This window comes from Elephas maximus, chromosome 2 (genome assembly GCF_024166365.1).
Source record: "Elephas maximus indicus isolate mEleMax1 chromosome 2, mEleMax1 primary haplotype, whole genome shotgun sequence".
NCBI classification, from domain to species: domain Eukaryota; kingdom Metazoa; phylum Chordata; class Mammalia; order Proboscidea; family Elephantidae; genus Elephas; species Elephas maximus.
The window spans coordinates 148,963,776-149,252,133 of record NC_064820.1 but is presented as its reverse complement, the minus strand read 5'-3'; the positions used below and the strand labels follow the sequence as shown (position 1 = coordinate 149,252,133).

General features: G+C 41.7%; 2 protein-coding genes across 2 annotated transcripts; both read left to right on the top strand.

Moving 5' to 3' along the window:
* The first annotated feature begins 88,193 nt into the window (after window positions 1-88,193).
* On the top strand, window positions 88,194-272,698 carry TRPC7 (transient receptor potential cation channel subfamily C member 7). The gene is made up of 12 exons (XM_049868664.1): window positions 88,194-88,266; window positions 95,455-96,269; window positions 156,764-156,946; window positions 198,521-198,685; window positions 206,761-206,977; window positions 231,534-231,767; window positions 239,874-240,138; window positions 255,184-255,379; window positions 261,760-261,981; window positions 262,685-262,765; window positions 269,646-269,721; window positions 272,529-272,698. The coding sequence occupies exons 1-12, from the start codon at window positions 88,194-88,196 to the stop codon at window positions 272,696-272,698; spliced, it is 2,697 nt and encodes an 898-aa protein (XP_049724621.1).
* LOC126061590 (neugrin-like) lies at window positions 169,992-180,295 on the top strand. Its single transcript, XM_049858198.1, has 4 exons — window positions 169,992-170,125; window positions 173,313-173,422; window positions 178,845-179,025; window positions 179,409-180,295. Exons 1-4 carry the CDS (start codon window positions 169,992-169,994, stop codon window positions 180,142-180,144), a joined length of 1,161 nt encoding a protein of 386 aa, XP_049714155.1. The 3' UTR covers window positions 180,145-180,295.
* Window positions 272,699-288,358: the final 15,660 nt, after the last annotated feature.

The window sequence follows — 288,358 nt, the reverse complement described above, 5'->3', positions numbered from 1 at the left end:
TGAAAGCTTTGTGAGAACAGAGACCATGTGCCTTGTTCACATGATTTTTCTCCAATGACTACTGCTGTTGTTAGGTGCCAATGAGTCGATTTCAACTCATAGCAGCCCCATGTAGCAGAGTAGAACTACCCCACAGGGTTTTCTAGGCTGTAATCTCTCTAGAGGAGGGGATTGCCAGGTCTTTCTCCCTCAGAGCCCTGGGTGGGTTCGAAATGCCAACCTTTCAGTTAGCAAGCAAGCACCTAACTGTTACACCACCAGGGCTCCTTTAATGCACATTACTGCCTGGAAAATAATAGATGCTTAAAAATATTTGTTAACTGAATACATGAATTAATGAAAATGCACCCATGGCCTTTTGGAAGTTATTCTAAAGAAATAAACATAGATAAAATTAAAAAAAAAAATTTAGCTCTACAGATTCTCATCATGATGTTGTTAGTGACAGCCAAAAAAGGTGAAGAAAAAAACAAAAAAGATGAGGGGGATTGGTTAAATCATGGTACGTCCATGTAATAGAGTACTAAGAAGCTATTAAAATGGTACGAATATGTAAAAGTATCTAAGGACAGGGAAAGATGATAGTGACAGGCTGATAAATAAAAAAAGTGTATTACCAAGCTATAATAACTATGAAACCCCAAAACCAAACCCATTGCTGTCAGGTCGATTCCAACTCATAGCAACCCTATACGACAGAGTAGAACTGCCCCATAGGGTTTCCAAGGAGCAGCCGGTGGGTTTAAACTGCAAAACATTTTGGTTAGCAGCTGACCTCTTAACCTCTGCATTATCAAAAATGACTATAGCATTCATCACGGGGTCTTAAAATTGGAAATAATTTTATATCCTTATTTTTATTCTCTATTTTCCATCTTCAACGTCTATTATATTCTTAGTGATAAGACATTGCTAAAAATATGACAACAACCACCTCTCTATACCTCTCACCCGAAAACTACACAATGGTACCTGAGGTTCCCGACAAAACTGTAGTCTATATATTTATGTATTAAGCTGCACTGGAGGTCATTAGCAAACTCCTTGGTCATTATTAGTTTCTATTTAGTTTAATTTATACAAAAAATGCAAAGAAAGGAGAAAAATTCAAAGAAAGGCTCAGAGTGTTAAAAAGGTCCAAAGGGAAAGATGTTTTAATTTGCATGAAGAGATGGGGTATTTCCAAAGTGAATTCTAATTCTTTGTGCCATTGCAAAACATAGTAATCAACCACAGTTTAATCAAACACAGGAATGTTTGACTGTAGCACAGTACTCTGGGGAAGGGAAGAGACATCTTCTGTGTGTCATGTTCTGAGAACACCAGCAATGGTCTGCCAGGGTCTGAAGTCCCTGCTTACTGAGTCATACCTTTGGAGGGGAGACATGGCTCCAAAGACCCTCATTAAAATGCTGAGAGACTTTCTGGGAGGATTACTGTGCTCAAACCATTGAAACAGATGGGTCGGCACCAATGGCCGTTCTTTCTTTTCAGTTGGCACCAAGCTCACCCTTGCTTTCTACTAGTTGTTTCTAGCTATAGAGAAGACTTTCAGAAAAAGGGATGGATAAATGTTGATGGTGCAGAGAGAAACTGGACAATGTGCAGGGTGTGGAGCTGGTTGGTGTCCAGCAGAAGGACAGAGGCATGTGTTGGGAAGGAAGCCACTGACAGGATAAAGTAGGAAGAGGTAGCATTTACTGAAGACCTTCCATGTGCCAAGCACTGGTTTCTCCATTATGTGTTCTAAGCCTCACAAGATATCTATGTGCTGGAATTATGGTCTGTATTTTATCCATGAGAAAACAAAGACTCAGGAAAGTTCTTTTCATACAGTGGAGAAGTGGTAGAGTTAACTTTAGAACCCAGAGCTGGCTGGCTCCAAATCCAGTGCTCTTTCCACTTTACATGTTGATTCCATTATGTAAATTGCTGGAATTTAATTTCTATGACAGCGAGGCTCTTTGCTTGTTCACTGGTGTATCCCAGGCATCTAGAATAGTTCTATAGACACAGAAGGTTTTCAGTAAGTATTTGCTGAATGAATGAGGAAATGCATTTATCAAGACACAGTCACGGCGGCAAGGAAACTTCAAAAACCTACGCCTTCTTGCATGAGCTAAGTCTTCACAGACACTGAAGACTGAATCAATTAAAATTGGGTGGTCTGTGTCTTGGTTTGAGACAATAGAGACATGTCATTATTGTTCGCAAACAAAAACATAATTACTTATTAGTAGATGACATAGCTAGAGAAATATTCACTCTGGTTGGAGGGGTGATTCCTGGCTACAAGCAGCAAAAATGTGCCACCCCTGCAGGCTGTGTGTCTCCTGAGGCTGCCCATTCAGACCTTTACCTGTCCTCACTGCAGTTGCCCACTGGGACAGAAGAGCTACCAAGCAGAGTTGAGACCAGGGCAAACTGCCATTAGCTAATACAAGCAACCTGATGTCCTCCTCCTCTGCAGCTGGCTTTACACTTTTTATTTCAGCCCTGTCCTTATGTACAGTTCAGGTGAAGTGGTTTAACATTTTTGTCAGTCCCCAATTCAGCATATTCCCAATTCAATCTAAACTATGACAAACAGCATTTATAGTCATCTTGCATAGGCAGTTCCTATGAGCAACTTCGTTGGAAATCCAAGCCCATTCAACTTCTATTAGAGACTTTATTTCAAAACCCCACCCAAGGACTATAGAAAAGACCAGAGTTGACTGACCTCTGATTTAAAAAAAAGGAAGAAAAAACCAAACCCATTGCCATCGAGTCGATTAGTTCGTATACGTGCATGTCTAGGACAAACCTAGGCCTCTCGACCTGCATATATTTACTTCTGGTGCCTGGAACCAACACCAAAAGCAAATTTTCTTTACGCTGTGGTTGTAAAAATACAAACAGCTTTGAACAAGGCATTTGAACTCTGTAAGCTTGAATACTGTCTTCTGTAAACTGGGATGCACATAACTTTATAAAACTCTATGAGTATTAAATGAAGCAATGCAGTGTCTGGGCCTCTCTTGTTACAGAGGTGCTCGTCAAGAACCTGAAAGCCCAAGCGGTTTCCTCTAGTCACACAGCTAGTGAGTGGCATCTCTGGAATTAGTATCCATGTCTCCCAACTCTGTGTCCACCTGGTGTCCTGGCACATCTGCTGACACGTCCCAACTGTAGACAGGTATTAAGCACATATTTTACTATATTCTCACAATATCTTTCCAGTCTAAAAAGTCAACCCAGTGTTTTTAAAAAGAAAAAAATAATGTATAAATTATATTAAAAATATTTTTTTCTTTACTCTCAGGATGCTGAGGTACTTCATCTCCCACTTGCATCAGTTTATTAGTCATAATATGAACATGGAGTGTAATTATTCTTTGTGTTATTCATGGAATAGTACCTTGTCTTTAAAGCAAGATGTAGATATGCAGAACATTTTTATTTCCTACAGAAAAAAAAAGCTAGCTATGTTTTAGACTTTAATTAAATTTCAATTCAATGATTCCCAAACTTGATCCTGCAATAGAGTCAATTTGTAGTGCCAAATATTTTAGCAAGTATCAAGTTACCCAGCATTATTTCACCAGGAAAACGTGGAGAACACAGACACAGGATAAACATGAAGGTGGCTGCCAGGGTTGACTGTGGAGCTTGAGATCCCTGCCCCGCGCTCTGCAGACAGTGTAGAAGCCCTCTTAACCTGGTCTGTTAACCTAATCAGTGTCCTGTGGTTAAACAGGCCTGTATTCAAGCCTTGAGTATAGCATTTACTAACTGTGTAACTGTGTGACCTTGAGCAAATAAACATTTTCAATGTCAGTTTCCATACTTGTAACAGGAATAATGGTTGCTATGATGACTGGATGAGGTAATAAGGGGAACACATTGCTTAGCATGTGGTAAGTGCTCAATAGATGCCATATGTTTGTTTGCTTAAACAGTTGCTTAATGCCAGGTTGTTTACATCAGTTATCCAGCTGACATGTTCATGAAACACTACTGGGTTGGCATTCATATGGTCGGAACCAGGTGGTTGGACAAGATGAATTTCCTGCCTGAAGGTCTTATAAATGTTTCCTGACTTTATAGAGAGCCACCTCCAGCGTTTGAAAGTTACTGTGGCACCAACTAGGTTGACATTGTTGCTGCTAACTTATTAGCTCTAGACGTGGGTCATTAAACTCTCTGAACTTTAGATCTCCTCATCTGTAAAATGAAGAAAGTCTTTGAGAGCTGCTGTGAAGACTGAGATAATGCATTTTGAGAACTTAGAACAGTGATAATATGGTTAAATTTTATTGATCTCTTTTGTTAACTTTTGTTAGCATTGTGGTAAGAGCACACCTGCATTATTTCTTTAATTTTTCAGCCATCAAACTATTATACCCATTTTAAAGGGAAATGGAAGCTCAGGAAAGTTAACTTCCATGTCCAAGGTCATACAGCTAATAGGTGCCAAAACTAGGAAATGAACCTATCTGATTCCAAAGGCCAGTGTCCATTACCACATGACTATACCACTTCCCCTGGACCCTTAACCAATACTGTCACAGTTCAATTCAGTGTCTAAATAGTAGATTCACTAGGCATTTGACTAATTCTCTAAATGTATCCTCTATGAAATTTCTTCATCCTGATCCAGTATGACTCTTTGGACCATCAGTGCAGGGGATGTATCAGGACTTTCTCACTCTAAGCGTCATCACAATATTAACTGTAAAGGATATGTACCCCCTTTGAAGTTAACCATCACTGTTTTATAGATAGACTATTCTGGCCAGATGGGGAGGAGCTGTCAGAGTCTCAGTACTGCTTTCAAAATTAGGGTAGCACCAGGACTCATTCCTCCACAGTGGAAGGACCAGATCTGACTAATCCCATGGGAAATGGTGCCTTCCAGAAGCAGTGCAATCACTTGCAGAAGTCTAGAAATTGCTAAGCTCCTTCTACAAATTCTTTAGCATTTAGGAGAAATAACAAATTGAAGGATAATTAAAAGGAGTCATCTTCCTGCTACTGTGGGAAAATGCTGTTCTTTGTCATTGGTAAGGAATGAGAAGGCCTTATACCACATAAAAGGTATTCCCGTGTTGTGAACCTACTTCTATTTGGAGCCCAGAAGTGTCTGTTTTGACCAGAGAAATATCCCTCCCTCTGCTTTCCCTGCTAGTAGGAAGGAGATGAAGTTATTTGGAGAAATATTTTACTGATATTTTCTTGATGATCCCAAGCACAATGGAATAAAACGCTGCCCGATCCCATGCCATCCCCACGATAGGTTGTGCATCAGGCCTTTGTGATCCATAGGGTTTCCAAGGGCTGATATTTTACTTGATATTTTCAAAAAGATGACTCCTTTTAATTATCCTTCAATTTGTTATTTCTCCTAAATGCTAAAGAATTTGTAGAAGGAGCTTAGCAATTTCTAGACTTCTGCAAGTGATTGCACTGCTTCTGGAAGGCACCATTTCCCATGGGATTAGTCAGATCTGGTCCTTCCACTGTGGAGGAATGAGTCCTGGTGCTACCCTAATTTTGAAAGCAGTACTGAGACTCTGACAGCTCCTCCCCATCTGGCCAGAATAGTCTATCTATAAAACAGTGATGCCGAAATTATGCCGAAATGTCTTATTGAATCTTACAACTCCATACCTGAATTAAAGTGTGAGTACTGCCTGCTCACTACCCGATCCATCTTTATGGACAAGCACATTTTTCCTGGTCATTTCAAAAGACTGCTGTTTTGCCTTCAATCTAGTTTGGAAGCCGTGATTGCCAACAATCAGTAAGAATTGGGCCTTGTGGTTCTGGGTCCAGCTACACAGCCATAGCTCACTCTGACAGCTCAGCAGCTGTCAAATGGAAGGATGTGGAAGGGTGGCCACTAACCCCTATAGGGCTTGCTTTTCCATCAATTTTCAGTCCTGGCACTAAAGTCTTGGTTCAGGGTCTGGTATGCAACCAGCTGGCAAATATCAGACAAATCCCTGCAGGAGAGGCACACATTATGTCTACTAGTTAAATACACCATAAAGGTAGAACTGCAAATACTATACAATTAAACAAATACCTGACAACTGCCTACCAGCTCTGTTTTGCTACTTACTAGATATGTAAGCATTTGGAAAGTTACTTACTTTCCTAAGCCTCAGATTCCTCATCTGTATTGTTGTTAGCCCCCAACTCATGACGATCCCAAGCACAGTGGAATAAAACGCTGCCCGATCCCATGCCATCCCCATGATAGGTTGTGCATCAGGCCTTTGTGATCCATAGGGTTTCCACTGGCTGATTTTCGAAAGTAGATCACCAGGCCTTTTTCCCTAGTCCATCTGAGTCTGGAAGCTCTGCCAAAACCTGTTCAGCATCACCGCAACACACAAACCTCCACTGACAGACAGGTGGTGGCTGTGCATAAGGTACATTGGCTGAGAATCGAACCCAGGTCTCCCACATGATAGATGAGAAATCTACCATTAAATTACCACTGCCCCTTCCTCATCTATAAAATGAAGATAATAATAAAGCTTGCTATTTTTTTTTTAAGGTTCTCGTGTGGCTTAAATGAGATAATTCATGTACACGAATTAATACTTGCAAATGCTTAGAATAACGCTTGGCATGTTGTAAACATCACATAAATGCTTGATCATTAAATCAAACACTTAGCATAGTGCCTGGCATGTAGAAAACACTCAATAAACGCTTAATATTACTGCTAATACCATCATTATGTCAGGCACCATGCTAGGCATGTTGTTGTTGTTGTTAGGTGCCATGGAGTCAGTTCCCACTAATAGCCACCCTATGTACCATAGCATGAAACACTACTTGGTCCTATGCCATCCTCACAACTGTTGTTATGCTTGAGCCCATTGTTGCAGGCACTGTGTCAGTCCATCTCATTGAGGGTCTTCCTCTTTTTTGCTGACCATTTGCTTTACCAAGCATGATGTCCTTCTCCAGGGACTGGTTGCTCCTGTTAACATGTCCAAAGTATGTGAGACGAAGTTGCGTCATCCTTGCTTCTAAGGAGCATTTTGGTTGTACTTCTTCCAAGACAGATTTGTTCGTTCTTCTGGCAGTTCATGGCATATTTAATATTCTTCACAAATACCATAATTCAAAGGAATTAATTCTTCTTCAGCCTTCCTTCTTCATTGTCCAGCTTTTGCATGCATATGAAGCTACTGAAAAACCATGGCTTGGGTCAGGCACGCCTTAGTTCTCAAAGTGACATCTTCGCTTTTCAACACTTTAAAGAGGTCTGTTGCAGTAGATTTGCCCAAGGCAATGCATTGTTTGATTTCTTGACTGCTGCTTCCATGTGTGTTGATTGTGGATCCAAGTAAAATAAAATCCTTGACAACCTCCATATTTTCTCTGTTTATCATAATGTTGCTTATTGGTCCACTTGTGAAGATTTTTGTTTTCTTTATATTGAGGTGTAATCCATACTGAAGGCTGTAGTCTTTGATCTTCATCAGTAAGTGCTTCAAGTCCTCTTCACTTTCAGCAAGCAAAGCTGTGTCATCTGCATATCATAGATTGTTCATGAGTCTTCCTCCAATTCTAATGCTGTGTTCTTCTTCATATGCTAGACGTAATGATGGGAATAAAGACTAAAAATATATAGTCCTTCCTCTCAAGAAGCTTACCCTTAATGGGGGAGAGAAACATGTAGCATTCGGAAATAAATCCTGACGGTTACTGAACTTGAAAGTAGTACCAGAAACTCTGACAACCCCTCCCCAATCTTGTCATACCAAAAGACATGAGTCATTAGCTGTAATACAATGTTCCACAAGTCTTTGGCTGAGGACGGGGCTGTGATTGTGTAGAATGGTCGCTAAAGAAACGAGATCAGAACAAATAGAGGTCAAGCGGTGCTAGGAGACGTTGGAGATCCAGTCCAGTCTGAGGGATTAGAGCTAATTAATACCTCATTAACACCTCAGACATCCAGCTGAAACATCAGAAAGCCTGAGCCTGAGGACTATAGACCATCCCCTAAAATAAGACCTACTCTAGAGCTACCCTAAAAAGCCTAATTCTAAGTCCTGAAAAGATTGAGAAGGGAAGATAAAATTCTGAGGCTGAGTCCCACCGAGTTAGAGAGGCTAGAAAAACAGCTGAGGCTTTTTGCCAATCCATCCTTACTAAATAATAAAGCCAAGCCTACACATGTTCAAAGCAATTAGTAATTGAGCTGCCAAACAGAACAAAAATTAACAGTCTACTAAGGAAGATAACAGAATCCAGAGTGTCTTACATGTATCATTAACAATACCCAGTACACAAAAATCACTGAATATGCACATTAAAGAGAGAGAGAGAGGAAAAAATGGGGATATGTGATTTAAGAAAGACCAGTAAAAATGAACTCCAGGATGGTCTAGATGTTAGATTTAGCAGACAAAGATTTTAAAGCATTTATAATAAATATATTTAAAGATTTGATTGACAATACATTTAAATAATTAAAGGGATGTTGTCTTAATGCATAAGCAGATAGGAAATCTCTTTAGAAAAATAAACATCGTATTTAAGAAAAAAAATTTGATAGTCTAGAACTGAGAAGAACAATAATAAATTGACTATTATTTACTGAATGGACTTAACAGAAGATTGGTGCAAGAAAAAGATTCATTGAAAAAGGAAAAATATTGTATCATCCCACTTACATGAAATATCTAGAATAGGCAAATGCATTGAGACAAAAGGGACTCGATGGGGAGGGCAGTAGGTAATTGTTGCTGAAGCGGTAACTGTGTTCTGTTTGGGAATAGATAACTGCTGATGGTTGCACAACATGATGAATATAATTAATGTCATCAAACTGTACACTGAAAAATGGCAACATTTTGGTTATATATATTTCACCACAATATTATTTTAAAAAGAAAAATTTTCCATGAACTTAAAGACAGAGCAATAGAAATTATTAACTTTGAAGAACAAAGGGGAAAATATTGAATAAAAGTGAACATAGACTCAGGAATCTGTGGAATAATATGAACTGATCCAACTTATGGATAATAAGAGTCCCAAAGGAGAAGGGAGTAAAATATGTGGCAGAAAAAAAATATTTCAAGAAATAATGGCTGAAATATATCCAAATTTGATTTTAAAAATCAATTTACAGATCCAAGAAGCTCACCAAACCCCAAGAAGTTTAAAAAAAAAATCACATCTAGGCACATCATAGTCAAAATTCTGAAAATGAAATATAAAAGAAAAGCTTGAAAATAGCCCAAGGGGGAAAACAGACATTCCTAAAGGAAAACAACCAATTGAATGATCAGTGACTTTTCATCGAAAAGAAAAAAAAAAAAAAAGGAGTCCAAAAGTCAATGAGTAACATCTTTAAAGTCGTGAGAGAAAAATAAGGATCAATCCATAATTCTACATCCAGATAAGATAGCCTTCAAAGACAAGAGTATAATAAAGATTTTCAAGGAAGCTCAGAAGAACGAAATGATGCCCAGCTACTACCACTGAATAGTCTGATCAGGAACACAGTAGATATATCCTGATAAAATGGGAGAAAAACGTAGAACAGAACTTCAAATTCTTAAAGAATCCAGATTTACTGGAGCTACTAGGGCTGGTGGAATCCTTGAGTCTGTGGCCCTGAGCTGCCTTTCAAGACTTGAATTGAAACTATCCCCCCAAGTCACCTTTAAACTAAGTAATAGTTTAGCTCAAAAAATAAAGATTGTCACCCTTAAGTATTGTGTTTTAAAAAAAAAAAAATCTATATAAGACCAAAGGGTAAACAGCTATTTTAAAGCATAAATGAGAAGATTAGGGGGCAGGGAGATTAAGTGAATGGAACAACTTGAATAGAAATAATGAGGATGTTGGCATACTGTAAAGATGTAACCAATGTCATTGATCATTATGTCTAGAAACTGGAATTTTGCTGTGGGTTTTGCAGGCTTTGCTGTGTATATTTCCACCAAAAATAAATTAAAGGAAAAAGATTTTCAGGGAAATGGAAACTGAGAAAATTTAGCACCAGCAGACCTGCACTATAGAAAATGCCAAAAAATGTTCTTTAGGCTAAGGGGAAATGATACTAAATGGAAACTTAGGAGTACAGGAAGGAAAGAAACACTGGAATGGCAAATAAGTATGTAAAGATAAAAACCTATGATTGCTTCAATTCTCAAAATTTCCTTACAAGACAATTGTTTAAAGCAAAAACAATGACATTATAAGGTAAAGTTTATTACATATAGAAGTAAACCACATGACAATAGTAGCACAACGGAGAGGGGTATTGGTTAAATAAAATTATATTTTTGGTCCCTAAACCAAAAACAAAAAAACTAACCAACCTGTTGCTGTCGAGTCAATTCCAACTCATACCTACCATACAGGACATAGTAGAACTTCCCCACAGGGTTTTCAAGGAGTGGCTGGTGGATTCGAACTGCCAACCTTTTGGCTAGCAGCTGAGTTCTTAACCACTGAGCCATCAAGGGTCCTTAGGTGGTGCAAATCAGGAGCCCTGGTGGCACAATAGTTACGTATCTGACTGCTAACCAAAGCGTCAGTGGTTCGAGCCCACCAGGCACGCCACCAGAAAAAAGACCTGGCTATCTGCTCCTGTAAAGATTACAGCCTAGGAAACTTTATGGGGCAGTTCTACTCTGTCCAATAGGGTCACTATGAGTTGGAATTTACTTGATGTCACACAATAACAACAGGTGTTGCAAATGGTTAATGCGTACAGATGCTAAGCAAAAGACTAGAGGTTTGAGTCCACCCAGAGGCACCTTGGAAGAAAAGCGTGGAGATCTACTTCTAAAAACTCAGGCACTGAAAACCTATAGAGCACAGTTCTACTCACTGTTGAATCGACTCAACAGCAACTGATTTTAAGGTTATTACATTATTACATTTATGTAGTATAGACTTCATCAAAATCCAAAGCTTTTATGCTTCAAAGGGCACTATCAAGAAAGAGAAAAGACAAGCCACAGAATGGGAGAAAATATTTGCAAATCATTGATAAGGGTATAATATTCAGGTTGTATAGAGGATACTTACAACTCAACAATAAAAAGACAAATAACCTAATTTAAATATGGGCATAGGATATAAAAAATTCTCCAAAGAAGATAAACAAATGGCCAATAGGCACATGAAAAGATGCTCAACATCATTACTCATTAAAAAAAAACCAAACCCACTGCCGTTGAGTTGATTCCGACTCATAGCGACCCTAGAGGACAGAGTAGAACTGCCCCATAGAGTTTCCAAGGAGTGCCTGGTGGATGCGAACTGCCAACCTTTTGGTTAGCAGCCGTAGCACTTAACCACTAAGCCCCCAGGGTTTCCTCATTATTCATTAGAGAAACGTGAATCAAAATCACGAGATACCACTTCACACCCATTAGAATGGCTATAATTTTAAAAAAAGGAAAACAACAACAGTTGGCAAGGATGTTGTTATGGATTAAATTGTATCTCCCCAAAATGTGTGTCAACTTAGCTGGGCCATGATTCCCAGTATTGTGTGGTTATCCACTATTTTGTGGTCTTAAGTGATTTTCCTATGTGGTGTAAATCCTAACATTTATGATGTTAATGAGGTAGGATTAGAGGCAGTTATGTTAATGAGACAGGAATCAATCAACAGGATTAGGTTGTATCCTGCAGTACTGATGAAGTACTGATACAGGCTAAGACACTCTCTTTTGAGATATAAAAGAGAAAAGTGAGCAGAAAGGAGAAGGACCTTCTACTACCCAGAAAGAAGAGCCAAGAGCAGAGTGCATCCTTTGGACCCAAGGTCCCTGCGGTGAGAAGCTCCTAGACTAGGGGAAGACTGATGACAAGGACCTTTCCCCAGAGCTGACAGAGAAAGCCTTCCACTGCAGCTGACACCCTGAATTTGGACTTCTAGCCTCCTAAACTGTGAGAGAATAAATTTCTCTTTGTTAAAGCCATATACTTGTGGTATTTCTGTTATAGTAGCACTAGATAACTAAGCGATGTGGAACAATTAAAATACTCATACATTGCTGGCGGGAATGTAAAATGGTTCAGTGTTGTAGAAAACAGTTTAGCAGTTCCTCATAAAGTTACCAAATGACCCAGCAATTTCACTACAAGGTATACACCTAGGAGATTTGAAAACATATGTTCACACAAAAACTTATACATAAATGTTCATAGCAGCATTATACACAATAGTTAAATACAGAAATAATCCAAGTGTCCACCAGCTGATTAGTGAATAGTCAAAGGCATTACATCCACACAATGAAATATTTTGGGGGCATAAAAATAAATGAAGTACTGAGACATGCTACAATGATGATGAATCTTGAAAACATTATGCTATAAATGAAAGTTTGGCAGCTATGTAATGATATAATCTCTTCCATAATGAGATCTGATAAATGTAATCACCTCCATGATAAGATCTGTTATGAGCAGCCAAACAGTTGAAAGGGAGTGTCACGGATTGAATTGCATCCCTCCAAAACATCTGTCAACTTGGCTAGGTCATGATTCCCAGTATTGTATGATTGTCTACCATTCTGTCAACTGATGTGATTTCTCTGTGTGTTGTAAATCCTATCACTATGATGTTAATGAGATGGATTAGTGGTATTTATATTGATGAGATATACAAGATTAGATAGTGTCTTAAACCAATCTCTTTTGACATATAAAAGAGAGAAGCCAGCAGAGAGACAGGGGGACCTTATACCACCAAGAAAGAAGAGCAGAAGCATGCGTCCTTTGGACTCAGGGTCCCTGCACTGAGAAGCTCCTAGTCCAGGGGAGGACAGATGACAAGGACCTTCCTCCAGAGCCAGCAGAGAAAGTATCCCCCTGGAGCTGACACTCTGAATTTGGACTTCTAGGCTACTAGACTGTGAGAGAATAAACCTCTGTTTGTCAAAGCCATCCACTTGTGGTATTTCTGTTATAGCAGTACTAGATGACTAAGACAGGGATTTTCCTTGGGGGTTTGGCCTGAATCCAATATAGGTGGACTTGCTGGCAAAGGTCGCTGGCTTTTGCTTGCTCTGGATCCTGCAGCTGGCTCCCGTTCATCTGACCTCCGGTTCTGGGACTTGATCTAGCCCATCTTGGGATTCCTCAGCCTCAGCAGCCTGTGAGCCAGCAGCCTGTCATCTTACCTGCCAATCTTGGGATTTGTTGGTCTTCTTAGCCAGTGGCCTACTGTCTGACCTGCCGATCTTGGGTTTGTCAGCCCCTGCAGCTATATGAGTCAGGAGAAGCCTCCAGCCTGTCCCACAGACTTGGGACTTCCCAGCCTCTCCAAACACGTGAGCCATTCCCTTGATAACTGGAGGGGATGGGGAGAATTTGGAGGCACAAGGTTTCTTTTTGGGGTAATGGACATGTTTTGGATTAGGTAGTGCTGATGGTTGAACAGCATTTTTAATACACTAATAACCACTGAATTGTATACTTTAAAATGGCAACTTTTATACTGTGTGAATTATACCTCAATAAAAGAAAAGCCATGAAATACAATAAAAATTAATAACAAGAAGATATCTAGAAAATCCCAGTCATTTGGAAATTAGAGAACACACTTCCAAAAAATCCATGAATCAAGAAAAAAATCACGAGGAAAAATAGCAAATTTTTTTAAAATGAATGATAAACCAAACACAAAACACTTTACATAAAAATTTGTAGAACATATCTAAAGTAGTGCTTGTGGAAATTTTACAGTTTTAGATGCTTATATTGGAAAATAAAAAAGCTTTAAAAATGAATGATTTGATTTCCCTCTTAAGAAACTAGAAATAGAAGAGCAAATTAAACATGAAGAAAGAAATTATACAAATAAAAAATAGAAATCAATGGAATTGAAAAAGAACAAATAGAGAAATTTAATAGAAAAACTAAAGTTGAAAGTTGACTCTGAGAAGGTTAATAAAATTGATAAATACCTAGCAAGGCTAATTAAAGAAAAAAGAGACAAAAAAAAAAAATAGACTTTTGACAAGTGAAAGGGAACATAATAACAGATCCCAAACACAATAAAATGAAAGCAAGATTATTAGTAACTTTATGCCAATTAAAAAAAAAAGTTCATAATACCAAAAAGCAAACATTTATCTAGCTAGGGTTAAAAGAAAACTTCCTCAACCAATAAAAAGGGTTTACAAAAAACTTACAGCTAACATCACATTTAATGTTGAAAGCTTAAATGCTACCCTCTAAAACTGGGAGAAAGAATTGGATGTCTGTTCTCACTTCTTCAAATCAGTATTGTATTGGAGGTCCTAGTCACTGAAGTAAGGCAGAAAAATAAATAAAAGGAAAAATGATTAGAAGAGATAGAAGTATCTTTCTGCAAGTACCATGATTGTCTAGAGATAACATCCTAGGAACACACACACACACTTTCTCACACTACTAGAAAGTAGAGGCGAATTCAGTGAAGAGACAAGATACAAGGTAAATATTCAAAAAGAAATTAAGTTTCTATGTAGTAACAAACAACTGAAAATTGAAATTTAAGAATCAATACTGGTTTCAGCTCCAACAGGTAAAAAGCTGGGATGTCATCACTACTGTCCTTAAAACAAGAAAAAAAAAAAAAAATGGATAAACTGAAAACCAATTACTTTTCTTGAACTTACCAGAGAAATGAAATTTCAGGGAAAACCACTACTCCAATGTCTGGGGACTGTAGTCTTAAAGGGTGTCATGGATTGAATTGTGTCCCCCCAAAATATGTGTCAACTTGGTTAGGCCATGATTCCCCAGTATTGTGTGGTTGTTCTCCATTTTGGGTTCTGATGTAATTCTCCTATGTGTTGTAAATCCTAATCTCTGCCTGTGGTTAATGGCATAAGATTAGATTATGTTAAAGAGGATTAGCATGGGATGTAACATCCTTATTCAGGTCACATCCCTGATCCAATGTAAAGGGTGTGGTCTGCAGCACCTTTTATCTCACATGAGATAAAAGGAAAGGGAAGTGAGCTGAGTTGAGGACCTCATACCACCAAGAAAGCAGACCAGCAGCAGAGCACATCCTTTGGACCTGGGGTCTTTGTGCCTAAGAAGCTCCTAGACCAAAGGAAGATTGAGGACAAGAATGTTTCTCCAGAGCCAACAGACAGAGAAAGCCTTCCCCTGTAGCTGGCATCCTGAATTAGGACTTCTAGCCTCCTAGACTGTGAGAGAATAAATTTCTTTTTGTTAAAGCCATCCACTTGTGGTATTTCTGTTATAGCAGAACTAGATAACTAAGATGGGGGGCCCTACTCTTTCATGAGCTTTATCTCCAGGAACTCCACCAGGTTCTTATGGTAAATATCCAAGGAAGACCCCTCCAAGATCTGTGGAACAATTTACAAAGATGTAACATATGCATAATTGGGATAGCAGAAGGAGAAGAAAGAGATAATAAAGCAGAAGAAATAGTTGAAGTAATAAAGGCTGGAAATACAGCTAAAATATTTAGATATTCACATGGGGGAAAAAATGAACCTCAATCCCTACCTTATGTCATATACTAAAATTAAGGAGTCAAATACCTAAATTCAAAATGTAACACTATAAAAGATTTTAAAAAAGAAATCAAAGAACAAAATCTTCATGACCTTGAGGTGTTCAAAATTATTTTATATGGTACACAAAACATTAATAACAAGACAGACAATCCAAGAAAATATGAGCAAATGATTTAAAGAAGATATCACAAAAGAAGATATACAAATAGACAATTAACACATGAGAAGATTTTCAACAACATAAGGAAATCAAGCTAAAATCACAATGAGATACCAGTACCCATCCACTCGAATGACTACAATTAAAAAGACTGATAATATCAAGCATTGACAAAGGTGTGGAGCAACTGGAACTCTCATACATTGCTGTTGTGAATGTAAAATGGTACTATTTCTACAGGAAATGATCTGGCTACTTATTGGAAAGTTAAATATACATTTTCCATATGACCCAGCAATTCTACTCCTATGTACCTTACTTAAGAGACGTGAAAACATATATCCACAAAAAAGACTTGCACAATAATATTCATATTGGCTTTATTCATAATAGTTCCAAGCTGGAAACAACCCAAATGTCCATTGACAGGTAAGTGGATAAGCAAATGGCAGTATGTTTATGCAATGGAATATGAGTTAGCAATAAAAAGGAGAAAAGTACTAATACACACAACATAGATGAATCTCACAAACATGCTGAATGTAAAAAGACACACAAAAAGAGTACATGCTGTGTGATTTCATTTATATGAAGTCTAAGAACCGGCAAAACTAAACTTTTATGATAAATGACAGATCAGTTTTTGACTGATGAGGAGGGTGAGCAGCTGACTGCAAAGTGACCTGAGGGAACTTTCTGGCAAAAAATGTTCTATATCTTAATTGGTGTGTGGTTACATATACACTGTCAAATCTCATCTAACTCTACACTTAAAATTTATATACATTATGCATGTAACTTATGCCTCAAGAGTGAGTAAGCAAATGTTTAAAAAATACACTTGATGTTAGAAAAGGGATAGTGACGGTACACTAACAGATGGAGGGAAATGCATGGGGATAGATAAATGTTATCTCCTCCTATGTCCCATGTACTCTGCAAATGTCTGAGAATTCCGTGGCAGGAAATGAAACACAGTCCCTGCCCATTGACATCACTGCATAATGAAGTGAGCAAATAATTAAATGCACTGAGGAAAATGCTCTGTGAGCAGTTGCCTAGGTGTTATGGGAACAGAGAAGGGGTAACTAACTCTGTCAATAAGAGGGATTCACAGAGGAGACTACCAGAGTTTTGAAGAAAAAATTAGATATGCCAAATGAAGTAAGGATAAGTAGTGGTGAGGAAGAAAATTACTGGCAGAGGAAAAGGGGCAGAAAATAGCATAGCGTGTTTGGGGAACAGAAAAAAGTTCAAAATGGATGAAAGCTGAGGTGGGAATGGGAAGGGAAGTGAACAAGTACCACATGGGTAGGTGATTGGGAGGCACTAAGCTGAGGAGAACATGGTCAGGTTTTAGTTTTGGAAAGCTCACTCTGGCAAAACTGTACAGCATGTGTTAAATAAGGTGCAAGGTGAGAAACTAGAGGCCATAGGAGAGGGGGAAAGTGACCTCTGCAAAAGATGATAATTGGGAGCCATGAATTGGCAAGGAGGGGATGAATAGAGAAGGGACAGGTTTAGCACCTGCTCAAAACACCTGAAGTAGGTCACAAATTCAAGACCATTATCTCTTTCAAAATGAAATTTGTTCTAACATCTCAATCTTTTTTAGCTATTACAAAACTAATGTAGTGTATCCAGGTATAGAGCCATTAAGTAGCTCTGGAGCCTAGCTGTGATTAGAAAGGAAGGAATACATGCTCCAAGCATTAGTTCATTCAAATTCCCCTTTACTACCAACACACCTGGCAGGAGTTTCAAAATAATGACCACCCCATGTTACTGGGTACAGATTGCCTTTCTTTGACATGTTGGATGCTGGCGCTCTTATTTTTAGCCGTGCTGCTTGGTCTAGCTTCACACTGGGCTGAAATTCCTGTGGATATTGTAGTTATCCATGAATCTGGAGTTTACACCTAATCTTACCATTTGTTTCTCTTCCACATCCCTGAGACCAGGCTAATTCTCTTTACCCTAATGAAATCTAGATTGCAAAACCACATCACTCTATTTACTAGTTGGTGGCAGCTTGGACAAGAGGTTATCCCTCAGTGTCACAGCATGTTTAACTACTCAGACAGAAAGAGGAACAACAGACAGGGTGCTCACTCTCTAAATATTTAGTGGGCATGAAACTATTCCAAATCACCAGTTCTGACAATGAAGAAACAATCCAGCATTATTTTAGATGAGGAGTTTGGTAATGACTCCACCTCCAAGTTTCAAGTATTCATTCATCCAAGTAATAACTACTGAGCTTGCTAGGTGCTGGATCCTGTACTGTGTCCTGTGGGGCCACCAGAGGAGAGTAAAATGCCACCTTTGCTTTCAAGGGGCTCCTGGTAGGTCATTAGGGGACATTAGAAGGCCGTTCAACTAGATGGTACCCAGCTACCACTACCAACCATTCTAATCAGGCCCACAATAAATGGACCTTGATAGAACAAGAGAAAAAATGTAGAACAGAACTCAAATCTTAAAAAGTCCAAGCCTCTGGACCAGATGAGACTAAGGACTCCCTGAGACTATCATCCTGAGGTACTCTTTAAACCTTGAACCAAAACTATCCCCGGAAGTCACCTTTTAGAGAAGTAACGGATTGGCACACAAAATAAAGGATATTACCTGTGAGTACAGTGCTCCATTAAAAAACCATCTATATGGGACCAAAATGTCAACGATTGCTCTAAAGCAAAGATGAGAAAACTGGGGGGGGGGGGGGGGGGGGCGGGGAGAGGAAAACTAGAGTACTAGAAATGGAACCACCAGAACTCAATTATAGAGAATGTTGACACATTGTGAAAAATGAAACTAATGTCACTGAACCATTTGTGTAGAAATTGCCAAATGGGAACCTAATTTGCTGTGTAAACTTTCACCAAAAACACAATAAAATATTATTTAAAAAAATAATAAAGAAATCAGAAGAAGGCAGTTCATTGGCTCCCCTCAAAGCCCTCTGAAGGCACAGCAGGTGCTTCCCTACCTCTCGTGGAACGTGGGTCTGGCTGTGACCTGTGAGGCACAAAAGCGCAGAGAACTGAGAGATGCTCTGGCACTCAGGATGGGCAGAGATGCTCAGCTCAGAGACTCTGACGCCCCAGTATGTTGGTGTGGGGGAGCAAAAAGGCCTCCAGCTCTCCAGGAGCTGCTGAGGAGGTGAATCAGTGCACCCTAAGCCTCTGTTCTTCTGGACTCTGGGAGAAGGCCAACGGGAGTGGCATGTTGAGCGTGCAGTTCTCCCTCACCTGCAAATCTTCACCTGCATGAGCGCTCTTCTTCCTCCTAGAGAGTCTTCTTCCTCTCTTCTGTCAATTTATTTACCCAGACCCAACTCAGCACCTTCTCCGTGAAGCCTTCCCTGATTACCTAAACTGGACTTAGATACTCCTCCCTCTGTGCTTTCCCAGTTTGTTTATGTCATGGAGGAGGAGGTGGTGTGGGAGTTGGGCTTAAAGAATGAATGGGTAGGATTCCAGAAGAATTGTGCATACAAAAGATGTTAGAGTGTGCAGTCTTGAACCGGTGAATGCAGTCATTCACTTATTTACTCACTCATTCATTCAACATATATTTACGGAATGACTAGGAGCCAGGCCCTGTGCTTAATACTGAGATTTCATTTGGGACCCTGATAGGTGTGGTCCTTGCTGACCCAGGGTGGTCTAGGAGTAGGTGCTGGTCTCTCTCACATGAACACACTCACTTTCAGAAAAAAGCCATAGACTGCATTGGAAAACTGCAGGTTCTCTGTTATCATGACCTGCTTGGTTCAGTCTCAGGAAAAGAGTTAGGAATTTATAGCCAATTAATGGCAAAATCCTATAGGGATTTGCATAAAGCAGAGAGAACCACAAATAAGGCTTTTTCCTTTCTGTTCTTGCTATAGGCTGGATAAGAATCTTAGAAATTTTATATTTTTAGAGCTAATAGTAGTATGTATTTTTCCAAATTTTTTTTTTTTTTTATTTATTTCCCCACAGAAAGAAACACTGGTTTCTAAAAGAAAAGAAAATCTCCTGATCAGTTATGTTTCCTCTGGCAGTACAGATGAGCTGGATTATTTTGGCCAAGTTGAATGCCACAGTATTTATCATAGTGAAAGAAGTAAGATTGTTTGGGTAACATATACCTTTGAAAACTAGTCAGAAAATTTGGAAAAGGATTTTCAATATTCATGTCATTTCCTCGGGCTGTGGCCCCCAAGTTTGGAAGGTTTTGAGACCTCACCTTGATTTTGCTATAGCCGTTCTCAGCCTCCTGTTCAGCCAGTTGTGTGGCTTATTAATCTTCAAATAAATTAAATGTAATTTTCTTTGAAGGAATGCACGATGCTTTTTGAAACAATGGGCAGCTCCCTGAGGGGTCAGAGAATGGTCAAGAGGGTCAGAGGCTGTGGGTCCATGAACCCAGAATCCTGACCTTGCCAACACTGCTGAAGGCGGAGGTAGGAGAGTTAGATCTCAGCAACCACTACCAGACACCACGCCAAGATCCAGTTGTAGAGGGAACCAAGAGGGGACTCTCATCCTTTATGCATCTGACAAATATGTTCTGAGTGGTCCTAGAGGCCTTTGGCCCCAAAAGGGCACAAGCAAGTACCCTGACCAGTTCAGGAGACAGACAAGGACCTGGAGGAACTCCACTGTCCGAAGGTCATGAGAGAAATGAGCACAGGGTGCCAGGAGCACTATAGGAGAGAACCTCCTCCAGGTTCAGGGAGGAAGGAGAGGTGAGGTAAAAGGAACATGGAAGAAGTGACACTTGAACTAAACCTCAAAGGGCAAATGGAAGTGAGGCAGGTGAGCAGGGGTACAAGACATTCCAGAGAGAAGAAACAGAGTGTACAAAAAGGTGGGGTGTGAACGAGTCACAAATGCCAACTGTAGGTTGCTCCGCTTGGCTGGAGTAGCAGCGGCATGAGGCCTGCAGGGAGGGAAGAGGCCTGACTCTTCTGCTGGGACCTGTCAGACACAATGTTTAACACTTATCAGGACCCAACCAACAACCAACCCTGGAATCTTTTTGTGTAAGCCATGGCAATTTACTTCACCTCCCTGAGCCCCAGTTCCCTCGTCCATAAAATGGAGATAATAGTAGTGCCTATCTCACAGAGTTGTGAACTCAGTGATAATGAACGTGATACACGCAGTCCTGCCCTCCTAGACTTTTTTTATCTCACAGAGTTGTGAACTCAGTGATAATGAACGTGATACACGCAGTCCTGCCCTCCTAGACTTTACGTTCTAGGAAATAATATATGTAAAATGCTTGGCCCAATGGCTAGTTTAGTGTAAGTCCTCAAAATATTATCGCTGCTCTCTTCTATTTTTGTCACCATCATCATTATTACTCTTTTGTTTCTAACAAAAGAGAATGCTGGATTATTCTGACCAAGTTAAATGCCTCCATATTTATCACAGTGAGAAAAATAAGCTTGTTTGGATAACATTTATCTTTGAGATCTAGTCAGAAAATTTGGAAAAGGGATTTTCAATATTCATGTCATTTTCCAAAGCTGTGCATTTTCTTGGGACTCAAAAAACAACCTCCTGTAAAAGCCAATCAGATTATTCTAGCTTTGCTAATTCATGCCTCAGTGAGAAGGTATGGCCTTATGTGACTATTTCATTGATAATCAGAAAGCACATTTATTTCCCTTATAATTGGTCCATTTAAAGGCATCCCAAGGGGAGGAACTAGGACAACCTAAGGAGTAAAACTATTTGTACAAGGAAACTGGCCCTTATAAATTAACAAGGAGATTAAATGAACTGAAAAGGACTTCTTATGTTCCCCTGTGTTTTAAGGACATAGTCTATCCATCTGATACTAACCAAAGTCATAAATAAAATATTAGCAAATTAAATCCAGCACTGTGTTTAAAGAATGAAAATTAATAGCCAAGGATGTTATTCCAACAGTGCCAAGATAGTTCCATATTAGGGACTGTATTAATGTAATTCATCAGATCAGTGTATCAAGGGACAAAAAAGCAGTGACTGTTTTGAATACGCCTGAGCAGTTTCTGGTGAGTGGTTGAGACAGAAACTCTGCAGTGGGTTCAAGCAGGGACAGATTACCAAATAAGCAAGGTGTGGTGAAATCCATGTGAAATTGTACAGTAAAGATTAGTAAGTAAACACAATTAAGCTCGTGTGTACCTTGCTTACTGTAAGCCCATGCGCACCTTGCTTACTTGTTAATTCGCCCCCGGATCCAAGAGTGAATTAGGTAAGGACGTGGAGACAGCAGCTCTAGGAGAGTCTTTGGAGGCTTGGTACAAATAAATGTAGGGAATACACAAGATGGTAGCTTGAGACCAAGGCATAGGGACAAAGGAAGAGGGTGTGTGTGTGTGTCTTAAGGTGTTAAATATCAGAGCACATTTACAGCCTACAAAAAAATGAGCCAATACAGAGGGAAAGTGTAAATAATAGGAAAGGAGAGGAAAGGAGGTAAACTATCCACCTATCAATAAGTCACATAGTGATTAAGAGCACAGACTCTGGGGCCAAACTGTCTGGGTTTAATTCCTGTCTTCATCACTAACTAGTTGTATAACCTCAAACAAGTTACCTAACCTCTCTGTACCTTATATCCTCACCTGTAAAATAAAAATAATAATGATGCCTTCCTCAAAGAATTACTATAAGGATTAAGTGAGTTAATATTTGCAATGTGCTTAGAACAGTGCCTGGTAGTGCCTGGTAGTGTATGCTAAATAAAATAACCCAACCCAGTGCCGTCGAGTCGATCTCTCCTCATAAGTACAGCTATATTGAAGAAGAATAGATACCATTTCTTTCTGACTGGGTATGTAGACAAGGATGGAAACAAGGAATTGAGAGTATTCTAAACAATTAGAGGAAGAGTTGAGATCAGGAAAGACCAGTTAGGGCTGATGTTACCTACAATCATCATTGAAAAGTGGGTTCCACAGTATGTTGAAGATGAGTAAGCTAGAAATCCAGAAATTCCATTTCCCTGGGAGATAAAGGCCTTTCCCACTATAACAGGATAAGGAAGAAGCATGAAGGAAGGCAGAAGCACAGCAAACTGAAGAGGGAACTAGGGGTGAGAAGACAGAGCCCAGGAGGAGAGTAGGGTTTAAGAGGGATCTTCGTATTTTGTTCTACAGATTTCAGCATTACTTGCATCTATGACAATGAAAATGTATTACTTAAGTAGTCAAAAAATAATAGACACAAAAAGACAAATATTATATGACCTCACTTAGATAAAAGGCAAGAACAGACAAATGTATAGAGACTAAAGTTTACCAGTGGTTACCAGGAGTGAGAGGGAGGGGGAAAGAGGAAGTTTTTGCTTATGGAACACTGAGTTTCAGTTTAAGCTGATGGAAAATCCTCATTGATTAAGGGTAACGGTTGCACAGCTGATAAACGTAATTGATGTCAGTAAGTTGTATACTTATAAAAAGTTAAATTGGCAAATGTTGTATGATATACATTTTTACCACAAAAAGAGCAGCTGCTGACCCTGCTTATGTACAACCAAACACTTCACTGGATTTTGTTTCTTGGTTTGGATGTTTACGGTCATGGTTTCATGGGACATTCGGGTAATTGGACTAATATAATTTTTAGTGCTTTTGTTCTACCTCCTAGTTTGTTGCACCGTGCCTGGGGTCTTAAAGGCTTATAAGCAGACATTCAAGCTACAACAATTGGTCTCTATTCACCTGAAGCAGCAGAGGAAGAGGGAAAGTCAGGAATAGAAGGAGGAGATGGAAGACATAGCTAATTGCCTCCAAGAATAAATGCCTCCTTTGCAATGAGAACAGAACTGGATGGTAACTGGCTACCATAACTGAATGTTTTGATTAAAGATTCCATAGAAGGATCCTGATCAAAAGGGATAAAATGTAGAATAGAACTTAAATTCTACTGAATCCATACTTTCTGGAGCCATTGAGGCTGGAAGAACCCCTGAAACTGTTGCTCTGAGATCATCCTCAAACCTTACCCCAAAAATATCCCCTGAAGTCTTCTTTAAGCCAGTCAATAGGTTAGCTTAATTTGTAACAAATGTTTTCCTTGAGCATTGTGCTCTTTTGAAAAACTATATGGGAGGAAATTGACAACAGAAAACCAAAAGTTAAGATACAACGCTTAGGAGACAGTGAGTTTATGTTAATGGGAGAGAAACAATTCAGAAAAAGAGGGTGAGAATGGTTGCACAATTTGAAGAATATAATCAATGCCACTGAATTGTACAGGTAGAAATGAGTGAATTGTATATATTTTCAACAATAATACAAAAAAATAAAGTTCAAGCTATCATGACAGGGGACATTAAGTAAAGGGTACACAGGATTCTCTCTGTATTATTTCTCACAATTGTGTGTAAACCTGCAATTACCTCAATAGAAATTTTAATTTAAAAATAATAATAAAAACAAGGATGCTTGAAAGCAAACCACGCATTGTCCATTGTCTTCAACACTGTGATTCCAGCCACCATTGCAGGCAGGGACAGATGAGCATATATTTTATAAGTAGAAATTAAAATTATAATAAAAGTATATTTCTATTTACTTGTGCTTACTTACTAATCTGTAGCACACAATTTCACCTGTTTTTCATCACAAGATGTGGTGAAATTGCACAGTACAATTAATAAGTAAACACAGTTAAGCCCACGTGTACTGTGCTTACTGTAAGCCCATGAACACTATTTATTTCTATTTACTGATGCACAGGAGGAAAGGCTAACAAACAGTCCCCCAACTGCCTGTCAGGGTGGTCTTTGCTTTCATCCATGATCTTTTCTTGGTTTTGCAGCTCAGAGCCCTGATGTTGTCAGTGCACCAAGAACTCACCCAGTGCACAGAGCTGGAGACATAGGAGCCAATTCCAATACTGATGAACGAACCCGAGATGTCAAGACAGCTTGGGAGCTAAGAACAATAGTTTGACTAAAAGGCAGCCTTGGGTTCAAAACCTTCTGCTGTCTCATACTAGCCGTGTGACTTTGAGTAATTTCTAAACCTCTCTGGACCTCTGTTTTCTCATCTATAATAATTAGATTAGAATAGGACCACCTTATCTGGAAAATGAAATGTCATGGAGACTTCAAAATAAGCACAGTGGATTGAACAGTCCATTGATCTCTACTTCCTCCCAAAACTTTATTAAGTAAGTTAAGGAATAAAAGAAGTATGATATGCGAGGCCAAAGACAGCACAGAGTACACAAAAGGAGAGAGACACTGGCAGTATTTTTAGAAGATAGAAAACTGTTGAAGGAAAGTAACAGACTGGACTCAACAGAGGAAGCTGAAATCTAAAAGAATATGCCTAGTCTTCCCTGAAAAATCAAAGCATAAAAGAACTATAAGTAATTTTAGCAACTCAGTGTTCTCTTTTTAATATATAGAATTAAGGCCCAAAGAAAGATAACAACTTGTCCAAGGAGGCATGGCATTTAGCAGCAGAGCTGGGACTAGCCCCACTTTCTAACTCAAATCCTCTGCCACTGGCATGTCTTCTTCCTTGACTTTGATATCTAGGTGGCGTTTCCAGTGTGCTTACCAAAGTCAGCCTTTTCTATTTTTCTGAGTCTGGGGCTCTAGGGACTGAAGAAAAAAAATGAGGAATACTGAGATGGGAAAGCAAAAAGGGGGCCTAGAAACAGGAGGAGCACTGGGTACCTTCTATGCCTAAACAGAGTCTTGGCAGTCTAACTGCTTGATTTTTCCAGAAAGCATCTGCAAAGGCAGAAAAGCACTGCAGAAGGCAGTGTCATGAAGGAGTCCGCTCTTGACGTTTTGAAACTAGTGGAGGTTCAGAATTAATTTGCTGCTTCTCTGGTCCCAGGTGACAGCGCTGCTGGAAGCCTGAATGAAGTTCAGCAAATTAATCTTGCATATTTTATGGGTCCTGAATGCCGTACACACAGCATTCCTGATGTTGATTACTGTCTCAGCCAGTGCAGGAGGGATTTGTTTTATGATGATTTCAATTACTGATAACTATTATACCTGGAATCACACATCAGCTGCTTGTAAACCAGAAGGTGATATGAACACAGGCTGTCGAGGGCCAAGGGCTGCCTGGAACATACTTTTAATTTAAAGCTGATGAGAAAGTAGTTCTGTTCCTCCCATGTTTTGTGTGCCTTCCCACTGCCCCATCCCTCCTTTGGATTCAGAATCAAACAGCAATGGAGTATGACAGCATAGCTGTTTTATGCTCCTTTCTGCTTTTCTACTGGAAATAATCAGCATTTTAATATTACTATTTGGTATCCAAACTTGGGCAGAGGGAAATAACCCAGGAACCCTGACACCCTCAAGATGAATTCCCTGTATACAATAGGTTCGTGGCATCCCTGACTGACCCAGGATGCTAATCAGCGTGTAAGTGCAATGTCCAGAAACACCAGGGGGCGCTGCAGAGAGAAAACCATCAGGCAGTACAGGCTGCCTGTGTAATGAAGGCCTTCTCACTTTGTTATTCATGAGCACCTGGAAGCCAGCCTTCCTTCACTTAAGCCCAGTACACAGCCAATGGCAGTCCTCTGAACATCTCAATTTGAAAGAGTCCAGGCCTTGGACAAGGAGTTGTCCCATGCAGGAGGCCTACAGCATCACAGCTGGGAAGGACTAGGTGTTAGCTAAGCCTCAACTCCCATTCCACTGAGGGAAACTAAGGTCCAGAGAAGGGTAGGGCCCTTCTCAAGGTCACAGAGCATTGGTTCTCACCTTGGACTAGAATCAGACCTCAGCATACTAAATTAAGTGGTTAAGTTTGGACACCCATTATTTCTGTTTTCTTACTGGTTCTTCACATCAGAGTCCCTGAAAAGGCAAAATGCTTATGACATTGGCCTTACACTCACATTTTCCATCTCTTAGGCTTTCCACAAAACCCCATCTTGAAGAATACCACACCGTTGGGTTCTCTTTTCTGTTTTAAAAACCTGGCCATTAGCACCGCATTAGCCTCTCTCCCTCATGAACAGCAGTTTGCAGTGAAGCAGCATGGCAGAGAGCCAGCTTATCACCCTCCAGAAGGTCTAAGTTTTGGGAACAAACCTGTTTCCCCTCATCCACACCCACCTGGGTCTGACCCTGCGCACATCAGTCCCAACCCGTCTCAGCCTTTGTCTTTCTTGTTCAAAGATGGCTCCCCTGTGCTTCCTATTCCAGAACCCTGGCATGAGTCCTGCACATACTAATATAATTTTAATTTTGATTTTTATGAACAGAAACTACTGTTGAAATGTATCGGACTCCCCACGAAAACCACAATCCCCATCCTTACCAGCCTGTGACTCCAAAAAAAAGTTACCATTTTTTTATACCAAATTATTAAAACTGACAAAGATCACTCAAAATTTTAAAGCGCTTGGTATTACTGAAGGGTCTGACAAAGGAGCAGGCTAACACTCCATTTTATTTCTGTTACCCTTTTATTCTTTGTTTAAAGTTAACCTCTATACCAGTTTCATAAGTAACAGAAGGAGGTTAGCAAGAATATAATTATGTTTAAGCCAAGAGAAAATGTTCCAGGAAATACATGACAAAATATGCTTGGCTTACAATTGTGTTTGTTCTTAAAAAGTACATGATAAAATCATGTTTCTCTTGTAATTGTTTCGTTCTCAGAAAGTACATACAGAAGACCATGCTTTAGTTAAGATTATTGATGCTGAGACCACCCCCAGAAAGAGGTATTCACCTAGGAAGTGTGTTCCTGTGAGTAATCACGTACAGAGGTTTTATGACCAAGACTCGTCATCATTACAACATTAATGATACCCTGTAATTGCTTTTTTAATTTCAACCAATCTGTATAAAAGACGTTATACAAATCCCATCCTTTGGTAGCACTTAACTTTGCGTAGTGTTTTCCCGGCTATGGCTGCTGTTTATCCTCAATAAAAACTCTCTTGTTTTTAATTTTAAATAAACTTTGTGATTTTTAGCTCTTTGAAATATTTAGTGTCAGAAGTTGTGATTTTGAGCTCTACTACAAAGTATAATCACCACTTACATAAGTCCGTCCTTCAGTGGTACAGTTTATACCCTCGGCTGCTAACCGAAAGGTGCCTTGGAAGAAAGCCCTGGGATCTACTTCCGAAAAGTCAGCCGCTGAAAACTCTCCGGAGCACGTTTCTCCTCTGACCCACGTGGCCATGGATTAGAACTGGTTCCACGGCAACTGGGAATTGGGAGCATCTGCCCCAGTCCCGTCTCCAAGCTCTTTCTCTTGGCCCTCCATGTCTGACCAGATGCAGCTGCCTCTTCCTCCTGGTCTCTGCTGGTGATCGCCACATCACCCCAACTTTGGGAAAGGAGTGCTTTCCTATTTCCCACAGCACAGCTGAGAATAGGTTGGGATGTTAACAAGTTTCACAGGTTCAAAGAAGCCTAACTTCCTAAATATAGTCTAACTATAACCAAGAACCAAAGCCATTGCCATCGAGTCAATTCCAACTCATAGTGGCCCTGTAGGACAGAGCAAAACTGCCCCAAAGGGTTTCCAAGGCTGTAATCTCTATGGAAGCAGACCGCCACATATTTCTCCCATGGAGAGGCTGGCGATTTCAAACCACCAACCTTTCAGTTAATAGTTAAGTGCTTAACCACTGCACCACCAGGGATCCTTAGCCTAACTATAACCAAAAAAAGGCAAACCCATTGCCACTGAGTCAATTCTGACTCATAGTGACCCTACAGGACAGAGCAGAACTGCCCCATAGGGTTTCCAAGGATTAGCTGGTGGATTTGAACTACAGACTTGGTTTAACAGCTGAATGCTTAACCACTGCGCCACCTGGGCTCCAGCCTAACTACACTGTATATACTGTATGTTAAAAAAAAAATCACAGGAAATACACGAACAGTCTGGTCCAATCTGCCTCTTCTAAGCCTGATTCAGGTCTTCTTCATTATCTTCTCCAGAAAGAGATACCTTGAGGCTGTGGCCCTCCTGCTTTGGTCTGGTCCTGGCTCCCTTACTTCTGTAGGCAGATGCCAGAGCAAGAAAACTCAAGTGTTTTCCAAGAACAGGCATGGGCAGGTGTAAGAGCAAAACTAAAGAAAACAGGTCTCTAACTCTGAGGGGACACAAACTGCCAGCGCTGCCTGCTGACTTTTCAGAATACAACATGTAAAATCGAAGCCTAAAGTGCTTCCATTTTGTTTTTTTAGCACATTTAGGACTTCCTCAAGAAAAACGAGGGGATTATTAATTGCTCTAAAGCTGCATGACTTCAAGGGTGCCCATCAAAAGTTTATGAGATTGTATTCCAAAGGTAAATTACGATGTTTGTCTGGAAATGCTGGAATTGCCTTCAACAACTCAAATGGCAGAATTTCTAGCCTCTAAAAAATTTTAGTCTCTGCTCGACTTCTTGCTACATTCAGATGACACCCTGACTACTGTTCACATGAAGATACCAAAGTGGAAGTTTTAGGCACTTTAATCCACAAGGGGTTGCTGAAATGCAGCTTTTATGTTAAAATTAAAAAAAAAAAAAATGAGGTCACAAGACTGCAGGGACACAGCATAACCAGTTAGTAAAGTGCAGTTTTTGGTAAATTGAAGCCTTTAAGGGAAAATGGTATAATAAACATGATGGCCCAATTTGGCATATAAGTTCCTTGAAAATGCTTCAATTTTTTCACCCCAAACAAAGAAGTAAACTTCTGGAACTAAATTAGCAAGAGATAAGAAACTAGTATTCTACATTTACATGGACAGCCAAAGAAAGGGGGAGATGGGGATTCAACAGTGCTGCAGATATCAGGAAGACACTCAGTTTAAAGGCACAGGACAGATGTCGTTCACCATGTGGCCTGCACAACCCTGTGATTTGGGCCAAGAGGCATCCTGTGAGTGTCACTCCTATTTCCCTCGGGGACCGCTATTCCCCTTGAGAACTGTCACCTTTGCTGGACACACCTGTGATCTCTGAGGGTCCCACTTACTCATCAAGGCCCTGCTGACATTTCTAAGTGCATGCTGCCTTCTCAGAGGTCCCTGGGGTTCTCAAACTTCCCCCAAAACCAAACTCATTGCTGTCAAGTCGATTTAAAATGGCACCAAAAATCAGCTGCCATCAAGTCGACTGGAACTCATGGCTACCTCATGTGTGTCAGAGTAGAACTCTCCTCCACAGAGTTTTCAATGGCTGATTTTTCAGAAGTAGGTAGCCAGGCCTTTCTTCTGAGGTGCTTCTGGCTGGACTTGAACCTCCAGCCTTTTGGTCAGCAGCCAAGCACAGCAACCATTTGCACCACCCAGGGACTCCCCAAAATGACATAGGGGTTATGAAATTGATAAAATTGCATTCTAACCCTTTGTGTTACATTCTCTCAGAGGGGTCTGGAAATGGTGATCCTGGGTCACCTCCTTTAGGCCCACCTCCAGCTCCCTGTTCATCACAGAATTTAGTCACACATCAAATGGAGGCCTGAGCCAAGAGAGAAACACAGGAAGAAGCCTCTCACTGTATGACAACCCACATTGCTCTCTCATGTCTGGGTCAAGTTTATTCTACCTGGTTCCTTCTTCCTTTAGGATGAGCTCTCTCCTAAAGCCCCTCACAAAGAGAGAATTTTGGCCCGTTCGCCTCCTGATCTAACTGACTTGCTGAGACAAGTTTGGTGCCCAGCCGACATTAAAGCTCCCCACCTCCCACAGACGCATCTTATATATGACACCAGTGTAGAAGCTGGAACTGCTGTTTGCCCCTTGTTTTCATCAAAATGTTCCCGTGCTCATTGGCCTCCCACTGTCAACTTTGTGCTCATTTCTACCTCAGGACGTCACACATGCTGGCTGAATGGATTGCTCTTTAACAGAGAAGAGAAGGCCAGAACTGTACACCCAGGACAGTGAGGAACAGGGATGACTGGCGCTGGCACGTCTCTTTTGTCTGGGGTTGGTATTACTTTCCTCAGGATCCTGCAGAGGTGGGATAGAAACATGCCCTACTTCCCTTCCTCTTTTCCACTGATTCCCTGGTGGCTGCCTCAGGAAGGGATACATGAAATACTAGAAGTAAGAAACTCAGCACAGTGCTAGCACATAATAAGCCTTGACCCAAACATGTCTATGCTCCAATATGTCCACTCATTCAGGTATCTCTTGCATTTCTTAAGACCCCACAAGGTGCTATATCATACACACAGTCCCAGCCTGAGGGAACTTAGAATACTAGGAAGACTACAGAGAAGCCTTACAAGCACATATAAACATACACAGACATCAAGAGACGCAAATTCCAGTGCAGAGTGTTCTCCTTGGCACCAGAAGTGGCCACTGTCCTGGCCATGTGCTTCCAGGCCCAGCTTCACCCATTTCATTGGTAAACTTAATGCTGGCCTTTTGCTGATGGAGTCTGGGTCCCCTTCAGCTCCTGCCTGGGTTGACAAGGAAGTAAGCTGATGGGTTATAATCTTCTAATAAAGAAAGTACATATGAAAACATATGTTGGGTTTGTAAGTCAACAATCTCCATTGTTGACCGTTAAATGACTATTTCCTATTTTTCCTCAAATGCTCCACGGGGGATCTGCCACCAGGAGTGATGATGGGTGGGGGTGAAAATCACAGCTTAGGCAAAGCAAACATTCTCTTGCCAACCTTTGCCTCTCTTGCCAATGTCACTAAATTTATTGATTGCAAAATTGGAAGATTTGGCTTTGAGCCAGTATTGCCTTTTGAATGGGGAGGGGTATAAAATTTTAATTGGCCCATCTGTAGGTCTGGGGCCATGTGCCCCATACTCCTAAGCCACGTCAATCATTACAGCCTCTAGTCCTACCTGACTCGCAGTAAGAGGAATAATAAAAGCTTACCTTCCCCAGGTACCCAAGGCTCTTGACTTCACAATCAATGTTTAAAATATGGGCTCTGGAAACTCCATTTTGTGAGAATGAAACTAAGGGCCCCTCCATTTCTGAGAGTGCAAAATGGAGCAGTGACCAGAACCACTAAGCCAACAGTTCCACAAGGGTAAAGACGTTTATCACTGCTGAACCCCTAGCCCACTGCACAGCATCCGGCACAGAGTAGAAGCACAATAAATATTCATGGTACCACCTCTCTGTTTTCTTTAATTCTCCCCTTTCTACTCCCAGTGACACATAAAGGAAAACACAGACACACAGAGGCTCACCCAGACACTCAACAACACACACATATAGTAGATATACACACACACAAATAGACACAGACACGTGCATACATACATACTCATACACAACATGCACACGCGCACACACACACACACACCTTTACGTTAATAACAAGGCTTAAAACCAAAAAAAACAAACCTGTTGCCATTGAGTTGATTCTAATTCATAGCAAGGCTTAGGACAAGAATTATCATTACTACTTTCATCACTTTGACATTCCACTTTGCTAGTGAAAATGAGTGATTTATCCCAGTGGGGCTCCATTTTGTTTCATTAATTTCCCAGTTGCATTGCAAGAGTCATCAGTTTTCCTATGCTGATCTCTTTGTTTTAAGGATGGGAAAACTGAGGCCCAGCTGGAGAAGGGAATTAGAGATGGTCAGGAATGAATCCTGTTCTTGGTTTCCTAAGTTAAATGGTCCCAAGTTTCTTTTGGTGATGAAGTTCAGCCTCTCCACCTCCCCCCCACCCCGCCTCCTTCGTTAACTTGATAATAAAAGAGACTGCCATGTGTTGAGGGTCCCTCCTTGCCAGGCATATGACTAGAACCTTGACACAGATTATGGCAATACATCTACTCCTTACTTACAGACTATCTCATTATCTGACATTTCATATTTTTGACAATAGCAAAAAAAATCTACTATTCGACTATTTTGCGCATTAACGATGTACGTCTGGCAGTAAAGAACGTTTGAGTGTGGGGAAGAGTAATGCTGACTGTGACGGTTAAAGTTACATGTCAACTTGGCTGGGCCATGATTCTCAGTGGTTTGGCAATTATGTAATTTGGCAGTTATGTAATGATATAATTTAGCAGTTGTAATGATGTAATTTGGCAGTTATGTAATTATGTAGTCATCCTCCATTTTGTGATCTGATGTGGCCATCCTCAATTTTCACACAATGCTGATTTTTGCATAAGAACTTGGTCTTTGGAACCTAACCATGTAGATAAGTGAGGGGTGGGTGTACTATAAGGTACTTACTATCATCTACATCTTAGCGCAGAAGAAATCAAGGTGCAGGGAGACAAAATATTATATATGGAACTACATGAAACTGACAATATTTAATCATTTTTGTCTTACAAAAATAGCAAATAATCATTTGCCCCAGGCCTCAGAGAAGGTAAGTTGTGCCTCCAGAGCCCTTTCCTTTCAGTTGCAGTCTCCCTAAATATACAGCCTGGGCCTCTCAGCTCCTCTGCCCCTCGTGCCAGCCTATTCCCTCACCATACCTGATTCTCTCTGCCTTTTTTCACTATTTCAACTAACCTAGGAGCCTCTGCCCACCACTCTGCACACTGAATCTCCATCCCAGCTGTCTTCTGTCTTTGCTCATCTCAGCTCTCTTTTGCTTTGTAACTTTTCTCTCTCATAGGCTCTCTGACCATCCCTTTGACTCTTCTTTCATCCACAAAGACTCCTGGCACCCACATGGAGCCCCCTCTGTCCACGCTAGTCAAAGACTTCTCTCCTCTCCTGGGCCGTCTGTTCTTTTCCTCATGTGGAGCCTCCTAAGCACTTGCTCCTCACATTTTTGCAATTTTCTTTAAGCATGGGCACTGTCTTGGCTTCAGAAATATGTCTACAAATTCTTTGATGCTCTTACATTCAAGAGGTGAAGCTTAACTCCCCTCATCCTGAGTGTGGGCTGGTCCAAGTGACTCACTTCTAACAAAGAGAATATAGTAGAAGTGGTCATATGACACTTCCAAGATTAGGCTATAAAAAAGACAGCAGCTTCCAATTGGATTCTCTCTCACTCATTCTATCTCTTATAGAACCTCACTGGGATAAATTGATCTCTCTCTCTCTCTTTCTTTAGTGGATCACTTGATCTGAGTGAAACCATGTCAACCACAGTCCTATAGAGGGGACCACATAGTGAGGAACTAGATTCCTGCCAATAGCCACATGGATGAGCTTGGAAGCAGAACCTCCAACCCCAGCCGAGTCACAGAGACTACAGCACTGGGCAACAACTTCACTGCAACTTCATGAGAGACTCCAAGTCAGAATCACCCTGCCAAGTTGTTCCTGGATTCCTGACTCACAAAAACTGTGCAATAATAAATGTTTACTGTTTTAAGCTGCGTAAGTTTGGGTTAATTAATAACTAATACAAACACCTTTGACCATAATTGGCAGAAAGAGGCTGCCCCCATATTGACACTCACATACTGCAGATGGGCTTTCTTATGTATTTTCCCTAATTATCCTCCACGCTAGCACCTTGATTGAAAACTAACATATACTAGCTCCCATCCCAGAGTCCTTCCTTGCCAGGTGTCTATTGCTTCCAAGATCTAACCTAATGAGGGTTTTCAAATTAACCTTTATTTTGTTCCATTTAGTTAAAAAAGCAAACAAACTAATGAAAAGTGAAACAAACAATAACACCTCCAAAGATACGATGTACCTGCTGAGGTATAAGCTGCTGTGAAATGATTGACAAAGCTACACCACCACCCAACGAAACATCCCATTGCCATGTTCTCGGTCTCTGATTTTGAGCTGCGAGATGAAAATTTTCCAGTCTACTGAAAGCATGCTGACATTAAAAACCTGTCAGAGTGGTGACAGAGACAAAAGACTTGACTGGCTGAAAATTGAGTCCAATTCTCAGGAGTGTGCACCTTGCCCTGTGTGGGCAATTATTTGGAGCATTTAGGCAGAGATAAAATCCCACAACTGTGAACACTTAAAGTGCCCCCAGGTTATTTGGTACCCATGGAATTCTACTTTAGGCAGAGATAAAATCCCACAACTGTGAACACTTAAAGTGCCCCCAGGTTATTTGGTACCCATGGAATAGAAGTTGATTTAATGTAAGTGGACTTAGAAATCCTGTTGGGAATTCAGAGGTTTTTTACCACAGGAGTGCTACTGTGATAAGACAGTGTGTGCTCTCTTCATACCACTTAGGCAGATGCACATGGTATTTTCTCTCTCATTCCCTTTGCTCCTCTTGTCTCATCCCTGTCTCATACTCCCTTGTCTGGGTGTTAAGCCACTTTAGTCTTTTCAGAAGAGTTGGGGACAAGTTCCATTAATTATGGCAGGTCTATCACCACAAAACCCAAGACATTATCCTTTCCTTCTTTGTGGTATGCTTATGAAGTCTTTAAATTGACTTGGAACAGTATCATTTCTAACCTTTGGGAAATGGGCAAGAAAATCAAATTTCACTTTCTAGTTATATAGCAAATAACTCATAGCAAGTAGCTTTGGTTGTGGGTATCATGACTCCTCATTTCTGCTCAATTTCTTTCCCAGCTCTGCCTGTCTCTGAGCGAACAGCTAATAGTTGTGTGCATCTTCAGGAATCCAGGACTCTGGGTGGTAACTGACATTAAAGATATGCCCATTCTTGGAACTCCCAGGCCTAAACCTCTTCTCATGATAAGTGCACACTGAGAACATTACCTGGCTCCAAAGTTAAGCATCTGTAGCTTGGCAGAACCCAGGTCCATGGCTACCAAGATGGATGGTCGTCCTCTAAAGGAGGTGTCATCATCCAAAGTAAGACATGGCTAAAGAAGGTCATGTGAATTGGATAAAAGCAAATCTTAATTAGAAACAAAAATAATGCTGTTGGATTTGTTTTTGGAATTACAGATAAGGAAATTTCAAAATACACCGTGTATGGGCTCCTTCCACTCACCATTGCCACTGACTAAATGGATTTCTGAAGCAGTCAACTGGAAATGTAATCTGTATTTCAAGAAAGCAAAATCAGCTTTCATCACTCACATTTGGTGATTTAGTGTCTCCACACATGCTACAGCACGAAAAAGAGTAAAACAATTTGAGATCAAAACCGAAAAACCTGCAGGTGGATTAAAGAAAAAGCAACTGGTCAGTATCAGCAATGCCCTTTATTGTCCTATCAACAAACTCTGAGATCTAGCTGTGGGACTTCAGGTTTGTTACCTAACCTCTCTGTGCCTTGGTTTCATCATCTCTAAAATGGGGGTATTAATATAATCTTCTTCATAAGGTTACTGTGAGGATTAAGTAAGATCATACATTAGAACAGTTCCTAGCACATAGGAAGCACTCAATAAATATTAGCTACTGTTATTATGTTACCTATACCATCATCCCATTCTGTCTCTGTAGGCAAATCCACATGGAAGAGCCCCACCATAATCAAGATATTGCTTGGTGGGTGTGGTGTGGTTAATTGCTTTTAGATGGTCTTTCTCACCGTGGTCTTACGACTCCTACAAAATGGCTGGGTGGGACTATGCAAACAAGGTGCTTGTGGCCCACATAGGGAATTGGACATCTTACTATTAATACAAATAAGGTACTTGCCACTCTTGTGGGGGTGGGACCATGCAAATAAGGAGTATGGAACCCTACCAAGAGGACTGGTCGCTAGGCTTAAAATGAACCATCCCACAGCCAGAAGAGGGGGAACCTCACTACCACCAAGAAGAGCCAGGAGTGGAGCATGTCCTTTGGACCCAAGGTCCCTGCACTAAGAACTTCGTAGACCCAGGAGACACAGAGAGAGAAAGAAAGACAGAGAGCTGTAACACCAGAGACAGTGCAAGATGGAAAGGTAGCAGCATAGAAACAGCAGCAGCAGAACCAGGAGACTGGCACAAGATGGCCTGTGGGTTTCCCCGACCACAGAGCAAGGCAGCTACCGTGGGTGTGCTGACCCATGGAGCAAGAGAGCTGAGTGCCTTCAGATAGGGGGCTTCCTGGCAAAGTGAGGTGTCTCCAGGCACTTATTGGCAGAGCTAATGAGCTTTGTAACACTTGCACGAGCAGAACAGAGGCCAGGCTGGGAGCCAAGGGGTCAAGCGGCCAAGACAAGTCTGCCTGCGGGGATGGCTGAGAAACTATCCTGACCAAAGAACGGTATCCTGAGTCATTCCTGATCCTGAATTGTAACCTTTTACATCCCTAATAAACTCCATAACTGTGAGTATGGTCTGTGAGATCTGTGCGGCCACTGAAATGAATTATTGAACCCAGCAGAGTAGAGAGTGCTGTGAGAGGGGTGACTTGTGTTAGAATTGGTAAAAAAGTTGGGAAGGTGGAGGTATGTTTGACCTCCACCTCATACGAATCAGCCTTGGGCTGATGCTGATGATTCTCCTGCCTCACGATCAGACGCTAAGCTCGCATTTTTACAGTGAGCATGCGGTCTGCATTAGCCAAGTCAGCCTGGTGTCCTCATCTCTTTACAGGGAAGGTTTTATCAGAGGGACCGGAATATTCTAAGTTCATTGATGAAGGATTCTTAGAATGAGCACTACTTATGCACCCTTCCACAGCTCTCCTCTGTCTTTCCTTCTTTATTTCTTGTTAACAAACGGAACAAACTCTAGACAACCTTTCAGGATTGAGAGCCACAGCATCTCCTCCAGATCCCTTATCCTATCTCTTTTATGACCAGCATGCCTTAATCATAATAGTTACCTCTCAATAGACTCTTACTTCCTTCACTTCCTAGTTCTTGGTGGTCACTGTAGACCCCATGAATTTACTATCTTTCTTACTGACAAATTTTTTGCTCAAGAAAGTTTGTTGGAAATCTGTAGAATTATCCAAAGAATTCAATCTAGATATACTTCAAGAGTTCTTAGAACTATGATAGAATATTCTCTTTTTGAGTTTGTCGAAGGCAATTTTCACTGAAGTTTTTAGTACTGTTTATCTCTACTTAAAATGGAGTGGGGAAGAAATCAACCACAATGACTTATTTCTAAGGTGACTTGAAAATATGGTCTTTATTATATGAAATCTTGTGAGAGTTTGGGTTTGCCCAGGCTGATCTTGAGGTGTTACAGCATAACTAACTGCCCAAGAGACCACATTTGAAGTTAACCAAAGCAATTGAGAAACACAGTATTAACAGTTTTCATTATTTTTCTAATGATATTTTTTAATTTTTGTAAACAGGTGATCCAGGTTAATTACATCCGAGGAGTATTTCAAGCCAAATAATTAATTAGGCCTCCCTTGGAAATTATAGACAACAAATCTCCTTTTTCTGAAATGTCAATCTAACGTTAAATATAGATGAGCAAGAAAAAGGTGCATGGCGAACACTGGGAGAGATCTCTCCAAGTGCAAAATGCTTTATAGGTACTGCCTCATTAAGTTTTCACAACAAATTTTTGAGGTAAGTATTATGCTAAGGCACAGACAGGTGCACTAACTTACCCAACGCCCAGAACTAGTAACAGAGAGTACTGGGATTTTTTGGAGTCACAATTCAAACTGAAAAGCAGAAGCCACTCTAGGTATTTCAAGTAAAGAAGAATTTAATACAGAGAATTACGTTTAAAAATTATTGAGAAGCCTGGAGGACCAAAAGTGGGGGGGGGGGTGTTACAGTGTGACCTAAATATGAAGAACTACAGGGAGTTATGCTCCTCCAACCTCAGAGTCTGCACTTTCCTGATCCATGCCCCTGGGCCCCTTGCAGCTACTACATCTGCTGCGGAAGTTTACAGACCTCTGCTGCTGCCTCCCGGGGCTGCAGCTGCCCGATGCACCACTGCTGCCAGGGCTAGATGATGAAGTCCATTTCGCTCTGCCTCCACCTGATTTCTCAACTTTTCTTTCAGTGGAAGAACCTAAACGGGACCCCTGATAAAAAGGGAGTTTGAAAAACATAGCTTATAGACTCCATGGTACAGAGGACCAAGGAGCCTTTGGATGGAATTCAGGGGGCTCATGAAATTGGATGAGAAAAATAATTACATTGCCACTTCCTCCAACCTCTTAATGACATTTAGCATGTCTTTCAATTATGAGTAAGAATTAATAGACTTTTTACCAGTAGAAATGACCGATTTTCCTATTATGTTGCAGTTGATATATCTCAAGAACTTATCCCTACGTCAAAATTACCATGGTTATTAGATTCATCATTTATCAACTATCTCGTTATCTGATGTTTCGAATTTATGACAATAGTGAAAAATTTACTATCCAACAATTTTACTATCCAAAATACATTAATGATATATGTCTGGTGGTAAAAAATGCTAAAGTGCAAGGTGAGAGTAATGTTCACTGTCATGGTTAAGGTTATGTGTCAACTTGGCTGGGCCATGAGTCTCTGTGGTTTACCAGTTTTGTAATGATGTAATTTGGCAACTATGTAATGATATAGTCATGTTCCATTTTGGGATCTGATGTGGTCATCCTCCATTTTTGCATAATGCTGATTTTCATATAATGACCTCATCTTTGGAACCCAGCTATATATACATGTAGCCAGTTTGCCATCAAGTTGATTCACCCCATATGTGTCAAGAGTAGAACTGTGCTCACAGGATTTTCAGTGGCTGGTTTTTCAGAAGTATATTGCCAGTCTTTTCTCTCAAGGAACATCCGGATGAACTCAAACTGCCACCCTTTTGGTTTGCAGCCGAGCACATTAACCATTTGTACCACCAAGGGATTCCCATGAATTTTTAAATATATTTTCATAGCCAATATAATTGGTTTCCTATGAAACCTTACATATTCTATTTTAGGCATTTGTTAAGGATTGAGTTGTGTCCCTTAAAAATGTGTGTCAACTTGGCTAGTCCATGATTCCCAGTATTGTGTGACTGCCCACCATTTTGTCATCTGATGTGATTTTTCTGTGTTGTAAATCCTACCTCTATGACGTTAATGAGGCAGGATTAGTGGCAGTTATGTTAATGAGGCAGGACTCAATCTATAGGATTAGATGTATCTTGAGTCAATCTCTTTTGAGATAAAAAAAGACAGAAGCAAGCAGAGAGACAAGGAGACCTCATTACCATTAAGCAAGGAGAGCCAGGAACATGCACAATCCTTTGGATCCAGGGTCCCTGTGCTGAGAAGCTCCTAGACCAGGGGAAGATTGATGACAAGGACCTTCCCCCAGGGCAGACAGAGCGAGAAAGCCTTTCCCTGGAGCTGGCGCCCTGAATTCAGACTTCTAGCCTCCTGAACTCTAAGAGAATAAATTTTTGTTTCTTAAAGCCATCTACTTGTGGCATTTCTGGTATAGCAGCACTAGATAACTAAGACAGCATTTAAAAGCATTATTCTAAAAGGGTCTGTGGCTCAGAAATGTTAATTACCATTGGCCTAGAAGGATAGAGCTGATTCTGAGAACCAACCCACAGAAACCAAGACCTGAACCCCTCTCTGTCAGACTCCAGAATCTGTGCTTTAATCATTATATTCTACTGGGCTTTGAGGAATCCTTTCAGGTTTTTTGGATGCCATCAAAAAGCTGAGTTCTCCAGCCTGCTTGGCATTCATGCAGCCTCAGGGATTCCCAGTGAACACCGAAGAAGCAGTTTTTTCATCAAAAAGAAGTGTCCTTCAGAGGAAGGGGTATCATCTTTGAAAAATTTATCTCTATTTCCTCACACATTGCTTTTTCATTTGCAAGGTGCCTATCCCAGTGACTTCACTATGATGTCTCAGAACTACATTGCTGACTCCTTTTTTCGTCAGGCAGAGTAACAATAAGTGCAAAGATTAAATGTTGGATGTGTTTAGAGGAAGAAATAAAGGTGTTATTCTAAGCCTTTATCCATAAAACATCCAACTCAAAATGCATGTGTGTAGTATTTCTCTCCTGACAGGGTTTCCATCTATACGTATGGCTACAAAGATGGAGAATATTTGTTTGTCCTCATACACCCAAGAAAAAGACATCAGCCTCAAAAGTGACCTCATTTAACAGATAAAGAAATTAAGAGAAATATCGTGTGGTGGTGAGCAGTCTCAGCTATAGAGTCCAATGGAGTTGGATTTGAATCCTGACTTTTCATATACTACTTCTGTGGCCACAGATTTGAAAGTCACTTAATCTCTCCAAACCTTAGGTTCGTTGCCTATAAAACGGGGAGAATTTAATTCTCAAGATACTTCCTTTTTTTTGCATATTAATTTTTTTCTTTTTATTGTACTTTATCAAGATATTTTCTTTTCTAATAATAAATGAGATAAAGAATGTGAAATGAATAGCACACACAATGAATACTGTTAGCACAGAGATAAGATTACTCAGAGTTATAGGATGGTGTGGCTACTGAGCCAGCTGTAAGACCCAGGCCTTCTGGCTTATTCTGCAGTGCTTTTTTCTGCACAAAGACCTATGTGATTGCTTTCTTTCCTTTGGGACTTTGCTGGGCATCTGATAACGGCACTCCCGACTGGCCCCTGTCTAACCTGTGCTTAGAGAAGGAAAGGTGTACAAATAGCATGTTTATGTAACAAGCAGAGGCTCTATAAGCAAAGCTTGCTTCTTCCATCACTACAAAATAAAAGAATAATAGTGGATCAGCCAAAGACAGACGTCAAGGGAGCTTTTAATCTTGTACCTGTTAGTAACATGATTTCTGGACTCTAAGCTCCCTCTGATAAATTGGCTGTTCTCTTCTTGCATCTCCATCATCCATTTGTAGCATATGTTCAGTCAAGTCTTCTGTTCAAATCACAATAATCTTTGGCAAACTCATTTCCAGGTAATTCAACAGATTTCTCATAGATGGCATATTCGAAAGTTGTCCTGACATTCATACAGTGCTCACTATACCACCCATCTGGCTGATCTGATTCACAGGAGAGCATCTCAGGCACAGTCTAGGGGATCTTGACTTTTTTCCTGAGAGAAAGGGGACACCACTAACAGGTTTTAAGCAGAGATAATGCCAACCTTAAGAGGAGTAGATAATGGGGAAGAAAGGGCTTAAAACTTGGGTTGTTGAAGACCAATCTAACAAAGAGCTTTGCACATTTTTTATAGAGTCAGTTTGGAAGGGAAAATGCCCCATCTGTCTCTCCTCCCACTTAGCTCTCAGGCCTCTTCCTCCTTCTATGGGCCCCAGTGGTTTCAAATGGTCACTCAACGTCCTCAGCACTTCAGCTCTCACCTTCCTTAGCATCTTCAAGGCTCGATGTTACCTGTCAAATTTCTTTGCCTGCTCGACATATGAGGCCTTCATCCACCTAGTCCAAACTACTTTTTGAGCCACTCTTTGGTTCGTGAATACTGTGCTCTCACTGAGCTGAGTTCCTGCTATTTCCTATCTCCATGACTTTCTCCCTATACTTCCTTCTGCCTAGAATAACCTCCCATCCAATGCTCCAAATCACCTAGGCCATTCCTACCCATCTTTCAAGGCCAGCTCAGTGACCCATCCTCCATGAAACATAATCTATCCTTCTCTAAAGCCTCGTTAGCATTAATACGAATCTCTCCTGTAGCACTGAACATCTTTGTCTTGTATGATATTTATAGTCAGCCCTCCACATCCGCAGGTTTTGCAGCCACAGATTCAACCAACTGGGGATTGAAAAAAATTTGGAAAAAAAAGTTCTAGAAAGCAGAACTGGAATTTGCCGCATGCCAAGCACTCCGCTGAATCCACGTGAAGGAAGTGATATGTAGGTATTCCCTGCTGTAGCCTTCCACGATTTCACAGACCCTCAATCTTTCTCCAGCACTCACCATTTGAACATTGTTGTCTAGCATCTTGTCATTATTCCATAAAAAATACAGTACTATATACCAGCTATTTACTTAGCATTTTCATTGTATTAGGTTTTATAACTAATCTAGAGATGATCAAAAGTATATGTGAGGATGTGCATAGGTTAGGTACAAATACTACACCATTTTATATAAGGGACTTGAGCATCTGCAGATTTTGGTATCTTCTTTTTTTTTTTTTTTTTCAGGGGGGTCCTGCAACCAATCCCCTCAAATACTGAGGGACGACTGTATTAATATTCTGGTTTTCTGTTCCCTGGTAAATGGTTAGCTCTTTAAAGCAAGGGCCATGTCTTTTGGATCCAGGGCCATATTTAGTTCCTCCTCAAGACCATTCATAGAGTCAAATGCTTAATATGGATGAAACCCCAAATGGGGATGTAAATTCTGTGAGGTTCTGGACCTGGTGGGCATTCAATAAACATCTTGGATTAAGATAACTTTTTTTCCCTTAACACCCTGATCCCAAAAATAGGCTGTTTTATGTTTCAGTGAGATGAAGCCCTGGAGCCCTGGTGGTACAGTGGTTAAGAGCTATGGCTGCTAACCAAAAGGTGGGCAGTTCAAATTCACCAGCTACTCCTTGGAAACCCTATGGGGAAGTTCTGCTCTGTCCTATAGGGTCACTACAAGTTGGAATTGACTTGATGGCAAGGGGTTTAGTTTTGGGTTTGAAATGAAGCCAGGTTTTTTTTAAAAGTGGAGGAACCATCCATGTAGATTCAGGCTCACAGACGAGAACAAAATGATGAGCACCCAACAACTGTTGGGGTCTGTATGAAACATAGTAAGGGCCTTACAAAATACCCACAGGCCTGGGCCTGGTAGCTGGAATAGCTTCACATTTATCACACAAGGAGAATGAGTCATGTGGGAAAAAAGACAGCATTCACACTGGTGGTGCCACCAATAGACTCCCTGCTGGGCAGTTTGGCCAGAGGTGGGACTTAGTTTCCACTGAGCTATCCAATTAACCTCTCTCAACCTATTAATAGCTAAGAGCAAGGAAGTGAGTCAGGATTAGAGCTTGGTTTATGTCTGTTTGGCCTAGGATGACCATTTTCCTTCCCAAACATAGTCTGCCTAGGAATCAGGGCTTTCTGGAACATGGTACTTTAAGGACTAATGTGGAGAACTAGTTTAGCCCAACATAAATGCATCTGCTCTGAGCTGGGCCCCAGGCTAGACACCGAGAGCACGGAGATGAATACGGCACAGCTCCTGACCTCGAGAATTTCACAATCTAACAGAAAAGGTAAACATGTAACCAAAATAAATCCCTGGTCTCCAGGTAGCCCTGTCTTGATTAAATAATAGATTCAAAGAAATAAGTTCAACAACTACTTGGATATGGATAATGGTGATGGCTGAACAATGTGATGAACATAGCTGATGTTACTGAATTAATTTTATGCGTGAAGAATACTGAAATGACAAACATTTTGTTACATATATAATTACCACAATTTAAAAAAGTAATTAAAATGCAGTTCTAGTATCTATTTGTCTCTCAAAGAATATTAAAGCAGATCGTGTTCATAACCCAGATTATTCTGTTTTAAAAAAAATCCCCTTTCCTCTCATCACATCTCCAAATCTCTCTGTCCTGCAGTGCATCTGAGCCTCTGGGATTGTCCTCGCCCTCAGCTCCCTCTCTGAAGTTTCCCTGGCACCCTACTTACAAGGGATCACCTTCCTTCTCTCTTCCCTGAAAATGCGTAACTATTTTCCTACATAAAGTGGCTTCCGGGACCAAGCCTCCTCCCTTCCATTCCAGGAAGCCTGGGGGAACCTGCAACTCCACAGCCCCCATTTCCTTCCCTTCCCAGAGAGGAGCCCCTGGGAAGTGAAGTTCTTTTCTCGCTATGGCTGCTTTTCTTGCAAGAAATTCTCCACCTCATTTCACTCATATGAGCAGATCATTTCAAACTGATCTGCTAAGTGCTGTGATGAGGATAATGTCTGCACAGGGAGGTGTATGGCCACAGAGGTGGGCACTTAGCTCAAGAACAAAACACACTCTTGGTCCCTGGCACCAAAGCAGGCTCTATTTTATAGGTTTGGGTTTCCAGACGCAGAGGAGCTCTAACTGTTATGGAGGACTTTAAGGCCGCATCCACCCAACTCACAAACAAATGATCTTGAAAACAAAGTAAAATGTATAAATCAAGCCCACAGTGCTCTGTTTTCTGAACCACTCAAGAAAAACAGCTTTTTAAAGGGGAATCAGAAGCTGGGATTGCTAGCTCTGCAAGGAATCTTTGCTAACTAAAAATGTGATTAATTCTGCACATAAGGAACACAGGATCTCACTACAGTAAGTTCTAGAATCACATTGGTGGTGGGAGGGACCCTTTACATTATAGTTAATATTTATATCATCAGGGCCCTTTGCCATTGTCCTTTATGGGATGGGACATCATTATGGTCATGAAGCTGTTTAGACTGCTATTTAAGAGCCTGGATTCTGAAGCCAGACTTCCTGGTATGAATCCTTCAACTAGTTGTGGGATCTTGAGCAAATTATTTCACCTCTCTGTGCCTCAGTTTCTAATTTGAAAAATAGAGACTATAATATTGTCTACCTCATAAGGTTGCTAAGAGAATTAAATGAGATAATAGCATGAAGATCTTAGAATAGTACCTGATACATAGTAAGCATCACATAAGGGTTTGTTTAATGATTTTATCATAACCAGTACCATTTAATTTGTGCTTATTTTGTGCCAAGCACTATGCTCACAGCAGTTCCAAAAGGCAGGCAGTTTAAAATTACCTCTGGTTTCCAATCAGGGAAATTGAATCTTGGAGAGAAAAATTACTCATTCAAGGTCACATGGTTGATAGATTGTCTAACTTTGAAGCTCTTGCTCTTGGCTCCTTTGCCATCCTGACTTCCCAAACCAAGGTTTGGAGAACTATCCCTCGGAGACTTTGTCTAAGGCCCTCACTTAAGTAACTACCTCCCTCAGAAGTCCCCCAGAAATCCAGGACTGTGTCTTCATAAGAACCTCTGCAAATGCAATCTGTCTGGAGAGAGTTATAGCCTCCACCTGGGTCCCTTAGGGTGGGCTCTCAAGTCAGACCATGTTGCCTAATAATCAGTATAGGCCTGAGTGCTCATATGGGAGCCAATAATGTCATTTCTGCTAAAACAATCTGCTCGCTTCCAGCCACCCTGGTAATTACTCATAAGAGTGTTCCCTGGGAAAGCACTCTCCATCCTCATTGCCAAGTGACCGAGAGAACCTTAGGTGGCCAGGGCCCATTTCCCAGCTGGCCAGCCCTCACTCCCCAGGGGAGGAGAGCCACCTTTGACTCAGGTCGGAACAGAGAACAAGATGATTCCCCAACCAAACACCATAACTTGTCTGAGGATCAGCAATAAGAACAGTAAATATAATAACAAATGTAATGTTATTACACATAGAAGTAGTAACCAACATAAACTGACGCATGTCCGTGTGCAGAGTGCTATTTCTGAGCAGTTTACACATACATTCATATACTCCTCACAATCACCATGTTGTTGTTATTGGGTGCCATTGAATTGATCCCAACTCACAGTGACCCCATGTAATAGGGAAGAACTGTCCCATAGAATTTTCTTGGCTTTATGGAAGCAGATCTCCATGTCTCTCTCCTGTAAAGCCGCTGAGTCGGGCAGAACCACCAACCTTTGAGTTAGCAGTTAAGCACTAAATCATTATGTGACCAGGACTTCTTTTACAACAACCCTAAACATTATTAATAACCCTATTTGACAAATGTGGAAACTCAAAACCATAAAGGGAACTTACTTGACAAAGGTCCAGCGGCTAGTGAGTAACAGAGCAGGGTAAAGGCCAGGGTCTGACTGCAGAGTCTGCAAGTCTCTTTCTTCTTTTCAGGAGACCTGGACAGACATACCCACAAGTCTGTTTCTCTCTTAGCTCTGCAGATTCAACTTCTAAGAAATGTGTTTTGTTTCTCTGTCCCACCTCCATTCCCATCTCCCACCCCATGTCTTCATGGCCAAGTTGAAACTACCCAAGAATTCTTTGGAGCACATCTGAGTAAAGCATGGAGTCTCCAATGCAAATAATATTTCAGAGACCATTTGCATAAATAAATGAGTCTGTTCCAAGGCTAGAGACTATATTAAAGCTTCCCCTGGGGAACATTAGCTCAGCTTTGCAAGCTCAGCAATCAGGTATAATCCTGCTGCCTGCCTCTCTTCTTCATAAGTGATTTTGGCTATTACTCAAGTGTGCCTCATCAGGGTTTCTGCACCTTGTGTGGACCCAAGACTGAGAGGCATGTCACTAATAAGCTTACACCTTCTGCTTTCTCAGTGCACAGCCTTGGCTTATGTTGTAGACTCTTCATCCCTTCTTTAAGCTGCTCCATAGGGAAAGAGTTCTGCCCAGGGCTTTCCTGGGAGTACTAAGGCAGGATCCAGCATGTGTATCCATGGTATGGCCCCCTCTGCATGGTATGTTTGGAATTGGATGGTCTAGTTCGGTTCCACAATCCATCTTGTGAATGGCGGCTGTGTGCAGTTGTTTATGATAGGCCAGATCTTTCCTCTGGAACAAGGAGTTGACTAGTAGATGGAAATAAGTCTTCCCAGCTTTTTGAAGATGGAACCATGGCTGGGCTACAGGTTTAGCCTCCTCCTCTCCCTTGGAGCTAACATCTCCTCTCCTTGCTGCCTTTCCCTGAATGCCCTGGGGTTGGGTAGTATAGGGTTAAGAGTATGGGTTTTGAAACTAGACAAAGTCAGGTTCTAATTCCAGTAGGCTATGTACTAGTTGTGTGACCTCAAACAAGTTGCTTAGTCCCTCTAAGCTTTGGTTTCTTCATCTGTAAAAGAGAAATAATATTATTACCTATCTCCCAGAGCTGTTGTAGTGGTTAAATGATTTAATGTACACAAAAAACTTAGCACAATGCTGGAACACAAAACTAGTAACAGTTCATCACATGTTAGTTGGTAACTGTGCAAGGTACATGTAGGCTGATGACTTACAAGTGAGGGATACAGATACCTCAGTCTCAAACATCCAAAACAGAACCCTCCTCCTCTCCCTAAACGAGTTCTTCCTCCTCAGCATAACACACAAGACCTTTGACGATATGGTGCATTCTCTGTCCCTGCCATATATAGGTTTAGCTCTTACTCTGCAGGACTAGCTGCACTTTCCCAAACAACCGGTACTGTTTTGTGCCTCTGTACCTTTCATTGGCTCTTTCTTCTCTCTGGAATACCCTTGCACAGCTTTTTGGGCTAACTCACTTCTATTTCTTTCTTTCTTTTCTTTTTCTGTTCAAGCATCACTTTGTCTGAAACCTCCCCCTGACACTTCCTCCCACCCCAGACTGGATCAGGTGACCTCTTATGAGCTTCCACAGCACCCTATCTTTCTCCCATCATTGCTTTATTACACAGAATTGGATGGCCTGTGTAACAGTCACTCAGTCTACAATCTAAATTATGCACACACACACAATGTCCTCAGTTCCTCAATAACTGAATATAATTTCCATTTTGAACTTCCAAATCATAATCTCAATCACTCCAAGTAATCTGTTAAATTTAAGCCTTTCTTAGCCAATTTGACCCCCACTCCAATCTTCATACCTTCTCCATCTTGGGCTAAGAGGGCCTCTTACAATGTTGTAGCATTGGTGGATGGGAAGGGAGATAGATGAGGCACCTGCTTCTCAGTTGTCGTCTTTAACCCATGCTGGCATTGGCTGAGATATAGTCCACCCCCTGATCCTCTGTTAACATTAAGCCTCTCCAAGTCCAGCATTAACCTGGTTATCTCTATGCCTCTTTGGGCACAGAGGAGTCATTTACCTCTGTTCCATGCAATGCTGAGCTCTGAGAGACTGACTGAAGGCTATTTGCCCTAGACACCCCGTATACCTATCTCCATTGCCCCTAACATTGTCAGAATAAACAAAGGACAACTCAATGGGGTCTTTCCATCTCCCAAGGTTCCACCCAGAAAAGTAAAGTGCAGATACCCTCTGCTCTTGGTTGCCCCCAAACCAAAGTGGATATTCTATTAACCCCATTACCCATCATCCCTAAACTCACCCCTGAGAGTCATGGGGCCTTTTCTAAGGGAATGGTAAACCCATTGCAGAACTGATTCTGATTCATAGAGACCCTATTGGACAGAAGAATTGCCCCATAGGGTTTCCAAGGCAGTAATCTTTACAGAAACAAGCTGCCACATCTTTTCTCCCATGGAGCAGCTGGTGGTATCTTTGACTGTCAACCTTTTGGTTAGCAGTCAACTGCTTAACTATTGCACCACCAGGGCTCCTTAAGGTACAGTATCAGTGTTTTTTTTTCCATTGCTTTCCCCCCATTCAAGTATGTGAAGCCACCAGAATTTGTTTTCAAATTGCAGTTTGTGTTACCAGGACGTGAATGTTCCCTACACAGTTTCTGAAGGAGAAAACAATGTAGAGTTATTCCCATTCAAGCACACAATGGCAGAGGTGTTTTAGGTTTTCCAAGTAAACCTTGGGTTACAAGGACCTGAAGGTTCCCAATTCACTGTGTGAAAGAGAAACCAATATACAATTTTTCGTCTTCAATTAGATTAAGTCAGAAAGCTCCACCTCTCTTCCCTCAGTTCAGAGAATGTTTATCTTTTATGGAGCAGAGGGGAGGGGGAACCTCTGATTGATTTGATTTTCCCTAAACCCTAAATCTCCTCAAAGCTAGGACTTTGGGAACCCCAAACGCATAAGCTTTTCGAATCCATAAGTCTTTTCTTTCCAACTATTGTCTCGGCTATCAGTTTTCAAAATGTATTTTGAAACTCAAAAGCCAAAACCTGATTTTGTTTGTCTATCTTCCGGTGTTAACAACCCTTCTCTGAGGCAAAGAATGCCTCAAATCTATTGCTTTCAATACCAAAAAAAGGAGAAGATTAGTAGGAATCTAAACACAGTAGTAAATACATCAAAATAGTATACTACTACTTTTGTCTAGTGGGCTCTGGAGCCCTGGTGGCACAATGGTTAAGAGCTTAGCTGCTAACCAAAAGGTCAGCAGTTGGAATCCACTGTGAGCCTGAACAGACTCAAAGGCAGTGGGTTTTTTTTGTTTGTTCTGGTGGTGCAGAGGTTAAGCACTCAGTTGCTAACCAAAAGTTCGGCAGTTTGAAAGCACCAGCCGCTCCATGGGAGAAAGATATGGCAGTCTGCTTCTGGAAAGATTACAGCCTTGGAAACCCCATGGGGCAGTTCTACTGTCATATAGGGTTATTATGAGTCAGAATCGACTCAATGGCAATGGGTTTTATTTTTGCTTACTTGACTGATTCTCCACCAGACTGAGTCTTGGAAAGCAATTATTTAATTTCCTTCACTAATGCTTACTACGTGTTCAATAAATGTTAGTTGGAGGAATAAATGAATGAAACATGATTGATTTCTGCTCCATTATTTGTAATTTCAAGAAATAAACAAAATAATGGACTATTAAATGGACTTTGAATGAATAATACAAAGGAGCAAAGCTCCTGGAAAATGTATTAGAATGGAGAACCAGCAGAATGGCTATTCTTGGTTTTTTTGCATGACTTTTTTCCCCCCAGCATTAACTAAGCAATTACTATGGGTCACACACATTTAGATGTTTGGCATTGTTGCTGTTGTTAGGTGCATTCGAGTCAGTCCTGACTCACAGCAACCTTCCGTACAACAAAATGAAACACTGCCCGGTCCTGCCCCATCCTCACAATCTTTACTATGCTTGAACTCATTGTTGCAGCCACTGTGTCAATCTATGTCATTGAGGGTCTTTCTCTTCTTCACTGACCCTCTACTTTACCAAGCATGATGTCCTTCTCTAGAGACTGATCCCTCCTGATAACATCTCCAAAGTATGGGAGACAAAGTCTCATCATTCTTGCTTCCAAGAAGCATTCTGGCTGTACTTCTTCCAAGACAGATTTGTTCATTCTTCTGGCAAAACTAATTGCCATCAAGTCTCTTCAGGCTCACAGTAACCCTACAGGACAGAGTAGAACTGCCCCATAGGGTTTCCATGGAGCAGCTGGTGGATTCAAACTGCTGACCTTTTGGTTAGCAGCTGAATGCTTCATCCTTCTGGCAGTCCATGGTATACTCAATATTCTTCATCAGCACTGTAATTCAAAGGCATCAGTTCTTCCTTATTCATTGTTCACCTTTCAAATACATATGAAACAATTAAAACACCAAGGCTTGGGTCCAAATAAACAAACAAACAAAAAAAAACATTGCCATCGAGTCAATTCCAACTCATAGTGACCCTATATAGGACAGAGTAGAACTGCCCCACAGAGTTTCCAAGGAGTGCCTGATAGATCTGAACTGTCGACCTTCTGGTTAGCAGCTGTAACGCTTAACCACTAAACCACCAGGGTCAGGCATACCTTAGTCCTTAAAGTGACATCTTTGCTTTTTAACACTTAAAAGGGGTCTTTTGCAGAAGATTTGCCCAATCCAATACATTGTTTGATTTCTTGACTGCTGCTTCCATGGGCATTGATTGTGGATCCAAGTAAAACGAAATCCTTGACAACTTCAATTATTTCTCCATTTATCATGATGTTATTTATTGGTCTAGTTGTGAGGATTTTTGTTTTATATTGAGGTGTAATCCATACTGAAGGGTGCAGTCTTTGATCTTCATCAGTAAGTGCTTCCAGTCCTCTTCACTTTCAGCAAGCAAAATTGTGTCATCTGTGTATCACAGGTTGTTAATTCTTCTAATCCTGATACCCTGTTCTTCTTCATTTAGTCCAGTTTCTCAGATTATTTGTTTAGCATAGAGTAAATAAGTATGGTGAAAGAATTCAACCTTGACCCACGCCTTTCTTGACTTTAAACCACTCAGTATCCTCTTGTTCTGTTCAAACAACTGCTTCTTCGTCTATGTACAGGTTCCTAATGACCACAATTAAGTGTTCCGGAATTCCCATTCCTCCCAATGTTATCCATGATTTGTTATGATCCACACAATCGAATGCCTTTGCATAGTCAATAAAACACAGGCAAACATCTTTCTGGGTTTTTCTACTTTCAGCCAAGATCCATCTGACATCAGCAATGATGTCCCTTGTTCCACATCCTCTTCTGAATCTGGCTTGAATTTCTGGCAGTTCCCTGTTGATGTACCGCTGCAACTGCTTTTGAATGACCTTCAGAAAAATTTTATTTGCATGTGATATTAATGATATTGTTCAATAATTTCCACATTCCATTGGATCACCTTTTTTTTTGGAATGGGCACAAATACGGATCTCTTCCAGTTGTTTGGCCAGGTAATAATCTTTGAAATTACTTGGCATAGATGAGTGAGCACCTCCAGCGCTGCATCCGTTTGCTGAAACAACTCAATTAGTTGTTCCTGGAGCATTGTTTTTGTCAATGCCTTCAGTTCAGCTTGGACTTCTTCCTTCAATATCATGGGTTCTTGATCATATGCTACCTCCTGAAATGGTTAAATGCCAGCCAATTGTTTTTGATACAGTAATTCCTTGTATTCTTTCCATCTTATTTTGATGCTTCCTACATTGTTAAATATTTTCTTCTTAGAATCCTTCAATATTGCAACATGAGGGTTGCATTTTTTTCTTCAGCTCTTACAGCTTGAGAAATGCTGAGAATGTTCTCCCCTTTTGGTTTTCTAACTCCAGGTCTTGGCACATGTCATGATAATACTTTACTTTTCTTAAGCCACACTTTGAAATCTTCTGTTCAGCTCTTTTACTTCATCATTTCTTCCTTTCGCTTTAGCTATTCTATGTTCAAGAGCAGTTTCAGAGTCTCTTCTGACATCCATTTTGGTCTTTTCTTTCTTTCCTGTCTTTTTAATGACTTCTTGATTTCTTCATGTATGAAGTCCTTGATGTCATTCCACAACTCATCTGGTCTTCGGACATTAGTGTTCAATGCATCAAATCTATTCTTGAGATGCTGTCTAAATTCAGATGGGATATATTCAAGGTTGTACTTTGGCTCTCATGGACTTGTTCTAATTTTCTTCAGCTTCAATTTGAACTTGCATATGAGCAGTTGATGGTCTGTTCCACAGTTGGCCCCTGGCCTTGAGCTTTTCCAACCTCTCTTTCCACAGATGTAGTTGACTTGGTTCCTGTGTATTCCATCTGGTCAGCTCCATGTGTATAGTTGCCATCTATGTTGTTGAGAAAAGGTATTGCAATAAAGTCGTTGGTCCTGCAAAATTCTACCATATGCTCTGTGGCATCATTTCTGTCACCAAGGCCATATTTTCCAACTACTCTTCCTTCTTTGTTTCCAACTTTTGCATTGCAATTGCCAGTAATTATCAATGCATCTTGACTGCATGTTTGATCAATTTCAGACTGCAAAGGCTGGTAAAAATCTTCAATTTCTTCATCCTTGGCCATAGTGGTTAGTGGGTAAATTTGAATAATGGTCATATTAACTGGTTGTATTTGTGGGTGTATGAATTTTTTTTATGACTGACAGAGTTGTACTTCAGGATAGATCTTGAAATGTTCTTTTTGACAATGAATACAAGGCCATTCCTCTTCAAGTTGTCATTCTCGGTATAATAGACCATATGATTGTCCAATTTTAAATGGCCAATACCAGTCCATTTCAGTTCACTAATGCATAGGATATCAATGCTCATGCATTCCATTTTACTTTTGATGATTTCAAATTTTTCTATATTCATATTTCGTATATTCCATGTTCCTATTATTAATGGATGTGTGCAGCTTTTTCTTCTTATTTTGCATACATTACCTCATTTAATTCCACTGAGTCAGTTCTGACTTACGGTGACCCCACGTATGTTGGAGTAGAACTGTGCTCCACTGGGCTTTCAATGGCTGATTTTTTGAAAGTAGATTGCCAGGCCTTTCTTTCAAGTTGCCTCTGGGTGAACAAGAACCTCTAACTTTTCAGTTAGTATCTGAGTGTGTTAACCATTTGCACCGTCTACCTTAAAAACCATTGCTGTCAAGTTAATCTCAATTCATAGCAACCCTACAGGACAGAGTAGAACTGCCCCTTAGAGTTTCCAAGGAGTGGCTGGTGAATTTGAACTGCAGACCTTCTGGATAGCAGCCAAGCTCTTAACCACTATGCCAGCAGGTCTCTGCCATCCAAGGACTCTTTAATTCCCATCTTAAAGATTTAGGGCACAAGACTCCTAGTGTTTGGGGATCAGTTTTCTCACTAAAAAGCAGGACAACTCCTTCCCCATAGAATGGCCACCAACTTCAAAAGTATATCAGTTCAGGTGCAGTGGGTCAAGGGACATGGGATATTATAGAAACTGAATATATTTTCTGGCATCTGTGGCACTACCCACATTATATCTGCAAATGAAAAACCTGGGAGCATATTTGTTATTTCATTTCATGTTTTGCATTACAAACTTTTGCACTGAAATAAATTTATGGAAGTTAATATGGGGAAACTGGTAATAATTTCAGGGAGGCTCTTGGAAACCTCACTGTGCATTTTCCCTGAGGCTCATAATTTGACTTTCCATCAGCACAGCTGAAATACATGTCATGAAAATTTTATAGCAAAATGAAAATGTGTATGCCAGGAGGTAAACTCATTTATGAGTTAACTATTTACTTTTAAAAGGAAAATACTATTGTGATGATTAAGGTTATGCATCTATTTGGCTAGGCCATGATTCTCAGCGGTTTGGAAGATATTATATAATCATTCTTCATTTTGTTATCTGATGTAAGCAGCCAACCAGTAGAAAAGGAAGCTTCCTTGGGGGCGTGGCCTGCATCCAATATATATGGATGTTCTGTCAAAACTTTTCCTGTCTCAATCCTCCATCTGAATTGTCATCTCTGACTTTCAGTTCTTGGGACATGAGCCAACTGCCTGCCCTCTGACCTACCAATTTTGTGTTCATCAGCCCCTGCAACTACACGAGTCAGGAGAAGCCTCCAACCTGACATGTGACCCATGGATTTGGGACTTGCCAGCCTCCACAACTGTGCGAGCCATTTCCTTGAAATAAATCTCTGTGTGTGTGTATATATATATATGGCCTTGGTGGTGCAGTGGTTAAGAGCTGAGGCTGCTAACCAAAAGGTCAGCAGTTCAAATCCACCAGATGTTCCTTGGAAACCCTATGGGGCAGTTCTACTTTGTCCTATAGGGTCGTTATGAGTCGGAATAGACTCTATGGCAGATTTTTTGGTATAGATAAATATACTTCACTGGTTGTGTTCCTCTAGAGAACCCAGCCTTAGACAAGTTATCACATAAATCACAGGTGCACTGTTCCTCAGCTTCTAGTTGGAGTGCTGAGGTGACGGTGTTCTTCAAAATCAAGTGTAGTCATTTATTCAGGCTGTCTAGCTACATTATAAACAAAGGAGAAGGCAATTTGGTACAAGGAAATGAATGCTTAGTCAAGACTCTAGCTCAAGCCAGGGCTCATCGTACTTCATGGAATTTGTTATGGGTTGATTTATGTCTGCTAAAAAGATGCTGAGGTTCTAACCCCAGGTAGCTGTGAATGTGACTTTATTTGCAGATATAATTAGCTAAATCAGCATAAAGTCATGCTGGTGTAAGCCGGGCCTAAATCCATGATAGCTGGTGTCCTTATAAAAAGTGAAGAGACGCAAAGAAGGTAAACACACAGGGAAGATGGCTGTGTGACAACAGAGGCAGAGATAGGAGTTATGCTGCCACCAGCCAAGGAACGCCTGGGGCTACCAGAAACCATTAGAGACAAAGAAGAATTTCCCCTAGAGCCTTTAGAGAGAGCATGGTACTGCTGACATACCAAAGTAGTGATGCCGTTTGAATTCGGACTTCTAGCCCCCAGAACTGTGAGACAAAAGATTCCTGTTGTTTTAAGCCATCCAGTTTGTGGTAATTGGCTACAGCAGCCCTAGGAAGCTAATCTAGGGCTGTATTGAGCAGTGGATTATCTTCCTGGGGCTGCTGGAACCAATTCCCACAAACTCAGTGGCTTAAAACAACAGAAATGTATTCTCTCACAGTTCTAGGGGTTAGAAGTCCAAATTCAAAGATCACTATTCCAGGGCTGTAATGAGGAGTGGGAGCTCTGATGGTGTAGTGGTTAAGCATTCGACTATTAACCAAAAGGGTGGCAGTTTGAATCTACCAGCCGCTCCTTGGAAACCTTATGAGGCAGTTCTACTCTGTCCTTTAAGGTCACTATGAGTCTGAAATCAACTTGACAGCAACTGGTTTGGTTTTTGGTTTTTTGGAATGAGGAGTGAGAACGTTTACATGTGTGTGAGGCACTTTAAAAAAAGCCTGGCCCATGGTCTATGCTTGGTAAATGCTCTGTTTTTTCTACTGCCATGTGCAGTTTGGCAATTGTACATTGCACAAAGTTGCTGAGTTGCTCCGAGCCAGGTTCCCATGGAGGTGTGTCTCGCCAAGGGGCGCCACTTCGTAATTCCCCAAAACCATTGTATAGGCTAGCAGACCTCTGATTACCTCCTAAGGCTTTGTAAAAATGAATTGAGATTATGAATATTGTTTCTTAACCCAATGCTTGATAAGGATTATGTGTTTAATAAATATTCAATTATTGCCTTATTGTTGTTAATGATGTTTGATCTCCTGGGTCCAGAGGAGATACTATTCTCCCGGCTCTTGTTTCTTGGTGGCATCATGTACCCCTGTCTCTCTGCTAACTTCTTTCTTTTATATTTCAAAACAGATTATCTCAAGATCCAACCTAATCTTGTAGATTGAGTCCTGCCACATTAACGTAACTGCCTCTAATCCTGTCTCATTAACATCATAGAGGTAGGATTTACGAAACATAGGAAAATCAGATCAGATGACAAAATGGTGGACAAACACACAATACTGGGAATCATGGCCTAATCAAGTTGACACATTTTGGGGGACACAATTCAATCCATAACAGACCCATAACACTCAATTTCAAAATATACCCTCATAAGGGCAGTCACATTGACTGACTGCATCATTATAAATGAATGGTATAAATATAAGGAAAAACCTGTTGCCAACAAGTCAGTTTCAACTCATAGTAAGTCAATCCATATTAATAAAAGTCTAACTTTCTTATCCATTTTAAAATGTAGATCTTGTTTGAACATGGGTCCTACTGTTGAAAACAAAACAAAATCCCACAAGTTTGAAAGGAATTGTTTCATATCACACATCTAGTAATTAACCCTTAATGAATATGTGGTGGTATTATACCATTACTACTCAAAATCTAATGACCAATGGTTTTATCAATTGTAGTAGATTTTTTTTATGTTCTGAAAATTGGGTTCAATTCTAAAAGCAGCAGGGAATTGAACCTATGGGTTTTGTCATTCTGAGAGAGGAGTTCCCACTCTCCTAGCCTTTCTCTAATTTCAGGGTTGGAACTGTTCACTTCTGAGGAGGGTGGGTAGAAGGAAGGAAAGGTGTTGACATCATTTTCAAAGCTTTTACAGAGATGATGCCCAACAGCTCTGTTGCCCTAATCCACCCTGACACTGATAAAATTAGTATTTCCAAGAGTCACCGATGCTTCACCTCCTCTTGCTGAAATACCCAAAAACCAAACGCATTGCCGTCTAGTTGATTCAGACTCATAGCAAATGTAAAGAACAGAGTAGAACTGCCCCCATACGGTTTCCAAGGCTGTAGTCTTTATGGAAGCAGACCACCACATCTTTCTCCCATGGATGGGCTGGTGGGTTCAAATCGCTGACCTTTTGGTTAACAGCCAAGTACTTAACCACCGTACCACCAGGGCTCGGACAGCTCTTCTTAATCAAGCTGCTGTTACAGAACTCTTCTTCCTAAGAAGCCTGCAGTATTCTCCTTGGCTTGTGGAGTCCCATTTGAGAATTGTTGGGGGCCGTGGGCCATTCAGAGTTCTTTCCATGGTAGATATTAAGGACCATGGGTTGTCAGGATCTATTGTCAGGTGTGTTTCAAATAATTTGATACCAGAAATAGTTTGGGTAAGCTAAAATGCTAAAAGGCAATTTAGCATAGAGGATAAACACATGGATTCTGGAATTAGACTAATTTTTATTCCCAGCTTCTCCACTGACTTGCTGTGTGACCTTGGGGAAGTGACTTAAACTATTTGAACCTCTGTATCCTCATTAAAAAAAAAAAAAAAAGATAATATTAATACCTACCTCTTAGGGTGTTTTGAAGATTAAACTGAAAAAAATATATGTAAACCATTAAGAGAATGTCTGGCACTCAATAAATGTCAGCTTTTACTTTTAATGAGAGAAGTTTATAAATTATTTGCTTTTATAAAGTTAAATTAATAAGGCTTCACTCTCACTGACCCGCATCCTAATATGCTTTCTGGAATGATGGAGAAAGGGTGGAATTGTAGTTAGCCTGTGGGAAATTGCTCACAATCTCAGGAATACTAAACACGGTGTGTTGCATACAGAAACGTCATTCATATTGTATTGGGGGTGTGGGGAAGGAACTAAAACCTGCTCCTCTGAGTAAACCAAAAAGCCAGAGGAATTCCCTCCAGGGTAGAATTCTTAAGGCTCAGTGGTGATTTTTGTTTCTTTGTTTTAATTATAAGAACTCGGAGATCATGTCTAGAGCCCAAAGATGTCGACATGCTCAGCAGCAAGAAGACACAAGCTTTGGAATCAGACAGATCTGAGTTCAGAGCCCAGCTTAATCACAAATGTGAACACAGGCAAATTACTGACATTTCGTAAGTCTCATTTTTCTCTTCTGTAAGAGGGGACAAGCAATACATGCCTTTGTGAATTGTTATAAGGATTAAATCAAAATATGTAAAGTACTTACGCTGGGTTTTTTTCTGTGTGATAATAAGCAAATTAACCTCTGAACATCAATTTCCTGATCAATATAAGGAGGATTAAAATTAATCTCTGAGGCTTTTTTTTTCTTTTACACCTTCATTGAGGCATAATTGACATACAATAAACTGCATATATATTTGAAGTGCACAATTTGATAAGTTTGGACATATGTGTACAACCATGAAACCAACTCCACAATAAAGATTATAAACTCATCCATCTCCCTCAAAAGTTTCCTAATGTGTCTTTGTAATCTTTCTCTCCTGCTCTTCCCACCCAACTCCCATCTATGAATTTGGGTGACCATTGATCTGATTTCTGTTACTTTACATTAAGTTGAATTTTAGTTTTAGATAAATGGAATCATACAGTATGTGTTCTATTTTTGTCTGACTTTTTGACAATCAACGTAATTGTTTTGAGAGTCATTCATATTGTAGTAAGTATCTGGTTTATTTTTATTGCTGAGTAGTATTCCATTGAATGGCTATAGCACAGTTTATTTATTCACCTGTTCTTTCCAGTTTGAAGCTATTACAAATAAAGTTACTTTGAACATTTATATACAGCTTTTTATATGGGCATATGCTTTCATTCCTCTTAGGTACATTCCACTACTAAGAGCAGAATGGCTGTATCATGTGCGATAGATAATTCTAACTTTTGAAGAAACTTCTAAAGTATCTTCTCAGGCTACTGTACCAGTTTCCATTCCTACCAGCAGTGTATGAGAGTTCCAGTTCCTCCACATCATCACCAACACTTGGTCTGGTCAGTCTTTTTAATTTTAGCCATTATAATAGGAATGTAGTAGTATTTTCTTGTGGTTTCTATTTGTATTTCCCTAATTAATCATGTTGATCGGCTTTTCAGGTACTTGTTTACCATCCATATACCTTCAAGTGTATAATCAAATCTTTTGGAGTGTATGATCAAATCATTTGCCCATGTTTTTATTGAGTTCTTTGTTCTCTTATTTTTCAGTTTTGAGAATTTTTCATATATTCTGGACACAAGCCCTTTGTTGGATATGTTTTTCACATATAGTTTCTCAGACTGCGGCTTATCTTTTCATTCTCCTACAGTGTTTTCAAAGAATCCAAACCAAACCCATTGCAGTCGAGTCAATTCCAACTCAGAGCGACCCTATAGGACAGAGCAGAACTGCTCCATAGGGTTTCCAAGGCTGTTATCTTTACGGAAGCAACTGCCACATCTTTCTCCCTCAGAGTGGCTAGTGGGTTCGAACTGCCAACCTTTCGGTTAGCAAACAAGTGCTTACCCATTGCACCACCTGGGCTCCTCTTTCAAAGAAGAGAATTTTTAATTTTGATGAAGTTCAAATTTATCTTTTTTTTTTTCCTTTTCTTTTATGGTCGTACTTTTGGTGTTGTATCTAAGAAATGTTTGCTTAATTCAATGCTTCAAAACTTTTTCCTATATTTTTTTCCTCTACAAGTACTAAAGAGTTACGTTTGTATTTAGGTCTACGATCCTTTTTTGAGTTAATTTTTGCATATGTAAAGGTAAGATCAAAATCCGTTGTTTTTTTTTTGAACATGAATGTCCATTGTTCCAGCACCATTTCTGAAAAGACAATTGTTTCTCTACTGATTGCCTTTGCACTTTTGTCAAAAATCAGTTTTCCATATTATGTGTCGGTCTATTTCTGGATTGTCTATTCTTTTTCATTTTTCTATGTCTGTCTTTGCACTACCACACTGTTAAATACAGCAGCTTTATAATTAAGTCTTGAAATCAGCTAGTGTTCAACTTTGTTCTTCTTTTTTCAAAGTTGTTTTGGATACTTCAGGGTCTTTACATTTCCATCCAAATTTTGGAATCAGTTTGTCAATATTACAAAAAAGAAAAGGCTGCTAGGATTTTAATTGACTTTGCCGTGAATCTGTAGATTTGGGAGAATTGTCATCTTAAGAACAATATCTGATGACCAATAGTATTATCTTAACAACATTGAATATCCCAACCCATGAATATAGTTTATCTCTCCATTCATTTGCCTTCTTTAACTTCTCCCAGTGTACAGATATCTCACATCTTTTTTTCAGACTTCTCCCTAAGTTTTTATACTTCACAATGCTATTGTGAAGTGTTTTCTTCCTCAATTCCCAACAGTCTGTTGCTAGTATATACAAGTACAATTGATTTTTATATATTGATCTTGTATCTGTAATCTTGTTAAACTCCTTTATATACTCCCTTGGATTTTCTACAATAATAATGTTATCTGAAATAAAGATAGTTTTACTTATTTTCAAATATGGATAGCTTTTTTTTTTTTTTTTTCTGTTTTCACCGTCCAGGACATTCAGTACAACATTGAAAAGATGTGGTATGAGGGGACATCCTTGTCTGGTTCCTGATGCTAGGGGAAAGTTTTCAGTCTTTCACCATTAAGTGTTGTCTTAGCTATCTAGTGCTGCTATAACAGAAATACCACAAGTAGATGACTTGAATAAACAGAAAATTATTCTCTCAAAATCTAGGAGGCTAGTAGTCCGAATCCAGGGTGCCTGCTCCAGGGGAAGGTTTTCTCTCTGTGTCAGTTCTAGGGGAAGGTCCTTGTCATCAATCTTCCCCTGGTCTAGAAGCTCCTCAGTGCTGGGACCCCAGGTCCAAAGGATGCACTCCACTTCTGGTGCTTCTTTCTTGGTGGCATGAGGTCCCATATCCCTCTGATCACTTCTCTCTCCTTTTATCTCTTGTAAGATAAAAGGTGATGCAGGAAAGGGCCACATAAACCAGAGAGTCCATTAGCCCAAGACCAGAAAAACTAGATGGTGCCCATTTACCACTGATGACTACCCTGACAGGGAACACAACAGAGAATCCCTGATAGAGCAGGAGAACAGTGGGATGCAGACCTCAAATTCTCATAAAAAGACCAGACTTAATGGTCTGACCGAGACTGAAGGTACCCCAGAGGTCATGGCCCCTGGACCCTCTGTTAGCCCGACTGGAACCATTCCCAAAGCCAACTCTTCAGATAGGGATTGGACTGGACTATAAGACAGAAAATGATACGGGCGAGAAGTGAGCTTCTTGGCTCAAGTAGATACATGAGACTATGTGGGCATCTCCTGCCTGGAGGCAAGATGAGAAGGCAGAGGAGGGCAGGAGCTGGTTGAATGGACATGGGGAGTATAGGGTGGAGAAGAGAAGTGTGCTGTCACATTAGGCGGAGAGCAGCTAGGGTTACATAGCAAGGTGCGTATAAGTTTTTTATGAGAGACTGACTTGAATTGTAAACTTTCACTTAAAACACAATTTAAAAAAAAAAAGTGTGATGCAGACCACACCCTGGGGAAACTCCCCTTACATCAGATCAGGGCTGTAACCTGAATAAGGGTATTGCATTCCACCCTAATCCTCTTTAACATAACCTAATCCTTTTTTTTTTTTTAAACCACAGGAAGAGATGAGGATTTACAACACATAGGAAAATTACATCAGATCACAAAATGGAGGACACCCACACAATACTGGGAATCCTGGCCAAGACAAGTTGACACATATTTTGGGGGGAACACAATTCAATCCATGACAAGTGTTTTGTTGGTTGTAGGTATTTTTGTAGTTACCTTTTCAGGATGAAATCGTGTTCTAATTCTACTTTGCGAAAAGTTTTTATCAGGAGTGGATTTTTGATTTTGTCAAATGCTTTTTCTCACCTTTTGAAATCATCATATTGTTTTTCTGTTTTAGTTTGTTAATATGAATTATATTGTTTGATTTTTTAATGTTAAACCAATCTTGAATTCCTGACATAAAGCCTACTTATTCATGATTTATTATTACTGTTTTTATATATTGCTGCATTAAACTTGCTAAAATTTTGTTTAAAGTGTTGGTATCTTTGTTTATATTATTAGTAGTAGTTTTATCTTTTTGTAATGACAGTCTCTGGCTTTGCTATAAGATTAATGCTGACCCCACAGAATGAGATGGGAAGTGTTCCCTTCTCTTCAGTTTTCTGAAATTTGTTTGAGTTTGTATAAAATTCATACGATTTCTTCCTTAAATGTTTGGTAGAATTCACCAAGAAAGCCATCTGAACATTGACTTTTCTTTATGGGAAATTTTTTAACTACAAATTAAATATTTTGAGGGGGGCTATTCAAGTTATCTATTTCTTCTCAAGTTAATTTTAGTAATTTGAGTCTTTTAAGAAGTTTGTCCATTTCTTCTAAATTGTTAAACTTAAAGGCATAAAGTTGTTGATAATATTCACTTATTATTCTTCTAGCAGCTGTGGAATCTGTAGTGATGTCACTTCTCTCATTCCTGATATTGTTAATTTGTATCTTCTTTTTTCCCGTGATCAGTCTGTTTAGGGGTTTAATTTTTTTTATATTCTCAGAGAACCAGCTTTTGATTTCACTCTACGTATTGTCTGTTTTGTATTTCAGTGATTTCTGCTTTGATCTTTATTATTTTCTTTCATCTCCTTAGTTTGGTTTAATTTGCTCTCCTTTTTCAACTTTTTTAAGGTGGAAACTGAGGTCACTGACTTATGAGAATGATATAAAATGAGACTGACACAGAACATAATTAAGAAGAAAATTAAGATCCTGCCCACATGCACACTTATAATTATTTTTTATAGTGGCAAAATATAGACAACATAAAATTGGTCATTTTCAAGTGTGCAATCCAGTGACATTAATCATACTCACAATGTTGTGTAGCCACCACCACTACTTATTTCCCCAATTTTTCATCACCTCAAACAGAAACTCTGTACCCATTAAGCAGTAACTCTCCATTTTCCTCTACCCCCAGCCTAGGGTAATCACTAATCTATTTTGTGTCACCATGCATTTGCCTATTCTAGATATTTCATATAAGTGGGATCATAGAAGATTTCTCCTTTTGCATCGGGCTTATTTTACTCAGCATAATATTTCAAGGTTCACCCATGTCATAGCATGTATCAGAAATTCATTTCTCTTTATGACTGAATAATAGTCCATTGTACATACGAATACTTGTTGATGATCACTTGGGTTGTTTCCAGTTTTTGACTACTGTGAATAATTCCTCAATGAATATTAGTATACAAATATAATTCCTATTTTATCATTTGATTCCAATCTTTTCCACATATCATAAAATCTTTGAAGACATAATATTTACCAGCAAAATTCTATTTTATTACATGAATATGTACATCACTTTTTAACCATTCTTTCATTGTGACATCTGTTTTGAGGCTTCTGTATTTTGCATCTGCTGTGACTCTTTGGCATCATTGCCAGATGTGCCTAGAAAAGTCCTACGGCGAATTCAATGATCCATGCCTATCTTCCAAGTTCCCCGGGCCCTCTCTCTTTTCTACAACTTCTAGTAATTTGGTTTTATGCAACACTTCCCACATCTTCTTAAACTTTGTTCCAATAAAACATCGCTTTCCGTCTTTCCTTTTCCCTTTACAAGAAAAGTGAAGGGAGCTCAAATGCACACTTTGGGGCTGTGCAGGCCAGAGGGGAAGAAGAGAAGCTGAAGACCTCAAATGGTGCATACAAATGTTATTTTACGATCTGTTTGCTCTTCGATAATGCTCAACATTTCGCTGGAAAAGAGGAGCTTGCTTTTAAATTATTTCATTAAGGTCACAAAGTGACTAAATAAGACATGAAAGAATTTGGAACCCATATCACTTTGTTGCTACTTCATCAGCATTCCATATCCACAGCTCTACAGTCATCCACAAAGGACTTCAAAGAAGAAATGACAAGGACAATAGACAAAAAAATCATCAATCCATCTGTTTGGTAAAAGGTGGTCAAACTTAAATGACCTCTTTGGATGTTTTAAATAAGGAAATAGGAAAGGGAGTCTCCTTGGGGCCCATGTACACCCAGAGAAACAAACTGTGAGACTACAGAAGCTAGTTACATTGCTTGGCCTCTTCTGCTGTAATGTCTTGTTTGGGCCTATGTCAATGATTCAGATTTGAAAAGGGGTACCTTGTGCCAGAATAGAAAGCCTAAGAGAAATTCCCTTTGTGATGCTGAGAAGAAAATATTAATATAACAACAGCATTAGATTTTTCTGTGTGGCTTACTGTATGTTAAGTGCTATACGTTATTATGTGTCATTAAATCTGCACACAGCTTTATGAGAAAGGCACTTTCCACTTTAAGTGTGAGGAAATTGTCTCAGAGAAGATGTGTCACTTGCATAACGTACCACCAATGGTAAATAATGGGGCTGGAATCCCCACAGGGTCTGCTTGACTCTAAGGCCTTCATTGTTAAGTCTTTTTCCTTTATTCTTATGGCTATAGGCTGGGGCTCTTTCAAGAGCTGGCAAGCTGTGAAAAATCTTGTGAGAACTGAATGTATGGACTTTCAAAAGCTGTCTTTTTGTTATTGATTTTTAATTTTATTGTCTTGTAGCTAGAGAATTCAATGTTTGGTATTGATTGCTTGGTTGAGGCTTCTTTTATGGCTTAGAACATGGTCAATTTTTGTGAATTATCCATATGTGCTTGAAAAGAATGTGTTTATTCATAGGATATGTCCTCTAGATCAATACTGTTTATTTTGTTGTTGAAATCTTTTATCGACTTAATTTTTTGCCCTCTTCATCTATCAGTTTCTGAGAGAGATGTGTCAAAATATCCCATGTTGATTGTTTGGTCAATTTCTCCTCTCGATTCTATTTAGTTTTGCATATAATTTTGAGACTGTATGATTGCATTTATACTGGTCCAGGATTGTTGTATCTACCTGGTGAGTTGTTTTCTTTTTTTTTTTTATCATTATGTAAAACCTAATTTATCCCTAATGAAGCATTTGCCTTAGTATAATTCAACTTATATTATTAATATTATCATATCACTTTTCTTTTTGCTAATTTTTTTGCTTTAAATTTCTTTACTAAATTAAAAAAAATAATATGAAAAACAGGTCTGTGTGTGTGTTTATGTATGTGTAAGTTGTGTGTTTGTTTGGTTTTGGATACTGAGTTATTTCTAAAATTTATGCACGACAGCAAAGGCCAATCATAGCTAAAGTTTCCCTGAAAGAAAAAATATGGTGGAGGGGATTGGCCTAGAAGCTATTAATATTTCTTTTAAAGCTATAATAAGTAATTCAGCAAGGTGTTGGATAGAAAAAATAGGGCAATAAGTGTGAATAGAAAACCCAGAAATAGACTCTACATACATGGAAGCTTATTTCAGATAAAACTAGCATTGCAGATTTGTGGGGGGAGAGTAAATTTTTCCATAAATGGTACTAGGACCATTTACATATGAAAAAATATATAACTGGATGCGTTCCTAAAATCTGACAAGAAATTAAGGTGAAAGTCCAAACCATGAAACTTTAAGAGTCAATATAGGGAAACATACTATGGAGTATGTTGGTACCTTGGGGTATGAAAAGATTTCTTAAAATGGCAGCAAAAATCCTAAACCATAAAGGCAATATTGTTACATTTGACTACAGTAAAATTAAGAACTCATGTTCATCAAAAACCACTAAAACCAAACCCAACCCATTGCTGTCAAGTCAATTCCAACTCATAGTGGCCCTATAGGGCAGAGTAGAACTGTCCCGTAGGGTTTCCAAGGCTGTTATCTTTACAGAAGCAGACTGTCACATCTTTCTCCTGAAGAACAGCTGGTGAGTTTGAACTGCCAACCTTTCAGCTGGCAACCAAGGGCTTAACCATGTGCAAGCAGGGCCTTCCTTTTTTTTTTTTTTTTTCCAAAAACCACTATAAAGATACACTGAGAAATTGAGAAAAGATATTTGCAACACATACCATTGACAAAGGGTTAGTATTCAGAATATATAAGTAACTCCTTTCAAAAACTCAATAGAAAAATGGACAAAACATAAATTGGTAAATCACAGACAGGAACCCCAAATGGCCAGTAAACATGAAATGATGATCAATCTCATTAGTAATCAAACAATTGCAAATTCAAAACCATAAAATACTATTTTATATCTGTCAGTGAATAGAAACTAAAACATCTGAAACTATTACATTTTGTAATCAACCTGTAATATCTATGACCCAGTATTCCACTCCTAGATATAAACCCTAAAGAATTGCTTGTTTTTGTGCACGAGGCAAATTGTATAAGACTTTTCATAGCAGTAATGTCTATAGTAACAAAAAACAGAAATAACTGAAATATTTATTAGCTGGAAAATAGACAAATGCATTTTGTGATGGATGTGTCCTATGTGATCCTAGGGTCTTGTGCAGGTCTTAAAACCCCAACTTCCAGCCCCTAGAGCCTACATCTGGTCATATACTTCCTTGATCTACCATAGCAGTAGCTTCCCCCTGCTTCTCTTCCTAGTCATGTCTAGCATTTAGGGATTTCCTTTTCTTTGTCACATTTAGCTTTAAATTTTACATTTGTGAAGAATATTTTATCAAGCATTTCTATAAGTATGTAGCAGGAAGAGGTCTATCTGTATTAACAGTGTCACGGAAAGCCACTGCCTCTCATCTGTATTGATTCACCCCATTCCAAGATTCAGTGCTTTGCCAAAATCATGTTGCTTTGCCCAAGTCCAGCTGCTGTCTCTGCCAGCATATAGGAATGTCTTTATTCATGCAATCTTTTTAGATTTATCTTTTATTTATAAGTTGGTTCCTTTTGCTCAGAAAGGGCATAGAAAAATCCTACAATTTAGAAACGTAATTATTTCCCTCCTCTTTCATACGTTGCTCTGTTATTTCCACACCAGTCTTCATGGTGACTTATCAGGACAAAAGTATTTTTAAGTCTTTTCTTACATCAGCTATGCTGATGGGTCTGAGTAATAATTTTTGGCTATTCTAAAGGAGTGAATGTAGACTTGTGAAAGGAGAACAAGAATGATAGCAGAAGTATTCTTAAGTTAAATGTGCAAAACCAAGATTTTAGAACATAGCCATAGGCCTGATCTTGTGGGCTCTTTTTTTTTTTTTTTTGGCTTTAAGATCATTTAGTTCACTCTAAATCTCTTAAAAAGGGGTGGGACACTGAACACATCCACCCGGGAATTATGTAAATTTAGCCAGTATGGGGAAACAATTTTTAGACACCTTAGACAATATAAGCGCCATCTGGTGTGCCAAATTGCTGAAACACCCCCATTTCCCTACTCCCAGTCTCTATCTTTTACTCCAACCTATCTTTTTTCAGGGAACAAAAGAATCTGCCTGAAATATCTCCCATTAATAGAAATCCTTATGGTATTTGAATGACAGAAGCTAAAGGTTTGAGATACATATGCACAAGGTCCATTTGCCTGGTACCATCTTTGATTCTAGTCTTTGGCACACTAGGGCTAAAAAGGAAAATTTTCAAGATTGGCTGTTGATAAGTTACAAGCTGCCTTATTTTTAATATCTTCTGAGTCACGCAGACTTTTTTTTTTTTTTTTTTCATTTTTAACTCCAGGTTAAGTATTCCTCATGAGATAACCACAGATCCAAGAAGTTCAATGAATGGGAATCCTAAGAAATGTAAATAAAATCACATCAAGGAACATACCAATCAAATTTCTGAAAACATTAATAAAAAGAAAAACTTAAAAGCCGAGAAAAAATGAGACATTTTGTACAGAGAAATAAAGATAAGGATGACAGCAAATTTTCCATCAGAAACAATTTAGGTGAGAAGAGAGTGGACCAGCATCTCTAAAGTACTAAAAGAAAAATACCATCAGCCTAGAATTCTATACTCAGTAAAACTATCATTCAAAAATGAAAAAGAATTAAGATGTTTTTGGGGACGTGAAAGCTGAAAGAATTCATCACCAGCAGATGTGCACTACAAGGAATGTGAAAAGAAGTCCTTCAGACAGAAAAAAAATGATATCAAATGGAAATTTTAACCTACACTCAGGAATAAGGAATACCACAAATGGAAATTACATGAGTAAATATATAAGACCTTTTAATTATTTAAATCCATTTAAAAGATTATCAATTGTTTAAAAAAAACAGTAATAATATGCTGGGAAGTTTATACATACATATATACATATGACAATAACAGTATAAAAACTGAAAGGTGAGAAAGTATGCTGTTGTAAAGTTTTTATACTCTGTGTGAGGTGGTATACCATTTGAAGGTAAACTGTGTAAAATTGAAGATGTATACTATAAACCCTGAAGTAATCACTAAAGTAACAAAGCAAGTGTAATAGCTAACAAGCCAATGAAGGAGACATAATGGAATTGTAAAAATTACTCAACCCAAAAGAAGACAGAAAAAGAAAAAAAAGAGAGCAAAGAACATAGGACGACAAACAGAAAACAAATGGTAAGATGAAAAACAAACCTAATATATCAACGATTAAATTAAACATAAATGCCCCAATTAAAAAGCAGAAATCATGAGATTGGATTAAAAAGCAAAACAACAATATGCTGCTTATAAGAAATGTAAACATACAAGTAAGTTAAAAGTAAAAGAAAATGAAAATACATACCTTGGTAAAACCAATCAAAACCGGAGCGGCAATATTAATATCAGACAAAATATATTTCAGAGAAAAGAATATTACTGGAGACAAAGAAGGTAATTTCATAATGATAAAGAGGTCAGTACATCAAGAAGACATAGCTGTCTTAAACATTTATCTACCTAATAACACAGCTTCAATATACATGAAGCAAAAACTGATAGAATGCAAAAAGAAATAAACAAAAGCATAATTATAGTCAGAGATTTTAATCCTCTCTCTCAAAAAAAAAAAAAACAAGTAGGCAGAAAAAAAGGATATAGTGGGCTTGAACAATATTATCAACCAACTTGACGATTGACATTTACAGAACACTTTCTTTTACCAAACATCAATAAAGTACACATTTTTTCAAGTGCACACAGAATATTTGCCAATATAGACTATATACTGGGTCATAAAGCAAGTCTTAATAAATTTAAAAAGATTCCTGTACATCCTCTGCTCACAGTGGAATTAAATTAGAAATCAATAACAGAAAGATCTCCGGAAAATCCCCAAACATTTGAGAACTAAATAACACAATTTTAAATAACACATAAATCAAAGAAGAAAGCACAAGGAATATGAGAAACTATTTTAACTGAATTAAAATGAAAACACCACATATTAGAATTTGTGGGATGCTGTTAAAGTAGCATCTGTACTCACAATACTTTCCACCACAAACATGTAGAGTTGTAAGCTCTACGCTATGCAAGGCCATGAATGCCAAGCTTAAACACTGGAGCGGCTTGTGGTTCAATCTCCACAGGGACTTGAACTCACTGAGGAAAGAAATTGTGCCTAATATGCCTTTTTCTCCCAAGTGCCTAGGACAGGATCTGGACGGGGGGTTGCTCACAGAATGTCTGTCCAAGAGAATGAATGACTACAGAAACACATGAATGAAGGCAGGAGTGAAGAGAAATTTGGATTTTGTGGGCAATAAGGCATCATCCTTGGTTGGTTCATAAGCAAGAGAGTAGTGTTGTAGGAATGTAGACAATACCTTAGACAAGCAGGAATGGTGGAATGTGATCTAAAAACATGCTATTTTTTTCTACCACTGACTAATTTTTTTCTTTTTCCTTTTTTACAGCTTTATTGAAAGTATAATTGACATACAACAAACTGCAAATATTTAAATCGTATGATTTGACAAATTTTGACAGGCTACATCCCCATTTAACCTTCACCACCATCAAGATAATGAACATACCCATCACCCCCAAGTTTCCTCTTTGCGTCCCTTTAATAGATGTTGAGATGGAGATTAGTAGGCAGGTTTAACCTGAATGCTCTCAGGAACACCACCTGTGAGAGAGTTGCAGGACAAGGGAAAGGGAGGAGTTGAAGTTGAACTGTGATGCAGATACAACAGAGGCCTCAGCCCAGTCAACCCCATGGGGAGCTCTGGAGCCTACTTTGCTCTTCAGAGTTCCTCTACATTGAGACAAGGGATCCAGGCCTTTGTACATCCACATCCACTAGTTATTGGATATGGGCTTCCCCAAAGGAGGGGTATAATTTTGGAAGCTTCCTTTGGGTCAAGGCCATTTCTGAGGAAGGACTCTGCCGTGAGCCTCAGTGGGCAACACTCCCAGCAGCTGCAGAAGTAAGTATCTGTGAAGTCCGTCAGGAAGAGGATGTGAAATGGGAGAAGCAAGGGATTAAACTGGGTGGGGCACCACAGCATTCATCTTAAATGGTCAAGTAAGGGGATGTATTGGTAAGCAGGCCTGTTATCTGCCCTCACGGAGTGAGAAAATCAACAGTTTATACTTTACAAAGGGAGAATCCCAGTGCAACCAAACCCAAGCTTCTGCTTCCATTATGCCAGGCACTACTCCAAGCACTTGACATACATTACCTCATCACCACAACAATCTTACTGTAACTCTGTTACGGCAGATGAGGAAATTGAAGCACAGAGAGGTCAAGTACTCCCCCTAGATCACATAATTAGCAAGTTCAGGGCTAACACTCAAAACACCAGGCAGCAAGCTCTACATTTCTAACCACGATATTCTGCTGCCTCTCTGAGCTTGCATTCCTACTTACATTTTGTATTATATTTTATATTGCATATATTACCTTCTAAAAGGTACTATTTTTGCATGTTATGTTCAAAATGTGAAAATTGGCAGTTTGGCACATGGTGATTCTATAAATCACTCAATGCCTGTATTAGAAAGTACCAAAGTAACGTTTGCAAAGCTATGTTGTATTTTGTCACCACATTAGGAAAGGCTATCATTATAGCTTTTAATCATCGTGAAATCGAGTGAAAACACCATCCTACAATTAGTGTGACTCAAAGGAGTTAGAAATAGGGGGAAAAAATATGTACATATATACGTGTGTGTGTGTGTGTGTGTGGGTGTATGTATGTGTGTGTGCTCCACTAGGAAGAATTCAAAGGCCCAGGCACAGGGCCTCATTTCTTATTCTCTGGGAAATGATCAGTTTTTACTAGAATTATCCTAATAACTGGGAGATGTCAGACTTAAGCTATCCAGGTACTCTGATCAAACTTATTACCTATTGTATCTGTCAGGGTTTGATCAGAGAACAAAATCACTAAGAGGATAGATATATTGAGATACAGGAATTTGGGATCCCTGGTTGATGCAAACAGTTAAAACGCTCAGCTACTAACTGAAAAGTTGCAATTCCATTCCTTTTAGAGGTGCCTTGGAAGAAAGACCTACTTGGCAATCTACTTCCAAAAAAATCAACCACTGAAAACCCTATGGAGCACGGGTTCTACTCTAACACATACGGCGCCGCCATGAGTCAAAATCTGCTCCATGGCAACTGGTTGTTATAGGGATTTGATCTTATACAACTGGTGAAGATGCTTAATAGTCCTATTTCTGGTATTAGAGCTTGCAGTCCACAGGTAAGGCCACCGGGAAGAGAAGGTGGTTGTGAAATAGGAGAAGCAAGGGAAAACTGGGACCCGCGAGGATGAGCTAGAAAGGACTGGTACCCACTGCAGTCTGTTACTGCCTCCAAGCCTTCTACCTGGGTGATGGAGGTATCCTGCAGGGGAAGCTGGCACCCTTTATCACAGAGATAAAAACATCCACCTGCTCCAAGAACCAGAGAAGCTGAAGGCAGAAGTGCTTTAGGAGCTGGGGTTGAGACAGCAGATTACTTACAGGTGACAACAGGTTGTAGCGTGCAGCGGCACCTCGTTAAAAAAAGATAAAAGAAAATGGCTGCTGCATCATTTCCACCTTCCACATCTCCTGCAGAATGCCTCTTGTGGCCCAATTGACGGAATTATGCAAGAAAAGGAATCTGAGAAACGTAGTTCCTATTTTGCTAAGTTGACACAAAACAAATCCTCCATGCCTATTCTTCAGAGCAGATCTAGCAGGAGAGGGAAGTGATCAGATGTTCTGTCTGAGAAAATGTCATCTTTGATCTGCTCAAGGGGTCCTGGGTGGTGCAAATTGTTAAGCACTCAACTACTAGCCAAAAAGTTGGGGGTTCGAACATACCCAGAGGTACCTCGGAAGACAGGGCTGGCAATCTGCTTCAGAAAGGTCACAGCCTTAAAAACCCTGTAGAACAGTTCTACTCCACACACATGGGGTCACTGTGAGTCAGAACTGACTTGATGGCAACTGACAGCAAGAAGATCTGCTCAAAGCAACTGTTTGAGTTATGTAGGCAAAGAGTTTTTTCAAAGAAATACTGATCAGTTACAAAATGCCTGGCACTGTGTTAACTGCTTCACATCCGTTGCCTTACTTAATTCTTAAGATTAGTACGATCTTTATTATCACTACTTTGCAAACAAATACATTGAAGCTTAGAAAAGCTAAATGGTTTACTCAGTCACACAGTAAATTGCAATCTTACACCCAGGTCTCTCTGATTCTGTAACTCCTGCCCTTCATCAATTTACTCTCCTGCTCCTGTGGCACTGACTACAGGAAATATGATTACAGAAATAGGAGATAAGCAGGACTCTTGGTTACACTGGTATAGTCACACTTTTTCCTGGATGAGCCTGGGAGAGAGTCCAAGACCCACAGGGAGTTACAACTGGAAGGGAGCTGAGAGAGGTTCCACCCCCACAAACAAGGAAGGAGTGGAGAAGAGAAGAGGATAAACAGTCCAGGAAGAAAATCAGAGAGGAGAATCATAGGTCTGTAAGAGGGATACTCAAGACAACTAAGGTGGGAAGACAAAAGGCACGGGACCACACAAAGGAATGAACACACGCATTTTCAAAAAGAAAATAAGTTTTTTTTCGGTCTAGAGTCATAAACAGACCAAGGACAGGTCAGGAATTTTAGTGGTGGGTGGGGAGTTGCATGTCACTCAGTCAGTACTCTGTAAAACTGCATTTGTCATAAGCCCAATATGGAATGGGCAGAAGTGTAACTGGCCTACCTGTGGGAAGGGAGTCCTTGGTGGTGCCAACAATTAACACTTGGCTGCTAACTGAAAGCTTGGCAGATTCGGTCCACTCAGAGGCACCTCAGAAGAAAGACCTAGCAATATACTTCCAAAAATTAAATCAGCACTGAAAACCCTATGAAACACAGTTCTACCTGGGATTGGGGTAGCCATGAATCAGAATCAACTCTATGGCAACTGGACCGTTACCTATGGAGAAAACGTTTATCATGCAAAGAAAGATAACACCAACCAGAAAATGAGAAACTCAAGCACATAGGGGGCCAAACTAAGAGACAGACAGCAAAAAGATTTAGAACACAGGCTTTGGAGTTAGGCAAAAACCAGAGTTTAATCCCTAAATGCACCTGTTACTACTGATGTGACTGGGAAAATTACTTAACCTTATTTTTCTCCACAGCATAGCAACATAGACATGATAATAACAGTGCCGGTTGTTTTGAGAATGAAATGAGTACACCTGACATTTGTACAAATAGGGTTTAAATAGTAATGAAGAAATTAGCCTAATTATTTATACAGAGGAGGTTTTTTCTCCCAAATTTTTATTTTAAAGTATTTCAAGCCTAAATAAAAGTTCTTTACCAGAGATATCATTACTGATGTCAGATGGATCTTGGCTGAAAGCAAAGAATACCAGAAAGATGTTTACCTGTGTTTTATTGACTATGCAAAAGGCATTCGAATGTGTGGATCATAACACATTATGGATAACACTGCAAAGAATGGAAATTCCAGAACACTTAATTGTGCTCATGAGGAACCTATACATAGACCAAAAGGCAGTTGTTCCAACAGAACAAGGGCTACTGCATGCTTTAAAATCAGGAAAGGTGTGTGTCAGGGTTACATCCTTGAACCATACTTATTCAATCTGTATGCTGAGCAAATAATCCAAGAAGCTGGACTATATGAAGAAGAATAAAGCATCAGGATTGGAGGAAGACTCATTAAGAGCCTGTAATATGCAAATGACACAATCTTGCTTGCTGAAAGGGAAAAGGACTTGAAGCACTTACTGATGAAGATCAAAGACCACAGCCTTCGGTATGGATTGCACCTCAACACAAAGAAAATAAAAATCCTCATAACTGGACCATTAAGCAACATCATGATAAAGGGAGAAAAGGCTGAAACTGTCAAGGATTTTATTTAACTTGGATCCATAATCAACACCCACAGAAGCAACAGTCAAGAAATCAAAGGACATATTTGGGCAAATCTGCTGCAAAAGACCTCTTTAAAGTGTTAAAAAACAAAGATGTCACTTTGAGGACTAAGATGTGCCTGATTCAAGCCATGGTATTTTCAGTCCCCTCATATACATGTGAAAGCTGGAAAACAAATAAAGAAGACAGAAGAATTGATGCTTTTGAACTATGGTGTTGATAAAGAATATTGAATATACCATGGATTGCCAGAAAAAGGGACAAATCTGTCTTGGAAGAAGTACAACCAGAATGCAACTTAGAAGCAAGGATGGCAAGACTTGTCTCACAGACTTTGGACATGATATCAGGAGGGATCAGTCCCTGGAGAAGGGCATCATGCTTGGTAAAGTAGAGAATCAGTGAAAAAGAGGAAGACCTTCAATGAAATGAATTGACAAAGTGGCTGCAACAATGGGCTCAAGCATAACAACGATTGTGAGGATGGTGCAGGACTGGGCAGTGTTTCATTCTGTTGTACACAGGGTCGCTATGAGTCGGAACCAACTTGATGGCACCTAACAACAAAGAAGAATGAATAACCACATTCCCTTTACATAGATGCACCAACTACTTATGCTTTGCCTCATTCTCTGCTTCCTGTCTTCCTTGTCTCATCACTATAAACTCACGAAATCATTTTTTAACTCAACATGTTCTGATTAATTGTCTTTTTTTTAACTCAATGTATTCTAATTAATTATCATCATTCTTTTTGATGGTTAACTTGACCCAAGTCAGCTTTTTTGAGTTGTTTTTTTTTTTAATGAACCTATTATCTTTGATTTTCCCTTGCTGTAGACCTGGGTATCTTTATGAGTCAGAATCAACTTGGCGCCAATGGTTTTGGTTTGGTTTAGGCCTAGGTATAGTCATTTCTCTAAGTAGCTTTTTAGTGGTGATTGGTATTTAGAAATCCAGATCTAGATACCAACTGTGCTCATTGCTACTGTATTGGCATTGCTTATAAGCCTTTCAGTAGACAGAGCCAGGAAGTATGCATGTAGATCTGTGTTATCCATCTGTCTATACATGATGAACACATCCTGATACCTCTGACTGACACCCGGCTCTACAGAGTTTGTCTTCACCTATGAAAGTAAAAACTCTGCTTCCCCAAAACATCGATATATTTACTCATTTGCTCTGTTCTATCATACACAACATAGATTCAAAATTATATCACCAATATCGCTACCAGGAACAAATGCTAAGTAAATGTCAATAGTTCTTTGCAGTTCTCTTTTGAGTTTATAAAATATATTCTATTTAGGATGTATACAATCAAAGCCTCATGTTCAAAAGTTGCTTGACTTAATTCTTTTCTCTGATATGCAGCTGAAATTTTTTTCTGTTTATATTCAAATTTAAATTCTGTCTCTTTCATCTTTTTATTTTAAATATTTACACAATTAAAATTGTATAAAAACAGGTTACTAAGAGAAATCCCAAATGTATCCCTATACCCTCCAAACCATCGATACGCACTTGATAAGTAAAAATTTTCATTTGTTTCTACTTTATCTTTTTATGTTTTGTTTTGCAAAAATGAGAAATTTCCTCTTCTTACACAGTAAAAGCCCCCAAAACCAAACTCACTGCCAGCGAGTCGATTCTGACTCATAGCAACCCTACAGGACGGTATGACTGCCTCGTACAGTTTCCAAGGAACAGCTGGTGGATTCGAACTGCCAACCTTTTGGTTAGCACCCTGAGCTCTTAACCACTGTGCCAATACAGCTATATGCACTTCATTGCAACTTGCTTTGTTTCATTACACAATATATCATGGATTAATAGAGATCTTCATTATTCTTCCTCTTTGACTGCAACATACTCCATTGTGTGGGGTACTATATTTAATTCAATCATTCACATTTGGGTGACCACTTAGACTGATTGAAAATTTTTTTTATTGCCAATAATTTCTTAATGAATAACCTTCCATTTATTCTGTTTCATATTTGTAGAGTTGTATCTTCAGGATAAATTTCTAGAAATGGGATTGCCAGGTTAAAAGGTATATAATTTTGTTGGATACTGACAAATCCCCTCCATAGGGATTGCATTATTTTGCATTCACATCAAAAATGTATGAAAGTATCTCAATTTCCACATCCTTCACAAGAAAATGTGTTATCTACATCTTAAAGCTTTCATCAATCTAAAAAAAAAAAAATCTAGTAGGTGAAAAAATGGTCTATCCAAAAACTTCTAATTTGAATTTCATTATGAGTAAAGTTGAATACCTTTTATTGTGTTTAAGGGCCATTTTATCTTTTTCTGTGTGTGTGGGAGCTATTTGGGTTTTTTTTTTTTCCTTTTGCCCCTTTTTATATCATATTTTTGGGGTTTTCTCTTGATTCTTAAGAACTTCACCATTTGAGGAAGGGAAAGTCAAAAGGGGAAACAAGTCAGCACAGGGAAAAGTTGGGTACACAAGAGGATGAAATAAATAACAATAGCAATTATGTAGGCACCATTAGTCATCGTGGTTCTGCATGCTCCATCTTCAATAAAATCATCTTAACCAAACACCTTTGGATCATTGGTTTCAATGACTAATACATACCCAATGATCCAGAGCCTAAGGAGTGTGGCTAACAAAAAATAAACCAGCTTAGGGTAATGTGATAGATTGTAATTCCATTTGAAATAAATGTGACAAATGGCGGTAAGGCATCTAGTTAACCATGCAGCACAATTATAACTGTTAAGGTTGCTCATTTCATTACACAGTGTCCTTTCTCAGAAAAAAAAAAATTTTTCTGCTCTTAGGGTGAGGAACCTTCACCTGGTTACATGGTTTCCACTAGTCACTTGGCTTGGTTTTGTTTCACTGTGGCTTCTAGAAAACCTAGAGCCTGACTGCAGCCTGTGGATAAGACTCAGAGACATATTCCATGTTAACTTAAACCAAGCAGTTTTATGTCCTAACTCTTATTATTTCCCTACTCTCTTTCATCTATTCATAACTTATTTTGTATTTTATATATCCCTAAAAGCCATCCGTTGCAGGTTGAGTTCTCTAGAAACTGGTGCAGAGATAAGAGTTTGAGGCGCAAGATATTTATTTGTAATCAACACTGGCAACAAAAAGAGGGAGGAAGCAGGTTTGAGAAGATGAAGAATGAGGGCCTGATAAAGCCTTGCCTATATGGCAGGGAGCTCTGAAGTGAGTTTTGCCCGTTGAGATTGTTTTGTGTCAAGAAGAAAATATTATTTGATGGTTATGAGGGTGGGGAGGGAGGGAGGGGGTATTCACTAATTAGATAGTAGACAAGAACTATTTTAGGTGAAGGGAAAGACCACACACAATACAGAAGAGGTCAGCCCAACTGGACTAAACCAAAAGCAAAGAAGGTTCCTGAATACAACTGAACACTTCGAAGGCCAGAGTAACAGGGATGGGGGTCCAGCGACCCTGGTTTCAGGAGACATCTAGGTCAATTGGCATAACAAAATGTATTAAGAAAACATTCTGCATCCCACTTTGGGGAATGGCATCTGGGGTCTTAAACGCTAACAAACAGCCATCTAGGACACATCAATTGGTCTCAACCCACCTGGAGCAAAGGATAATAAAGAGCACCAAAGACACAAGGTAAATATGAGCCCAAGAGACAGAAAGGAGAACATAAACCAGAAACTACAACAGCCCGAGGCCAGAAGAACTAGATGGTGCCCAGCTACCACCAATGACTGCCATGACAGGGAACACAACAGAGAATCCCTGATGGAGCAGGAGAACAGTGGGATGCAGACCCCAAATTCTCATAAAAAGACCAGACTTAATGGTCTGACTGAGGTTAGAAGGACCCTGGAAGTCATGGCCCCCAGATCTTCTGTTAGCCCAAGGCTGGAGCCATTCCCAAAGCCAACTCTTCAGACAGGCATTGGACTGGAGTATAAGACAGAAAATGATACTGGTGAGGAGTGAGATTCTTGGCTCAAGTAGGCACATGAGACTATGTGGGCAGCTCCTGTCTGGAGGTGATATGAGAAGGCAGAGGCAGACAGGACCTGGATGAATGGACACAGGGAATACAGGGTGGAGAGGAGAAGCGTGCTATCTCATTAGGGGAGAGCAACTAGGAGTACATAGCAAGGTATATATAAGTTTTTTATGAGAGACTGACTTGATTCGTAAACTTTCACTTAAAGAATAATAAATTAAAAAAGAGAGAGAGAATGTTCTGTGTCAAGCTCAAATGGCTGGTATACCCTCATCTTGTTCAGTCCCCAGACACAGGCTGTCTGAGTTCATATATATTTAACTTCAGGTTAGTTCCTTTTCCATGCAAAGGGATAGCCAGGTTCACCAATCCTCTGCTCACTGTCTTTCAAGGCCATTCCTGAATAAGATTATAATGTAGCTGCCATACACTTCTGACTTGTACCCAAATACTAAACTAACCCATCTGTACACCTAACTCAGGCTTTTTCCTCTTCCTTCAACTAGTTGAATTAAATCCTTCATATAACCATAACCATAGTATGAGCTGAGAGACAATGATGCCATAATGGTGGAAGCACTGGGGATTGCTTGTGCTCTCTGGTCCTTTTGTTCTTGTTGCTGTGTGTTCTATGAGACAGAATAGAGCTTCCTCATAGGGTTTCCTAGGCCGTAATCTTTACAAGAGCAGATCACCAGGTCTTTTCTCCCATGCAGTGGCTGGAGGATTTGAACCACTGACTTTTTGGTTAGCAACTGAGTGTTTAACCATTGCACCACCAGGGCTCCTTTCTCTGGTCCTACTAGTACTCAGTCCTGGATGCACCACCTCCATTTGGCAATTAATTGTTCTCAGGTCTGTATGACCTTATGACTTGGTAGATCTGACAGGATCAAGCTCATGACAGACAGTTCTGATACGCAGTGACATGGTTTCCCATGGTCAGATAGTCCATCTCTACCAGAGCCTAGTAACATGCCAGAAGTTGTTTTTCAAAGGTATGGACAGTAAAGGTATTGTAGCTGGCATAGCCTTGCTCCAGAACCCCATAGATCCACATTGTGATTCTCTCATTGGGGCTTGACACAGGTTACACATGACATCTTTTCCCACCACTGATAACCTCTAATATCATTTGACCTGCCAGACTGTGTGGCCCAACCAGCAGGCTGCTTACCTGGCAACCTGGACCTGCTGGAGGTACTTTTCCTGCTCTGGGCTCCACTCAAAGCCTTTCATTCTCCCTGGTCTATGGTCTGAAGCAGGATTCAAGTGTAGAATATGCTGCCTCTAGAACCCAAAGAGATCCACCAGTCAACGTGCTTCTTTCTTCATTGGGAGATGCAAAACCCAATGATTTGTTTTTAACTTTGGAGGGGATGTCCCAGCTTGGCCCTGATTCCTAGAGCTCTAAAAATTTTACAGATATGGGAAACTCTAAATATTCACAGGTTTTATCTCCCATCCACTGGAGTACCAAGACCTCCAGCATGCCAACCACTTCTTGCTCATCTGGCTCAATCAACATAAAATCATCAATGTGATAAAGCAGTATGATGCTCTGCAGTATGCTCAGGCAGTCCAGGTCTACTGGTACTATATTATGACAAAGGGCAAGATGGTTAACATAAGCCCTGAAGCAAAACTCTAAATGTATATTGTCCATTCCATGCAAAAGTGAACAACATCTGGTCCTATTTCACAATTTGGGACAGAAAATAACATATTTTCCAAAACAATGGTAATATACCTGAACCTATTAATCTACCCCGAGAAAGATATACCACATCTAGCACAGTACCTCTAATCGGAGCTACTATTTGGTTGAACTTGCAGTAATCTACAGTTATCACCCTGGAGCCATTGGCTTCTGCAGGTGCCAGACTAGCCAATTAAATGGAGATATCTTTGAAGACTACCACCCTGTGTCCTTTAAATCCTCAAGGGTGCCACTGATCTCCAGAACTTTCCTTCTCCAGGATGCTATATTGGTTTTTACTTTATGGTCTTGGCTGGGGGTAGGATAGTTTTAGAGCCTTCCACTTGGATTTCCCTGCTTTGATGGCTCTTACTCCACGTAACTAGGACCCAATTTGGAGCTTGCACCAACTGCCAAGTATGCCAACCCACTTATGCATTCTGGGTCCAGGGAAATGACCATCAAGTGGGCCCATGGGCTCAGTGGACCCACTGTAAGCTTGACTATGGCCAAACTCCATTTATTACCTGGTCACGATATGTTCTCACTCTAAGGGGGTGGGGGGAGGGCATGTTGAGGCTTTGGGTCTCTGAATGTTAATGCAGTTCAGACCCTGTGTCCAATGGACCTCAAAATATCTGGGCATTTCCCTCTCTCCTTTCTCCAGTGCAGTTATTCTCCACAGGAAACCTTTGGGAAAGGACTAGGGTAATCATAATGGTTGTGATGTTGCCGAATTTTTTGTCCTGGGAACTGACCCACCTCTTTACTCAATGTGTTCCAGGTCTGAAAACTGGATCAGGTCCTGAAATTGGGTAAGAGATCATGCCTTTTTATTGGAGTAACCACTCTCAGCCTACCAGTCATCATTTATTTTTCTGCAGGCACAAGCTGAACAGTACCCTAATCCGCTACCCGTCTATTTTGTCCCTAGGGACACCATGTTCTGTTAACCATTTCCGTAAAACTCTGCCTGTTATGCTGCCTTGACTACCACTCCAATCTTGCTGATCACTGCAATAATTGTAACTGCCTAGTTTGTAGTAGTTAAGTGCTACACCTGGCCTGTTCCAAGGCTCTATCATTCTCATTGCTATCAGTGAGCCAAGTTTTGTAACAGACTGCCCTGCTGTCGGCCCTGGCCTACTGAGAAGAACTATGGCTGAAAGTTTCAAGTCATGTTGGTACTCCTCTAACCAGTGCATGTCTTATAGCCTTGGCAAAAGATATGTTCTCTAGGCCCCATGAACATTATCACCTCAAGGGACTTCTGGCTGAACATAATATATTCATTCCAGCATGCCCAGTTCCATAAGCTTTTTACTCCTTTCCCCTTGATCAAGCATTTTCAGAATCGAGTCCTGATTGGATTTTTCTATTGCATACTTCTGTAGCTCCTCCAGTACATGTTGGCTAGTTCTTGCAGCTCCTTCAGGATACAATCCATTTTCTGCCTTATCAAGCTCAGCACAACCTCTGCTGTATTATGCTCTGACTTAATCATATTTATAGGCCTTATGGACAGGATTGGAGGTGGTGTAGGTCCTGGGGAGAGGCCCATATAATGTCTTCCAGTGGGAAGGGGTGGGTGCTAGCTCTTAATGGGGTGAGTGAGCCAAGTCTGCAGGCTCAGAGGGTTCAGAAGTGTATGGGAAATAAAAACCTTCAGAGACACCCACCCAAATATCTTTATCCTATGTGTCAGAGTCTCAGATTTTTCCAACTAGAGTGCTAACCTTGGCATGACAGACCTAGTTCGATTGGACATTTAATCATCCATGAAATTCATTACTCTGAATATTAATTCCCAGGCTTAGACCTTGACTTTCTCTACCTTCCCACTAGAGGAGATGAGAGCTTCTTTGTATGCAACCAAAGAGGTTCTCTGGCTTTTAGGCCTGGCTTTCAAATCCCTGTTACTCCCCCTCAGCTACGCATTATCTGTCTATTGAACATTAGCGGCACTTAGCAATAGCCATTCAGTCCCACTGTAGGTTTCAAATGCATGATACATTACATCTGCCTATGCATTCTCTTCCCAAAGTACCCCTTCCCAATTCACCACGGATGAAAGTTTAACAACTACACTACCACCTGTCGCAGGGGCTGTCTGTACTCCACTTATAATCAATAATGGGTTCCTCACTGCCAGCTGGATAGTTGTGATCCGGCTCCAGCATCTTATTAGCTACTTTATCAAACCACTCCTGGTACCAGTTAAAGTAGGTTGGGTTCTCTGGAAGCAGACATTGCAATGGAGATTGAGGTAAAAGATATTTTTTAGGGATCAACACTTATGAAGGAAAAGGAGAAGAACCAGGATTGAACAGAGGAAGAAATCAAACTGATAGAGTTTGGGCAACATGGCAGAGAATTCTGGAATGTGTATGGTCCATAAGAGTATTCCTGAAATGGCCTGTATATTTCCCCCTTGCTCAGTCATTGGATATGGTCTTCCCCAGGAAAGGTGTGGAGTCACTCGGTGGTGCAAATGGTTAAGCTCTCAGCTACTAGCCAAAAGTGTGGTAGTTCAACCCCCCCAGACGCATCTCAGAAGAAAGTCCTGGTGATCTGCTTCCAAAAGGCCTTGGCTTTGAAGACTCAGAGGAAGCATTCTGCTCCGCACACATGAGGTCACCACAAGTCAGAACCAACTCAACATCAACTAACAACACCAAAAAGACTGTGACTTCAGGAAAGGCCGCTCTTTGCAGCTGAGATAAACCCTGAAGGAGATGACAGCTGGGGGCTGCAGGTGATTATTATCCCCATAATCGGAGAGAAAGACATTCCTCAAATCTCTTTCCAAGGCCCATACCATTGCCGTCGAGTCAATACCAATTCATAGTGACCCTATAGGACAGGGCGAAACTGCCCCACAGGGTTTCCAAGGCTGTAAGTCTTTACAGAAGCAGGCTGCCACATCTTCCTCCCAGAGAGCAGCTGAGGGGTTTGAACCACCGACCTTTCAGTTAGCAGCCGAGCACTTAACCACTGCATCAACAGGACTTTTCAAGGCAAAGCATGAATAAAAATGATTTCATATTAGTTTCTGTTTGCTTTTTTAAAAAAAAAAAAAAAACCTTAAATAGGTTAAAACCTAATTAGAGGTTGTATGAAAACAACCATTGAAATTCACAAAATAACAGCCCAAACTAGATCAATATTTTTCTATAAAATGCATAAATATCAATACTATTGCTAGCATTATTCTTATCATCACTTGAGACACAGTGCCATTTCCAGTCATTCCCCCACCTGTTTGTGAATAAAAATAGCATTATTCATGACTTGAGAGCAGTCCAGAGCACAGATTTCTACCAGATTTTGTTCTTGCTCTGGAGGAGTTTTACAGTGATGTTTCCATCGACCAAGACGAGGGAGACACCCCTATTCTTTCTAAAAATGGGCTTGACATAGTGGCTTCTACTAATTTCAATCAGAATTCTTTTCCTCCTAAGGGAACTGATTTATACCACATCCTTAATTAAAAAGCGTAAGAAGCCTGCCCAGTGTATTGCTGTTTCTATCTAGGAGAAAGAAACTGTTCTGTCCAGTAACTAAACAGAAAACATACACTATTAAGGAATATTCTGAGATGAAGGGGAAAAAACAGAGAGAGAATGAGTATCCCAAATAAAGTCAGCCATTGGAAAGAGACTTTCATACTTATGATTACAGTTTCTAAAAGAACTTAATCTTCCAGTAGACAAGAGCAATGTTTTTTCAAATGTGATTTATGAACCACCTGCAACAGAATCACCTGAGGCTCTTGGGGGAAAAAATGAAAACCTCCAAGAAATGGGCATCATTTTTATATTTTTTGTATTTTTATATTTTTAATGGGCTGGTTAGGTGATGATGAAGCACATAAAGTCTGAGAACCACAGATCAATAGCATACTACTGCTCAGTCATAGAGTAAGTTGTTAAGCAGTAATGAAAGTTGACATATACTGACTTTGGCTACATGTCAGGCACTGCTCTGAATGCTTTACACGGATTGTCTCATTTTATCCTCACTATAACTCTTTAAGGGAGGAACTGTTACTACTTTCATTTTACATATGATAAAACTGAGGACACACTTGGGCAATGGAATATTTGGAATTCAAACACAAGAAGTTTGACTAGAAGCCATATGTACTCTTAAGGACTAAGCTCCCTGAGCTTTGGCAGAAAGTAAAGCTCAGGACCTCAGGCAGGGACCTTAGACATCTTCTAGTCCAAGGATCAAGAATCTTCTGATCTTTAATTGTTGATAGTGAGTGCCTAATGACTTCAGTGTTTTATATATTGAAAACGACATTTTGATATGGACATAACATTTTTCAGATCACAAGTGTTTTCCTGTTGAACCAAATGGTTGCACATGATATCCTCTAGAAGTGATAAAGCACCCTAATAATGAGGGCCCTGGAGGCTGGATCCTTCACAAAATGTCAGCTTATCCTACCACTGTTGAATAGCTGTCAGGCCTAATTCTGACCTGTATTCAGTTAACATTATCTATAAAAAGAATTAATTTCCTCTGTATGTGATTAACTGGCACACTTTTTTTTTTAACTTTTATTGAGCTTCAAGTGAATGTTTGCAAATCAAGTCAGACTGTCACATATAAGTTTATATACACCTTACTCCATACTCCCACTTGCTCTCCCCCTAATGAGTCAGCCCTTCCAGTCTCTCCTTTTGTGACAATTTTGCCAGCTTCCAACTCTCTCTACCCTTCCATCCCCCCTCCAGACAGGAGATGCCAACACAGTCTCAAGTGTCCATCTGATACAAATAGCTCAGTCTTCATCAGCATCTCTCTCCTACCCACTGTCCAGTCCCTTCCATGTCTGATGAGTTGTCTTCGGGAATGGTTCCTGTCCTGGGCCAACAGAAGGTTTGGGGACCATGACTGCCAGCATTCCTCTAGTCTCAGTCAGACCATTAAGTCTGGTCTTTTTATGAGAATTTGGGGTCTGCATCCCACTATTCTCCCACTCCCTCAGGGGTTCTCTGTTGGCATACTTTTTAAAGATAGTTTTTTTGTTTGTTTTTTAAATGAGCTCATCATAAGTGAAACAAGAGTATAGTTCATGTCAGGATTTCATGAAAACATGTTCTTTGTTATTTATTAAAAACAGAATATAATGAGACTTCATCCCCATCATTATCAACTAAAAGCTATATGACTCAATATTCTTAAGGAAGTATTTTACATTTAAGAGTATTTTATTCTATACTGTTACACTGTTTCACTAATCATGTTGATGAGGAGCCCAACCAAAAAGATATTATCAGTGTCAGAGCTAATCTTCTAACTTTGTGGTTGTGTAAGACACTTTTGTTGGCTTCACATATTATATTTTATTCTGCATTTTGATGTAATATTAAAGAGCTCTTAATTCATTAGCATTTTATTCAAATGAGTTAGGCCTACTTGTCTCTGGTTCTCATGAAAAATAGAATTCCTTTGTCCTTCAAGATTGTAACTTTTTTAAAGAAAAAGTCTTATTTTTAAGAAAATTTCTTTCTGAAAAGGTATTTTATTCAATAAAGCACAATAATCAATATTGGAAAGCTGTGTGAAGGTTTATACTAATAAAACTAATTTGTAACCAGTCTTTTTAGAGAGTTTTAACTAGAGAACTATCTTAAGTTCTGTTGAACAAGGAGAGGAGGAAGAACACTCATACTTATTATGTAATCCTTAAATGCCGACTGTGCTGGGTGCTTTGTATATGTTATTTCAATTAATTCTCACCACAACCATTGGAAGGAGGCATAACTACCCACAAGACTACCCCCATTTCATACATGAAACTGAGATTCAATGAGGTTAAGTATTATGTCCGAGGTCACACAGTTCACAAGTGAATCCAAATCCTACGGTGTCTCCCCATATTCCATGTTGTCTCAAGCGAAAATGCTAGTAGCATACTAAGGACCCAGCGCAATCTGATTTGCATATAAACCTACAATGGCAGGTTGCAAAATACATTATAAGTCATCTCTTAATCATAAGCATTGCATTTGCACACAGAGGCAGTCTTTACAGAGTATCAGTTATTAATACATGGGTTTGTTTAAAAAAATAAGCACTTTGATTTATTGTAGATTCTGGGAACAACCCTGGTTTTTCTTACTCAGGCAATATTTCAGTTAAGGCTGTTTCTCTCCAATGAGGCCATCAAAATACCTTAGTGTTTGAGATTCATATATAATTTAGTAACATAAAAACTGGTCAGGGTAAGGGCCATGGGGGGAATGGATTTTAGCACTGGGAATTTCCTTTTACAAAGAGGGAACGTTACAAATCAAAACTAATCCTGTTACTTACATCAGACTTGATCTACACCAATGACCTCATCCTGATCCTAGACAATACTAACAGGTCACTAAACAAGAAGGTAAAGTTAGAAAATGCATCTGTATAGGAGACAAAGTAGGGTCTTAAGGATTATTAAGGGAAACTACTTTTCTCACTCTTCAAGATCCTCTGGTTTTAATTTTTTCCTTAACCCCCTCCCAACTGTAAACAGACACAACAGGTAGGAAACCAGCTCATTCCTCATTTTTCATCTGTTTAAACCAAAGAATATTCTGCCTCAGGAGCCAGGAACCTGCTTGCTGCCTTATATAACTGAGGAGTGTGTGTGTGTGTCTGTGTGTGTGTCTGTGTGTGTGTGTTATGCGCTGTTCTGGGGCAGAGGAGGGGCCAGGTAGAAATTCTGAGGGGTTATGGTAAGAAGGCAGAGTTGCTACCTCCTTTTCAAAGCTACTGTCTGGGAGAGGGGGTGGGGACTACACCAACTCATCACCACTCCGCATACCAGTCTCACACAAGGATGTTTCTCCGTCATATTCCCTGGGAAATTTCCCCTAAATTAGGAAAGGAGCGATAACGCGGGTCTGCCTCGGAAAGCGAGTCTTTACCATTGCAACACAAAGGACAGCGGAGCAGGCTTCCAAAGCCTCGCAACTCCACTCACTCGACCAGCTCTTTACTTCAGCACCACGGAGAGCAGCACCTCCTTGCCCACCACCCATGGGGAGCCAGAACCCCGCGACTCTACACCGGATTCCGGTCATCTAGAGGAGGGGCAAGCCTACGTATTTTACCCTCGATGTAAGCTATGGTGGTTCTTTCATATTGATTTTTCTGGTAGAGATTTCTTTCTTCCTGAAATATGGAATTAAACTTTTCTTTATTCGCCCTTTCCTTTTAATGCATTGCTCCAATTTTTAGATGTAAATCTAGCCCTGAAATCTTTTATTTGTTGGATTAGTAGGAGGATTTGTTTTTTGTTTTGGGGGGTTGTTTTTGTTTTTTACTTTTTATTGAAAGTCCAAGTTTGCAAAGCGATTTAGAAATAGACAACTCATCCTGGTAGCCCAGTCCTTTCGTGATGAAGTGTAGTTTTATTCCTAGGAGAGTATGTGCATTGTCTCTTCCCCTACTTCACTACTGACAGCTTTTTAATTTGGAGTTTTTTGTTGCGGTGGTGGGAGGAAGAAGAGGGCTATATTCTAAATAAGTAGCCACCATTAAGGAACTACAGGTAGGAGGAAGAAAGAGATGGTTCTTTTCTTTGTTGAAAGTATGGTCTGAGCTATATGTCTCTTTCAGACATTCATTTCAAAATAATGAATATGCTACTAATAAAAGAGATGTAATATGGGCAGGGCTTTTACACAAGCTTTGCAACTCCGGAGCATACAATCTCCCGTTACAGTTTGAAGTTATAAATTCATCTGTGTATGGCTGAGTAGACACAATCAGGATGCTATTGCCATGGATTGTAATTTAAAGGCTTAATGGATTCAGGATAGATTTGAAAGAGGCAATAATGACCGACCCTGTCGGGTGGCACCCAGTGAATTTTTGCCTCGGAATGCCACCTGCTGGCAGGTCCTATTTCAGAAGAATTTGGGCACACAGATTTATGAATGAACTCATATTAAGTCCAGAATATTCATTACGAATATAATTCAAAACCTACACTCTAAGGTCTTTTTAACAATGACATTGTTTCAATGATTTAGCCGCTTATCAAGGTCCTATGTCGCAATCATCATTTCGTAAACACTTATTTCCCAAATCACTTGCCCCTAAGCTTAGGAGCATGTAGACGAGCTAACTCCTTCAGGCAGCGATTAACCCAGAAGAATCAGAACTATGCGGAGCCTCACTGAGGCTGACTGCAGAATGCACGTGGTACCTGGACGAGAGCTTCCGGGGCTCCCGCTTGGTAAGAGCAATCAACATCCCCCACAGATAAATATTCAGCATGGGATTTTCCCCAGTATTATCATTTCATGATTTTAGGGTCTCTCTTGCTTTCCTGGCAGTAGAGGTTCATTTCAGCCTCTTTTGACACAGAGGTCAAGGAAACCATAAAAAGGCTACACATTTCTGTTTTTACCAAGAAAAATCTTTCGGGAAAAAAAAATCATGTTAACTATTACAACTTGTTGTTCCAGCTCTATCTGGAGCTACAAGCAATGAGATATGGACACCCAGTTTCATTCCCCAATTCCAAATAGACAAATAAGGATGTAAAAAGTTAGAAGAATTAAAGAAGACCCCACAAAGCACTAGTTATATTTGGATGGCTAATACATAGGGTAAAATGAAAATACTGAGGATAACTTCTTGTCCAAATGATGTTATTTGGTGAAAAAAAGATAAATCATTATAGAATCATTTATTAGCTTTGGGAAACACCAGACAGTATTTTTCAATCCAAGGTGCAATGGGAAAAATACCCCACATTAGCAGAATTGGTTGGAAATAATATCTTACCATAATGAATTGTAATAAACAGCAAAGGAATACTTTGAGTGTTACCTATAGGACTTGTCTAGGAAGGTGTGTGAACTCATGTACGTCATGGGATGAATAAGTGGATATTTTTTCCTTTTATTCAAAATATTTATGTTGTACAAGCAAATATTGTCACTATCTTAGGTAACCTGAATGCAGAATCACTGTAATCGAAATGGATTAAAACAGAGTTAAAAATATCCAATGTTAATAGAACACATACTATATTCTAGGCACTAATAAGAAATTTATATGTACTATCTCACCTCAAATTCAGTACAATAAGGAAGGTGAAACTTAGAAATAAATTGAGTGCCTTTGGAAATATGTAATATTATTCAGGAGGATTATGAAGGATTAGGAATGTCTGAATTTTCTGCCATCACCCAAAAGACTTATTATATCTTCTGATATTAGCTGTCTTATCTAACAACTTTTGGGCCATCATTTGTAGGGGAGCTAATTGGAAACTGATATTGCTTTGCAACTCATGCCTTATTTAAAAAGTTGTCAGAGTTAGAAACAGGAAATAGTAGTTACAGGGTAATACGGCTCTTGCATTTGTAAGGACAGAGACACTGGTAAACATTAACATCTCTATTTTATTGGTCTTCTTTAATGACCAAGCCAGACCAAGTATTTAAGAACTGGTTCAGTTATTTGACCATGCACTACCTACCAGCCAGCAATGGTGTTGAGCCCCAGGCTCATATGCCACATAAACAAGTAATACACTGGCCCTCAAAGATTCTTTACTCCAATGGAAAAACTTACAGTGTACAGAAACTTCAAAAAAATGCAGGGGGGAAGATGAAGGGCAATGACAGGCAAGCCAGAAACACTGTTTTTGAAATCAGATAGACTGAACTCCTAGCAATGGCTCCACCACAACCAAGTCGTGTAGCCTTGGTAAAAGTGGTTACTTTGTCTGAGCCTCAATTTATCATCTGTTAAATGGCAATGATTATAGCACCGGTATCACATTTGTAAGACTTAAAATGATAAGCCATGTAAAGCACTCAGCATGGTGCCTGGCACGTGGTTAATGTGCAATAAATGTTAATCATTATGATTAAATAGTCATTTAGGAAAATGACTAAGCTCATCATATGATGATTTGTGTGAATTTAAATTAACACATACAAAGCACTTAGCAGTGTCTGGCACATGGTAAATATATAATATAGTTTATTATTATAGAGTCATTTAGAACAATAATCTAAATATATGAATTGAGTAAAATGTGAGCCAATTTTAATATTCATTTATTTAAGTGTATTGATATGTTAAGGTTTTGATCATTATCGTCATGCAGATTTGAAGAAGGCTTTATAGTATACAGGGCATTCGGTACACCTCATTTAAATCTTCGCTGTGGTCCTGAGAAGCATGGGGGCTATATCATTCCCTTTATATCGTGAGAGAAAAGTAGGTACAGGAGAAGACTCCAAATCACTTGACTGTGTCATCCCTGTTGCCCTGGACTAGAATTCAGAATATGCGCACTTGGGAGATAATGTACAGACCCAAGCTGGTTTTTCCAAGGTGACTGATCCTGATAAATTTTATTTGGTTCTATGTCCAGTTATCCATTACAGACTCAACTGGTTTCAGGCTTGGATAATTTCCACAAGGACCTCTTGTGCATGTGTCAATTCTAGAAAAAATATAATATCTCTAAAAAGACATTTTGATTAAGTGGCCTTTTCTTCATCTGTAATTAACCACAATCCCTGTCTCCAAATGGCTTTGTGGACATGCTCATTTGCAGCTGGACATAGGGTGCAGAATCCATACTTTTCATGAATCATTGACATCTGGCTTCCCTGAGACTGGCTGATGCATCTGAAAAAGCAGCTCGATAAAAATAGCACCCAAGGGATCAAGAGGAAGTTTAATAATCAGCCCTCCTCTCAAATACGGTTTTGTTTCCACTAGAACTCTTCTTCTCAATGACATCAAATGTCAATGTATGCATTTCTGGATAATGAAATGCACAGTGTCTTAGCTGAGGTGTTTGATGAGTTTGATCACTCGTTATCTTGAAAATATATGCAAATAAAAATGCATCTGCATTTTTAAGAAAAAATATTAAAATAAAATATTAAAAATATTAAAGTACAGGCAATCAAGTGCCAACTGCATTTTATGGGGAATAATCTTGCTCCTTATTGGCCCGAAAACTGTGACAAGATCACCTGAGCCCAGCAGGGCAACATGTCCGATAAGTCATGAGTACGGGTTTTGGTCACCAGCTGTTGTGGACCTAATGGCTTTATCTCTCTGACACATCATCTTTTGGGGATTCTTTCCAACCCATCTGATACATATGGCTAAAGCATGAATATCTATGATATTAATATTAAATGGCAAGGACATGGTGGTTAAATATATTCGTGGATGTATAAATGTTTTTAAAAGCATCATTACAACATAATCAGAGTAAGAGGGTGTCAGAATGAAACAGATGCCCACAGTGAGGTTAAAGGGCTTCCAGCAAAGCTGGAATCAATTCATGTGGCTCCAGGGTCTGTTATCAAACCCCTTATATTGAAAGCAATCTCCCTTAGCAGCATTTCCCACTATATGCTGCTATGCATACATGACTGGTAGGCCCCGAAGGTTTCATCAATGCCAGGTTCTCTAGGCAAGAAAAAGAAATGACAATTTAGTGAGCATCCAAATGAGTGTCCCAAAGTTGAGGTTTCAAAGGCTAGGAAAAGGGGACATGTTTACTTCTTACTACATCTGGGTGATTGCTCTCAAGGTCATACAGAAAAGAAACAAAAGCATGTCAAATATAAGGATATTTTAACTTCTGTGAAGTTCTAGCTATATACATATTTTTCTTTGATAAAGAAAACTTTTTTCTTTGATATCACATCACGATCTTTATGATACCCTTGCACAGAAATTATTTGCCCTGCAATTTAGTCTTTTTGCTTCACCTACCTCAGTTTCTTCACCAAAAATTTGAGAAGGTGACTATCTTGCTTTTCATGTTTTTTATTTTTAAATATAAATGAGGAGAATTAAGAAATGATGCCTGAACATCCTTTAAGTTTGCAGACTGCAGGTTCTATGATATTCAGATGGACTTTGAATTTAGATTGGGTTCTTACATGGTCCTTGTAAAACAGTTCTCTGCTCTCAGCTGGTTCAGTAGTGATTACATTTCCTTTGAATTAATATCTCCATGGTTTGTTGTTGTGTAATAGTTATGTATCCTTGACCTTGTAGTCTGGCCTATTCTCCCTCTTGTGCAGACTTCTAATGGAAAAGTGATGTGGAATTGAGCTATAGGGCCTGCTCCTTCCAGGACAGCTGCCATTTCATCTCTGACACATTGTTCAGAACCTCTTGAGTGGAAACTGCTGTTTCTCAGGTTGAGTCATGATGGCTAAGCCCAGAGAGTTGCTCCTGACAGGAATAGAAGCCTTATCATAGGCCAGGCCAAGTAATTCCATGAGAAAGATTATCAGTCTTTTGTGGGCTCAACTCCCACCTTAGTGTTTGTGCTCAGATGACAGGCCTTGAAACTGAGTTTATCACATCCCCTCAAACAAGGTCTTTGGGGGATACAAATGCTGTGAATGCTTAGCTTTCGACTCAGTCACCTCCTTTCCTTCTGAAAACCTATAATAAAAAATGCCTGCCTCCCATTTGTGAGTCCCTCTCTCCTGTCAAGGCCTCCACTGTACTCTCAATGTGCAGTCCGTCTTCAGCATCAATGAGCAGCCCCTCTCCCTGGGATGACGGCATTGTTGAAAGAAATGGACTCAGGAGCTCATGAACTTGAATCCTGAGAATCCTTCCCAAAGAAATCTCTCATCAAAGCACACTTTAGAAAAGCACGGGGCAGTTCAGATGCAGTTCCTAAAGGAGTTCAGAGCTCTCTACTAGGATTTATCACCCACAATCATCTTTTGAGGGAGTTGCCCACAATTATTCCTTTTATTTTCTGCAGATGAAGAAGCTGCTTTACTGAATAGTTTAGCAGCTTTTTTCCCAAGGAAGTGTGACTCAGCTACAGGAGGATTAGAGTCCAAGCTCTGATCTCCAGTCTTTGCTTCATACTAGAGATAGGGTCCCCCAAAGGAGCTAAAACCAAAGGGGTTCCAACAGGTCAAAAGGTAAAACAAGCAGAAAACTAAATAGAGCTCAAATTTCAAATAGACACAAGACTACCACTACTTTTTTTAATCTCAAAATACTCAGTTTAATTTTAAAAGCCTTCCTCTATGATTACTTTTATTTAACAAAATGCCTTAAGTTAAATGCTGAGTATTCTTTATATATGGAGACATGAACAATAACAAAAAGACAATTCTTTGGAACATGGAAAATAACTCATACAAATTGCCAAGTAGTCACTCTTCAGAACAAATACTCTCTTGTTAAAATGTATTCCATTCCAATATTATCTGAATAATGTATGTGGGGGTGGACTAGAAAAGAATAGAAATTTTCAGATAGGGCCAATTGGAGAATCAAAGACATTTAACATGTTGGAGTTAGTAGAGTTTTAGGGAACATCTGGTCTAGCCCTTCATTTTATGGTTAAGGTACCTTAGGACCTAGAGGCTGGGGACCTGCTCAAGGTTGAAAGGCTATCTGGAGAGGGAGTACCCTGACTCAAACTCCAATTACACTATAGTTGTTATTCTCTCTTGTTTCTAAAAATCCATTGCAAAATTTTGGCAAGCTAAAGATTAGGTAACTTGTCAAAAGTCACAAGGCTGGTAAATAGTGGAGCCAGGATTCCTACTCTAGATGTTCTGACTTCAAAGCCTGTCTCTTGTTGTTGCTGTTAGGTGCCGTCAAGTCAGTTTGAACTCATAGAGAACCTATGTACAACAGAATGAAACACTGCCTGGTCCTAGGCCATCCTCACAATCGTTGCTGTGTTTGAGCCCACTGTTGCAGCCACTGTGTCAATCCATCCTCCTTTTTGCTGACCCCCTACTTTACCAAGCATGATGTCCTTCTCCAGGGACTGGTCCCTCCTGACAACAAGTCCAAAACTCGTGAGATGAAGTCTCACCATCTTCACTTCTAAAGAGCATTTTGGCTGTACTTCTTCCAACACAGATTTGTTTGTTCTGGCAGTCCATGGTATGGTCAATATTCTTCACCAACACCATAATTCAAAGATTATCATTTCTTCTTCAGTCTTCTTTATTCATTATCCAACTTTTGCACACACATTAGTTGACTGAAAATACCAAGGCTTGGGTCAGGTCTACCTGAGTCCTCAAAGTGACATCTTTGCTTTTTAACACTTTAAAGAGGTCTTTTGCAGCAGATTTACCCAATGCAGTATGTCATTTGATTTCTTGACTGCTGTTTCCATAGGCGTTGATTGTGGATTCAAGTAAAATGAAATCCTTGACAATTTCAATCTTTTCTCCATTTATTATGATGTTTATTGGTCCAGTTGTTAGGATTTTTGTTTTATGTTGACGTGTAATCCCTACTGAAGGCTGTAGTCTTTGATCTTCATCTGAGATGAATAATAGCACCTACCTCATACAGTTGTTGCAAGAATTATGCATTAATATATGTAAAGCTCTTTGTATAGTGTCTGGCATATGATAGGTGCTCAATAAATGTTAACTGCTATTTTTAGTGGTATTAGAATTAGTATTAATCACTATGCTATTCCACAAAGGGAAAGGATAACAAGTTAGATGTGAACCTGGCATAAAAATTGACCTTTTTTTTTTCCCCCTTCCATATAAAAATCCAGGTTCAATCTTAGAGGCTCTGGCTGAATTCCCTCAGGGGGAGCTGCTTTAATAGCCACCAGTAAGTGGCAACAATTTAAGACCTGCTCCTTGCTGCTGCATCTTGCTCTTTAGTAGGTGCTTAAACTCCATGGGACCAGAAAACACAGTCCCCATAGAGAACAGCAGTGAATGTAGAAACAGATATGTGTGCCCATGTTTGCATTTTGTTGTAGTTTTTTCATAGCATGGAAGGTCACTGGGGGTGATACACCTGAACCAAAGAGAGCCAGTTTCCATCATGCTCTGCTCTGTGGCACAGCATTTGGAGCACTGAGCATAACAAGAGGTGAGAGGAAACAGAATAAAACTAACATTGGCTGAGTACCTTCTATGCCCAAGTTACCTCACTGAATCCTCCTGTGGACCCTGTGGCCTACAGAATGTCATCCATGTTGTACAAGTGCACAAAAGAAATCTAAAGTTCTGAGAGGTTAAGCAACTTGCTACATTTACACAAATGGAAATAAATAGGAATAAAACCGATGGCTGTCTGCCTGTTTTAGCCACAGCTGTACCCCCCACTGTCTACCTCCATCTTCATTACATTTCACCTAAACCCATGGTTCAGCTCTACTGCCAACCTCCACCCAACAGAGGCCGAATAAACTAAGTCAGCATTCTTCCATTTGAAAAAGATTAGTTCAGGTAATCCAATTTGTTTTCATCTCAGTGATTTAAGACAATGATTTCTAATAAGATTTCATAATTTCTCATAAGCTTCCAATCACGATATTCTTTTTTTATCTTGAATATGTTCTCGACAATTTTTGTGTGCCTTGCGCCCGCTGAATCTGCAAGCAACCCCCCACTCCCACCCCTCCCAGAAAGTAATGATGTTATCTCTGCCTTGTTGCCCCACAGGTTGGGAAGCAGCACCTTCAAGAACATGCAGCGCCGGCACACAACCTTGAGAGAGAAAGGCCGCCGCCAGGCCATCCGGGGTCCCGCCTACATGTTCAACGAGAAGGGCACCAGCCTGACACCTGAGGAGGAGCGCTTCCTGGACTCTGCCGAGTATGGCAACATCCCCGTGGTCAGGAAGATGCTGGAGGAGTCCAAGACCCTCAACTTCAACTGCGTGGACTACATGGGGCAGAACGCGCTGCAGCTGGCGGTAGGCAATGAGCACCTGGAAGTCACGGAGTTACTGCTCAAGAAGGAGAACTTAGCGCGTGTGGGGGACGCGCTCCTGCTGGCCATCAGCAAGGGCTACGTGCGCATCGTGGAGGCCATCTTGAACCACCCGGCCTTCGCGCAGGGCCAACGCCTGACGCTCAGCCCGCTGGAGCAGGAGCTGCGGGACGATGACTTCTATGCCTATGACGAGGATGGCACGCGCTTCTCCCACGACATCACTCCCATCATCCTGGCGGCGCACTGCCAGGAGTATGAGATCGTGCACATCCTGCTGCTCAAGGGCGCCCGCATCGAGCGGCCCCACGATTACTTTTGCAAGTGCACCGAGTGCACCGAGAAGCAGCGGAAAGACTCCTTCAGTCACTCACGCTCCCGTATGAATGCCTACAAGGGACTGGCAAGCGCAGCCTACTTGTCTCTGTCCAGTGAAGACCCTGTCCTCACCGCGCTGGAGCTAAGCAACGAGTTAGCCAGACTAGCCAACATTGAGACTGAATTCAAGGTAACTCCCACTCACCTTCCCATATATAGATGGTCCAGTAGGCTCTCCCATGTGTGTCCAGTAGTAAAATGGATTGTTTTCAGGTCTCAGAAGGGGTGAAAGCCCCAGGGTCTTGCAGTTCAGGCTCACATGAAGAAAGAGAACTTCCTCAATCTGTGTCAGATGTAGGCCTGAGAAAAATGCAGCCCATTGGGTGGAATATTTTAAACCACATAAATGCAGTAAAGAGGTTACTTAAGCACAAATCTATACAGAAAAGACAAGCAACCTATAGGCTTGATTATATTGTGGTTCTGGTATAAATGCCCAACCTCTGCTCCTGGTTGCTCAGGAGTGCCTAGGATACCTGGTGGTTCTTTCCTAGCTCTTAGATTTCTTGACTGTTTCACCTGCATGGTTTTACTCTGTCTTTTTCACATCTCTACCACATCTGGACCATGCCGGTCTTAGTTCCAGTCTTACAGTCTAATGCTGGAAAGACTTGGCTGCAGCCTTTCTCAAACCTAGAAAGCTAATGCTACTGCCCTTGTCACAGGGCCGAGAAGCAAGGAAATGGGAATGGAAATAAAATCATCTCTGTAGAGTTGAGCTTATCACCCCAATAGAGGTGGCCAGGGCGAAGCTCTGTAATTTATCTACCCTGAGACACCAGGACCTACCAGGCTAGCCCAGAAGGCTGGAGGCCCATCCCCCAAATACACTATTCAACTGTGGTTCAGGGTTTCTGTTGTCAACTGACTCCCCCTGAAAGAGGAGACTGGGATCTAATGCAGGGGGAGGGGGGAGGGAATACTTTTCACACAGTATGTAATAATAATAATGGCAAACATTTAGTGACACTTATTATGTGACAGGCACTAATTGCTTTGTGATTTTATTTAATTGCCTCAATAACCATATGACATGGATACTATTATCCCCATTTAATATGAGGGCAGAGGTAGAGAAAGTAGAACAACTTGCTCAGTAACAGCTAATAAATAGCAAAACCATTGTTCTAATCCAGACTTTCTGACCCCAGTGACTCTTAGCCACTCTAGGAAACTGCGAGTCAGAGGCCTTGTTCATCCGCATATTGAGCCTCTCAGAGTTTAACCTATTTTTATCTGAATGATGAAGGGATTCCTCACTTTGACAGTGTGGCAGGAAGAGTAGGAGCCGCAAGTCAGCTCAGAATTTCTCACCTGACAGAGCCTACTATGTGCTAGTGCCATAGGGCACGTAAAGGTATCACACTCGATCGATCTGGGACAGCATGTCACTGGCGAGTGAAAGGTTTATTATCTAAACAAGATGTCAGTACAAGAGCTGTCCCTGCCTAAACACAGGTGGCCAATGCTGAGTATCAACTCACAGCAAGGGAGGCCTCCATGGGCCATGGTGTTCAGGAAGGCCTCAAAGACGAGGGGAATTGGGCTGGGCCTCACTGAACAGGAGGAGTTGATCACTGGGAATAGAGAAATTGCCACCTGGAGGAGGCAAGTGAAGGTAAGGCCCAGCATGGCCCAGGGCAGGGAGGGGACCAAAGAGAAGCTCCATGTGATTAGAACACAGACTTCCTATAGGGGGTACACAAGAGGAATGCTGGAGAGATGAGTTGGGGCAGATCTCAGGGGGTCTTGTGTGGCAGGTTGAGCACTTTGGATATTATCCTGAAGGAAATGGAGAGCCACTAGACGATTCTGATTAGGGGACTAAATGAAAACTACAGATTTACTTAACTGTGGTTGGTAAATTGGATTGGAGAGTTTGGAGTAGGAGGCAGTGGGATTTTAGTTCTGCATGCATGGGGCCATGGAAGTCTCTCTCTAGGAATGGGATCACCCACAAGCCAGAAACCAAAGGACCAGGCTTGCAGGAAACAGTAGGGTACTCAAATTGTGCATATATGAAAAAAAAATAATAATCTTATAATTAAACAAATTTTGTTCTATTCTGTTCCCCCATCTCAGACCATTCCAGTTTGTGTATTGCTCCTGGCCTCATTTAGGAAAAAAAAAAAAAAAAAGGTAAATGTATATATAGAGATTACTCAAAGAAGTTCCCAAGAAAGGTAATTATGTCTTTCCTTGTTTCTGTACAGTAAACCTCATCTGCCAGTATTAAGGCCAAGTATGTCCCAAAGACGCTTGGTAGAACTTTGCTTTGTTCCCTGGTTTTCAGATTGAGTCTTCACAGGCATTATGAAAGGAATGACCAACCCAATTAACTCAGATACTTCTGGCCAGGAAAAAAAAAAGACAATTCAAGCAAAAAAAAAAATTTTGGATCAGATTATCTGGATAATTGCACAATTCTCTACTTATCTGGGAGCATGCCAGGCTTACTAAATAAAACAATGCTAGACTAACATTCAGAAATATATCTGAGCCATTTGTTTCCTTTACTAAAACTCAAAGTCTAGCATATTTTAGTATATATAATATCTAAAACTGGAAGTTTGTTGAAAGCATCTACTATGATATTTTGATTTTAAAAGTAAATTATGAAAATTGTGGAGAATTAAGAACACTACTAGCATGATAACAAATCCTTTCTACAATGCAGTGATTTATTCAGAGTAAGAGTTAGCATAAATACATTCACTGGCTAGTAACATCCCCCTAGTTACCTGTGTTTGACATAACATCTCTCAAATTGTCGACAAATGGTGCATTATAAATTAACATAAGTGTTCCTTGAGAACTTTATTATTTATTCATCTATCCTTGTACGTGCATTCCTGACATTATAAATTTTCTCAGAGAGCAGCTTAGCAGGAGAAAAGTCAAATTGTAATAAAAGAATAAAGAGCAAGTATATGTGGTCTAAAATGCACTCTTTATAAGTCTGTTCTGCTTTAAAGGAGCCATGAATTGCAGCCTGTAAGCTATACGTTATGAAGATGACCCAATATTATAAATTGTGTAACAAGATATCAGATTCTCATCGTAAATGTCATATGTCATCCTCTAGAAGACTCATTCTAGGAGTGATTCTTCTTGACTAGGAAACATCATCCATGAAAACCTGGATTCAGTTGACCAGCAGTTGTTTCACAGTCATTTTAATTTATCACCAGAATAGAGTCTAGTCATTAACAAACATACAGCCAGTGTCAGGGTCACCAGTAAATTGTGGCTGGTGTCAGATGCCTGCTATCAAGTCATTATTTTTGGTGTGGAAATTATGCAGCTCTTCAAGGATTCTCTTATGTCTCTTTAATCTTCCTGGGTCTAAAACTTGCCGTGGTCACTGGGGCGGGCCTTCCCAGTGCTTTGAATGGTGTTCAGTAACCTAGTAAGCATTCCATAAATATTTGGTGAAGGGAATGAAAGAAATTCTAAAAGGATAATCATTTCAACTCAGGAAGCAAGTGATTAATCTCTGGTTTCAATTCTTCCTAAACATGGATTTAATAGAGGTATTGGATGGAGATAATGAAATGGAGATGCTCTAAAGAGGGTTAAAAGTTGGTTGAGAATCTAAAGCCAACACACACTGAACAACTGACGATCAATCACACACTGAACTGTCTAGTGCCAATGACCACTAAGCTCCTGGAGAGCAGAGTATATTTTCTTGGTTTTGCCTCTAATATCTAACACAGGGTTTGGGAGCACAGTCCACAAATGACATTTTGGTTGATTGGTTTATCTGTGCAACAGGAGCCAGAGAAGGGGAAGATCACCGTGGGCTGGACTATTGAGTGGGCTTCATCTTGATGGACCTGGCTTTCTCTGTGTAGAGGCAGCTGGAGTAGCATGGAAACAAAAAAATTGCTTAATTCACTGAGATTAGAACTCCTGCTACAATGAGATCTCTGCATCTTTTCTTAGTCTGCTTGGTTTTCTTCACTGATCATCCTTCTGATAAAATTGCTCCCCTTTATTTTACTGATGTCTTCCCAGTCAAACTCCTGGACATGCCATCTATGTGTTGCTTACCTGTAGAGCTGTTCACTGTTTCAAAGGATTACAGGAGTTAAACTTCCTTCCAACTCAGAGTCACCGTAGCAGTACCTGGAGTGAGGTGGAATAGGGTAGGGAATGTAGCAGAATATAGTGAAGTTTAGGGCTTTGGAAAGACAGAGAAAGCAGGATGAGGATGGAGGTATCTCCTGTGCTTTCATCTTTTGTTTAAATTTAAAAGCATCCAATGTCCCCAAGTCAGAGAACTGTGGAAGCTCAATAAACACTTTATTTTATTTTTTTAAGATTCAGTCATTCTTAAGAACAGCAAAGCTACAACTGACAAGGCTTTGCTGTTGACAAAATGTCAGCACAGAGGATGCTAACTGAACTTCAGTCTCTAGTACTTTATTCTTGTAGACCACAAAAGGGAAGAGCAGGGACAACAAAGCTGAAGTTGTAACTTCATCCTGCTTAAAATGTTAATGATTTTTATGTTTACCAATGAATTGTTAACCACATGTATTATGAAAAACAGATGATGAATTATGTATCAGTGTTTGTGCTGCCATTTTAAGACCCATAAAAAAACTCTCTGGACCTAAAATACCACAAATTAAAAATGCAAATAGTGATAAATCAGACCATTTTGCCACCTGCTATGATATCTAGTGAGATCCCATTGTGGAAGGTAAAGATGTTGAGATGACCGTTTGTAATCTGCTTGCAAACTTATCAAAATGGAAGAGGAGAGAGGAGGGGAGAAGAAGGAAGAATGGGGTTTTATTGTGGTGCTGAGAGCTCAGAACACATACAAACTCTGGCTGTCTGGATCCTGGGAGACAGGAAGCTTCTATCGAGACCTACCCTGGGCCTGGGAGAGTACCAACATTTGAATGAGCCTGTTGGAAACCCTGGTGGAGTAGTGGTTAAGAGCTATCTATGGCTGTTAACCAAAAGGTCAGCAGTTTGAATCGACCAGGTGCTGCTTGGAAACCCTGTTGAGGCAGTTCTGCTCTGTCCTATAGGGTTGCTATGAGTTGGAATTGACTCAATGCCAGTGGGTTTATGGGTGTCCCCCTGGCCTCGAGTGGAATCTGTGTTTGTACCAGTTTCCCACGTTTTGCCTATTTTTAGGATTTTTAAATTTTACAGACCAACACACTGAGAAAACACACTTCCCTGAAGTTTGAAAGCCTGGCTGGTAGTATAAACAAATGTCTGCTTAACATGCAGGAAATGACTTGAAAATTGTTTCCTTTTCCATTGGGAAAATATATTTTAAGCTGTGGAGGCTACAGATTTTAAAAGCAAGGTAAGAGAATCTGGCAGAAAACTCCTCAAAGGCACTCACTTACATATCATCCCCAATATCCTCAGGGATTGGACCGTGCACCCAATGCTCTCTGCTCTAACATCTGATGATACAGCATGCAGGTAGATACTAGAAAGATCGCAGATGACAGGTGATGAACTGTGATGTGACAGCACCTCACTAAGCAGGCGCAGGGGGTGTGTCGTCAGAGCACGTGTGTCTGTCGACATGTCCACACTGAGGCCAGGGTCACAGGCCTCAGTACCTGAAAGGGAAGCAGCCAGGGAGGGACTAGTTATCACAGGAAAAAAGACATAAGCAATGTCTGCCCACATTAGCTTTGTCTTTTTTTCCCCACCCAAGTGTCTGAGGGAACACTTTTGCCAGGGCATTCATTAACGAGGCACCACAGGAAAATGAGCTAGCTGATGTGTCCTTCAATGACAATTTTTCATTGGGTCACAACCAGTGCTTAAAGTTAGATGTACCTTTTCTAGGGTTTCAGGCAAGAGTATCAACCTCTAAAATACAGGGACACAGTGTGTGTTGGTGACAGGTATTCAGGTGGAATAAAGAAGGCCACTTTGCTAAAAGAGGACAAGGGTAGGGGACAGACTCTGGTGGGTAGCCAGTGCAGCCATGCTTCATTTCCTTGAGGCATGTAGCAGAGAACACAGAACTTGGCTCTGGAATTACACTGGTTTTCAGTCCCAGCTCCATCTCTTACCAACCATGTAATCTTGGATATCTGTGGAAGTTAGTTTATTAGAAGGATGGGAAAAATAGTAGGCACTTCAGTTGTAACATGTCAAAAATGAAATGCTCATTTTCCCAACCACAAAACTTGACACCACTCAGTTGCTAATAGCTTTCTATGCTTCATCCCATCTAACCTCCAGAAGGTCCTGACACATATTAGGTACTCAATAAATATTAGCTTAGAAGTAAATAAATGAGTTAGTGAATGAATTAATGAATAATAGCCTCCCAGGGTGTTACCAAAAAACCAAACCCATTGCCGTCAAGTCGAATCCAACTCATGGTGACCCTACAGGTGTTAAAAAAAATACAGGTGTTAGTGAGGATTAAATGAGATGAAGAATATAAAACTCTTTACATAGAACCTGACATATGATCAGCACTATTATTTCCCAGACAGCTCAGTAGATATAACATTTTATTCCACCAAAGCCCACTGTATTGTCAGCACTGCAATCTTTTATCCCAGTAAACACAGCCTAAGTTTCAGACCAACACCTCCTCTATGCTGGGTTCTTCTTCCTTTCTGATAAGATCCTCAGTCCCTCAGCAGATCTTTCCAGAACAAGAAAAAGACTAAGATGTGCTTCTGAGCTCCATGCTTAAATACAGTCCAAGGGAAATATTTTCCAACTGGAAAAATGCAGACCACTATAACTGAGTAAACCTATAAACAAACCTATAGTGCTGCTAAAATACTGCTGTGAAAAGAAGTGATGTGGGCTGGAAAGATACAGGAGCAAAGGAGAAGGAGGGAGGAAATGGGCAGGCAGAGCTCCTGCCAAATACAGAGATTCTTTTTTGAAAAGCAACTCCACGGAAAAGATTCATCACTACACACACAAAAAATGGGGAGAAAATCATTTCCTATACAAGTGCAGCTATCAGTCTGAAATATCAGAGATAGGGAGACAACGGAGACAGGTCTTAGAAAATATTAGCCAATAAATACTAACAAATAAAATAGAAATTCAAGGATTTTTCTTTGAAAAAAATTACAATACTATATAAATTAATCATAATAGGGTAGCAGTAATCAAATATGCTGTACACACCATCAACTTGAAGGCATGTGTATTATTAGCAGTAAATTTACATTCAGATTAAATGGCTGAAATACATGGCAGAATGGTAGGGTGGCAGTATGATCTGGACTCCGACTACCAAAACTGGATGGACCCTAGTTATAGCTGTTGTTGTTGTTAGGTGCCAATGAGTTGATTCCAACTTATAGAGATTGTATGTACAACAGAATGAAACACTGCCCAAACCTGAGCCATCCTCACAATCTTTGTTATGCTTGAGACCAGCGTTGCAGTCACTGTGTCATCTATCTTGTTGAAGGTCTTTCTCTTTTTCACTGATCCTCTACTTTACTAAGCATGATGTCCTTCTCCAGGGACTGATCACTCCTGATAACCTGTCCAAATATTTGAGACACAGTATCACCATCCTTGCTTCTAAGGAGCATTCTGTCTGTATTTCTTCCAAGACAGATTTGTTTGTTCTTCTGGCAGTCCATGGTATATACAATATTCTTTGCCAACACCATAACTCAAAGGCATCAATTCTTCTTTGGTCGTCCTTATTCACTGTACAGCTTTCACGTGCATATGAGGCAATTGAAAACACCACGGCTTGAGTCAGGTGCACCTTAGTACTCAAGCTGATATCTTTGCCTTTTGACACTTTTAAGAGGTCTTTTGCAGAAGATTTGCTCAATGCAGTGAGTTGTTTGATTTCTTGACTGCTGCATCCATGTGCATTGATTGTGGATCCAAGTAAAATGAAATCCTTGACAACTTCAATCTTTTCTCCCTTTATCGTGATGTTGCTTATTGGTCCAGTTGTGAGGATTTTTGTTTTCTTTATGTTGAGGTGTAATCCATACTGACAGCTGTGGTCTTTGATCTTCACCAGTAAGTGCTTCAAGTCCTCTTCACTTTCAGCTAGCAAGGTTGTGTCATCTGCATAATGCAGGTTGTTAATGGGTCTTCTTCTAATCCTGATGCCCTGTTCTTCTTCAAATAGTCCAACTTCTCTGTTTGCTCAGCATACACACTGAATAAGTATGGTGAAAGGGTACAACCCTGACGCACACCTTTCCTGATTTTAAATCACGCAGTATACCCATGTTCTGTTCTAATTATTGCCTCTTGATCTATATACAGGTTCCTCATGAGCACAATCAAGTGTTCTAGAATTCCCATTCTCCACAATGTTATCCATAATTTGTTATGATCCACACAGTCAAATGCCTTTGCATAGTCAATAAAACACAGGTAAACCTCCTTCTGGAATTCTCTGCTTTCAGCCAGGATCCCTCTGACATCAGCAATGATATCGCTGGTTCCAGCTCCTCTTCTGAATATGGCCTGAATTTCTGGAAGTTCCCTGTCAATGTACTGCTGCAACCGCTTTGAATGATCTTCAGCAAAATTTTACTTGTGTGTAATATAAATGATAATGTTCAATAATTTCCACATTCTGCTGGATCACCTTTCTTTGGAATGGCATAAATATGGATCTCTTCCAGTTAGTTGCCAAATTTTTTGGCAGAGATAAGGGAGCACTTGCAGCATTGCATCCATTTGTTGAAACATCTCAACTGACATTCTATCAACTCCTGGAGCCTTGTTTTTCACCAATGACTTCAGTACAGTTTGGACTTCTTCCTTCAGTACCATCAGTTCTTGATCTTATGGTACCTCCTGAAATGGCTGAATGTCAACCAATTCTTTTTGGTGCAGTGACTCTCTATATTCATTCCATCTTCTTTTGATGCTTCAATATTTTCCCCTTAGACTCCTTCAGTACTGCAACTCAAGGCTTGAATTTTTTCTTCGGATCTTTCAGCTTGAAAAATGCTGAGCGTGTTCTTCCCTTTTGGTTTTCCATCTCCAGGTCTTTGCACATTTCATTACATTTTACTTTGTCTTCTCGAGTTGCCCTTTGAATCTTCAGTTCTTTTACTTCATCATTTCTTCCTTTTGCTTTAGCTATTGTATGTTCAAGAGCAAGTTTCAGAGTCTCTTCCGGTATCTACTTTGGTCTTTTCTTTATTTCCTGACTTTTTAATGACCTCTTGATTTCTTCATGTATTAGAGAGAATGAAAAAGTCAGCATTAATGCCACCATCTAGGAATAATTAACACTTTGGTATGTATAATTCCTCCTTGTGCTCCCCTCCACTGCCCTACTTCAAGGTGCAAAAACTTGAATTAATATTATGACACAGTTAATGGAACAGTATCATCATATTTTTATTTCCTTTCATGCTTTATTCTCATTCCCATTCTCTCCCCTCCTCCCCCAAAAGCACCCACTCCAATGCATTTAATGTATTTAGACATATAGGTATGAAAGTATGTATCATTCATTCAAGAAATATTTCTTTTGCACCTACTATGTACAAAGTTCTAGAGGCTGAGAATATATAGGAGCCATCAAAACCCTGTAAATCCCTGCCTTCATATAGCTTACATTCTAATGGAGACTCTGAAAAATTTATAGTTGATTTGTGTGTGTAAAAAAAAAAAATTCTTTTTTTTTTTTATATTTACAATTTTCGTAAAAGGGATTGTGGTAAATATATATATATATATATGTTCTTTCTTACTTCTTTATACTCAACATCATGTTTTCATGGTCTCTTCATGGTGCTGTATGCACCATGAAACCTAGTTCATTGCTTCTGTCTGCTGCCTGGTATTCCATTTTCTGCATCTACAGCCTTTCACTTATTCAGTCCCATAGTGATAGACACCTAAATTGCCTGTAACTTCTTGTTACTACAAATGATCCTATTTAAAGGTTCTTGAGTTACAAACCCAGGAAGGAATGCCCATGGTTAATTTCACTAAGCATCTCAGATTGCTCCCCGGTAGGCCTGCCCTATCTGCACTCCCTCGTGGGCTTTGCTTTTCCGTGCACTGCCAGCTCTAGGTATTATCCTACTTTCTAGTGAGGGATATGAAGTTATCTTAATTTGCATTTCTGTAATTGCTATCAAGGCTGAGTGCTTCATATACTTTTTAGCCATGTGGGCTTCTCCTTTTTGTGAATTGCATCTCCTTATCCTTTGCCTGGAGCCCTGGTGGCACGATGTTGAAGAGGTTGGCTGCTAACCAAAAGGTCAGCAGGTCGAATCCACCAGTTGCTCCTTGAGAAACCCTATGGGGAAGTTCAACTCTGTCCTGTATGGTTGCTGTGAGTCAGAATCAACTTGATGGCAACAGGTTTGGTTTAGTTTTTGTCATTTGCCTGAAGTCCATGGAAGGGTGCAAATGGTTAATGCTTAGCTACTTAACCAAAATGTTGGGAGATTCATGTCTACCCAGAGGTGCCTTGGTAGAAAGGTCTGGTGATATACTTCTGAATAATCAGCCGTTGAAAACCCTATGGCACATGGGTCACCATGAGTCGGGGTCAACTTAATGGCAACTGGTTACTGGTGGCACGGTGGTTAAGCGTTTGGCTGCTAACCAAAAGCCTGGCAGTTTGAATCCACCAGCTGTGCCTTAGAAACCCTCTGACAGTTCTACTGTCCCATAGGGTTGGTATGAGTCAAAATCGACTCAATAGCAATGGGTTTGGTTACTGGTCATCCTTTGCCCACTTTTAAACTAGATTTCCATTTTGGCATATGTCATGGATTGAATTGTGTCCCCCAAAAATATCTGTCAACTTAGCTAGGTCATGATTCCCTTGTATGATTGTATGATTGTCTCCCATTTTATCTTCTGATGTGATTTCCCTATGTGTTGTAAATCCTATCACTATGATGTAATAAGATAGATTAGTGGCAGTTATACTGATGAGGTCTCCAAGATAAGGTAGTGTCTTTAATCAATCTCTTTTGAGATATAAAAGAGAGAAGCGACCAGAGAGACATGGGGACCTCACACCACCAAGAAAGTAGTGCTGGGAGCAGAGCGGGTCCTTTGGACCTGAGGTTCCTGTGCTGAGATCCTCCCAGACCAAGGGAAGACAAATCACAAGGACCTTCCTCCAGAGCCAACAGAGAAGGAAAGCTTTCTCCTGGAGCTGGCACCCTGAATTCAGACTTGTAGCCTACTAGACTGTGAGAGAATAAATTTCTCTTTATTAAAGCCATCCACTTGTGGTATTTCTGTTACAGCACTAGATGACTAAAACATCATATTTTTAAGCTGACTTCTAGGAGTTCCTTATATATTCTAAATACTAGTTCTTTGTCTATTTTAGACATTGCAAGTAACTTCTCCCAGTCTGTCACTCATGTTGTATTTATCTATGGCATCCTTCGTTGAACAGAAATCCTAATTTTTGAAGTAGTCAAATTCATTAGTGTTTCCCCTTATAGTTTGTGCACTTAGTCTTATGAAATCCTTCCCTATGAAGATCACGAAGATAGTCTCATAATCTGTTTTTTCTTCTATTACCTTCATAGGTTTGCCACTGATTTCAAGTCTCTAGTCCAATCGTAGTTTGTTTTATGTGTGTGTATTTATTTTGTATATAGGATGAGTTTATATCAGATTTTGTTTTTCTCCACATGGTGAGTTAGTTTCCCAACATCATCTATTAAATAATCTAACAAGACTGTATATGCAATTTGGAATCCTGGTTTTCTCACTGAATATTGTGATATTGGTATTTCTCTCATGTTATGGCAACTCCTCATAAATACGTTACTGGAAAATTTTAGTGTCACAATATAAATATCTGACAGTTTAGTGAGTTCTCACCATAGAGCAACTTCTATAGCCCAGTTTAAGGTGAAGGTGGGCCCCAGGACTGAGGAAACGGTCAAGTCTACAGCTGCGGGTGGGAAAAGGGTGTTCTGGACGCTGGCCAGGGAGAGACAGATAGGAGGGCTACTGGATGATATCTGGAATGAGACTTGGTTTCCACAGTGTCACCTTCAACCCCTCTCTCCAAAACAGGACCCACCACTCCCAAGGGCTGGTGACAATCCATTTAAAAAGGAGAAGGGTGTTCTCATTTTTCAAAAGGCTCTTTCTCTCACAAACCCAAAAGTTGGCAGCTTGGAGCAGAATTAGAAGATGATTTCTGGGACCCTTGATAATCTGCTGACCTCCCTGTAGAACAGTCTTGGTGTGCAGAAGGAGGCATGTGAGACCACCACATCTACTCACCAGCCCAGTTCAGCCATGGGTAGACCAGGCAGGACAGAGGCATGTCCAGCTTCAATGCCAGCTCTCCCCAGATAGAACTGTTACCATTCTTTGTTGAGGTTATTTTTTTAAAGACTCTTAGAGGACCCCAGGAAATCATACAGTATAGTTGAGGAAGTGGTAGATTTGGAGGTGGAGAAGCTAACAGAATAGCTGACAGGCTATCAGGAAAGAATGGTGAAAGCCATTTTTTCTATATCCTGAGGATCAAAAAGAGGGAGCTGGAGTTAAAATAATGATAAGAGGGCTAAGATCAGAGATTTGATTTTAAAATGGCTTCAGCAACATGACCTAGATACACTTAATCTATTTCACTTGAATTAAACAATAATATGGACAACTAAACCTTGATAATAATCTGTAGTCCCACTGAGCTGGTGGATCTATAATTGGTTGAAGAGTTCCATGTCAAATGCAGGAGGTAAACCTGGAGCAATGAAGACTTTGGTTCTTCCTTGAGGGTTTCCCCCTTATAATGAATGGTGTGCAGGAATAAGGACAAAGAAGGAAATCACCCATCTTCTTTTCAAATGTGTTAATCAAAGGTCTACATGATGCAAAAAATAATTCAGACAGGACCCAACAATATATAGTGAAAGAGACTGGGCCAAACAAAAGTATTAAGGAAGGGAGACCTTATTAATAACTTATTTCATGTCTGGGCATAAAATTTTTATATATAGATAGGCATATATATGTATATGTATGTGTGCATTGGTGCAAACAGTCAACACACTTAGCTGCTAACCAAAAGACTGAAGGTTCATGTCTGCCCAGAGGCACAACTCCAAAGAAAGATCTGATGATCTACGTCTGAAATATCAACCACTGGAAACCATTCTACTGTCACACACATGGGGTCCCCATGAGTCAGAATCAACTTAATAGCAACTGGTATTTTAGATATTATATATGTATACATACATACACACAGACACAGACATACCCTCACACACATAACTACTTTCTTTGCTTTAAATGTAGCAAAACTTACTCTACATTCAGTTCTGCAACTTGATTTTTCACCTATTAAAAGATAGCAGAAACATCTTTCCTTATCAGTATCTATAAGTCTAATACTTTTTCCCCAACAGTTTTGGAGTGTTCCACAGCATATACGAACTATAATTTATGTAACATTCCCTTATGGATAAACATTTAGGTTAGTGCAATTTTTTGTTTTAATACACAGTTGTGCATTGAACATCCTTATACATAAAACTTTTTGCACTTCTGTGAGCACATCTATAGGCTAAACTCAAAACGGAATTGCTGGATAAAAGAGCACATGTCTTTTCAGTTATGGTTTCTAGATGTCACATCACGCTTAGAAAGATCTTCCCTAATCAAAGATTATTTTTTTTTAATGCACCTATGTTTTCTTCTAGTACTTCTATGATTTCATTTTTGTGTCTTCAACTCTTTAGTCCACCTGGAATTTATGTTGGCAGAAGGAGAAAAACCTCCCACCTTCTTAACAGCAACATTCCTCTGCTCCTTTCATTCAGTGGCCAAGATTGATTCATTTGCATATTCAAAGACTTACATCTCTGAAAATATCAATCAAGGGAACTTAGTGTAATTAAGCAGAATGAAGGTGGCTGCCAGCAAAAGTGATTACCCATTTGCCCATCAAACCCCAGATACACTTATTTCAGCCATAACGTTTAAAAAGAAACAGCTAGAAGTCACATTCAGTTGATTTTTTTTATTTAAAAAAGGCCTTTTTCAGGTTTTGGATTATTTTAGTTTTGGTTTTTAGGCTGGATAATGGTAAAAAAAAAAAAAAAAAAAAAAGCCATTGCTTTTTTCTTTTTGTTTTCCTCTTCTCCCATTAGCCCATGAATTCTAAGAAGCTGGCAAATGCCATCACATTCCCTGAATCCAGGGCTTCAAACCAGTTAGAACCAGTTTTGTCATGGCCAATAAAGCAAAACCAGAACAAATGTGAATTTGACAATTTGGGTGATCTGGAATGATAACCAAAACAGGAAAAATTATGGGTTGAAGCTCTGGAATGGGAGACTTGGAAGAAGCATAGTAGGCCCTTTCAGGAACCTGATCTGTGAGACTGAATTATTGGCAGGACTGTGGAGACCAACACACACTCAAAGTGGTGCAGTCAGCCACCATCCACGATCTTTGAGTGGGGCACTGCTGTGCTCAAAATCCCAGGGGCAAGAGATTTGTTTGCTATGTAACACATATGCTGCCCTTGTTTTCTAAGTGGGAGATCAGGTTTCTAGCAGAGCTTCGACTTATAATTTTTCCCATTCCAGTTATCATTCTGGTTTGCTCAGATTTTAAAAATTCAGGTCTATTCCAGTTTCCCTTCCTTGACCATAACTGAACCAGGAAGAACCAGTTTGAAGCCCTGCCTGGATCAAAGACAGAGTTCCATTTAATGCCAATTGAGAAAATTGAGAGAACTGCATTTGATTGCAAAGTGAAAAAAATCTCTATCACCAGATATAACGAGCCTGAAATCTCACTTGGCATTGATAAACTAAATGTTTCTTTCTTCTTTTCCATTTAAAAACTATGTAAACATTATTTCATAACATGGAGGAACCTGGAAGGTATTATGCTGAGTGAAATCAGTCAGAGGCAAAAGGACAAATATTGTATAAGACCACTATTATAAGATCTTGAGAAATAGTATAAACTGAGAAGAACACATACTTTTGTGGTTACGAGGGGGGGAGGGAGGGAGGGAGGGTGGGAGAGGGTTATTTACCAATTAGTTAGTAGATAAGAACTACTTTAGGTGAAGGGAAGGACAATACTCAATACACGGAAGGTCAGCTCAACTGGACTGGACCAAAAGCAAAGAAGTTTCCAGGATAAACTGAATGCTTCAAAGGTCAGTGGAGCAAGGGCGGGGGTTTGGGGACTACGGCTTAAGGGGACTTCTAAGTCAACTGGCAAAATAATTCTATTATGAAAACATTCTGCATCCCACTTTGAAATGTGGCGTCTGGGGTCTTAAATGCTAACAAGTGGCCATCTAAGATGCATCAATTCGTCTCAACCCACCTGGATCAAAGGAGAATGAAGAACAGCAAGGTCACACAACAACTATGAGCCCAAGAGACAGAAAGGGCCACATGAACCAGAGACTTACATCATCCTGAGACCAGAAGAACTAGATGGTGCCTGGCCACAACCGATGACTGCCCTGACAGGGAGCACAACAGAGAACCCCTGAGGGAGCAGGAGATCAGTGGGATGCACACCCCAAATTCTTGTAAAAAGACCAGACTTAATGGTCTGACCGAGACTAGAGGAATCCCAGCGGTCATGGTCCCCAAACCTTCTGTTGGCCCAGGACAGGAACCATTCCCGAAGACAACTCATCAGACATGGAAGGGACTGGACGATGGGTTGGAAAGAGATGCTGACGAAGAGTGAGCTACTTGTATCAGGTGGACACTTGAGACTGTGTTGGCGTCTCCTGTCTGGAGGGGAGATAGGAGGGTAGAGAGGGTTAGAAACTGGCAAAATTGTCATGAAAGGAGAGACTGAAAGGAGGGAGCAGGCTGACTCATTAGGGGGAGAGTAAGTGGGAGTATGGAGTAAGGTGTATATGAGCTTATATGTGACAGACTGACTTGATTTGTAAACTTTCACTTAAAGCACAATAAAAATTATTTAAAAAAAAAAAAACTATGTGAACATTGTAAGTAATCCTGCAATAAATGTTCTTTGAGTGTCCTGGTACGAGCTTTCTTTCATACTGCATACTCCCGGAGCAATAGAAAGCCACATACTTTTCCATCTGCTCTCAATAAAATGGTATAATTGGTATGATCCATCTACACTCTTTTGCCAACCCTTACACAGCCACAGGAAACCCTGGTGGCATACTAGTTAAGAGCTATGTCTCCTAACCAAAAGGTCGGCAGTTTGAATCCACAAGGCGCCCCTTGGAAACTCTATGGGGCAGTTCTACTCTGTCCTATAGGGTTGCTATGAGCTGGAATCGACTACATGGTGATGGGTTTGGTTTGGTTTGGTTTACACAGCCACAAGCCTGGAGGAGTAGAGGGTATATAGGCTCTGGTTACAGTAGAGGTAGTATCATATAAGATCCAGGAAAACTAAAAAAACTAAAATTGTATATCTATTATTTGAATTACAGTGATGGAAGATGATTGAGGTAAAATTTTCTAAAATTAATTCTCAAACATAAAAGAGCTCCCCAAATACTTAGTAGCATGATCATCTCTCACATTACTATGATCTCTCAGTGGTCTATACCTGCCTTGTGAAATTAGTAATATTGGCTTGTTTTTCTGGGCTCCAGAGCAGGCATACTAATTACTGATGGACAAATACCTTGATAACTCACAATGAAATGCTAAGCTTTTCTGCTCTCTTTATCAGGTCTCAGAAATACAGCACACTTACTTATAGCACATGGCTTGGACCTGGGAGGTCAGAACATTGCTGGGCGCTGTAGTGCACAGTCGCTGGGCTTCTACATAATGAGGACCAGGGCTTTGCTGTTGAGCTAACAGCTCTCCCCAGCTTCTCCGACATATTCACCTTTGAAGACAGTGGTTTGGGCATTTTTCATCTCACTTAGGGATGCTATGCCAAGAGGCTTTCAGATGACAATTTCTCTTCTCATGTGGTTATTAATTTTGCTTGAAGTTCATACTCCAAAGAATTCACCCAGTAATTTTCCACAGCACATCAGAAACTTGGTATTTTGTCTGCTTCAAACAGACACTTCAACATAAGCATGGAGATAAGCTCTAGGGAATGTGCAGGAAGAAGAAAAAAGTATTTTAATTAGACAGAAAAAATCAGGAGCAAGAGTTTATTTCTTTAAGTGATATCTCCTTTAGATTGTAAGTTCAAAAATCAGATTCTAAATACAGAGATGGTTCTATTCTTTACCCAAAGCAATACTTGAGGTGTCCTTTCATGGTAGTCAGAGTTGGGAGATTACTTGAGGGAGCCAAATAGCTTGGAGCCAGGTGGTCACACTCCCCCTGAGTGAGGCTATGGGTACCACAGGTGATATGGTATCTAAAAGAAGGACCTTTGGAGCAATACTAAGGTGGGGCCTTCACAGGTGAAGCTCCAGAAGCAGAGAGATGGAAGAGAAAGGCACTGAGTCAGAAGACCAGGCTCTACCATTTACTGCTGTGTGACCTTGGCTTAGTCATTATACCATCTTGCCCCTCATTTTCCTTATTCATAAAGCCAGTTGCTTGGACTAAATTCCCTGAATGATTCTTCTCACTGCTTTGGTCCTTTCTGCTTCTCATATCTAAAGAGCATTTGACATTTTTTTAATTGAGATTTAAGAAGAGATTATTATTCCCACTTTACAGATGAGGAAACAGGCTGAGAGTGGTTAAGTGATTTATCAGCAAATGTGAGCCAGACACTGTACTAGGTACTATTGCTACAAGTGTGAACAAGATCCTGTCTCTGTCCGTTAAACAATGGGAGAGGATGGACTGTAAAAAAAAAAAAAAAATAGTCACAATGTAATGGGGTATCTGCTAAATAGTTATATGAGCAAAGTGCTGGGAGAACCCAGAAAGGAGAGCAACAAATGGCCTGGTGATGTGAGAAAAGGTTTCCCAGAAAAGATATTTTGAAGTGGGTCTTGAAGGATAAGCAGGAGTTTGACAAATGGAGAAGAGAAAGGCACAGAGACAGAGGAATGAGCATGTGCAGAGGCATGAACAAGCTCAGTGTACATGGTAGACAGGTGTAGATAGAGGGGAGTTGGGTTGATGGGAAGGGGGCAGAGCTGATGCTTGTGAGGAGTTATGCTGAGGTATGATAATAAAGATGCTTGGAATTTACCCCATAGCTTTTTAGCCAAAGGAATGATGGTTTGGCATCTGGGTGGAAGAAGGAATTGTTAGTAAAATGACACATTAGGAGGCTAGTGCAAAAATTCTTCACAATAAATGATGAGGATTTGAATTAAGACCATGAATGTGGGTATGGAAAGTAGGGGTCAGACAGAGACACTTTGGATTGGAATCCATAGGTCTTGGTAATTGGCAGGGACAAAGATGAACCCACGGCTTCTAGCTCAAGAGGCTGAGTAGATGGGTACTCGATTTTCTGAATCAGAAAGCAGAAGATCAAGTTTGGGTGTTGGATGGAAGACCCACATGTTCAGTTTGGGACATGAAAAGTTTGAAGTCTCTGAAGGTCTTACCAGTACAGATGACCTCTTGGCAGTTGAATATTTAACTCTGCTCCTTAGAATGCAGGTTGGCTTGAAGGTAAAAGCCTGGGAATCATCAGCACAGAGGTGACAGTTGAAGCTACGGAGGTGAATGAAATCATGCCAAAGCCTCAGGCTTTTCCTTTACTTAATAGATAGAATAAGTCCTACTTCAAGTGGTATTCAATCAATCATTCAATAAGTCAATTTGAAGCAAAAAACTGGAATCTGATTTTCCTCATTAGAAATGAACTTATTTAAGTTCAGTCACTTATCATTTACTCATGTCTTCTGAGGCCTTCTAGAAAAATCACTGCAATTACCTAGGCACAAAATAATGGGCCTTCAACCTTTGGCTCTGGCTTCAGGATCATCTCTCAGAGCCAGATTTGCCCCCCTCACTGCTCCTAGATCAAATCCCTGGTGGCTACCACCAGCACTTACTTGCTCCCCAGCTTCTAATAAATATGATTCTTGAATTAAAGTATATATATTAAGTCATTTATGCCACATTCATCAGTCCTACAACATGGCATACCCTGCCACGGGAGCCTCAGGCCATATACAGATGAAAGAAGTTGATTACTAAGTATCAAAAGTACAGAAAGCACTTTGACAGGGCTATTACACCCTAAGAATAAAAGGAGTGGGATCCCGGAGCATGAAATCGTGGATTTTCCCAGGTACATCAGGAAAGCCATCCTGGAGTGACATGTGAGCTGGTCTTGAGAGGAGGAGGGTTCCTAGAGGTCTTAAAGAGAAGAGTCAGTCCTGGCTCAGAAATGGCACAGATTGAGGCACCAAAGTGAAAAGCATGCAGTGTGCTCTTGGAACAGAGAAATCACAAGTACTGACTTGCCTAACTTGGTTTTTGTTTTTTAATTAGCAGTGCTCAACATTTTTTTTTATAATTTTTATTGGGCTTTAAGTTTACAAATCAAGTCAGTCTCTCATACAAAAACCCATATACACCTTGCTACACGTTCCCAATTACTCTCCCCCTAATAAGACAGCCCCCTCTCTCCCTCCACTCTCTCTTTTCGTGTCTATTTCGCCAGCTTCTAACCCCCTCCACCCTCTCGTCTCCCCTCCAGGCGGGAGATTCCAACATAGTCTCAAGTGTCCACCTAATCCAAGAAGCTCACTCCTCACCAGCATCCCTCTCCAACCCATTGTCCAGTCCAATCCCTGTCTGCAGAGTTGGCTTCAGGAATGGTTCCTGTCCTGAGCCAACAGAAGGTCTGGGGGCCATGACCACTGGGGTCCTTCTAGTCTCAGTCAGACCATTAAGTCTGGTCTTATGAGAATTTGAGGTCTGCATCCCACAGTTCTTCTGCTCCCTCAGGGGTTCTCTGTTGTGTTCCCTGTCAGGGCAGTCATCAGTTGTAGTCGGGCACCATCTAGTTCTTCTGGTCTCAGGATGATGTAGTCTCTGGTTCATTTGCCCCTTTCTGTCTCTTGGGCTCATAATCGCTTTGTGTCCTTGGTGTTCTTCTTCTCCTTTGATCCAGGTGGGTTGAGACGAATTGATGCATCTTAGATGGCTGCTTACTAGCGTTTAAGGCCCCAGATGCCACTCTTCAAAGTGGGATGCAGAGTGTTTTCTTAATAGATTTTATTATGCCAATTGACTTAGATGTCTCCTGAAGCCATGGTCCCCAGACCCCTGCCCCTGCTACGCTGGCCTCCGAAATGTTCAGTTTATTCAGGAAACTTCTTTGTTTTTTACATTTTTTTTAAACTGTGATTTAGGTGAAAGTTTACAGCTCAAGTCAGTTTCTCATACAAAAACTTATACACACATTGTTATGTGACTCTAGTTGCTCTCCCTACAATGTGACGGCACACTCCTCCTCTCCACCCTGTATTTCCCATGTCCATTCAACCACCTCCTGTCTCATTCTGCCTTCTCATATCATCTCTGGACAGGAGGTGCCCGTTTAGTCTCATGTATCTACTTGAGCGAAGAAGCACACTCTTCACCAGTATCATTTTATGTCTTATACTCCAGTCTAATCTTTGTCTGAAGAGTTGGCTTCAGGAATGGTTTTAGTTCTGAACTAACAGAGAGTCCGGGTGCCATGTCTTCTGGGGTTCCTCTAGTATCAGTCAGACCATCAAGTCTGGTCTTTTTAGTTACAATTTGAGTTCTGCACCCCACTATTCTCTCATTCCATCAGGGACTCTCTGTTGTGTTCCCTGCCAGAGCAGTCATTGGTGATAGCCAGGCACCATCTAGTTCTTCTGGTCTCTGGTTGATGGAGTCTCTGGTTTATGTGGCCCTTTCTGTCTCTCGGGCTCATATTTTCCTTATGTCTTTGCTCCAGATGTGTTGGGACCAATTAATGCATCTTAGATGGCCACTTGTTATCTTTTAAGACCCCAGGTGCCACTCACCAAAGTGAGATGCAGAACATTTTCTTAATAAACTTTGTTATGCCAATTGACCTAGATGTCCCCTAAAACCGTGGTCCTCAGACCTCCACCCCTGCTACTCTGTCCCTTGTATTCAGGGAACTTCTTAGCTTTTGGTTTAGTCCAGTTGTGCTGACTTCCCCTGTTTTGTGTGTTGTCCTTCCCTTCACCTAAAATAATTCTTTTCTATTACCTAGTTACTGAATACCACTCTCCCTCTCTCCCCCTGCCACCCTCTTAACCATCAAAGAAATGTTTTCTTCTGTGTTTAAACCTTTTCTTGAGTTCTTATAATCATGATCTCATACAATATTTGTCCTTCTGCGGCTGACTAATTTCACTAAGCATAATACCTTCCAGATTCACCCATGTTGTGAGATGTTTCACAGATTCATCATTGTTCTTTATCATTGCGTAGTATTCCACTGTGAGAATATACCATAATTTGTTTATCCATTCATCTGTTCATGGGTACCTAGGTTGTTTCCATCTTTTTGCTATTGTGAACAGTGCTGCAGTGAACATGGCTGTGCATAGATGTATTCGTGTGATAGCTCTTATTTCTCTAGGGTATATTCCAAGGAGTGGGATTGCTGGATCATAGGGTACTTCTATTTCTAGCTTTTTAAGTAAGTGCCAAATCAACTTCCAAAGCAGTTGTACCATTTTACATTCCCACCAGCAATGTATAAGTGTTCTAGTCTCTCCACAACCTCTCCAACATTTATTGTTTTGTGTTTTTTGGATTAATGTTAGCCTTGTTGGGGAGAGACGCTATCTCATTGTAGTTCTGATCTGCATTTCTCTAATGGATAATGCCTATAGGGTCGCTATGAGTCTGAATCGACTCAACGGCAGTGGGTTAATGGCTAATGATCGTATTTTCTCATATATCTGTTAGCCACCTGAATGTCCTCTTTGGTGAAGTGCCTGTTCACATCCTTTGCCCAGTTTTTAATTGGGTTGTCTTTTGTTGTTGAGGTTTTGCAGTATTTTGTAGATTTTAGAGATGAGACGCTGATTGGATTTGTCATAGCCAAAATTTTTTCCCAGTCTGTAGGTTGTCTTTTTCCTCTTTTGGTAAAGTCTTTGAATGAGCATAAGTGTTTGATTTTTAGGACCTCTCAGTTATCTAGTTTCTCTTCTGGTGTTTGTATATTCTTAGTGATATTTTGTATTGTTTATGCCATGTATTAGGGCTACTAGCGTTGTCCCTATTTTTTCTTCCCTGATCTTTATCATTTTGGATTTTATATTTAGGCTTTGATCCAATTTTAGTTTTTGTGCATGCTGTGAGGTATGGGTCTTGTTTCATTTGCAGATGGATATCCAGTTATGCAAGCACCATTTGTTACAGAGACTGTCTTTTCCACAATTGGCAGACTTTGGCCTTTGTCAAGTATCAGCTGCTCATAGGTACATGAACTTATGTCTGGATTCTCAATTCTGTTCCATTGGTCTATGTGTCTGTTCTTGTACCAGTTCCAGGCTGTTTTGACAACTGTGGCACTATAATATGTTCTAAAATTAGGTAGTGTGAGGCCTCCCACTTTGTTCTTCTTTTTCAGTAATGCTTTACTTATCCAGGGCCTCTTCCCTTTCCATATGAAGTTGGTAATTTGTTTCTCCGTCTCATTAAAAAATGCCACTGGAATTTGGGCTGGGATTGCATTATATCTGTAGATCACTTTGGGTACAGTAGACATTTTCAAAATGTTGAGTCTTCCTAACCATGAGCAAGGTATGTTTTTCCACTTATGTAGGTCTCTTTTGGTTTCTTGCAGTAGTGCCCTGTAGTTTTCTTTGTATAGGTCTTTTAAATCTCTGGTTAGATTTATTCCTAAGTATTTCATCTTCTTAGGGGCCACTGTAAATGGTATTGATTTGGTGATTTCCTCTTCGATGTTCTCTTTGTTAGTGTAGAGAAATTCAACTGATTTTTGTGTGTTTATCTTGTATCCTGATACTCTGCCGAACTCTTCAATTAGTTTCCATAGTTTTCTTGAGGATCCTTTAGGGTTTTCTGTGTATAAGATCATGTAATCTGCAAAGAGATACTTTTACCCCTTCCTTACCAGTCTGGATGCCCTTTATTTCTTTATCTAGCCTATTGCTCTTGCTAGGACCTCCAGCACAATGTTGAATAAGAGCGGTGATAAAGGACATCCTTGTGTGGTTCCCATTCTCAAGCAGAATGCTTTCAGACTCTCTCCATTTAGGATGATGTTGGCTGTTGGCTTTGTATAAATGCTTTTTATTATATTGAGGAATTTCCTTTCTATTCGTATTTTGCTGAGAGTTTTTTTAATCAGGACTGGGAGTTGGATTCTGTCAAATGCCTTTTCTGCATCAATTGATAAGATCATGTGGTTCTTATCTTTTGTTTTACTTACGTGATGGATTACACTGATTGTTTTCTAATCTTAAGCCATTCCTGCATAACTGGTATGAATCTCAATTGGTTATGGTGAATTATTTTTTTGATATGTTGTTGAATTCTACTGGCTAGAATTTTGTTGAGTATTTTTGCATGTAAGTTCATGAGGGATATAGGTCAGTAATTTCCTTTTTTTTTTTTTTTTTTTGTGGTGTCCTTACCTGTTTTTGGTTATCAGGGTAATGCTGGCTTCATAGAATGCGTTTGGGAATATTCCATCCTTCCCTATGCTCTGAAATACCTTTAGTAGTAGTGGTGGTAACTCTTCTTTGAAAGTTTGGTAGAATTCTCCAGTGAAGCTGTCAGGGCCAGGGCTTTTTTGTTGTTGTTGTTGGGAGTTTTTTAATTACCTTTTTAATCTCTTCTTTTGTTATAGGTTTATTTAGTTGTTCTACTTCTGTTTGTGTTAGTTTAGGTAAGTAGTGTGTTTCTAGAAATTTGTCCACTTCCTCAGATTTTCAAATTTGTTACACTACACTTTTTCATAGTATTCCGTTATGATTCGTTTAATTTTAGTTGGATCTGTTGTGATATCACCCATCTCATTTCTTATTCAGGTTATCTGCTTCCTCTTCTGTTTTTCTTTTGTCAGTTTGGCCAATGGTTTATTGATTTTGTTGATCTTTTTAAAGAACCAGCTTTTGGTCTTGGTAACTCTTTCAATTGCTCTTCTATTCTCTATTTCATTTAATTCTGCTCTAATTTTTATAATTTGCTTTCTTCTGATGCATGAGGGCTTCTTTTGCTGTTCTCTATTTTTTTCGAGTTATCGGGTTAATGCTTTGAACTTGGCCTTCTTTTTGGAAGTGTGCATTTATTGCTATAAATTGACCTGTGAGCACTGCTTTTGCTGTGTTCCAAAGGTTCTGGTAGGATATATTTTCATTCTCATTTGATTCTGTGGATTTCTTTATTCTATTCTTAATTTCTTCTATAACTTGGTAGATTTTGAGCAAGATGTTGTTCACTTTCCATGTGTTTGATTTTTTTTTCCTTTTTCTGTTATTGATTTCTACTTTTATGGCTTTATGGTCAGAAAAGATGCTTTGTAATATTTTGATGCTTTGGATTCTGTTAAGGCTTGCTTTATGGCCTTAACATGTGGCCATATTCTGGAGAATATTCCATGTGATTTGGAAAAGAATGTATACTTGGCTGCTGCTGGGTGGGGTGTTCTGTATATGTCTATGAGGTGAGGTTGGTTGATCGTGGCATTTAGATATTCCGTGTCTTTATTGAGCTTCTTTCTGGATGTTCTGCCCTTCACCAAAAGTGGTGTGGTGAAGACTCCTACAACTATTATGGAACTGTCTATCTCACTTTTCAATGCTGTTAGAGTTTGTTTTATGTATTTTGAAGCCCTGCCATAGGATACATAAAGATTTTTTATGGTTATGTCCCCCTGGTGTACTGATAGTGTCCTTCCGTATCATTTGTGGTGGATTTAACTTTAAAGTCTATTTTGTCAGAAATTAATATTGCCATTCCTGCTCTTTTATATTGTTGTTTGCTTGATATACTTTTTTTCCACCCTTTGAGTTTTAGTTTGTGTCTTGAAGTCTAAGGTGTGTCTCTTATAGGCAGCATATAGACGGATCATGTTTTTTATCCATTCTCCCACTCTGTCTCTTTATTGGTGTATTTCATCCATTTAGATTCAGTGTAATTATTGACAGGTTTGAGTTTAGTGCTGTCATTTTGATGTCTTTTTTGTGTGTTGTTGACAGTTTCTTTGTTCCACTTAATTTTCTGTGGAGTCATTTTTCTTTATGTATTTTCTTTTCATCTTTTGCACTATTGTTGATTTTGTACTTGCTGAGTCTTTATGTTTTTCTTGTTTTTTATTTTAATGTGTAGGATTATTTGTTTCCTTTTTGGTTACTTTAATGTTTACCCCTATTTTTCTAAGTTTAAACCAATCTTTTCTCTATATCATCTTATTTTCTCTCCATATGAAAGATCTACGACTACACTTTTTAGTCCCTCTTTTTTGTTTTAATGTTGTCATCTTTAACACAGTGATGTCTCTGTTTTCCTATTTTCAGTGTTTTAGTGTTATTTTTGTAATTTCTCTATCTGGGTTGAGATCTGGTTGCTTTTTCCTGTGTTCTAGTCCTGGGTTGTTATCTGATGTTATTGATTTTCTAACCAGAGGGCTCCCTTTAATATTTCTTATAATTTTGGTTTGGTCTTTGCAAATTCCCTAAACTTCTGTTTAACTGGGAATGTCATAATTTTGCCATCATTTTGAGAGACAGTTTTGCTGGATATATAATTCTTGGCTGGCATTTTTTTTCCTTCGTGGCTTTATAGATGTCATCCTATTGCCTTCTTGCCCGCATGGTTTCTGCTGAATAGTCCGAGCTTAGTCTTATTGATTCTCCTTTATAGATGACTTTTCGTTTATTCCTAGCCACTCCTAAAATTTTCTCTTTATCTTTAGTTTTGGCAAGTTTGATTATAATATGTCTTGGTGACTTGCTTTTGCGATCTGCCTTGTACAAGGTTCAATGACCATCTTGGATAGCTATCTCTTCATCTTTCGTGATATCAGGGAAGTTTTCTGCCGACAAATCTTCAACAATTCTGTATTTTCTGTTATTCCCCTCTCCCCTCCCCCATTACGATACTCCAATAAGTTGTAGGTTATTCCTCTTGATACAGTTCCACACAATTCTTACGGTTTCTTCAGTTTTTTTTTTTAATTCTTTTATCTGATTTTTCCACAAATGTGTTGGTGTCAGGTGCTTTATCTTCAGTCTAACTAATTCTGACTTCCAGTTCCTCAATTCTGCTCCTATGACTTCCTACTGAGTTGTCCAATTCTGAAATTCCATTGTTAATCTTCTGGATTTGTTTGCTGTCTCTCAGTGGATTCTTGTAGCCTGTTAAATTTGTCATTATGCTCTTCTCTGATCTTAAGTTCCTCTATTGCTTTGTCTGTGTGCTTTTTGGCTTGCTCTGCATTTTGTCTGATCTCCTTCCTGATCTTATGAAGAGTTCTATATATTAGTCTTTTGTATGCTACATCTGGTAATTCCAGGAAGTTCTCTTCATCTGGAAGATTTCTTGATTCTCTGTTTTGGGAGCCTGCTGAAGTCATCATGGTCTGCCACTTTATGTTACTTGATATTGACTGTTGTCTCTGAGCCATCAATAAGTTACAGTATTTGTTTTGTTTGCTTACTGTGTCCTAGCTTCTTGTTTTGTTTTGATATGCTCAAATAGGCTGCTCATGTTTGATTATTGGCATCTTTGAAACTCTAATGCCCCATCACCAGGTGGTTAAAGCTATTACTATGTATGTGAGCCCAGGGGTCTGTTTACTTTTCTTGTATGGATTCAGCTTAGGTGTCCAGGCAGTCGGTCACCAAGTGTGTGGTGCACACTCTCACCTATAGTGCTAGACAGGCAGGGGTGTGTGTGCAGGCACAGGTATCTGGCTGCAGTAGAGGGTTGTATGCTGAGCAAGGCAGGGGGCTGATAGCCGCCCCTGAGTGTCTGTGAGGAAAGCGTGTCTCTGTTCCCTAAAGCATGTAGGTGGGTGGGTTTTTCAGCCAGACTATGGGCACCCAATGCTGTTGGCTGTAAGGGCTGGGAGGCACAACTTATTCTCGGACCCCATTCAAGGGTGGCTAGGTGACGTGGGTGGAGCCACTAGTCCTCAGGCCCCCGATGTCCACAGGTAAGGACCCTGTTTAATAGGCAGAGCAGTGTTAACTATCACAAACCTGCCTCTCCACCATATAGCTGATACTGTGCTGTTGTAATGGCCTCACACTGGTCAATGCAGGGGTAAAAGACATTCAAAGTCCTTGGGCCCCTTATGCCTGTGCCTAGGCAAAGGAGCTGTTTCTGCCCTGTGTTCCTGGCTTAGGGGAGCCAGGAGATTATTTTTTCCCCTGTTTGTTAATTTGTTCCCTCTCCAAGGCCAGGAGAATGTTCAGGGCTTGTGACAGGTCCTACTTCCAGCCCAGGGGATGCAGCAGTCTCTAAAGGCAGCTTGGACACAGTGCAGAGCAGGAATGGGGCAGGTAAATGGGAGAGAGGTTTTCCCAAAGGGATATTTTTTGACCCACATGGTAGGTCACATGCATATACTTATCTTTTGCAGACCGACCACCGCTTTTCACTGACTTTGTAGGCGTGAGTGGATTCTCTGCTGCTCAGTCTCTCCTTATGTGGAAAACATGTCCCAAACACCACTGCTTGTCTTACCGCACCCATGCCAGTAGATCTGGCCTGCAGGATGCTGGGTCTTACCAGGTCAGGTCTGGCAACTCTTTGCTGCTTCTGAACCATCTCTCCCTCCCCCTGCCACTCAGTCCCATTCCTCAACTTTCCCTTTGATGTTCAGGGCTGCTAGATTGTCATATATAATCAATTCACTTGTTTTTTCAGGTCTTTGTTGTAAGAGAGACCACAGGAAGCATCTGACTACTCCGCCATCTAGGCCCTGCCTCACCATCTAAATTTTTTTAATTGGCAATTTGTTATCTTGCAATTCGCCTTCTTAATCAGTAGCTTTTTCAGCAATCACCAGCAAATTTTAAAGAATTACTTCTATATATACACTGCACTTTAATTACTTTTGACAACAGGTCTCATGCACATTTACTATTCTGAATCCATAATCAGATGAGTCATGACATAATCCTCTGGAAATATATTATCTGGTAATACCAATTAGAAATTAATGTTTATAAAATGTTTTGACAAAATACAGTTAGTACAAATAAGATGCATATATCACATTTGCTCTGAACCTCTTTTTGGATCTTCATTTAGTTTGTCACTAAAAAAAAGAAAAATTGTCAGAGATGAAGTAGAAAAGATGACAAGACTACACAAGAGAGCAATAAGGGTGGACACCTCTTTCCAACATTGAAATTTTAAGGTTTAGCAAACTCGGTACAAATAAAGCAGGCAGATTTAAATACCACAAAATACTAAAAAATAAATTCTGCTTATATTGGTAATGCATGATTAATGTAGAAAAATAAATTCACATAGAAGAAAGAAAAAATCATTTATCATCCCAGGTCAATAAATTTTCTTCCAGTGTTAGATATCCCAAGCATGCTACATACTGAGCACTCTTTCTCTCTGTACCTTAAGTCCTGCATATATAAAAACTTTAATGTTTCTCTAATCCACTCCCAACCCTCCATACTGACCACGAGGCCCTGGTGGTACAGTGGTTAAGAGCCATGGTATGCTACGGCTATGAACTAAAAAGGTTGGCAGCTCAAATCCACCAGCCACTCCTTGGAAACCCTATAGGGCAATTCTACTCTGTCCTACAGGGTCACTATGAGTCAGAATTGATTCCACGGCAGTGGGTTTATACTTACCACACTACAGTAGACCAGATAATTACAATAGATTCCTGCCTGGATCTTTCTGCTCCCAGGCCACAACACCCCACACAGATACAACACTGTCCACCACACAGGGCCAGGAGGATCCCTCTTAGGTGCAAGTCAGACCATGGCACTCTCCCACTTAAAAAGACTTCAGTGAAGGGCAGAGCCAAGATGGTGGAATAGACAAATGGTTCTGGCGACCCCTCTTTACAACAAAGAGCAGAAAAAACAAGTGAAACACGTATATTTATGACAATCTAGGAGCCCTGAGGAAACCTGGTGGCGTAGTGGTTAAGTGCTACGGCTGCTAACCAAAAGGTCGGCAGTTCAAATCCACCAGGCGCTCCTTGGAAACTCTACGGGGCAGTTCTACTCTGTCCTGTAGGGTGGCTACGAGTCGGAGTCGACTCGACGGCAGTGGGTTTGGTTTTTTTTTTTTTTTTTTTTGGTTTAGAAGCCCTGAGCATCAAACGCAAGCTTAGAAAACTAATGGGGTGGGGGAGGGGGAGGAAGAGATGGTTCAGAAGTGGAGAGGAGTTACCAGACCTGAATCACAGGCAGCCCTTGGGCACTATTCCCAAGTGGCGGCTGCGAGCTGGTACTAGCATTCAGCCACAGTGTCCTCAGAATGAAGCAGCCAGCCACGCAGCCTACTCACATCTCCAGAACCAGAGAAGAACAGCACTCTCAGCAAAAGCTAAGTACTTGCGTATATTTTACTGCACTCCTCCACCCCGAAGCCAGCTTCAGCAGCTGAATTCCCTGGGCCTGAGGTGGGCACTGTTCAGCACCTAGAGCCATCCTCCTGGCCTTGGAGAAGGAAAAAATTTACATTTGGGGGAAAAGATAATTTGCCAGCTCCACTAATTTCTTTTCTTTTTTTTTTTTTTTACTAACTGGGGGAGCTCAGAACAGAAGCAGCTCCTGTCAGGCATAAATGGTCTGTAGATTTTCAGCACCTTTCCCCTCTGCATGGACCTGTGTGGGCCTATTTCAGGAGAATATGCCCTTGTTGGCAGACTCCAACCATTGCAGCTATGCAGTAGAGAGGTGGGTGTTTGATGTTTGACATTGCTTTGCCTATTAAACAGGGTCCTCTCCTACCCACATCAGGGGCCGAAGGACTGGTACCTCCACTCAGGTAACCCAGCCACCCGCGACAGGGGTCCAAGGATGACTGGTACCTCCCAGTCCTTACAATCAAAAACACTGGGTACCCATGGTCCATATGCAGAACCCACCCACATGCATGCTTTAAGGAACAGGGGTGCACTTTCCTCAGAGACACTGGGAGGTCGGTTCTCAACCCCCTGCCTTGTTCAGAGTGTGACCCGCTGCTGCAACCAGATACTGGTACCTACACCAATCACCCTTGCCCCTCTAAGACTGTAGGACAGAGCCTGTACCACATACTTGATGATCAGCTACCTGGACACTTGAGCTGAATTCATACAAGGGAAGTGAATGGACTCCTAGACTGATATACCTGATAACAACTCTAGCCATCTGGGGACAGGACGTCAGAGCTCCAAAGGTGAAAACAATCAAGCTAGCTTACTCAAGCAACCCATTTGGGCATGTCAAAACAAAACAAAGCAAGAAACTATGACACAGTAAGTAAACAAACTAATACAATAACTTACAGATGGCTCAGAGACAACGGTCAATATCAAGTCACATAAAGAAACAGACCATGATCACCTCACCAGGCTCTCAAAACAAAGAATCCAGGGATCCTCTAGATGCAAGTGCATTCCTGGAATTACCAGAGGCAGAATACAAAAGTTTAATATACAGAACCCTTCAAGATATCAGGAAGGAAATGAGGCAATACGCAGAACAAGCCAAGGAACACAGAGATAAAGCAATTGAAGAAATCAGAAAGATTATTCAGGAACATAATGAAAAATGTAATAAGCTGAAAAAATCCATACAGAGACAGCAATCAGAAATTCAGAAGATGAACAAAATTACAGAAGTAGACAACTCAACAGAAAGTCAGAGGAGCAGAACTGAGCAAGTAGAAGCCAGAATTTCTGAACTTGAAGATAAACCACTTGGCACTAATATATTTGAAGAAAAATCAGATAAAAGAATTTTTAAAAATGAAGAAACCTTAAGAATCATGTGGGACTCTATCAAGAGAAATAACCTACGAGTGATTGGAGTACCAGAACAGGAAGGGAAAACAGAAAATACAGAGAGAATCGTTGAAGATTTGTTGGCAGAAAACTTCCCTGATATTGTGAAAGATGAGAAGATATCTATCCAAGATGCTCACCAAACTCCACATAAGGCAGATCTTAAAAGAAAGTCACCAAGACATATTATAATCAAACTTGCCAAAACCAAAGATAAAGAGAATTTTAAGAGCATCTAGGGATAAACAAATAGTCACCTAAAAGGAGAGCCAATAATAATAAACTCAGACTACTCGGCAGAAACCATGCAGGCAAGAAGGCAATGGGATGACTTATTTAAGAAACTGAAGGAAAAAAATTGCCAACCAAGAATCATATATGCAGGTGAAATTAGGTGAAGGTGAAATTAGGACATTTCCACATAAACGGAAGTTTAGGAAATTTGTAAAAACCAAACCAAAACTACAAGAAATACTAAAGGGAGTTCTTTGATTAGAAAATCAATAATATCAGGTATCAACCCAAGACTAGAACACTGGGCAGAGCAATCAGAAGTCAACCTAGACAGGGAAATGAAAAAAAACAAAGATAAAAACAACAAAAAAAGGCTTACAACAGAATAGCAGTGATGTTATTATATAAAAAAGACAACATTAAAACTAAATAAAGAGGGACTAAGAAATGTAATCATACACCTTCCATATGGAGAGGAAGATACAGCAATACAAAGAAATAAAAGTTAGGTTTAAATTTAGAAAAATAGGAGTAAATAATAAGGTAACCACAAAGGAGACAAACTATCCTACTCATCAAAATAAAATACAAGAAAAAAACAGAGACTTAGCAGGAACAAAATCAACAGCAACGAATATGAGGAAAGGAAAATATATCATCTACTCAGCACATAAAATTAAGTGGGAAAAAGAAACTGTCAATGACACACAAAAAAAGACATCAAAATGATAGCACTAAATTCATACTTATCCATGTATCCATTTACCCTGAATGTAAATGGACTAAATGCACCAATAAAGAGACAGAGAATGGCAGAATGGATTAAAAAACACAATCCATCTATATGCTGCCTACAAGAGACACACCTTAGACTTACAGACACAAACAAACTAAAACTCAAAGGATGGAAAAAAATATATCAAGCAAACAACCATCAAAAAAGAGCAGGAGTGGCAATATTAATTTCTGACAAAACAGACTTTAAAGTTAAATCCATCATAAAGGATAAGGAAGGATACTATATAATGATTAAAGGGATAATATACCAAGAAGACATAACCATAGTAAATATTTATGCACCTAGTGACAGGGCTGCAAGATACATAAAACAAACTCTATCAGCATTGAAAACTGAGATAGACAGCTCCACAATAATAGTAGGAGACTTCAACACTTTTTTTTTTCAACACACCACTTTTGGTGAAGGACAGGACATCCAGAAAGAAGCTCAATAAAGACACACGGAATATCTAAATGCCACAATCACCAACTTGACCTCATAGACATATACAGAACACTCCACCCAACAGCAATCTAGTGCATATGGAACATTCTCTAGAATAGACCACATATTAGGTCATAAAGCAAACCTTAGCAGAATCCAAAACATTGAAATATTACAAAGCATCTTCTCTGACCATAGGGCCATAAAAGTGGAAATCAATAACAGAAAAAGCAGGGAAAAGAAATCAAACACTTGGAAACTGAACAATACCCTGCTCAAAAAAGACTGGGTTATAGAAGACATTAAGGATGGAATAAAGAAATTCAGAGAATCCAATGAGAATGAAAACAGTTCCTATCAGAACCTTTGGGACACAGCAAAAGCAGTGTGCAGGGGTCAATTTATATCAATAAATGCACACATCCAAAAAGAAGAAAGGGCCAAAATCAAAGAATTATCCCTACAGCTTGAACAAATAGAAAGAGAGCAACAAAAGAAACCCTCAGGCACCAGAAGAAAACAAATAATAAAAATTAGAGGAGAACTAAATGAAATACAAAACAGAAAAAACGACTGAAAGAATTAACAGGACAAAAAGCTGGTTCTTTGAAAAAATCAACAAAATAGATAAACCACTGGCCAAACTGACAAAAGAAAAACAGGAGAAGAAGCAAGTAATCCAAATACGAAACGAGATGGGCAATATTACAACAGACCCAACTGAAATTAGAAGAATCATATCAGATTACTATGAAAAACTGTACTCTAACAAATTTGAAAACCTAGAAGAAATTGATTATTTCCTAGAAACACACTACCTACCTAAACTAACACAAACAGAGATAGAACAACTAAATAGACCCATAAGAAAAGAAGAGATTGAAAACTTAATAAAAAAAAAAACTCCCAACCAAAAAAAGCCCTGGCTCGGACGGCTTCACTGCAGAGTTCTACCAAACTTTAAGAGAAGAGTTAACACCACTACTACAAAAGGTATAGCAGAGCATAGAAAAGGACGGAATACTACCAAACTCATTCTATGAAGCCAGCATATTCCTGATACCAAATCCGGGTAAAGACACCACAAAAAAAGAAAATTACAGACCTATATCCCTCATGAACTTAGATGCAACAATCCTCAACAAAATTCTAGCCAATAGAATTCAACAATGTATCAAAAAAACAATTCACCATGGCCAAGTGGGATTCATACCAGGTATGCAGGGGTGGTTCAACATTAGAAAAACAATTAATGTAATCCATCACACAAATAAAACAAAAGACAAGAATCGATTGATGCAGAAAAGGCATTTGACAAAGTTGAACACCAATTCATGATAAAAAGTCTCAGCAAAATAGGAATAGAAGGAAAATTCCTCAACATAATAAAGGGCATTTATACAAAGCCAACAGCCAACATCATCCTAAATGGAGAGAGCCTGAAAGCATTCCCCTAGAGATCAGGAACCAGACAAGGATGCCCTTTATCACCGCTCTTATTCAACACTGTGCTGGAGGTCCTAGCCAGAGCAATTAGGCTAGACAAAGAAATAAAGGGCATCCAGACTGGCAAGGAAGAACTAAAAGTATCTCTATTTGCAGACGACATGCTCTTATACACAGAAAACCCTAAAGAATCCTCAAGAAACTACTGAAACTAACAGAAGAGTTCAGCAGAGTATTGGGATTCAAGATAAACATACAAAAATCATTTGGATTCCTCTGCACCAACAAAAAGAACATCGAAGAGGAAATCACCAAATCAATACCATTCACAGTAGCCCCCAAGAAGATAAAATACTTAGGAATAAATCTTACCAGAGATGCAGAAGTCTTATACAAAGAAAATTACAATACACTTCTGCAAGAAACCAAAAGAGACCTACATAAGTGGAAAAACATAACTTGCTCATGGATAGGAAGAATTAACATTATAAAAATGTCTGTGCTACCAAAAGCAATCTATAGATTTAATGAAATTCCAATCCAAATCCCAATGACATTCTTTAACAAGATGGAGAAAGAAATCACCAACTTCATATGGAAGGGAAAGAGGCCCTGGATAAGTAAAGCATTACTGAAAAAGAAGAACAAAGTGGGAGGCCTTATTCTACCTGATTTTAGAACCTATTATACAGCCACAGTAGTCAAAACAGCCTGGTACTGGTACAACAACAGATACATAGACCAATGGAACAGAATTCAGAATCCAGACATAAATCCATCCACATATGAGCAGTTGATATTTGACAAAGGCCCCAAAACACTTAAATGAGGAAAAGACAGTCTTTGTAACAAATGGTGCTGGCACAACTGGATATCCATCTGCAAAAACATGAAAGAAGACCCATACCTCACTCCATGCACAAAAACGAGCTCAAAATGGATTAAAGACCTAAATATAAAATCTAAAACAATAAAGATCATGAAAGAGAAAATAGGGACAATTTTAGGAGCCCAAATACATGGCATAAACAGTATACAAAACATTACTAACAATGCAGAAGAAAAACTAGATAACTGGGAGCTCCTAAAAATCAAACACCTAAGCTTATCCAAAGACATCACCAAAAGGGTAAAAAGATTACCTACAGACTGGGAAAAAGTTTTTAGCTATGACATTTCCAATCAGCGCCTGATCTCTAAAATCTACATGATACTGCAAAAAGACAAATAACCCAATTAAAAAATGGGCAAAAGATATGAACAGACACTTCACTAAAGAAGACATCCAGATAGCTAACAGATACACAAGGAAATGCTCACAATCATTAGCCATTAAAGAAATGCAAATCGAAACTACAATGAGATTCCAACTCACTCCAACAAGGCTGGCATTAATCCAAAAAACACAAAACAATAAATGTTGGAGAGGTTGTGGAGAGATTGGAACACTTATACACTGCTGGTGGGAACGTAAAATGGTACAACCACTTTGGAAATCGATTTGGCGCTTCCTTAAAAAGCTAGAAATAGAACTACCATATGATCCATCAATCCCACTCCTTGGAATATATCCTAAAGAAATAAGAGCCTTTACAGGAACAGATATATGCACACCCATGTTCATTGCAGCACTGTTAACAACAGCAAAAAGATGGAAGCAACCAAGATGCCCATCAATGGATGAATGGATAAATTATGGTATATTCACACAATGGAATACTACACGTCCATAAAGAATAGTGATGAATCTGTAAAACATTTCATAACATGGAGGAACCTGGAAGGCATTATGTGAGTGAAATTAGTCAGTTGCAAAAGGACAAATATTGTATAAGACCACTATTGTAAGAACTCAAGAAATAGTTTAAACAGAGAAGAAAATATTCTTTGATGGTTACAAGAGGGGGGAGGGAGGAAGGGTGGGGGAAGGGTATTCACTAATTAGGTAATAGACAAGAACTACTTTAGGTAACGAGAAAGACAACACACAATACAGGAGAGGTCAGCACAAGTGGACTAAACCAAAAGCAAAGAAGTTTCCGGAGTAAACTGAATGCTTTGAAGCCCAGCGTAGCAGGGGAGGGGGTTTGGGGACCATGGTTTCAGGGGACATCTAAGTCAACTGGCATAATAAAATCTATTAAGAAAACATTCTGTATCCCACCTTGGAGAGAGGTGTTTGGGGTCTTAAACACTAGGAAGTGGGCATCTAAAATGCATCAACTGGTCTCAACCTACCTGGATCAAAGGAGAATGAAGAACACCAAGGACACAAGCTAATTACGAGCCCAAGAGACAGAAAGGGCCACATAAACCAGAGACTACATCAGCCTGAGACCAGAATAACTAGTTGATGCCTGGCTACAACCGATGACTGCCCTGATAGGGAACACAACAGAGAACCCCTGAGGGTGCAGGATAGCAGTGAGATGCAGACCCCAAATTCTCGTAAAAAGACCAGACTTAATGGTCTGACTGAGACTAGAAGGACCCTGGTGGTCATGGCCCCCAGACCTTCTGTTGGCCCAGGACAGGAACCATTCCCAAAGCCAACTCTTCAGACAGGGATTGGACTGGACAATGGGTTGGAGAGAGATGCTGGTGAGGAGTGAGCTTCTTGGATCAGGTGGACACTTGAGACTATGTTGGCATCTCCTGCCTGTAGGGGAGATGAGAGGGTAGAGGGCGTTAGAAGCTGGCGAAATGGACATGAAGGCAGAGAGTGGAGGGAGGGAGCAGACTGTCTCATTAGGGGGACAGCAATTGGGAGTATGTAGCAAGGTGTATGTAAGTTTTTGTGTGAGAGGCTGACTTGATTTGTAAACTTTCAAAAAGGCTTCAGTGGTTCCCCACCACATATGGAATAAAGTCCATATTCCTTGTCAGGGAATTCAAAATCCTTCACAATCTGGCTCCATCTCCCTCTTCTGCCACCCTCGGCCTCTACTTGCACAGTTCCTTACATTTTCATACAGCATGTGTTTTGTGCCTCCATGCCTTTGCTTATGCTATGTCTTCAGCTGTGAATGCCCTTCCTCCACTTCTTGAAGTAGGTTAACTCTTGTTTAGCCTTCAAGACTCAGCTATGACTTCTCTACTCAGGGAACTTCCCTGAATATCCAGACATAGATAAGAGCCTATGTTTGATGTTGATGTCTCAAAGCACTGAGCCTACCTCTATCCCTATATCAGTCAGTGATTGCCACAATAATGCTGTATAATAAATCACCCCAAAGCTCAACAGTTTATACAATGAACATTTATCGTCGTGCTCACAAGTCAGTGGCATCCAGGTTGGAGGGGTAGTGACTTCCTGGGGGACATTCTTCTCATGGTTGAGGTCAGAAGCTCCCAGAAGGCCACGTAAAAATGCACAATGACTCTTACGGTCTAGGTTTAGAACTCAACACTCTGTCATTTCTGCCCATGTCATTGGCCAAACAAATTCTTTGACAAAATCCAGTATCAATGAGGCAGGAAGTGTCCTCTTCTCATGGAGATGGAGTGAGATGGAGAAAATATCTGCTCAACAATTATCTAATCTACCATAAAAAAAAAAAAAAAAAAACTTGTTGCCATCAAGTTGATTCTGACTCACAGTGACCTTGGAGGACAGAGTAGAACTACCCCTTTCCAAGGAGCACCTGGTAGATTCGAACTGCCAACCTTTAGGTTAGCAGCTATAGCCCTTAACGACTATGCCACCAGGGTTTCCAATCTACCACAGTGCCTGTCTTATAAACAGCAAGTCTATCCTTCTGGTTGCTCAGGCCTAAAACCTCAGAGTCATCTTTGTCTCTTCTCTTTTTTTTTCTTACTTCATATCCATCCCATCATCAAGTCCTCTTGGCTCTATCTTTAAAAGGCATCCAGAATTCAGCACTTCTCATGCTCTTAACTATTACCTTTCTGATCCAAGCCATCTTCATGTCCCCTGAGTAACTGCAATAGCATAACTGGTCTTCCTGCTTTCACTTTGTTCAGCCCCCCTTACAATTAACCCAAAGCCAAAGTGATCCTCTTAAAACATAAATCAGACCATGTCCTCTTGAAGCCCTCCAATGACTCCCCACCTCACTAGAGTAAAAGCCACAGTCCTGACAAGTATCTATCAGGGTATTTACTGTATGTCCCCTGCTTCTTCTCATCTCCTCCTTTTCTACTCCTCACTCTGCTCCAGTGACCGGTCTTCTGGCTCTTCCTCAAAAAACACCAGAAAGCTCTTCTTCAAAAACACCAGACACTCTTTTCTGGTTTTTTCACTGGCTAACCCTCTACTCAGAACACCCTTTCCTCATGGAACTATCTCCCTAACCTCCTTCAAGTCTCCTTCAAAATCACCTCCTTAGAGAGTCCCTGCTTGACCATCAGTATAACATACCAATTCCCCTTCCAGGGCGCTTGTTCCCCAGTAATGTATAAGCTCCATGAGGGTAGGAACTTTATTTTGTTTATGACTATCTCAAAGAGTTAGAACAGCATCTAGCACAGAGTGGGTACTCAATGAACATCTGTCCAATGAATGATTAGCACTCACCACATATCATTAAAATCATTGGCTTGTGTGTTGTCTCCCAGATGGTCAACAGTGGCCATATCTCACGGGCTGGGCACAGCTTCTCGCATACAGAGTCCCAATAGTATATATTGAACTGGGTGGAACATCTTTGTAAGGATGAATTGCTGAAAATCACTCATGCTTTTGAGCTAACAGTCTCATACTGTTTCTGCAGCTCACCAGTTGTGTTTATTTGGTAGGAAATATTTTCCCAGGAATTACAAGGCTGAATGCAAAGAAATTCATATACAATTTGCATGAAATGGAGAGATTCTCATCACACGTCACTGCAGGATCTTCACTGTCTATCTTTTCCTCTAGTCTGTCATCTCCGCCGGGGCAGAGATGACTCATACCTTATCCTCCACTGTATCTCCAAGGCTAACACAGTGCTCAGCACATGGTAGATGTTCCATTCATTTTTGTTGATTAAGTGAATAAATTAATGAATAAATGAGGTCTTCCATAAGCCAATCCATGGGCCAAAATGCCTTAGCTGTGTTTTGTGGATGAAAGCTTTGGAAGGACCCAGGAAGAAGGAGTTTTTTAATTCGGCACCACTCTGCAGCTATATCATTTACTTTGGCTCAAACAGGGCAAACAGACCCAAAAAGCACATCTGCTAAAAGCCAGTGCTCTGTGAACAGTAGTAATTGTGCTGCCCCTTTGGAATTCAGCTGGTACAAGCAATGCTGCCTCATCCTGCCATGCTCTGTTTCTCTCTGTATCTGAGGAATGAGCTGCAAGGTCCCCCCAGCCACTGCTGTGGAGAAACTGTATCTCCTTCCTTTTCGCACCCATTCTCATAACTTCTCACCATGAAGACAGGAATCCTGGGTAAGGCTGTGGGACCTTTTACAGAATAGAAGTGACAACCACCCGGTGGGAGTCATGAGACCAAAAAGGAGGTAGAGGAGTAAACAGACTAGTATTTTGATAAGGAGCCTAGGGCCTTCAGAAGCAATAACCAAAACCAAACCCATTGCCCTCAAGTCAATTCTGACTCATAGCGACCCTACAGGTCAGAGTAGATCTGCCCCATAGAGCTTCCAAGGAGCGCCTGGTGGGTCTGAACTACCGACCTTTTGGTTAGTAGCCATAGCACTTAACCACTATGCCACCAGGGTTTCCAATATTAGGAGTGGCTTACCCATTAGTTGTACCAGAAAGTTCTGACTTTCTGATTGTCAACACACCTGCTGGTAACTTAGAGTGTAGGGTAAACTCAGTTCAGTCAGTCTCACCTTCCTGACCTTCCCCTGGGTGCAGAAACACAGGTTATTGCTTTATTCTGTTTCAGCGCCTTCGTCTCTTACCAAAAGACCGTCATCTTTCTCTTCTTTTTAACCAGCAAGGACCTTGAACATCCTCACACACCTGTTTCTTCAGGAATTGTGCTCAGGGTTTTAGAACAAGTGCAGGGCAGCTGGCATTTGTATCAAATGAATACTTCCCACTGCCTAAGATCATGGGCTTTGGAGTCAGTCATACCTGAGTTCAAATTCCAGCTGCCACGATGTCTCCAGGCCTTAGTTCCCTTGTCTATAAAGAAAGAACAATGACAGTATCTTCCTAGGGAAGAGAGAGAGCTGGCAAAGGCCCCAGAACCTCCCAGGAAGGCCAGGAGGTGATGAGGTGGGGCCGAGGTTCACAGAGGCAGACATGCCTCCCAGTCTCAGCTGACTGCAGTTTCAGCAGGAAAAGCAGAAAGCTGAGCAGAGGCTCTTCTGGGAGCTAAACAAAAAAGAACCAAATAGCATCTTTAATCTGAACAAGGGTGTACAGAGAGTATACATGAATTCCCCTCTGGATACATAAGTATATGCATGTTTATTTAATTATGAAAAATTATGTAAAACATTGAATAATATGCAAAACATATGCACATAGCCATGTTATGGTTAAGTCAACTAATACCCATCACCATCCAAACACTGGTGAATGTTCTCTCACCTGTGGGCCTTTGCACTTGCCAGTCCCTTTTTCTGAATGTCCCTGCCCTGTTATCTCTTCTCCCCACCATCACCTCAACATCTGCACCTCCTCCCCGCCCCAGCTAGCTGCTACTCATCCTCTTAGAAGCTCCCTGGTATCTGTAACTGAGGGGGCATGCCCCAAATCTGCCCCAAGGCACACCATACTGTGGTCCTCATCTGGTTACTTGTCATTCTCTCTAGCAAGACCCTAAGTTCCTCAAGGGCAATGGCTGTATTTTATTCAGCCATTCAAAGGTCTGTATTCCCAGTACCTGACACACAGTGGGTGCTCAAATATATTTGCTGAGTTAATTAACACAATCCTTGAGTTACTAATGTTCTTTGAAAGACAGACCCTGTCCTCTTCAGGCAAGCCTCTGAATCCATCAAAAGGGAGCTGTTAACAAATCAACAAGCAAAGAAATCCATTACTTCTGGGACTTCACAGATGTCATGTTGATGTGCTAAGAGCCCCTCACAATGTTAGTAGCTGCCAATTAAAAAAATACAATTTTTTTTTTTTAAGTAAACCAAAAATCAGGTTGGAAACCCAGGTGGCAACCGAGGTGCTCCCAACAACACCTGGCTAAGGGAGCGACACACAGTCACCTGCAGATTCTGTCCTGCTGCTTGCACCTCCTACCTGAGGACTCACACAGGGCGAAGCTGGGGAACTTAATCCTTTGAGGGGATCTGTCAGCTTGTTAGACGACGCCCTGGAAGATCAACCCGCAAATAGTCAAGTTAACCATGTTTATGCTCTCTGATAACCTACAAAGCACAGGTTATCATAATGCTAGTTGATACTTGTTAAACAATATAACCTATATTTTTTTATAAATAATATATAGGTTATATTATTTAATTTACTCCTTGCAACAACTCTAAAAGAGAGAATATTATCACCCCATTATACAATGTAATTAAAGCACAGAGGTGATTAAGTTATACCCTCAAAATCACACAGCCAGTATCAGCAGAGCTGGAATTCCAACCCAGGCACTCAGATTTTACAGCCCAAGTGTTAAATCACTCCGTCATCCTTCCCATGCAAAAACTCATCAGGCCTGTGATCAAAAATTCTAAAAGCACCAATGACACCCCAAAAATCTTCTCTCCCAAATCCTGAAACTTACGACACAGAGACTCCTTTGGCAAACACAAGGAGTAAGTTTGGGATGAATAAAGGAAGACCTCCTGTAGAGAGCAGATAAAAACTCAGGGAGGCAGTGGGTACCACTGGCAGAGTTAGGGAGTTGGCTCTTTAAGAGGGTCAGTGGGCAGGAAGCCACCCCGGTCCCATCCCATTCAAACCTGAGGGCAAAATCCTGGGCTTTGAGGACCAAGGGGCTGTCTGAATTGCCTTGGGAAAGCTGAGGAGAGAAATGGTGGCTTTCTGTCTCATGTACTGGACTTGAGCCACCTTCCTTGGATCTGAGTTCCTAAGCGGAGGTTAAATGCTGAAGGACACCTGCTTCTTTTGATCCTTTGGAGCATAAGCTTATCGATACAGTGAAGGTTAATGAAACAATTAATTGTATGCATGAAAACTAAGGCATGGATTGAAGCTTTTCAATTTTCGTCTGCAATAATGAGCACCAGGCTCAGGCTCTTGCCCAGCATTTCACAGCCATTAATTATTTCAGTGATGCCAGTTACAATTAATAAGAATGCAGGCATGTATGTTAAATCTTAACATTTAGAGTTTTCTCCTCCATCATCTGAGTAGAGGGATGTGCAGCAAGGAATGGAGTAGGGCAAGATGCAACTCTGAGGTCCATGCTTAGCTGGAAGTACTGACCAGGACCTGTGTGCTCAGCACTGTGCTGTATGGCCCGCCTGCGTGCCCCATGGAATCACCACAACATAATATGTCAGTCCTATAGGAAGCCACTATCTCTCACATCATCCCTGAGAGCTCACACTCAAATCCCTGCAAGGCTCCTCGTATCCCCCAACTCTATCCTCATTCTCCCCTTTCTTCATCTTCAGACACTTTCCACTTCACCCTCTTGAATTCAAGTCCTTCAGCAAAATCTCCCATGTCCTTGACCCTTTCTTGCTTCACTTTCTTGCTCTGACTAAAGATGGGCTCTTCCTTAGACACAGCAGCCCCTGCAGCCTTCTCAAGTGGGGCTGGCTCTTCTCCCTTCACCCTCATACCACTGGGCCTGGAGATGCGATGGTGTCCCCTTGCTGTTCCTCACCATTTGAGGAACTTTCTCCGTCTCTCCTCCCTAAGAATGTCCGGCTTTGAATCATATTAATCAGATTGTATCACCCACTACCCCTCATTGTTGCAGTCTGTATCAATTGGTCACTCTCTGTCATTTCCCCATGATTTCTGTTCCTGAGGTTTAAAATTTTGATACTTTAATATGTATCATGTATTTTATCCTTCCAGCACCATGGCTCAGTTACATGGACTCCCCTCCTTAGTGAACTTATCCTCCATCCCACCTTAGCCATCCATTCCCACAAGCCTACCTGAGCCTATACTAATCACAACCAGTAAATGCAACCCCTCCATAATCTAAATTTCACACATCCCACTCTCTGACCACCAGCTCCAACATTTTTTCATCTTCCTCCAATACCCTCAAACTCTGACAATCTTTCATCTCCCCCCAGGACCTCCAACTCACTCATCTAACCATCTTTTCACTTTCCCTCACCCCTTGGATGTCCTCTCTTCCCTTCATACCAGCTTTAATTCCATGTACAATCATTATAACCACTGCCTTGTATACACCTTCAACTCCTCTGCCTCTCTTCATTTTTGTACTCACTTGGCAAAAACACAACCCTGGTAAAATCTAACTCTCTACCTATTATTCCATGTAAGTTCTCAGAGAGGTGAATGTGGGAGAGAAAAACATTTTAGATTTATGACTGTGGACCTCAGGTGGGTTCTTATTACTCTCCATCAATCATATCCTGTCTCTCTAATCCATTCATCCTTATATTCTCCTAAAAAACTATTTGAAACTTCCTTTCCTCAAACTTTTATCACCTCCTCCCCTATTTTTACCCTCACCTGATAATTTTTATTCCTGTTTACTGAAAAAAGTTGAAGCAATAGGAAGAAAATGTCTACAGATCTCTACCTCTAATGCATCCACCTACTAGAATCCTCACCCACATACTCAACTTTCCCTCCTGTTACTATAGACAAACAATATGTGATGCTATCTAAACTCATTTATCCTCTTCTACAGTAGATCCAATCCCTGCTCACGTATACTGGTTAACTACTGGACTAATATAATGATCTACTGATATTATATACAGTGATAAACATAATTATCTACTGGAAAATTTGTCAGCACACAACACGTTATGGTTTGCCCCAACAAGAAAGAAAACAGGGAGGAAAGAAACGAGACAGGGAGAGAGGGAACAAGATAAGGAAGTTTCTCTTGACCCTACTTCTAGCATCATCTACTGACCCAATTCTCTGCTCTCCTTCGCAGTAAACCTCCTCAAAAAAATTGTGTGTATCACTGTCTCCAATTTATCTCCTCTCATTCTCTCTAAACCCTCTCTATTCTCATCCTCCACTCTTCCAAAGCTGATCCAGTGAAGGTGATCAATAACCGCCAAGCTGCTAAATCCAATGGTTAATTCTCAGTGCTCCACTTACTTGGGGATAATAATACTATCAGCTTTATAGGATAGTTGTGACCTTTTACTGAGATAATAAAATGCTTAGAACACTTTTATTCTAAGTATATTTGTAATTATTTCTTAAACAAACTCAGCCTAAATGTCAAAAATATAAATACTTCCCTAGTTTATAGCATGCACTAGTCTGTTGATTTATTCTTGTTTGTATTTCATTTGGAGCTTTTGATAAACATTCCTCCCCCATAACTGAGTCCCTGAAGAGAGGGGAGGGGGAAGTGGGTTTGATGCCCACACTCTTTTTTAATCTAATTTATAAGGTCTCCATTGAGGAATGAGTGTTAATTATCCTGTATTCTGTGGGTGACTCAACAGCATCAGTCTGAGAAATTCATTTAACTTTTGACCGACCAGGGTAATAAGCTTCTCTCTCTTCTGATTGAAGTTTGTCAGTAGCTTTGATAAAGCTGGAGTTTTCAACCAAAGTGAAGTGAAGTAATAATTTCTTGAAATTGATGCTTCTGTACCATCAACGTATCACGTTCGATGGGGTGGGCTTGTCTTCTGTGTTGGAGCCAGAGAAACATCTCAAAAAATAAATGACTTTGTAAGATGTAGGGACAAAAAAGAAAGAGGAGAAACTCTGGGCCAGTTGAGAACCAAAGAATCTCTGTTAATATATGTGTTGAGCAGAGTACAGGAAATAAATGGTGGGTGAATATTCTAAAAACTGCCCAATATATTGATCAAATAAAAAGTTCTGAGTTTGTAAAGAACACACACGGATGGCAGATAAGCACATGAAAAAATGTTCAATATTATTAGCTGTTAAAACCCATTACCATTGAGTCAATTCTGACTGGTAGCAACCATATATGACAGAGTGGAACTGTCCCATAGGGTTTTCAAGGAGCGGCTAATGGATTCAAACTGCTGACCTTTCAATTAGCATTTGAGCTCTTAACCACTTCACCAGTAGGGCTCCTCATTAGCTATTAGGGAACGCAAATTAAAACCACAATGTGAAAGCCAGCAAAAAGTTTGTTGGCAACAGCTTTTCTTAGAATAATGCTTTTTAAATCTTCAAAGCAATGTTGTTGAGCATTGTATCAGCCATCTTAATAAATGTATCTCATTAGATGTTCATCAACAATCCCTATTTGCAGAAGACATGATGGTCTATGTAGAAAAGCCCCAGGAAATCTACAAAAGACCAATAAGTGAGTTTAGCAAGGTCACAAGATACAAGGTCAACATACAAAAGTCAATCATATTTCAATATAATATTATTGAACAATTAAAACTAAAATGTTTTTAAAATATCATTTGCAATTGCTCAGAAAAAAAAATTTAAGTATAAGTCTAAAAAAATGCAGGATCTTTATGCTGAAAACTATAAAATACTAATGAAAGAAATCAAATACCTAAATAAATGGAGAAATATACCATGCTCATGAATTGGAAGACTCAACATAATTAAGAGGTCAGTTTTATTTAGCATCATTTCAATAAAAATTCCAGCAGGATTTTTTTTTTTTTTTTTTGGATATGACTAGGCTGATTCTAAAATCTATATAAAAAGGAAAGGAATGAGAATAAGCAAAGTAATTTGAAAAAGGACAAAGTTAGAGAACTCACAATACTTAAGACTTAATATAAAGCTACAAAAACTGAGACAGTGGGTATTAGTAAAAATGATAGACATGCAGAACAAGGAAACAGAATACAGAGTCCAGAAACAGACCCATAAAATATGGTCAATGATTTTTGACAAGAGTGAAAAAGCAATTCAATGGAGAAAGGATAATCTTTTTTAAAATGGAACTAGAACAAATAAATATTATACCTTATACAAAAATTAACACAAAATGGTTCACAGAGCTAATGTAAAACCTAAACTATAAAATTACTAGAAGAAAACATAGGAGCAAACATTTGTGACCTTGGATTAGGAAAAGATTCCTTAGCTATGCCGCCAAAAGTGTGACCATAAAAGAAAAAAATGATAAATTGGACTGATTAAAATTAAAAACTTTTGCTCTTTGAAAGACGCTGCTAAAAGAATGGAAAGATAAGGCACAGACTGAGAAAATATATGCAAACCCTATATCTTGTAACAGAACTGTATCCAGAATATATAAAGAACTCTCAAAACTAAATAATAAGAAAATAAACAACCCAACTTTTAGAAGAAAATTGGCAAAGAATTTAAATAGATATTTTATCAAAGAACATACACAGATGGCAAATAAGCACATGAAATAAATGCTCAACATCATTAGCCATTAAAAAAAAAATTGCCATCGAGTCAATTCCGACTCAAAGAGACCCTATACGACAAGAGTAGAACCGCCCCTTTCAGTTTCCAGGGAGTGCCTAGTAGATTCGAACTACTGACCTTTTGGTCAGCAGCCATAGCTCCTAAAGCTCTTAACCACTATGCCACCAGGGTTTCCCATAAGCCATTAGGGAATGCAAATTATAACCACAATGCGATACCACTACACAGAAAATAAACTGACAGTACGAAATGCTGACAAAGATGTGGAGCACCTGGAACCCTCATAATTTGATGGTATGAGTATAAAATGGTATAACCACTGCAGAAACAGACTGGCAGTTTCTTACAAAGCAATCCCATTTTGAGGTATTAAAGAAATAAAAACTTATTTTCACACAAAAAGTTGTATGTGAATGTTTGTAGGAGCTTTATTTATAATTGCCCAAAACTGGGAACAACCAAATGTCCTTCAATGAGTTAATGGATAAACAAACCATGGTACCATACAATGGATGTGAAATCAGAAGAAATGAACTATTGATGCATGCAAGAACACAGATGAATCTCACAGGCATTATGCTGAAAGAAGTCAATCTCAAAAAGTTTCATACTACCGATCCCATTTATATGACATTCTGTAAAAGACAAAACTCTAAGGTCTTTTCTTTCCATGCCCAGCATGTGCCTCATGGTCCCAAGAAGCATCGGAAGTATATAGCAGCTCCAAAGTATGTTTTGACTGATGTGTTTGCTCCTCATCTACCTACAGGCCCCATAAGATGAAATAATGATGCCACCTCATCATTTTCTTAAGGAACAGACTTGAATATGCTCTGAAAGAAGATGAAGTAAAGAAGACCTGAATGCAGCAGTTCATTAAGATGGAGAGCAAGGTCTGCACTAATATGACCTACTCTGCTGAATTCATGGATATCATCAACATTAAAAAGACCAGAGAGCACTTCTGTCTAATCTATGATACCAAGGGTTACTTTGCTGTTTATCATATTATACCCGAGGAGGCCAAGTATAAGTTGTACCAAATGAGAAAGATCTTTGTGCACACAAAAGCAATCTCTCATGTGGTGAGTCATGATGTTTACACCATTGATTGATCCCTTGATCAAATTGAACAACACCATTCCGATTGATTTGGAGACGGGCAAGATCACCAATTCCAACAAGTTCAACACTGGTAACTGGTGTCTGGTAACTGGAGGTCCTAACACGGGAATGATTTGGCTTTTTCCATTTTTTTCACATGGTTCATACAAAAGATGCCAATGGCAACAGCTCTGCCATCTGGTTTTCCAACATTTTCATTGTTGGCAAAGGCAGCAAACCTTAGATTTCTCTTCCCTGAGGAAAAGGCATCTGTCTCACACTTGCTAAAGGGAGGAAAGAAACTGGAAACCAAATACAGCAATGGGTGAAATGACATATAGGCAACACAAATGGAGAGCAATCTCTGACTAAAGATTACATACAATAAAAAAAAAAAAACACTCTAGGGACTGAGAACAGATCAGTGGTTGCCAGGGTTAAGTGTGGGGGTAGGATTTAATTTCAAAAGAACACTATGAATCTATACATGTGTTAAAAATCATAGAAATGTTCACAAAAAATGTTAATGTATGTAAATTAAAAAGTTTAAAAAAGAGAAAAGGGTAAAAAAAAAGTCAACAAGCTTTCTCAGAGACATGGTACAGTTGTGTTGGCTAAGCTACTTTACCCTTGAGCTCCAGTTTTCTCATCTGTAAAATGGAGTCAATAATAAGTCCATATGAAGATTAAAAAAGATCATGCATGCAAAGTGCTTGGCACGGTGGCTGACATATAGTGAGCACTCAAGGAAATGTTAGTTTTTATTATTTGTTCTAAAGCATCTCACATATGTTAAGTTGCGCCAACTACACAGGTGCAAAAGGAGAGATTTCTGGCCTCTAGATATTTATGATCTAGTTGAGGAGAGTCAAATTTACAACTTATTTAAGAGTTTGGAGTTGTTGTAGCATAGAATGAGAGACTTTTAGCTGGACAGCATTTTATCTTGATGACTACTATCTTCATTTATAGAACATTGAAGCAGATATTTGTATGGTATGCCCAACATAGAGTTTTGTCTTCTGTTATACTGGTGGTAGACCCTTTCCTGTCCTCCCCTTTAGGCTGGAAGTTCCCTGAAGACAGAAAACATATCCTACTAATTACTATGTCCCTCACAGTAACTAGAACTAAGGTTTAAATATAAAATGAAAAAAGGGCAGGAGGATGGTAAGGAGAAAAGGAATAAGAAAATGAGATCGTTTCATGCTTGTCAATTCACGAAGGATGTGGGACTGATTCCTCCCTAAGTCTATCTATATGCATTATTTACCAAACCACCCTCTAGTTTTCATATTGGCTTGTCTCAGTCAGATCCTCCATTGAGAGCTGTTAACAAACCATCTTTCTCTACCCTTAACTAAGTATGCAGAAAAGATAAATAAATCGATAAAAACAGAACAAGGACTGACATAGATGTTAGAATTGGCATACAAGGACATTAAGACAGTTGTCATGGCTGTATTCCATATATAAAATTGTTAAGTAGCAGTTCCAGTCACCATGGCACCTTAGATACACACACCACAAAAACCCTCTGACAATAATGACTCAAGAAGCTAATTAGACACAAAAAAACAACCTCGGATCCCAGAGCATCAAACAGAGAGTTGAAGAAACAGACTGAGTACCAACTGGAATGAGAGACAGAACGAGGTATAGTCATTTTCCGACAGCATTGAACAACAACCCAGAAAAGCAACCACACAGAGAAGACATCTGCTGGCATAGATTCTGTGCACACAACTCTAGAAAGAAATGACAAGATGGGCAGGATGTGCCCAGGGACCAGGCACACCTGAGGGGGAAGCACAGGAGTGGTATAGCTTTGAAACCAGGGAACTACTGGGAAGTGCCCCTAAAATGTCTGAGATGAAAAATACACTGGATGGAAATAACAGAGGTTTAGCAATTGTAAAAGAAATAATTAGTGAAATTGAAGCATAGGAATAGAAATTATCCAAAATGAAACACAGAAAGAAACGTTAATAAAAAGAACAGCATCAGTGAGCTGCAGGACAATTTCAAGCAGCCTAACACGCATGTAATTAAAAACGCGTGTAATTAGAGACCACGAAAAAGAGGAAGTGGGAACACACATACACAAAATACTCAAAAAAATAATGGCTAAATTTTTTTCTAATATTGATGGAAACTATAAACCCAGAGTTTCAGGAAGCTCAATGAGCCCCGAGCACACACGCTTCATCAAAGAATACATACAGATGCAAACACATGAAAAGATGCTCAACATCATTAGCCACTGTTGTTGTTGTTAGGTGCCGACGAGTTGGTTCCGACTCAAAGCGACCCTATGTACAACAGAACAAAACACTGCCTGGTCCTGCACCATCTTCACAGTCGTTGTTATGCTTGAGCCCATTGTGGCAGCCATTGTGTCAATCTATTTCGTTGAGGGTCTTCCTCTTTTTCGCTGACCCTCTATTTTGCCAAGCACAATGTCCCTCTCCAGAGACTTATCCCTCCTAATAACGTGTCTGAAGTATGTAAGATGAAGTCTTGCCATCCTTGTTTCTAAGGAATATTCTTGCTGTATTTCTTCCAAGACAGATTTGTTGGTTCTTTTGGCAGCCCATGGTATATTCAATATTCTTCGCTAACACCATAATTCAAAGGCATCAATTCTTCAGTCTTCCTTATTCATTGCTCAGCTTTCAAATGCATATGAGGAGATTGAAAATACCATAGCTTGGGTCAGGTGTATGTCATTTCTTTCCAGAGCTGTTCACACAGAATCTATGCCACCAGCTATGCTCTCTGTGTGGTTGCTTTCCTGGGTTGTTAGTCTTCAAGGTGACATCTTTGCTTTTTAATACTTTAAAGAGGTCTTCTGCAGCAGATTTGTCCAACGTAATGCATTGCTTGACTTAATGAGTGCTGCTTCCATGGGTGTTGATTGTGGATCCATGTAAAGTGAAATCCTTGACAGCTTCAATCTTTTCTCCATTTATCATGATGTTGCTTATTGGTCCAGGTATGAGGATTTTTCTTTTCTTTAGATTGAGATATAATCCATACTGAAGGCTCTGGTCTTTGATTTTCATCAGTAAGTGGTTCAAGTCCTCTTTACTTTCAGCAAGCAAGGTTGTATCATCTGCATATCACAGGTTGTTAGTGAGCCTTCCACCAATCATGATGCTTTGTTCTTCTTCATATAGTCCAGCTTTTTAAATTATTTGCTCAGCATACAGTTCAAGTAAGTATGATGAAATGATGCAACCCTGAGGCACGCAGGGTTTAAACCACGCAGTATCTTCTTGTTCTGTTTGAACAACTGCCACTTGATCTACGCACAGGTTTCTCATGAGCACAATTAAGTGTTCTGGAATTCCCATTCTTCTCAATGTTACCCATCATTTGTTACAATCCACACAGTGAAATGCTTTGCATAATCAATAAAATACTTGTAAACATCTTGCTGGTATTGTCTGCTTTCAGCCAAGATCCACCTGGTATCAGCAATGATATTCCTCGTTCCATGTCCTCTTCTGAATCTGGCTTGAAATTCTGGCAGTTCCCTGTCGATGTGCTGCTGCAACTGCTTTTGAATGATCTTTGGCAAAAGTTTACTTGTGTCTGATACTAATGATATTGTTCAATAATTTCTGCCTTTGACTGGGTCACCTCCCTTTGGAATAGGCATAAATATGGATTTCTTCCAGTCAGTTGACCAGGTAGCTGTCTTCCAAATTTCTTTGCATAGACAAGTGAGCGTTTCCAGCATTGCACTCATTTGTTGAAACACCTCAATTGGTATTCCATCAATTCCTGGAGCCTTGTTTTCCCTAGTATCTTCAGTGAAGCTTGGACTTCTTCCTTCAATATCACTGGTTCTTGATCATATGCTACCTCCTGAAGTTACTGAACGTCGACCAGTTCTTTTTGGTACAGTGACTTTGTATATTCCTTCCATCTTCTTTTGATGCTTCCTACGTCGTTCAGTATTTTGCTGACAGAATTCTTCAATATCGCAACTGAAGGCTTGAATTTTTTCTTCAGTTCTTTCAGCTTGAGAAATGCATGTTCTTCCCTCTTGGTTTTCTAAATCCAGGTATTTACACATGTTATTATAAAACTTTACTTTGTCTCCTTAAGCCACCCTTTGAAATCTGTTCAGCTCTTTTACTTCATCATCTCTTCTGTTCGCTTTAGCTACTCAGTGTTCAAAAGCTGGTTTCAGAGTCTCTTCTGACATCCATTTTGGTCTTTTCTTTCTTTCCTGTCTTTTTAATGACCTCTTGCTTTCTTCATGTATGATGTGCATGAGCCACTAGAGAAATGCAAATTAAAACTGTAAGAACATACTGCTACATACCCGTTAGAAAAACCAAGCCAAGCCCAGTGCTGTGCAGTTGATTCCAACTCATAGTGACCCTACAGAACAGAACAGAACAGAACAGAACAGAACAGAACAGAACAGAACAGAACAGAACAGAACAGAACTGCTCCATAAGGTTTCCGAGGAGTGGCTAGTAGATTCAAACTGCTGACCTTTTGGTTAGAATCCAAGCTCTTAACCACTGCACCACTAGGGCTCCACATACCCATTAGGACAGCTAAAATTAAAATAGTGATCATATCAAGTTTGGCGAGGATGTGAGGAACTGGAGTTCTCATATATTGTTGGCAGGAATGCAAAATGGTACAGTCACTTTGGAAAAGTTTGGCAGTTTCTTAAAAAGTTGACCACTCATGGATAAGAAGACTCAACATTTTGAAAATGTCAATTCTACCCAAAGCGATGTACAGATACAATGTAATCCCAATCCAGATTCCAATGACATTTTTTAAAGAGATGGAGAAACAAATCACCAACTTCATATGGAAAGGGAAGAGGCCCCAGATAAGTAAAGCATTACTGAAGAAGAAGAAGGACAAAGTGGGAGGCTCACACTACCTGGTTTTAGAACCTATTATACTACCACGGTAGTCAAAACAGCCTGGTACTGGTACAACAACAGATACACAGACCAATGGAACAGAACTGAGAATCCAAACGTAAATTCATCCACCTATGAGCAGCTGATATTTGACAAAGTCCAATAAATGCAGAAAAGACTGTCTCTTTAACAAATTTAACAGTTTAACAAATTTGTTCATTCTTTTGGCAGTCCATGTTATATTCAACATTCTTCACCAACACCATAACTCAAAGGCATCAATTCTTCTTTGGTCTTCCTTATTCACTACCCAGCTTTCCCATGCATATGAAGCGATTGAAAACACCACGGCTTGGGTCAGGTGTACCCTAGTCCTTAAAGTGACATCTTTGCTTTTTAACACCTTAAGGAGGTCTTTTTGCAGCAGATTTGTGCAATGCAATGCATTGTTTGATTTCTTCACTGCTGTTTCCATGGGTGTTGATTGTGGATCTGAGTAAAATGAAATCCTTAACAACTTCAACCTTTTTCTCTGTTTATCATAATTTTGCTTATTTGTCCAGTTGTGTTCATAGCAGCTTTATTTGTAATAGCTCCAAACTGGGAACATCTCAAATGTGATATGTTCATACAAAGCAATAGTAGTCAGCAATAAAAAGCAATGAACTACTGATATATAACAACATGGGTGAATCTCAAAACAATTATGCTGAGTGAAAAAAGCTAGGGGAAAAAGAATACACGGTGTGTGATTTCACTGATTTAAAACTCTAGAAAATACAAACTAATTTTTGCAAAAAAAAGATCAGTTGGTGGGGGGATACAGGGAAGAGCAGAAGAGGGTTTCAAAAGAGCATAAGGAAACTTTTGGGATGATGGATAGATTCATCACCTTCACTTCTGTGATGGTTTCAGAAATATATACATATTATCAAATTGCATACTTTCAATATGTGCAGCTAATTGCATGTCAAGTATACTTCAATGCTGTTGTTGTTAGGTGCCATCTAGTTGATTCCAACTCGTGTGACAGAGTAGAACTGCCCCCATAGAATTTCCTGGGCTGTAATCTTTATGGGAGCATATCACCAGGTCTCCTATAGAGCCACTGATGGCCTTTCAGTTAGCAGCCCAGTGCTTAACTGTTGTACCACCAAGGCTCCTTATACTTCAATAAAGCTGTTAAAAAATGCACTCCAGCTATGAAGTAGAGATTGGACTACAGTGTAGCCTCAGAGTGGAAGCAGGTCTACCAGCTAAGATATAATGAGAGAATGGTGGCTTAGACTGGGCTGGTGGTGGCACAGATGAAGAGAAGTGAACAGATTCAGGATGTATTTTTGATATATGGATTAGATCTAGAGTGTGTGAAAAATAAAAATAAAAATTTCTCCTGTATTTACTGGATTTCTCCAGTATTTTCTGTTCTCCTCTTACTCATAGACCAGTCCTATTTCCACTCTATTAATTAAAAATCAAAAAGACAAGAGATCAGGAGTTTAAAATCAAAATGAGGCTGTATAACAATTACAAAAATAGCTAGCTAGTTATTGGTTTTATCTTTATTATCAATTATTACTATGATCTAGGTTTTGATTTATTTGCAGTATTTATTATTCACTAAACTAAGCATTGGAAACCCTGGTGGCGTAGTGGTTAAGTGCTACGGCTGGTAACCAAAGGGTCGGCAGTTCGAATCCACCAGGCGCTCCTTGGAAACTCTATGGGGCAGTTCTGCTCTGTCCTATAGGGTCACTATGAGTCAGAATCAACTCGACGGCACTGGGTTTTTTTTTTTTTAACTAAGCATTTTACATTATTTTGGTATAGAATTCTCCCAATGATTCCGTGATGTGTATATTATTACAGAAGTGAAACTGAAATGCAGAAAAGTTCAAATGGTTTGCTCAATTTCCCATAACTGGCAAGTAGTAAAATAGGAGTTCAAACCACAGGTCCTTCTAATTGCAAAACCTGTGTGCTTACATATTATACTCTAGAGTCTTCTGAAGTTTCAAATATCCATATCCCTGCCAATCTTTATTTCCCCAGTTAATTGAGAGTCAGCTCAAGTGAGCCTTTAGGTTTTAGCGTGTGTTAAACAGAAGGGAATATGCTGCTCACCAAGAGGCAAAATTGTGTGAGAGAAGAGAACAGAATTTGAGTCAGACCAACCTGTTTTGAATCTTGGCTCTAGCACTTAGTAATGTCATCTTAGACAGGTTCACTGTCCTGATTGGCTTAAAAAGTATTTATTGAGCACCTATCATGTTCTAGGAGATGTTCTAGGGTCTAGGGATACATCTGTGAACAAAATAGAAAAAAAAAATCCCTGCCCTCAGGAAGCTTACATTCTAGTGGGAGATGTGGACAATAAATAAATAAGTAAAAAATATACTACATCAGATGGTCATAAGTATTAGGAAGAAAACAAAAATATCAAGGAAGAGTGATTGGGAACAGAGGAGGTTACAATTTTTTTTTAAAGACAGTCAGGGAAGGCTTCACTGAGAAAATTATGTTTGAGCAAAGACCTGAAGGAATTGAGAGAGTTGTCCATGCAGATATCTGGGGAAACTGCATTCCAAGGAAAGGCAACAGTCATACAGAAGTCCAGTTCATGCCAAGTGTGTCTGAAGAATGGCAGGGAAGCCACTGTGGCTGCAGTAGACTGAGTGAGGGGGAGAGTCACAGGGAATAAATTGAGGAAAAAATGGGAAGGCTAGATAATGTATGTTCTTGTAGGCCAGTATAATGTCTTGGCTTTTATTTGAGTGGATGAGGAACAAGTGGAGGGTTTGAGCAGAGCAGTGCTATGATCTGATTAACTTTTTCAAAGTATCCCACTGACTACTGTGTAGAGAATAGACTATAGGGATCAAGGGGAGAATCAAGGAGACCAGTTAGAATGATCCCAAGAGTACACCATACCATTCTCCACCATCTGCACTCACTCCTAATCTAAAAGTTGGTGGTTGGAACACACCCAGTAGTACTGCAGAAGAAAAGGCCTGTCAATCTGCTTCCATTAAAATTACAGCCAAGAAAATCCTATGGAGTAGTTCTACTCTGAAACACATGGGATTGCCAATAGTTGGAATTGACTTGAACATGAAGTCATTTTATACCTGCCGAAGCATTTGAAAACTCAAATACTCCAGGTCAGCCATGTCAATGCCTTTCATTCATTGCTCAGACCTCTACTGAGTCTCTCCTATAGCTCAAGCACTGTGTCTGATGCTGAGTAGTCTAAAATGGATGGGACATAATCTCTGTCTTCTGATCTCACAGTCTGGAGTAGAGACAGACAGCTAAGGTGTGCTGGACTGTGGCCAGCCAAAGACATGGCCAAAGAGTCATTTCTGAGGTCAATTTGGCCAAATATAGGAAATATGCTTCCCAGGATAACATTCCCTAACTTGTTTTGGGTTATAGTTTGCCAAAAGAAACACTTATATACAACTGGGCTTTCAGAAATGAAGAATTCATTATTCTCAAAAGGTCATCACCATCAACTATGGTGATGAGCTGACGCCAAGGTGTCTATTGGGCTCCATCTTGTTCTCTTCTCCACTCCTGACCCAGTTTCTCTTCTATTCCTCATCCAGGTGCTTAGCTAGGGACTCACAGATGCTGCAGGCAAATTCTTCTCCAGAGGGGACAGCTTCCATAGACTTCTCCATGAGCTCTCTTTGTGGTCCCACTTTGATAGCTTTTTGGATTTCCTTTCAAGCTCCCATTGGTCCACCCACACCCTGGCTGCAGAGGTCCTAGATAGTGACTATTTCTTTGGTACTCCAAATCAATCCCCCTTCCAGATCTTTTCCTCAGCTCCTCCCTTATTTGTGTAAGGTCTAACTCCTACAATAAATCTCTTATTACCATTAAAAAAAAAAAAAAAAAAACTCTTGGGCTAGTCCAAGCAAGAAATGATGATGGTTTGGACCAAAGTAAAACAGTGAATTGGTGAGAAGAGGTCAGATTATGGATACATTTGGATATCAGAGCTTTCGGGATTTGCTACTGAATTATATGTGGGGTTTGAGAAGAGGAGAAGATTCAGGGATAAATTCAAGATTTTTTTAACCTGAGTAACCAAAAGGATAGGGATAAATAAAGAACACTAGATCCAGAGTTCATTTTTAAAGACTGAAATGCTTATTATACATACAAGTAGAGATATCAAGTCAGCAAGTGGATATATGAATCTCAAGGTCAAGGGAGAAGCCTGAACTATAAATATAAATTTTGGAGTCATCAGCATATGGATCATATTGAAAGCCACTACACCAGAAAAGATCACTAAGGGAAGAAGTGTAAGTAGATAAAAGGAGAATTCCAAGGACTGGGCATGTCTTTGGAATATTCGAACATTAATAAGAGGTCAGAGAATGAATCAACAAAGAATTCAAAACAGTAGTCATTCAGGAATAAAAAACACAGTACACTGCTGGAAGCCAAGTGAAGAATGTGTATTAAGGAGGAGTGAATGATCAGCTACAGTCAAAGCACTTGACAGGTCATATATGATGAGGGCTGAGAACCAACCACTGAATTTAGCAACATGAAAGTCATTTGTGACCTTGACAAGAACAGTCTCAATGGAGTCAGTGGGTGTGAAAGCCTTATTGAATGGGACAAAAAGGCAATTGGGAACAATAAGTGTAGATAACTCTATTGAAGAGTTTTGCTGTAAAATGAAACAAAAAACTGGACTAACAGTTGGAGGGGGAAGTAGGGTCAAGAGAAATTTCATTTTAAGACAACAGAAATAACAGCATGTTTGTATGCTGAGCCTGTAGAGAAAGGGGGGAACTGACAATGCAGGAGAAAGAAAGGGAGATTGCAGGAGCCATGTCCTTGAGTAGACCTAAGGGGATGATATCCAGGGTACAAGTGGAGAAGCTGGCCTTAGATAGGAGCAGGGGCAGTTCCTGCAAAGTAGCAAGAGGGAAACAGAGTACATGAGCACAAATGCATGAAGGCAAATATATATGATGATGTGAGAATGTACAGTTTCTCTTCTGATGGCTTCTATTTTCTCAATAAAATGAGATACAAGGTCCTCATCTGAAAATGAGGAGAGGAGAAGGTATTGAAACATTTGTTTGAGAAAGCAGGAGAGGAAATTTCCCAGGAGCACTAAGGACCACTTAAGGTTGGTGCTAATGAGTTTAGAGCACGGCCAATCAGTGCAGTTGTGAAGTCTCTACCCACATTTACTGTGCAGCGGCAGAAGAGCAGTGGAGAGTTAGACTCAACCAAGTACGGCTTTTATCCAGTAAGGAGAGTGAAATAAGAGCAAGGGAGTTGATGATATGTGCAGAAATTATTATAATGATTGACCATGGAATTTAAGCTTTTTTTTTTTTTTAAGGAGGCAGGCAGGGATCTAAGGGAGATGAAAACTAGTGAAAAGGTGGCATATTCAATGGCTTGTAGGCCTGGTGGAATCAAAAGATTGCTGGAGGAAGTGAGCTAGACATATAGGAGGTGTTGCTCAGAGGGAAACTTGAATTTGGGGTTATGGAGGAGCTTCAGTTATTGGGAATAACTAAGAAAGTGATGGATAAAAGCCATTGGAAGAGAAGCAGTCAAGGAAGCAAGAGGGCAGAAATAACGGGAAGGTCATTTTCCTGGTTACTTAAACTACCAAGAATAACAGCAGCAGTAATGTTGGTGAGGGTGACAGTGAGCCAGGAGCTAAAACCTTCAAGGAATGTGGGAGAGTGACCCAAAGATCAGTTAAGTAACTAAAATGAGGAAGAGAAGTAGATTTAATTCATTAGTTAATTTCTCTGAGTCTCAGTTTCCTTATCTATAAATTGGAAAAGTAACAGATCCTCCATCAAGGAGTTTTTATAAGGACTGAGTGAGGTGGCGCAGTTAAAGCACCTGTCTAGCCATCACACCCACTGGGGCTGGCAGACCTCAGTGTGTAGGAATATTTTTTACGAAAAAAAAAAAAAAGCATAACTCAAGTCTTAGGTGTGTGTCTCATCTACCTTCGACTACAGCTGAGGAACCAGAGTGTGCCTTGGGAGGTTCACTGACCTCTGGGTTGACCCAATAAATAATAATCATCATAATTCACCGAAGATGCTCACCTGTGGCACTCTCTGGTAAGCATGGGCCTGGCCCTGGCCCACCCATCTGCAGCCACATCCATGTCATCTCCTTATCTCTGCAGGGCCAGCTTGTCTGTCTCTGCCAGCCATCTGCAGACACCAGAAGGCTTGCTGCCTTCCAGCCTGAGTGTCTCATGCAGAAGGCAAAAAGTAAATTCCCTGCTTTGGTTATACTGGTATGTCTGCCCTTTTTATGGCCAGGCTGGCTGAAAAAGCCCAGGGAAGTGAAAGTCTGTAGTGAAATGGGAACATTCTCTTCTGAACTGCACTGAGCCCATAAATGTGCAGAGGCTCTGAGGCAGTACAATCTAACTAGCTCCTGGCATCAGGAGATTGGGCCAAGGGCTGGCTCCAGCCCTTTCCACTTCTCTCCCTGAACCCATCCATTCATTCAGCTCTAGACAGGCATTTCCACAAAGAGATGAGGTCTGGTCTAGTCAACAGGGCAGTATCCATTTTACCAGGAACAGGGGACTTCTTATTGTCTGGAAACAGACAATCAAGTTGATGGGACAGAGGGCAGAGACTCAGGGAACCTGAGTTGCAACAATGGGGCTGCTAGAGTTGAACCAGCCCACGTGGTGGGGCAACCCACTTGTCCATTTTGTGAGCACAGTGTCCCTTGAATCTCCCAACTGGATTCTCAGCTCTACAGAGCATCTTAGCCTGGACAAGCTCTGAGCAAGTTTTACTTAGCATTCCTCATGCCCAGGCAGGGTCCCTAGTCTTCTCCACCCCAACACTACTCAAAGACCATATTTGCCTTGTTCACTGCTAATTTTTAATTGCCTGTTACCAAGTGGGCCCTCAAGGATGGATGGATGGGTGGATGGTGGATGGTGGATGGGTGGATAGATACAGGTGGAGGTTAGGGGTGGAGGAAGCATACAGCATAACTCTTCATGTCATGACCCAGCACTGAGCTAGGTGCCAAGACCTAGAAGGTTCCTAACAATCCTACCTGAATTTTTTTCCACGATAATCTGTCTGAGCTGATTTTTCTATCCAGAATTTCTTGAAAACCCCTTCTTCCTAAACTGTATACCAAATTTAGGGGTAGCCACTCACATCTGAAAACATTTTCTTGATCCTTTTCCTAGCAAACACATTTAGTTACCCCTTTCTCTAAAGTATCATTTTGACCCAACAGCCCTGGAAGAAGACAAGAATCACTGCTAATTCACAAAAATGGCTGAGCTTCTGTAGCTTGCCAGGCTCCTGGCTATTTGCTGAGGAATCCAGCAAAACTGCACTCCGTTTTGCCAACTACTGTTTAACACTGAAAGTGACATTTGGCTTTTGCGTAGTTTCTGATCATCTTATTTCACCTAAGAAACCAGCAAGGAAACATTTAGGGGAAAATGTTTTGGGGGAGTGGTGGTATGAGGGTGACAGAGACATTCTTTTGTCCAACATTTTGGATCATTATCTGGAATTTAAGCAGTCTATTTGGAGAGAGAGATGTTGGCATGTCACTAGAAAAGGAAGTCAGCCTCTTAAAGATAATTCAGAAAGATATGTGTATAGAGGGGAAGAGAGAAATCCAGGGACAACTTGTTTAAAATAAATAAATAAAAAGGTCAAGGTCTAAAAATGTTTACTCAGCAGACAGATAAATTATTCATTTGTTGTACAAAAAGGACTCGTGGCGAGAAAAGATCTTGTTAGGTTCAAATTATGTTTGATTTTTAAATTTGTAATTTTTAAGTAGATTTTGAAACATAAAAGGAAAGCACACCTGTGTACATTTGTTATTTTATTTAGCATATTAGGCATATTTTTCCAAACTTCCTGTGTGAAACAGTCACCGTTTTAGGTTGGTGGTAAGCAAGTGAAGTGCTATTTCCACCAGTCTTAGAAGTTCATGTTCTTATTACTCCTCCATCCCATGGCTCAGATTTAGGCCCAGAGAATGGCTGCTTTGAAAGAGCCCAGGAGAGGCTTTGGCAGGCATCAGAATCACCTTGAGAGCAAAGTTAAAAGGCAGATTCCTGGCCCCACTCCCAGGAATTCTGATTCAATAAGCTTGGTGTAAGGCCTGGGAATCTGCAATTTTAGCACGTACCCAAGGCGACTTTAATGTAGGTAGCCCATGGACACACCTTGACAAACACTGGCCTAGAGAAGAAGGTCCTCTAGATTGTTTTGTGAAGAGAAAGTGTCTTGCCTTCTGAATTCAGCACATCCTGTTGGTTCCAACGCACTCAGTAAGCTCACACTTGGTGGACAGTTGATGATCAACACTGCTGTGCTGGACAAGCCAATCTGTGGGACTCGGTGTGACACACCCCTGATTTCTCTTTATTCTGTTAGAACGATTACAGGAAGTTATCTATGCAATGCAAGGATTTTGTGGTGGGCGTGCTGGACCTGTGCCGAGACACAGAAGAGGTGGAAGCGATTTTAAATGGTGATGTGAACTTCCAAGTCTGGTCCGACCACCACCGTCCGAGTCTGAGCAGGATCAAACTCGCCATTAAATACGAAGTCAAGAAGGTAAGCTTCCCCACCTCTCCTGGCCTTCCTGCTGCACTGAGCTGCTGGCCTCGCTTTATGCTCATCCATATTTTATGTCCCCACAAAGTGACTGTGATGACACCAATTACCCTACTTCTCTCTAGGCAGGGAACTGCCAGCTTTACAGGACTGCTTAGAACCCCTCTCACCACCCCTTCCCAGCCTCCATCCCCAGCTCAGCAGGAGAGAGAGAGAGGAACAATAGTTATTCCTGACTAGGTCCTAAGCCTGGAGAACAGAAGAGACTTTCTAGTCTCCAAATCACTGGCAGGGACCATGTCACAGAGTGCCCCCATCACCTGGCAAACCAGTTCCCAAGTGTTCATGAGACACACAGCACTCAGGTTTTTCAACAGCATTTATTGAGCTTTTTTTCTGTGCCTAGGAACTATTTGGGCAGAAAATGGTTTAGTGTAGAGGTTTTGTGGGACCCATGGACCTGGGAGGCTTAGAGAAATTTTACTCCAAAGGCATATAAAATCCTTGGTAGAAAGCTCAAGTAGACCTTCTCGAGAGTGAGTTCATCCCACCTTCTCCATCAATATCAAGATGTCTTTAATGGCCTTGCTGCTCAGTAGCCCTCAGACACACAGTGGCTGGTCAGGTTGAAGTCTAAGGAGTAAAATTCAATTATGTTTCCACTTTGGATCTACTCTGGAGTCTTCAGAATCTGCTCTAATATTAGATGATATCATTTGTCCTTCTAAATACTGGAAAGCTCCAAAGATCCATGTCTTTAAATATCAATGTGTTTTCCATATAAGCAAGATGGCTGATCAATCTTTGAGGGCTTTTTGTTTTTTCTCCCTCAGCTATTTCACACAGTCAAAATGGAATGATATTTTTAATGCCCCCAAATAAGCCTCTGAGCTATTCCTGCCTTCCCTGATTATCTTACTTTGGGTGGGGTAAACCAACTACCAATGAACAACATATATCTGTGGAATTCATCTAGAGAGAGATTCCAAGTTTGAGAAAATATTCCTACCCTTTTAATTTTAATAATAATCACAAATTTCAAGAAAAATAGCTTTTTTCTAAGACTCTGAGTACCAAAGATAAAATAGATAAAACACTGAAAAGGTAACCTCAGAGGTTAATATTAGAAAGCATAGAGTTGTTGGGGTGGGGAACCAGGATGCAATTACAAGCATGTTTTCTTAAGTCTGGAAAAATCATTTTTCAGCCTAACCCAAGAGCTCCCTGAGGTTTTTCTCCAAAACACAGCAATCACTTCCTGAAGCTGCTGAGATATCCATGGCCATGCAGTTCCAATGAACCCTGCTCTAAGAGGCCAGCAATGGTAAAAATGAGCCTGAGTTCCAAGAATCACAAGCATTTCTATCCCTCCCCAATCCAGAGTATCCTCCTACTTCCCAGCAGGAGTGAAAGATGAAGATGTCTTTGAAAACCCAAAGAACAAGAGATGTTTAATTAGCATTTGCAGATTTTACATTCACAGTTTTGGCTATTCATTGAGCAGTTTCAAAGGTCAGTCCATAACATGTAGGCATTCGTCATTTTTCTGAAACATAACTTCAAATCTCCTAGCAAAACTGTCATTGAGGGTAAAGTCACTCAACTAGTCTGGCTGCCACCCCACAGCTACATGTTCCCTCTCATTGTCAATTACCAAGTACACAACAGCCCTGGTAATGAATGAGAAGAAAAAGTGGAGCACTCCATGAACATGACGGGTTGGGCCAGAATAAAAACATTTTATGAGGGAAATTATTTGCTCTAGTGGTATTTGCCAATTAAAGGTGTCATAAAGGTCTCAGGAAATATTCATCATGAATGTCAAGTGTCTGCTGCAATCCATAGGTAGAAAGATAAAAAACGATCTGCATAAAATGTCAGCCTGGCTATTAAGTTCTCTCAAAATGGGTATACTATCATGCAACAGCAGACATACTGATAGTTTTCTTTGACATTTATCATAAATCACTAGTGAAAATACCTAATATTAAGAAGATTTATTATTTATAATAGACTTCTACTTTTAATCTATAAGCATAAGCATGCTTACATGGGTCCAATCTAACCCCAGGTCTTCGAGTAGTGAAATGACTAGCACCAAGTCCTATTAACAGATATATTGCCTCTTAGACCTCATGTATTTATACATGAGTCTTAAGATGGCAACATCAAACCATAAAAAAATCCCTATGGCTCTGCCCACATGATGTCAAATCAACCCATTAACTCAGAGACTAAAGCAAACTAGTTGTTTTTGGCAGTTCCACCAGCTATTAATAGGTGTTCAAATAAAAGGACTTTGTGTTCAAATAAATTTGGAGACCTCAAGTTAAGTGGAGTCAAATAGACATCTTTGCTGAAAGACATATTAGAGCCTTTAACACGTGTTGATACTCTGAAAGCAAAAGGGTACCATATGTATTACTTGACCACAAAGCTATTATCCTCATGGAACATCTAGTGAAACTAATTTTCCAAGTATCATTCTTTGGGAAATTCTAATGTAGAATTGGCCTATATGTCCATGAAATGAACAGATCTAAATAAAGTGGCAGCTCTATGTCCAGTCCAGCACCCTGAATCATGCCCTTCATTGGAATGTTTGCCTCTCTTCAGGCACTGCCCTAATGTCTGGTCCTCTGCCTGGCTCAGTCATGACACCGCCTACATTAGGTAAAGACGATTATCCCAGAAGGGCAAAAGGGACCACCTGGTAAAGGGAAACCAATCCTGGACTGGGTGTCAGGAGACCAGACTTCTGGTCTGATTCTTACACACTTAGTAGCCATATGATCTTGGGCAAGTCATTGAAGCTCTCTGGGCCCCATTCCCTGTCTGTAAAATGGGCATATAAGCTTTTGCTTACAGTTTTTTGTAAACTTTCCCAAATGAAATGATAGAAAATATGCTTGGGAAACTGTAAGGTTCTGTGCAGCTCAAAGGGTTAACATTATTGCTGTCATTCAATGATTTCTTCCTTCGTTGAGACTATGGGAATCTTTCTAGACCCATAGATATTACTTAGCTTGTCCTTCTTTGTTATCTCTCCAACCAATGCTAGAACTGTCCCCCTGAGTAAGGACATGGCCCAAAATTCCTCCCTGAAAGTCCAAAGTGTGAGGGTATGGTTTTTCTCCATGACCTCTGCTTTAAGAACACAGGTGGATGTGTTAGTTGAAATCTTAACCATGATGGTTGAAGTGCTGAAGATGTAGCTAAGAAAATTCTGAGTTTCAACCATGTCTCCATCACTTATTCATGGGGTCACTTGAGCAAGTCACTTAGTATCTCTGTGTTCCCTCTCTCCCTCTCTCCCTCCCCACAACCCCTGGGAATCATGCCTAAATATCCTTCTCAAAGGTGTTTTCTCCCCCTCACATCAATGCTAAATAAATGCTCCCAGGTCTTCCAGCCCCACCAACTGCGACAACCCAACCAGTCTCTGAATCCCAATTTAGACTCAGCTGGGCCTCCAGATGCACCTAAAAAAGGGAACCCAGTGTCTGGCACATGGTCAGTGCTTGGTGACCAGTAACAGAGACCCAAACAGAGTCCCCAACCCTTAGGGCTGCAGTTACCTTATCTAACAGAAGACACACTTCTCAGCTTTTCAGTCTCACCTCTTTCTCTCTCTCCTCTTTGTCCCCTCTTCATCCTTGGACTTACAGGGGTAATCTTTTCCTTTATTTCTCCTACATCATCTCTTCCTTCTTCCTGACTCTAGGTCTGCCTTAATGAGGATCAGGTGAATCTTGTATTCTCTGGAAGAGAACTTAACATGAGTCCTCCAGGCTCAATTACCAAAGAAGAATGGGGCAAAGATACCTAGAAAATCTCATTTTGCATGATAGAGGGCTTAACTCCACCTGTAAGGCAGATGGACCCCCTTGGACATAATTAAGCAAAGGTCTGGTACTAAAAAAAGCAAAGAGAAAAACACATTAATTTTTTTCCAAAGTATACTACCCTCATTCCAGAAAGTATGTCTGTGATCACACAGTATCATCAACAAGGGCCGTTAGTTTCAGCTGACAAACTGTTTTAACCACCAATTAGGAGCACCAATTATGACATGGAGCTCAGCCTGCTGGGGACCCAGAGAAGAATAAGCTGTGGTAGTGAATAAGCTGGGGGCAGGTGTACACGACTGTAACAGAGGTGGCCTCTGTACAAAGGAGTCTTTTAAGTACTTCACTAGCTGAGCAAAGGAGACTTCTTCATAGCAGTTACCCTCTTTCAGACTTTCAGGAGGTCCCATCTTGGGATATGGTTTGAGTCTCTGTTGCTCTTTTCACCCCATTCTTGATTTGGGAGATTCTACTGATGATTTTTTTTTTTTACTGATGAAACCCCCACTCTCTCCTCAGGAAGCAGCTCCACTCCCCTAGCCTTCTGGACCCTAGAACTTCCGAATTGCCTTTACTTGGCTCTGCCAAGCTCCCTGGGTTACTCCTAACTATGAAAACTAGTCTCACATGAAATAAAGACCTAGAATAGGACCATAGAGAGGGAAAAGAGTATGGTGTGATGAGGGCAACCATCACTAGCCCTGTCTCAGTAATATAATTCTCTTTTTCTTCATACTATTGTATTAAGGAAGTGATACCATCTGTGATTTTCATTCATTTATACATTCATCATTTAACAAACATTCACTGATCTCCCACATCACTGCCTCTGTGCTGAGCACCAGGGATACTGACTGAGAAGACCAAGACTCAGATCCAGGCCCTGCTCTGAGGGGCTCATGTAGCAATGGAGAAAGATGTGTGAAAAAAGGGTTATGCTGCTGTCTAAGCATGGCACACAAGAGTGGAGAGGGGCAGCACGGAGGGGAAAGAAGCACTGACCAGCTCTGTCTGCGACCTCAGGAGAAGTTCCCAGAAGTAGAAATGCTTGTGACAGGGCTTAAAGGATGAGACAGCGCTAAATGGGATGACAGCTAAGGCAGAGAAAAAGGTGAGGGCAGACAACTTAGGCAGAGAGATGAAAGTGAAAAGTCACAGACACCTGAGGAAGAGTAGCATATTCAGTGAATATATTTAGAGTGTTATGAATATTTCCCTTTTGCTGTATCATTGTAGAGGAAGAAACAAGCCGGAAAGGTTGTCAAGAACCAGGCCCTCACAGTGTTACATGTAATGAATAGGCACTTGGACTCTATACTACCAGCTCTATCCAGTAGAACTTTCCAGTAGAACTTTCTGTGATGATAGAAATGTTCTATTCTCTGTTGTCCAACATGGTAACCACTAGCCACATGGGATTAATTATCACGTGAAATGTAGCTAGTGTGACTAAAGAACTGAATTTTTAATTTGTAAAAAATCTTTAATTGATTTAAATTTCAATAAATAAAATTCATATTGGATGGTGGTTATATACCTTCATTATGCATTCAACAAGCTTTCACTGAGTGACTATAAAGTATGCTGTGCTAATCACTGGGAACATGGTGGTGAATGAATATGACATGACCTCATCTCTCATAGGAGTTTTTAAGTCTAAGGGGGAAGACAGACATTGATCAAAACATCACAAAAATAAACAGTACTGTTGCAATGTATTGAGTGTTATAAAGGAGAGAAACATGATAGTATAAGAACTTCTAAAGGTAGATGTGAACAAATCAGAGAGATCAGGGAAGCTTCTCTGAGGATCTGATGCTTGTTCTGAGCGCAAAAGAGTAAACAAAAAAAAGTTAACCAGAGGTGGAAGGGCATTTCTGGCAGCCAGAACAGTGTGTTCAAAGGCTGTAGTGAGAAGAAACATGGCTTAAAAGGAGAACTGAAACAATCAGGTCCACAATACATGGATCCTGACAGAATGGAAGAAAAGTGGAACAGAATGTCAAATTCCTAAAAAAAAAAAAAAAAAAAGACCTACTGGACCAGTTGAGACTGGAAGACTCCCCAAGACTACTGCCCTAATATACTCTTCAAATCTTGAACTGAAACTAACCCCTGAGGTCATCTTGTAGCTAAATAACAAACTGGTTCAAAAAATAATGAATATCACCCATAAGTTCTATGCTCTTTTAAAAAATTACCTCTATGAGACCAAACAGCCAACAATTACTTTAAAACAAAGATGAGAATGTAAGAGGGCAGGGAAACTAGATTAATGGAAATGGAAAAATCAGAACAGAAATAATTAGAATTGTTTGTCCATGCATTGTGAAGTATGTAACCCATGTCACTGAACAACTTGTGTAGAAATTTTTGAATGGGAACTTTCACCAAAAACACACTAAAATATTACTTTAAAAAAAAAACAAAAGAAGAACTATAATAAGGTAAATGTGATGAAGTCAGAGGACATGAAGGTATTGGAATATGGGACGAGGCTAAAGAAGCAGACAGGGGCCAGACCATGCAGAGTCTCGTGACCACGCGAAAAGATATTGTTATCTTTCTTCTTTTAAGTGCAACAGGAAGCCACTGGAGGACTTTAATCAGGAGTATATGTAAAGATTAGGACTGTTGGAGGGACAGCTTTTTCTTTGAGAAAGGCTAGAAGGCAAAAATTACAGGTACGGATGCAACATATCTGCTTGGCAAAGGGACAGATTATTAGTCAAGATAGGCTAAATTATGCTGTGTTGACAAGCAAAACCAAAGTCTTAGTGACTTGTAATAACAATAACCAAGTAACATAATGAATACCACAGAAGAAAAGTTGAGGAAGTTCATACTGATAGCCTCAATCTCTCTGTGTAAAGCAGCAGCAAAATCACCCTCTGAAGTATAAGGCAGCCTGAAGAAAGCAAAAAAACAGATGAGAGAGGGAGCTGAAGAGTAGAAGCAATAATTCAGCCAAGATTGGGGAGCATAAATTCTTTGACATTAGCCTGTGTTAATGAAAAAAGTCAATCTACACAAAGGTTGGTACCACACACCAAGCCAGTGTCCTCCATGAGCCTCAATTCCCTTGTGTCAACTTCTTTTCAAGACTGTTTCTTAGACATGGGGCCCAGAGACACATATGTTGTGCCCACAAGACACAGCACAGCAGAGGCTTCCCCTCAGAGAAGAGGGCCCACCCCCAGGAGGAAGGGGCCAGCTTAGAAGGTGGGCAGAGGGAAGGATCATTTCCACCCATACCACCACTCTGCCTAATGCCGGGCCAAGGCTGGTAACCCTATCAGAAGTCCTTTGGCTTCTTTTTTCCAGAACTGACCATCTCATGCACGTTTTTACATTCATGCAATATATGAGCCTATTTTTCTGCCTGGAAAAACTCCCAAGAGAAGAAATAGAACCCTTTGGTAAACAGCACAGTGTTATGCCTGGAGTCTGACTGTCCCAGTCCTTCACTTAACTAGATATGTGGCTTTAGACAAGTTACTTAATGTGCTGGCTTGTTGGGGCTGCACAGGTAAGGTGCACACTGCTCTAACCCTCAAAAGCCTCCTGGCCTGAATGTGTGCTAAGAATGCTCTAACCTCAAAAGCCTCCTGGCCTGAATGTGTACCAAGGAAGAGAATGATGCCAAGCAGTGGGTGCGCAATTTTGCTGCAATCCCTCTCCCTAGTGCCGTTACTGGTTTTGGGTAGTGCCGTTACTGGAGCCCTGGTGGCACAGTGGTTAAGAGCTTGGCTGCTAACCAAAAGGCTGGCAGTTTGGATCCACCAGCCACTCCTTGGAAACCCTGTGGGGCAATTCTACTCTGTCCTATAGGGTCACTCTGAGTCGGAATCGACTCAACGGCAACGGGTTTGGCTTTAGTGTCATGACCATGGGTTAGGGACCCTAGAGAGAAGGCAGACGACCTCTGCTGGGGTTCTGTTTCATTTCCTCTGTCTGCACAAGGCATAGGCCCACCAGTGAGCAAAAGGGACCTGGGGACATCAAGGCTTTCTAGAGGACATCTGAGAGGTCGATCAGTCACTCACATGCTCTGAGCAGACATTTGCCCACCGTGCTTTCCTGCTGACACATGGTTTTAACAGATGTTCAGAGTTAAGAAGATCAGAGTTGTCACAAACACAGCCTGGCTGGACAGGCACTTTCCCAAACTGAGCTGCATAATGCCCGTTAACTGCCAAACGCTGTTAGAATCCACTGGTGTCAAAAGCATCAATCATCATCCTCTTTGGGGATTCTTCAAAGCACTTCCATGGCTCTAGACTGGTCACAGGGTCCAAAAGTCATCAATGTTCACTAATCTCAGAAGGGCTACCTTTTGCATGAGGAAGTTTTGTTTTTCACAAGCAGCATATCTTAAGAAGAGAAGGAATAATCCAGCTAGTAAATATGAATCATGATCCCTTTTCTGCTTGGAAAAACTCTCAGGAGAAGAAACACAGAACTTGTTCAGTAACCATATAGTATTGTGGCCAGGAGCCTAACTGCCCATGTTCAAGTCCCAAATTCCCGACTTACTAGCTATGCGGCTGTAGACAAGCTGACCTCTGGACCTCAGTTTTCTCCTCTGTATAATAGAGATAAATAATAGCAGTGGTTAAGAGCTTGGCAGCTAGCCAAAAAGTCAGCAGTTCAAATCCACCAGCCGCTCCTTGGAAACCCTATGGGGCAGTTCTACTCTGTCCTATAGGGTCGTTATGAGTCAGAATCTACCCAACAGTGGTGAGTTTGGTTTCATTTGGACCCCAAATAGCCAATGGTCATTAATACATGTAATATACCTGGAACACAGTAAGTGCTCAATAAATATTAACTAATAGAAGCTATCTGTCATGTTGGTTTTATAAGCAGAACTAACATTAAGGTTAACCAGGGTTTCTCAATCTCAACACTGTTGACATTTGGGCCAGATAATTCTCTGTTGTTGGGAATGTTCTCTGCATTATGTTTGCAACATCTCTGGCCCCTACTCCCTAGATGCCAGTAGCAACCCCTCCCTTGTGACAAACAAAATGTCTCCAGACATTGCCTGATGTCCTTTGGAGAGGAGGGGCAAAATCACACCCTGGTGAGAACTACTGGACTAGTTTCCAGATCTAGGCCATAACCTCTAAACTATAAGCCCCTGAGAACAGTGATTGTAGTTACCTATGGATATACTATATCTCTCTAGAGATAACTTTCTCTAAAATTTAGCTCCATAATGGAATCACCTGCGAGCTTTGTAAAAAAAAAAAAAAAAAAAAACACCCACAGAGTTTCTAATCCAATGAGTCTGTGTGGGAGGCCAGGGATTGGTGTGTTTAAAGACTGAGCTCCTGGAAGGCAGGCCTTCTCCTCATTCACCTTGGTCTCTGAGGGCCGAGCACAGCAATCACCCTGCACATTGCTGAGTACATGAAAAAACATGTGTTCAGTGGGAAGCAATAGGCATTAATACTTCTTCAAATGTCAGTTTAATTCCCACCTTGTGATTAAAAATCCATGTCACAGAATTCACATGATGTTCCAGCCTGTTCCCCGACTGAGGGGCCATCATCTCAATTCTCTCCATTGCTGGCCCTGTGTCCCTTTGGGGTTGGTAACTCCAGAAAAGAGCTCTTACTATACAGGGAAGCCCTGACACTGTACACTGGTTCTGGCCTGCCAGTCTTAGGGATGGAGATGAGTAGCTCCCAGAGTGGCCCTACAGAGTCAGGCAGAGACAATGGGGCCTTTGTCCTCCAGAAGGGAGCAAAGATCACTGAGTGCTCCACAGTGGGTCTCAGGAGTGCTCTCTCCACTCACTAGCCCAAATTGCTTCCCTGCCCCCACCTGGCTCAGCTTCAAGAGAGAAAAACAAAATACCTGGTGTCCCCTCTCGGTCTGTCCTCAGGCATGCTGTGAATCATCACACAGTACTTTCTCTGAAACACAAACATTACTGCATATTTACAAAAGAGATTTCAGACCCTCAAAGGAAAGGCTGTCATAACAGGGCAGAAAACTACTGTCTTTTTAGTTATTTTGCTGACTTTCATTCAGCTCTTTCAATACATAAATATTTGTGTGAAAAGATAATCCTTTAAAGCATTTTTCTTCTTGGTTATCATGTCTGCTAAGATACACAGTCTTAGTCTGTGTAGCTATCGTAATCATCATGTGTTGCATATGTTAAGACAGAGGCTGATTGTTCTTACATCCTGATTTCGGGTTTAACAAGAAGAGAGGAAGTTGAGGAGCAGCCAACGGAAGAAAATAAACCCCAATACCTCCAAAAAGCTAAACCCATTGCCGTCGAGTCGATTCCAACTCATAGCAACCCTATAGGACAGAGTAGAACTGCTCCATGGGGTTTCCAAGGAGCAGCTGGTAAATTCGAACTGAGGACCTTTTGGTTAACAGCCGTAGCTCGCTGTAGCTCTTAACTACTGTACCACCAAGGCTCCAATACCTCTAAAATATAGATGCTAATCACATGCATTTTCTAGCCCAAAGTGGAAAGAACAAGAGTCATTTTCAAATCTTGTCACTTTTCTCCCAGAGGCAAACAGATCTTAGAAATCACAGTGCCCCCGAGGATCTGTGACCAACTCTAGTAATTAAGCAAAAGACCAACTTTGCATTTCTATCTCATTACTTCTGTACTAAATGCCCATATATGGATTCAGAGTTTAATGAGCATTTGATCTTTCATATATTCCTCCCATTATATACCATGATGCATTATTCTTTTATTAACATTCATCTGTCTAAGGTCACTTGCAAATTTTCCTGATGGAAGGGGAGTTTTATAAGTATAATTATGGATGGCAATCTTGCCTTAATAAAAAAAAAATATATATATATATTTTTTTTTTATTAAGGGGATGCTTTAATTTATGTAATCGAAGCTACTGTCGTCTCCTGCCTGGATGATTACAGTAGCCTCTAACTGATCCACCTACCTCTGCCCAAGTCCCTCCACCCCCAAGCCCTACACATGCAGCAGCCAGAGTAATTTTTTTTTAAGTAATCAGATCATTCCCCTACTTAAACCTTCCAACTAAGAGTGAACAAGACAGGCACGGTTCCTACCTGAGGGAGCTTGTAGTCTAGTAACCATCACTACTACAAACAGAGCCCAAGACAAGGGTTCTTGTGCAAGTGATTTATTAAAGGAGTGATCTTAGAAGAAACCTGCAATGAAATGGTAGAAGCAGGATGGAGCAGGAGAGGAAGCTGAGAAAGTTGTGCTTCCCTGAAGCCTAACCTCAGCCTGATCTCATTGGGAGCTCAGGAGTGTGACTGACACAATCCTGCCTTCAGGCCAGGAGGCTGACCTTTCTTTCATACACCTGTACCACCCATGAGTTTCAGGCTACTTCTAAGGGGAGAACAAAACCTCACATGCATTTCTGGGTGAGGTGGCTCCCATTAGCTGAGGGGAATTTACTGAGATGGGCGTCTGTGAACCCTTAGCAGCCAACAGCTCCAGCAGCAGGGTATGGGTGCATCTTCCTAGTAACGGGAATCTTGGCAGGGTACCACCAACATCTTCCATGCCCCTGATGCACTTAAAATCCAAACCTCTAACTGTGGCTACAAGGCACTATGTGACCTGGCCCCTGCATTCCTCACCAAACTCATCTCGTACCAAGCTCCCTCCTGCTCACTGATCTCTAGCCACGCTTCCTGCCTCTCTGTTCCTCAGATACTCTACACTGTTCTCACTCCAGGGAAATTGCTGGTCCTTAGCCTCAGATCTCTGCTTAGCTGGATACTTCTCAATGGTGAAGACTCTGATATATTGTCTCCTTCTCAGAGAAGCCTTCCTCACCACCCTATCTGAAGTCTGTCACCATTTTGCCCCCTCCCTCACCAGCCACCCTCTATCCCAGGGCCCTCTTTTGTAACAATTATCATTTGTTTACAGGCAGTCCCGAATAACGAATGAGTTCCATTCCTAAATCTGTCCTTAAGTAAAATTTGTACATGAGTCAGAACAGTTAGGTGTGATTCATATCTAACATCAGTTAGTCAAATGTTTTTCTTAGTATACAGTATATACAAGACCAAAAACCAAACCCATTGCCATCAAGTCAATTTCTACTCATAGCAACCCTATAGGATAGAGAAGAACTGTCCCATAGGGTTTCCAAGGAGTGCCTGGTGGATTCGAACTGCCAAACTTTTGGTTAGCAGCCGTAGCTCTTAACCACTACACCACCAGGGTTTCCATATAGTAGAAACACTTCTAGATACATGCACTAAAACATCTTTAACAGAATAATACAGTAATAACAATAATAATGTTTTGCAAAGTAGTGCCCATTTGTTACTGTGAACCATTTTATGTACCTCGAATTTTTATTATAATAGGCTGTACAGGGATTGGTTCACAACTACAAGTTGTACATAAATCAGATGTAACCCGGGGACTGCCTTATTTGTTTATTGTCTGTTTTCCCCAACATGGTAAACTCGATGGTAAGGGTTTTACCACTGTACTCCAAGTCTAGAGCAGCCCCAAGCAAAGTAGAAGATTCTCAAAAATATTTGTTGAAAAAAAATGATAGAATAAGTGAATGAGTGATTGAATATATCTACTGTTTAATCCCATACCCAGTTTCCTCCAGCACAAAAATCAAACAAAATCCCAAATTCAAGGTGAAATGCATTCCTAAAAGCTATCGATGAAATTCACAGGGTTTTCTTGAGGATCAAAATGAGATAATAAATATGAAAGTAGTCCATAATGAGCTACTAGATATTAGGTATTATTTTTCACACTCTTGAACTCCTACAACTACTGTAACCGAGTCCATAGAAACTCAGATCAAGACTGATGACCTTATTCTTATTTAAAAACAACAAAAAAGGAAACCTATTTAGACACAAAATACTGTCATTTAATAACAGTTTTGATAATTTGGTCACTAAATTACATCTTGATGAAATTACAAATTAATGAACGTCATTAATTATTATTCCATAATGAGCCCATCTGATACATCACCATCTGACTGCTTTACCTGCTCCTCCTCTGGAATGTGTTAGCTCTTCCTCAACAGCAGACTCAGGCTAAATGTGTAGGTAATAAAAAGGTACTTCCAAGACCCAGCTGCTGCCTTCAGCAGCTTATATCCTAAAGGGTGACACAGATCTGAAGGCAGCCCTTTATCAAGTAAGTAAAAAAAAAAAGAAAAGAAAAGGCAAAAATGACCTGGGAAACCATCATAGAGGAAGTAGTTTCTGAATCAGCCCTCGAAAGGTGGATCAAAGCTCAGCAGAAAAGAGGGAATGGGAATAAGAACATTGTAGACAGAGGAATCAGTGAGAGGAAAGCGCAAAGGTATGCTAATGTTTGGGGCATTGCAGATGGTCTGGGTGTGGATAGACTGGAAAAAAGGAGCCTGGGGAGCAGAAGACAAAATGAGGTAGGAGATCTGGAGCCTGGGGTAGGAGGAAATAGGACTGGCTGGGGAAGCTGGGCCAGCTGTGATGGGCTGTGAAGATGTGCTCAAGAGTAGGGCCTTCATTCCACAACAGAAAGGGAATCTTTCAGGTTGTCTTTGCAGTTTGTATTTACAATTTCACTTACTTATTGCACAAACAACTCTAAAACCATAGGAAAATATTTAAAAGAAAACAATAGTCTACAATCATATGTCTGATATGTCAATCATTTACATTGAATTCTTCTAATTCTTTCCTATATGTGGACATGTATTTATATACTTACAATTATAGGGTAAATAACTTTGTGATCTGATTCCCCTAGCATTACAATGTAAACATTTTTCTATGTTTTCTGTAATTATTATTTTTTGCTACCAAAAGATTGATATGCCATTGTTTATTTTCTCTACTATTGAACATTCACTTTTTTAATATATATTTTTCCTATTATCTCCATACATACAGCTTTCTTTTCTTCTTTTCTGTTAGTTCCTTAAATTGAATTTCTGAGAGTGAGGTTACTGGGTAAAAGGACATAAATATTTACTATTGCTCTTGAAACACACTGTAAAATTATTTCCTCAAAGGGCTACACTATTTTTAATGCCACCAGAGTTATCTAACTGAGCCAGTTTCATGAGTACTTTTCAAGCACTGGGTATTATTAGGAAATTTCCCTAATTGGTATAAAACACTATCTTGTGCATATTTTAAAATGGATTCCTGATTCCTAGGCAGATAAGCATTTTCCCACGTGAATCCGCCCCACCACTACCAACACACTATGTCACACGGGAGAATGGAACTAGCTAAGATGCCAGTGGAGGGGTCCAGTGGGAAGTGATGAGGGCCTAAAGTAAGGCAATGGCTGTGTTTACAGAAGGGAAGGGGGTATGTACAACTGCTATTTTGAAGGTTGAAAACAGGATTTTATAAACCATGGGACAAATCCAGCATAATAGCTTCTGTGAGAGTTTGGCCTCCCAACCATTCACCATAGGATAAATTACTTAAAAAAAAAAAAAAATTAGCTTCCTAAATTACCCTAACAGAGACTGACTTTAGGTAAGAAAGGAAATTGAGGCTATTTTGGATCCTGGAGGGCTTTGTGGTAGGATAGGGTAGCAGAGAGCTGTGAACAGCCAGGGGAGGCCCAGGGCCCACAGTGATGGGTGGGGAGAGGCAAGGAGCGAGGATCAGGGCTTGAGAGAAATGCTCAGAAAGAAAGGAGTATACAGTAGCACTCCTTGTTGAGTGCCGGTCATGTCCCCCGTTCTTCACATTAGCCACATTATGTTTTCTCCATTTTACTGATGAAGGAGCAGAGGTCAGAGAGGGAGAGCAAGTCATCTAAAATTGCGCAGCTGGTAAGAAGCAGAGCAGGGACTCGAACCCACATAATTTCAAAGTCTCTGCTCTTAATGCTCACACTCTGCTGGAGCCAAAAGGCACTAAGACAAGCTCCCTTGTCAGAGAAATCCTCAAGGGTGGCGGTGAACTCCCAGATTAGGTGCTCTTATTGCATCTGCAAGCCTTGCCGATGAGGCAGAGCAGTGCGAGGAAGGAGGAGGGCTCTGGCTGTGTGAACTAAGGCAGCCCAGGATCCTCAGAGACACTGCATCTCTCTCCAGATCCTGAGCTACCTCTTCTTACCCAGTTTCTCTGGATTCTTTTAAGTGGAAGCAAAATAGTACTTGTTTTCCTAATAAGGACCTTCATTCACAGGGCAAAAAAGAAGTTAACGTGTTAGCTAATATGGAAGCTGCTTTCAGTGACTATCAGGCTGAGATTTAGACCCATTATGAGGGTTTATAAAGACAAAGTTCCAACCACCAAGTTCATTAGCACCAATTACTGATTTTTAGTTGATAACAGACCACTGCCCAGACAAATATGACTTTGTACTATTGGGGGAGGAGGGAGAGAATATGTTGTTGTTGTGTGCCATCAAGTCGATTCTGACCCATAGGGACCCTACAGGACAGAGTAGAACTGCCCCATAAGGTTTCCAAGGCTGTAATCTTTACAGAAGCAGACTGCCAGATCTTTTCTCCTACAGAACTGTTGGTGGCTCCAAGCCACCAACCTTTTGGTTAGCAGCCAAACACTTAACCATTGCACCACCAGAGTCTTCTATTATCACCATGTTTACAAACGTGCACAAATATCCTGAAGGCTCCTTATATGGTTGTTACAGATGTCTTTCTGAAGTAATTTACTCCCTCCTGGACATGTTTCTGCTAAAAAAAAAAATAGACCTTTCAACATGATGTGGAAATAAGAGGCTGTATGGAGTAATGGTTAAAATCATAAGCTCTGGAATGAGACAGCTTGGGGTCAATTTAGACCAATTCCTTAACCTTACTTTTCCCTCATCTGTAAAGTGGGGATAACAACACTTGCCTTATAAAGTTCTGGTGCATAGTATGTATAGGATAAATGTAGGCTGCTAGTACATTACAAATGGTATATTTCAGTAACTGCTCTGGTCCATAGTTGGTAGTAGTTATGGGGACCAACTCTATATAATCTGGGTGGCAGGCCAGGCACACCCTACTCCAAGTTGTTATACTCTCTTACTAGAAAAAAAAAAAAATCTCTATTCCTAAACTTAATCTATGCTGTAAGAATTATTATTTTATAAATACATAAAATATCTGATGTCATATGTGTATGTGTATACAATATTAAATATATAATCAGTGGAGAAACAGGTATAACCAGCATGCATTTGCTTCATGGCTCTCAGGGTAAAATATCTCATATCTTAACTGCTACTTTTATAAAGTAGGCTCTGGAGCCAGAGAACCTGTGTTCACATCCCGGCTGTGTTACTTAACCACTCTGTGCCTCAGTTTCCTTGCCTATAAAAAAAAAGCTAATAATTGTGCCTATGTCATAGAATTGTTGGGAGGATTAAGTAATACCTAAAAATCATTTAAAACACTGTCTGATACATCATAAATGCTCAATAAATGTTGATTTTTCTAGATCATATGAAATCTGGCTTACATTCTCATGCCCAGGTTATGAGGCGATCTTGTCTCAGTCACTCTGGGGGCATCTTCTCCCTGCTCTAGGTCACACCACAGCCCTGGAGATTCACCTATATACCTCAAGAAAGGCTCTTGGTCTGTGCCAGTCTCCTTGAGGATACCAGATGCCACTGACAAGGGCTGCTCCCCATCAGGTATCCCAAGTATTGCTCCATCTTACTCATTCAACACGTTTTTGAGCACCTACTGTGTTCTAGGTACTGTGCTAGGTGCTGGAATAGAACAGTAAAAAACAAAACAGTCAAGATTTTCTATCCTCATAGTGCTTCAAATGAAGCAAGTTCTCTGGACCAGACTGGTGTGGGGAACCTCTCCTGAACTCCCACAAAGAAGACGCTTGGCACTGATCAGTTCCTCAGCACTCTGAAATAACCTCCACTGGGGGATCCTTCTATCACCAGGGCAAAGAGTTCAAGTGGGACCTGGTGTCTAACACCCCACAGAAGACTCGCCAATCCCGTTCCCCTCTCCCAATCTCAGGAAGCCATCCCTCTTTCCAGCACCAAGCACTATCCTCCAGCCCCTACCCTCACTAGGCCTCAATACTCCCAACAAAGGCCTTTATGTGGTCTTCAAAACAAGTTCTAAAACCCCCAGGAGCTAGTGACTTCCTCTTGAGCCAGGACCACCAGAGCATAGAGCCCTGCCCTTCTGCAAGAGGTGGAAGGCAAAATGCCATTCATTCTCCCATGATGAGCCCTCAGTCAAGAAAACAAGACAGGTTCATCTCTCAGGCAGCTTATTCAGCCTCCCAGTAACCCAGATGGGGTCAAGGGAGGAGGGCGTGTATGGCTAATGGGGTGGTAGGCTGCATCAGGACTGCAGAGCTGTCAGAGGGAATGATGACACAGAACTTACTCCTAGATCTGACCAGAGGGAAATTAATGAGATTTTGAGACAGCGTTTTCAGCAGAGTTCAGTAGTCAGATTTCAGATGGTAGGGAGGCCAAAGGGAGGACCAAGAACACAGGTGGAGAGCTAGCTGTGATTACGCGGAGGGATGTTTCTTCCTCCGAGAAGGGAGTGGAGGAAAGGATGAACATCAAGGCAGACATCAGAGGAGGACAGAGGAAGGAGCTCTTTCCAAACAGCCCCACAGAGAAAGAGCCAACATTGAGTCTCAGACCTGGAAACTGAAAAGAGCTTTTCAACTCATCTTTTGGTACATAAAACTTAGTGGGCTTAAAAAAAAATCATTTTATTTGCTCATAACTCTGTGGGTCAGGAAATCAGGCAGGGCTCAGCTGGAATCATTTGCTCAACTGTATTCAACTGGTGGCTGGTCTGGGAAGGAAGATGCAAGAAAGCTTCACTCACGTACTGGGAACCTCAGTGTTCCTTCCTATGGTCTCTCTCCCTCCACATAGCTATCTTGGGCTTCCTCAGAGCACAGTGATCTCAAGGGAATTGGATTCTCACAGAGCTGCTACTTTCCAAGAGGGAGCTTTCCTAGAGATGAAGGCAGATGCTGCAGATCTCTAAGGCTCAGTCTTGGAAAGTTTCGCAGTGTCGCCTCTGCCATATCCTAGTCATCAAAATGGTCACTGAGAGCTAACCTAGATTCAAGAGACATGGGAATAGATTCCACCTCTTGATGGGAGATTTTCAAGGCCATACTGCAGAGCATGTGAGATGGGAAAGATTGTTGCCACCATCTTTGGAAATGTAGTCTACCCTAAAAGAGAGAAAAGATTATAGTCCCTACATATACAGGTGCACTGTGGAGTCAAGCAGATGAGCCAGGGGATTCATTCATGAATTCATTCATTCAACAAATATTTACTGAGAACCTATATGTACTGGGGAAACCCTGGTGGTGTAGTGGTTAAGTGTTACAGCTGCTAACCAAAAGGTCGGCAGTTCGAATCCGCCAGGCGCTCCCTGGAAACTCTACCAGGCAGTTCTAGTCTGTCCTGTAGGGTCACTATGAGTCAGAATCGACTCAACCGCAGTGGGTTTGGTTGGGTTTTAATATGTACTGGACTGTATTCTAGGTAGTAAGAATACAATGCAGTGAAAAAAGTCCTTGCCCTTATGGAGCTTGCATTCTAGCACAGCAACAGATAATACATACATAAAATCTAAGGGTTGCTAAGTGATATAAAGATAAACAAGCAGGATAATAGAACAGCAAGGCACAGAATAAGGGGCAGAAGGAATGCTTTTATTTTGGACAAAGGGGTCAGGGAAGGCCCTGATGTTGAGTTTCAGGAATAGTGAGGAGTCTGGTGGGGATGGATCACAGTGAGCAAAGAGAAGAGTGATGAGATGTGAAGTAGGCAAGAAGTAGGTCATCAAAAGCCCTATAGACGTGGAAAGAAGTGTGGATTTTTTTTTTTTCTAAGCAGAGTGGGAAGCCATTGAAGAATTTTGAGTAGGAAAATGACGTGACAAACTTGAGTCTGGAGGCTGCCTTGGATGCACATCTGCCAACAGGCTCTTCATGGAGCTGGTGCTGCACAGGCACAGAGGGTGGGCAGTAAGGGTGAGCCAAAAAAGGGGAAGAGTGCGACAGGAGGGCCTGACCTCTTGTCCAGCTGAATGCAACTCAGTTCTTAGCAGAAACCCATCCTCGCTAGCCAGCTAATGCCCCTTCTTGCCCTTAAAGAGGTGGGGGGAAAGGAGATCACTGAATCCACCACCATCCTTATACCCTCTGGCCCATCCTCAGGTCACTAGGCTTCCCTTCTGGATTCTCAGCACTTTGGGGTAGTATCTTTACTATAGATTTAACAGTATAGTGATCATAAGCCATCCAAATTTGGTCTGGAAAAAAAAAATTTCTTTAAGAAGTCTGCCTAACTCCAGATGGCTTTATAAATTAAGTTAAATCTACAACTGGCCCAGGAACTTTCCCTGTGGTAATTACATTAGTGATCATTAACATTTAAAGAGGTTGCAAGCAGAATCCTGGACTTTGCAATAAATTATCATTGTCCACTGGGCAGACTCCATGATTCAGGTGCCTCTGGAACCTTTTGAGATTGTCTGATGCTGTAACGTCAATGGAGGATGTTGTTCCGCTCTTTAGTAAATGTGGAGACAGTGGCAGGGGGACAAGTGTATGTGCACATACAAACTACACTATGAATATCTGCCCATGTATCTAAAAATAAATGTCAATAACAACTCCCCCTAGCTCCCAAAACACTCTGCTTTTCAGGGTCATGTTCCTTCACCTTACAAGACCCTTCAGGGCCTGTGTCTCCAGCCCCATCTCCAAGTACTCACTCCCCCATGGTCCAGCCACACTGAGCTACCTATACCTCTTCTGACACACCAGGCTCTGATGTGTCCATAATAATAACAATTTAAAAAAAAATTTTACTAAGCGCTTAATCCCCACGTTATAGACAAAATAGATTAGGCTCAGAAGTGAAGTAACTTGCAGAGTTAAGATTCAAACCAAGATCTGTCTGACTCTTAAGCCAATGCTCTTATCGCTTTGCAGCTCCTCTTCAACATGTCCTTCCTGACTCTTTCAGTGGCTCAATTATAGCCTCCACGGCTCAGGTCAAGAATCCATCCTCTGGGAAGCCCTCCTTTACTGTCCCCCCATGTCCCAGCTGGGGCTGGGTACCCCTCCTCTGCAGTAACCTGAGCTAACCCCTGTTATAGCATTGATTGGATTTGTCTATTTACTTATTTGTCTCCCTAACTAGATTCTAAGGGCCATGGGAGCCAGAATTACTATTATCAGTCTTTCTGGTCCTGGTCTCTGGCCAAGTAGGCATTTGATGAATGAAGGAATGAATAAATAGATAAATGGTGAGTGGATGGGTGAGTAGGTGGGTGGGTAGATAGACAGTAATGTGTAGGTAGATTGACTTTACTATATCACAATGTCTTATGGAAATCAGTTTCTACTTTTAAAGAATATACATATTCATATGAGAGATCTTATTTCCCATAGGTTGATAAAAACCAGCATTCAAAGTATGACCATATTGATCCAGCCCATCGAGAAATTATATACACATGTGTGTTTGTGTGTGTGTGTGTGTGTGTGTGTGTGTGTGTGTGTATCATGGCTTGGAGGATGGCCCCTGAATGACAAAGGGCTACTTCCTCTTCAAATAGCAAACACAGGTGTCAAGGGACCTTCATACTGGTTGCTGAATATTTATATCCCTCATTTGACATCTAAGAACAGGGAGCGAGCAGTCACCTGCATGCCCAAAATTTGGCCTCTCCAGAAATAAGTGCTGGTTTTTCCCTGTGTTTTCAGTGTGTTGAATTTTTACATTTCCTAAACAAGTGAAAAAAGCAGACTAAGGATGACCAGACTAGTAGACTTGGGTGGCAAAGTGGGCACAGATACCACCAAGAGAAAAGAAACCAATGTTTACTGAGTATCTGGCTTAGGTATATGCCAGGCTCATTGTCTAAGTAATAGTATCCTTAAAGTAACAGAGGGCAGAAATGGGCAGTGTGACATGGAATTAGGAACACCTTTTAAAGGTTCTCTGTGGCCTCCTGATGAGAAGGATAATGGTGGTTGCTGGGGTGGGATGTGGGTGGTCACCAATAGGCACACCCTATTCTTTTACATAGGACCCAGAACCACAGAGAAAAGAACTTAATGTCTACTTCATCCTGGGCTCCAGCAACTCTGTTGGGCATACTGCCCTTTAGAAAAATAAAATAGGCACAAGAAGAGATCGGTGTTCTTTCACCTGTCAGGGAGAGGGTTAAATAGATGGAGACTGGGAGACAGGAAAAATGAAGAGCAGATGGCCACACCTGCAGAGAAAGTAGACATCTCTCAGGCCAAGGAAGTATTTAAGAGCAGAGGAATTTAGCACCCGCCACCACATGGGGCTCTGCGTGGCATTATAATATAGATTAGTAGGAGATATAATTTTAAATTTATTAAAAAAATAATACTTAAAAATAAAAAACAAAGTGTGATTTTAAATAAATAAAGGGTACAAATACATCATTGCTGAGTTGCACATTTCTGTGCAAATTTTTCAGCTGCTGGAAATAACTCTTTTGGACTAGTTTATTCATCGATATCATGAAGAAAGAGTTATATATAAACTTTACATACTTTCCTCTAATTCCTTCATCTGCAACTGATCTAATCTTTTATTTCATCATTTGAGGAGCTCTTTTTTTTTTTGTTTACATACTTTCCTCTAATTCCTTCATCTGCAACTGATCTAATCTTTTATTTCATCATTTGAGGAGCTCTTTTTGAAAAATGTATCCTACCCACCCTACCATCAGCCCCAACCTAGGACTACAATTTTTGTATTGGTTGAAAGCTGTGATTTATATTTCAAGGAAGCATTTCCAGCTTGTCTGTCTTCTTTTCTTTAATTAAATATAGGTGCAGATTTCCCTTATCAATATCAATACACTTGGGTTTATATTTGCCTGTTGACAAAGTCTTTAGGGTAAGAATGATTCTTGCAAGAAAAAAATTGCTTTTAACGATCTCCAAGTTTCTATCTCCACTTAAGGGCCACCAAAGTATGGAATAACACTCTATACATAAACTCATCTTTGTTTCATTAAAAATCTTAATGCAGGCTGCGTTTCGCTGAGCAGAAGCTGATTTCGTCGTCACGGCAGTTGCTCTGAGCGTCTTTCTGGAAGGGCGTGTCCGCGCCGTTGTTGCTCGCTGTGGGTTGGCGACCCGGGGGGTGACGGGCCTGAGCCCTGTCGGCCGCGAGCCGGACCCTGATTCCGACTGGGAGCCGGAGGCGCGGGAGCTGCAGGAGGTGGAGAGGTACCGGCTCCTTCCCGGGACCTCAGCCTGAAGCAGGGCCTAGCTCCGGGCGCCCTGCCGCTGCATCCGCAGCGGCCCTTGTTTCTTCTCACTTGTTGTTTGGGGCGCAGCGGCAGGTGGTCAGCTACTTTGGAACCACGTTTTCCTTTACTAGTGACGTATTTCATCACCCATTTAGAGTTCGGCATGCTTCCGGGGCTGCTATTGTTCTAGGTGTTAGATTTCTGGGGCTTTACACAGAGCAGGTCTGAGCCGGCAGACAGGATTCGGTCACCCTTCCTTACAAAGAGAAAAGGGCTGGCCGCTTCGTGATTTAGCCTGAGGCTCTCCAACCCCCTGTGTTGCTTCCACGCATGGCCTCTGCTATTGGTTCTCTCCCTCAGCGCCCTGAAACGACAGAAAAAAGCAATCCGATTCCAGAAAATTCGAAGGCAAATGGAGGGGCCAGGTGCCCCGCCCAGGACCCTGACGCGGGAAGCCATGGAGCAAATCCAGTATTTACAGAAGGAATTTGCAGAGTCCTGGTCAGTTCCCAGGTTGGCTGAAGGCTTTGATGTCAGCAGCGATGTGATCCGAAGGGTTTTAAAAAGCAAATTTGAACCCACATTGGAGCAGAAGCTGAAGCAGGATGAAAAAGTTCTTAAGAAAGCTGGGTTTGCCCACTCGTTCCAGCAGACTCAGGCCTCTGGGAATACCACAAAGCCACTCTCTGCTGGCCACCCTGTACCAGGCCGTTTGCCGATGCCAGGGGGTGAAGCCTTATCCAAAGGCCAGCGTCGCAGCACGGCTTTGAAAGTGATAGAGTCCAACACTCGTAGTACAAATACACCAAGGAGACAGAAAGAAAGGAATGAAGGAATCCAGAGCCTGGAAGGAATAAAGGAGAGCATTGTGCCCGTCGCTGCAGCCCTGGGTCGTCAGAGGGACTTGCAGAAGTACTACACCAGTGATCGTGAGGGCACTGAAGGAACTGCCAGTTATGGATTGCCAAATGATGAGAAGCTGGAAGAGTTGAAGACAGGGGAGCCATGTGACCAGAACTTGAACTTCGGCAGCAAAGTAGTGCAGAGGGGGCGGGAGTTCTTCGATAGCAATGGGAACTTCCTATATATAATTTGAGTTGGGGCCTATCTTGTGGAGATGTGTGAAACAGCTGGGGAAATGTATTGGGAGCTGCCTGGATTTCGGCTTATGGGTTAGCCACCTTAGAGTAGGAGGAAGTGATGGGCCTGGAATAGAAGCGGGAGGAGCTGCTTGGATTTGAATCTGACAAAGGGCAATGAACATCAGGGCCAGCGTGTAAAGGGCCAGGGTGAGTTGGGCTGGATAGATTCAGGCTTCCTGGAGCAGTGCTTCAGGTCTGACCCCTGTGGATCATCACCACGCACCCTTCTTGCTCAGACTCTCTGTATATTGAAAAGCAGCCCATGTTGCATGTGTTGTGAGTTTCTGTGATACTTGCAGTATGTTTTTGGGAGGAAATGAAAAATTTGCTTTCTGACCCCATTTCCTTCTTGATTAATGAATACTAGTAGTTCTGGAACTGCTTAATCAATTAGTTGTTTTCCTTACGTGTAAAATACAGCAAAAAAAAAAATCTTAATGCGTGGTACAACTCTCTGGACAGGACTTAAGATTTACAGTTTTGATTTTTATCACAGAAATAAAATATTATACTGACAAAGATATGAGTTATTTTGTCCTTAAAAACTGTACCATAAACTAAAAACTAGAACTAAAGCCTTGAACCCTCCTTTGAGTTAGTTATGATTATTATCATTTTTAGATAAGAAAGTTAGTCACTCATCAGCGGTGGAGCCAGGACTGGAACCCAGACAGGCTGACCCCAGAGTCCACATGTGTTCTATGACCCCCATGAATCTTTGCAGTCAAGCAACAGCACATCCCACCAGGGAAAGTCTGCAGAGTCATGAAACCAGCTTGGGAACAAACCCAGTCAGTCCTCAGGCTCCGGAAACTGTCTGGAACTGCACCTCTTCCTAGTAAGATGTCAGTGTCAGATGGAATTTGGCAAGGGGTCTGAAATCCTAATTAGGTCCTTCAGCAAAGTAGTTTCTTGACTGAAGTCAGCACTTTTCAAGGCTGTAAATCTGGGCATAGGTGCAGAGACTTATCTATGGAAAATAGCTCTTATGGCATGCACTGACATTGCACCCCTGTTCAAACATCTGACACCCATCTTTTAGGTAACCATAATACTACAGTATCAGCTCAAAAATACAAGTCAAGCTCATTAATCTTTTACTTAACAGATTATGGCATCACATGAAATTTACAACTGCACCTTCCTTGCTTTCACTGATTAAAGTTGGTCTATGATGTGATCAAAGTCATTTTTTTTTTTTTTCAGTTTCTTTGTACATTCAGTAGAGCAAGATCGCACAGTCTGCCTTGAGCCATGGAGGCCCTCAAATTCAAAAATACTAGTTTTAGGAACTGTGGGGACAGACCATACCTGCCATACCTTAGATATGACTCTGCATAGGTGGCCTCTACATTAACCTGTTTCTTGGCAAAGTGGTGAAAAATTGAACCATCATGGAATCAGGCTGCTGCTACTCTTGTTTGGTCGCAGGAGTGAGAGCTTAGGATTTCATCCTTAGCATGATGACTCACTCTTTTTTTAGGAAGATCAAGTTGTTGAGGAAACTGTCTTCCAGCCCTTCCCCTTGTGTATTCCTGAATTTTATCTCCACTGGGACTTGGCTGACCAACAGCGAGAAGCACAGAGAGAGGAAGATGAGCCTTCTAACAGCATCTTGAATGGTGAGGTCCCCTGGCTTTTGTGGGCTTGGAGAACTCACCACACCACAGTCCCCTGACTTTGCTATGCCTGCCTGATTTAAATCTACTTTGTGGAAATATAGAATAATAGTTTAAAACATTACCTTTGAAATCAGACTGACCTGGGTTCAAGTCCAGCCCTTGTCACTAATCACCTAGGTGATTGTAGGCAAATTAATCTCTCTAGGTCTCATGCCCCCATATTTAAAATAGGGGCTTAAGAATACCCACCTCAAAGAGCTGATGTGAGCGTTAAATAAGGTAATGACTGTTAAGCATAGGGACTGACAAAGAATAGGTGCTCAATAAGCACTGCTGTTGTGGTATGCTATCAAGTCTATTTCGACCCATAAGGACTCTATGGGACAGACTAGAACTGCCCCACAGGGTTTCCAAGGTTGTAATCTTTACAGAAGCAGCCTGCCACATCTTTCTTCTGCAGAGTGGCTGGTGGGCTTGAACCGTTAACCTTTTGGTTAGCAGCCAAGTGCTTAACTGCTCCATCACCAGGGCTCCTTTAATAAACATTAGTTAATCCTTACTAGTGTAATTATTATTATTATGTATAAATAGTTTCCAGATTGATGTCAGTTTGCAGTGCGACATGGCTGGCAAGACGTATACATAGAAATGAAATTATAAGATAATCCTCAAAACCCATATTTCAATCTTCTCCTGTCCAAGAATACAAGAGCCTAGTTTAGTTTTCAGCACCTCTCCTTGTCTGCCTTTTGATAAGGACGTGAAAATGGCTAAGTGCTCATCAGACCCTAAGTAACAGGGGATTTTTTATACTTAGAAATTATTCTGGGATGATGAGTCACAGAAAAAATCAAAGCAAATTTAAAAGGATTTGGAAGAGCACTCAATTCATCAATCACTCAACAGATGTTGACTGAGTGCCTACTATGTGCAAAACATAAGGCTGCACACTTCTGAGGATACAAAGACATTTGGTACCCTCAAGGAGCTTGAAAATAGCAGAAGGAATAAAACATAAAAAGAAGAGTACAGTTATTCACAACCTGACCCATGAGCCTTGATTAATAACAAGTGAGTGGCTACAGAACAAGACCCGCAGGAGTCCAAGACATCTCAGGGAGCTGAAGAACTTGGTAGGACTTGAAGGTCAAGAGAAAGTTGGGTCTTGAATGCTAGTTATTAATTGAACCAGAGAGGAGCTGGATGGGCCTTTCTTGAACACAGGCAGGGAGCTGAGTGTACATGCCATGTTGAGAAGAGTACGTAGGGCAGCTTGGTTAGAGGGGAAGACTCAGGAAGAGGAGTAGTTGAAGATTATGCAAGAAGATTTACTAGAAGTAACTTCCACTTCTCTGGTTTCAGGCTAGGCCATAGCCCTGAGGTGAGGTGAGGTGGGATGGGGTTGGGTAGGGAGAGTCATTGCCCAGGTATAGAAAGTGATTCTTTGTGATACTGGGAAAGAGCAGAGACAGTCATCTAGAGCCAGCAAGAAGTTCACTCTGAGCCCTCAGTGGAACTCTGGCCATGACAACTTAGCCAGACTGAAAACCAAGTCACCTTCTCAGCACTCTCTGAGCTGACTGCTGTGGGAAGGATACCTGGTGAGCGCTGGAAAATCACAGCACTTAGCATTCACCTCCAGGAAGGCCAGCTAAGGTCTCCTGCCATTGCATCTGCAGCCAGGACATGGCTCACCCATAGCTCTGGGAGAAGTCCAACACCATTTCTTTGATCCCTACACCCCAGAGCCTAAGGCACAGGCTGGTTCAGGAACAACTGTTTTCATCAGAAGATCACCCCTTCTCTAATAAAAGGGATGCTGCTGAGTCAAAAGGACTGCCCTCAGAGCAACCCACCAACTTGGGACACTGTATAAGTAATACCTGTCAGTCCAGAAAATTGGAGGTTTGCTTAAGGAGAAGTGGGAAACATTTTTTCACATCCTGCTGTCCCTGGGGAATAGGAACAGAGAATTGTCTTTGAGAACAGTGAAACAAGCCACTCAAATGAACACATGGCATCAAATCTCTGTAGATGTGAAGGGCCTTCAAAAATGCCCATCTCTTCTTGTTGGCTGGTAGACTTCCAGAATAGCCCAACGAGCAGGTACCTGGCAAGACCCTCAGCTGTGGAAATAACCAAGAACCATGTCATGGTTGGTTGGGGTCAGGGATGCTTAAGTAGAAGAGGCAGGGGAAGCTGGAATTGAATGAGACATGTATGTGTACAGGCATCCAAACTGAATCTCCCAGCAATGAAGGGGGCATCTGACAGATACTCAGATGGTCAAAAAATGGACAATTTTAAAGGTGGTGCTGCTAAAAAGTGTGAGGTAGGGGGAGATGTGGAAGCTTGTGTGTATAAAATAAAGAACCTTAAGTTGTAACCAAAAATCCTCTTGAGTTGAGCTCCAATCTCTGTCCCCTTCCTTGGCTCATTTCTTGGGACACGCCCCCTCCCCCAAATGATATATGAATTTTTTTGTGGTATGATCTTCAAACTTGTTGCTCAATTGCCTTTGGGGATTAAGATAGGTTTTTTTGTTTGTTTGGTTTTGTTTCTCAATCTCCATTCAGTGGAGATACAAGTTCAAGCATTTATACGTTCATCATGTCTCCTAAAAAGCAAACTGGCAGTCTTACATACATGTGCTTCTTCCAGGTGGTGTGACATAGCCAGAAGTACTGATAATCTGTCACAGGGAAGATGTGTAAGAAAAGCTACCCTGACCCTGTAGATGGCACCAGGTTTTCAGTCTGAAGGCAGAGAACTTCTAGCTGTGTTATTTATCATTCTAATAGCACTGCCTGAGCACCATTCTAACAACCACAGGAGCCCACAAAGAGAAGTTTGTGATCTTCAGTGGAGGATCATGCAAGCACATAACTATGATAAAGCGAGAGACTAAGAGCTGTGTGAGAGGAGAGAGAGAGATTCTCATGTCGGGGGTAGAGTAAGGTATCATGGAAGAGGCAGTTATTCAGCTCAGCAGGACTTGGATGAGTGGAGGTGAGAGGGAAGGCTTTCCAGTTAGCAGAAATACCTTAAGCAGGAGCTCAGAAATGGTAAAGTATTGAAGACTCTGAGAATAGCTTTGCTACAGTTTGTCTAGAGGATAAGGATTGAAAGGAAAAGAGCAGAGCCACATTGGAAAAGCAGCTTGAGATCAAGTTTTTACCCCTATCTCCTACTATGCTTACTCTGTTCTCTTTTTTCCTTCTTTTCCTTCCTTTCACTTGCTTCCTTCCTCCCCAACTAAAATCCCCTTCCATGTATACATCCATCTTTCCATCTAACCCAAACAGTGCAAATGGAGTAGATGTAGGATTAGCATAGCAACTTCTACTACCCTGGAGAAGGAAGTCAGAGATCAATTGTCCTTCCCAAGAGGACACAGCCCACCGTCACAGGGTAAAGGGAGGCAACCCAAACTCTGGCTGCAAAACTACATAAGCGTCTCTGTGGTACATCTGAAATCTGCAGACTCATACAGATGCCCTCCTGGTTGGCAGGCAGAATGAGACAGTAACAGGACCCAGAAGAGACACAGGAACCTTTGGTTGAGAAAGGAAGTAGTTAAGAACATACACTCTGGAGTCAAATCTGAATTTGAATCCTTGCTCTACCACCTAGTAACTCACAGAGCCATGAGCTTTAAAATGGGCATAATAATAGTTCCCACCTCATGGTGTAATGAGGATCAAATGATATAATGTTCATAGTGTGTTCAGCACAGGGTCTGCTCCACAGTGAGTGCTCAATGAATGTTTGCTTTTTGATGTTTTATTTATAACAAGGAACTAAGACCAGGAAGAGTTAAAGTCAAAGCCAATCAAATCAAAAGAATGTAAGCAGGAACTTAGTGGATTACAAAGAGCTCAGTCTTTGGAGTCAGACAGACCAAAGTTGGACTCCCTGATTGCATCAATCACTAGCTATGGGGCCATAGGAAATTTGATCTGACCCAGCCTCATTTTCCTCAACTGCTAAATGGGGATAAGAAAACATTTTTGGAGGGCTATTGTGAAGATTATAGATAATGTAAGTAAAGTTCCTTCATATGGTAGGTCCTCAAATAACAGCAGAAACACAAAACCTTTTGTTTTGCCTGGTGTCCATATTTAGAGGCTCCTTGAAAGAAGCATGATTTTATGAGCTTCCCACCTAAAGCTCCAAGCCCTACAGCTCTTTCTTCCCACTCACCATCACCACCCTCCCAGGACTATCGTGAATTATCCTCTTACAGTGGCTACTCAGGAGCTGCATGGCTGAATAAATTGGTGAGGATGACCATGGTGACAGTGTTGGTCCCATACCAGAATGCCCCACTGATTTAAAATTTAATAAAACAATGGTAATTTGTTTTCTTTTTTATTGAAACAAGCACACTAAGTTCTCCAGGAATGTCTAACTCTACAAACAGCATGGCCACCCAACACTCTCTGCTCAGCAAAGGGAAGAGGAAAAAGAACTAGGTAGACAGCCTATCAACCCTAAAGTGGGGCTAGAAGAAGTGGTAATAGGAACAGCAGCAGCAGTAATGCCAATGCCCACCTTAAATACTAAATACAAGGTCATGTACAGAGCACCCAACACATATGTTCCTCTCGCATGGATCATGAAGCTCAGAGCAATGAAGTGACTCTCCCAGGGGTTACATAGGTAGGAAATGGCAGATCTAGGATTTGAACCTGGGTTGTCCAACCTCAGAGCCTGTCCTAAGTGCTAACTCTGCTATCTGCTAGCACAGAGACGAATGGTTTAAATGGTAGATTATCAACGGAGGCAAAGCAACTGGCTGCCCGAGGGATGTACAGCGGATAATAGTAGGTCTCGCAGATAAAGAAGGACCCAGGAGAGAGCTGATGGTCCACATTCAATAAGCATTCAGTGTTCATTCATTCATGCATCATGGAGGTCCAGCTCAGGAATTGGGAGGGTGTTCCTGTTAAGCCCCACTCCACTTCCAGAGTCAAAAAGCTGAGAGCTCCAGTAGACAAGGACTGTAACTGCTCTCTGTATCCTCACTGCTGAGCAGAGCCTGGTGAGAGGGAGCACTGAGGAAAGGTTTGTGAGTGAATGAATGAACAAACCAACAAACTAAACTAGTATACAAACTGACCTTTATATTTCTCTGTTTTCCTCCCCTTTCATAACCTGAGAGCTTTGCCAAGATTAAATGGAAGGGAAGAGCATTAGCACCACTGAACCCAATCCTATAAAATGCCCCAGATAGGAAATAATACCACACAATTATTCTAATTCAGGATCAAATGCCTACACTGAGTGTAGCCACTTGATGATTGCTGCCATGTCTGTCTCCCCTTGCCTATGTAGACAGAGACAAGAAGAAAAGACTTCTGTAAGCAAATGGTGGCAATGAGCTAAGTGGAAAATCTTGACCACTGTCACATCGGACATCAGTGAGGCCTTTGATGGTTTATCTGTAGAAAGGAAAGTCATTTTCTCTATAAGCATTGGATTTTATGAAATTTCTCTTCAGCTAAGTTATTCTTAAGCTTATCAAATCATTCATTGCCACATCTCATTACTGTGTAAATGAGGCCTAGAGTTAGAAAAATCTGTTTACGGAAAATGGAAATCACATAGCCTCAAAACCTCTGAGCTCAAATATAACCCTCTTCCCCTTTCCCTAAAAAGGGAAAAATGCAGGACTTAACAGCTTTTAAGATGGGAGACTGGAAGGACATTAAGGGAAGCAAAAGCACTTTCTGCAGATTCAGTAGCCCACACTGCTTCTGCCTGATGGAGGACTACATGACTGGTAGAGAGGTGAATACTGATGCGTATTTTGAGTAGACTTGATGGTGACCATGACTATCCTAGCCCATTTTGAGCTAACTGCCTGGATAAATTAAGCTGCACCTTTAGTGGAGGATAAAGAGGAAGGGGTTGGATAAAGAAGGGGTGGCCTAACCCAGCTGGTGGGTGAGTGTGGCTATGTGGACCTTTCCAAAGGTACCAGCACTTCAGGAAAATGTCTGCTGAAACAATGAGGAGGTCAGCAATAAAGAAGGGGGAGGGGAGGGTGGAGCTGAAGGGACTGGGATGAAGAGAGAAATAGGTGGAAGGGGTAGAATGGGATAGGAAAGGGTAGGTGTGGACTTATCTTTATTTATCCAATATGTTATATAGTGCTCGCTATTTGACAGGTACTGTTCTAAGCCCTTTGTAAATATTAACTTACTTAACCCTCACTACTAGCCTTATTTTACAGAAGAGGAAAGCCAAGCATGGAAGAGTCAAACACTGACCTCATGTATAGGGCCAAAAAGTGGCAAGGCCGGTACTGGAATCTAGCGATCTTGCCCCAGTCCACACGCTTAACCATCCACCATCAGAAAAGTATTACACCTTGCTATAATAAGAGCATCTGGCTCATGGGTGTTAGCATCTCATAAAACGGCCCTAAAAATACTCAAGAATTAGGTTTGTTTGTTTGTTTAATGTTTATAGATCTCCAACAATTATCTATTCTGAAAACTTCAGCCTTTTCCTTATGGATGAATATAAAGCAGGGGAAAGAGTGAAGGAGATGGCTCTCCTGTGAGCTATAATAAAAAAAAAAAAAGTAGCTCACTAAATGAGTAATTTCTTTTGTAAGGATCAGCACAAAGCTCGTTTCTATGAGGCAGAGGTTAAAGATGTCCCAAATGTCCAACTTTTCCAAGCTACTATACCACTCCATCATCTCTAACATTAGCTAATCCCTCCCCGCTTTGTACTCTCCCTCCCATCTTTAGGTTCCCTAATTCACTGCAGCGTCTCAGAGAACTCATAAACTTTATAAAGGAAATGGCTCAAGCAGTTGCGGAAGCTGGCAAGTCCCAAATTCGTGGGTCAGGCATAAACGTCTCTCTGGCCCTCAGTCTCTGCCCAGAGGCACTCGCTTTCTCGCTCCGTGGGCCAGGCAGCCCACTGCACCTTTTCCTGTGGGCCTCTCCTGCTGATCTCTCCTTCCTTGGTGGTGGTAGGTTCTTTTCACTGCTCTGGAATTTGCTCTCTTTTGAGGCAAAACTCACCAATCCCCTTGGTGGGCCACAACTTCTCATTTGCACAGTCCGACCAAATCACCTGGGTGGGAGTTACAAGATCATGGTGGAAAAAGGCCATATTATGTAATTCATTGCAATGCAGGCCACCTCCTCGCTTTTCTAGCCATGGTTCTTTCATATTTGGAGGATAACTTCCCCCTCCCAATCATTTTAACAGACCAAAACAATCATTAACAATTAGTTCTTCAATAAGGCAAAGAGTCCAAAGGGTGAGCTTACTCAGGTACCAGACATTCAGGTCTGCTGCCGGTTTCCATCTGATCTGGTCAGGTTCTCCAAAAGTCATCTTGTCTTCTGGCTTTCTGACCTCTCAAAATTCAACTGAGAGAGGATTCCCTTGCTCTGAGTCTCTCTTGAGGTATCAGCATAGTGGCAAGTTTCTCCTGTTGCATAACCCATTTATTCATTCATTTACCTTTGCCTATTATTTCTCGTTCTTTCCATTTGTCATTTATTTTTTCCCAAAGTTTTCCACCTTGGGAAGGAACATAAGGTTCAGCTGGCTGTGCTAGTCCAGATTGCTGGTAGCAAGACCAGTCTAGCAACTGCTTCCCGCTCAGTCCACTCCCATTCATGCTGGGGAGGGTTACGTAGGTACAACACTAGTGGGCTATCTCGCCCACTAGGCAATTCCCCAGTATTCACTGTCCACCCCAATTTTGCCAGAGAGGGAAAGGTACAATGCATTCCATCAGGCCCTGGGGAATTCTGGCATACGTGTTCAAGGCTATAGTTGCAGTATCTTGCTTAAGGATTACCCCTGCTTCTGGTACCCACAGCAGAATCCCTGGTCCTGGCAGTAGCCAGCAGGAAAAAAGCAATTTTAGGTGATGTGGGGAAGAACTATACAGTGACACCAGCATCCCCCCCACCCCCTCTTCCCCAGATCCCACAGAGAAGCGTAGGAATCTGTCCAGTGGTGATCCTCCCCTTGTACCCCTCATGTTGTGTGAGCACACACCCATGAAGGCCTATGAGCCAGCCCTTCATGCCTTTATCTCCCCGCATTTTAGATAACAAATATTTCAATTGCCCATTCCAGTTCTCTTATCAAACTATTACTCTAAGGGTGGTATTCAGCAAGGTATGTCCATTTAATATGTTTCTTGGCCCACTGCTGCACCCTGTGGGCTGTAAAGTGTGTTCCTTGGTAGCCCAAATTGGTACAGTATCTTTTGTTCAAATTCCTTAATGGTATTTTTGGCATTTGCATCTGACATGGGATATGCAAAGCCCAGTCCAGAGTAGGTATCTATTCCTGTGAATTGTAGCCACCTGGTGCCACCAGCACCTTTGGTCCCATATAATCAACTTGCCAGCTATGTTCAGGGCCTTCCCCCTGGGGAATCTGGCCCCATAGCCATCTACAACCTCTGTCTTTCTTGCTGGCAGACAGAGTAGTCCTTATTGGCGTTTAGTGCCTCAGAAGGTGCAAGGGGAATGTATCTAGATTCAGCCCACCTCTGGATTTCTGCAGCACCCCCACGTCTGCTTATTTCATAGACCCAATTGGCCACCTCAAGTGAGTGTACCAACAGGTCCACTTGCTGACTCCAATGGCCTTCTGATCCAGGAAGAGGGTTTTTCTCATGGGCACTGACATGTCCTATTCTGATGTGCCCTCTAAGTTTCCAAAGTGCTTACCATAGGTCCATGCCTCATACAGGTGTCCCCTTCCTTGGTGTCCCCTTAATAGTCCAATTTTCCATCACCCACTTGCCTGACCACATAGCCAGGCTGTTAGCCATCGCTCATGAATCTGCAAAAATCCAAATATACGGGCTCTCACCATTGTGCAATTCTTCCATCACAGCTAGGAAGACAGCACGGAGTTCAACCCATTGAGCTGACCTGTTCTTACCTTCTACAACCAGAGTCTTTCCATCTGCTGGTCTTAATGCGGCAGCTTTCCATATCACATGTTGTCCATGTACCCTGGAACTGCCCTCCGTGAACCAAGCAGCTTCTGCTGCTCTGCAAAAAATTCTTCATAGGGTACTTTTCATGTAGCAATGGGCTCTGGCAGCTTCTCAAGTGGTTCCAGGGTAGGACCTATGGGAAAAGAGGCTACCTGCTCATGGATAAGGTGGGTGCCTCCCTGCATTCCTTCAGTAGCTTGTTCTTGTATGAACCATTTCCATCTTATTATTGAAATATTTTGGGCACCACCTTCCTTATTAGAGTGTTTTTCTGACATCACCCAAGATATTACAGGTATTTCAGGTCTCATGATGATTTTATGTCTTTCTATCACTCAGGCAGTCTCAGTCAATGCCCAACAGAAGGCAAGTAATTGCCTTTTAAATGACATGTATTGTGCTACAGCATCTGGAAACTTTCTAGTCCAGAATCCCAGTGGTCGCCGTAGGGCTGCATTCTCTGGTTTTTGCCATAAGCTCCAGTCTGCATAAGCACAGGAGGCAGACACCTCCAAAATCATATCCGACTGTGGATCATAAAAGTGAAACTGCTTCTCATAATTTAGACATTACTTGCTGTTGCTCTGGCCCTGTCTTAGTCATCTAGTACGGCTATAACAGAAATACCACAAGTGGATGCCTTTAACAAAGAGAAATTTATTCTCTCACAGTCTAGTAGGCTACAAGTCCAAATTCAGGGTGTCAGCTCCAGGGAAAGGCTTTCTCTGTCGGCTCTGGAGGAAGGTCCATGTCATCAACCCTTCCTTGGCCTAGGAGCTTCTCTGTGCAGGAACCCCAAGTCCAAAGGGTGCGCTTTGCTCCTGGTGCTTCTTTCTTGGTGGTATGAAGTTCCCATGTCTCTCTGCTTGCTTCTCTCTTTTATATCTCAAAAGAAACTGGCTTAAGACACCATCTAATCTTGTAGATCTCATCAATATAACTGCCCCTAATCCATCTCATTACATGATAGTGGTAGGATTTACAACACATAGGGAAATCACATCAGATGACAAAATGGTGGACAATCATGTAATACAGGGAATCATGACCTACCCAAGTTGACAGATATTTTGGGGGGACATAATTCAATCCATGACACCCCCATTCAAATGCAGTTTTCTTCCAAGTGGTTTTATGTATGGGGGCCAGCAATATTCCCATAAGTGGAATATACATTCTCCAAAATCTAAATAAACCAACCAAATATTAGGCCTCCTGCTTAGTCCTGGGGGTAGGTAGTGACAACAACTTATTCTTAGTTGCCTGCAGAATGTCGCTAGTGGCTCCTGCCAAGTTATTTCCAAGAATTTCACTGTTTGGGAAGCGCCTTGGATTTTTCCTGGATTTATTAACCAGCTTCTGTTGGTCCTGTGGGCCACCACTGTACTCAAATCCACCTAGCTTGTTCTTCAGTGTTTGATATTAACATAATATCATCAATGTAATGTATCATTACACTTGAGATCTGCACCAAGTCCAAGTATCTTCTAACCAAGCCATGACAGTAAGTTGGCAAATTCAGGTAACCCTGTGGCAATGTATTCATGGTAAGTTTAGATCCTTCCCATGTGAAAACGAACTGTGGCTGGCTCTTTTCCAAGACTGCTATGGAGAAAAAAGCATTTGCAAGATCACTCAGTCTCCTTTAGCTTGCTGTATTTTCTGTACCGTTGATACCATGTCTGGAACAGCTGAAGCCACAGGTGACACTACTTTATTTAGGCCTCAGTAGTCTACTGTCAGCTTCCATGAGCCATCTGCCTTTTTCACAGGCCATATAGGGTCGCTATGAGTCAGTATTGCCTTGAGGGCAATGGGTTTGGTTTTTGTTTTCTGGTTTTTTGACAGGGCTATTATACAGAGAATTTGTTTGGCAACAATACTCAGGCCTTTAACATGTCTTTAACCAAGGCAGTGATCTCTTCTTTTCCATCAGGTATCCTATACTATTTCAAATTAAAAACTGAGTGGTTTTGGGCAATTCTAATGGTTCCCATTTAGCACGTCTGATCAACACTGGCCTAAAGGCAGACTCACACGCCTTCAGTTTTACAATATCAGGTAGAGGGAGTGTTCCCCAATTAGACATAATATCCATACCAATAATACATTCAGGTAATGGAGATGCAACTACTTCATCATACAAGATTTGTTTAAATCTTCCAACTTCTCATCCAAACTTTTGCCTTAGTCCTATCAACCACTGCATCCCCATACCCCTGCTCAGTCTAACCTTAGCCCCTTCAAGACATCATTGACAGGTTTCGGGATTACAGTACATTGAACTCCTGTGTCCAAGAGCCCCAGGAAGGTCTTTTCCATTCTGCAGCATTCAGAACTAAAGACACTGCTCCTATATTAGTCACTCTCACAATCCATTTTAGTAATGGTTTCTTGAGAAGCTGATGATACCGATCTACAAATTGAAATAACTCCTTTACACTATTCCCCCCCGGTTTCTACAGTTTCTTGGTTTTGCCCATTTCCTTCCCAGACTTTCTTCATGACCAACATTCATAGAGGAGCTTCCTGTTTTTCCAAACTGATTTTTCCTTTCTGGGTCAGCCCTGAGACTAGTGGTCTTCGCTCTGACTGCAATGGATCTGGGCTTGGGTTCAGTGCTAAACTCAGCCCCTACATTCTTTTCCCCTGCCATTGTAGCTATTATGGATAACAGAAAACAAGGAATTTTTATGTCTGGCAATTTCCTTATCATTCTGTATTTCCATATACATCTAATTAGGTAATTCCTAAATCCCATGAATAGCTTTTGCCTTGGGTAACTGACTGCAACATAACTGCTGCTGCAATCCACAGGTGTTTTTTTTATCCCATCCAGATACCAAAGGTTTCTCATTCTCCCATTTATCCCCTTTTTTCCAAAACCAGTGAGTGTGGGCTGTTGCAGCAAAACCCGCCATTCTGACACCAACTAAACAATTTCTTTTACAAGGATCAGCACAAAGCTGGTTTCTATGAGGTGAAGGTTAAAGATGTCCCAAATATCCAACTTTTCCAAGCTGCTGTACCACTCCACCATCTCGAACATCAACTACTCCCTCTCCTCTAAGTACTCTCCTCCCATCTTTGGGTTTCCTAATTAACTGCAATGTCTCACAGAACTCACGAACCTTATAAAGGAAATGGCTCACACAGTTGTAGAGACTGGCAAGACCCAAATCCATGGGTCAGACATAGAATTCTCCCTGGCTCTCAGTCTCCGCCCAAAAGCACTCAGCTTTCTCACTCCGTGGCCAGGAAGCCCACTGTACCATCTCCTGTGGGTCTTTCCTGCCAGTTTCTCCTTCCTTGGTGGTGGTGAGCTCTTCTCTCTGCTCTGGAATTGGCTCTCTTTTAAGGCAAAACTGACCAATCCCTTTGGTGAGCCACAATTATCTTATTTGCACAGTTCTGCCCAATTCACCTGGGTGGGAGTTAGAAGACCATGGCAAGACCTTTACACCACATTTACAGATGAATTGAAAGCAAACAGGAGCCAAAGTTTGCCTAGTATGCCCAAGAGTCCCCATATGCCAGAAGTATGTTCTCAGCTGCTAACTGGGACTGGGAGCAAGAAGACATTTAGGTGAGATATAAGCACAAACTGTTTTGGGAACAAATGCCGCTATAAAAAACCCGCTGCCATCAAGTCGATTCCGGCTCATAGCGACCCAATGGGGCAGAGTGGAACTGCCCCATAGAGTTTCCAAGGAGTGCCTGGTGGATTTGAACTGCTGACTTTTGGTTAGCAGCTGTAGCACTTAACCACTATGCCACCAGGGTTTCCTATGCTGCTATATTAACCATGAAAGTTGGTGGAACTACAGCACCAGGATAGTTGGCTTGGAACAGATTCCAGAACCAGCAACCACATGTACTATGGTCCCTCCTGACCCTCAGATCCTGCTTCCCTGTCTGGCTCCCCACCACTCTCCTTTTCTATTACAGAGAATTCTATCTCAAGCCCCCTCCTATCTCTCCTTGCAGTTTAGCTTCTCTTGGCACTCTCCTCCACCTAGTTTGCTGGACAGACCATCCCAATTATGGATATGGTTTGATTTCTTTTCTCCTAAGAGGCTGCTCAGCCCCACGCCAACACAACAGAGTCTCAGCTCCAGCCCATTACAAACTCCCTGCTATGTAGTGTTCAAGTCATGTCATTGGGAAAACGAAGGTAATCACATCCATTCTTTTCTTGAATAACTTTCCTAAAAGTGTGCCACGTTCTGGGGATCCAGGATAGTTTGGAGCAGAAACGCCCTGGGCAAAACTCTTGGTGACAACTGTCCTTTGATCATTCCATCATTTTGTGAGAGACATGCCAAAAAAGGCAAGCACAAAACAACACTGATATCCTGAGTTCCATTCTATTCTAAACATGGGCTTTTCTCCCATAGGTTCTTCTCTGACCCTGCTTTAGAAAATCCTCCCGTGCCAAGTTCTTCCTGCCTTTCTTCCCTGACTGTGTGCCCTTTTGGTTAGAGTTTTCTTTGTGTCCTGTTGGTGTGCCTCATTTACTACTCTCATCTTCCTTGGGTCAGGAATGATATTTTTCTGTGCTTCAAAAGCAGAGTGGAAAAAATCCTTTGATACATACTGAACTATATATCACAAAGTTGTCTTTGAAGGCTTGCCACAACTACAAAAAAGTACCCGTATTGAAGTAAACACCTATTTGGATTTCTTTAATACATACTTCTGAGTCCTGGTGGTTAAGCACTCAGCTGCTAACCAAAAGGCCAGTAGTTCAAACTCACAAGCTGCTCCGCAGGAAAAAGATGTGGCAGTCTACTTCCATAATGATCGCAGCCTTGGAAACCCTACGGGGCAATTCTACTCTGTCCTGTAGGGTCATTATGAGTCAGAATCAACAAGATGGCAATGGGTTTGATTTTTTGGAATACACACTACTACTAGCTACTTCTGAAAGCATTGTATTATAAAGTCTGTATACAAATGGTGGTGCAGTGGTTAAGAGCTTGGCTGCTAACCAAAAGGTCAGCAGTTTGAACCTACTAGCCGCTCCTTGGAAACCCTATGGGGCAGTTCTACTCTGTCCTATGTGGTCACTACAAGTCAGAATCAACTTGACAGCATCAGCTTTGTTTTTGGTTTATGTACAAATAAGTAGCATATTTGAAGCTAGGTTGCTTTTATTATGCAGGAATAGCTACAGCTGTGGGAATTAAGCAGCTATGCCAACTTTTTTTTCTTTTTTTTTTTTTACGTTTCCTGTAAAAAAATTCGCATTGCGCACTTGTGAAAATACATCAAGTGGGGAGAGCATGGCCAGCAAACAAATGTAGAAGGCACACATTATTTGCATAAAAGCATGGTACTTGGAGGAGGACAAAGACCAAAGAGAGCCACCCTTGTTTTAGTAAGAACCATTGTCTTGCTCTGAGGGAGGCAAGGGAGAGTGGAAATGGTCCCCACTATGTTCTCCCTGTGAACTTCTTCCCCTCCGGAGGCTCTGCTGCTCAATCGGTTGTGCTGGCTCGTCCACAGGAGGCAGCAGAGGCAGCATGGGATGGGCTCTCCCCAGATAAAGACAAAGAGGGGGAATGGGACTGGAGTCCTTCCAAAAGCAGCCATAGTGCAGGGAGCTATTGGGTGAGCTGTGTGGTCATCTTCTGCTATTTCATGTGCATATGTCCCACCTTCTAAACAAACAGAGTTTCTCCAGAGCAGGGCCATTTTAGCACCCATAGAAGGCTAACTTGTTCAAAAACAAAACTAACCTAGACCCCTTCCCATATGGCATCCCACTCTAGGACCTGTGTGGTTTCTGAGAATTACTGAAACATTTGCATAATTTCCCTGCCACTGCTCCACTTAATGAAAGCCAGAAAGGGGCCAAGAAATCATAAAACCTGCTGGCCTGGGGGTTCCTCCCTGGGCTGATGAGTCTGTTGCTCTTACTCTCTGAGGAAAAGACCACGTGGTTATGAATCCAACAATGCTACAAAAAGCCTCGTTTGCATCTAATGTTCAAGTAATAGTGTTGGGAAGGGCTGCAGGGCCAGATACACCTTTGATAGCATCCTCATAGATCACTTGGGCGTTACTGTGAGTTCCCAAAAATGAAACCAAGGACATGTTGCTGTCTGTGCTGAGAATTTTTAAAAACAACTCTACGTATATTGTTCTTGTAGTAAAAAGGGAATGTTTGCCATTTCCCAGGGATCACTGTACATGTCCCCTTAATACTCAATGAGGAAAATGAGATAAAAATTGGCATCTTATCCTCCAGGGTAATCAGATGAAAAGTCAGTCCCTATCCGCGTCTTGTCCATGGGTCCTACCAACACCCCTGTGGCAAACGGGTACCCTGAGCAGGGCTACCAAAAGAAATAATGGTTTCTCATGTGACAGAATGAAAAAATAAGCTAATGAGTATAATTTTCTCAAATTTAAATTTTATTCTCCTAAATTTTAAATATTGCCTATTATCAGTTTCTCTTGGCCAGGATGCTGAGTCAACTAACAAATGACAAGTAACAACAAATATTTTCAGAAAAAGGACGTTTTGGTTGCAGCAACTTAAGCCCACTTGCTGAATGAAGCAGAGAGAAGAGAATTCTGTATATGAATATAGAGGTGGACCATGCCATGGACAGAGTAGAGATGGGTCCCAGAAAGGGTCAGGCACTATCTCAGCTCTCAGCCTATCTCTTCATTCTTCTTTCTCTCTTTTTAACTGGCTTATTTTGCTACTTAGTCCACATGGTAGAAGATAACTGCCCAGATCTCCCAAGTTTAGATGCTAATTTCCTACTAAATAAAGAGACTGACTCTCTCAATCCCAGCCCCAAATACCCAGGAGAGAAAACCTCACTGGCCCAATTAATGTCAAGGTTTCATTCCTAGTCCAGTAAGCCATATCCAGGAGGCCAGGTCACCCAATACAAATATGGCCACCAGGGGCCCATCTTGCCCACCTTGTGACCTATGCATTAGGGCAAGGCAGTTCTAAGAGGTGGAGGTGGTAGCAAGATGGCTACACACCCAGAAGGGACTACATGGGAGACACAGTGTGTCAGTGCTCCATCATCTCACAAAAAGCTCTGTGGATTCAAGTCGAACACTACTGAAATCCAGTGAGGAAATACAGAGGAGTTTTTGCAAGCCCTCTGGAAACATTCAAAGCATTTTTGTTAGACTACTAGGGAAAAAGAGAAAAACCTTTCTGCACTATCTCATTTAATCCTCCAAGATAATGTGATAGGCTCTATTTTGCAGTTGAGAACATTGGCCCTCAGAGAGGTTAAGTAGCTGGCCCAAGGTCCCCCAGCTAATAAATGATAGAAAAAAATTCAAACCAATGTCTAACTCCAAAACCCCACCAATGCTCCATCCATGCTCTGTGCTACCTCCCAAATGAACCCTGCCCAGAAATAAGTTCCCTCTGATCAACCAAAGAGCCTAGATTGGAGACAAGCCTCTACCCAGAAGCTGGCTGCCATTTTCTCTGGCCTGAGACTTCCCTGGGTCCTCAGTTTATCAAGCACTGATACAGCTGGCCTCAGCATCCCCAAGTCAGAAGGGCCCAGGAGGTACCTGACCCAGCTGCACAGTTCTAACACTCAGGCCATCCCCTCCCCCACTCCAGGTGGAACAGTTCAACCCCAAGCCACTTGTAGGTCATATACTGTTCGAGTGCTACCGATGCCATTTTCCTGTTTGCGTTTTGTTCTTGTTTTGTTTTTACAGTTCGTTGCTCATCCTAACTGTCAGCAGCAATTGCTTACCATGTGGTATGAAAATCTCTCAGGCTTACGTCAACAGTCTATCGCTGTGAAATTCCTGGCTGTCTTTGGAGTCTCCATAGGCCTCCCTTTTCTCGCCATAGCCTATTGGATTGCTCCGTGCAGCAAGGTACAGACTGCTTAAGGCGCATGTCGTTTGCGGTTATTTCTTCTCTCGTCTTAGCATGACCCAAAGTCATTTTTGTTCAGATTAGTAGCTGATCTTTTCTCACATTTAAAGAAAATACCCCTGAAATACCTATCACTAAGTGGAAACCACGTAAGAAGGAAAATGCTCAGACCCTATTTTCCTTTATAATCGGCATTAAAAAAGAGATGAGATGGAATAGGAAATTTTAAACATGTAAGGCATTATCTGAAAGGACCAATAATAGAGAGGGAATAAAGGCACTCTTCCCTTTTAATTATATAAATATCCTAAACACGTCCTCCAAACCCATAGTAATAATAATTACAATGATGATAGTAATAATAGCCAACATTTGAGTACTTTCTCTTCGCCAAGCCCTTTTCATCAAATATTCACTTCAGTCCCTCAATTGCCTTATGACATATATGCTTAATGACAGGCTCAGAGAAGATAAGGAACTAGTAGTAGGTGGTAAACCTGAGAATCAATTGTGCTCATGCTGGGCCACTGCAGACCCATCTCACCATCCTCCTAGTTTGCCTGGCATCCTTGACAGGTTCTGGCCCACATGGATAGCAAATTAGGCTACAAGGAGGAGAAAGGAAAAGCAAAGAGGGAGAACTCAAAAGGATGCAGGACCTGGTTCTTTCCTCACAAGGAAGGGGGAGTAGCTGGTGCCCACTGGTAACAGAAGGAGTGGAACCCACATGCCGGCTGCTTCACCATCCCCACAGCCCAGCCATTTAGGCAAAAGCCACAGAAAGCACCAGCAGTCACTCCAGCTTCAGGCAAGTGAGCACCTATAAGACCAAACCATGCAGACATTTTAAAATATGTTTCATGGGTTTAAGATTGTCAATTAAAGGTTCCAAAGCTGCATTTACCTAGTGATATATTGAAAAAGGAATTAAGCTTAGGTAATCAATATTCAGTGGAAGAAATATAACTACAGGGAGATTAGTTCCACAGGGAATTTGATCAGCTGATGCAGTTAATAAAAGCATCATCAGTGAACCTACCCTCTTGTCAACTCCACTAAGAGGGAACTCATGCTAGAATGATGAGCCCTCAAACCTAGGGCAGGTGATGAGGCCACCTAACCAGGCAAGCAATAAACTGACTGACTCAGAGGAGGAGTGTCATAGGGAAAGCTCAGGACTCAAACGCTTTCCCTATAGAATGGTATTAAAAACAGAAGCCCTTAGGCTGAATATTTGGATTGTTCAACCTTACCTTTACTGAGTAGCATGTTTCTATGACAGTCTATCTTGCCATGGAATTTTAAATCACAATTCCTCAAATGATACATATGTAGGTGAAGGCAATTTTTTTCTGTCCTTCATTATGAGCTGAAAAAAGCATAGTGAGTAAAAAAAAACTATCCAGATTTAAAGCTGGGTTGGAGCTGGTCACTGGTTTTAGGTATCTATTATCCAGTCAATACTGCAAATTAGATCATTACCCAGAGCTCAATGGATAGGGAAGCTCACCTCCACTTTTTCTGAGCTCCAAATTAATTCTAGGCTGTTCACCCATTAAAACAACAACTTGGTGGAGAATATGCTACCAATCCTCAGTTTTGCTGTAAAACTAAATGCAACAGCTTCAGGAATATGGGACTAGCCAACACCAGTAAATTGTCCTGGTTTGCCTCTGACTGCCTGGTAACACAGGAAAAGATGTAGAGATTTTATGCCAGACACTGAGTAACTTTTTTTAGTTTTTGGTAGGTCTGAAAAGAAGAATCTTGACCAATGCCACACAGATGTAATTTTTTTAAAAAATTCTTTTTTAAGGAAATTCTGGGCTTTATTGGGTCTACAGGAGCTACTGCCTCCATGGGACATAGGGATCACACCTACAGCAATCTTCTGGAACATTCTAACAGAAACAGTTGCAGGAGGCATTGATCCCACGGCTAGGACTTCCTTTCGTCTGTTCAGGTACACGTCTGAGATTCCAACAAGACTAAAAAGTAAAGCAGTGATGATAAACAGGAGCTGATTATTAAGCCACTTGTATCTCTGCACTTTCTGGGCTCCAAGTCTGAGCTTGACGCAGTGGAGGAAGCACTGATAGCTCAGTGACAACTCTTCGTCTGTGGCATGAGAAGACTTCTGGTGGCTCCCTCATTAAAGAGCTTGTCAAACTTGCTCTGAGGCAGCCAAAGGACAGATAAAACAGTCAAGGTATTTTTAGTCTTTCCTGTCGTCATTTAGAAAGAAATCTTTTCAAGTTTGGCAGAGAATTACTGGGGATTACAGAGGGGTCAAATGTGCCATGTGAAGAAACCAGCCCTCTCTAAGGGCTCCTGATACCCAGAATACAGTGTCCTCCCAATAAGAGTGGCATAGTGAGAGATCTGTTAATGTGCTAGTATCCCTCTTGCCACAGAGCCCACTGCCTTTATATCTGTTTAGTAACTCCATGAAAATGCAAACATCATTCCAATGATTTCATGTTCTAATGACATACTCCCCTCAAAAAAAGAAAAATTAGATCTTGATATTCTTTTAATAAATGTATTCATAAAATGTCACTGCTAAACAGTATCAACTGGCTAATGTCCATCAATATCTGGCAGATATTGAGATTTCTGTTCCCAACCTAATGGTGCATTTACTTCCTAGCAGTTGCTGTCCCAATTCTAGGACTATTAAAAAAAATTACTCAACTAACCTGCCAAAATGACCTCATCAGTTCCTTCCTACTGAATTCCCAAGGCTGTCAATTCTATTTTCACACTCTTTTAACTTTTGAGGATCCCTAAGAAAGACAGTTAAATAAGGATATTATAAGGTTAAGGGTGTCAACAGAAGCTCGGCTTACTAACATTGTTTCTGAAGGTAACCATGTCACAGGTGTGTACATATGGTAATAACTGTAGGCCAGGAGCACGGAACAGGTTTGTCAGGGTCAATAAGAACAGGAATTTTGTTTCTCATTTCTCCTTGTCTTCACCAACATGGTTGAGGTCAGCCAGCCCCCTGGGAGGCCAGTGAGTTCTTATCTGCATGGATGCTCTCAGTTAGGTCTTTTCCTAGAGAGTTCTTTATCCTCTCTAAGAGGGCTCCAATGGCAAAGTTCCTTTAACGGCTGATTAAGCTGTTTTCCATTCTTTGCTATTCCATTCTAATTCATTATTTAGACTGTTTGCCTGTGAAAATGTAAGAGCTGAAAAAATAACTGTCCCCCTCAAGGGTTCAAACGGTGTCTCCACAGCAGGTGGACTGGGACAGAAGTCAACATCATGAAAATGCTGAGGAACTGCACAAGCTCTAATTATAAAAGTATGAGAGGACAAGCTGACTTCCTCCATTACCTGTTAACCTTTCCTGTTTAATTATCCTTATAAATTAGTCCCAGGACTCAGGCAGGGAGAGCGGTAAACAACTTTAGAATCCTACCTGATGTCCTTGAAGTGTGCAATCTATCAGCCCTTACTGCCATGTAACTCTTACTTTGAAACTTATCAAAGTGTTAGTTGTCAACCCCTGCTCCCAAACAAAAACTAGTGACAAAGTAGTGACTCTGCAGCTTTTGAAGATCTCTGCTCTGCCTTGGCAAATCTGACATGGCTTAAAACAGGGATGCTCAAACCATGTGGTCCAGAGACCAACCAGGAGAGAACAGTGCCTCCAAAGACCTCTGTTTCCTTCACACTTGCCCTACCACAGACCTACACTAGATTAAAGAAAATCGTGATGCAATTTTTGAACCGCTGCCATGGAGGGGAAATCTGTACCAGAAAATAGAGCATTGGCGCTCTATGTTACAAATGTTTTTGCCTCCAAATCCAAGAGAAAAATCCAGCACCCATCACTCGGCTGGAGTAGGACTTAAGAGTGCCATAAAGCTGATTACTTTATACTTAGCCCAATCTGAGCCCTGCAACCTGCTCTCCCCATCTCTCCACCTACTTCCTTCCACAATTTTTAGCCTGTGTCGCTCCCCACTAGAAAATCAGCAACTCTGAGGGACCAACTCGTATAGCTTGTTTTATCTCCATCACCTCCAGTACCCAACACCATGTTGTTACACATAATACCCTAAACAGGCTCATGGCATAAATACATAACTTTGTGAAATTGTGCAAACAGGCTTTTCAAAAGTCTGTAGAGTTTAAGTTCCCCCTTAGGGGAATTTCCTGAGGCCCTGCCAGTGCCACCTACTGAGTACTTCCTATGTACCAGGCACTGTTCTAAGTGCTTTGTGTGTATTAAATAATTTATCCATTACATCAATGTTATGTGATAGGTACTATCTTTATTTCCATTTTGCAGATGAAGAAACTGAGAAACTGAAGAATTAAGTACCTTGGCAAAAATCTGTGGGGCCTTAACCACTGCACCTGCCACCTCTCTACATCAGCATTATAGCCCTCAGTGTTTAATAAGCCCTCATTAATGTGCTTCTTAATGGAAGCTAGAAAGGAGAAGTCAAAACCACCATATGACAAACTTTAGCTGTTTCTCTTTCATTAGAAACCCTGCATTCTAAATCCCACTATTACTCAGTACCTGTTCAGCTCTCAGGACAAAGTCACGATTCCAACTGTAATATGAAAACACCCTGATTTGAGATACCTAGTGAAGCCCTCCCGAAAAAGGGGCAGATTTTTGAGCCCTGTGTTAGATGTTTCAGATAAGAATTTAAAGGGGAGGCATACTTAGGAATCTAACATTCAAGAACCACTCTAGCCTTAAAAATGTGCTTGTTTCTCTTTGGAATGTTTGATCCAAAGTTTGCCTCCATTCAGTTTTCTAACTTGTAAACTGAGCCCTTACTTGAGACCATGGCACCTAGAGGAAAGTGAGGATGGCATTTGGTGAAAGGGCCTCTGGTGGCGAATGACTGGAGAAGCTGGAAACATCCTCTGCATGATCTACTGCAGTCATGGCCATGGGGGTGAGGAGACCCACAAGCCACCCAGTGAAGTTAGGTACTTACCTTCATAAGGCGCTTACACACAGAGGTGTGCCAACCAGTAAAGGCAGGCGCCCGCCCTGACGACCTGTCAGTGCAGTGTGTTTGGAGCTAACTCTACTGAATTCTACTGAATTACTAAAGTGCTCTCACACTGATAGGTTTCTCAGAGTAAAAGAATAGAGCTCACAAAGTTTTGAGTGAGCTAGGGCTTAGTTACTTTAAGATTGGATTTCCTGATTATGTCCTCAGCTCCTCAGGTCAAATTAATAAGAGCTGCCTTAGCCAGTTGTGTACTCCAAACAGAGTGGGCCAAAGCATACATCTCCCAAAGCTCTCTCTTTTTACACCTAAACCTGTTACCTGAACCAGCTTTAATGATTCTCTACCTAAGAACTGCTGGCATATACTCGTTGACTTTTCTCCTTTATTTTGCCTCACCTGGTAGCCTTGTGTAAAGAGGAAGTTACCCCCAAGAGCAATTTGCTTCAAAAATTATCTTTGTGAGTCAAATAGGGAATGTCACCAAAAAAAAAAAAGAAGAAAGAAATAGGAAACCACTAAAATGATTTGCTCTCATTTGACCTTTATCAAAGTTTTACCAGCTACAAAGATGCTTTCAAGCCCAAAATAGGAAAGGAGCATCTATTACTAACCTCACTTTTCCTCCATATGACCTACATCAAGTGGGAGCTGAGCCCAGGGTAACCTTCCTGCAGGGCCTCATCAGAGCTTTTTTCTTAGGCTTTGCAGTAAATCTAACAATTTTTTACAGACTATCTTCTGTCAGAAGACACAAAAACTTAAAGGAGACAACAAAGAGAACATTAAATTCCTCAGCCAGGGCTTCTGGGGAATCCCAAGGCCAGCTTGGGTGCAACTGCATGCAGATTCCCATAACCAGGCTCCTCACCTGGGCGAGAAGATGAAGGGGTGTCCCCACATCCTTACCCAGGTGGTCACCAGAAAACTCTATGTAGATACCGTGGGTAAAAGATCAGGAAGACTAACGAACAATCCCTTAAGACCCATGTCTATCTCAGTGTCTTCCATCTTTTTCCAATATTTCTGTGACACTTCAGGGAACCACCAGATTGGTATCCCTTGCTCTCTCCTCAGTGTCCTTTCTCCACACTACAAACTGCCCTACCTGTGGTCATCCTCCATCTTCCCTCGCCTCTCACCACCACCTCCATCCAGGCACACCGATGGGAAACAATGAGATGATTATTTAAGGATGTCACCCAGGAGACATCAAAATATTCCAAGGACCTGATTGGTAAATGAGGTTCCAAGATGCCAACATAGTTAAAATGTTGAAAAATTCAAATTAGCTATTTGATATCATAGAAGTCAAAATGAGACATAGTTTAATTCTATTTTCTACTGTATTTATGTGAAATAGTTTATTTGTCCTTATATTTAATCTCTGCATCCTAAATTTAGCACATCCGCCTACTGCCAAAAATACTCTATAGTCCATATTTTGGTAAATAATAAAATTAAACATTATATAGAAATGTCATTTGTAAGATGTTTGTGGGACCCATGGTTTTCAGATACATATCTTTTTCCATTTCTAAAGTTATTCTAGTGTCATATGACAATTTGACAATGCAAGTAAATCCAAGTAAGTTTTCTTCCAGTCAAGGATTTCCAATAACTGGACCTGAGATGGAGGTCTTAAAGAAAGATAAAAGCTAGCTTTAAAAAAAAAAAAAATTAATAGGTGAGTTCTATGGCATATGAATCATAATAAATCATTTTATACTAATAACTAGAATAATTAAAGTGGATGATTGCCATACTAAAGCATATTAAAAGAACATTCTCAAGCTGATTTATAAATGTTACATTGAGCATAGTCATAACTAGGGAAATTTTACCTGGCAAAACCCCTGTTACTGATTTTCTGCGAAACCAATACTTTATCTCCTGGGTGACATTTCACTCTAGGACTCCTCAGTGTGGCAGAATGTGAGCATCAATTAATCAGACACCAGTTATTATTGAGCATCTGCCCTGGAAAAGAAACTAAGCTTCAGAAAAAGTTTCCCTCTTTGCTCTTGTCTTATTAGTATACCTGGGTGAAGAGTAAGTCTTTGTGCTCAGCCGGAGGGTGATGGCAGTGCCCTGGAGGAGGACCATCAACAGGCTGTCAGCAAGAGCTCACTGCGTAGTCCCCAATTTAGTCCTCAGAGATCTAAGTGGCCTTTGGATAGAATGCCATGAGACAGAGACAGAGACGATGTGATCAATAATTGTTCCCAGAGAGGGACAGCTTTTGGCTGATCTCAGGCTCACATGGAAGAATTACACAAATTAATTATGTGCTAGCCCACAATGAAAACTTCAATTAATTCTACAGGAGTATCATACAGGCTACATTCTGTAAACATGCTGCAATAAAATTAGAATTTTTAAAAAGCAGGAAAAAGTTCTGTATGTGTGGAGCCTAATATATATAATACTAATAATCCCTGAGTTAAAAATGAAATCAAAAGAGAAATAACAAAATATTCATAACTGAATATCAATGCAAATGCTACATGTCAAAATTTATGGAACACAGTTAAAGCAGTACTTAGTGGGAAATGTATAGCTTTAAATAAATTGACCAAGATAGGAGAAAGGTTGAAAACAAATAATCTAAGCCTAAAACTCAGAAACATGAAAAAGAAGAGCAACAGAGCTTATCCAATGAGTAATTTTTTTTTTTTTTAATCTGAACTCTATTGAGACAATTTGTTTTCCAGATCTGAAGGGCATAAAATTCCCATGCAGGTGGCCAGTAGTAACTGATGGTGTGGTCAGCTGTAACATGGTGTCAATATATTTTATTCCTTTCTCTTAGCCGCTCCCACTAAGTCTTCTAAATAAAAAAAAACTGAAGTCAGTACAAAATAAATTTGGTCAAGCATCTAATAAAAAAAGTACAAAAGAGAAAATATTGTGTGGGTTCAATTAGCAGTTTCTGTAAAAAAAAAAAAAAAAAAATTTCTTTTTTTTTTTTTTATCCAAGATGGAGAATTACCTGGTTAAACTTTTGGGAAAAGCAATGTTTTAACGAGACACTTCCACCCATCTGAGCCGCAACTTTACATGTCTTGTATATATTTTTTTTCCAGCTAGGACGAACCCTGAGGAGCCCTTTCATGAAGTTTGTAGCCCACGCAGTTTCTTTTACTATCTTCTTGGGATTGTTAGTTGTGAATGCTTCAGACCGTTTTGAAGGCGTTAAAATGCTGCCAAATGAAACCTTCACAGACTACCCGAAACAAATCTTCAGAGTAAAAACCACACAGTTTTCCTGGACGGAAATGCTAATCATGAAGTGGGTCTTAGGTAAGCAAGTAGCTCTTTTATTCTCTCCTCCCTAATGATAAAAAAATAAAAATAAAACCCTGTTGCTGTGGAGTCCATTCCAACTCATAGCTACCGTACAGGACAGAGTAGAACTGCCCCACAGTTTCCAAGGCTGTAATCTTTATGGAATCCAATCATTACATCTTTCTCCTGGGGAGCCTCTTGTGGGTTCGAACCACTGATCTTTTGGTTAGCAGCCAAGCGCTTAACCACTATGCAACCAGGGCTTCTTTCCCTAATTATAACAGGACATTATTAAGCCCTGACTGCTGAGCCTCTTCCTCTCCTCTTCCATGCACTCTCTGCTGATAGAACAGTGGATGGAAGGCTAGCACAAAGGTCAGAGTTAACTTCTGCAGGCGTTGGTGTGTAAGATGCACAGACGTGTAATATAAATCCCAATTTTGAAAGGAAATGTTTGGGGAGAATTATGTTATTTTTCATTATACATGTATTGAAAAACTGCAGAAGTTGGTAAAAATCTTCAATTTTTTCAACTTTAGCTTTAGCGGTTGGTGCGTAAATCTGAATAACAGTCGTATTAACTGGTCTTTCTTGTAGGCATATGGATATTATTCTATCACTGACAGCTTTGTACTTCAGCATAGATCTTAAAATGTTCTTTTTGACAATGAATATGATGCCATTCCTCTTCAATCTGTCATCCCCAGCACAGCAGACCATATGATCGTCCAATTCAAATAGACGTACCAGTCTATTTTAGCTCACTAATGCCTAGGATATCAATCTGTATGCATTCTATTTCATTTTTGATGACTTCCAATTTTCCTAGATTCATACTTCGTACATTCCAGGTTCCAATCGTTAATGGATGTTTGCAGCTATTTCTTCTCATTTTGAGTCACGCCACATCAGCAAATGAAGGTCTTGAAAGCTTGATTCCATCCACATCATTAAGGTCAACTCTACTTTGAGGAGGCAGCTTTTCCCCAGTCATATTTTAAGTGACTTTCAACCTGAGGGGCTCATATTTTGGCACTATACCACACAATGTTAATAACGTTTTCACTGCCTAATTTTTTCAGAAGTAGACTGCCAGGTCCTTCTTCCTAATCTGTCATAGTCTGGAAGATCTGCCAAAATCTGTCCACCACAGGTTAGTGACCCTGCTGGTATCTGAAATACCATTGGCATAAACTTCCAATACCACAGCAATACACAAGCCACCAAAGTATGACAAACTGACGGACAAGTGGTGGCTTCAACTTCTGCAGTCTGAAACTGATCAAACATGTAATCAAGATGCATTGATAATTACTGGTGATTGGAATGCAAAAGTTGGGAACAAAGAAGTATCAGTAGTTGGAAAACATGGTCTTGGTGACAGAAAAGACACCAGAAATTATGTGATAGAATTTTGCAAGACCAACAACTTCTTCATTGCAAATATCTTCTTTTTTCAACAAAATAAATGGTGACTATACATGTGGACCTCGCCAGATGAATACTCAGAAATCAAATCGCCTATACCTGTGGAAAGAGACAATGGAGAAGCTCAATACCATCAATCAGAATAAATGCCAGGGGCCAAATATGGAACAGACCATCAATTACTCCTATGAAAGTTCAAGGCAAAGCTGAAGAAAATCAGAGCAAGTACATGAGAGCAAAAATACCACCTTGAGTATATCCCACCTGAATTTAGAGACCATCTCAGGAATACATTTGACACACTGAACACTAATGAGCAAATACAAGTTGTGGAATGACATCAAGGACAGTCTACAAGAAAGTAAGAGGTCATTAAAAAGACAGAAAGAAAAGACCAAAATAGATGTCAGAAAACTCTGAAACTTGCTCTTGAACATCAAGTAGCTAAAATGAAAGGATGAAGTAAAACAACTGAACAGAAAATTTCAAAGGGCAGCTTGAGAAGACAAAGTATTTTCATGAAATGTGCGAAGACCTAGAGTTAGAAAACCGAAAGGGAAGAACACACTCAGCATTTCTCAAGCTGAAACAGCTGAAGAAAAAATGCAAGCCTTGAGTTTTGATACTGAAGAATTCTATGGGGAAAAATACTGAACAATACAGGAAGCATCAAAAGGAGAAGGAAGGAATACAGAGTCACTGTACCAAAAAGAATCAGTCGATGTTCAACCATTTCAAGAGGTAGGATATGATCAAGTACCAATGGTACTGAAGGAAGAAGTCTATGCTGCACTAAAGGCACTGGTGAAAAACAAGGCTCCAGTAATTGATGGAATACCAACTGAGATGTTTCAACAAACCAGTGCAATGCTGGAACCACTCACTCATCTATCCCAGGAAATCTGGAAGACAGCTACATGGCCAATTGACTGGAAGAGATCCATATTTGTGCCCATTCCAAAGAAAGGTGATCCAACAGAATGTGGAAATTATCAAACAATATCATTAATATCACACACAAGTAAAATTTTGAAGCCCATTCAAAAGTGGCTGCAGCACTACTTTGATAGGGAACTTCCAGAAATTCAAGACAGATTCAGAAGGGGACATGGAACAAGAGATACCACTGCTGATGTCAGATGGATCTTGGCTGAAAGCATAGCATATCAGAAAGGTATTTACCTCCATTGTATAGACAATACAAAGGCATTTGACTGTATGGATCATAACAAATTATGGATAACATTGAGAAGAATGGGAATTCCAGAACATTTAATTGTACTCATGAGGAACCTGTACATAGACCAAGAGGCAGTCATTCAAACAGAATAAGGGGATGCTGCATGGTTTAAAGTCAGGAAAGGTGTGCATCAGGGTTGTATCCTTTCACCATCCTTATTCAATCCGTATACTGAGCAAATAATCTGAGAAGCTGGACTATATGAAGAAGAATGGGCAACAGGATTAGAGGAAGATTCATTCACAACCTGTGATATGCAGATGACACAACCTTGCTTGCTCAAAGTGAAGACAACTTGAAGCACTTACTATATTGAAGATAAAAGACTTTGGTATAGATTGTGCCTCAACATAAAACAAAAATCCTTACAACTGGACCAATAAGAAACATCATGATAAATAGAGAAAATATCTAAATTGTCAAATATTTAATTTTATTTGGATCCACAATCAATGCCCACAGAAGCAGCAGTCAAAAAACCAAACAATGTATTGCACTGGGCAAATCTGTGGCAAAAGACCTCTTTAAAGTGTTAAAAAGCAAAGATGTCATTTTAAGGACTAAGGTGTATCTGAACCAAACCATTTTTCATATGCTTGGGACAGCTGGACAATGAATAAGGAAGACTGAAGAATCAATGCCTTTGAATGATGCTGTTGGCAAAGAATACTGAATACTGACTGCCAGAAGAACGAACAAATTTGTTATGGAAGTACAGCCAGAATGCTCCTTAAAGGCAAGGATGGCAAAACTTCATCTCAAATACTTTGGACATGTTACCAGGAGGGACCAGTCCCTGGAGAAAGACATCAAGCTTGGTAAAGTAGACGGTCATCAAAAAAGAGGAAGGCCCTCAACGAAATGGACAAAGTGGCTGCAACAATGGAATCAAGCATAACAACGATTATGTGGATGGCGCAGGACCAGGCAGTATTTCGTTCTGTTGTACACAGGGTCACTATGAGTCAGAACCAACTCGAGGGCACCTAGCAACACATGTACTGAAAGTGATTTTAAAGTGGCTTTAATCATTCAATTATAGCCTACAGGAAACCATTAGGAAATCACAAGTTCTATCTCTAAAAAAGAGTATAAAATTGTATAGCTTGGAAGATATTTTTGTTACCACTGAATACTGATACATAGGAAACTGTAATAATAAACACAGATCTAAAAAGTTCAGGGGGTAACATTTCTTATTATTTATGTTCATAAAAGTACTAAAATCCTCTGAAATTCCTCTTTGTGCTTTATGTTCACAAACTTAGTGTCAAAATGTATTTAGGGTCTAAGTGTCTTTGCCATCAATCAACAAAAGAACAAATACTTGAAAAGATAACCCTACACCTAGCCTGTGATAATTAAATATCACCTTAGAGAGCTATAAGAGTTGAACGATTGGAGAACATTCTATGGATGCCCAAGCTGAAAACAATTGGGACTATGGTCTCTAAGACAGATCTTCTAAGTAGACAGAGGGAGAAAAAAGGAATGGTTTGATCCAAAGGGCCGAGGCAAGAAAGCATACCATCTTTCCCATGGGCACTACCAGCAAGTCTGTGGCTAAAGGCTCATTTAGTGGAGTCACTGGTGCTAAAGGTGGAAAGAGACATTGAGTTCTGTTGCAGACAAGTGTTCTGTGGCCTAACTTCTAGAGTGTATTCCAGTTCTCCCCTAGCCTACCTCCATGGTTGTTAACTAATTTAATCACTTCAATACTAGACACTTTAAAAGAAAAAAAAACAAAAAACTTCACATGTTGAGTTATGGATAAAAATAAAAAGTAGTTATGGCACCAGTCACTCACCTACCCAATTTCCCCACCTTGACCCCAGGTAGAAGACTCTGATGAGTGCAACCATGCACCTCCTCAAACAGGTGCAGTTACCATATGTTAATGGCTCCTCTTGGACCAAGACTTCCTCCTGAATCCTCATCTTTCTCGCCCTGGATCTCAGGGCATTATCCTAATAAGAGGGATACATCTCCAACAACAGCAGCCTCAACTTTTTAGCTTGGTACCAGCTTCTGCCCATCAAAGCAGAGCTGAGTTTTCAAGACTGTTACATCAGAAGTGTTGAAGAAAGGAAGACTTACCTCATTGACCTATTTCCTCTTGAGAGTCAGACAGGGGAAAAAAAAAACTTTCTAACTACTTTGTCTTACCTATTGCTGTTAGGTACCATAGAGTCAATTGCTGACAACCCCATGTGTGACAGAGTAAAACACAGACCATTTTTTTCAAACATATTATTATGAATAATTTCAAGGATATGCAAAAATCAAGTGACGAGCAGAATGAACCCCCATAAACCTATATTTCATCTTCAACAATTAGCAACTCATGGCCAATTTTTGTTTCATCTATACCTTTTCCACTTCCCTTTTCCCCAACCCTGTATTATTTTGAAGCAAATCTTAGACATCATAAAATTTCATCTATAAATATTTTAGTGAGTATCACTAAGAGCTAAGGTCTCTTTTTCCTTTTTTAAATTTTTATTCTGTGTGCTTCAAGTTGACTAATATTTTTTCTGCAGTGTCTAACGTGATTTTAATCCCCAACCAGTGAATTTTTAATTTCAGGTGTTATATTTTCCAATCTTTGAAATTCCATTTGATTCTTTTATGTCCTTCATTTCCTTCCTCATCATGTTGTATTTTTCTTTAAATTCTTGAACGTATAGTACGTTTTTATAACAACTGTTTTAAACTCCTTGACTGCTAATTCCATCCTGTCATTTCTGAGTTGGCTTCTATTGATTAATCTTTCTCTGGGTTACGAATCCCATTTTCTTGCATCTTGGTATGTTTCATAGTTTTGTTTTTTTTTTTAATTGAATGATGAACATTTCAAATATTTATATCATTGAGCATTTGGATTTTGTTGTCTTTTGTTAAACAGTTTTTGGCTTTGTTCTCACAAGCTGTTAAATTACTTGCAGATCAGGTGGATCTTTTTCAAGTTTTCTTAGAATGAGTATGGAGCTTCACTGCACAGATTGTTTACCTCTGTGCTATGGAGACACCCTTCTGGGTCTCTTCTAAATGTCCTGGGTAATCGATAAGAGCTCTCCACTCTGGCCGGTCAGAGTTCAAACATCTGGGTGAGCTCTGAGAATTGCTCAGCTTATAGCTCCCTGGTCAGTCTTTGTGGAGTTTCACTCTATTCTATACACATATGACTTAGTACTCAGCAAACATGCAAAATGATCTCTATGCAAATTTCTGGAGAATTTTTTTTTTTTAACATAATAGCTTTTTTTCTAGAACTCTGCCACACAATAACATCTAAGCACCTCAGCCTCCCAGAGCTCCAAGCTCTGTCTTTTTAACTCAGAGAGACTGCCAGGCTCTTGGGGTCCCTCTCTGTGCACTGCAGACTGAAATGTGCTGCAGGAAGAAAGCCAGCGCGGTCATAGGCTTACCTCACTTGTTTCCCTTCACTCAGGCATCACAGTCCCATGCTGTCTATTTCCACGGTCTGAAAATAGTTGTTGCATTGTCTGAAAATAATTGTTACTCCATCATGGCTGGCAACAGAAATCAGGACTCTTTTTCTAAAACAGAACAACAAAACTGTTATCAACCTTAAAAGAAAAATAAATAATAAATTCTTAACATCTTCCAGTATCCAGTCAGTATTCAGATTTCTCTGATTGAAACGGACAAGCTGAATAAATATCTACATAGCTTGCTTCCTCTCTTCCTTCAGGTCTCTGTCCAAATCTCACCTGATCAGAGTAGCTGAGCAGGAAAGAGCATGCCCTTTTCTCCCCCAACTCTGCTAAGCTAAAATGTGAACAGACTGGAGCAAGAAAGGAAGCAAATTTTGCCAATGTCTAGATGAAAATCATTTCACGCAGAGTAGCAGTATATGTTAAAGCCCTGGATTCATGAGCGAGCCTGGCATGTTTGAGGAACAGCCAAGAGACTAGTGTGGCTGGAGTAGAGTGAATAAGGCTGAGAGAGGTAGAGGGGAAGGTGGAGGGGTAGGCAGGATCCGATCAGGCAAGGCCTCAAAGGCCACGTTACAGTTTAGATTTTTACTCAGTGTGACGGTAAGCCACTGGAGAGTCCTGAGCAGAAAAGTGACATGATCTGGCTCAAATTTTTAAAGCATCACTGGTTGCTTTGTGGAGTTCCAGGTGGTGCAAATGGTTAAGGCATTTGGCTGCTAACTACAAGGTTGGAGGTTCAAGTCCATTCAGAGGTGCCTTGGAAGAAAGGCTTGGTGATTTACTTCTGAAAAAATCAGCCATTGAAAATCCTGTGGAGCACAGTTCTACTCTGAAACATGGGGTTGCCATAACTCAGTCAACTAAACAATAACTGGTTTTTTGGCTGCTGTACAGAAAATAGATGCTTGTGGAATGGGCAGAAGCAGGTGCCTAGTTAAGGGGCCACTGCAATAATCCAGAGAAGAAATGGGTAGGTTTGTGGGGGTAGCTGGTGGTCATATATTCTAGATGTATCTAAAGGTAAAATCAACAAGAGTTAGTACTGGACTCTATGTGGCATGTGAGAGAGAGAAGAATTGAAGACAATTCCAAGTGTTTTAGTCCAAGCAATGGTATAATTGAGACCCATCCACTGAGACAGAAAGGACCAGGGTGGGAGCAGTTTGGGGAGGGAGTAGAGATGGAAATCAAGAGCTCAGTTTGAGATATCAGACATGCAAGTGGAGATGTCAAATAGAAAAGGACACACATATCTGGAGTTCAGAGGCAAGGTTGGGGCCAGAGATATAAATGTGAGCTTATCAGTGTATTTAAGGTAAATTATATGAGATTGCCTCAATTGTGAGTGCAGAGAGATGAGCTGAGGTCTAAGCGCTAGGGCACGACAATGTTAAAGGATAGGGAGACGAGAAGTATCCAGCAAAGGCGACTGAGGTAAAAGAACCAAGAGTAATATCCCAGAAGGCAATCAAAGTAAATGTGTCCAGAGCAAGAGAGTGATCGCTTAGGTCAAATACTGCTGAGGGATCAAGTAACTTGAGACCTGAAATTGGACAACTGGCTTTGGAAGCAAAGTTCTTGAGTAGGCAAGACTGGACAGGATTCAGTACACAAGTGGAGGACTTGTCTTTAGAAGGAGCATGAACACTTTACCCATTGTAACAGGAAGGAAGGCAGAGTTAAGGGCATAGTGGTAGGTGCAGTGTTAGGAGTGTGTGGAAATCTTTTTCTGATATTGTTTCTATTTTCTCAATAAGTCTTGTCCCTAAATACCCTCTGGAGTTCTTTAATTATTTATTGGGGGGGGAACTTTAAGAGAAAAATCTGTGGTGCTGTGTTCACGTGGGAGAAGGTTCTCTGTGCTGGTGCACCCTGAGGTCTTGCCCTCTACGCTCCACTCTCTGTTCAGCCATGGAGAGGCGTGACATGGCATCAGGCCCCTGCTGAAAGTCTACATCCTATTGTGAGGCACTCCCAGGAACGGCCTTGTATCAGCAGCACAGCTCTTTTCTCCCACGGCATATCATTCTCATCAAAGCAGTGTGCTGGACAGGGTGGTTATAAAAACACCCAAACCATTACTCCTCTCTACCAAAAGCAGTTCTAGAGCTGAAGGGAACCTCAGGGCCCTAAAAAGTCCACTCTGCTCCTTTCAGAGAAGGAGAGATTGACCACAGGGATGTGAAATGCCTTGCCCAGGTCTTCCTGCTTTTTCCCTTCCCACCCCAGGGTCTCAGAGCCTATTGGCAACCCAGGACCACAACGATCCATTTAAACTGTAAATCGGGTCTCATCACTCTTCCTCTTGAAACCCTCCAACGGCTTCCCATCTCCCTGAGTGACAGCCAGAATCATTATGATGGCTACAAAGTCCTACACCTCTCCCCACACACCCCCATCTCCACGACCTCATCTCCCACCACCTTCCTGCTGCTTACTCTGTTTCAGTCCCACGGGTCTTTTGCTTCACACCACTTCTGCCTCAGAACCTTTGCTCAGGCTGTTCTCTCTCTGGAGGTTCTTTCCCCAGATACCTACAGGGCTAACTCCCACACCTGTTTTAGGTCTTTGTTCAAAAATCTCCTTCTCAAAATGAGTCCTTTTTAAAGCAATTTGTTGAAAATTCCAAGTCCCCCAGCCAGCCTTCACTGTCGGTCCTCCCATTCCCCTTCTCTGATTAGTTTGTCTTCATAACAGTTAACACTCTCTGACTACTACATGCTTTACTTTGTCTTTTTTTACTTTGTCTACTGGATTAAAATTAAGAATACTATTATTCCTATAATCATACAAATTTGCATTCAACTCGTTTTATCCTGTGTTAAGCAGTAGCCCTCTCTCCACATAGTATGCTACGATTTTAATCTTGGCCAAACCTAAATGCAAGGGACTGAAGCTAAGACTCAATATCTGCCCTCCAAGGGTTTATAATCCTGGGTGGGGTGGGTGGGGTGAGGGAACAGCAGGATCCTCACATTTCACAGACGTGAAACCTGGTCTCGCCAATGACCTATTTCAACAACCACATGGTGTGACAACACTCTAAATTACCTTCCAAGCCCTGTCTGTTGTGGATGTAGGTTGTTTCTCTTCTGCCATACAGTTCTGTAGCAAAGTCAGACTTGATTAGAAATACATTCTTCCTTTCCCAGAGATAATTTACCTGATTGCTAGCAGAATTTTGAGAACATTCTAAATTGCCATTCCAGGAGATTTAAGACATGGACAGAGGAGGTGAGGCCACAAGGCAACTGAGAAGCCACAGACGTAGAAGGAAAGCCAGGAGAACACAGTATCAAGAAAGCCAAGAGCAGAGCACGACTGAGGGAGGAGGGAGGGATTTAAAGAGCACAAGTGCTGGTAACACCTGCGGTTTGTAAAGCTGCCAGATGAGCTGCTTTGGGGAGGATAAAATGTCCCAGAGTCCATCTCACCTTCCAGCCTGGAGACTTATCAGCATCAGTTCATGCCATAGGAACCTGCCTTTGTTGCCTGTATTTCAAGCACAGACTCTAACAGTATTTCAAAGAGCTTAGACTAAAGCCTTTCAATTGGCAACTGGGGCTCTAGAGACACTCGACAGTGGACTGTGTAACAGCATTACTAGTTTCCAGAAAGCCACCAGAGGCTGGGAGGTCGGGAAGCCTCTCCATAACACATCTCCTTTCTCCATCTAGGAATACATTCATTTCATGGAAGACTCTGCACCACTGCTGTAGAGAACCTGGCAGTGTTTCCTTAAACAAATACCCGTGTTAAAAACTCAGATGTCAGAGTAAGAGGCAGATGCACAGGATTATAAGAAAGTAAATTTAAAGAGCTGGAGAAGAGGAAAGGGCTTGGCAACTGGAATCAGGAAATCCACTCCTGTGTCCCTTTCTCCTTGGTGCCTTTGCCTCTCTGAATTGCAGTTTTCACATCTGAAAATGTTAGCATCAAGCTGCTTCCTCACCCCACCCACCCTACCCTCTTTGAGGGCAGAGGCTGAGTCTTAGCTCACATTTAGGATTGTTCAAGGTTAAAACTGAAAAATCATGTGGCTGGGTTTCTCACCTACTTCATTCCAGTCATGGCTTCTTCATTTATTTAGGTAAGATTTCCAAGCAACTACCCCAAACAATTTGCCAAAATTTTTCCCAGCAAGTCAGACCATGTTGCTGTCCTGCTTACAACCTTCAGGAGCTGCCCAGTTGCTCAGAAGAAACCCCAGACTCCTGGGCATGGCCTAGAGGAAGGCCTTTTGTGATTTAAATAGTCGCCTGCCGCCACTCCCTTGTCCCACACCCTGAGCCCTGAGTCATAATAAGCCCCTTGCAGTTCCATGGAAGGGACTGCTCCCCCTCACTTCCATAACCATTGCTATCCCCCACCCCTTCACCTTGCTAACTCCTGGTTCCTCATCTCAAGTGTCACCTCCTCCATAAATTCATCCCTTCGTTTGTTCAACAGGTGTATGTTGTGCCAGGCACTCAGTTTTTAGGTCCCACGATTATAACGCTGACCACTCTTTTTTTTTAATTGTACTTTAAGTGAAAGTTTACAAATCAAGTCAGTCTCTCATACAAAAAAATACATACACCTTGCTATATACTCCTATCTGCTCTCCCCTTAATGAGACAGCACACTCCTTCTCTCCACCCTGTATTCCCATATCCGTTCAGCCAGCTTCTGTCCCGCTCTGCCTTCTCATCTCCCCTTCAGACAGGAGCTGCCCACATAGTCTCATGTGCCTACTTGAGCCAAGAATCTCACTCCTCACCAGTATCATTTCCTGTCTTATAGTCCAGTCTGATCCCGATCTAAGAGTTGGCTTTGGGAATGGTTCCAGTTTTGGGCTAACAGAAGGTCTGGGGACCATGACCTCCACAGTCCTTCTAGTCTTAGTCAGATCATTAAGTCTGGTCTTTTTATGAGAATTTGAGGTCTGCATCCCACTGCTCTGCTGCTCCCTCAGGGATTCTCTGTTGTGTTCCCTGTCAGGGCAGTCATTGGTTGTAGCCAGGCACATTCTAGTTCTTATGGCCTCAGGCTGAGGTAGTCTCTGATTTATGTAGCCCTTTCTGTCTCTTGGGCTCATAATTACCTTGTATCTTTGGTATTCTTCATTCACCTTTGCACCTGGTAGGTTGAGACCAATTGATGCATCTTAGATGGCAGCTTCCTAGCATTTAAGACCCCAGATGCCACTCACCAAAGTGGGATGCAGAATGTTTTCTTAATAGATTTTATTATGCCAATTGACCTAGATGTCCCCTGAAACCATGGTCCCCAAACCCCTGCCCCTGCTACTCTGGCCTTCTAAGTGTTTGGCTTATTCAGGAAAGTTCTTTGCTTTTGGTTTAGTCCAGTTGTGCTGATATCTCCTGTATCGTGTGTTCTCTTTCCCTTCACCTAAATTAGTTCTTGCCTACTATCTAATTAGTGAACAACCCTCTCCCTCCCTCCCTCCCCATGCTCCTAACCATCAAAGAATATTTTCTTCTCTGTTTAAACTACTTCTTGAGTTCTTACAATAGTGGTCTTACACAATATTTGTCCTTTTTGCAACTAATTTCACATAGCATAATGCCTTCCAGATTCCTCCATGTTATGAAATGTTTCAGGGACACATCATTGAGGCACAGCATTCCACTGTGTGAAAAAAATATACCATTATTTATCCATTCATCCACTGAAGGGAACCTTGGTTGCCTCCATCTTTTTGCTATTGTAAACAGTGCTACAATGAACATGGGTATGCATGTATCTGTTCGTGTAATGGCTCTTACTTCTCTAGGATATACTACAAGGAGTGGCATTGCTAGACCCTATGGTAATTCTATTTCTAGGTTTTTAAGGAAGTACCAAATCGATTTCCAAAGTGGTTGTACCATTTTACATTCCCACCAGCAGAGTGTAAGTGTTCCAGTCTTTCCACAACCTCTTCAACATTTATTAGTTTGTGTTTTTTGGATCAATGCCAGCCTTGTTGGAGTGAGATGGAATCTCATTGTAGTTTTGATTTGCATTTCTCTAATGGCTAATGATCCTGAGCATTTCCTCATATATCTGTTAGCTACCTGAATGTATTCTTTAGTGAAGTGCCTGTTCATATCCTTTGCCCATTTTTTGTTTGGGTTGTCTTTCGGTTGTTGACTTTCATGTACTATCACGTAGATTTTAGAGATCCGATGCTGATCAGAAATGTCATAGCTAAATACTTTTTCCCAGTCTTTTTAGGTAATCTTTCTACCCTTTTGGTGAAGTCTTTGGATGAGCATAAGTGTTTGATTTTTAGGAGCTTCCAGTTACCTAGTTTCTCTTCTGGTGTTTGTGCATTGTTAGTAATACTTTGTATGCTGTTTATGCCATGTATTAGGACTCCTAGCATTGTCCCTATTTTTTCTTCCCTGATCTTTATCATTTTAGATTTTATATTTAGGCTTTGATCCAATTTAAGTTAGTTTTTGTGCATGCTGTGAGGTATGGGTCTTGTTTCATTTGCAGGTGAATATCCAGTTATGCCAGTGCCATTCGTTAAAGAGATGTTTTTTCCCCAATTAATGGACTTTGGACCTTTGTCAAATATCAGTTGCTCATAGGTGGATGAATTTATGTCTGGATTCTCAATTCTGTTCCATTGGTCTATGTGTCTGTTCTTGTACCAGTTTCAGGCTGCTCTGACAACCATGCCAGTATAATATGTTCTAAAATCAGGTAGTGTGGAGCCTCCCACTTTGTTCTTTTTTTTTTTTTTTTCCAGTAATGCTTTACTTATCCAGGGCCTCTTCCCTTTCCACATGAAGTTGGTGATTTGTTTCTCTGTCTCATTAAAAAATGCCACTGGAATTTGGATTGGGATGGCATTATATCTATAGATCACTTTGGGTAGAGTAGACATTTCCACAATGTTGTCTTCCTATCAGTGAGCAATGTATGTTTTTCCATTTATGTAGGTCTCTTTTGGTTTCTTGCAGTAGTGCCCTGTAGTTTTCTTTGTATAGGTCTTTTAAATCTCTGGTTAGATTTATTCCTAAGTATTTCATCTTCTTAGGGGCCACTGTAAATGGTACTGATTTCGTGATTTCCTCTTCGATGTTCTCTTTGTTGGTGTAGAGGAATCCAACTGATTTTTGTATGTTTATCTTGTATCCTGATACTCTGCCAAACTCTTCGATTAGATTCCATTGTTTTCTTGAGGATCCTTTAGGGTTTTCTGTGTATAAGATCATGTCATCTGCAAACAGAGATACTTTTACTCCTTCCTTACCAGTCTGGATGCCCTTTATTTCTTTATCTAGCCTAATTGCTCTGGCTAGGACTTCCAGCACAATGCTGAATAAGAGTGTTAAGAAAGGGCATCCTTGTCTGGTTCCCATTCTCAAGGGGAATGCTTTCAGGCTCTCTCCATTTAGGATGATGTTGGCTGTTGGCTTTGTATAAATGCCCTTTATTTTGTTGATGATTTTCCCTTCTATTCCTATTTTCCTGAGAGTTTTTATCATGAATGGCTATTCAACTTTGTCAAATGCCTTTTCTGCATCAATTGATAAAACTATGTGGTTCTTGTCTTTTGTTTTATTTATATGATGGATTACATTGATTGTTTTTCTAATGTTGAACCATCCCTGCATACCTGGTATGAATCTCTCTTGGTCATGGTGAATTATATTTTTGATATGTTGTTGAATTCTATTGGCTAGAATTTTGTTGAGGATTTTTGCATCTAAGTTCATGAGGGATATAGGTCTGTAATTTTCTTTTTTGTGTGTTGTCTTTACCTGGTTTTGGTATTAGGGATATGCTGGCTTCAGAGAATGAGTTTGGGAATATTCCACCCTTTTCTATGCTCTAAAATACCTTTAGTAGTAGTGGTGTTAACTCTTCTCTGAAAGTTTGGTAGAACTCTCCAGTGAAGGCATCCGGGCCAGGGCTTTTTTTTTTTGTTGTTGGGAGTTTTTTAATTACCTTTTCAATCTCTTCTTTTGTTATGGGTTTATTTAGTTGTTCTACCTCTGTGTTTGTTTAGGAAAGTAGTGTGTTTCTAGAAAATTTGTCCATTTCCTCTAGGTTTTTGAATTTGTTAAGAGTACAGTTTTTTGTAGTAATCTGATATGATTCTTTTAAGATCAGTCGGATCTGTTGTGATATCGCCCATCTCATTTCTTATTTGGGTTATTTGCTTCCTCTCCTGTTTTCGTTAGTTTGGCCAATGATGTATCAATTTTGTTATTTTTTTTTCAAAGAACCAGCTTTTGGTCTTGTTAACTTTCAGTTGTTTTTCTGTTCTCTATTTCATTTAATTCTGATCTGATTTTTATTATTTGCTTTCTTCTCATGCCTGAGGGCTTCTTTTGTTGCTCTCTTTCTGTCTGTTTAAGTTGTAGGGATAATTCTTTCATTTGGGCTCTTTCTTCTTTCTGTATGTGTGCATTTATTGATAAAAATTGACCTCTGAGCACTGCTTTTGTTGTGTCCCAAAGGTTCTGATACAAAATATTTTCATTCTCACTGGATTCTATGAATTTCTTTATTCCATCCTTAATTGCTTCTATAACCCAATTGTTTTTGAGTGGGTATTATTCAGTTTTCAAGTGTTTGATTTCTTTTCCCTGCTTTTTCTGTTACTGATTTCTACTTTTATGGCCTTATGGTCAGAGAAGATGCTTTGTAATATTTTGATGTTTTGGATTCTTTTAAGGCTTGCTTTATGACCTAATATGTGGTCTACTCTAGAGAATGTTCCATGTGTGCTGGAAAAGAAAGTATACCCGGCTGCTGTTGGGTGGAGTGTTTTGTATATGTCTATGTGATCAAGTTGGTTGATTGTGGCATTTAAATCTTCCATGTCTTTATTGAGCTTCTTTCTGGATGTTCTATCCTTCACTGAAAGTGGAATGTTGAAGTCTCCTAATATAATTGTGGAGCCTTCTATCTCACTTTTTAAAGCTGTTAGTGTTTATGTATTTTGAAGCCCTGTCACTGGGTGCATAAATATTTAATATGGTTATATCCACCTGGCATATTGTCCCTTTACTCATTATATAGTGTCCTTCCTTATCCTTTGTGGTGGATTTAACTTTAAAGTCTATTTTTTCAGAAATTAATACTGCCATTCCTGCTCTTTTTTGATTGTTGTTTGCTTGATATACATTTTTCCATCCTTTGAGTTTTAGTTTGTGTCTTTAAGTCTAAGGTGTGTCTCTTGTAGGTAGCATATAGACAGATCGTGTTTTTTAATCCATTCTGCCACTCTCTGTCTCTTTATTGGTGCATTTAGTCCAGTTACATTCAGTGTAATACGGATAGGTATGAGTTTAGTGCTGTCATTTTGATGTCTTTTTTTTGTGTTATTGACAGTTTCTTTTTCTCACTTAATTTTTCATGCTGAGTAGTTTATATATTGTCTTTTCGTCTTATTTGTTTTGTTGATTTTGTTTTTGCTGAGTCTTTATGTTTTTCTTTTATTTTATTTTGATGAGTAGGATTGTTAGTCTCCTTTGTGGTTACCTTAATATTTACCCTTATTTTTCTAAGTTTAAACCTAACTTTTATCTCTTTATATCGCCTTGTCTTCCTCCCCATATGAAAGATCTATGACTACATTTCTTAGTCCCTCTTTATCGTTTTTAATGTTGTCTTCTTTTACATAATGACATCGCTGTTTCCCTGTTTTGAGCATTTTTTTAATCTTGATTTATTTTTGTGATTTCCCTATCTGAGTTGACATCTAGTTGCTCTATCCTGTGTTCTAGTCTTGGGTTGATATCTGATATATTGATTTTCTCACCAGAGAACTCCCTTTAGTATTTTTTGTAGTTTTGTTTGATTTTTACAAATTCCCTAACCTTCTGTTTATCTGGAAATGTCTTAATTTTGCCTTCATATTTGAGAGACAATTTTGCTGGATATATGATTCTTGGCTGGCATTTTTTTTCCTTCAATGCTTTATACAAGTCATCCCATTGCCTTCTTGCCTGCATGGTTTCTGCTGAGTAGTCCGAGCTTATTCTTATTGACTCTCCATTGCAGGTGTCTTTTCATTTATCCTTAGCCATTCTTAAAATTCTCTTTATCTTTGGTTTTGACAAGTTTGATTATAATATGTCTTGGTGACTTTCTTTTGAGATCTACCTTACGTGGAGTTCAATAAGCACCTTGGATAGATACCTTCTCATCTTTCACAATATCAGGGAAGTTTTCTGCCAACAAATCTTCATCAATTCTTCCTGTATTTTCTGATATCCCTCCCAGTTCTGGTACTTGAATCACTCGTAGGTTATTTCTCTTGATAGAGTTCCACATGATTCTTGGTTTCTTCATTTTTTTTAATTCTTTCATCTGATTTTTCTTCAAATATATTAGTGCCAAGTGTTTTATCTTCAATCTCACTAATTCTGCTTTCCATTTCCTCAATCCTGCTCCTATGACTTTCTACTGAGTTATCTACTTCTGTAATTTTATTGTTAATCTTCTGAATTTCTGATGGTTGTCTCTCTATGGATTCTTGCAGCCTATTAAATTTTTCATTATATTCTTGAGTAACCTTTTTAATTTCTTGAACTGCTTTCTCTGTGTGTTCCTTCGCTTCTTTTGTGTTTTGCCTGATCTCGTTCCTGATGTCTTGAAGAGTTCTGTATATTAATCTTTTGTATTCTACATCTGGTAATTTCAAGAAGACACCTTCATCTGGAAGATTCTTTGACTCTTTGTTTTGAGAGCTTGTTGAAGTGATCCTGATCTGCTTCTTTACATGATTTGACGTTGACTATTGTCTACAAGCCATCTATAAGTTATTGTATTAGTTTATGTTTGCTTACTGTATCCTAGCTTCTTGCTTTGTTTTGTTTTGATATGCCCAAATAGGCTCCTTGAGTGAGCTAGCTGGATTATTTTCACCTTTGAAGCTCTAACGTCCTGTTACCAGATGGCTAGGGCTGTTACCAGGTATATGAGCCTAGGAGTCCATTCCCTTTTCTTGTATGGCTTCAGCTCAGGTGTCCACATAGTTGGTCATCAAGTGTGTGGTACAGGCTTTTTCCTACAGTCTTAGAGGGGCAGGGATGATTGCTGTAGGCACAGGTATCTGGTTGCAGCAGGGGTCATGCTCTGAACAAGGCAGGGGGTTGACAACTGTCCCCCGAGTGTCTGTGAGGAAAGTGCATCCCTGTTCCCTAGAGCATATGGGTGGGTGGGTTCTATGGCTGGACCATGGGCACCCAATGCTTTTGGTTGTAAGTACTGGGAGGTACTGCTTATCCTTGGACCCCTGTAGTGGATGGTTAGGTGACATGGGTAGAGCCACCAGTCCTTAGGCCCCTGATGTGGGTAGGTGGGGACTCTGTTTAATAGGCAAAGCAGTGTCAAACATCAAAAACCCACCTCTCCACTGCACAGCTGGAAAAGGTGCATTCTGCCAACAAGGACTTTTTCTCCTGAAATGGCCCCACACAGGTCCATGCAGGGGTGAAAGGTATTCAAAGTCCATGGACACTTTGTGCTTGGACAGGAGACACTTAGCAGAGATGGCAGATTATCTTTTCCCCCAATTATGAATTTAGTCCTTCTCCAAGGCCAGGAGAATGGCTCAGGGTGTACAGCAGGACGTATCTCAGGGCCAGGGAAATCGACAACCACTGAAGCTGACTTGGGGAATGTGGGCACAGTAAAATAAACACAAGTACTTAGTTTTGCTGAGAGCATCATTCTTCTCTGGTTCTGGAGGTGCGAGTAGGCTGTGCAGCTTGCTGTCCCTCCCCGAGGAAACTACATCTGGAATGCTACCACCAGCCCTGCTGCGGCCGCGCCAGGGGATCCTGCCTGAGGGGCTCTGTTTCCCACCAAGTCAGGTCCAGCAATTCCTTGCCACTTCTGAACTATCTCTCCCTCCCCCTGCCACTCAGTCTGTTTTCTAACTTTGCCTTTGGTGTTCAGGGCTCCTAACCTGTCATATATATAATCGTTTCACTTGATTTTGGGTCTCTGTTGCAAGAGTGATCACTAGAAGTGTCTGACTACTCTGCCATCTTGGTCCTGCCTCTACACTGACCACTCTTAGCCCTGTGCTTCCACAAATAGTGCCCTGGACTTTACTGTGTGTCCGCACGCTTCAAAGGAACGTTTACTAATCAAGTCAGTCTCTAATACAAAAAATTATACACACCTTGCTATGTATTCCTAGCTGCTTTCCTCCTAATGAGACAGCACATTCCTCCTCTCTACCCTGTATTCCCCATGTCCATTCAACCAGCTCCCATCCTCTTCTTCCTTCTCATCTCACCTCCAGACAGGAGTTGCCCACATAGTTCATGTGTCTATTTGAGCCAAGAAGCTCACTCCTCATCAGTGTCATTATCTATCTTATACTGCAGTCCAATCCTTGTCTGGAGAGTTGGCTTCAGGAATGGTTCCAATCTTGGGATAACAAAGGGTCTGGGGACCATGACCTCCAGGGTCCCTCCAGTCTCAGTCAGACCATTAAGCCTGGTCTTTTTATGAGAATTTGAGATCTGTATCCCACTGTTCTCTTGCTCCATCAGGGATTCTCTGTTGTGTTCCATCAGGACAGTGATCAGTGGTAGCTGGGCACCATCTAGTTCTACCAATCCCAGGCTGATGGAGTCTCTGGTTTATGTGGCCCTTTCTGTCTCATGGGCTCATCTTTACCATATGTCCTTGGTGTTCTTCACTCTCCTTTGCTCCAGGTAAGTTGAGACCAACTGATGCATCCTAGGTGGCTCCTTGCTAGTGTTTAAGACCTCAGACACCCTGGACTTTTTTTTTACATCTGTCACCTGTTTGTGGACACATCTGTCTGTGGCACCAGACTGAGCTGGCTAGGGAAGAGCTCTCATCTTCTTGTATGTCATGTCCCAAGAATGGTGCCTAACACAGTGTTGGTGCTTAACAATGTTTAAGTGGCTAAATGAGTTCCTGACCAGTGACAGTAACCTTGCCCTAGTGGAGGGCTGGTGGGAGACAGCATGGTGGGGAAGAGCAAAGGTCCTGGACTGCTGGTGTAGCTTTGGGCAACCTGTCATCTCGTACATGAGTTTCTTAGCCTGCACAGTGGGGATAATTATAGTAGCAATCTATCAGACTATTATGATTTAATGTTAGTAATGTGCTTAGCATAGGACCTAGCACCTAGCAGGTGCTCAATAACTGTTAGCTACTATAATTAGAAAAGAGGAGGAAAAGGAAGAAGAGAAAGAGAAGCTTTGCTGGGAAAATTTTGAATCTATTAATATCATCTTTCTGTTTGGAAAACAAATGATAACCTGAATCTGTCTGAGGCCTAAGTTTTTGCAAAGGACTTGCCTCGGAGACCATTGTTGGGATGTTAGGGCTTATGAGTTTAGAACTTCCAGGCAAATTCTCCCTCTGTGAATTCAAGGGAAGACCCATAACCTGGACTAGTGGTGAGAGATTGGCCTGGAGGAACAGACTGGCCTCCCAGGAGGTGGTTTGGGAAGAAGTTTGCTTTGTCCCCCAAAAGCTGTTCTGCTGTGGGCCCAGGGACAGTGTAGAAGAAGTCCTAGGGTCCTTGGCTATATAAGGAATGTGCATATTTAAGTCTCACAGGACTTTAAAGGGGGATCCCTTCTAAATAGAGTCTGAGACCGGGATGGGCAGGAACCTATCTTGTGAGTTGTCAAGCTCCATCTCCATAGCCTACAAGCCATTACTCAGAACCTGCCCAATGAAGCTACTCGTTTCCCCCCGAGGTTTCCCAGCACTTCCCAGCCTGTTCTTCTGCCAGCTGCCCTTATTAATTATCAGTGACCTTGTTCTCTGGGCTCCAGGAATCCCCAAGTGAAGGAGACTATGCCTGAAGGAGGCTCAAGTGCACAGCATCCTTATCCTTTGGGCTCTAAACACTCCTTTGATTGGCATGCTGGAGGCAAGAGATCATAGGGCTCAGCTTGGGTGTAAAATGCTGAACTACCCCTGACAGCTTGGAAGCAGGAGGCCTAATTTTACTCATTAAACTACTTAATTTCACACATTTCTTTTTTCACTAAGCATTCCTGCTGCTCAAACCCTTGGGCCCATGCTACTTTTACTTACAGCCTTGAAATAAATTAGTCTGGGTGAGTTAATATTTAAATCTAGGAAGACTGACATAGGCATTTGACCATGGAAGAAGTGATTTGTAATGCCCAATAAGCAAGCTACTATACTGGTAACAAAAGTCAGTTTCTGTAAATAATTTGCATTTCAGATTTACAGAGCTTTTATTGCAGGAATTTATGGCAAAACCCCAACTCACTCGTTTTATGTATAGACTAAAGTCCAGAGCAAATCCAGGGACCTCTGAGCTCACACAACCACTAAGTGGCCAAGGTGAAACTCGAACCCAAGGATTCCTGAATCAAGGCCAGTGATGGCCCTAAGGTACTGTTTGTGATGCTCCCAGTGCCCAGGTATAAGCAGGTCCACTAAGATATTACCCGTTGCCTTCGAGTCAATTCTGACTCATAGCAGCCCTACAGGACAGAGTAGAACAGCCCCATACGGTTTCCAAGGAGCAGCTGGTGGATTCAAACTGCTGACCTTTGGTTAGCAGCCAAGTTCTTAACGACTATGCCACAAGGGCTACACTGAGACATTAAGAATTTTAATTTGAGGGTAAAGGGATGCAACAAACATTACTTTTTTCCAGTCTGTAATGGTTTTTCTAATGACATTTTTAAAATACCTATTTGCATACACACAGATGAAAGTACATTAAGAAAATTATTACCTCATTGAATTACCACCCTATTTGGATAGGGTATGCTTGAGAAGTATGCCTTTGTTAAGGGAAAAAAGAGAGAGGACTCTTATAAGTGAACCTGCAATGTTTTAGGGTATTTCCCATTATGGGGACTATAATTTGATACAGACATGCAGCTCTTGGAGTCTGTTCCACCAAAGTCATGACTTCTCTAAACAGCAGCTCTCAAATAACTTTTCTCCTTAGAAAAACATTTAGTTACAACTCCTCTCATTTGATGGGCCATTTTTGACAGAAGAGGAAAATCTCTGACTAAATTAGTCCCTGGGGAGACTAATGCACCCAGATAAGGGCCTGTGACCAAGTTGGCCATGCTCTGGCCCGATCCCATGACCATCTATCTGCTCCCAGCATCATCCTTGACTCCAGGCTTTTTGATAGCTGAATTCTCAAAGGGCATTGGATTGTAATGTGGGCATCTGTCAGTGTGCCTGGGTTTGAGGTCTGGGGGAGGTGGAAGAGGGAACACAATCAACTGCTTGGGGGTGTAACTGTTGAGGAACTCTTGGGTGGACCTGCTGCCCTGGAATACAGGATGTATGGAGACAGCAGGAGACCATGGGGAGGTCTGACAGCCTCTGGAGTCTGGACTTTATCTTAGGGTTCTGGGAAATACACTGCAGGGGTCTGAGGAGGGAAGTGACCATGATAAGATAGGTAATTCATGAGGTAAAAGGATGGAATTGAAAACTGAGAGGGCAGGAAAGATCTGAGAGTCAGCCAGAGGAGGATCAGCAGGACTGGGCTGACAGGGAGTGAACAATAACAGAGAAGGAGTACTGGGCAATGGTGGAATGTGAGGTAGAGGGCTGGGGAGAAAGCTTGGGACATGTGGTGTTTCTGGCACTGGCAGGACATCCATTTAGAGCAGTCTCTCTGTGAGGTGGAATCAGGCTTTGAAGCTCCTAAGAAAAATAGGAAGATATGCACCTGTGAGGCATTTGCAAAGAGGTGAAGGACAAAGCATCAGAGGCAGATGCACTTACTCAAGGACAGAAGAAAGAATGAGAGTGTCAAGAACTTTGAAAACAGCATCCTTTAAGTGGTGAGTGGAGGAATGGGAGCAACAGAGAAAGGTGAGGAGGTGCCATCGGAGAATCACCAGGGAAGCAGGCCACCATGTCGATGCACAGGATGGAGGGGCAGCACCAAGGGAGGCTATCAGTGTTAACCCTGTGGGATATGTGGTCAGTAAGTTAGATCTGTCTAGCCAACCAGTTAGTGATTCTCTTACCACATTAACTCCCTTAAGTATTCTGGCTATGTAACATGGTATAACATAGAAAGGACTGGTTCTGCATCGAGTTTTCCCCAGGTCTGAGTAGTTATAAGACACTTTGAATCCATTTTTTAAAATGTTCAAGAGCCTTCTCTATACGTTAAAAACAAAAAACCAAATCAGCTGCCGTGGAGCCGACTCCAACTTGTGGAGACCCCACGTGTCAGAGCAGAATTATGCTCTACAGGATTTTCAGTGGCTGATTTTTTGGAGGTAGATCACCAGGCCTTTCTTCTGACGCACCTCTGAGTGAACTCAAACTCCACCTTTTGGTTAGCAGCTGAGCACATTAGCTGTTTGCACTACCCTCCTGTAACCCCAATTTTATTTCCTGAAGAAGTAGAACAAAATAGTGGTCAAGAGCATGGACTCTAAGGCCACACCTCGGGGTTCAAATTCCTGCTCTCCTGCTTCCTAGCTGGGCACAATTCAACCCTCTGTGCCTGTTTTATTAGCTGTAAAATAAGGATAATTACAGAACGTACTTCATAGGACTGTTACAAAGATTTAAGAAAGTTAACGTATATATTTAAAAAAAAAAAAAGTAAGAACAGTAAAAAGCCTAGCACAAATTCACTACTCACTGCCATCCGGTTGATTCCAACTCAGAGTGACCCTATAGGTCGGAGTAGACCTGCCCTATAGAGTTTCCAAAGCTGTAATCTTTACGGAAGCAGACTGCCACATCTTTCTCCTGTGGGGCAGCTGGTGTGTTCAAACTGTCAACTTTTTGGTTAGCTGCCGAGCGCTTAACCATTGCACCACCAAGACTCCTTGCATAGCACAAACAATGCTCGATTTGTTATTGTTGAATGATTAAATTTAAATAATCCAAAACACTTTAGTTTTAATAATCAATGAAGATAAAGTACAGAATAGCACTATTCAGCAGAAATATACTGCAAACCACAACTACAAGCCACATTCAAAACCCAAACCTGCTGCTGTCAAGTCAATTCTGACTCATAGCAACCCTACAGGACAGAGTAGAACTGCCCCATAAGGTTTCCAGGGAGTGGCTGGTGGGTCTGAACTGCTGACCATTTGGTCAGCAACCGAGCTCTTAACCACCGCACCACCAGGGCTCCATAAGCCACATACGTAACGTTAAATTATCCAGTAACCACATTCTAAAAAGAAACAGATGACATTAGCTTCGGTATTTCATTTAATCCAATATATAGAAATACTATAATTTCAACATTTAACTGCTATAAAAAATATCAATAAGGTATTCTGCACTCCTTTTTCATACTAAGTCTTCGAAATCTGACGTATATTTTACACTTATACCAAAAAAAAAAAACCCTTGCCATCGAGTCAATTCTGACTCATAATGAGTTTATAGGACAGAGCAGTACTGTCCCCATAGAGTTTCCAAGGAGCAGCTGGTGGATTCAAACAGCCTACCTTTTTGTATAAGCACCTCTTAATTCAGACTAGCCATATTATAAGTGCTCAGTGTCCACAAATGACTACTGGCTACCATATTGGATAGTGCATGTATAAAAGAATACACAACAAACTAATAGTCTAGGCTTCCTCACAGGGCTGGCTTAAAGGTGGGATGGGGGAACTAGTAACAATTTTGTTTATATATCTCTATATTGTTTAACAGGTCACTGGGTGGCACAAATGGTTTGCACTCAGCTACCAATCAAAAGATTGGCTGTCCTAACTCACACAGCAGCACCATAAAAGAAAGGCCTGGAGATCCACTTCCATAAAGATTACAGCCAAGAAAACCCTGTGGAGCAGTTCTACTCAGTAACATATGGGGTTGCATTAGTTGGAATCAATTTGACCACAAGAAGGATGAGAACACTGTTTTTTATGTGACAATGAGCATGTCTTTAAAATCCAGTATAATCTTATATAAGAGTAGGAAAAACCTAATATTCTGAAAATATTGTTCATTGAAACAATCATAGAAATACAAAAGAAAGTAATCTAATGGTGGAGGAAGGTAAGTATTAGAAGAACTGGGTTCTAGGTCAAACATGTGACCTTGAGAAAGCCACTACCCACTCCTGGACCTCAGTTTCCCTCTAACTTAGAGCTACATGATTCCTTAAGACTTTCCAGTTTTTCAAGTGTATAAACGTCAGCCACTATATTTATCTTATATTGCCTCCAAAAATGTGTCAACGTATGAGAACTCTCTCCTCACTTCCGGAGATGGTTTTCCTGGGAGCACAGAGGCAGGTAAGGTGTCTTCTCACAGTTTGAAGGTTTCCTCATTTTAAATCTGTCTTAAGAAACGTTCCCATTTGCCTCTGCCTATCTGAGGTCTAAGCGCCAAAGAGCTTACATTAACGTTTGTACCATGGTTCCCTTCGTGCCCTCAGTGGTCACAAAATGCCAAAGCAACTGAACCATAAGCCTACCTTCTCACTCCCCCACAGGAATGATTTGGTCCGAATGCAAGGAAATCTGGGAGGAGGGGCCACGGGAGTACGTACTGCACCTGTGGAACCTGCTGGACTTCGGGATGCTGTCCATCTTCGTGGCCTCCTTCACCGCCAGGCTCATGGCCTTCCTAAAGGCCAGCGAAGCGCAGCTGTACGTGGACCAGCACGTGCAAGACGGCACGCTGCACAACGTCTCGCTTCCGCCGGAAGTGGCGTACTTCACCTACGGTGAGTCCGAGGGCAGCTTGCCCCGCTCTGGATGATTCTGCTTCCAGATGTGGCCATGCGCGTTCGCTGCCTGGGGCAGATCATCCAGAGGTTTGTTATCTCGACTGCCAACGCAGTCCCTGCAGTACAACCAGCTGAATAGCACAGAAATTACTGACTGTGAGAAACAGATCGTTTTGTACTGGGAAAGATACCTTCATTTCGGAAAGGCTCTTGGGGGCATTTTGGAAACTGTACGTATTTTTTTGGTTTTTATGTATGTATATAGTTTCCAAAGCTGTAATCTTTACAGAAGTGGACTGCCACCTCTTTCTCCCGCAGAGTGGCTGGTGTGTTCAAACCTCTTAAACCATTGTGCCACCAAGGCTTCCTGCCTCTCATGAACGTGCTCAATTTGTTGATACACATACATCCTAAATATATGTTGTCCTTGTGCCGTTGAGTCGGTTCCGAACCATAGCGACCCTATGCACAACAGAACGAAACACTGCCTGGTCCTGCGCCATCCTTAAAATCGTTGTTATGCTTGAGCTCATTGTTGCAGCCAGTGTGTCAATCCACCTCGTTGAGGGTCTTCCTCTTTTCCGCTGACCCTGTACTCTGCCAAGCATGATGTCCTTCTCCAGGGACTGATCCCTCCTGACAACATGTCCAAAGTATGTAAGACGCAGTCTCGCCATCCTTGCTTCTAAGGAGCATTCTGGCCGCACTTCTTCCAAGACAGATCTGTTGGTTCTTTTGGCAGCCCATGGTACATTCAATATTCTTTGCCAACACCACAATTCAAAGGTGTCAACTCTTCTTTGGTCTTCCTAATTCATTGTCCAGCTTTCACATTCATATTATGTGATTGAAAATACCATGGCTTGGGTCAAGCGCACCTTAGTCGTCAGGGTGACATCTTTGCTCTTCAACACTTTGAAGAGGTCCTTTGCAGCAGATTTGCCCAATGCAATGCATCTTTTGATTTCTTGACTGCTGCTTCCATGGCTGTAAAATAAAATCCTTGACAACTTCAATCTTTTCTCCGTTTATCATGATGTTGCTCATTGGTCCAGTTGTGAAGATTTTTGTTTTCTTTATGTTGAGGTGTAATCCATACTGAAAGCTGTGGTCTTTGATGTTCATTAGTAAGTGCTTCAGGTCCTCTTCACTTTCAGCAAGCAAGGTTGTGTCATCTGCATAACGCAGGTTGTTAATGAGTCTTCCTCCAATCCTGATGCCCTGTTCTTCTTCATATAGTCCAGCTTCTCATGTTATTTGCTCAGCATACAGATTACATAGATATGGTGAAAGAATACAACCCTGACGCACACCTTTCCTGACTTTAAACCAATCAGTATCCCCTTGTTCTGTCTGAGCAACTGCCTCTTGATCTATGTAAAGGTTCCTCATGAGCACAGTTAAGTGTTCTGGAATTCCCATTCTTCGCAGTGTTATCCATAGTTTGTTATGATCCACACAGTCAAATGCCTTTGAATAATCAATAAAACACAGGTAAACATCCTTCTGGTATTCTCTTCTTTCAGCCAGGATCCATCTGACATCAGCAATGATATCCCTGGTTCCGTGTCCTCTTCTGAAACTGGCCTGAATTTCTAGCAGTTCCCTGTTGATATACTGCTTCAGCTGCTTTTGAATGATCTTCAGCAGAATTTTGCTTGTGTGTGATATTAATGATATTGTTCTGTAATTTCCACATTCAGTTGGATCACCTTTCTTGGGAATAGGCATAAATATGGATCTCTTCCAGTCAGTTGGCCAGGAAGCTGTCTTCCATATTTCTTGGCATAGATGAGTGAGCACCTCCAGCGCTGCATCTGTTTGTTTTAACATTTCAATTGATATTCCATTAGTTCCTGGAGCCTTGTTTTTCGCCAATGCCTTCAGAGCAGCTTGGACTTCTTCCTTCAGTACCATCGGTTCCTGATCATATGCCACCTCTTGAAATGGTTGAATATCAACTAATACTTTTTGGTATAATGACTCTGTGTATTCCTTCCATCTTCTTTTGATGCTTCCTGCATCATTTAATATTTTCCTCATGGAATCCTTTGCTGTTGCAACTCGAGGCTTGAATTTTTTCTTCAGTTCTTTCAGCTTGAGAAACACTGAGTATGTTCTTCCCTTTTGGTTTTCCATCTCCAGCTCTTTGCACGTGTCATTATAATACTTTACTTTGTCTTCTCAAGAGGCCCTTTGAAATCTTCTGTTCAGTTCTTTTGCTTCATCAATTCTTCCTTTTGCTTTAGCTGCTCGATATTCAAGAACAAGTTTCAGAGTCTCCTCTGACATCCATCTTGGTCTTTTCTTTCTTTCCTGTCTTTTCAGTGACCTCTTGCTTTCTTCATGGATGATGTCCTTGATGTCATTCCACAACTCATCTGGTCTTCGGTCGCTAGTGTTCAATGCGTCAAATCTGTTCTTCAGATGGTCTCTAAATTCAGGTGGGATATACTGAAGGTCATATTTTGGCTCTCGTGGACTTGCTCTGATTTTCTTCAGTTTCAGCTTGAACTTGCATATGAGCAATTGATGGTCTGTTCCACAGTCGGCCCCTGGCCTCGTTCTGACTGATGATATTGAGCTTTTCCATCATCTCTTTCCACAGATGTAGTCAGTTTGATTTCTGTGTGTTCCATCTGGCAAGGTCCACGTATATAGTCGCCGTTTATGTTGGTGAAAGAAGGTATTTGCAATGAAGAAGTGGTTGGTCTTGCAAAATTCTATCATTCGATCTCCGGCATTGTTTCTATCACCAAGGCCATATTTTTCAACTACTGATCCTTCTTCTTTGTTTCCAACTTTTGCATCCCAATCACCAGTAATTATCAATGCATCTTGATTGCATGTTCCATCAATTTCAGACTGCAGCTACTGATAAAAATCTTCTATTTCTTCATCTTTGGCTCTAGTGGTTGGTGCATAAATTTGAATAATAGTCGTATTAACTGGTCTTCCTTGTAGGCGTATGGATATTATCCTATCACTGATAGTGTTGTACTTCAGGATAGATCTTGAAACATTCTTTTTCACAATGAATGCAACACCATTCCTCTTCGAGTTGTCATTCCCAGCATAGTAGACTATATGATTGTCTGATTCAAAATGGCCAATACCAGTCCATTTCAGCTCACTAATGCCTAGGATATCAATGTTTATGCATTCCATTTAATTTTTGACGATTTCCAATTTTACTAGATTCATACTTTGTACATTCCAGGTTCCAATTATTAATGGATGTTTGCAGCTGTTTCTTCTCATTTTGAGTCGTGCCACATCAGCAAATGAAGGTCCCGAAAGCTTTACTCCATCCATGTCATTAAGGTCGACTCTACTTTGAGGAGGCAGCTCTTCCCCAGTCATCTTTTGAGTGCCTTCCAACCTGGGGGTTCATCTTCCAGCACTATATCAGACAATGTTCCGCTGCTATTCATAAGGTTTTCACCAGCTAATGCTTTTCAGAAGTAGACTGCCAGGTCCTTCTTCCTAGTCTGTCTTAGTCTGGAAGCTCAGCTGAAACCTGTCCTCCATGGGTGACCCTGGTGGTATCTGAATACCAGGGGCATAGCTTCCAGCATCACAGCAACACGCAAGCCCCCACAGTACGACAAACTGACAGAATATATACAGGGAACCTTAGTGGGCAGTGGTTAAGAGCTCACCTGCTAATCAAAAAGTCAGCAGATCGAATCCACCAGCCGCTTTTTGGAAACCCTGTAGGGCAGTTCTACTCTCTCCTATAGGATCGCTATGAGTCAGAATTAACTGCAGTGGGTTTTCCCCCCCAGCGTTATCTATATAACCCATTGCTGTTGTATAGAACTGCCTTATAGGGTTTCCAAGAAGAGGCTGGTGGATTCAAACTGCCTACCTTTTGATTAGCAGACATAGTTCTTAACCACTGTACCACGAGGGTTCCATATTCTATATACGTACATATATATACATATATGTATATAAAACTGAAACCAAACCCATTGCTGTCGAGTCAGTTCCAAGTCAGCAACCCTATAGAACTGAGTAGAATTGCCCCATACAGTTTCCATGGAGCGCCTGGTGGATTCGAACTGCTGATTTTTTGGTTAGCAGCCAAACTCTTAACACTACATCGCCAGGGTTTCCATATATATGTAATCCAGGAGCATTAAGGGGGTGCGTATGTACCTATGAATTTTCTTTTTCTGTGGTTCCCTGTGTTTAGTGCAAAGAGAAGTTCTGCTGTTCCCGTTCAAAAGTTCTTTTCTTGTAGTCAGATAGATTCTTAGAAGATGCCTTAATGCTTTCAAACCACAAGGACATACATTTGAGATAGCAGATGGAAAATTTAGGAGTAATAATAGTTATTTTTTTAAATATATATTTATATGCTGCTGTAAAGTTGATTCTGACTCATGGTGACCCCATGTGTTACAGAGTAGAACTGTTCCATAGGGCTTTCTTGGGTGTAGTCTTCACAGAAGCAAATCCTAGGCTTTTCTCCCACAGCTAAGCTAGGTGTGTCTAAACCACGAACCTTTAGGTTAGCAGACAATCGCAAACTGCTTGTGCCACCCCACCAAAACCCATTGCCATTGAGTTGAGTTGATTCTGACTCATAGCAACCCTACAATAATAGTCCCTCCCACCCCCTTTCCCATGGAGTTGATCCCAACTCACAGTGATATAGGACAGAGAAGAACTACCCCACAGGGTTTCCAAGGCTGTAAATCTTTATGGAAGCAGACTACCACATCTTTCTCCCTCGGAGCAGCTGATGGGTTCAAACCACTGACCTTTTGGTTAGCAGCTGAGTGCCTATGCCACTGCACCACTAGAGCTCCTTAATAATAGAGCATCTATTTATCAAGGACCTACTATGTGCCAGGGAACTGTGTGTAGACATTTTATACACATAAACTCCAGTCCTTGCAATGACCCTGCAAAAGGGTCTTTGTTGTACCTATTTTATAAAGAAACTGAGGCTTTTATGGCAGGGCTCTTAGCATTCCCAGAAATATAGGGATTGCATAGGATATCAGGGGATCTTGGCCCAACATGAATGAAAATCATACAGAATGGCACAGTTGTCATGTCCCTAGGCTTTGGGGTTAGAAAGACCTGGATTCAGGTACTAGTTCTGTAACTTACTGTAAGACCGTTTTTACTTAACTTTTCTGAGCCTCCTTTTTCTCATGTGTAAAATGGGGATAATAATATCTATGTCAAAAGGTTTATTTTGAGGGTTAAATAACCCAGTGCCCATAAGATAGTGCAAATAAAGAGCTTTGCACTGTACTCTAAAAATATTAAATGCTCACTAAATGGTAACAGTTATCACTACTACATCTTAGGTCACTTCCTTCCCCAAACAATGTACTTTCTGTACTGAAAGAGAAAGATTAAGGGGAGAAGGAGCAGTAGATAAATAGTAATAATAGCAATAAGTAGTAGCCGGACACTTAATAAGTACTCATTAATGTGCTTCTTAATGGAAGCTGTTGTATCATGAAGAGTTTGTGTAGCAAATGTCCCTGTTAGAAGAAACCACGTGGCTCCTGTGACCACAAAGTCTTCACGGTCAGGTATAGCAGAGATCTGCAAAAGGTTGGTAGGTCAAAATTTTATAAAGCAAATTATGTTACATGTGAATATGGTAGGGAACCCCCCACCGAGAAATGGGGCATCCTGTAGCATTACACATCATTATTCCCTCATTTGTTGGTTAAGCAAATTCTGACTTTCTTAAAGCCAAATTGGCCCTTATGTTTTTCCCTTTTGTTGCTCAGGGTTCATCGGGGTTAGCTGAGAGAATCTTGATATTGCATTGGATAGTTTTCTTAATGACAGGATACAGGCTGCAGTATTGTCCACTGGTGACTTCTCTTCCTCTTATGGGTGTTATTAAGGTCTAACCCAACCCACAGCATAGCACATGATTGCCTTTGCTTATGGTTCATGCTGTGCCCTTGGAAATCTCATTTTGAATCTCTCAGGATGTTCTCAGGGTACTGGTTGCTTGTGCTCCAGTTGCAGGTGAAGAGCGCCCTCTTGTGGCCATCCAACCTCTGCAGCACCAAGTGCGCAGACCCTAAATTTTCAGGTTGATGAAAGGGAACTATTTCTCATGGGAACAGATTCAAGAAGAAAATCCTTTCGTCTGAATCATCACAGGGCAGTTTGCTTTATACCCATCACAACTCTTACAAGCCCATCCAAGTGGAATATTTTTCACCAAAAGATCTGACCTGGTCACCAGGGCCTGATGACAGCTAAATCTGCCTTAATAAATTATAGGAGTGTCTTTTATTATGACAGCTGAGGTTTAAGGTGGTAAATTATAGGGGGATAAAAAAAAGAAATTCCCTCTTGGTATCTGCTGGAAGAAGCCAAGTCCTGTTTCAGGTTATCCGGAAGTGTCATTTATCCGTAGAGGGCGACAGAGATATTGGCAAACACATAATTTGTTCTCCTCACTTGTCTTTCATGGACTCCTGAGTTATAAGCCTTGATGAGACCAGCATAGAGTTTATAATTTTATTATATTTCCAAATGTAGTTTAGAGTTCACTATCTGAACTGTTGTGGCAAATAGAGGCCTGGCTTCCCTTACTAAGGGTTTCTTACTGCTCATTATTATTATAATTATTTAACAGAGTCTAGCTTTAAAAATAAAGAAGAAAATTCTCTCTTGTCCATCTCCCTTGGGGCGCCAAGAATTGCTCTGTAATACCCTTGCCATCTGCATTTACCAGCCTTTGAAAAGGACCCCATACCCCAAATCTAATCTTCAAAATGGCAATAGTAATATCTACTCTACGGGACTGTTGTGAAAATTACAGCTAATGTAAGTGTAAGGGCTAATTTAGGTTTTTCAGTGTTCTCAGTTAAGTTTCACTCAGCATTTCTCAACAGGGACACTACTGGCTTTTTCAGTAGGGCAATTTTCATGGTGTGGGTCTGTCTGGAGCACTGCAGGACATTAGCAATCCAGTAATACCCTACCCAGTCGCTGTGACAACCACAGACGTCCATGAACACTTCTCCCAGGAGGGAGGGGCCGCCTTCACTTGAGAATCACTGTTCCAATGCATAGTAGACAGCTGGCTAGTGATAGATGCTGCTACGTGTAACATCAGATCTGCAGTGGGAACAGAATATTTCACAGGTTTGCTTAGTTATAGGAACACCCGCAGAGCAGCTCAGGCCCTCACTGCTGAGTCTCCCTAGCCCAGGACAGTCCCAGGACTCTTGCTGACCTAGAACAAGGCTGTTCTGACAAACCTGGCTGACTGGTTACGACTTGGGGGCTTTAGCTCAATAGTGAGCAGCTTTCCTAGGCATACGCTGGCTGAGGAACAAATCCCAAGGGCATTTTCTCAGCCAAGACTCTTCTGATTCCTCATCCCTATGAGCTCACTTGATCCGATCTGGGCCTAGTCTCTGACCTTGTGGTGAAGAGCACATTCAGTCATTTAACTAACATTCATCAGCACCTACTGTGTGCCACACCCTATGCTAAGCTCTTTACATATATGATTTCATTTTGTCTTCATCACAGCCCTGTGAGGTTGATATTATCCCCAATTTATAGATGAGAGAAAGGAGGCTCAAAAAGGTTGACTGACTTGCTCAGTCATACAGCCGGCAGGTGGAAAGGCCACCTTCAGCCTCAGGTCTGTGACTCCAAATCCATGCCCTCCGCACCACCTCCTTGTGCTGTTTGCCCAGTGAATGAACGGTGTCCACTTGTGGAGCACCAACACTGGTAAGGAGGACAGAGTAGCAAGCAGTGTGTTAAGTTCCATGACAGGGGTGTGGACAGGAAACTGGGAGCACAGAGGAGAATGTGGAACCTGCCCCAGCCTGTGGGTGTCACAGAAGACTTCCAGAAAGAGGTGACACCTGAGTAGTATTAAAGGATGATCAGGAATGAAGTGGACCTTGAAATGAGGAAAGGGTATTCCTGGTAAATGGGCCAGGATGTACCAAGAGGGAGGTGGCACCTTCAGTATATTGGGATTAATTTAAGGACAAGGGCAGAAATGGCAAGTGATGAGGTTGGAACAGGCTTCTCTTCTAGGGCAGATCTATCCCCCAGTGAGTAATGCAGATTGTTTTCTTTTAGCCAGGGACAAATGGTGGCCTTCGGACCCTCAGATCATATCAGAAGGGCTGTATGCGATAGCTGTCGTGCTGAGCTTCTCTCGCATTGCGTACATCCTGCCAGCCAATGAGAGTTTCGGGCCCCTGCAGATCTCCTTAGGGAGAACCGTGAAAGATATCTTCAAGTTCATGGTCATTTTCATCATGGTATTTGTGGCCTTCATGATCGGGATGTTCAACCTGTACTCCTACTACCGAGGCGCAAAGTACAACCCAGCGTTTACAACGTGAGTATCCCAGGGCCTTCCCGACGGTCTCTCTGGGTTTCTTGACTCCTTGGTAATCTCTTGTAGGTAGCTTCATGAAGACTCAGATCTCCGTGATATTTGTCAAGGTTAAAGGCAGCTTTATTCAAGGTGGTCTAGAGTTGAGGTTCTGAAGTTGGAAGAACAGAAGAGTTGGCTTACTTCCTCACTTTGCTGTTTACATGCTGTGTGAACATGAGAGTACTCCTTACCTCCTTGACAGAGTTCCTTGCCTCTGAGCCTTATCTTTAAAGTGAGGATAATAATAGTACCTACTTCACAGGGATAACATGAGGATTCAAACAGATGATATACCTGCCTTACAGCAAATTTTCAATAAATGGAAGGAAATGTTATGGTTACCACTATTTTTGCCTTAGTCTGTGTTCTCTAGAAAACCAAGCTGCCAGACAAAACTTCATGCCATCACTTTAATTGGGTAAGAGTGTTGCAATCCTTGGGCAATAAGACTGAGAGAAAAAAGAATATGAGGCATGGGAGAAGAGAAAGCAATAGAAAGTACGTCACTGACCTGGCCACAGTCTACCAGAATGCACAGCTGGGATGTGAGGGACTTCTCTGGGGAGACCATGTGGAAATACCACATCTCAGAGTAGCCCATCAGAGGGAGAAATTTATCTGCCATGAAAGGAGAATTTATCTGCCAGATCTTTCCCATCTGCTGCCTCTAGTTAGTCAAATTCACCCCACAGGAAATTAACTCACTCACCCACACTTCCAGGCAGCCCCTAGATTCGCTGTATCCACACAGCACAGGAGGAAAATCTGCAAGGGGTACAGGGCAGCACCTCTTTGTGCCTAGCAGGCCAAGCCAGTGCCCATGCATGGACATCAAGCGAGGCCTGCTGCATCAGGGGCCTCAGCAGCAACAGGGGGTCCCAGGCCCAGAGGCAAGAGGCATGTGGTGTGAGGTGTGAGTAGCTGCCGCAGGGCTCCAGCTGGCCAAGCAGGCAGAGCAGCACAATGATGGAGGCTTCACCATGAAGGTGGAGATGGAGCTCCCTGAGCCTATCTGCGTGAAGATCCAAACCTCCTTCTCTCTCTGGTAGTTGTCAGGTGATCCCTTGTACAGTCATCAGTAGCACTGAGCAATGTTGTAGCAGAAGAATCTGGCAGACTTGAGTTTATACCCTGGCCCAGGCAGTTACTGACTGATGACCTTAAGCCAAGTCACTTGGTTTGTCTAAGCCTCTGTGATCTCATCTGCAAAATGGGAATAATACTTCCCATCTTATTCATAATTACTTTATGAATAAATGGGGTAGTTTATGTAATGTGCCTGAAATACAGAAGTGTTTTCAGTCTAGGTTCTTTCCAAGGCCCACCCAGGCCCAGAACTTCTCCCTGCCTTCATCAAGCCCCTGCCCAGGATCTCAAGAGCCGGAAAGCTCAGGAAGGAGAGCCAGGTCTCTAGCCACAAGCACAGAAGCTGAGACCAACAGGGGCTAACCACTTCCTGACACTTGTCCCCAGGAATCCCTGAATGGCCTGGAATTTAAGTTTTTCGCCCAGTGGAAATGGCTCTGAGCCTCAGCCAGGCGAGCTCTCTGAGCAAGCCCCACCTTGCATCAGGGCCTCACCTTACCCTTCATCTGGAGAAATCAACCATCCAGGGAAGATACTTGTCTCTAAGAACCCAGACCAAGAACCACGGGCTGGGCTGCCCCACCCAGCTAGAACTACCTGGAAACAAGGAACCCTGGAACTGCTGACCTGCAGAAGCTGTTACTCTCTGAGACAAAGCAGATATGGTTTGTATATCCACAGAGAGCAGGTGCCTGACTCAGCACTGAGACATTCTGAGGGATGTCTGGCTCTGCCCCTCAGCTCCAGGCTGCACTGGAGCCTCAGCACCCCAGAGGCATAGCGAGGGTAAATGAGCACCCAAGGCAATCTCTAAGTTTGTGTCTCCCCCACCCCTGCCTTGTGGAGAACAAGGGTGACTCATCCTGGCTGGCCTCTAATGGTGCCCCCTTGGACTTGAGCCCAGGGGCAAATGCCCTCCTCTAACTCCCCACCCCCCACTACTTCTCTGCAGCATCCCATGAGTCAGACAGACAGGGCTTCAGTCTGAGTCCATCTCCCACCTCCTACTGGCTGTGTGGCCTTGAGAAAGTACTTAAACTGTCTGGGCCTCAATGTCCCCAGGCCTAAAATGAGGATACTGAGTGAGCCAACTTCCCAGGCTTGTGAGGATCCAGTAAGAAGAAACCTAATAGGATCAAATACAGTGCTTGGCATACAATAAACAGTAGTGATCATAGTGGAGACAATGAATAAGGAAGGGAAGGAAGACTGGCGAGGACAAACTGCAAGAAGAGACAACAGTACTGATTTGGCTCTCTAGGACCCTTTCTGGGCAGTAGCCTAGCTTACAAACTGTCCACCAGCTCAGGTAAACCAAGAACACTATTGAATCAGTTAGACTACTTGGTATCAATCCAGTCCCCAGTGATTAACTGTTGAAGGAATGGAATAAGCTTGAATTATTCAAAAACAAGTTTTCTCTAGATCTGCTAGAGGTGAAGCTGAATGTATTGACTCAGCATGGGATGTATTGATGCTAAACATGGAGGAGATGTCAGCCAGGTAACAAAGGCACTGATTCCCTGTGGTCAGGCCCTGATGTCCCTCCTGTGTGTCCAGTCTAGCATGGTGCCTTACACAGGATTTGCTTACTAAATGCTTCATGAGCGAGAATGAGGGAATGAACAGGAGAATGAAGCAGCAGATTGGGAATCTGAGGACGAGGACCTCTGTCCCATTTCTCCTGTCCTGAGTGTTCTGTGCAGTCCCTCTTCCCTACCCTTAAAGGGAACCTGGATTACCCACCCACAGTCCTCAGAAGGTCAGCGCCACCATGCACAAAAAAATGAAAAAGGTCGGGTCTTGAGAGGAGGGTGGACCTGGCCACAATTCCCAGCTCGATGCAGGACAGCTAACCTTATAGAAAGAGCAAGGTGGGTATCGGGGCTGGGGTCTTTGGGATCAGGAAGTCACGGGGACAGGTGAAAGCAGGACAAAGGGGCAAAGCAATTGGCTCCTTCCACGTACCGGGAAACCAAATGAAGAGTTTCTAGACACGAGAGACCCAACCAAAGAGGACCCCAGGCCTCCCAGGATGGGGAAGGGTGTGAAGGCAGCAAGCATGGTAAAGACAGGATATTTATCATGTCGGCAGTTCCTGAAATGGACTGCTCAGCTATGAATAGGATTTGATTGAACAGGAAAATGGTCAATAGAGCAGCGAAGTGGAGAGGAAAGAATGGGTTTTTATAAATGTCATCTTTTACCTTCTGACTATTCTCTGGAGCGTGTCACCCCCCAGGAGACCGACTCATAATAAAAAAGCCACACGTGAGGAAAGCTGAGATTCATGCCTGTGGGGCCTCAGAGCTGTTCTCTGTGCCAGCTGGGCTGACAGTGAAGTCGAATGACCCCAGACCCCACCGAGGTGAAGGTTTGCCCCAGAGCATCCTTCCCCAGCCACACTGCTCAGCCCAGGATCTTCCCTTTGATCCATGTACAAGTGGCCGTTTCTCTGTAGAATTCTGAGCTTGGAGGATAAGACAGGGGCCCTCTCATCTGTTGCCCTAGAGTCAGAAGATGCAATCCTACAGAAGGGAAGTTTGGGCTGAAGCACACTGAAGGTGACCTCCTCTGCACCTGTGACATCCCAACCCCACCACTGCTGTGTTCAGGGGCTTTCTAAAGGCTGTTCGGAGGCTGGCTTTGAAAGTCAGCTGTTAGAAACCTAGAGAGAACTTTCTCATAAGAGCCCTGCTGGCCCCAGGGGTGTGGTATCCCAGCTAGTCACAAAAGCCAGCCCCACCCAAATCCGACTGAGTTACTGTACTTCCCAAAGAGGAGAGGCAGGACAGACATTCTGGTACAAAAAAAGAGGAGAAGAAAAATGTTACCTGTTTTCCTAGAATAAGCATACTCCAAATAAATTATTTTCAGGGGCAGCAAAAATAATAATGATTATTCTTAGTACTTACCACGTGCTACCTTTTTCTTGGTACTTACCATGTGCCAGGTGTGGTACTTAGGATGTGGTAGGAACTCTGCTCAGCACTTGCATATGTTTTCTCATTTAACATTACAAGACTCTAAGAAGGATTACAGTCCATTTAACAGATCAGAAAACCCAGAGATAAAGTAAGTTTCCTGAAGTCACCCAGCAAGTGAGGAAGGGCAGAGGGAGATTCAAACCCTGTTCTGTAACAGTCTGTGCTGGTGATGAAGAAGGCCAGGTTTGCCTGTGACCTCTACCAACCGCAGGCTCCCCACCCTCAACCAAGCCCTGCCTTAACCCCCATGTGCCCCAGTCTCGGAATCGCATACTTGCCTCCCACCCTCAAATCCGCATCCCCTCTGTCCAACAGACCCAGTAAGGGGTTAGGAGAAAATAGGCAGATTGAACTAACTCAGGCCAAGGTGTGAATAGACACACAGTATGAACAGCCTTAATTGAGATAAGTGGTTTTCAAACTACACCAGAATCACCTGGGAAGGTGGCTAAAGTTTGCGACTTCCCAGGCCCTAAAAAAAAAAGGGTCTAATTACAGTAAAAAACAAAAATGAAAAAATATTGCCTTTGATTTGATTCCAACTCATACTGATCCTATAGGACAGCGTAGAAATGCCTCATAGGGTTTCCAAGGAGTGCCTGGTGGATTTGAACTGCCGACCTTTTGGTTAGCAGCCATAGTACTTAACCACTCCACCACTGGACTTAGTTGTCCGGAAATCTGCACTTAACAAGCCACTGAGACCTGTTGCCATCAAGTCGATACCAACCCATAGCAACCCTATAGGACACAGTAAAACTGCCCCATAGAGTTTCCAAGTTGCTGCTGGTGGATTTGAACAGCTGGCTTTTTGGTTAGCAGCCGTAGCACTTAACCAGTGTGCCACCAGAGCGACTAGGGGGTCCTCATAGAGGCAGCCTTGGGACCATTCGGTAAGAAACACTGATCTGGCACAACCCCATCATTACCCGAGTGAGAGACTGAGGCCGTTCACTCTCAACTGTGCATCTCTGAAAAAAAATTTAAAAGGGGACTTGTTTGTTAACTTAAGTGAGCATCTTCTTGGTGGAATCTCGGGCCCTGTGCGGGAAGATCTTTTTAAGCACAGATCACGAAGTAGGTAGCCATAATCAATGAGGAAGGCATGAGTCCTGGGGTCAGATCCTATGAGCAGTTCTCCATTTTTCAGTCCTCTTCCACTTCAGCACCAAGGATTCTCTCAAAGGCCTGGGTTATTTTCACAGCCACTTCTGTGTGGGGCTGGTGAAGGGGAGGGCAGGGGCATGTGCACAGGGCACTGGGTGGTGAGCCGGGGCCTGTCAGGGCATGACAGATCGTATACCTGCTGGCAGCTCATCATCTCCCAGCCACTTCTATTAGAACCTGCAAATGACCAAGGGGGAGGAAGGAAAGCTGTTCAGGCAAGTTGTGTGCTCTCAGGGTTCAAAATCAAAGTATCCCAAGATGTGGGTGAGGAAATGGAAAGAAAATCACCTGAGAATACACTCTCTTTAAGGAAGTCTCAGAGAAAATTTTTTCTTCAACTGTTTGGAATTTGTTCTGATGGGGAACATATCTTTGATTTTGTCATGGAAGTCAGTGGACAAAAAGAACTTGCTTTCTGGAGGTTTGTTTTATAGTCACTTTCACTGACATGCACGTATGCCATAAACCAAGGGCTTAGGCTTAGAGCTTATATGGAAACTTTGGGGTCCTGGCACTTTGGTTACAGGGTTAGAAAAAGAGTGACAGAAAGTCCTTGGCTCATAGATGAAATACAGCTGGTAAGAATGTATAGAAAGAGGGTGGCATTCTCTTGTCTCTAGTGGTGACCATGACAAGATGGGAACATGGAGAAGAGTGAGAGGGGCTGGGGACAGTGAGGAGGCCCAGAGCAGGGGAGTGAAGGTCACTCCAACACAACCCATGGGCTCCTGGCCTCCTCTTTAAATTAAGTTGGACTCCCCCACTTAATTCTGGTTGGAGATTAAATGCAGGCTCTGTTCCTCAAAAGACAATCCCAGCTGATCTTTTCTGTAGAATACTGAGGAGTCAGCTTCATGGTATAGCTGGGTTGAGATTTTTCAAATGAAAAATAATACCTCTCCTAAGGTTGTTCTGTCTTCCCAGGAATCATTTTTAACGGAAGGAGCTTCAGCAGTGCTAGGCAAAATTAGAAGCTCCTATTTTCCATGACAGTTATGGAAAATTCCCATACCATATAAAGGAAGGGATGCATATGCTTGGTAGGAACAGGAGGTAGGTTTTGCCCCACGCACGTCGTCTGAGCCATAGAAAAGCCAGTTTCTCCTTCCAGCAACCCTGGACTGGACACTGGGCCCAAGGAAGGGCTTTTAAGACTCTGTCCCCACATATCCCACCCCACCCCAGGACTGCTGAACTTAGGGAGTGACAGTGGGGATGGAGAACTGGAGATGGAGAAGAGCTGCTTAGGAGGTAGAATGGATGAGAGGTGGCCACTGATTGAATGTGGGGTATCCAAGTAAAAAACCAAACCCATTGCCATCCGGTCTTGTTGTGACCCTTTAGGACAGGGTAGAACTGCCCCATAGGGTTTCCAGGGAGCAGCTGGTGGATTCAAACTGCTGACCTTTTGGTTAGCAGCCAAGTTCTTTAACCACTGCACCACTTTACCCGCTGTGCCACTTTTAACAATAGTTAAAGACCTGAGACTTCCCTGGCCCAAGGAAGAGAAAAGGAGACAGCTGGATGGGCCATACAGGCTCAGAGACACCCAGGAGGGAGCAATGACCCAGAGGGGCCTCTCGACACCAAAATGCTGTGCTTCTAAAAAGGATCTGGGTACAGAAGAGGCTCTGCTGGGGATAGCCAAGGTGGCATTGTGTTGCATGCCCTTGTAAAACTCACCATAACCAAGAGCCTATTAAGAGAAACCAGGGAAAGGCCACCTTGGGAGACTGCCATTGTTTGTGTGTGCAGAGCCTGCTGACTGTGTTTACAGGTGGGGAACATAGAGTCAGCCTCCTGGACTTTATAGAGAACAGATTTTCCCAGGACCCTGGGTCAGAGTTGAAATATGGGCTTCTGTGACACAGAAGCTCCACAAGGCTGAATTTTATCATCATATTTTGAAAATGATAATCTCTGCCTTTCCTCTTAAAAGATCAAGCTGGGCATATGGGTGTTTAGCGGAATGAGACAGCTCATTATCCCCGCTTTCATATGGAAAAAGTCGCCTAAAGAGGTTCAGAGGCTTCATGGAGGACTCAGTAGAGGTCAGTGGTGGGACCCACATCAGGCTCAGCGAGGCTGGATATCTGGGAATGATCTTCATGTGTATAAAGAAAAAAAAATATTTTGGGTCTAATATTTCATATCTTTGTATAACTCTGCAACAAGTGATAAAAATACAGACCTTTTTCTGGACTACTTTAGAAGAATAATTAAGCCTGTTAGCACAGAGACTCTACTATCACACAGTGTTTATTTACACTCTCCCCTCCTGTCTATTCATGGAATCAATTTTAAAAGCCTGGTGACTCTAAGCCTCTGGAACTGGCTAAGAGCCCCATAGTTTTGAGGAAAAAGCCTTCATGAGACCTCTCTTTTGAATGGTGTCTGCGCAGCATGTTCTCAGGTACCCCAAGTCCATCGTGTTCTCAGGCTGACCACAGCTATCTTAAAGGGAAGAAATTCTTACCTTTTAGTTCACTGAAATTCAATTCTAGAACCAGCAGAAGGCTTAAACTACATCATTCCTCCAAGTGACAGAGTAACAGGAAGCTGGACTGCCCAGGGCCTGCTCTAGAGATAATATTGGAAGAGATAATGTCTGTAGAATAAATGAATTCTTGGGCAGGTATGAGGCAAGCTGGGTAAGACCAAGTCTCCAAATCACCTCATGCCTTGGCTTCCCAGACTTCGGTCACCCATTGGCAAGAATGTTTACTGAGTCCCCACTGTTCTGGGCACTGAGGACAGAGCAATGAGAAAGTCAGCAGGCCCTGCCCTCAGGGAGCTCACATTCCAGAGGCGCAAAGAGGCAAAAAAAAAAAAAAAAGGATAAATAAAGAAGTGAACAAATAGACACATAAGATCATTATGGTTTAAGTGCTGAAGGCTAGCAAAGAAATAAAAATGCTGTACCCAGAGTAATTAGGGGAATACCTCCTTTAGACAGGGTGGGCAGAGAAGGCCTTTCTGAGCATGCGCCAATTAAACCTAAAACCTGAAGAATGAGGAGCCACCATGTGAAGGGGAGGGGGGAGGTCATTCCAGGCAGAAGAACAGCAGACACAATGGTCCGAAAGCAGGGAAGATCTTGGCCAGGGTGGTTGGGGCCCAGAGCAGCAAGTGAGGGGCTGTGTGAGCTGGGAGGAGCCTGATTACTCAAGAACCTGAGGGCTTCAGTTAGGTGACTGGCTTCGAATGTTAACTGTATGAAAAGCCACTAAAGGAGAAGTGGTGTGATCTGGTTTGTATTTTTAAATGGTTATTCTGAGAATTGATTGTAGGGTACGAGACTCAGTGTGGTACTGGAGTTTATTACAGTTTAAAAAATAATGAAACAAAAAACTTAGTTTTGTATTACTAATAAATAGGCAGCTTTTATTGCATATTTGGTAAAGGCCAGGCAGTATTTTATGTACTTTACAAGCACTGTGTTACTTCATTTAATCCTCATCACAATCCTATGAAGTAGGGATTGTTATTTTCCCATTTTACAGGTAGAGGAAGAGGTACAGAGAGGCTAAATTATTTACCCAAAAGCCTACATTCAAACCCAGGTTTGCCTGACTTCAGAACCTGCACTCTGAGCACAACACTAGAGCCCTACCTCAGTGCTAGGATCGGGGAACAGGAAATCGGAATGTACATCAGGGATTCATTTACTCAACAGACATTGACCTTGTTGAGCACCTTCTGTGCATCAGACTCTGTACTAGGTTTGGGGTTTCAAGGGTGAAGAAGACGCAGCATCTGCCCTCACAGAGCTCCAGGATTCTAGGAGTATAGTCTGACCTCAGTATAAGTAAATCTGAGTTAGACGGGCTTTGTGCATCCCAGTTCTTTGACATTGATTCTGAAGTCAGATAGACTCTTCTACTTCTGGATTGCCTACATCAAAGTCTTCATTTAGCACCCGAGATAGAACCAAGAGGTGATTCAGAGCACAGAACTTGCAGGGGATACCATGGCAGGGGTGCAGTTCAGACTTCCTCAGGCGTTTGACTGTCTGCCCTGACCTTCCTCAAGTCTGGTCCAACTGCTTTCCAGCTCTGGTTCTGGACATTAGTATCACAGCCCTCTGACAGGATCTTTCTCCATTCCAAACACCTTCCTCCATCATCCCAGCTTGGAAGGCAGCAGGGCCATTGTTTCTGCTTTGAACTCTAGCATAGTGCCAGCTATTGTCTTCTGAGCTTGAGAAACACCCTTTCAAGATCCGATCCTCCTGTTTAATTTTAGCCTGCTATGTGTAGATTTGGGTAGGTAACTGAACTTAACTGTTCAGTGGTGCGGGTGGGAGTCATGACATTCCGAAGAGGCAGCAATTCTCCTAATAATCGCCCCAAACCCTCGCCTTGTTGATTAGTTTGTTCTCTGAGGCCCATAGGCAACTGCCTCTTCAGGCAACCTGTTATTAGAAGTCCCATTATCCAGGCGAGACAGACCTGGTAGAGAACTGATTACCCACCTCGTCCCTGCTTTCTGCCTGACAAGTCAGCCCAAACCCTCTCCCACACACATACCCCCGCTCAGCAAGAGGAGGGTGAATCGTGGTCTGTTCAGCATCACTCACAGGCACTTTTTTACTTCATTAGGAACACTTCTTGTGCTGGGGTGGCCTATTGACTAAACTTCAGCCCCTTCCACTGAAAGCCAAGAGGCGAATATAAAAAGACAGCTTGGGGTGGTGAAATCAGAAAGACAATTTGCATGAAATCAAGGGCTTGTGATCATCTCTGCAGATAGAAAAGAGAATGAGGCTTGCTCAGGAAAGTCAATAAGCAGCTGAATTCTGAACTCCACTCACCCCTGTGTAAAGGGCACCTGAGGGGCTCATGGAGTTATATATGCTCTCAGGTAAGGCAGAGGCACCTTTGCTTACAGCCTCGTAGCTGTGTTCTCGCCTTACTGGACTTGCTGTTAGAGTCGACCTCTACCAGCACAGATATATGTTTGTTCTGGTCACCAGTCTATCGTCAGCATCTGGTACAGTACCTGGCACATAGCAACAGTTCAGTAAATATTTGGCAAATAAATTAGCAAAAATAGTAGTTACCAATTACTGATCTCCTACTATTACTTTATATGGGTTGCTCATTTAATCTTCTTAACAACAAAGCAGGAACCACTGAGACTCAAACAGATTTTGTAATGCCCAAGCTCACACAACCAGGATGCAGTGGAGCTGGGATTTGAATCCAAATATGAACCTTTGTTCATCTTACTGCACTTTTCTGTCTCTCTGAAGCCTCCTGTGATTGACACAGTTGAAGGAATTTGTGGAAAACTCTGTAGCTGCCCAGTGATGTCAGTTGGAAGATGTAGAGCCAGAGGCTGCCATTCTTATCAGTAAAGAACCTCAAACTTAGCCTCAAGGCCAACTAGTTGATAGTGGGGGCTGTTTATGAGCCAAGTAGTTTCAATATTAACTAAGCCAACTCTAAGATACTTTCCTCCTCAAAGACAACCCCGGACTTTCCTAGTGACTGGCCTGCTGTCCCATGCTTTGGGTCCCGCAGCTTCTGGATATTGTGAGTACCAGTTAATACATAACTCAGAGGGTGCTATTGGAGGCAGCTCCAATGCCCAAGCCCTTGGGATCTGTAATGTGCTATTAGCTCCTTTCCAAGGCCAGCATTCTCTCTGAGAATATGTTAATGCAGGCTTCCAAAATCAATTTAACGTAATTCTGTTCCCACTCAGGGCAGTGAGGCCAAGTTTAATTTCTTTCCCACCACATATTTAAACCAGACAATGACACTAGGGTGCCATCTAAAGCTAAATGTGGAGCTCTTGTCGCCATAAAAAGCATCAAGTTTTCATTGGAGTCATTGAAGCATTTTTTCCTATTATGATGTTTGCATTTTCGTATTGATTTATGAGAGCTCTTTATGTAAGGAAGACATCAACCCATTGTCTGTTATTCATGTTACAAACAGTTCTTTCCTCACTTAGTCTTTTGTTTTATATATTTACTTATTGTATTTTACTGATATATATGAGTTTAAAAGTTTTACGTGATCAAATATCTTAATCTCTTACTTTGTAATTTCTGAAATCTTCCCCATCCAAGATTATATAAATATTTAAAACCAAAAAACCCATTGCCATCGAGTTGACTCTGACCTATAGTGACCCTATAGGACAGAGCAGAACTGCCCCATGGGGTTTCCAAGGCTGGTGGATTCGAACTGCTGTCCTTTTTGGTTAGCAGTCGTAGCACTTAACCACTGTGCCACCAGGGCTCAATATAAATATTTACCAATATTTATTCAAGTTTTTTGATGAGGTAATTTTTTAAAACATTTAACTCTTCAATTCCATTCAGATTTTACTTAATTACATGGCTTGGGCTGTGGATAAAACATTCTTGCTTACCATTTGGCCCAACTAATTGGGCATAACTGAGCCCATAAGATCCCTTCTAACAAAAAACACTACCAGCAAAATGAGTCTATTTAGTTAGTCCACTGAATGTTCCTGTCAAGAGGGGTGGGTACTGATGAAAGACCCAAGAGATCCAATGGTAAATCTAGGCCAAATGACCCACCTTTCTTTCGAGGAGGACTTTGTAACCTCAACTCATTTTGCTCAATAAAAAAAGTTTGCAAGGGCTACAGATGCTGCCCCTGATGATCTTAGAAGGGATCTGTCAGAAATGCATAGTTTGGCTAAGACCCAGTTTGGTGCAGTGGGTTATTGCTCTTTAGGGGGAAGCTTTCACTGTGGCAATCCTGGTGAGTCAGGGCCTCTTGTGATTAGATTTTCCTGGAGATGATGGCCAAGTTAAAGTCCAGTGGTTAATCGTTAAGCTATAGAATAGAAATGAAATAGGTGTACAGTAGTGAAGATTGACTTCCACACAATAAACTGATCAGATCGGCATTCCAAGCCACATTAATTGTTCTCAGTACAGGGGTCAGGGCTACGGACATCATTTGTCAGTCAAGTGGATGAGGGGCTAAGAGGTAGATTTAGGGGGTGATAAATATTCTTATACTGAAACACACACTGCTTTATGGGCCAGCTCTGTCTCACTCAAATTATTGACATGGAATGCCTTAGTGAAGGCACCAAGGATAAATCAGAGCTCAGTGGCAAAAAGTCATAGCAGGAAACAAAGGAGAAAGCTATACATATGTGTAGCATCTGGGCCCATTTTCCCTGATCAAAATTCAGAGGGTTTTCCCTGAAGGTGTTCTGTAATTGTTGTGCTCCATTCAGAGATAGCCAAAGGTTTGTGAGTTTTTCCACAGTAAGAAAAAAAAAAAAACGAACCCATTGCCATCAAGTCGATTCTGACTTGTAGCAACCCTATAGAACAGAGTAGAACTGTCCTGGAGGGTTTCCAGGGAGCAGCTGGTGGATTAGAACTGCCGACCTTTTGGTTAGCAGCTGAGCTCTTAACCATTATGCCACCTGAGTTCCAAGGTGAAAAAGAGAAGATGAATTTCTCTGTAAATCTCTCAGAGATGTGTAATTTCCATTTCTTAGATTGTTCATGCCAAGCACATAGTCCTGGACCGGCCCCCGTCTGCCCAGCCCCTCACTAAGATGGTGTGCCCTCTAGTTTTCACCTGATCTTGCCAGGCAGAAAACCCCCATCAGAGAGATCACATCCTGTCTTCTCCTTCCAGAGTGGGATTTGGGGCTCGTCCAGTGGTTTGGGATTCTCTCTGCCACTGTTCCCTTCCATTAGAGTGATAACCGAAATAGTGTGTCATAGTGGAAGACAATACCCACAGGGAGTCATGCCCACGCACCAGAATGGCATCCTTTTCACACAAAATGGATGCTTTATCTGGCACAAGGAAACTATTTCCCTTCCTCAGGATCACATCAGGAGCTGGGGCTCTAAAATAAAGGTTCAGTGCCCAGTCGTTTCTTCCAAATACTCAACTAAATTCCTTTTTGCTAACAATGAAAGGAATTACATGTACCAAATTCACAATTTTAAAAGAAAACAAAAACAAGTAATGACAACAAAAACCCACCTCAAATATTAATTTTTCACACTCTGGGAAGTGTAGGGAATGAGCCATTACAGCTGGCTAGGGACACTCATCCACCCACACATGCTCACACCCAGAAGAGCTGAAAATTCATGCAAGTCAGAGCTGGATTTTTAGCCAAAGTGACGAGTACTAGTATTTCTGTATATCTTGTCAAATAAATACCAATCCTTAAGAAACACAGTGTTTTTTGTTTTTTGTTTTTCTCCTCAGAACTAGCTAATCCTGGCTATTTGTGGGTGGGTGTGAAAAACCTGAAATGTTAAAGTGAAAAAAAAAAAAAAAGTGCTTTCTCAGAATGACACCAAAAGCCTGGATACAAACTAAAAGAACTACAGTTAGCCATCCAGAAGTTACCAGATATACCTGCATGTTCTAAACCACCCAGCCAAAATTCAGCTTTCTGATTAGATTTTATGTCATAAACATGATATAGGAGCATAGCCACAAAGTATAAATTGTGAAATGTGCTTGGGCCTTATTCTTAAAACTGGTGTATTTTGTTAACTTCATTATCTCAAAATCAAGAATAGTGTCCTAATGGCCAGATCTGACCTGAGCTGTCCTGTAAAGCACGTGCAGTGCCTGCCCTGAGTGAACGGCCGGGTGAGGTTTGGGCAGTTACCTGGTAAAAGTAAGCTATGTGGGCACACCACATTGAACCCTCTCATGCCTGTCAATTCAGCCCCAGTCTAGAAGACTCGCTGTCTATGCTTGGCCTCACACCCCGGAGCCAGGGAGGTGGTGAAGCATAGTAGTTAAAAGTGGATGCATTGTGCTAGGACAGGGATGAACCTTGAAAACATTATGCTGAGCAAAATGAGTCAGACACAAAAGAACAAATATTGTGTCATCTCGCTTACATGAAATATCCAGAAGAGACAAATGCATAGAGACAAAAGTTTCTTAGTGGTTACCAAGGGGCTGGGGTGAGGAGGAAATGGAGAGTTATTATTTAAAGGGTACTGGATTTTTGTTTAAGGCAATGAAAAACGTTTGAAAATAAATACTGGTGATGATTGCACAATTTGGTGAATGTAATTAATGTCACTGCCTTATACACTTAAAAACGGTTAAAATGACAATTGTTTTATATATTTTATTATAACAATTGTTGTTTAAGTACATGTTTTCGAAAACTAGAGACATACCTGGATTTGCACCCGACTTTCCGAGCTGTGTGCCTGGCGCTGGCAAAGGCACTTGAGTTTCTGCGCTTCAGTTTTTCCATCTGTTAATGGAGGATGGTTATGAGGCCCAGTGAGCTACTCTGTGTCAAGTGCCCAGCAAGTGCCAGGCACCGGTGATACAAGCTCGGTCAGTGGGCACCAGTTTTATTGCCACCCACTTCCCCAGGTACCAAAGTTCCCCTTCACATGGGGGTGTGTAGTCTGAGAAGAGACCCCTAAGAGACCATGGAAGGAACGTGTGTTTTCTGAGGCTAATCACATACAAGAACAAACATTTGCCCTAGTGTTTAATTAATTAAAGCAAAATAAAAACGGTTCCGCAGCCAGGAGTCCCAAGAAATAGATTGAATGAAAAACCAAGAGCCTGCAATTCACAATCTTCTTTCAAAGTATTCTTAGAAATCTGAATATATCATTATTTCACAACATAGGTGCCATCAACCATCCCAGCCCAGCCCCACTCCGGGGTAACCACCCAAGCTTGGGTAATGGCAGCTTTCATTTCCGAAGTGTTAGCCTGAAGTACGTTGCATGAAAGTACTATCTGTTTTCCTGTAGGGTTGAAGAAAGTTTTAAAACCTTATTTTGGTCCATATTTGGCTTGTCTGAAGTGATCTCGGTGGTGCTGAAATACGACCACAAATTCATCGAGAACATCGGCTACGTTCTCTATGGCGTTTATAACGTCACCATGGTGGTAGTGCTGCTCAATATGCTAATAGCCATGATCAACAACTCGTATCAGGAAATTGAGGTAAGACCAGTTAATTGAAAAGCCACTTTCTCTCGTTTCATTTAAGCCGCTGTTTTCAGCACTGAGGGTAATGACATTAGAAGCCTATGTATTATTACTAAATGCGAAGCCAGAACAACAGGCATTCTTCCTGGGCTGTTTCAAGAAATGTCTCCAGTCAATCTGCCACATGGCAGAGTGGACCCCATCACATAAAATGGCCCAAGATCATAGATATGTCTTAGTCATCTAGTGCTGCCGGAACAAAAAATTCCACAAGCAGGTGGCTTTAAAGGACAGAAATTTATTTTCTCACAGTTCTGGAGGCTAAAAGTCCAGAGCAGGGTCTCAGCCATGTGGATTCCTTGTGTGGGCCACTCTTCCAGTTTCTGGTGGCTGCCACAATCTTGGTGTTCTTTTGCTGCTACTAGATGCATCTGCATTACATGGCATCTCTCCCGTGTTTATGTGTGTGCTTGTATGTGCACGTGTGTGTGTGTGTGTCTGTATCTATTCTGTGACTTTTATAAGACACCACTCAGAAGTGATTAGGTGTAGGACCCACCCTACTCAGATATGGCTTCATTAACATAATAAAAGAAATGCCTATTTCCAAACATGGTCATTTCACAGGTACAGTGATTAGGACTTCCACATTTCTTTTTGGAGGACACAATTCAATCCATAACATATATATATAGATATGTACATGACAACTAGGGTCATAAATCTTTCTTCTTTCATATATGTCCCCCCAGGGTATCATGCAGGTGGCCCACAGCAAATCAGAATGACTGTCATTCAGCCCACTTCCTTTTCTGCTTTTCACCTGTTATTTACTAAGTACGTACTTTACTGTACGCCAAGCCTGTTCTAGGCACTGGCTATACAGAGATGACTAAGACACAGTCTCTGCTCTGGAGGAATTCATAGTCCAGTGAAAAAAACAGATAGGTCCATCCACAAATTACCATGCCCTGGGGCCAGTGCGACCAGAGAAGCCCTACCAGATGCAGGAGGTACAAACCAGAGGGAGTAGTTGACTCTGGGAGGAGAAAGGAGAGAGGTGGCTTCCAGACATGATGCTTGAAGGTCGTTTAAAGATGAATACAATTTTGCTAGACAGATAATGTTGAAGGAGTGTATCAAAATCTGATACACATAAACCGCAAGCTATTGATTACTGCCTTCTTTCAAATAGCAAGAAATTAAAAAGAAACTAAATGAGTATTAATAATAAATGGACTATGATGCATCTGAACAATGGGATACTATGCAGCTGTTCGAAAAAAAAGATGAGGATGTTCTCTATACAGTGATGTGAAAAGACCTCCAGTTACAGTGTTAAGTGAAGAAAAACCAAGTTGTAGAACAATGCATATACCTGCTGCCATCCAGTCCACTCCAACTGATAGCAACTCAGTGGGGCAGGGTAGAACTGCCCTATAGGGTTTCCAAAGCTGTAATCTTTATGGAAGCAGATTGCCACATCTTTCCTCCACAGAGCAGCTAGTGGTTCAAACTGCTGACCTGTCAGTTAGCAGCCAAGTGCTTGAAGAAAGTCTTAAAACCTTATTTTGGTCCACATTTGGCTTGTCTGAAGTGATCTCGGTGGTGCTGAAACACGACCACAAATACATCGAGAACATCAGCTACACGCCACCAGGGCTCCTCAGAACAATGTATCTAGTGCTCTTTATTTTGTGTGAAAGAGGAGGGAAAAGGAATATATATTCATTTTGACTGTATAAGCATTTTGAAAAACACACTGAAAGGGTAAACAGGAAGCACACAGCAGTGGTACCCATTGAGAGGTGGGGGTGGAGAGGCAGGGTGGGAGGGAGGGATGCCTTTCTCTGTATACCTGCTTATGCTTTACAGGTCATGTAAATGTTTTACTATAATAAAGTTAAATAAATTAATTAAAAATTAAAACAAAACAAAATACATGAACCCTTAGACTCAGCATCCCCAATTCTAGGAATAGAGCCTTGCCTAAATCTGATTTTACAGAGCTGTTCATTAAAGGGGAAAAAATTGAAATAAATTGAGATATAGTCACACATTGGTGGTGTAGTGGTTAAGTGCTACGGCTGCTAACCAAGAGGTCGGCAGTTTGAATCCGCCAGGCTCTCCTTGGAAACTCTATCGGGCAGTTCTACTCTATCCTCTAGGGTCACTATGAGTCAGAATCAACTTGACGGCAGTAGGTTTGGTTTTTTTTTTTTTTTTTTTGGATAGTCACACATTAGAATACTGCACAGCTGTTAAGAACAGTGAGAAAGACCATTTTTGCGCTGACATGGAAAAAGGCCCAAGATAGTGTTAAGTGAAAACTTGCAAGTTGTAGAAAAATGCATACAGATGAATTTCATTTCCGTGAGAACACAAATACAGAAAGAGATGGTAGAGAAAGGGAACTGGAAGATGCTACCAAAGTCTCGACCTGAGCATCCTCTGGGGAAGAGAGTGAAAGGAGGGAGGAGGTTGGAAGGGGACTTTCACATTTGCTTGGTACACTGCTATACTTAAGTATTTTATAAGAAAGAGTTCTTTGAGTATTTCTCACATAGAAAAAAATAGACACACACACACACAAAAAAAAAAAAGTTTCCAGGCAGTAGAAATAGCGTGTGCCAAGGCGAGGAGGTGTAAAGCAATGTGGTATGTTCAGCACTGAAAGAGCGTAGATTTGCCAGAAAGAGGCAAGAGGTGAGAGGAAGAGGTGAGCAGGGGCCGTGAAGTCTTCGCCACTGTCCCTTGTCCCCAGAAAAATGCAGCACTGCATTAGTGAACAAACAATATTTTTTTAAGGCATTTTACATATTTAGCCACCTATGTGAATAATGATAGAAGCCCTGGTGGTGCAGTGGGTAAGAGCTCAGGCTACTAACAAAAAGGTCAGCAGTTCGAATCCACCAGCTGCTCTTGCGAACCCTATGGGGCAGTTTTACTCTGTCCTATAGGGTCGCTGTGAGTTGAAGTTGACACGAAGGCAAAGAGTTGTTTTGTTATATGGATAATGAGCTGTTGTTAACTACTCCTGCCTGTACTTTTGGCCTTAGTTTCCCCATGTGTAGAATAAAACCAGATGGTGCCTGGACATTCTGTGGGTCTTTGTGGTGCAAACAGTTAACATGCTTGGCTGCTAACTGAAAGGTTGGAGGTTTGAGTTCACCCAGAGGAACCTTGGAAGAAAGGCCTGGCAATCTACTTCTGACAAACCAGCCATTGAAAACCCTATGGAGCATGGTTCTCTACTGGCACGCATGGGGTCGCCATGAGTCAGAGACTACTCGACAGCAACTGGTTCGGTTTTGGTTCTGTGACAGTCAGCCCAGGTGTTCTGCCACATCCTAATAAATTGATCATGCTCTGGTCCAAATAAATGTGGCATAGAAGCCTCGTGATTGGCTCTGAGAGGGGCCCTCTGGGGCAGGAGTGACAAGCCCATAGATTGTGCTGTCAAGTTATCCACCATGAGGTGAGGCCACAAGATGGAGAGAGCACATGGCCACCCCTCCTCTGGTGGGCTGTGGACCACCTCTCCTCTCTGGGCTCTGGACTTCTCCTCCAGTGGGGAGAGTTTGCCTCCCCCACCCCTCTCACTGGTGATACATGTGCAGGGGCCATGAGAAATGCCACTGAAAAGTGATGACACTTAATTTTGATGAAGTGGAGATTTGTGACCTCTTCTATGAGAACACTTATTTATGCAGTTAAAAGATCTTGAGCATCTACTGTCCAAATCCACAAACCCACCTGCACCTGCATCTGCACTCCCCGCCCCCCACCTCCATCCTCCTGCAGGGCAAGAGAGCACTTCCCCGTGGGGCAGCCCCACCCACATGCCCTAGCTTCCTTCTCTCTTGCCTCCTCAGGAGCTGCCACTGCACGCTATCACTGTTCTGCCTGCATCTTCATCCTCTCTATCCACCTAATCCTTCCTGTCAACATTCAAATAAGTCTCTTGATCTTTGAAAAAAAAAAAAAATAGTAACGACAAAAAAATCTTCCCTGGACCTCACTTTCCAGCTCTTTACTGCCAATTTTCTTAAAAACTTGTTTACGCTTTTCATCATCTCTTCACTAATTAACTCCTACTCATTCTCTACCCCACTTGACCTGGTTGAGAACTACTCATGCCTTGCTTGGATGTCAGCTCAAACACCAGCCACTGGGCAGCCTTCCCTGACCCCCAGACCAAGTCAGGAGCCTCCACCCAGGGCCCTCTCATACCACTTAGCACAGCTCTCCGTAAAAGACAGACTGGTGATTGTGTCATACACTCATGCCATTGGATGGACTGTGAGCCCCACGACAGCATGGACTATCTATGTGGCATTGACCACTGGCTCCCCATTGCCTCCCTAGCACAATGCCAGGCACATAGTAGGTGCCCAATAGATGTTTGCTAAACAAATACAAGTTGAACACCACACACCGTGCTATGCTACGGAGATAAAAATAATGTTTATTAAGGGTTTGCCCAGTGTCCAAAACATCAAAGAGATTCTCATGCATTAACTCCTTTAATTATCACAACAAGCTGTGAGGTAGGTATTATTACCCTCATTTTAGAGATGAGGAAACTAAGGCCCAGAGTAGCTAAATCACCCGCCATAGTTACACAGCTAGTAAAGGAGCCAAGCTAGGATTTGAACACAGACAGACTTCAGAGCCTGTGGTCCTGCCATTATAACACACCCTTCCTCTCAGGTAGGGTGTCCCTGTTACACCTCTCTGGTGTATAGCAGAGACCCCGGAGTATCCCCTGCCCTCACAAAGATTCCAGTCTAAAAGACCAGTATAGGATGTCTCCAATGGGATAGGCCAAGTGCTGATGGGGTCTCAACAAAAGTAAATAAACAAAATGGTCACACTGGCTGTTTCTGATCGTATAATCTCCTGGTACACCCCAGCAGCCTCACATGGGCCCTTGCCGGGCTCACAGCCCCATGGTGTGTAGCCATTGCCTGTGGGGAAAGAAACCCACTGTTTATTGAGCACATGCTCGATGTCAGTGGCTGTGTGAGGAAGGAAGTGTTAGCTCCATTGTACAGATGAGCAAACTCAAGACCCTTGCCCAAGATCACACAGATAGAAGGGGTTTTGAACCCAAGTCTGACTGATTTCAAACCCCATGTCTTTTTCCTGGCCTCACACTACCCTGGTGTTAATGCCAGAATGTTGAGTGGGCCCCCTAAGAGGTGGCAAGGAACCTATCTATAGAAAAGCCACACCTGCTACCTCTCAGGTAGCGCACTGAGCATTCTGGCATTGACACAAAGTCACAAGTAACAGGTCTGGGGTTTAAATCGACCACCTCCAGGGAAGAGAACCCAGCTAGATTACCTCCTGCAAACTACAGTCAGGTTTTGTTCCCATTGAATACATGTGCTAGATCTCTTAACATCCTCTCTGGAAGTGCTCTGATCAATAAAAAATGCATTTTCTAACACTGTGCTGTCCAATATGGTAGCCACTAGCCACGTATAGATATTGAGGGCTTGAAAGGTGGCTAGTACAAATTGATATGTTCTGTAAATGTAAAATGTTGTTGTTAGTTGGTGTCAACTCAATTCCAACTCATGGCAACCCCATGTGTGCAGAGTAGAACTGCTCCATAGGGTTTTCAAGGCTGTGACCTTTGAGAAGCAGATTGCCAGGCCTGTCTCCCGAGGTACTTCTGGGTGGGTTCTAACCACTAACCTTTCAGTTAGTAGTCCAGTGCAGAACACTTCACCACCCAGGGGCTCCTTTAAATGCATGCTGAATTTTGAAGATTTAGTATTAAAAAAAAAAGTGTAAGCTATCCCAGAAATAATTTTTATAATGATTACATATTGAAATGATGACATTCTGGATATATTGGATTAAACAAATATATCATTGAGATTAATTTCACCTGTGCCATTTTACATTTTATAATGAGACTACTATTGTGGCCCACGTTCTACTGCTACTGGACTGCACTGCTCTAAAAGATCAGCACCTCAATGCTGTGGTGGTTGGTGAGTCAGGCAGCAGAGCTGTAGAAAGTTAATGGGTAACAGGATGAAGAGACGGTGAGAAATGCTCTTTGATAAGTGGCAAGTGGTGAATGTTGGTGAAAATACCCACCCTCCTGGGTGGAGATAAGGGAGGGGTAGCATGAACTGGCTGAGACTGCCAGCAATGAAACCCCAGCAGTTAGGTGGAGGGGAGTCTGGTGGTTGTAGCGGGACCAAACTCCCCATCTTGTGTTTTGGCGGGGAGAACGTCACTCACAATGCACCGGTCAGAGTCCCGTTTAGAAACCCACTCTCAGGATTTGTAGGCTGTGTCTCCGCTCCTCAGATTTAGCTCAGTTGTTAAATCACCGCCTTTGATGATGTGTCATCATTTCCCTTGTCCCACAGGAGGACGCGGACGTGGAGTGGAAATTTGCCCGAGCCAAGCTCTGGCTATCTTACTTTGACGAAGGAAGAACTCTACCTGCTCCTTTTAATCTAGTGCCAAGTCCTAAATCATTTTATTATCTCATAATGAGAATCAAGATGTGCCTCATAAAACTTTGCAAATCTAAGGCCAAAAGCTGTGAAAATGACCTTGAAATGGGCATGCTGAATTCCAAATTCAGGGTAGGTGGCTTATCGGTTTGTGGGGCTAGAGAGGGCAGCAGGAGCGGGGGGGGTGCGGTGTGCCCTGGAGTCACCTGAAGGCCCCTGACACAAGGGGAGCCAGGGGCTGGAAGGACTGTGGCTCCTCAGAATCTTCTGGGCACATTGGCAAAGGGCGAACACCAGTATAAGTGTTCCACTCCTTGCAGTTCCAATTCCCCTTCTCCCTGCAGTTCCTTGGAGAGACACATTGCTGGGGACTTAGCAAACCGTCTGGCTGAGCCGGGACCCCAGGGACCCCAGCCACGGGAACTCCGTAGTGGGCTTTGAAGTGGAGTAGCTTTTCTCAGAAAGTATCCCAGAGTATGGCCTCTTAGATAAAGGTTCCCTGCCCACTGTCTCTCCCTCCTGGAGACTCTCAATGTTTATTAGCATATTAACACTTCTGAGAAGTTGTGCAGGAAAGACGTTCCTATAATTTTGTAGAATCCCATGTTTCCCAAACAAATTTGACCAAACAGTAGACTGTGACTTCTGTTAACATCCTACGGAACTGACATTTCCAGGAACAGTGTTCTAGAAAGCCAAGCAGCAATGGGTATATCGGCTTCCTGGATGTCATTTTAGAGACAGCCCCCTATGCGCATGCTAGTCAAGTCCTACCATATAGGGATGCAGGTGTGTATGTATTTATGTTTATTTTGGGTTTTTGTTTTTTTTCCAGAAGACTCGTTACCAGTCTGGCATGAGGAATTCTGAAAACCTGACAGCAAATGACACTTTCAGCAAGCCCACCAGATACCAGGTAACCATTCCTTTCCCAAGCATGAGCAGAAGTAGATTCCATTAGGACGTGGATTTGGTTCCAGTCTGTGTCATTCTCCCAGAACAAAGCTTCATTCCTTCCTTCATTCAATAAATGTTTACTGAGTGCCTACTATATGCCAGGCATTCTGCTACTCACTGGGGATGCAAACATGGTCCCTATCCTAGTGACACCTCCAGTCTAATGAGGGAGATTGACAATAAACAAATAAACACAGAGATAAATAGGTAGCTACAAATTGATAAAAGTGCCAAGAAGGAAACAATGGGGTGCAGAAATAGAGAAAAATAGGAATTCCTGCTTATATATGGTTATCAAAGATCGCATCTTTAAGAGGAGTGCAAGTTAGCTGAGGCCTCATACATGAGAAGCGGGGCTGAGGGGAGGGGCCTTCCAGGCAGGGCAAGAACATCAGCAAAGGCCCAAGGGGGAAGCTTGGCAGGTCCAGAGCAGCTGGTGCCCAGTGAGCAGAGGAGAGTGGAGGGAGCTGAGGTCACAGAGGGAGGCGGAGGGGCTGCACCAAGTTCAGGATGTGAATTTTATCCTACGTTCTCCAAGAAGGCAGGGTTTTAAGAAGACCACTCTGGCTGCTGTAATGAGAACAGTGGGGGCAAGAGTGGAAGTAGGGAGGCCAGTGAGGAAGATGTGACAATCGTCCAGGTACAAGGGATGGTGGCTTGGATCTGGGTATGAGTAGGGCAGTCGAGAAAAGCAGACAGATTCAATGTATGTACTGGAGGCATAGCCAAATGGGACCTGCTGATGGGATAGACTCCCACGTTTCTGCCCTAAGCCACCAGGTAGACATTGGTGTCTTCAGCGAGCACCTGATTTAGACTGCCATCCTGCAAAGTCTTTCATTTTACAAAGTAAAAAAGACCTTTTATGCTTGAAGTGCTTGCATGGTTTTTGGAAGTTAGTGCCAAATCTCTGTATCAGATTAAATCAGCCCACAAGCCAGTGACAAATGGTAATGATTATAAAAGCGCAGGTCCTTCCCGTCCTACCTTGCACCTCTTGGTGATGAGCAGTTTTATCCATGCTGATCATTTCTTATCAGATGTCAATTTGAAGCTGTCCTGAGAGTTCCTTTGGGCCCAGGTGCCACCTTCCCAAAGCGAGCAATTACAGACTTAGCACCTCCAGACACAGGTCTCTAATTGAATTCCTGTCTGTATTTCAGAAGCCAGCTGTGCAGTTAGGAGGATTTAATTGTACAATTAAGAAATGGCTCATGGCTCAAAGCATATATAGTTTTATCAGATGACACAGGCTGAAAACGCAATGGGAAAAGCTTGCACTTAATCGTGCACAAAATTGTGACTGACCGGTTTGACCTGCTTTGAGTTATGTCACAGGCCAAATCCTTTGGTCAGTGGAAGGATTTTTATTTCTCAGCTTCTCAGAGAGAAGGACAGATTATCTATGTCACTGAGAAGATAGAACCTCCTAACTGGTTAGGGCAAAATCTCTCCTGGGCTCTGAGCAGAATTCGCTACTGAGATAAAGGAAGACTGATGATGTGTGAACGTCCCGCCCATACCCAGAATGAATCCTCCGTGAACGAGACTCTTTTCAGAGCAGTCTCAGACTGAGCCCGTTTCTGTCTTCCATCATCACGGGCTGAGTCCTTGCTGCCTTAAATCTCCCCCAAGAATTTCCTGCTGTGATTAGAGATTGGTTGGTTTGCAGCTTCAGGCTCCTGATGACCTTGGAAGGCTTTGCTCACCTTGTATTTTGTGAATCCACTGAGAAAAGCCTGGGGCTACTTATTCAAATAGTTGTCAGAGAAAAGAAGAAAGAAAAATTGGGCCAGTAGACATCAGAGGTAAAGGGTTGAGAGGACAGCATATGAGAGCAGGGGAGCTCCTGATATTTGCATACTGGTCTTTACTCAGCCTGCTAGGTTAAGCGTGAACACCTTAGGCCATCGTCTGCTCGCGATAGGACATCTGGGACTAGGCTAAATGTTAGCCCAGGTGTAGTCTCACTTTACTCCTGGGAGAGACAGCATCTTTAACCCCATTTAACAGATGAGGGAATTGAGGCTCATTTGCCCAAAGGTCACACAGCTGGTTGAGCCCTGTCTGACCAAAAGGGCACCCCTCTTTCCACGACATCATGGTGCTCGGGCATTTGTCCATTATTCATCTTCCTAGCTTTGCATCGGAGCCTTCCTCGGAACCTGCCTGCCTACTTTTACAGTCACTAGGAAGGATCTATCTGAGCCCTTCAAGCCTGAGGTGAGGAGCAGGAGGAGGCACTTTGTTATCACCTGGCAGCAACAGGCAAAGTGGAAGTATGGATTTGGGCAGGGGTTTGACAATGGCTCATCTGTTTCTTAGGCTCACTGGCGGCCTTCTTAGTTGCATTTCTTTTCTTCCAAAACAGTTCAGCGGACATAAGATGCCCAGTCCACTCCCTCTTTCTTACTTCCAGGTCATACCAAGAACTGGCATCTTCCTGAGTACATATGCTGACAGCCTCTCACACTGTTGTGGTTCTGAGGAATTCCGTAGCCTTCTCAATAAGACAAAAGCACCGTCGTTCATACACATGTAGTGTTTAAGCTTCTTTTTTCCTTTCTTGTCTCTTCATTAGATCTGCTTGAGTGTTCAAACTTAGTGTTTTAGGTGTTTATTTTAGCTTGTCAACCCTTCAACTTTATTTGGCTCTTTGTTGTAAAGGAAAACAGTTCCCTTAGACTTCAGAGGCTCTCTGTGCTTCTCTTTTCTTAGATTCAAGGGTGTCTGAACTGTTATTTTTCACAAAATTAAGTTCCTCGCATCTGCATTTTTTTTTCCCAATCTGGGCTCTGTGGATATGAGACTAAACAATTGGACAAAACCATGATATTGGTGAGAGGGCCAAAGTGTGCCTCCTTTCAAAGGTACCTGTGACCTGTTCCACAATCCAGTGTGTCAAATTGTTTGGGTGTGTGCAGACCCCTTATACTTACCCTCAGAGAGGTACGTTTCATTCGTGGGCAAAGCAAACAAGCCATATCCCAAATAAACTGTAGAATCCAGACGTAGTCCATCATTCAAGTAAGCCCCAATCTTGATACAGCCCTTTCCCCAAAACCCAGTAGGGAGTTCTCTTTTTCACCCCTAGATGGCCTCTACTATCCCAGTAAACCCAGTGCCCTTGGCACTGGGTTTGGTTTTGTTTGTTTTCTTTAGTTCTAAGAAAACAAACAAAACCAAACCCAGTGCCCTCGAGCCGATTCCGACCCATATGACCCTATAGGACAGAGTAGAACTGCCCCATATAGTTTCCAAGGAGCGCCTGACAGATTCGAACTGCCAACCCTTTGGTTAGCAGCCATAGCACTTAACCACTATGCCACCGGGGTTTCCAAAGCAAAAAGAATAGACACTTTGTCAGTGCTTATTTCTTCTATTCCATTTTTTTATAAACCCCAGTTTAACAAATGACTTGTCCTAGGATCCATTTTGTCCACTGTCTTCCAAACGTTCCTCAATTTCTGTTTTCCTAGGTGGCAACATAACTTCCCTCTGGATTCTACTTCGTTGGCTATCTTCAACGTACAGTATGTTTTCTCTTTCTTGTTTGTGTCCTTAGCTGCCCTGCCTGCACCTAGAGAGTTCCTCTGCCATAGAAGGACTTGGGAAATACTTTCTATTTTCCCCTCCACCAGCAGCAGCCAGAGGCCATCTGGCCCCTTAGAATCTGGGCAGGGGGAATTGCATGCCTTCCTCCCCGGACCACTCCTATCCACTGTGCATCTCATTCCCACTCACTCAAGTATTAGTTCTTTTGCCTGAACAGTATCCCTAAACGTGTTCATCTTTAAAAAAAACTTTAGCACTTGCTAAATGCACAGAGGCAGGTGGGGAGCACTGCCACCAACAGAGACATATTAACCTGGGGAAAGTTTATTAGTCTATGGGAGATAGCAATGAGATATTTCAAATACTTTCCATCACATAGTGAAAGAGGGGAGGCTTTTAATATCCATCTTGTCTGGAATCAAATTTCATCTGTGGCATCCAGGTTAAATAGAGCTTTGGGGCATTTTCCAGCCATTTAAGACTTCCTGGAGGCAAGACTGGTACCTTGCTCTTGTAGATCCCAAGTTGTGTAACATGCACATACCAAAGAGAGAAGGAGCTGGGTCCCTAGCAGGAGAATGATATCTCAAAGCAACTGACAAGCAGTCACACTGGTCTCCCGTAGGGTATTTGTCACTCTTGGGAGCGAACTGGGGGTGGAAAGGAAGCTCAGCCAATTCTGCTTTGATATTCAGTATCTAGAATCCTAGTACATGTTGAGAGATTTAAAAACAAACCTTTGCTTTTCTACCCTTTAAGCAGCAGGTCTGCAGTTCAATTCAAGTATGCCAGTGTTCAAGAGTAGGTCATGAGCATTCATGCCAATGACGTACCAATGACCCTCTTCTCTGAGGGATAACAGTTGGATGATACCACGCATCCTCTGAAATCCAGCTGAAGCTTTCTCCTGCCCTAGACTTTCGTGCTTTTTAATAGGACAAATTGGTACCCAGAGGCATCCCAGGCCCCCTTTGACCAATGGGAGCCAGTTCCTGCATCTCATTGCTTAAAACAGCTTGTGCTTCACCTTTTACTGAAGCTTGGACGAAGCCCCAGCTTTGGTTTCAGTTTTGGTTATTCCCAGATCTGCCACTTCCCAGCTATACCTTGGAGAAGTCAGCTAGCTCTAGGCCTCAGTGTCCTCATCTGTAAATGGAGATGATAACGTCCATTTCACCAGGTTTCTGGGAGGATTCAAGGAGGTCAATTTTGTCAAAGAGGCTTACACAACTTCTGGCCTGTAGGAAGCGTTCAATATATTTGTTTCTTCACCTCTTTTTTTAACCTTTCTCCCTTCATCTCAGAGAGCTACTCTGTATTTAAGACGGCTTGTGAGCAGGATTTCACCTACACATATACTGTGGAATAATCTAAAATAATCAGTTTAATTGTATTGCACTAAGACACTTCTGCTGTGCCAGGATACTTTGATTGCTGTCATAACTATGAAAGGATTCTACCCATAGAAAAGGAACACATCACTCTGGTCTCTGGCTTAGAAATTTATATCCTAAATATAAAAGCCCTCCAATGGATGGATCCAGAAACTGAAGAACCCTTCATTCTTGAAGTTTGCCTTGAAAAGACAACAAAACTTTAACTAGACCCCTTAACTTGTGTTAGCCTGAAAGTTTGTAGAGGGAGAATCCTTCTAAATTTCTTATTCAGTAAGGATGGCAGATACTTAGGTAACTGTTTTGTTTTTGTTTTGTTTTTTCTGTGAGAACTAGTTAGGACAAAGGTTTTTTTGTTTGTTTTATTTTGTTTTTCCTATCCAAAGTGAAAACAGCATTACTGAGTCCCATGGAAAGGTATATATTCTTGCAAGTTAGGTGACCTATTTTATTGAGTAGAAGAATGACAGTGAGAAATCTAGCACGGTTAGTTTAGCCACCACTATGATAAAATCTGGGCCTCTCTGAGAAGTAGCCGCATGAAGGCAACTTGGTAATCAGCTGTTCAGCCTGAAATTAGATCATACAAACCATAGAGCCAAGTGGGCCTTGAGCCTGAGGGGTGAGGATGAGGCAGCCCCGGCCTGAATGAGCTGACTCAGAGGCTCGGGGCAGAGAGCTTTGCTGGGTTTAACTGAAATCTTAGAATCACAGAGATGGGACGCCATCTTGGTAAGGCACAGAGAGAACCACCAGTTGGTGACAGTAATGAGTACATCCTCCAGCTTTTGCGTTCCAGCAGCTCAGTTCCCTTTTACTTATTGAAAGCTTCCTGAGCTCATGCAGTCAGAGAGAAGTTAGCAACCTGCTTAATGTCACACAGCAAAGCCGGGGACAGAATTCAGGCCTCTACAGGCTTCTTCAGTCTAGGAAAGGCTGCATCTGTCCCATCTGTCCTCAGGTATGAGCAGGTTAGAGGGACACAGGCAGGGATGACCAAGGAGCAGGGAAATTCCTCCCTCTTTACCATGCTGCTCATCTCTTGCAAGACTCAGAAGTCTCAGCTACCAGAATATTTATAAACCCTGTGATTTTTCAGGAACCCTGGGACAACTACTGGCAAAACCCAAAGTTCACCTCCTGCAGTCTTCCTTACACTTGGCTCTATTCTTGGAGTCTCCTATGTGTTTATTCATGCCTTGTTTTCGTGAAGGGATGCAGTATCTGCATAATAAATGCAACATGAAGGCCAACTCCTTCTCCTACAGTGTGACTGACAGGACAGGGTCAGGCGTGTGGGACTTCATGGGAAGTAGTGTCTCAGGCAAAGCCTCCAGAGGCTGGCTATATCTGCTTCTGCTTCTGGTAGGAATTTTCCAAGCCTGGCCCTGATCTTTGTACTAAGTAAACCTCCTTTCATGAACAGCATACCTCTCACTGTCTTCCCCAAGGCATGCAGTTCCACATGGGCTGGCCTGCTAAGACTTCACCAGTATTCCTTCTCAATTGTATCAGTTCTTGAAATAGAAGAAAGGGTTTCAGAGCTGAGGTCCAGAGAAGAGGACATGACTGGCCACGATCACAAAGGAGGTCAGGATAGAGCCAAGCCTAGGACCCTTGAGCAGAGCCTGTGGATCTGATTCTTTCTCCTTGGCTTGGTTTTCTGTCATTGGGAAGTATTCTGTTCTTGGTCAGGTGGCTGCTTAATCCTGAGAGAAATAAGTTAAACAGAGAGACTGGTCCAGGTTCCACTAGCAGAGGACCCCTGAAAAGACATGAAAGGATCCCCATGCTGACCAAACCCTCTGTAGGTGGGAGTGTCATGAAGATACCCTGCAAGCTGCCTCTGTGCTGGACCAGGTTCTTTGATCCCTTGTGTTTATATTTCAGAAAATCATGAAACGGCTCATAAAAAGATATGTCCTGAAGGCCCAGGTGGATAGAGAAAATGATGAAGTCAATGAAGGTAAGTGACTGTATTAGTTTCCTGTTGCTGCCATAGTAAAGTTCCACAAACATGGTAGCTTGACACAACACAAATCTGTTCTCTTAGAGTTCCATAGATCAGAAGTCCTAAATGGGTCGTTGTTGTCGTTATGTGCCTTCAAGTCGATTCTGACTCATACTGACCCTATATGACAGAGTAGAACTGCCCCATAGGGTTTCCTAGGTTGTAATCTTTACGGAAGCAGATTGCTGAGCTAAACTGAAGGCGTTGGCTGGGTGGCATCCCTTGTGGTGGCTGTGGAGGAAAATGTTTCCAGACTCACTAGTGTGGTTGGCAGAATTCGGTTCCATTCACCTGTAGGACCAAAGTCCTGTTTCCTTGCTGGTTGTCAGCTGGAGCCGCCCTTAGCTCCTGGAAGCCTCCCCGGTCCTTGAATGTGGCCCTCTACATCCCAGAACCAGCAGTGGGGCATCGAATCAATCTCACCTGCCATCTCTCTCACCTCTTCTTCTGTCACCGCATCTCTCTGACCCACTCTTCTGGCCTCCCTCTTCCACTTTCAAGAGCTCATCTGATTAGATCGAGTCTACCCAGATAATCCAGAGCCATCTCCCTATTTTAAAATCATCTGATTTACAACCTTACTTCCATTTTCCGTGTAATGTTAACATGCTCACAGAAAGAACACAAAGGACTCAAAAATGGACGTCTTTAGCAGAGCGGGGTGGGGGCATTGTTCTGCGTGCCACAGTGATGCCCACTTCGAGTCGGCCTCATGCCCCTCGAGCTCAGGATGCCCAGAGCTCCCTGCTTGCCTCCCATCCTGTGGGTGCACAGGGAGTGGGTAGAACACGCATCCGTTTTACATTCTGCCACCAGCCCAGTTTCTTTCCAGCTGGCCCCGCGCTGCCTCAGCACCAGATTCTCAGAATCACAATCACATGCTAAAAATGAAGATTCCCCAGGCCCTGCCTGGACCCAGTGAAGTGGCATCTCAGGGCGGGCCTGGGAATCTTCATTTTGGCAGCAGCTCCAAGTGATTCTGAGGCCCACTGAAGTTTGTGAACAATATTATTTTCATCGTTTGGGTGATTTTCCCAGTCTGTTTTCAGCAGCTATTCTTAAGTGAAAAGCAGATTATCTCATGCCTGATAACTCATCTTCCTGAGCTACCTAGGATCAATACATGCTATCTAGAAACAGCTTCAAGCACAAATGAAGGCACCAAGTCTCTGCCTCACTTGGGCCACAGGGGCTACCAAAAGAGCTTGTCACTCTGGGACATCCAACCTGCAGCCTCACATCAGCAATGACCAAACTGACCACAGTGACATTGTGGAGGGGCCAAGCACCCCACCCCCCACTTTTGAATCTCAAACATAAAACTGCTAGGTGCCTTGCCAGCCAGCTTCAATCAGTGTGTAACTGATTGAAATGAATGTGATTGATTATAGAGTGTGGAGCTATCCAGGTTTCATGCCTCTAGAATTATACTATGAATCTGGGACTTAGTGAAGCACCTGATTAAAAAAAAAAAATCATAAGGGCTGATGCATTTATCAAAGCTGAGCCCACCGTACCGCTAAGATGTTTGCATTATATGTATGTAAATTATTCTTTAAAAATCAGTATGAATAACGTGTCCGCAGGCAGTGGAGTCTCACGTGGGTCACATGCAGTATCTATAACATCAGCAAGAGCCTTTCAGCTCCTCTTGGTGGTTTTCTAACCATGTGATTCACTATAGAAGCAAAAAGCCAAAGTCCCCACTCGGGGGTCCCTTGTCACCAAAAGAGGAGGCGGCAGACATTCTGGCAGCTTGTATTACTGAGGCAGTGTTGCTGGTGTGGTCTAAATGAATCCTGCTTCTGCTGCTGCTCGCTCCTTGTGAGACTGGCCAGCTCTGTGGCTATGTCAACTATGCTGAGCCATTCTCTTCTCACACCCAGGAGTTTCTCCTCTCTGTGAATAACAGCAGAATAAAAGGTGAGCGTCATGAAAATAAATTTTCCAATTAACAAATCTGCCTTCCCTGGCTTTAAGACCAAAAGTCTAATAATCATTATATGCACAAGGTGCTAGACACAGTTCGTGACCCTGATCTTGACTCCTCCATCTACCTAAAACCCTGAATAAAGAGGTTTTCCAGGAATGGGGAGACAGGTTGTAAGTGGGGGGGGAACCATATGTATATAAATGTATATACACACACATATATATGTACATATACCATAGACTGCCAAAAGAATGAATGTCTTGGAAGAAGTACAACCAGAATGCTCCTTAGAAGCAAAGATGGAGAGACTACATCTCACATACTTTGGACATGTTATCAGGAGGGATCAGTCCATGGAGAAGGACATCATGCTTGGTAAAGTAGAGGGTCAGAGAATAAGAGGAAGACCCTCAGCCAAATCGATTGACACAGTGGCTGCAACGATGGGCTCAAGCATGGCAACAATTGTGAGGATGGTGCAGGACCAGGCAGTGTTTTGTTTTGTTGTGCATAGGGTCACTATGAGTCAGAACCAACTCGACAGCACCTAACAACAACAGCACACACATGTGTTTATATATATATATACACACACACACACACACACATACATATACATATACATATACTTATACATATACATGTCCTCCAGTGGTAGAAAGGTGAATACTACTTAGAACAAAATAGAGCACCCACTCCCTTACCTCCACCCCTGGTGGGCTAGCCCAGCAACCCAACGTTCTGCTGGAAAGACAAATGCCCCAAATGCACACAGGTTGAGCCCTTTCCACCTGCCCATACTCACCAAAAAACCCCTCTGTCCTTTCAGGTGAATTGAAAGAAATCAAGCAAGACATCTCCAGCCTACGCTATGAGCTTCTTGAAGAGAAATCTCAAGCTACTGGTGAGCTGGCAGACCTGATCCAACAGCTCAGTGAGAAGTTTGGAAAGAACTTAAACAAAGACAACCTGAGGGTGAACAAGGGCAAAGACATTTAGCAGCCCACATTGGCATCTGTGACTTCTACCAGCATTCCAAGGCCAGGTCGGATGCCTGGCCACCAGCTCTGGTGGGGAAGGGTCCCAGGCCCACTCCTCTAGGACCCTAAGGGGATTCACTGGCTCATGGTCGAGCAGCATTGTGACATCTCCAGCCCAGTGGCCTGCCTGGACCCAGAAGTGCTGTGAATCTGGGTTGTTTGGTAAGAGAAGCTACCACAGTAGGAGGGGAGGAAGTGCCCGTTGACAAGTATGAGACCTTCAGTCAGCCACAGTTGAAATATTTCTGTGGCGAAGGCCATCCTGGATGCACACACGTGCCCCCCATTGCACATGGGCAGCAGCTGTCTGTGTCCTGGAAAGACAAACCACCTCATCCACCAGCCCCTTTCTCTCTCCCTCCCTCCCCGCCACCTGTGCACACACGGATTCGGATTCAGACCATCCAGACAGAACCGAGAGGTGACCTGTGATCTATTCTTAAGTGCCAGATGAGAACACAGATAGCCTAATAGCAACATAGTTCTATTTGTTTATTAAAACAAACAAACAAGGTTTCAAAATCTTAAATCAAAAATTGTACTGGAGGTAGAACTGTTTAGAGAACAACAAAATCCAAATGATGTATTTTTACCTTTATTAAGATTATCTTGTATCTACTATTTTTACCTAAAATGGAAAGAAATAAAATTACCTCATAATAGCTTGGAGAGCCTCTGTGGATATGCTGTCCTGAGGCCATCCCTGTGTCCTGGGTAGGGGCAGCGGGGGAGCTGGGAACCACAAAATGGGAGAGCGGGGGCAGGGGGCTCTGGGAGGAGAATGGGGCTGGTGTGAGGGGGAAAAGTACACCTACCTTGAGTCACACAGCCAGGAACCCTAAGAAGTTATTGGCTCCAACCTTACCTCCAAGGCCCCTTCTGTCCCCAGACCTAGTGACCCCAACCTTGCCAAGGCCGGGAAGGAGGCAAAGGAAATGGAAAACTTTCTCTCACCCCAGCTCTCAACCTTTCCCTGGGGTCTGGGGTGTATGTGGGAGGAGGAAGGAGCGTCAGGTGAAATGGAGCCTCACGTCTTCTCTCTGAGGGCGGAGCCTAAGTGTGAGGAGGGAGAACTGCCACCAGAGGGCGGCCCAGTCCCAAACAATGCCATCCTGAGCTGCTTACAGAAAATGCCACTGGTCCTGAGGAAACACTAACCATAATAGCTCAAAGTACTGTGCACTTCATTCGTGCTAGGCACTGTGCTGAGGGCTCTGCACCCATCAGTCCACTGAATCCTCACGGCAACCCTGTGAGGAGGCCCAGGGTTACAAATTCAAATGCCTTGCAATCACCCTGGGGACACAGAAACCAAAGCAGGCAAAATGCAAGGGAGGCGGGGGGAAATAAATATATATATATACAAAACCAAACAAACCCGTTGCTGTCAAGTTGATTCATAGTGACTCTATAGGACCGAGAGCTGCCCTACAGTGTTTCCAAGGAGCAGCTGATGGATTGAACTGCTGGCCTTTTGGTTAGCAGCCAAACTCTTAACCACTGAGCCACCAGGGCTCCTATGTGTGTATATATTGAGGCACAACTCAGTAGCAACAGGTTTATATATATAGATAGATGCATGTATGTATATATGTATGTGTACATATATATGCATGTATATATAAATATATATACAGTTGACAGCTGTCCGTCAGTATCCATGGGGATTGGTTCCACGACCTCAGCAGATACCAAAATCCACAGACGCTTAAGTCCCTTATATAAAATGGCGCAGTATTTGCATGGAATTGGCACATACCCTCCCGCATACTTTAAACCATCTCTAGATTACTCACAATACCTAAGACAATGTAGACACCATGTAACTAGTTGTTTCATCACAATCGAAGACTTGCTCTGAGAGGTAGCCTTTCTCTTCTATGAGTCTCTTGAGCTCTTTCTTCTGGGGACGCTGCTGCTGCCTGGGCGTCAGCTGATGCCAATTCTCCTGTGACCTTTAAGGTCTTCAGGCTGCAGTGCTTGACATAGCTAGCCGGCCAGCTCTTACTAGCCTTAAACTCCTTCCTCTCACTTGCCTCAACCCCCTTACACTTAGCCTTTGCGGGATTGCTTTGACCACTTAATTGCTTTTTGGGAGCCATTTTTTCACAGAATCAAAGCATGCACACTACACAAGTAGTGAACAAATGAAACGTGAGGCGAACAGTGCTCAATCAAGTGCTGGAGAGATTGAGAATCTGTGAAATGGCGGGAGGCTACGGTAAGGACGGCCTACACATCACTTCATTTGTGTGGATTCAGCCTAGTGCCCAAAGTGCAGGAAATTCATGTTTTGCTTTTGGAACTTTTTTTTTTTTAGTGTTTTTCCATCTGCCATTGGTTGAACTTGCAGATCAAAGGGCTGACTGTGTACAGATACACACACACAGAGGGACTTCTATTTCGATATATACCTTCACAGACATTTTTTTAACTTAACTCTGCTATAAGAAAAACAGATGAAATGTGTGATAGTAAAACTGAAGTTGGTCTCAGCATCGAGGGGTGTGAGTGGGGCTGTGACAAACTAGACAGCCCTGCCCTACCTAAAGTGGACCACTGACACTCAGCCCAGCTAATTGTCACCCTAAGGAATACAGGTCCAGTTTTGCCAAATCTTCTCAGTTTTTAAAAATAGCCAATATTTGCTACCCCTGGCAGCCAAGCTGGGCAACTGAAGAAGATGCCCCTGAGATGAGGGTCCAGACCTGGGCCTTCAAAGCCCAATCTGGGCACCACCACCTGGTGCTCAAACAAGACAGGAACCAAGGCAGGCTGAGGGCCCAACAGGTATGAGGCACATTCACTGTGCGTGCAGGACACGCCACAGAACTGATGTGTCAGACAAACCCCCCAGAACACCAACAACATTTGCTGGTAAAAGTCACAATTCACACACCTTCAAAAGTGAAGGAGTGTTAAAGTAAGAACTCCCCCTATGATTACATAAACTGTGACCCAGGAGTTTCTAATCTGGGGTCTGTGTGAGGTGTCCATGTATGGGTTTCAGAGAAACTACAAGTGCTGAAAGTGTTCATCTGATGGTGTGCCTGTCCTGGTGAAAGTGCACTGTTCAGAGAGGACCTGTGTAGCTGTCCTTAAATACTCACAAGCACCCATGGCCCCAAAGCTGTAGATATTTTTACTGAGGCCCTTGCTGAGCACCGGGCTAAGACACATGTGTTCAATGGGCTCCTTTTTAAGCCTGGACTCTGAATAGGGAGGGTGAAGAGCCATGGATTTATCCAGGAGACAAATTACCAAGACTTCCAGAAGGTTTCCTTTCAGAGCCCTCACTGACCTTCATCAGAATGCTAATAAACACTTCTGAGATGCATTATTCAAATTCCCTATCTATCTGCGTGCAGAGGGAGCTGGCAACTCCATTTTCAAGCTATGGGGCACCCTTTTCCTATCAAGCCAAAGTCTCAAATTCTCTCCTTATGGAGATAAAGGAAAAGAAGTCATTAAAAGCTGGAAAAGTAAACTAGCACCATCCATCAGGCTTTTCATGCTGTATCTGGGGGGTGAGGGCAGTCCAGGAATGGATTCATCACTGCCAGATGGAAGTGGAGGGCAAGGAGAGGGCCCCTCTTTTTGTGGAGGGCTGTGGAGAGGCCACAAAACTGAGGGCTGACAGAGCTCATCAGTCTGGAGCCTGGGGCAAAGCTTAGTGATTTTCCAGTCTCTTTTCTCACTCACTCTTCCCCGTTTCCTTTCCCAGCGGTGACATTAGTCAGCCTAGGCAGCAGTAAATGGGGAAACAAAGCATGAAGGTGAGGAATGGAATCTGAGCAGGGCTCAAGAAACCTCCCTGAAAACTTCACAGACACCCTCCAAGACTCATATCCTTCCCAGAGCACCCTATCTGTTCCCTTGCAGCATTCTGCATACTTATCAGAATTTCATTTATAGCTTTAATGCATGTGTTTAACCGCTGTCTCCACAGTTTGAGAGAAAGCTCCATGAGGGGGCCTGGGTCTGTTATTCATCACTGTGTACAGCTCAAGGCCAAAGAACAGGCACTCCATGAACCACTGCTGGGCCCCTTCTGGGCCCCAGTTTTCTAACTACCCAAGCCCTAAAAAGTCTCGGCGAATCTGTGGGAAATGCCAGCCATACCCAGCTGTACCTCAACCCAGGCTCAGCTGAATTGTTGGCCCCAATTCCCTTGTATTCACAGCCTAGAGAGAGGCCCCGCCGCCTTGTACCCAACATACGGCACTGTTTACTACTGAGCTTCTTCAGACTTCATGCATGGGCTAAACAACCTCAGGGGCAACCAGCTGAGGGTGCCGGTGAGCCTTGGGAGTGGCAGGCCCTGTCCAGGTCATGAGGTATGCAGTGGTTACACAGTGAGCTCTCCAGTGACTTCTCACCTCCTAATAGGACTCAACAAACCCTCATGACACTTCCCCGGGCAAAAACCCCCAATTAGCCCCTGGACCTTTTCCAAAAGGACTTGTGTTCACACACTTGAGGAAGCACAGCCACCCTCCTCTGCTGGTCACTAATAACCTCCCTTCTGCCTTCCCAGCAAGGTCCTTAAGACAAAAAATTGGCCAACACAGCTCAGGCTGGGGGAGATTTCCTAACGTGGGTTCACTAAGCAAAAGCCTCTCTGAGCGGCTATGGGCCTGGCATGGCCGTGACAAGACACCTTTGAGTCCTCATGCCCCAGGGATGCAGAGACACTTTGCCCTGCTCAAGAGCACTCAGTGTCTGGTTAAAAATAAAGGTCTCATTGCCCCCATCACTCCTCAAAGTGCTCATTAATGCCTGTTTTCAAGCACAGAGTTTGAGGGCCTCCAGAGGTTGGCAGGAATTAGGAGTTTTGATCTGCTGAGGCAGGGAGGCACGCCTCCATTCTATGTTTATTCCATCTCTTCCCTTCGTCCCTTGAAGGGTGAGAGTACTAGAGGGAAGGAAATCTAGGAGAGGCATAAACGGAAATCAATTCGTGCGTGTTACCTGGGCAGTGAAACCATTCCTAACCTGGTCCCCCAGGTAGAGCAAGCTCCTGAGGTTAACTCAACCACCCTGGGATCGAGGAGCTGAGGACACATGGGGCTGGGCCATAGTGTAGAAATACTCACCGAATTTTGCAGGGTATTCCTCCCTTTGCTTCCCCAATCCAGTCAAGCAGCTAGGATATTCTACGCCTTTTGCTTCAGGGAAGAAATGACACAGAGTACCAGTAACCAGTTGCCGTCGAGTTGATTCCAATTCATGGCGACCCCATGTGTGTCAGAGTAGAACTGTGCTCCAAAGAATTTTCAGTGGCTGACGTTTCAGAAGTAGATCACCAGGCCTTTCTTCCGAGGCACCTCTGAGTGGGTTCAAACCACCAACGTCTCGGTGAGTAGTCAAGTGCTTAACCATCTGCACCACCCAGGAACTCCTGCACCACACAGTAAAAAAAAAAAAAAAATCCACACAGTAGAAGGCAGAAAAATACGAACGTTTCCCAGGCTTTGGTTTCCAAATGCCTGAGTCCTTTCTTAGTATGAAGATTGAGGAAAGAATCAAAAAGTCTGAGAGATATGGTGTTTAAGGAGCACAGGGCTCTCCCTTACCTCAGAAAAGCTTCCCTCAGGCTGGTGGGAGAGGAAGGGCGGGGAGGTCATGAGACCGAGATGGCAAGGCAGCCTGGGAGAGAGGGCCAGATCCAGAGCGCCCCTCCTCTGTGGAGGAAAAGTACCCTCTGATGCCCATGGAATGAGGGACAGGGGGACAGCTACTGCCCCCATCCCCATCCAGTGAGAACTTCCAAGCAGACAGCCCTTCCCCAGGCCCCGGTGGTATAATGAGGAAGGAAGGGAGGGGCCTCCCCTGAGCTGAGGCAGGGGCAAAATTTAATCTTATTACATTAAGTTTAAAAAGCGCTGATTTAAACTCCTCAGAGTGTCTGAGTCAGAAATAACTGGGTCACACAGAGCCTGCTGTGTCTTGACATGGAGGCAGTGTCAGCAGTGCTGATGAAGAGGTCTGTGTATCCTATGTGGCTGACAAGTGGAGGCTGCCTGCTGCCATCCACGGACTCCACGCACACCCAGGTCAAGACCCCACCCCACCCTGAAAATGGCAAAAGAAGACAATTTATATATTCCAAATATAAATTTTACAGGACAATTTTAGGTCTCTGAGCGCAAGTCCAAGCTCTCATAGCGTAGACAACATTTCTAACTTCACCACTTCCACCTCCACCGCCTCCAGTGAGTTTCTATCCATGGATAAAGCAGCAAAAGGGCAGGGGCAGAGGCTAAGGGGAGAAAGGAGGAGGTGGAGGGAAAGGGTATGGAGTGTGCAGGCTTGGTACTGACTGTAGTCCCCTCTGTGGCTGGTAGCAGATCTCACCCCAACCCCTGACTGATCTGAGCTGAGCCTGAGGCTGGGAACCTCAAAGGGTGAGGGCCAAGATCGGATTAAGCTGTTCAGGTGAACACCCAGCTCTGCCGGAACCCACGCTAGACCCAAGCAGGGCCAAACATATTATCATATTCCTTCCTTGAGATTTACTTGTGGACAGTGAGAAAGAAGAGCTCTTTTTCTAAGAGGGCCTCTGAAGAGGAGAATGTGAATTTGGGACACCAAGAGGCACTTCCCTGCCACACGGGGGGGGGGGGGGTGACTGTCTCCAAATGAAGTCAAACAGAGATGAGAAATAGAGGGGACGGGGAGAAAGGGGGGTGGAGAGAGGGAAGGAGAGAAGGGAGAAAAGTCAGAGGGAAAAGAAGGGGCCGTGTGATTGACCGGGTCAGCCAGTCCCTGACACCTCCTTCCTACAGCTTTTCCTTGATCTAGGAGATGATCTAGAAGCTGCTTCAGCTTCACCACCAAACAAATTCCATTTTTGCGCAAGCTAGTTTGAGTTGGATTTCTGTCATTTACATCCCCAGAACTTCTGATGAACACAGAAATGATGCTACAACTTATTTTCCCCACCCTTCCCCTGGGGCTAGTTTTGAGTATCTACTGTTAGAAGAGCGGTCCAGAAACTGCCAGGACAATTATTCTTGAAACTTGGTGAGATTTAGGACAATGGGTGAGGGCCAGGATCTGATTAAACTGTTCAAGCAAGAATCTACAAGATGGAGGGCATAAGCAGGGCTGCGTTGGGGCCAGGGGAGGAGTGTCTCAGGATTGGGGAGAAGACCTTCTCCCTGCCCCTGCCAAGGCTCCAGCTTTGGGAGAATCCAGAATCAGCACCTTGGGCATCAGCACCAGCATTCTGTGATGGACGGTGGTCCCATGTGGGCATCCCTTAATAGCTATGGAGGCAGCAGGTTATGCGGAGGCCAATGCAGGGAGCCGGGGAGGGGGGACAAAGCAGAGAGGAGGGACAAGGCAGCATCATGGTGGGCTCACCTTTTGAAGACACCCAGGGGGAAGAAAAAAAAAAAATAGACACTGTGAGAGTGAGCAACTTGGTCTGGTGAGGTTCCCACTATAAACAGGAAATGTAGTCTTATTCTGTAGGTACAGGATGGTGAAGCAAACTATTCAATGTACATAGCTACAGCTCAGTATTGCATTTTGGATCTGCTGCTGCTTTCCATGTTTACAGATCATAGACAGTAGTGTCAATCCCAGAAGCTATACCACTGACTCATAGGGTCTACAGACTGGTGACGCCAGTGGGGAGCAGTGACCTCCAGACCTGAGTTGGTTCTGTCTTGGAGAAAGAGGAAATAACTCCTTGGGTCATTTCAATGATAGAACAGAACAGAGCCCCAGAGTCTCAGGCTCAGCTCAGCTCAGAGGGTGGATACTCAAGCAAAATAGAGCCCCTGGTGCCTTTGCAATCTGCAGCACTGAACTAGAAGCCCCCAAACCGTATCAAGCCCCACTGAATGCAAACATTCTATCTAAGAACTGAGGCTGGATTTTTAGACACAGCACATCTTCATTTAAAGATGCTCACAGCATCATCGCTGTCTGTCACCAGTAGCGTGAACAGAATGTGTATTCCGTGCTTCTGTAAAGGCCATGGGGGACTGGGCCTGGGTGTCTTCTCGTAATACTTCTTCTTCAAGGACACACATATTTTAGATGTGTCCTGGGGCTTCTGAGCCTATACATCCCCAAGCGCCACCTCAGAGGTGAATGATTTCCATTGTGTTGAGCCTGCGGGAGAGGATGGTATAGATCAATATTTTAGTCACTTTGGAAAGGTTTTCAATTTTTCTCCCAAAGGGTAGAAATAGCATTTTGCTGATTCTTAAAGACCTTCCAGACTGTCCTTCTCCTGCGTACATATGACATGAAAGATTCAGCCTGAGCTGAAACATAAGGGACACCTTCTGGAAAGCAGAGCCAATAGTTGGAGACAAGAACACAGATGTGTGAGGAAATTGATAGAATTGTCATTCTCCACACAGCCTGGTGTGCGTTCGCTCACAGGGTCACGGGTCAGGTGCCTGGGGAACTCTAAAGAGACCAGAAGTATGTCCCATGCCCACAGAATGTTGCTGATCATCCTTGGTGCTCCATTGCATGGTCCAGAGTGAGAAGGATGATTTGGAGGTGAGAACGGGATCTGGGCCCCTGTCTTAGTCATCTAGTGCTGCTATAACAGACCTACCATGAGTGGATGGCTTTAGTAAATATTCTCTCACAGTTTAGGAGGCTAGAAGTCTGAATTCAGGGCACCAGCTCCAGGGGAAGGCTTTCTCTCTGAAGGAAGGTCCTTGTCGTCAATCTTTCCCTGGGCTAGGAACTTCTCAGTGCAGGGATCCTGGGTCCGAAGGGATGTGTCATGCTTCTGGTGCTGCTTTCTTGGTGGTATGAGGTCCCCATGTCTCTCTGCTCGCTTCTCTCGTATATCTCAAAAGTTATTGGCTTAGGTCACAACCTAACCTTGTAGATTGAGTCTTGCCTCTTTAACATAACTGTCTCTAATCTTGCCATACTAACATCACAGAGGTTGACTTTACAACACACAGGGAAATCACAACAGCTGACAAAATGGTGGGCAATCACACAATTCTGAGAATCATGGCCTAGCCAAGTCGACACATATTTTGGAGGGACACAATTCAATCCATGACATTCCACCCTTCGGCCCCCCAAAATTCATGCCCTTACCACATGTAAAACATATTCACCCCATCATATCATAGCAAAAGTCTTAATTCGGCTCCAAGTCCAAAATCCAAAAATTCCTCTTCATCTGTGAAATCTAGAATACAAGTTATAGGCTTCCAAAGTAGAATGGTGGAACAGGCACAAGCTATACATTTCTATTACAAATGGGAGAAATTGGAGGGAAAGAATGGATAACAGGCACCAAGCAAGTCAGTGAAACACATTACATTAGCCCTCAAGATCTGAAAACAAGCCTCTGTTCTCTGAGACCATTTAGACAACGGTCCTGCAATCCAAACTCTGGGTGTTGGCCACATGCCCCAGATTCTGGATGGAAGCCCCTCGGTCCTGGACTTCAGCTCTACCTTCCAGGCCCAACTCTGCTCCCTCAGATTTGTGCAGCCCCATTCTCCTAGTCCACCTGAGGGGCAGCTCCACCCTTAGAAACTTCAAAGGCCATGGCTCTACCCTTTGAGACTGAGGCAGCTCTGCTTCCTGTGTTCCTTGTCTCTTCAGCTTCTGCTTCCTGGTTCCTTGGCTTCAATGCCCAGTGGGCCTCACCCCCTTTGTCTGCCCTGCTGGGGCCAAGTGTTCCAAAGCTCTGTAGCTTCACTGCTAAGTGCCCAGAAGCACCCCTTCACCAGGAAGCCTCCTGTGCAAAAGCACTCACCTGTCTTGCTCCATGGGTTGGCTCCAGCACTGTCTCACACTGGTCTCCTGGTTCTGCCACTGCTATTTCTCTGCTGTTGCCATTTCTTTGCTGCTGCTCCTTGCCGCCTGTGCTGTCTTCAGTATAATAGCATTCCTCAATTGCTTCTGAGTCCTTACCAGAATTGTCTTTGACGTCCATAATCCCACCAACAGTCTTTTCAAAGCTATCTAGGCTTTTACTATTAGGCATTTTAAAACTCTTCCAGCCTCTATCCATTCACAGTTTTAAAACAGCTCCCACATTTTAGAAATCTGCTAGAGCAGCACCCCACTCCTGGACCAAATTCCATCTTAGTCATCTAGTGCTGCTATAACAGAAATACCACAAGCGGATGGCTTTAACAAAGAGAAACTTATTCTCTCACAGTTTAGGAGGTTAGGAGTCTGAATTCAGGGCACCAGCTCCAGGGGAAGATATCAACTTCTGGAGCATTCAGGCATTAGGCCCACCTTGGCCCTCCCTCATCCTCCATCCTGGCAGCTTCTACCGACAGAGACAGCAGGAAGAGGAGCTCCAACCAGGCTGAGCGGTGTGTGTGTGTATGTGTGTGTGTGTGAGAGAGAGAGTATGAAAGTGTACTGTGTGTGTGAGTGTGTATGTATATGAGAATGGTTTTTATGTGTGTTGTGTGATTGTGTATGTGAAAGAGTGTGCATGAGATAGAGTATGTGTACATGTATATGAGTGTGTATGTGTGTGTGTTATGTGTGTGGGAGAGACAGCGTGTGTGTGTGTGTGAGAGAGAGAGAGAGAAGATATATGAGTGACTGTGTGGGGGAGTTGCCCACTCCTCTTCCCACCACAACTTAAGGACCGGTTCATCTAATGGGGAGGAGGCAGGGAGGGAGAAGCTCACTTAAGACACGGCTCATTCCTCATATTTGAGATTTACCTTTTTTTTAAATCATTATTACACTTTTCCACTCCTCGTGGCTGAAGCTGAGCCACTTCCGATCTGTATCAGGAGGAAATGTGCTGTTTAAGTGCGCTCATAATTAGACCCAGGTAATTCACTCTTTAATAATCAGCATGTTTCTCCCTCCAGCCCACTAAACCACCCCCTCCAGTTCCCCAGTTCTATTTTCATCCCTGTCCCCTCCTGGGTGGGGATTCCTTAAAGAGACAAAGCAGGTTTTTCATCTTTTCCTTTCCTTTCCAAATGGCCCTAATGCAGACTAAGATAGTGGTCCTTTTCCTCTGTTGTGATTCAGAGACTCTGAGCCAGGTTCTAAGGGGCCAGAGAAGCAGATTCTGAGAAAAGGTGCTATTTTGGGAGCATGGACAGTGAACAAGCCCAGCCCACTCACCCCAACAAAGGGCTTGAGTCTGCCCTCAGGCTCAGCACAGAGCAGCCTGCAGAGAGGGGAGACTATCTCCCCAGAGCCCTGGCTGTCATCCACCCTGGCTGTCTTCTCAAATGGGTACAGAGAGGATGAAAAACTGTCCTTCGAAGCATTTGCCATTATCGTCAGTGTCACCGTGAATCAGGGCCCATGGGCTGCAGGACTCCCAGGCTCACTGCCTTCTTCAGCCAGCCCTTGGCCCCATCTTCAGCCAGTGCTGAGGCAGGCGGGAAGGGGTGCCATCGGGAGGCAGGAGGGGGCTGGACAATGAGGCACTTGAGGAAAGAGGACCTGAGAGGGGAAAGAAATAAAAAAGCAAATTACTTTTTCAGTTTTGTTTTCTACTGTTTTTAAAAAATTATGTTTCTCCAAATCACCAATTTCATATGGAAGGGAAAGAAGCCTCGGATAAGCAAAGCATTACTGAAAAAGAAGAAGAAAGTGGGAGGCCTCACTCTACCTGATTTCAGAAGCTATCAAAAAGTTTTTTATTTTGATAAGGTCCAATTTACCTATTTTGTCTTTTGTTGATCATGTTTAGTCAAAACAGCCTGGTACTGGTACAACAACAGGCACACAGACCAATGGAACAGAATTGAGAACCCAGATATAAATCCATCCACCTATGAGCAGCTGATATTTGACAAAGGCCCAGTGTCAGTTAATTGGGGAAAAGATAGTCTTTTTAACAAATGGTGCTGGCATAACTGGATATCCATTTGCAAAAAAATGAAACAGGACCCATACCTCACACCATGCACAAAAACTAACTCCAAGTGGATCAAAGACCTAAACATAAAGACTAAAACAATAAAGATCATGGAAGAAAAAATAGGGACAACCCTAGGAGCCCTAATACAAGGCATAAACAAAATACAAAACATTACCAAAAATGACGAAGAGAAACCAGATAACTGGGAGCTCCTAAAAATCAAACACCTATGCTCATCTAAAGACTTCACCAAAAGAGTAAAAAGACCACCTACAGACTGGGAAAGAATTTTCAGCTATGACATCTCCGACCAGCGCCTGATCTCTAAAATCTACATGATTCTGTCAAAACTCAACCACAAAAAGACAAACAACCCAATCAAGAAGTGGGCAAAGGATATGAACACACACTTCACTAAAGAAGATATTCAGGCAGCTAACAGATACATGAGAAAATGCTCTCGATCATTAGCCATTAGAGAAATGCAAATTAAAACTACGATGAGATTCCATCTCACACCAACAAGGCTGGCATTAATCCAAAAAACACAAAATAATAAATGTTGGAGAGGCTGCGGAGAGACTGGAACTCTTATACACTGCTGGTGGGAATGTAAAATGGTACAACCACTTCGGAAATCTATCTGGCGTTATCTTAAACAGTTAGAAATAGAACTACCATACAACCCAGAAACCCCACTCCTCGGAATATACCCTAGAGAAACAAGAGCCTTCACACAAACAGATATATGCACACCCATGTTTATTGCAGCTCTGTTTACAATAGCAAAAAGCTGGAAGCAACCAAGGTGTCCATCAACGGATGAATGGGTAAATAAATTGTGGTATATTCACACAATGGAATACTATGCATCGATAAAGAACAGTGACGAATCTGTGAAACATTTCATGACATGGAGGAACCTGGAAGGCATTATGCTGAGCGAAATTAGTCAGAGGCAAAAGGACAAATATTGTATTAGACCACTATTATAAGATCTTGAGAAATTGTAAAAACTGAGAAGAACACATACTTTTGTGGTTACGAGGGGGGGAGGGAGGGAGGGAGGGAGAGGGTTTTTTATTGATTAATTAGTAGATAAGAACTGCTTTAGGTGAAGGGAAGGACAACACTCAATACATGGAAGGTCAGCTCAATTGGACTGGACCAAAAGCAAAGAAGTTTCCGGGATAAAATGAATGCTTCAAAGGTCAGCGGAGTAAGGGCGGGGGTTTGGGGACCATGGTTTAAGTGGACTTCTAAGTCAATTGGCAAAATAATTCTATTATGAAAACATTCTGCATCCCACTTTGAAATGTGGCGTCTGCGGTCGTAAATGCTAACAAGCGGCCATCTAAGATGCATCAATTAGTCTCAACCCACCTGGAGCAAAGGAGAATGAAGAACACCAGGGTCACATGACAACTAAGAGCCCAAGAGACAGAAAGGGCCACATGAACCAGAGACCTACATCATCCTGAGACCAGAAGAACTAGTTGGTGCCCGGCCACAATCGATGACTGCCCTGACAGGGAGCACAACAGAGAACCCCTGAGGGAGCAGGAGATCAGTGGGATGCAGACCCCAAATTCTCATAAAAAGACCATACTTAATGGTCTGACTGAGACTAGAGGAATCCCGGTGGCCATGGTCCCCAAACCTTCTGTTGGCACAGGACGGGAACCATCCCCGAAGACAATTCATCAGACATGAAAGGGAGTGGACAGTGGGTGGGAGAGAGATGCTGATGAAGAGTGAACTAATAATATCAGGTGGACACTTGAGACTGTGTTGGCATCTCCTGTCTGGAGGGGGGATGGGAGGATAGAGAGAGTGGGAAGCTGGCAAAATTGTCACGAAAGGAGAGACTGGAAGGGCTGACTCATTAGGGGGAGAGCAAGTGGGAGTACCGAGTAAAGTGTATATAAACTTATATGTGACAGACTGACTTGAATTGTAAACGTTCACTTGAGGCTCAATAAAAGTTAATAAAAAAAAAATTATGTTTCTCATTATAAAAGTAAACCACGGTCACTGGAGAAGTTTTTGAAAACCTAGTAGGCACTCAAAAAGAAGAAAATAAAAATCACCTATAATCTCACCACCCAGAGATAAGTATTAACACTTAATATGTATATTAAGTATTAAGATAAGTATTTACTTGAGGTTTTCTTCACATATTGTGTAAATCCCAACCCACAAACTCAAGTGGGTAAGAAACGTAGTTATTTTTTCTACTGAACAATCTCTATTAGGAACCCCTTGACTCCTATTCTTCTGAAATGGTATAAATCTAAACCCAGTCAGTTCAGAGTCCCCAGCTCCCATTTTCTTAGCTTTGAACTAAGCTCTTCGTGCTTAAGCAGTGGAAGGCCCCAGGGTGGGTGGCCAACCCACCCGTAGCTGGTGTCCACCAAACACCACCGTCCTGTTTCCTAAAAGCCAGTCCTGCAGGTCACTGCTACATGAACCCTCACTCCCATCTGAAAGATGCCCTCAGAACACCTCCTTGCCACCTCCATGCCCTTCTTGAGATGCTGATTCTCGGAAATTCTTCTTCCATCTCCAAACCACGCTGGAGCTGGCAGAAGCTTGGTGTGGCCCTCTGTATTTCTATGCATGCTGAAATGAGTTTACAGGATTTATTCTACTGCCTCACACCCCTTGGCTAAGAGAGTCATTGCCACCCTGAGGGCTTCTACCTCCTTAGGGCTACATCCAACTAAGGTATTTGTAATTTCTAATCTCTAAAACTACATGGAGTTCCTGTCATCCCACCCAAGGCAGAGAGAATCCCAGCTGCCCCCTCTCAGGGACCCACCAACATCTAAGGTCTCCTTGTCTCCCAACCAATTCCCTTCCCCTCCTCTCCTGTCTTCTCCTCTTCTCACCTCCCATCCCACCATTCCCCAAGGTCAGGGAAATCTGTTCTAATTTAGGAATGGGAAAATCCACACTTACCAAGGCCACCATAGAAAGCTGAGCAGTGTGTGCACTGCATAAAGGTGTCCTGCCAAGGAGCGGGGACAATGGGAAACTAAACTCCTGCCCATGTGCTACCAGCCAATGCAATTCTCCCAGAGGTGCCATATGTGCTAGCAACAGCTCTGCCCCTACTCCTCATGTATTGCTCCAAATCTTACACCCAGGCCTCAACTTTTAAAATTCAAGGGCCCTTCCCTCAGGCAATTAATGTTGGGCAGTCTGGCTGCCGTCTACCTTCAGGGAAGGCTCACACATGCACATATACACACATGCTGGTACGCAGCACCTCCAAATGCTAGACCTGAATCTTTGAGATTGGGGCCAGAACCTGGATTTTGAAACACTCTCTTGGTGATTCTGAGGGGTTGCAGGAGAGGCAGAACCATGAGGAGAAGCTGAGATCTCATCCCTAAAGAACCACAGCTGGAGAAGGATGTCTCACCCCTGGGAGCAAGTGGGCACTACCTTTCTTGCCTGAGTGGGTGTATTCAGGGCTGGGAGGCTCGGGCTGTGTTACAAATTGAGTCATGTCCCCCAGAAATGTGTCAACTTGGCTAGGCCATGATTTCCAATATTGTGTGGCTGTCTTACATTTTGTGATTTGATGTGATTTTCCTATGTGTCATAAATCCTATCTCTATGATGTTAATGGTGTTGTTGAAGAATATTGAATATACCATGGACCGCCAAAAGAATGAACAAATCTGTCTTGGAGGAAGTACAGCCAGGATGCTCCTTAGAAGCAAGGATGACGAGACTTCATCTCACATTCTTTGGACA

What these genes read in the sequence shown, in the direction of transcription:
- LOC126061590 (XM_049858198.1), top strand. Translation starts at nt 169,992, where the DNA reads ATGACCTGGGAAACCATCATAGAGGAAGTAGTTTCTGAATCAGCCCTC. An exon ending in AGTGAGAGGAAAGCGCAAAG is followed by an intron (nt 170,126 to 173,312) that starts GTATGCTAATGT and finishes TCCCTGCTCTAG; the next exon opens with GTCACACCACAGCCCTGGAG. An exon ending in GAGCTGCAGGAGGTGGAGAG is followed by an intron (nt 179,026 to 179,408) that starts GTACCGGCTCCT and finishes TCTCTCCCTCAG; the next exon opens with CGCCCTGAAACGACAGAAAA.
- TRPC7 (XM_049868664.1), top strand. Translation starts at nt 88,194, where the DNA reads ATGCGGAGCCTCACTGAGGCTGACTGCAGAATGCACGTGGTACCTGGA. An exon ending in GCTTCCGGGGCTCCCGCTTG is followed by an intron (nt 88,267 to 95,454) that starts GTAAGAGCAATC and finishes CACCCCTCCCAG; the next exon opens with AAAGTAATGATGTTATCTCT. An exon ending in TTAAATACGAAGTCAAGAAG is followed by an intron (nt 156,947 to 198,520) that starts GTAAGCTTCCCC and finishes TTGTTTTTACAG; the next exon opens with TTCGTTGCTCATCCTAACTG.